This window comes from Megascapheus bottae, unplaced genomic scaffold (assembly GCF_031878675.1).
Source record: "Megascapheus bottae isolate mThoBot1 unplaced genomic scaffold, mThoBot2.hap1 H_3, whole genome shotgun sequence".
In the NCBI taxonomy this organism is placed as follows: Eukaryota; Metazoa; Chordata; class Mammalia; order Rodentia; family Geomyidae; genus Megascapheus; species Megascapheus bottae.
In genome coordinates this window covers 532449-763007 of record NW_028327860.1, presented here as the reverse complement: position 1 = coordinate 763007, position 230559 = coordinate 532449, and the positions used below count along the sequence as shown (strand labels likewise).

Here is a 230559-nt window from a genome sequence, read left to right as displayed (position 1 = left end):
TGGAGGAAGAGTCATGAAGAGCTGGGCATCAATTAGATCTGTTTCTGAGTTTTTGAAGCTAAGAAGAAAATGTGAATTAGAGCTCAAAGGAAAAGAAAAACTGTAACTGTGGGCAGGAGCTGTTGAAATGGTCATGGAGAATGGGTACTGATGGAAGTAGGGAAAAAAGGAACAATTTAGCAACAGTTTAAATAACAAAAACATGAGCACACTTACTGGGCAAGACAGAAAGTGGAAAGGATAGGGTGCTAGGATTGACATGAACAGAAGAGGTGAGATGAGAATGCAGTCCAGTGTTTCACTGAGTGGATGAGCAAGTGTGCCAGAAGGGGACTTTAAAGGCACACTCATTCAGATGCACTTCAGACAACACTCCCGTGAAACCCTAGGTCCTGAGCACTGCCTGTGAAGCAGACGGATGCTTGCGTTAGAAAGGCATCTACTGGGTTGTGTAATGGCCTGTTTGTAATTGGCCATTCAGTTCAACTCAACTATCTCAGTGAGGCTGTTGCCACCTAGTGGTGGGCTGTACAATGCAGAATGTAAGAGCCAGTCTGAGGTTAACAGTGGATGAAAACTACTTCTGTTTCAGTGCTTCCATCTTTGTAATTTGTGAGAAATCTGTGGAAAGCACAAAAAGAGATCATCAAACACTCTAGAAAATTAAATTAAACTATAACCAAGTGTGGGGTGCACATCTGTAATACCGCCACTTGGAAGGCTGAGGATTTGGTAAGTCCTTCAGTGTGTGCTTATATGGACCAGTGAATTGCAAAGAAGAATGGAAACATTTAAAAGTTCGTTTGTTTTTGTAGTGCTGAGGCTCAAACCCAGGCCTTGTACATGCTACAAGCATCTTACCAGTCAGTTACATGCCCAACCCCCAACATTCATGCTTGGTGGATATGTACGTTTCTTTATAGTCACATAAACACCACCCAGATCAGATGCAAACTGCTTTCAGCACCCCCAAATTTTCCTCATGACCCCTGCCTGCCCACAACCTTCCTGGAAACCAGATTAACAGCTGAGTATAGGCTGACCTCTCTATGTTTATAAATGCATGGTTATCGTTGTCCATTAATTATATGTACTTATGCAAATATGCATGAAATTACCTTCTATTACCCTAAAAAAATTTTTTCTTAAAAAAAAATTCTATTGGTTGGAGTCCTAGTGGCTCAACCCTGTAATCCTAGTTACTCAGCAGGCTGAGATCTGAAGATCCAGGTTCAAAGCAGACAAATCTCCGATTAACCAGCAAAAAGGTGGAAGTAGAGCTGTGTGGATCAAGTTGTAGAGTGCCAGTCTTGAGCAGAAAAGGCTAAGCGAAAGCAGAAAGCCCTAAGTTCAAGCCCCAGTACTGACACAAAAAGCTCCTACTGTGAGTTTGGGGATAGGCAGTGGTCAGGGAACACGTGGTAAATAGCAATGCCTAAGGGGAGGAAAAGGAAGTTTCAGCCCAGAGATTCTGCACAATGCCAAATGGTTTTGTTTCCAGTTGTAGGTCCTAAATTCTAGTGCTGCCTGGAGGAGAAATGTCATTCCCCAGCTAGACAGCAAAAACACCAAGCCAAACGTTTCCTTCCTTTCAGTGATGGAGAGAGATGAGAATGAACTTCCTTATGAATCATGTCTTGTTTTCTTGCAGTGCCTTTAAAGAGAAACGCTGGCTTCAGCAGTTAGGAATTGCAAGAGTCCTGGCCAAAAAGAGCATTTCTACTCTGACTACCCAGGAAGGTCTGACTGTGTGTGAAAGACATCCAGAAAAGTCATGGCAACCCCAGTTTGGTCAAAGACCTGGGGAAGTGGAGCCTCCAGTTCCTCCATCAACATCAACTACATCTCATGTTACATGACCCTCGACAGACAGGGAATGTTTCACAGTGTGTTCCCTTGGATGCCATCACTCAGAAGAATGTCTAGGCTTAAAAAAAAAAAAAAAAAAAAATATATATATATATATATATATATATATATATATATATATATACCTAGGGCAGAGAATGGGATTTTATTGTTTGATTTTCTGCTTTTTTGGATTTTTCCCATGCTTTGAGCGCTTTATAAATGTAGAATGTAATAATTAGATGTAAGTTTAAAAGTTTTCTATGAGAGAGTCCTTAGGAGAGTTACAGATGCTGGTCTCAGACATCTTTTTGACTTTTGCCGGAAGTCTCTACTAACTTTAAAATAAAGGGCAAGTGTACAGGTCGTGAATTAGGTGGGTGGTAAATGTAAGATACAAGGGTCTGACACAGATCTGCACAAACCACATCCCAACCCCGACGTCGCCCACTTTAGTTACAGTCAGAAGGCATCTTCAAGCTCCTTCGTAAACCAGTGCCAGGCCAGATTCCCGAGTCCTTGTTCCCGGCACATTTTGCAATACTGATGCTTTAGGATTCAATCACATTGCCGCAAGCGCCGGTGACGGCGGACACGCAGGCTGTGTTTGGCTTTGAGATACCACGAAGCCCTTAAGAACCCTACGGTGAACGCTGGTCCCTGGGTGCCTGCTTTCGCTTCCCTTGGGTAAATCACTAGGAAGGTGACCGCACAAGGACCGCCTCCGAGCTCTCCACCAGCCGTCGGCGAGCCCTCGCGGTGGCCGCGTCCCCCTCGGGGAAGGGCGGCTTTGTCTGCGCTCTCCGCCCACGGCCTGGTCTCGCAGGTCCGCGCCACGCACGCTCTTTCCGGAGATGCCGGGTCCTGCCGTGCTCTCCTCGGGAGCCGCCCTGCAGCCCTGCCTTCTCCTGCGGCCGTCGTACTCGAGCTGTCCGGTGGACGTCCGTCCGGGGCTGGCGTGGCCGGCCGCTCCGGCCCGGCTCGGGGACGCCGGGCCCCCGCGTCGGGACGCCCTACCTACCTCCACGAGGGCGGCGCTCCCGCCTTCCCCGCCGCCTCACGCTCTCGCGCCTCCCTTCCCTCGCCCGCTCCCCCACGCGCCGGCGAGCTCCGGGGAGTCCAGCGCCGGGCGGAACGCGGAGCGCCCGCTCCGGCCGCGCCACGCCGGAAGCCGCTCTCGCCGGGACGCGCGCCGGAAGTGCGGGGCGGGGCCGGAGCCGCCGGAAGTGCGGGGCGGGGGCGGGCCGGAAGCGCGGAGCGGAGCGGCCGGGATGCTGTTGGATCTGTCGGCGGAGCACCGGGAGCACCTGGCCTTCCTGCCGCGGGTGGACCGCGCGGGTGAGGGGCCGGGCGGGCGGGCGGGGGCCGCCGGGGGCCGGCCGCGGCCCTGCGCTCACGCTCTCCCGCTTCATTTCAGTGGTCGCCGAGTTCGGGCGGATCGCCGTGGAGTTCCTGCGGCGAGGGTCGAACCCCAAGATCTACGATGGCGCAGCCAGTAAGAGGGGGCGCGGGACCGGGCCTGCGGGCCGAGCGGGGGTGCGGGAGGCCTGCGGACGGGGTCTGCGGACGGGGCCTGCGGGCTGAGCGGGGGTGCGGGAGGCCTGCGGACCGGGCCTGGGATGGGGCCTGCGGGCGGGGCCTGCGGGCGGGGCTCGCAGAACCGCTGGAGGCCTTCTCCGGGTGCGCGCTGCAGGGCCGGTTCCCAGGGCAGCAGTCACGCTCCGCCGGGATCTTGATCAAGCCACAGTCCCTGTCGACCCCCAGGTAGTTGGGGAGGGAGGGCTTACATGTGGGTTCTTCATATTTGCTTTTTCATTTTTTCCCAGTCCTGGGCTTGAGCTCAGGGCCTGAGCACTGTCCTTGGACTTTCTCAAGGCTAGAGCTCTACCACTTGAGCCTCAGCACCACTTCCGGCTTATTTCTATGTATGTGGTGCTGAGGAATTGAACCCGGGTCTTCGTGCATGCTAGGCAAGCACTTTAACCACTAGGCCAAACTCCTGGCCCGGGTTCCTCATATTTGAAAAGACGTTGGTGTCCTGAGTCTGTAATCCTGGTTACTTGGGAAGCTGAGATTTGAGGATCTAGGTTCGAGGCCTGCCCTGGCAGACAAATCCTAGAAACTCCTAACTTCCAATTCACCAGCAAAAATACTGGAAGTGGAGCTGTGGCTCAAGCTGTCCTAGAGTGCCAGCCTTGAGTAAAAGAAACGAAGGGAGAGTTAGGGACTCCTGAGTAAAAGCTCCAGTACTGGCATGAAAAAAGTAAACCTAGTACTGTCTTCATTGCTGAAGTGCTTGAAGCTTAGTGGAATGCTGTGGAGTAGCTGGGTGGGCTGTGAGCAGCTTTCTTTTGTGGAAGTGGGGAGGGGCCTGGGGATGAAGTCAAGTGTTTCCTTAGCCAGCCCAGGAGAGGAGTGCAGGCTTGGAAGTGGGCTCCACAAGGCTACCTGTGGTCTTGGTTGCTTGGAAGGAAATGCGGAAGGCATACCCCACTTAGTCTGTTTCATTGCAGTGCTTGAAAACGTGGAGTAACTGAAAATGTTTCCTTTTAAATAGAAGGAGAGAGAATACACAAAAAATTTGTTCATTTCCCTTTTCTTTCTTAGGAAAGCTTAATGTGAGCAGTGATACCATCCAACATGGGGTGGAAGGACTAACATATCTCCTCACCGAGAGCTCAAAGCTTATGGTAATGGCTTCTGCTGACTGGTTTGATTAACCTGGAGTGTGTGTGTGTGTGTGTGTGTGTGTGTGTGTGTGTGTGTGCGCGCGCGCGCACGTGTGCATGTACATGTGTATACATGTGTGTGCTGGGATTGGAGTTTGAACTCAGGGCCTAGGTGCTATCCTGTAGCTTTCTTACTCAAGACTGGCATTCTACCGCTTGTACTACAGTTCTGCCTCCTGCTTTTAGTGTTTCATTGGAGATAAGACTTTCGTGTCCATGCTGGCTTCGAACCCAGATCTTCAGGTCTCAGCCTTCTGAGTTGCTAGGACTACAGGGATGAGCGAGTATTTATATATATCACTAAGTCAGATTTTGGAAATGTAGGCAGTGGTTTCCTTTTAACTGTAAGGAATCTTGTAGGCGAATGAATTATGGGATATCATGTATTGTCTCTTGTATTTTTTTTTTCTGAATTTACAAGTTTGTACAAGGAGGTTACAATTTAACACATCTCGCTTAAGTATCCACTTCTTTTTGAATGTATTTCAGCATTTAGTGGACAAAAATATTGATAATCTGTGTTAAACTCATTGCTTTAGATTTCTGAACTGGATTTCCAAGACTCTGTTTTTGTTCTGGGATTCCCTGAAGAACTGAACAAATTACTGCTTCAGCTGTATCTGGAAAACAGAAAGGAGATCAGAAATATTCTGAGTGAACTATCACCGACCCTGCCCAGCTACCATAGCCTTGAGTGGAGACTGGATGTACAGGTATGGCTTCTTCAACATGACATGCAGTATAGACTATTTAAGAGCTAGCTGTGCTTGCTGTATCCTTGATCACCTTAACCAGATTCTGATTGGAAACTTAGGTTTGATGTTCTTTCTCAAAAGTGTATAATAATTTGTTTCCTTTCATTTTCAATGTGTTCAGCTGTTTCACTTGTGTAATTATGAGATTGGCATTTTGGGTAAGGAGAACGTTGAGCAGAAACGTAGCATGCATCAAGGAAATACAGGGTACAGCCTGGTGAGTTGTCACAGATGAGGCAGCCACGGAAGGGACCTGGCCCTCCTGCCAGCCACAGGCCTGCCCTCCTTTAATCCTGAGTTCCAGTGCATACACCTGCCTGCCTTGGTGCTCCCTGTACACGCGCACCCTGTGTGACCCCGCACACACCCTGGTGGGGAGGGTTCATCCTCAGCGCCACAAATGCACAAATCTCACATTACTTTTTGTGAGATTTATCTTTTAGTTTTGTACAAGGTTAAGACAGTGACAAGTGTTCAGCTGTTACTGTGCTTTTTCTATGTGCAATCAAGCTGGCAAGCAGAAGCCTGAGACAGCAGATTAAGCCCTCGGTGACCCTGAAGCTGCACCTGGACCAGAGTGGAGGTCACAGCACCAGAGTTGTGCAGACGGACCCCGCCACCCTGCTTCATCTAGTCCAGCAGCTGGAACAAGCGTTGGCGGAAATGAAGAACAGCCACTGTAGGAGGGTCGTCCGTAACATCAAGTAGGGCCCCACACCCCTGGGGTCCACCTTCCAGGAGTGGCTTCCTGTCCAGTGGAGGCCCCTTGGCCTATGACTGTTGGTATCTGGGGACTGCTTTGCAAGAGCGGTTTCGTGATGCACGATGGCACTGTGCATGTCCCTAGATGTCCCTGCTCTTCCACACCAGAGCTGGCCCTGGGTCCCTCCCTGGTGTAAAGATCGACCACTTCGGGACAGATGGAAGTTCTTTTTGTACTTTAAACCAATATTCTGGCTTTAGTGTGTTGTCATGTCTGCTTACCGTTATTGCTTTCTTCTTGTTGATCAGAATTTGGAAACAAAATTCACAGTTTAATACTGTTTAGGGCAGTTCAGTGTTGTGGGATTTTAAAAGTACCCTACATAGTGATTAGTACAGAATCATTTAAAAGTAAATGTAATTTTCTAACAATATACCTACACTATAGGCCATTTGCACAGTTTTGTACGCGGTGACAAGTAGTATTTACTAGGCTTGGGTTCATATTGTGATGGCTGATTCATTTCAGTAGTACTCAAATTTGAGTGGTCATAAACTGCATTTTATTAAGGATTAATTTTCCCACTACCCAGGGCAACTGAAAGACACTATGGTTTGGGTCTTTAAATACTGAACACACCTTCGTGATTATTCAGGTATGAATTGGAGTCACTTTGCAGGCCCTCTTTATTATGGTACAAACAAATAATCACTTCTGCCCTGCTGGTGTGATTAATTTTTGATGGTACCGAGGCCTGAACTCTTGATCAGCTTGCTCGCCTGGTTGGTACTCTGCCACTTAAGCCATGCTTCCAGCCAGGCTTTTTTGCCAGCTACTTACATATATGCTTAAATATATACTTACATAAGCACACGTCTAGTGTGCGTGTGCACGTGCGTGTGCATGTGTACTTCAGGTCTGCTTCCACCCCATGACCCTTCTACCTCAGCCTCCTGGGTGCTGTGCATGCACTGCTTCTGGCTTTGAATTCTCTACCAGAGAACTCAGACTGCTCTACCTGATAACCGAGGATAGGATTTTTTTTTTGCACTACTAAGGTTTGAACTTGAGTCATTTCAGTTATTTTGCTGTTTTCAGAAGACAATTTCCTTGGTAGCCCAGGTGAGACTTTAGCCTGCAACTGCATCTGCCAACTAAGTGCTGAGATTGCAGACATACTTCATCTTGCCCAGCTAAATTTTGCATATGCCAGTCCTGGGGCTTGAACTTGGGGCCCAAGTGCTGTACCCGTTTTATTTGCTTTAGACTAATTCTCTACCTCTTGAGCCACAGCAGTACTTCTTGCTTTTTGAGTAGCTTATTGAAAATAAGAGTCTCACAGACTTCTCCTGCCTGCGCTTACTTAGAACCATAATCTTCAGATCTCAGCCACCCAAGTAGTTAGGATGGTAGCCACCATCACCAGTATTAATTTTTACTCTGGTAGTAGAGTTAAAGCACAAAGTAATGGAAGGTTTGCAAATACCTACATTAACATTGTACTCTAAAACTTGGCTTTTACTTAGGTTGTTGCCATTATAAACCCAAGTAACATTTGTGTGTGTGCCGATTCTGGGGCTTAAACCCAGGATCTGGGCCATTTCCCTGAGGTAGCTCTTTAACACTGAGCCACAGATCCGCTTGCCGCTTTTGGTGGTTAATTAGAGATACGCATCTCAGACGTTCCTGCCGGGGCTGGCTCTGAGCTGCTGTGCTCAGATCTCCTGAGTCACACCACCGGCCCCCAGCCCCAAGTAACATCTTCTAAGTTGGGTTGTTTCGTTGTGCTGTGTGAGTTGGTGCCACTGCTGGGTCACTGGGCTCCATTGGTGAGCACGCCTGGTTTTCCTTCGCTTCCTAACAGTCTGCCTGGCAACCCAGGCTCAAAGGAGTTTTGCCTCTTCCCACCAACCATGTGAGGTCTTTTGCCTCATTTATTTTTTTCTTTCCTACAGGACCTGTAATCCACTTGTGTGTAACATTGTATGGGGAGAAGAGAAAAACAAAGCAAATTTTGAAACCTTTCCTAGCTCTCCTTTTACCTGGCCCAGATTGAATTTTGTTAAATATTTATGAAGTGCTAGGAGTCTTTGCTGTTGTGTGTCGAACAAAGGATAAAGTCCTAATCTTCTCAGTTTAGTGTGCAGCGCTAAGGTTATTCCCTCCTCTGCAGTAGTTTAATCCGTAAGCTCATTAGGAAAGAATTGGGGGGCACATTCTGAAGAGGGGGTTCCCGTGGTTGCTATCTGCTGGAGCTGTGTTTGTTGGGCTGCTAGAAAGATTCTCCTGGGAGGTGGTGCTAGGCTGAGTAAGGTTCCTCTGGCCTGGTGTCTACTGGAGATGGCTGGAACCCTCACGATTCCATGGTGGCATTGTGGTCCTGTGTGGGGGAAGCTGAGGTCAGAGCCCAGTACCAGGGTCCCTAGAGTGCAGTGAGGGGCGGAGCTGCTCTCAGGTGGGGCGCCTGAGGTCACCTGAGGTGTACGGGGAGAGGAGAGTGGAATTCTTCACCTGCGTGCCAGCGCTCGAGAAGTGGATGCCTGTGGTTTTCAGAGGAATGTGCTGTGTTCCCAGAACGAGGCCTCTCAGTTCACCCAAAGACTAAAACCACAGATTACCAATGGGAAGACGGCAAGGGTACTGTGTTCTCACATGGTTGGAAAACCGTGTCTTTATTACAAATAAAATGCCTATAAGCTCAGGTGACTTCAAGTGAGTTGAAGGGGTTTTTCTTTTTTGAGTTACCTGAAAAGGAAATGTCTTTTTTTTTTTTTTTTTTTTTTTTTCCAGTCCTGGGCTTGAGCTCAGGGCCTGAGCACTGTCCTTGGACTTTCTCAAGGCTAGAGCTCTACCACTTGAACCTCAGCACCACTTGTGGCTTTTTTCTATATGTGGTACCGAGGAATTGAACCCGGGTCTTCGTGCATGCTAGGCAAACACTTTAACCACTAGGCCAAACTCCCGGCCCAGAAATGTCTTATTTTTGCCATTTTGACTGTGTTCTTCGAGAAGGCAGAAATGATTTATCATTTATCATGAGCAGGGTATTTACAGGCTTTTCATGGAAACCTATAGGCCCTCTGATGTGTGACTATTGGGTATTCTTTCCTGGATATTTTTGTTTCCACTTTATCAAGACATAAATTACAAATCTCATGCAGTTCTTAAACCCTTGGAATCATTTAATGCAAAACTTCTCACTGAACCTCCTTCCTTGCTTTAAAAATTTGTTCTTATTATCATCCTAGCTACTCGGGAGGCTGAGATCTGAGGATCAAGGTTCAAAGCCAGCCCGGGCACCAAAGGACCTGAGACTCTTCTCTCCAATGAACCTCTAGAAAATGGGAAGTGGGGTTTGGCTCAATGGTAGGGTGGTAGCCTTGAGCTGAAGACCTCAAGGACAGCACCCAGGTGGAGTTCAAGCCCCATAACCCACAAAACAACAAAAAATGGTTCTTCCTGAGCTGGTGACATGACTTGGTGATAAGAGCACTTGTCCAGCATGTGAGCAGCTCTGTGTTCTAGCCCAGTGCTGGGGACAGGAGAACACACATAGGCAGGCAGTGAAGTCACACGTGTAAGCCTAGCTACTTAGGAGGTTGAAACCTGTAAGATCTGGATTCAGAGCCAACCTGGCAAAAGATTTGCCAGACTTGGTTTCCAATTAACCAACAAAAATCTGGGCTGGGGTCATGATTGAAGAAGTAGGGCCTCCAGCAAGCAAGCCTACTGAAGATGCGAGGCCCTGAGTTCAGGGTGAGGAGTTAGAGGAATGTGGATACACTTGGCTGAAGTCAGTCTTGTTACTTGAAGGTCAGGTTTCTCACTGAAGATGGGTAGAGGAGGCACTACACAGCACAGCGGGATTTCTTCTTACCATCCACAAACACGATGGTCTCAGTGTCTTCACCCAGACGCTCAACTAGAGCCCAAGCTTGGAGCAAATGTCATCTCCAGAGCATCTGAGTTCTCCCACGGATCCCAGGCCCGCCTCCCCTAGGAGTGCCAGCTCCACCCTGCCCCGCTCACTCACAGCCTGACACCAGGGGGCGCACACCGAGTCCCAAAGCCTTCTGGGGCACTTGGAGGATTGCGGACTTGCTCCAGGCCCTGGGAAGAACTTCAGGGGACAGCGGAACAGCAGGCTTTCTAATCCCAGAGGCCCTCAACAGCCAGCCCACCACACAGCCCAGAGGAGGGAACAATGGCCCCACCCCCACCTCCCTCCCTGTACCAGGGTACAGTTGGCAGATCAGGAGACTCCGGGTATATAGGTGAAAGCTGAGGACTTTTGTTTGGCACAGGTAACCCTAATGGTTCCTGTAGGATGGAGGGGGGGGTAAGGTTTATTAAATCTGAAAGGGAACTTTATTGTTTATTGTGCAGTCCTGGAGCTTGGAACAGTAAGAAAAGAAGAGACAAAGTGTGAACCCAAGTTTATACCCTAGCCCTGCTCTTCACTAGGCCGAGAAGCTGAGTTTATCATGTCCTGATTTCTTCCTTTGCCAGAAGGAATGTTCCATAAACATTCCACAGTTGTAAATCCATCTCATTTTGCAGGAATCTCATGCAATCAGAGCTATCATTAAAACTGTTTTTCACAGCTGGCAAGTGGTAAGATTTGGCCCAGCCACATGGCATGTGCTGGCAGAGCTGCCCCCCCCCCCAGCGGGTAGGGCCCCACACTGCTTAGCCAGTGAGCTGCCCCTCAGGTCGTTGGGAGGAAGTCCCTGCCCAGTGTCTGGACAGCCTGGCTCCCCCCAAACCAGCCGGGCCGTCTTCAAGGAGTGCATTAAGGAAACAACTCTCCAAGCTGCCAGCTGGGAAGGTGAACTGGAATGGGAAGACCTGGAGCATCTGGTTTTGTTGGCCACCAGGAGTCAAATGTGAGCTGAATCCATGGAGGGGAGAAGAGAAGCAGAGCCAGTGACTTTGAAGATGACCTCTGAGGCAGAGGCTGGCCTCTCCTGGGGACATGGCTCTCAGGTCTCCAGCCCAGGAAGGGCCTGGTGAGCCAGGCCTCTGAGAACTGCCCCTCCCACCCTCACTGGCACACCGACAGGCCAGCAGGCCTGAGGGTGCTGTGAAGAGGGCAGTTGTAACTGGGCGTCTAAGCTCACGGGACAGCATCCTCTGTTAAGGGGCTCACACTTCGCAGGAGGAGCTTTTCTTCATCTGTGCAGGCCTTGCTAACTAACTACTGACTAGGAGATTGGCAGTCAGTCCACTGGTGTCACTGACACTGACCGGGGAAGCTTCCAGAATCCCATCCTGACCCGGAGTTGAGGACACTAACATCCTGTGGCAGTGGTGGTGAGGACAGCGGGCGGCTGGGGAACGATCAAAGGCAGCTTGCTTTCTTGGCTCTCCACCTAGCCTGTGAGCCAGTGCAGGCCGCCCAGGCCCTCCCCAGACTCCTGCCCGCCCCTCTCCTTTCATCCTGGGCTCTGGCCGCTGGCTTCTTCTCCTGGCTTTTCCATTTGCATAAATAATGCACACAACACGGAGTTCCTGCAATTTTAAAGACAGCTGGTCCGCACATCTTGGAAACTGATGTCAGGAAACATCTGGAAGAGGGCTAAAGTTACTGTAGGCCCAACCTAGAACAATGGAAGCAAGTTAATATGGAAAATTCAGTATAGGAGCTTGTGCAATAAAAAAGGCCTGCCGGGCCAACTTATAAAAGCCTTGTGCAGGGTCCCATTCTACACCGAGCCGCTGAGTGCGAATCCAGCTGCCACTGAAGCGTTGCCACTTTCTTTTGGATCTTTGTTGTTAGCCACCACCCCACCCCCCTCCTCCACACACACATTGGGTTTTAGAGTTTGAATTCTAGCTTTTCTTCTTAACCAACTATGTGTACCCTCAGGTACATTAATGAGTATTTCTTGAACTAACTCAGATTGGGGCCGTTTCTGTACCTGTTTGGTGTGAATTCTGGGTAGGCCAATTGGTGTAGAAATTCTCGGTGAGATGCCAGGCCCATGCCACTGCCATCAGTGCAGTTTGTTGACATCCAAGGATGAGGAAGAAATCTCCACTGTAATCCGATTTACAGTCGACTCAAAAGCATTGAGCCTTCGGTTTCAAGTCTCTGTCCTATAAATGTGTGTTTGGGGATTAGAATTTCTCTCCAAGCCTCCCTCATAGCACCATTCTCTCTTTTTTTTGCCAGTCCTGGGGCTTGAACTCAGGGCCTGAGCACTGTCCGTGGGCTTTCTCAAGGCTAGAGCTCTACCACTTGAGCCACAGAACCACCTCCGACTTTTCTATGTACGTGGCACTGAGGAATCGAACCTGGGTCTTCGTGTTTGCTAGGCAAGCACTCTACCACTAGGCCACACTCCCGGCCTCACGGCACCATTCTATCTGCTGTTTCTTTTTGTTTTCTGGAAACTGCCATGGAATCTTGTCTCCTGAGTGAGTTCACAACACATGTCCCTGGTGGGGACATGTGTTCCTCGACACCTGCTGTGCTCAGGAGGAGCAACTTCAAGGGGAGAGGATTCATCTCAGCTCATGGGTTGAGGGGTTTTTGGTCCAAGGTTGTCATGGTGGAGAGAGTGTGGAGGTGTCCACATGGAGACAGGAAGCACACAGACTGCTTCCTGTCCATCACAGGACCTGTGTACTCTTTACCTAGACCCTCTGGCTCAGAACCCCCCAACTCTGAGATATACTTCCTACAGGCATTGTGGATTCCCACCACCTCCCTCTTGTGAATCCGCCAGGAACCAGTCCACTAGGAAGGTGCAAGGCCTCAGGACCTGTCACTTCCTGTGGGCCCATGGGGAGACCACCCAGCCTGTCACACAGGAGCCTCTGGGGGCTCAAACCTCAGCATCCAGTCTGGCTTTCCAGGGCCTTTGTCCCGCTTCCTGCAGACCCTGCTTTTTGTCTTGGAGGAAGGTGCAGTCCACCAGCCCACCAGAGCTACCAGTTCTGTTTCTTTTCTTGCTATCCTTATTTCCTCCCCCTTTTAATTAATTGATTAATTAATTAATTATCTTGCCAATTCTTGGGCTTGAGCTCAGGGCCTGAGCACTGTCCTTGAGCTTTCTCAAGGCTAGCACTTTACCAGTTGAGCCACAGCAGCACTTCTGACTTTTTCTGTATATGTGGTACTGAGGAATCGAACCCTGGTATTTGTGCATGCTAGGCGAGCACTCAACCACTAGGCCACACTCCCGGCCCCCTTTTAATTAATTAATTAAATAAATTAAAAATTGTATACAGGGATTACAGTTACATTCATCAGGTACCTTTTAATTTTTTTTAATACTTTTGTTTTAATAGACGTCAGGAGATTAAAAACAATATTATTCAATAAAGTCTTTAACAATTTAAAAGAGAGTGGGGGAAGGGACGACACTGTATGAAAGGAAACATACTCATTACCAGACTCACTGACTCATGAAACGGTAATCCCTCAGTACACCACCTTTATAATAACAGTAAAGTAAATAATTCAAAAAAAGAATTTAACAATACTCTTATTATTTGTTCTGAAAAATTAGATTTTCTATGCCAGAACCCAGAGAATGCTGATGACATGAACTCACGAATCTTGGAATCATTGTGTAAACAGATTCATTTGTTTTGAGTTGGCTGACATAACTGCTGTGCGTTGTTGTAAATGTTTGTTGGCAAAACCTTCCTGGGTTGTTTGTCACCTTTTATGTGGCTGTGGACGTCAACAGCATGTGTGGCCCAGATGGGGTCCCTGTGACACTCATCTTCCCAGCCCTGGGGCAGCCAGCGGCTGCCAGCCTGCAAGCTGGTGACAACAGGCAGGCAGACAGACAGACAGAGTGCCAGAGTTCTCCGGGTAACTGAAAGTGGATGGGCCTTTATTCTGCAGTGACACGTGGGTCACTGTGGATATTTTAGGGTGGAGATGGGGTGGGAATAGTAAGACTCAAGAACCCTCAGCAAATGTGAACACTTTCCGTGTGTTTGTCCCTGTAACCAACAGAGCTGACTCTAGGATGGACAGCCCGGACAGTGGCCAGAGGGAGGTCTCGCATGAGCTTGCCGCACCAAGGCCACGTCTCTCACATGTGCGTTGTCTGCAGAACGTTCATCTTTGAATGCAGAGAATGTCCTGCCTGTGTCAAGACGAAAAGCACGGTTTGTTCTTGCTGGCACCCAGCCAGCCTGACGTCCAGGGCAGGATCGTGGCAGTGATGGGCGCCGCCGTCACGGGCAGGGGGGACCGGCGGCCAGCGTGGCGGCAAGGGGCTCCTCTGCTCGGAAGGAAGCTGCCTGGCCGAAGCCCTGGGCCCAGAGTGTGTGGAGGAAAAGCAATTTTGGGGTGAGTGTGGGATGGGGAACTAATTTTGCACGCAGTGAGTTTGAAGTGTCTGTGGAAACACCGTGGGGTGTCATGTGCTGTCTGGACTGGAGTGCCAGCTGTCATAGGCTGTGAGAAAAAGGAAGCCCCTCAGACGTGGTGAGTGAACCAGGATGCCGGGGGGCGGGGCAGCAGCAGAGGCCTGGGGCCACGGCTCCTCCACTGAGGCCCAGGTGAGGAGAGGCACTTCCCACAGGGGAGCGCCTCCTGAGGGGTGCTGGGCGTCCGGCAGTGGGCGCTGCACAGCCTTGGGGGGGGACCCCACCCAGTCAGTGACCCCGGACCTGCATGCTCCAGGGGCAGCGGTAGTGTCACGTGCTCTCCACAGAGGCTGGTGAGACTTCGAGCATGAGGGACGACGTGGTGAAGAATGAACATGCCCTTCCACCTCTCTCTACCTCTAGACGTGGGTGGGGACCATGGGACACTGAGGCCTGCCACATCACTGAGATGGTGCCGACGGGGCGCGGTGTGGGGGGGTCGTGGCTAATACTCTGCAAGCCCGCCCTTGCCGTGGCCATGGTGGTCTCGGGGGAAGATGGGCATTTCCAGGATCCAGAGTCTTGTGAGAGAGATTCCAGGAGGGAGGATACAGCAGGTTAGGAAGAGCCGGGTCTCCTCCCCCTCCCCCCTTCCCTCCGCAGCATCACCAGGCCACGCCGCTCTGGTTCTTCCTCCTTCCCCACTTTACCCTTCACATGCAACCCATATCTCCTGCACAGCTGTCTTGGAATGGTCCTGGCAGATCCTACATACCATGCTTATTCTAGTCCATGGCACCCGCCCTTCTCCCTCCTCCCGTCTCCCACCTCCCTCCTCTGCCCTCTCTGCTGTGGACACAGAGGTGGCCACTGGCCCCTCTCAGTGGCTGGATACTTTAGCCTGGAACCAAGTTCACGTTCAAAGCTGTCCTGGGGCCCTGTGTGTTCTCTTGCCTTTCTCCTTCCAGGGGCTCAGATAATGGGAACCTTGTTTGTCTCCTTTAAACAACAGAACTGTAAGTCAAAAGAATGACATTTTCAGAAGAATGGACGTTTCTGATTGAAGTGAGGTCCTCTTGAGTTCACATGGAAGTGCCTTGGGGAAGACAGAGCACCCTTGTTTCCAGCAGGCTCCCGGCTGCTGCCTGGTGGGGAGCTTGGTGCAGGAATGAGCAGGGCTTCCATGGGGGGTGGAGTTGTGAGAGGGTCCCCTGCCAGGAGAACCCCTCTATGTGGGTTTCCAGTTACCTCTCACTCAAAAACAAAGCCCCTGGTTGTGAGAGCCAGTCTAGAGGTAAACGCGGGGACTCTGCTGGAAGGCAGGGCTGCCCGTGGGTGCCAGCCCCCTGCTGGGTGGCTCTCAGTCCCCCTCAGGGCCTGGGCACACAGACATCAGCAGGAGGCTGCCCAGGCCCCCCGAGAATGGCTTTGGGTGGGGAAGGTGTTCTGCCTTGGCCTTGGCCTGGAGACAGGCCTCTCAGCGCACTTCTGTGGGGCCTCCAGAACCTCGTGCAGCACGTGTGGAAGTGTGGGAGTGGCGTGGATGTGGCTAGGGCCTCCGGTCTCCCGGTCTCCCAGGAAGAGCCTCTTCCAGCAGGAGCCATGATCTGGAGGGAGGCCTCACGCCTCGGCACACCAGGGCCGGGCGAGGCCCGGCAGGCAGCGTTCTCATCTACAGAGTTTCCCCAGGGTGCAGTGGCACGCTTCTGTAGTCCCAGCCACCCGGGAGGCTGAGGCAGGGCCTCGGGACCCAAGAGTTTGAAGCGAGCCTAAAAAACAATGAGACTCACTCTCCCCCAGCAAAAACCCCACACAACCCCAAACAAGCAACAAAAACCATACAGCACAAAAACAGTAAAAAAAAAAAAAAATTCAAATAAAGCAGGAAGGAAAGCTCAGGAATCTTCTCATTCTCTGAATCAAAATGTCTTAATCCTGTGAACAAATTCCTTCAGAATCGTCTTCCTGTGGAACAGGAAATGATGGCTGGGGAGAGGAAATGCACAGAATGGCCAGCAGAATTTCTTCCGTTGCACATCTTTGCCCAAACAATGGGCGGTGATGAGTCAGTAGACCTGTACCATGTCACCAGGTTTGTGCCCTCACAGGCCTGAACTTGTGTAGCTCGTAGAAGGCAGTGGAGACCACTGTTCCACGGAGTCCTGCTGTAGGCTCAGACTCGGGGGTCCTCACAGCAGGTTACCAGCATGCCTCGCTATCACTACAGATACTTACCTCATCTCCATAGCAAAACATATTTTGACTTCTAAAAGAGCAGTTTTCGACTAGCTTAAAAACAAAAGCTCACGGACTGTCCATTTCGTGTTAATTGGTGGTGACTCATCTCATAAAGAAAGCCTCTGAATGCACAGGAGTGTTCCCACACTCTGGGTTTATTGCCTCTCTCACACACTGGAGTTTTCATTTATTGAACCAGAGGGAGGAGACAACCAAACCTCCATTTGAGACGCCTCAGCACTGAATGGCCTCTAGTGTCAGTGTATCTGTGGAATACCGTAAATCCTTGGAAGAAAAAAAAAATGACAACTTCTCCAGGGAAAGACAGTAGTGTGTCTGCTCTGGGGAGGAAGTCATTAAGATTCTGATTCTGTGACAGCAGGAGAGCAGAGACTCAGGAAGTCTTAGGAGCCCTCAAGTCCTGGCTCTCTTTCTGGGCTGACTCCAGGGTCTAGGGACAAACTTCTCTAAACCGCGGTTTTCTCAGGTGTAACAGTACTTCCAGTAGTCTAATCTCTAGCCCACGCATCCCCAATTGCCCTCTGTGAGACCAAGGTGTAAATCTAATATGTGCCCAACTGTAGTCTGTAAAAGCATACACACACGTATTTGCTATTTACCACTGTTGGAATACTAACAACCTTTCATTATCATGTCTTCAGTCGTAAGGTCAGATTAGGGTTTATTATGGTCATACATTGTATGAAAATGAGTCCATCTTCTCTAAAATTGCTCAAAATTTATATTTCAGGGGAAATATTTAAATCATTTTGTGAGCATGAACTCACTGTGTCAGCTCTCACGTCAAATGTGAGCATCACAGTTGCTCTCCATCCCGATTGGGCTTGGTAAGCTTTCTTTTCTTCCCATTGGCTCCAAAGCACCAACTGACCTTTCCTCCTTTGTTCTGTAGGGCCAGGACCCAGCTCAAGGCCTGCTGTGCCAGCAAGCACTCTACCACGGAGCTACAACCCAGCCTGCGCACCCACCTTTCATTGCCAGGCAGGAAAAGTAGCCAAACTTGAGTCTGGACAATACAGAACCAATGCAGAGCCTCTGGTCAGCAGGAAGAGAGGTGGCTTGAATAGCTGGCGAAACCAGGCCTGACATATGACATCACCACCCAGTGAAGGTCTTTGCAGGGGCAGACCCTTCCAAGCTCACCTTGAAGCTGATTTCTGTTCACAGGATGAACGCCTGGCCTAGGAGTTTGAAGTCAAGAGATACTGCCTCTTAAAGTGTTTGGCGAATGGTTAGATAGCACTAAGTACTTTGAAATTCCCCCTACCCAGTGCTAGTTAGTCACACTAAAAATATGACTAACCATACAGTCTGGGCTTCCGAGTAATTATGTTTATTATGTGACATATTTATACAGATCTAGGTAATACAAGGACAAGGACAATTCTTTGTGTTTTATTTTTTTACAAGGACATCTCAAAAAATCTTCAGGTAGTTATAGTCCCTTCATAAACACTGTTTCAGCGACCGGACGTCTTGTAGGAGCTGCACAGCCATGGCTCATGCCCACCATCCTAGCTATTCAGGAGCCTGAGGTCTGAAGACTGGTTTGAAGCCAGGAAAGTCCGTACTTTTACCTCTACAACCACCAAAGAGCTGGAAGTGGAGCCGTGGTTCAGGTGGTAGAGCCATCAGCTTTATAAGAAGCTGGGGACTGCACCCAGGCTCTGAGATCAAACCTCAGGACACACACACACACACACACACACACACACACACACACACACCCCCCTCTCATAGGTCATATTAAATTACTAGATACAAGCAGGCATTTTCTTCCTGCTCCCTACCTCTCCAACGGATGAATAGTAGATGCTGTTTTTGTTGTAGTAATTTAAAAAGAGAGTGAAATTGTGAAAATAATACAGGACAGTAACTCATACAAGAGTCATTGCCCAAGTGCACTGTTGAAGCCGGCAGCCGGCCCTGCTTGTCCTCAGCAGCAGTCAGCTGTCCTGGTCACCTCTTCTCTTTCCTGGTCATCTCTTCCGGGCCATCTCTTCCCTTGTCACCTCTTCCTGGTCATCTCTTCTTCCCTGGTCATCTCTTCTTCCCTGGTCACCTCTTCCCTGGTCATCTCTTCCTGGTCATCTCTTCTTCCCTGGTCATCTCTTCCCTGGCCACCTCTTCCCTGGTCATCTCTTCCCTGGTCACCTCTTCTTCCTGGTCATCTCTTCCTGGTCATCTCTTCTTCCATGGTCATCTCTTCTTCCATGGTCATCTCTTCTTCCTGGTCACCTCTTCTTCCTGGTCACCTCTTCTTCCCTGGTCACCTCTTCTTCCCTGGTCATCTCTTCTTCCTGGTCATCTCTTCTTCCCTGGTCATCTCTTCTTCCCTGGTCATCTCTTCCTGGTCATCTCTTCTTCCTGGTCATCTCTTCTTCCTGGTCATCTCTTCTTCCCTGGTCACCTCTTCTTCCTGGTCATCTCTTCCTGGTCATCTCTTCTTCCATGGTCATCTCTTCTTCCCTGGTCACCTCTTCTTCCTGGTCATCTCTTCTTCCCTGGTCACCTCTTCTTCCTGGTCATCTCTTCTTCCCTGGTCATCTCTTCTTCCCTGGTCATCTCTTCTTCCTGGTCATCTCTTCTTCCCTGGTCATCTCTTCTTCCTGGTCATCTCTTCTTCCCTGGTCACCTCTTCTTCCTGGTCATCTCTTCTTCCTGGTCATCTCTTCTTCCTGGTCATCTCTTCTTCCATGGTCATCTCTTCCTGGTCATCTCTTCTTCCCTGGTCATCTCTTCTTCCTGGTCATCCCTTCTTCCCTGGTCATCTCTTCTTCCCTGGTCATCTCTTCTTCCTGGTCATCTCTTCCTGGTCATCTCTTCTTCCATGGTCACCTCTTCTTCCCTGGTCACCTCTTCTTCCTGGTCATCTCTTCTTCCCTGGTCACCTCTTCTTCCTGGTCATCTCTTCTTCCCTGGTCACCTCTTCTTCCTGGTCATCTCTTCTTCCCTGGTCATCTCTTCTTCCTGGTCATCTCTTCTTCCCTGGTCATCTCTTCTTCCTGGTCATCTCTTCTTCCTGGTCATCTCTTCTTCCCTGGTTACCTCTTCCCTGGTCATCTCTTCCTGGTCATCTCTTCTTCCCTGGTCATCTCTTCCCTGGCCACCTCTTCCCTGGTCACCTCTTCTTCCTGGTCATCTCTTCCTGGTCATCTCTTCTTCCATGGTCATCTCTTCCTGGTCATCTCTTCTTCCATGGTCATCTCTTCTTCCCTGGTCATCTCTTCCTGGTCATCTCTTCTTCCATGGTCATCTCTTCTTCCATGGTCATCTCTTCTTCCTGGTCATCTCTTCTTCCTGGTCACCTCTTCTTCCTGGTCACCTCTTCTTCCCTGGTCATCTCTTCTTCCTGGTCATCTCTTCTTCCTGGTCACCTCTTCTTCCCTGGTCATCTCTTCTTCCTGGTCATCTCTTCTTCCCTGGTCATCTCTTCTTCCCTGGTCATCTCTTCCTGGTCATCTCTTCTTCCCTGGTCATCTCTTCTTCCTGGTCATCTCTTCTTCCCTGGTCATCTCTTCCTGGTCATCTCTTCTTCCATGGTCATCTCTTCTTCCCTGGTCACCTCTTCTTCCTGGTCATCTCTTCTTCCCTGGTCATCTCTTCTTCCCTGGTCATCTCTTCTTCCCTGGTCATCTCTTCTTCCCTGGTCATCTCTTCCTGGTCATCTCTTCTTCCTGGTCATCTCTTCTTCCCTGGTCATCTCTTCTTCCCTGGTCATCTCTTCTTCCTGGTCATCTCTTCCTGGTCATCTCTTCTTCCATGGTCATCTCTTCTTCCCTGGTCACCTCTTCTTCCTGGTCATCTCTTCTTCCCTGGTCACCTCTTCTTCCTGGTCATCTCTTCTTCCCTGGTCATCTCTTCTTCCTGGTCACCTCTTCTTCCATGGTCATCTCTTCTTCCTGGTCATCTCTTCTTCCTGGTCACCTCTTCTTCCCTGGTCATCTCTTCTTCCCTGGTCATCTCTTCTTCCATGGTCATCTCTTCCTGGTCACCTCTTCTTCCTGGTCATCTCTTCTTCCATGGTCATCTCTACCTGGTCACCTCTTCTTCCTGGTCATCTCTTCTTCCTGGTCATCTCTTCTTCCTGGTCACCTCTTCTTCCCTGGTCATCTCTTCTTCCTGGTCACCTCTTCTTCCATGGTCATCTCTTCTTCCTGGTCATCTCTTCTTCCATGGTCATCTCTTCCTGGTCATCTCTTCTTCCCTGGTCATCTCTTCTTCCCTGGTCATCTCTTCCTGGTCATCTCTTCTTCCCTGGTCATCTCTTCTTCCTGGTCACCTCTTCTTCCTGGTCATTTCTTCCTGGTCATCTCTTCTTCCTGGTCACCTCTTCTTCCTGGTCACCTCTTCTTTCTGGTCATTTCTTCCAAGTCATCTCTTCTTCCATGGTCATCTCTTCCTGGTCATCTCTTCTTCCCTGGCCATCTCTTCTTCCCAGCCCATCTCTTCCCTGGTCACCTCTTCTTCCCTGGTCGTCTCTTCCTGGTCATCTCCTCCCGGCCACCCCCAGGACGGCGTCCGGGGTCCGCGGGGGGCTGTGGAAGGACGGGGCGGATGTGGATGGCACCCCCAGAAAAGAAAGGACAAGGCGGGACAGCGAGTGGCGTTCCATGAGGGGCGGGGGAGGGGTCGAGGGGGGAGGGGTCGAGGGGGGAGCCGGGGAGGGAGGGCCGGGGAGGCCGGGGAGAGCGGGGGCCGGGGAGCACCGCCGGGGCGGGGGGAGAGCAGAGGCCCGGGGAACACGGCCAGGGAAGCCCAGGGAGCACGGCCGGGGGGCGGGGGGGGGCGGGGAGTACGGCCGGGGAGCACGACCGGGGAGGGGGGGAAGGGGCGGGGCCTCGTTCTGGTGTGGAGCCAAGAGTCTTTGGAGCAGCCGCCAGGTCCACCCCCATCCACCCTTCCCTCTTCCTCTTCCCCCATCCGCCCTCCCTCCTCCCCCCACCCCCGACCCCTCCGGCCCGGCGGGTCCCATGGCCCCCCTGCGCCCGCCATGGAGCCCACGCCAGCCGGGCCTCGCCCCCGCCCCCGCCCCGGGACCCCCGTCCAGCCGGGCCTCGCCCCCGCCCGGGCCCTCCCGTTTCCCTCGGGCGGGCAGGTCACGGCCGGCTGCGGCGGCGCCCACCTCCACCTCTGAGCCACTTTTGGGGCGCAGTGGGAGCCTCGGCACCCGACGGGGAGCCTGGCCGCCCAGACGCCTCCGCGCCGGGCCAAATATGGTCTCGGCGCCTGGCGGCGGGCAGGGGCCATGCGGGCGGGGCGCGGGGGCGCGGGGGGCGCGGGGGGCGCGGCCGCCGGCGGACAGGCCCCTCCCCCTCCCCCTCCCCCCTCTCCCGAGGACCGGGTTTCGGTGCGCGCGGCCCTCGCGGAACACTTTCCCTTTGATCCTGCCCCAAGTCCGCGGTCAACGCTGAGGAATGCGACTCGGGCTCGGCGGGGGAGGCCGGGCGGGGCGGGGCGGGGCGGGGCGGGGTCCCGCGGAGTGCCGCCCCCCGCCCCGCAAAGCCGGGGGAGAAGAGAAGGGCGGGCTCGCGCGCCTCTCTCTGCATAATCCATCCTCTGGCGGGCCGTCCTGGGCGGCGCCTCCCCACAGGCCCCGCCCCTCGAGGCCCCGCCCCGCCAGGCCCCGCCCTCCCACCGCGGCCCCGCCCCGTCAGGCCCCGCCCTCTGCCGCGGCCCCGCCCCCGCCAGGCCCCGCCCCCGCCCCGGGGGCGTCGCTCCAACTTTGTTTGTGGGACCGTCCGGGAGCCGGAGCCGCCGCCACCACCACCACCACCGCCGCCGCCCGCCGGCCCTCTACCCGGCTCGCCGCGCGCCGGCCCGGGGGATGTGAGCGCCGACGCCCTCGGCTGCCAGGCTCCGCGTCCGCTCGGAATCCGCCTCCTCAGGACGCCCCCCGCCGCCTGCAGGCCCGCCGGCTCCTCAGGTAGCGGCCGCCGCGCCGCCGGACCCCTCCGACTCCCGTTGGCGGGCGCGGGCCTCGTCCCGGCGGCGCCCCTCGCCTCCCCCCCTCGCCTCCCCACCCTCCCCGCGCTTCCTCCGCACCTCCTTCTAGAAAGTTTCGTCATTCCCGAGGTCACCGCCGCCCCGGACCCGGGACTCAGGGGCCGGGGGTCCGCGGCCGGGCCGGCGCTGGGGTCCGGGAAAGGTCGGTCCCGCCCGTCCACCTCGGCTGGGGGGGGTCCCGCCCGTCCACCTCGGCTGGGGGGGGTCCCGCCCGTCCACCTCGGCTGGGGGGGGTCCCGCCCGTCCACCTCGGCTGGGGGGGGGTCCCGCCCGTCCACCTCGGCTGGGGGGGGGTCCCGCCCGTCCACCTCGGCTGGGGGGGTCCCGTCCGTCCACCTCGGCTGGGGGGGTCCCGTCCACCTCGGCTGGGGGGGGGTCCCGCCCGTCCACCTCGGCTGGGGGGGTCCCGTCCGTCCACCTCGGCTGGGGGGGTCCCGTCCACCTCGGCTGGGGGGGGGTCCCGCCCGTCCACCTCGGCTGGGGGGGGGTCCCGCCCGTCCACCTCGGCTGGGGGGGTCCCGTCCGTCCACCTCGGCTGGGGGGGGGTCCCGTCCACCTCGGCTGGGGGGGGGTCCCGCCCGTCCACCTCGGCTGGGGGGGGGTCCCGCCCGTCCACCTCGGCTGGGGGGGGGTCCCGCCCGTCCACCTCGGCTGGGGGGGGTCCCGCCCGTCCACCTCGGCTGGGGGGGGTCCCGCCCGTCCACCTCGGCTGGGGGGGTCCCGTCCACCTCGGCTGGGGGGGTCCCGTCCACCTCGGCTGGGGGGGGTCCCGTCCACCTCGGCTGGGGGGGGTCCCGCCCGTCCACCTCGGCTGGGGGGGGTCCCGCCCGTCCACCTCGGCTGGGGGGGTCCCGCCCGTCCACCTCGGCTGGGGGGGGTCCCGCCCGTCCACCTCGGCTGGGGGGGGTCCCGCCCGTCCACCTCGGCTGGGGGGGGTCCCGCCCGTCCACCTCGGCTGGGGGGGGTCCCGCCCGTCCACCTCGGCTGGGGGGGGTCCCGCCCGTCCACCTCGGCTGGGGGGTTCCCGTCCGCCCGCCCGCCCGTCCGTCCGTCCACCTCGGCTGGAGGGGTCCCGTCCGCCCGCCCGTCCGTCCGCCCGCCCGCCCCGCTGTCCCCTACCCTTCCTTCCCCTCTCTTCCCCCCCTCCGGCCCTCACTCGTCCCCCCCGTCCTCTGCCGGTCCTCGTGCGCCCCTCGGCCGGGTCCTCCCTCCATCCCCCCCCTCTGCGCCCCTCGGCCGGGTCCTCCCTCCAACCCCCCCCTGTGCGCCCCTCGGCCGGGTCCCCCCCTCTTCTCCCCCTCTTCTCCCCCCCGTGCGCCCCTCGACCGGGTCCCCACCCTCTTCTCCCCCCCGTGCGCCCCTCGACCGGGTCCCCACCCTCTTCTCCCCCCCCCGTGCGCCCCTCGACCGGGTCCCCACCCTCTTCTCCCCCCCGTGCGCCCCTCGACCGGGTCCCCATCCTCTTCTCCCCCCCGTGCGCCCCTTGACCGGGTCCTCCCTCCATCCCCCCCTCGTGCGCCCCTCGGCCGGGTCCCCACCCTCTTCTTCCCCCCTCGGCCGGGTCCCCACCCTCTTCTCCCCCCCGTGCGCCCTTCGACCGGGTCCTCATCCTCTTCTCCCCCCCCCCCTGCGCCCCTCGGCCGGGTCCTCATCCTCTTCTCCCCCCCGTGCGCCCCTCGGCCGGGTCCTCATCCTCTTCTCCCCCCCCCGTGCGCCCCTCGGCCGGGTCCTCATCCTCTTCTCCCCCCCCCCCCCGTGCGCCCCTCGGCCGGGTCCTCATCCTCTTCTCCCCCCCCCCCGTGCGCCCCTCGGCCGGGTCCTCATCCTCTTCTCCCCCCCCCCGTGCGCCCCTCGGCCGGGTCCTCATCCTCTTCTCCCCCCCCCCGTGCGCCCCTCGGCCGGGTCCTCATCCTCTTCTCCCCCCCCGTGCGCCCCTCGGCCGGGTCCTCATCCTCTTCTCCCCCCCCGTGCGCCCCTCGACCGGGTCCTCATCCTCTTCTCCCCCCCCCCGTGCGCCCCTCGGCCGGGTCCTCATCCTCTTCTCCCCCCCCGTGCGCCCCTCGGCCGGGTCCTCATCCTCTTCTCCCCCCCCCGTGCACCCCTCGACCGGGTCCTCCCTCCATCCCCCCCTCGTGCGCCCCTCGGCCGGGTACCCCCTCCATCCCCCCCCTCGTGCGCCCCTCGGCCGGGTCCTCCCTCCATACCCCCCGCCGTGCGCCCCTCGGCCGGGTCCTCCCTCCATACCCCCCCCCGTGCGCCCCTCGGCCGGGTCCTCCCTCCATCCCCCCCTCGTGCGCCCCTCGGCCGGGTCCTCCCTCCATCCCCCCCTCGTGAGCCCCTCGGCCGGGTCCTCCCTCCATTCCCCCCTCGTGCGCCCCTCGGCCGGGTCCTCCTTCCATACCCCCCCCCGTGCGCCCCTCGGCCGGGTACCCCCTCCATCCCCCCCCTCGTGCGCCCCTCGGCCGGGTCCCCGCCCCCCCCGCCCCCCTCCGACCCCCTCTGCCCCCCCGCCCCGGCTCACCGACGCCCCCTCCTCACAGACATGAACCCGTCCTCGGCGCCCCCGCCGGGGCAGCAGGTGATCCACGTCACGCAGGACCTGGACACGGACCTGGAGGCCCTGTTCAACGCCGTCATGAACCCGCGGCCCAGCTCGTGGCGGAAGAAGATCCTGCCCGAGTCCTTCTTCAGGGAGCCGGACTCGGGCGCGCACTCGCGCCAGTCCAGCACCGACTCGTCGGGCGGCGGCGGCGCCCCGCACGCGGCCCCGCTCCCCGCGCTCCCCGCGCTCCCCGGCCCGCGGCCCGCCGGCGCGCAGCACGTGCGCTCGCACTCGTCGCCCGCCTCGCTGCCGCCCGGCGCGGTGGCGGGGCCGGCGGGGGCCGTGGCGGGGGCCGCGGCGGGGGCCGCGGCGCCGCACGCCCACCTCCGCCAGCGCTCCTACGACGTGGCGGACCTGCCCGAGGAGCCGCTGCCGCCGGGCTGGGAGATGACCTTCACGGCCGCGGGCCAGCGCTACTTCCTCAAGTGAGTGCGCGGGCGCTGCCTGGGGGGGGGCGCCGGGCAGGACTGCAGCTTGGGGAGAGGCCAGCGGGGTGCGCCCGCGGGCCTGGGAGTTCTGAGAGGTTCAGGACCTGGGGAACCCCACGCGGGAAGAGGCCACGGTTGGGGAGATTCCTGGGGAACAGGTGGCGCCTGCCCTGCGTGGGTCCGGCCTCTCCTCCGCCCTGCAGGGCGTCAGCAGGGCCCGGGTTGTCCTGTGATGTGCGGATCAGAGGAGAGGTGGAGAGGGGAAGGGGAGAGTCTCCTCCCTGCCCAGCGGGGGTCCCCAGCCAGGTGACATGGGGGCTGCTATGACCGGACGACCTGGCTCCCGGCCCTGGCCCACACCGCCACGCCCCGGCCTGTGGGCTGCGGGCCGTACACCCCACCGACCTCCCTGAGGAAACTGGACTGTTAAAGTACGGAGACGTCGGGCGCCGGCCTCTCCCCATCTTCCCCTCGCTGGTGGTCCCTTTGATGAAATGACTTTTACTGAAGGTGAGAATTCAGCGAGGTCCTTTAGGTAAAGGCGGTCTCAGACACAGGGTGTGGTTGTTAGGGCTGTGTATCCTAAGATCCTTGCGTTCCTCCGGGGAGCCAGGCTGGAGCTGGGAAGGGAACCCTGGAGGCCAGGCTGCCCAAGGAGGGGTAGTGTGCTACTCTCTGGCGGCACTCGCTGTCAACCCCCAAGAACTCAGAGCTCCTTTGAGTGCCCCTGTCCTCTGGTGGAGTTATGTTCAGAGAGCCAAGACAGATTGGGATTGGAAAAGTAGGTCACGCTCCTCTTTGGCACCAGGTCTGATGCTTGCATGGTGGGTGGTATGTGTTGTCTGAGGTCTGACCACCAGTGAGGGATGAACCCTGAGATGGAACACCATGAGATGGAACACCCAGTCGGGTGTCGCTGGCTCCAGCCAAGTCTTTGACTCATGCTGGTGACAGAGCCCTTTTTCCTGTCCATCCGGGAGCTGTCTTGTGTGGAGAGCTGGGTCTTTTGTTGTTTCTGGAGTTGGTGAGCTGGTCTTTGTGCTACCGATCTCTGCGTGACCACATACTCACAGGCCTACTGCTTTGATTTCTAAATGGCTGGTGTAAGTCAAGTATGTGATGTTATAAAATGGGGGCATTTTTTTAAGTATGAATGTCTTTGTTCCAAAGGATGGTTCATTTCTATAGTATATTCGGGTTGAAAATTGCTAGTATTGCATATGAAGGTCACTTAACTAGGTAATTGTCATTTTCATATATATATATATATATACACACACACACACATATATGTGCCAGTATGCCAGTCCTGGGCCTTGAACTCAGGGCCTGAGCACTGTCCTTGGGCTTTCTCAAGGCTAGAGCTCTACCACTTGAGCCTCAGCACCACTTCCGGCTTTTTTCTGTGTATGTGGTACTGAGAAATTGCACCCCGGTCTTTGTGCATGCTAGGCAAGCACTCTACCACTAAACTCCTGCCCAAACTCAGGCCAAACTCCTGCCACCCCCCCATTTTTCATATTTTATCATGGTTTTTATCCAAGTGGACTTAGTGATAAGTGCCTAAGGAGGTCTTTTTTGGCGTCAGGTATTTATTCAACTGGGTACAGATGCATACACACACTTATATGGTATATGCTCAAAGTAGATAAAGAAGGACTACAAAATAACTTCCTCCTGCACATGCATTCTGAGTGACTAGAATGGCCTAGGGCGGTGACTGAGAGGAACAGGCAGCCAGCCTTGGGCTAGGATTGTGACTGCTGGCCCTGGCTGCCCATTCCTGGCCATTCCCAGCCCACGCAGAGGTGGCGCTGCATGACATGGTAGCACCAGCTGGCAGCCGGGGCTACCCTGGGTGGTGGGGAGAAGGGGCTGGCAGAAATCAGGCCAGGGTGACTGGTGTCTTTTAGTGCTGTTTAAAGTTCAGGTAAAGCCAGTGTTACACATCACACTTTGGTACAGAGCCCCAAAAGGCAAGTGGTCTTTGACCCTGACTTAATTTTTCTTGAGATCAATTGATTTATTGGCTCCATCATCTCTGATATGGGATTCACAGGCAAATCCTGGTTCTCGGCTCTGTTGTAGGGATCAGAAATCACATGATTTTAGAATGGACAGGCCTTTGGTGGGCTGTGTGTGTGTGTGTGGTTTAAAGCGTTATTTTGTGTAGGAAGGTGAGGCGGGGGAGGGTGAGGACCTGGCTTTGGTTAGGAGTGGTGGAGGCAGCTGCCCTGGGAGCAGGGTTCCCTTCCAACCCTCCTCTTACCCAGGTCTCTTCTCAGACGATGCCTGCCCATACCCCCCTGTACTGTTTCCTCAGGGGAAGTGGTTCCCGGGTAACTCAAGGTCACCTTTCCCGAGCCTTACCTCTGCCGGGAAACAGAAGGCCATGCACTGTGCCTTCTGTCCTAGAGGGGCAGCAGATCCTGGCAGCTTGGGCAATCATGTGAGCATCCATCAGACTGGACTTTCTGGTGCTAAGAGGGTACATTTTTATTTTTTTTTTCTAGTACTGGGGCTTGAACTCTGGGTCCCTACTCATTAACATTTAAATTACTTCTGCCTTCCCCTCTTAGGTTATCTGTTAAAACATGAATAGAGGGAGGAAAGTGAGATATACAAAGTCCTGATCTCTGGATCCCCTGTTGAGGGAACCACAATTACTATCTTATCTAGAAATGGCCTCTGCACAAAGACCCCCTTCTAGTTTATTATTATCCAACTAGCTTGCCTGTGTCTGTCTGCCTGTCCCTGCAGACAAGTGTGTGACACAGCCGGGAAGATGGAGGGACCAGCTTGGCTGGACCTGCAGCCAGCTGGGATGGATGGCCCCAGGGTGAAGAGCAGCTCGCGGCAGAGCAGAGCTCACGACCAGCACGGGCTGGAACCTGGAGCTGGCGTGGTCCAAGCTCTCTTAGCCAAAGGGCCTTGCCGTGACCACCATCTCTCTGCTCTCTACCACCTGCCTGTTTGGTCACACATCTTCTCATTTTTCCATCTGTCCCTGTCGCTCCTTTCCTGGGGCGTGGGCAGAGGTAGGGGCCTTTGTGGGGATTCAGCTGTCCACTTTGGAAATGTGCACGGTGGAGCAGCGTGAATCCATGGGGCATGGACTGGCCCGATGAGTTCAGTGTTTGGTAACACTGAGCTCAGCTCAGTCAGGAGATGGAGAATTCCATTATGAGTGATGAGATTTGGGTACAAATATAAAATATAAACTGTGGCTTGCAGCATGTGGGATGTGTCCTACGAACTTAGAGCCGTGGGAATAGCAGAGTATGCTTGGGGCATATCAGTTAAAATTATGTAACTCTGGATATTATGTAAAGTGTCGGTTCAGAGGAACGTTTATCTTTCCTATCTTTGTGTTTTGGTTTGCCAGAACTCACGGATGATGCAATTAAGGCAGGTGAAGGTAAATTCTCTAGGCCGCATTTGATCCTGTCAAGCTGGCTTGTGCTTGGAGACATTTCGTAGTTCATATCTGTGTTGTGGTGAAAGAGCTGTTCCCTTGATGGAGTTTGGTTAATTTAGGAACCCCTGGGGGCCTTGTTACAGGTTTGGGGTTTGTACAGACATGTGCATTTAACAGGAAAGATTAAGGCTCATAAAAGGAGTAGTAAACTTGAGGGCTCCTCAGGACAGCACTGAGGCTTTCTGGACATGGTTTCTGCATTGCAGTGCCCCCATTTCCCTTGGATGTGTGCTTGTGTACCCTGTGAAATATCAGCATGTGCACACAGAGCTTGGCAAATACAGACCTTCAGTACAGTCTAAGGCTCATTTAGCTGTGTGTGCATTGTAACATAAAGCCCACCCACATTTTTTCAGCAGAGAAACTTAAAGGAAAGGAAGGGAAACCTGAAGAAAGGATCAGCTACTTAAAGGCTAACTTGTTACCAAGTATGGTTTCATGTCTTTCCTCCCGTCCTGTAGGAAGGTTAGTCATCAGTCTTGAGTGTGGAGTCTTGGCTGGGGGCTCTGTTGAGTTGTTGGGAAGGTCCAGGCCTCTGTGGAGCCTGTGTGTGTGTGTGTGTGTGTTGCTTACATTTTATTAACTATTGGGTAGTCAGTGATTTTTACATATTGAACACTTAGGCCTTAAGGAAAGCTGGGAGTGTCACCACTAGAGAAATGATTTTTAAGGGGCCAGGAGTGTGGCTTAGTGATAGAGTGCTTGCCTAGCATGCACGAAACCCTGGGTTCGATTCCTCAGTACCACATACATAGAAAAAGCTGCAAGTGGTGCTGTGGTTCAAGTGGTAGAGTGCTATTCTTGAGAAAGGACAGTGTCTAGGCCCTGAGTTCAAGCCTCAGGACTGACAAGAAAGAAAGGAAGGAAGGAAGGAAGATACAAAGAATTAAATGATCTTAAAACTTAGATCTTAGATTATTGCCTTTTGTCTAAGGCTTCAGCATGTGAGTAGAAAAGCATAGTCTTTTTTAAAAAAAATTATTAGCATAGTGAAATGAGTCAGGTTTTGCCACTGTACATTCCTTTCTCCCAGTAACTGGCCAGTCCTGGCTAATTGGTTGACAACATGAAAAGGACCCATATTTCTCCATTACACACATGTTGGCATAGCCACCGTTCCTCATGTGTGAGTGTGAGGACTGAGGCCTGACCTCTGAGCAAGGTGGCGGCTGTTTGCTAGTATTGGTTTTGTCTTCCCTGGTCCTGGGTTAAACCCAGGGTTCCAGTCTGATCAGGCAAATGCTTTCCAGGTATAGAGAGGTCTGGGAAGGTCTTGTGTTTGGCCGTGTCTTCGTCAGTGACACGTACCTGTTTCTGGGAGCTACAGAAAGAAAGTGTCAGCGCAGTGTGAGCCATTCCTTCTTCACTTGCCACCACTTACAGCAAGTGCACTGTGAAGCAGCACAGGGACACTAACATCTGTTGAAGAGGAGGCAGAAAAGATGTTCTGTGGAATAAGATAAAGAAGACACATTGTAATAAACGATATCTACTGCTACTGAAAAAGGAGGTCTCAGTATTATTTCAGTATAACTATGAGAGTAAAGAGTATATCTTTATAGCAAGTGAAAAACTAGAAATCTGGGAGTGGGGTGGTATGCCTTGAATCCTAGCACTTGGGGGGCTGAGAATGAGGAAGAATGTGAGTTCCATGCCAGCCTGAGCTACAATAGTGAGACCCTGTCACAAAACAAAATGAAACAAAGCAAGACACAAATGGCGTTGTGCTGACAGCTTAGAGAGTGCTCATTTTGAGCCTGGGCCTCAGACTTAGAAGACAGGCGACTTACGGGATGTAAGGTGAAGGTTTTCACCTGTGGGCTTCTCAAGCCTAGAGTGGGATGGCTGAGCAGTTTATTCAGGATGTAATCTTCATCCTTGGACCAGAGTTGGTGTGGAGATGTCCCCTTAGCCCTGTGAGCCCATACTGTTCGATGTGATTAACAACTCTGAAAAGAATGATGAAATTACAGTTTTTTTTTTTTTTTTTTTTTTTTGCCAGTCCTGGGCTTGAGCTCAGGGCCTGAGCACTGTTCTTGGACTTTCTCAAGGCTAAAGCTCTACCACTTGAGCCTCAGCACCACTTCCGGTTTTTTTCTATGTATGTGGTACCGAGGAATTGAATCCGGGTCTTCGTGCATGCTAGGCAAGCACTCTACCACTAGGCCAAACTCCTGGCCCCTACAGTTCATTTTTTAAAGCTTATTGGTCCTGGAAGAGAGACCATCGTACATTGCAGAGGACAGGCCTGTTTGGGAACACAGGCCCAGTTCTTTCGATAAATGGCCATGGTAGAGAGAGCCTGGGAAGCTTGTCACTACCAGGAGCTGAGGGCGGGGGGGGGGGGGTAGGGGGAAGACACCATATGTGGGTGCTGAATTGTGTCTAATGGAATCACGTCTGCAAAGGCCTTTAGATATTTCAGGTGTCCTTGGCTAGGGGACAGGACCAGAAATATTACTTGGGCTGTATGCAGGGCAGTAGAGAGAAGGGGTAACTTGAGAGCATGAGGAAGAATGGCCCATTCTTGTAAACAAATCTTAAAGAGCAGCCTTTGTTGTCCCCATGAGAACGTTTTGAAACAGAGTGAAGCTGGCGTCCCTAAGTGGCGTTTTGTGGTTCTGGCACCATGTCTGTGTGGCTGGCGACATGCTGGAGGTGGGGGGTGCCAAGATGGCCCCATTGCTACTGCCCATCCCTGTGGCTGGCTGGGTGAGCTTTTGGCCTAGAACTGCTTGGCGTGAACTTGGAAACCTGCTTGCTTCCCGGGTCAGCGGGCTGGGCCCTCCCCATAATTCCTGAGCTTTGATTATGGGGGTTGTTCAGGACAAGAGTGGCTTTGTAGAGAGCGTGTTCAGTGCTCCGGGGTCTAGCGTGACTGGCGGATATAAATTGTATGGAAGCAATTAAATGCGAAGGAAATGTCATGTAGTCTGGATTTAAATGTACAGACTTGTGGCACTATTTAAAAAAATAAATGGAGAAGAATGGAGAGTAAAAAATAAAGGAACAGAGAAGATAGATAGGGCAAAAGAGCCTGTGACGCACATACTGAGATAAAATGGTCATTTAAAACATTTGTTTTAAAAAAATAAAGCCAAAGCCTAAAGGGCTAAAATCAAAATCTAAAATCTCTGGAGACAGGCTTGTTGTATGGTGCTAGTCTGTAAGGTCTAGGCCCTGGGTTCACATCCTCTCTGGTACTGAAAAAAAAGAATCATGGAAAGTCAAGAGCTGGCATTTGGCAAGTGTCATGGCCCTCCACGTGAAGACCGGTGTAGGGACTGTGCTGCTGGGCCAGCCGCCTTCACCTGGGTAACAGACAGTCAGGGCCTTTTAAGTGGGTGGCCATGCAGGTCTGGAGGAAGTGGCCTAGTTGTCAGTCCCTGGGCTCTTCTCCGTGGGCTATGCATGGCTACGGCATGTTTCGCAGTGGCTCCTCCTTGGAGATCTGGGGAAAAGGGGTAAATCTACTGAGCCCACCACCTCCATTTTTGGTGATAAAGACTTCACCACTTCATCTCCTCTGCAGTCCTCTGGTTGGCCCAATCAGCCTGGAGGGGACCCCTGCCCCCAGATCCCCAGAGCAGTAGGCTCTGTGGGCCCTCTGGCATTTAATGCCCTGCACCCATTAGAACTGAGCACAGCCTGCTGTTGTGTCACCAGTTTGGGCTGAGCAGCCGGGAGGCAGTGTGGGACCTGCCCCACTTGTGCCCGCTGCCCCAGGGATGACTGCGGAGACCAGGTGGGCACGGACAGCTAGTTAGAAGTAACAGGACAAGGAATTTGCTCTGCAGATGAGTTCAGTACTAATTAGAAGACCTGCATCTGCACTGCTGAAGGGAATTTGCACTTTGGTTGTTGAGCTGGTACTTGGGCTTGAACTCAGGGCCTGGGCGCCGTCCCCTAGCTGTTTTGCTCAATCAAGTATGGTGCTCTGTCCCTTGAGTCATAGCTCCATTTCTGGCTGTTTGCTAAGGGTCTCACCACAGACTTTTCTGCTCTGGCTGACTTTGAATTGAGATCCTTAGATCGCAGCTTCCTGCGTAGCTAGGATTACTGGAGTGAGTCATCTGTGCCCAGTTTGTTTATTTGTTTGTTTTGTACTGATATTTGAACTTGGGGCCTCATGCTTGCTAAGTAAGGCTGGTACACTACCTCTGAGCTCAGACTTTATACTGTAGACTGTATGGACCAGAACCCAATTTTTCCTTCCTGTACTTACTTCTGAAGCACCTCATCCAAACTCTGACACATATACAAGGATTTGATGAATATTTCCTGAAATAAGTGTAACTTTCCCCATTATTTAGATAATGTGGCATTCTCTCCCATGCAGTATATACCAATAGACAATGGACTCTTACTGTGTACTTCTCTGCTTAGCACAATGGGTAACTAGAAACCACATTTTTCTGTGGAACATAGCCCATTCCTTGTATTTAACTTCTTAGTCTTATTGTAAATTCTAAGAAACTACTTCCTCCAGCAGAGCAGTGGTGACCTAATAAAAGAAATAACAATACATATATTCAGGTTCCCGGTGATTTCCACATTCCACTGTGTGGGAACCTGCCATCACCTCCTTTGCCTCGCAGAAGATCTCAGGAGTTAACCTTTCAATCAAAGGACTTCTCAGGATGCACAAGAACTAGCAGAATTCCAGATCTGAACAGACAGGGCTGAGTCAGGGGTGAGGAGACAGATCCCAGAGGGATGACCGACACAGTCCCCAGTGCTCGGCACAGCCCCTAGTCCATCTCCCACACACTGGAAAGCACATTTAGTGGGATGTAAACCCAGGAGCAATTATGTTCCTGGAAGCAGCCCATTCTAGAGCATGTTAAAATTGGGTTTGAGCTGTTTTATTCCTTACATGCCCTTTAAGGTCACATACACTCAAGGTTTCATACACACTCCTGTCTCCTCACTTTCTTTGGGAATCTAGGCACAGAGTCCATGTCCTTGGCTCTCCCTTTTCCTCCCACGTCCATGGTCACGGTGTGGTTTCCCCCTTGCACACACTCTCGGCCCCCGGCTCTTCTCTTTCTTTCCCTCTCCTTTCCCGTCTCCTCCCCAATGTGTCTTGATCATCTGTTTGTAAACAGCCACAGCCACGCCCTGGCTCCGGCCTCAGCCTTTCTCACACAGCACCCAGGCTGATCTGGGTACTGTTCCTGGTCCCTTGGCTGCTACTGCAGAGTTCTTCTAGTGTCTTGTCTTGTCAGGATGGCCTCCGGCCTGGTCCGAGTCTGGGGTGCCTTCCTCGCTCCTTCAGGTTTGGACCCGCCACGGCCTGCAGTGATGACATGGGTCCAGTGGGGCCCCTCCCCTTCCTGGCGTCCCCTCTGTGCAGTCCAGCCTGCCCGGTGGGTTCTGTGGGCCTCACTTCCTGCCCCACGGCCCTTGCCTCGCCCAGGTTGTCGGCTGGCCATGACTTCATTGTTTCAGAAGCCATCTGGGTTGAAGTCCTCTGTAGGTCTGTTGGCCTTGTTGGCCTAGCACTGAGCTGGCTCCTGAGACAGCATCATCAGAGTCATAGGTGCAGCACATTAGAACAGGAATTTAGACGGGAGGATCCGGCAGGGGCTCCTTATCTTTACTTCAGGATCTGGAGGGATCCTTTTCACTTTATTATGGTTCTTTTGAGATAAGATCTTCCCATGAGTCCAGGCGGGTCTCAGACTTGTGACTCTGTCTCTGCCTCCCCAGGGGCTGGGATTACAGTCAGGTGCTCAGGGTTCTTTATTTATTTTTAACAGATTTCACTTATTTCTTAAAAAAAATCTTTATTGAGATGTAATTTATATATCATACAACTCACCTTCTAAAAATGTATAATCCATTGGGTTTTTAAAAGTATATTTATAGGGGCTGGGAGTTTGGCCTAGTGGTAGAGTGCTTGCCTATCATGCACAAAGACCCAGGTTTGGTTCCTTGGTATCACATACATAGAAAAAAGCCGGAAGTGGTGGTGTGGCTCAAGTGGCAGAGCCCTAGCCTTGAGAATGCCCATGGACAGTGCTCAGGACCTGAGCTCAAGGCCCAGGACTGGCAAAAAATGTGTATTTGTAGGTATGTGTGGCCACCTCTCTGGTTGTATGGCCAGTAGCTGTCACCTCCTCTGCCCTCACTCATGCAGGGATCCTCCCGGGCTGTGGGCAGCCGTGAGATGCTGGGGCCTCCTGCACACTTGCTCACTCCAGGTACCCTCCTTCCTTGGGTGTGGCCCTGTCTCCATCACACCCTGTAGCTTCGCATTTGCCAGTTTCCCTCCACCTCTGGTGGCTGGAGAGGCTCAGGGCAGATGGACATGTGGACACAGCACGGATGGACAGACTGACAATCTCTCTTCAGTGGCAGGGATGGTGGGCTTTCTAATCCGACGTTGGGGTTAGATACATGACAGCACTTGGTGGGCGTACGTGACTTCAGCCAGCTCCTGTTTCCCTGTTTGTAAAACGGAAACTTCCTTGTGTCCTTAGTCATGCCGGAGGGAGGGTGGGGCCTGGACTTGCAGAGCAAACATGAGGATAAGCAGAGTCCTTGCTCCCGTCCTCCCTTGCAGTGAGGCTGCACCTGGGTCCTTCCTGGGCCAGCATACAGCCGTGATGTGGAGAACCTGGCTGGATGAGTGGTGCGAGTTTCCTTCTCTGTGGGACAGGCAAGGAGGATGGTTGCTTTCCTGAGTCCTCTGGGCTTCAGCACTCACCCTGAGCCTGCACATGGTTACCCAGCATCCGCTGGCTCTCATGGAAACAACTGGGCGGACAAGAGACATGCTGTGGTCCAGACGTTGACTGGAGGAGGCGGCGGTTAATTGTGCCGCTGACTTCCTAGCCCTTTTCGTTACAAGGACCCAGGGAACTGTAAGGGACCCCTTGCTGTTACAACTTTAGAATTTGAGCAAGGCCTACCTGCCTAAGCCAGGAAGCGATATTTAAACTTGTTTGGAAGACGGAGGTGGGAGAAGCACAGTGGCAGGTCTTTTGATAGAATAGAAATAAAGTATTTTCCTCATCCGGCTGTGCCTCTTCATCTGTGATCATGAAGAAGCTGGAGGAAATTGGTGGGGGAACTTGGTGAGCCCTCTGGACCTCCCTCTACTCTGACCCGGGTGAGTGGGGGGCTCACGCCCGGCACCCTCTTGCTGGCCGTACCTGGGGCCCAGCCTCATGGCAGGACCGAACCTTCCAGGCTGTTGTGCTCAATAGGCTCCATGGGGGAGACCCAGACAAAGGGTGTTTCTGGGGTACTGATGGCGGCACTTTCCACCTCAGGTCTGCCGTTTTGCGTTTACATCATGGCCTCTTTTGGAAATAGGCAGAGCCTGGAAACAAGAAAGGAGTCTGAAAAGGACATAGCCTTTACTGCCTCGACACACAACCTGCTCAAACAAATGGCAGGTGAGCCTGGACACCCTCCAGAGGTTGACCTCAGGGCCCTGGCCACGTGACCTGGACAGGACCGTGTAGTCACGGGAGTGCTTGCTTAGCAAGTTACCCTCGGCACCGTGACTCAGCTTCCCTGGGGCTGGGACTCCCGGCTGACTTGAGGACTCAGGTTAGCCCAGCAGGATCAGAAGTGCTGGGCACATGACCGTGGAGTTCACCTGAAGTGCCACCTGTGCCCTGCCTCTCAGGCCTGTGTCTGGAAAATACCATGAGTGGAGCCGGGCGGCGCTGGTCGTGGAGGGGCTGGAGGAAGGTGTGATCCTCCAGACAGGTGTAGAGAGGAACAGTCAGGAGGCCAGAGAGGAGGGTGGAGGCAGGGCATGACTTCTGAACCCCAGGCTTTTCTGCCTGGGTGCTGGCCGGAGCTAAGCCACTGTTCTCTGCACCTGCTTTGCTTCTTGTCATAGCAGACCTTTGTTCTGCACCAGTTATTTTTAGACTTCTTTAAACATTCTAGTTCGTTTTACACTGTAGAGTAACTGGAATGTTCCCTCATCTACTTATGGAGGCACAGAGGAGCAGGTCCAGGCATGGAGCTCCTCCATTAAGCCCTGTCCCTCCCCACCAGTTCCTGGAATGTAGAGGCACTGGAAAAGTGCTCATGTTTTCCCAGACGGCTGTGAGCCCGCTCTGCAGACTGTTGCGTACTTTCTGGCTCGGCTGCTTTCATTTTGAGCGGCAGCAGGATGTACTCAACAAGGAGGCCGTGTCTTTTCCTCTCTCCAGGCCGGGCAGTGGTGTCGTGGTGGGAGTGCTTGCTTTCCTTCCACATCTTCATTGTTCCTGTAAGAAGATGCCCCTTTTCTTTTCCTGCTTTCTTGATGCCCTTGGCAGTGGTGACTGCGAGAACGGCCTGCAGCCTTGTTCCACCGGGAGTTTTCCTGGTGCTCAAGTCTTGAGTTGCCAGACTCATCCAGGAAACCAGGTCACCATCTTCCAAAGTCTGGTGCCCATGCCAGCACTCTGGTGGGCTGGAGCGAGGCCAGAGCCACGGCTGAGACTTAGAAGAGTTCATTCTTCAGTCTCCATTGCCGCTTCATCATGGGAGACTTTTATGCCTTTGGCACATGGAGAGAGAGCTGTTTTGCCATCAAGGTTTAGTGCCCTCTGGTTGCTGTTCGTTGCCCGGCAAAGGTTCACGGCTGATTACATCCCACGTGGATAAAAATGGGGGCAGAGTTCCTCAAAGGAGGCCCCGGTTGTGGTCAGGAAAGACCACAGACGTTGACCCCAACAATTGCTGTCAGATAAAATGCAGATGTTCATTTGAATTTGAATTTCAAGCCTTGTGCCTATAATCCTAGTTACTCAGGGGTCTGAAATCGTGGTTGGAAGCCAGACCTCTTGTCAAATAGCTGAGCTCAGGGGCAGACACCTGTTAGCCCGGCTATCAGGGAGAGTGTGATTCCAGCCAGCCCATGTGGAAGTGTTCTCAAGACTCTACCTTCAGGGAGGGAAGCTAGCATGGTATGACAGGGTCACAGTCCCGGAATCCCCATGGGCAAACCTTGAGATTGATCTCAAAATCAGTACAAAAAGGTCTGTAGGCGTGGTTCCACACGAACGCCAGCCCAGCAGGTGAGAAGTTCTGAGCTCCTGTCCTGTCATCAAAGGAAAGTTTTTAATTTCATATAGGCATGACATGGGTTGCTCTGAGACCGGGCTAGTTCCTGGCCGGGGTTGTTTCTGTGGGACATCATTTGGTGGCTCTACTTTTTAATCTTTTTTCGTGTGTGTGTGTGTGTGTGTGTGTGTGTGTGTGTGTGTGTCAATCCTGAGACTTGAACTCGAGGTCTAGGTGCCGTTGCTGAGCATCTTTTTGAGCCACAGTGCCACGTCGGCTTTTTCTGAGTAGTAGTAGAGAAACAGAGTCTCACAGACTTTCCTGCCCGGGCTTGGCTTTGAAGCACAACACTCGGATCTCAGCCTCCTGAATACCTGAGAGTACAGGCATGAGCCACCCACTCCCGCCCAGCTTTCATTACTATTATTTTTTATTTATTTTTAACTTATTTTTCAGTAGTTATACTAAGGGGTTTCAGCCAGACAGATCAGTGTGTAAGTACAGTCCATTCTCATCACTGTCAACCCTGCCACCATCCTTCTCCCTCTGTGAATTACCCACCCCAGTGATGAGTACCAGCCGACAGGGGAATGATTTTACTTAGAGGTATTTCCTACTATGAGATTGTCTTCCCTGTGGTTTCCCAATTGAGGCTGTGCTGTGAGTACCTGGGTTTGACTCTGAAGGCCCTGTGTGTGGGGGTTCCCTAGGCCTTGCAAGGAGAGTGTCACAGGTGATGGGACTCTGACGTCATTGCTCTGTGACTGTAGCAGTATGGTTTCTGAGTGCCACCTGATGCAGGAGCTTAGCAGGCAGACACATCTGGCATTGGCGTGGGAAGCTGGGGCACTGAATGTCAGTAAATTGGTGATTAGGAGGTGGCGGTTCTGTGGGCTGGCCCCATAGGTCACAGACCTGTGGGGAGGGCTGCCTGAGAGAGGGACCATGGGGCGATCGGACACTGTGGCCACTTGTCCAGGTCTGTGAGGGTTCAGGAGATGCAGCCTCTTGTCTGTGAGTGGCCCAGTGTCTCTCAGCGCACTCTCTCTAAGCTGGTAGAGCAGGGTTAGTCCTCAAAGCAGTGATACAGTTTCTACCCATGCAAAGCTACAGTGAGCCACAGAAAACAAGTGAACGCGGCAGCGTGTACATTCAGGCTGCAGGGTTGTTCTGAGGATAAAGGCTTTGACTCCAAAAGGAGGACACCAGGCTCCTCACCAGCAGGTGTCGGGGGCACACCTGTGATGCCAACACTGGCTGGGGAAGGAGGGAGGCGAGTTCACAACCACCAGCTGAGCCCAGGCTGCACAGACCCTTTCTCAAAGAAGGGGGAGGGAGGGGCGCATGTTGGAGTTCTGGCAGGCGAGGGCCCGGGTTATTTTTCCTGGGGAGATGTGGGGTATGGAGTCATAGCATCGCCCCAGTTGGTTTGTAGATAAAAGCCAGTGAGTGAGAGATCAACAAGGATAAAGAAATCCTGATGATTCATTAGCTACTGTGACTCTTTGACCCCAGAGTATTCATTTGATCTGGGACCAAAGAGGAGCCACACAGGGTTCTGGAGGCATGCTAGCCCGTTGGGCGCCCGATAGAGAAGTCCACAGCTTGGGATGCTCGTCTGTCTTCTGTGCACACTTTTTGAGAATGCCCGCAATGCCTAAGTGACACCAGACCACAAAATGACTGTAAGACAATGGGCCCAGGCCTCGTGGTGTGACTCTGCCTCCTTTGGAAGTTTGCTAGTTGAGTTTCTTCCTCTAGCCCTGGGCCGTCTAGTGGAATGGCTGCACCTGGTTACTTTGATGAGCACATCAAGAGCGCTGGAAAGCCAACTTGCTGGTCTCCAGACCATCCTCGTTTGCCCTGCCCTGGGCCCTGCTCTGAGCCCTGCCCTGGGCCCATGTATTCCAGCATTTGCTTTCTGCATTAGTCACTTCTGTGGTTTTCTGCTTCCTTCCAATAACATAACTTGAGTTATTTAAGAAAAAAAAAATCACAGAAGTACAATTTCACAAAGACTTCAGTGATTAGAATTGCCGTCTGGAATTTTAAAAACTAGACAGTGAAGCAGTGAATTTAAAAAGCCTTCAAAGTTTAGACACAAGAAATGTTTCTTTATAAGGGAGGGTGTGAGCTGTGAGGTTTTGCCTTTTAGAATGCCATATTTAGTATACCTCAAAACCGCTCAAGCAAAGTACATGCTGAAGTCGAAAAGCATGTCATTCTGTAACATTTTCAGGCCCATAAAGTAAGAATAGCAGCCAATTTGTTCTCAGGGACCTGTGGTTGGTTCAGCAAAATTAATCCCAGTCCTGAATTGTTCTTGCTGAGAGTGGCATGGATTCATGCTTTTCCTAAGGCGGGAGGAGGCTGAATTCCTTCACCATGCTCAAGTTTGGGGTAGTTTTTGCCTTCTCCCCACTCTGTCATTCTAAACAAACAGCCTGGTGGGAGGCCCAGCGTCGCAGAGCCCAAGCGCCTGTGTGAAGCTGGTGTGTGGTCCTTTCCACTGCCCGGAGATAGATGGTTTATTCCTGCAGGTGGACAGACACTGCAGTGACTTTGCAATGAAAGCACTGTTAGTGGAAAGGCAGAGGTGATCTGGTCCAGAACTCGAGGTTCTAGTGGGTACACACCAGGTATAAAGGATCTGCTTGTTCATTTCAGCTCCTGAAGGAATAGGTGTGCTGTGTGTGTCTGTGCTGTGTTGTGTGTGTGCTGTGGTATGTGTGTGCTGTGTGTGTATGTGTGTGTGTGTGTTGTATGTGTGTGTGTGTGTTGTGTGTGCTTCCTTGTAGCAGAACCAAGATAATACAGAAGTATCTTTGGAATACGTAAATAGTGGACTGGAAAACACCGTCAGTCAGCGTGGTTGTTATGGTGCCACACCCCGGCCAGGCATCTGAAGGAAGGAGTAGTGGCAGATTCTAGACAGCCTCAGAAGTATCACTGGTTTGGGAAACCATTTAGGAATCAAGATCTTCAGTTCCTGAGAGACCTGGGCTATTGAGTAAGACAGGGTCTCCACGTGCTGTCTGTGGGAGGGGATGTCAGGCCACCCAGAGGGTGGAGGTCCCTGCCAGCATGTTTGGGCAGAACAGAAAGACCGGGCCTCCCGTCCGTGCAAGCCTGAGGTATGGAGAAGTCTCGTGGTATGCACTGGCAGCTGGGAGTTGAAGAACGCATAACGTAGCCGGAGCTATATCCCAGAACCTTTCTCAGTTGATGCATGAAGAGTGTTTGGGGCACCGAAATTTTTCCATTCTTCCAGCAGTGGCAGGAGTGGAGGGGTGGCAGGGGTGAGCCTGACGAGGCCCGTGACTGTTCCTGTAGTTATCCTCAGGTGGCATGGGGGACAGGCCTGGCGAGGCTCGTGACTCTTCCTGTAGTTATCCTCAGGTGGCATGGGGGGACAGGCCTGGCGAGGCTCGTGACTCTTCCTGTAGTTATCCTCAGGTGGCATGGGGGACAGGCCTGATGAGGCCCGTGACTCTTCCTGTAGTTATCCTCAGGTGGCATGGGGGGACAGGCCTGGCGAGGCTCGTGACTCTTCCTGTAGTTATCGTCAGGTGGCATGGGGGGACAGGCCTGGCGTGGCCTGGGACTCTCCCTGTAGTTTTTTCTCATGTGGGACCTTGCCTCCCTGTCAGAGAATACTTCCAGGCAGAACTGTGTTCAGATCTCAGCTGTGCTCTTTGTGAGGTTTCTTGCTTGTCCACATCTAAGGTCCCGAGGACCTTAGCCTGCACGGATGGCTCTCTCACCTCTGGCATTCCTTCATTTTCTTCCCAGGTACCTGCAAGTTTCAGGTATTAAGGGGCCCTGTCACCTTATGTCGATTAGGACACCTTGTCTGTATCATATCTCCAGTGAACGGGGCTCTGCAGTCCTGGGCAGGTCTTGCAGTCTTCTGCCTACTGTGGGGGCGGGAGGATTAGAGGTAAGCACGCCAGGCCTCTGGCACCAAGATGGGCGTGGATGGATGCTCAGAGAATCAGGTCCCCTCAGCTGTGTCTGCTGCCCCTACAGGCATGCCTCGAGGAATCTGCTGGTCACAGGAGACTGGCCCCAGGCTGCTCCCTGCTCCAGAGCTGACAGGCCTGGACTCTAAAGTCCACCCCAAGAGTGTGAAAAGTGTCTCTGGAAAGTTACTTCAAAAGAAATTGTCGTTCTTTACTGGATAGGGGAGATGATGCTGCATAGGCCTGTTGAATACGCAGTGGCGGTATCTCTTTCAAGGGGTCCTCTGTGCTGAAACAGGAGCTTTGTTTTAAGGCCCCTCTTGGCCAAGGATAGACCATTCATGATGGCCTGTTGCACGCTTTGTTTCTGATTCTGTGGGACGGGGGCTTGGAGTTTGGATTTGTAGAGTTTTCAAAGGCTCCACATCCTGTGTCAGAGCGAGGCCACTAGAAATAGTGACACAGACCAGTCGAGGAAACCGTGGTCAGGAAGTCACACGGCCCAGGCACTGGGCTCGTGCCAGCCTTCCCTTCATCCTGCCATCCTCCACCCTTACCCTCCCAGGTAGCTGGGATCACAGTCGGATCCACCTGTCCTGGAGGTTCTTCCTTCTGCTCATGGCTCCTGGGGGTGTGGGGGTGACCGCATAGCGTGACAAGTGAAAGCTCTCTCCCACAGCTTGTCTAAAGCCTGAGGGAAAATGGGATCGTGGCTTTATCAGGCAAAACTTGGTGTGCAGCCAGGGAGGTTCCTGTGTGAGTGGGGAGGCTGGCGGGGGGGTGGGTAGAGTGGTAGGTGCTTGCCTAGCGTGTGCCCAGCTCAGGTCTGTGATTGCTAGCACAGGGGAGGGAGTGGCTGTTAAGAGCCTCGCCTCATCTCCTGTGGCTGTGTCGAGAGCAGCATTTCCACCTCTTTCCCGTCTTTCTTTCCTGTCAGGATAATCTTCGGGGCTGTAGGACCCGATGATCAACCAAAACATGGCCTAAGTAACTGGCATTCAGTCCGCAGGAGAGCCTGGAACATAGTTTCTCAAAGCACATGGCGGAATGCAGGGAATTTATGGCACTGGGCAAGTTCAAGGAAGAACCAGTTCCAGGCAGGGGATTTGATTCTATCAGTCGTGGAGGAGGGTTAGTCATGAATGGGGTGGGTAAGGATAGGGTAGAATTTTGAAAGGATGACAAGAACGGGAGGCAGTGGGGAAATGAGGGGGGGTAGCCAAGGCTTTGGAGGCTGTGGCTGGAAGCGGTGGACTCGGTGGGCTCGTGCGCCAGGCGGAGAGAAGACAGGAAATTCTCCACGGGCTGAGCTGTGACCAGGGTGTCTGGTGAAGGGACATCTTCCGCAGAGCATCCTGACTCCTGAGGTGCCTGCCGTCAGGATGGCCCCCGTCCACCAATATTGTTCTCTGGCCTTCCTTGTTTTGCTTCGTTATCTTGGATAAACAGAGGGAGGCTGATTCATTTTTAAAGCAAAACAGGATGCACTAAAATACCGCGAGTGACATGGAGGCAGACTTGCACAGGCACGTACAATCTTGTTTATAAAGGGAGCGGACAGTGTGGTCAGGAGACCCCCTCCCCGTCTGCTCCCCTTCCCCCATCCGGCTGGACCTGGCCCAGTTCTTGGCCAACTCACTGATTTCTTTGGAGGTCAGTGACTCAGATAGCAAATCTGCACGGACCACAAGGACCAAGCAGTGGTGCTGTGAGGAGCTGCCACTGGAGCTGGACTGTCTGGGCAGGAGGTGAGAGGCGCGCTCAGGACCAGAGCAAGAAACCTCAGCACCTACAGGATGCGCACACGGGTGTGGAAGCAGAGGCCCTCGAGCCCACTGTTCTCACACTCCAGTTCCTTCCGTCATGGTCTCCCCCCCACTGTCCCTCACCCTCCCTTCGTCCTTGTCTTTCTTTTGGGATTGTTTGGTTTCTTGGGGACAGGGTTATTTTGTGGAACAGGCTAGCTTCAGATTTCGGGTCCTCCTGCCTCCTCTGAGTGTTGGGCTTGCGGGTCTGTCTTGCCACATCCAGCTAAAGAGGGGTATTTTTACTTGTTTACACAGCCGAGTCTGAACTTTTCCAACACCTGGTCAGAGAGCACACTGTATTTTATTTGTATATTTAGTGAGCACTTTGCATATTGTTTTATACTTAAACCAGCCCATAGGTGTGTTGGTAAGGCATTTCTTATTTATTTTATGTAATGATGGTACTAGGGCTTGAACGCAGGGCCTAAGTGCTGCCCCTGAGCTGTTTTGCTCAAGGCTAGCACTCTATTGTGGGTTACAATGCCCACATTAATGTTGGGAACACTGCACAGTCATGTGGGACTGGAGAGCAGAAACATACAGCGTCTGCGACCGCTCCAGGGATCCTGTTTTACAATCCCATGTAGAAAGTGGTCAAGAAAGACCCTGCAGTGGGTGCCTGAGCAGAGGCGCGCTCAAACACAGCCCTGCACGTCTCTGAGGAGTGTCTCCCTTTCTAGTCCCCTTTCTCGTATTTAAATTTTGTCTTCACGTGGTTGTACTAGTGGGTTTCAGTTTACACTACTGCAGTGTGCACAGCTCATCCTGATAAGCCACTCCTTCCATCCCTCCTCCTCCATCCCTTCTCCTCCCCTTCCCCCCACCCCTTCCTCACCAGTGACATCAAGCTCTTTGCTTCCCTCTCCACGTAGGCAGTAGTACTCCTCGACTCTTTGTCCATTTTTATTGGTCTGAATTCCTCCCATTGTTCCCCTGCTCCGCCATGTGTTTCAGTTTTCTGATACTGTGTTTAAAGGGGTTTCACCGTAGAGAGTCACTCCTCAGTCTCTCTGGCATAGACGACACTCGAGTCAGCGTGGTGGCACGTGTCTGCCGATGTCTTATGTGCATTCAAAGTTTACTCTTGCCCTCTCTGTCATTGGGACTGGTGCTAGGGTTTGAACTCGGGACCTTGTGCTCTTGTTTTTAGAGTTCAGACACCATGCATTGGTACAGGGACCAGGGATATTAACAACAGAGGAAACCCTTCTCTTAAGGAACCTTATTTCCAGTGCAGAATAAAGGCGTTCCAACTGCCAGGTGCTATGTTGGCAGGTGGGGGCTGTGGTTTGGGGTACCATGGATTTAGGCCGGCGTGTGGGAACCTTTCCCAGGGTGTGGTGCCAGGTCGGGGGCCCAGGACCCATCTCGTCGAGACACAGAACGTGTGTATCTGAAGTCTCAGCCTTGGCCTTGTTTTTACAGTTTCTCCGGTAGTTCAGCTGACCTTGAACTCGCGGTCCTTCTGTTCCAGTCTCCATAGAGATGGGGTTATAGGTGAGCCCCACTCCAGTCCTGGCTTGAGCTCAGGGCCTGGGCACTGTTCTTGGGCTTTCTCAAGGCTAGAGCTCTGCCACTTGAGCCACAGCACCAGCACCACTTCCAGCTCTTTTTTATGTATGTGGTACCGAGGAATGGAACCGGGGTCTTCCTGCATGCTAGGCGAGCGCTCTACCACTAGGCCACACTCCTGGCCCCTCCTGGGTCTACTCTTGCCTTGGATCTAGATTTTGAGTGGCACCAGGCTTTAGCTAATGGAAGTGCTGCAGTTCAGGTTTATTTGGCTATGTGGTATTGATCTGAATTTCTAGTGTAGTCAGTGCTTGTTAGTCCAGAATGCTGTTCTCTCACAGTGATGTCTGCCTAAGACTTGAGGTGGAATGAAAAATCCAGGGCTCCAGGCCATCCCCTTGGTTCTCTCTGAGATCTGAGGTCATGGAATTTTTTTCATTTGCCAACAAGAAATAATGGCTGCCACGATGGAGGGTTCTATGTAAAGAGAAGTATTTTTCAAATTCATGTGGATGAGAACTGATGGTGGCTGTGGCAGTCTGTCACGAGGGAAGTGCGTGTGACCTCCCACAGTGCACCTGGGCTTTCCACGGCGGTCAGGGAGGCTGGGGGAGAGGGGCATGCATTGTGAGGAGCGTGACGAAGGCTGTGCTGCGGGGTAAGTGTGGGACCCGTGGTCAAGCAACCCTGCGGCTGGAAGCCTCTTCTCACGTCCCCTGTCACCTTCATGTGCCTTTCCTTGCTCGGCCCCCTCCGCTCGTACCACCCACCCCCTCCAGGCTCTCTCCCCGTCTGCCTCTAATGTCTCAGACTCAGACCGAAGTCTCCCTGGCCCCCAGTGCAGGAATTGCCGTCTGGCATTTGCAGGGGTTTGGCAAAGTTCTGAGGAAAACCATCTGGAAATATTTTTGGCCTTACAGCTCACAGTCAGTTCTAATCGTAGCGCCGATAAACAGCACCTATGTGGGCGAATGTGGTCATGTTCCAATAAATCTTGATTTTCACAAACAAGTTGCCTGCAGATGTAGTCAGCTGCCTTCTGCGTGTCACCCCTGGTGGGCTTCCTGGCACATCTGACCTTCCCTTGTATCTGAAGGGCGCGGCCTTGGCCCCGGCCTCCTGCAGACCCTGGGAATGGAAGGTGCCCTCTCTGGAGTTGTGTTCCACACCGCTGCCCCTGCCCATCCACCTGGCCTGCCCTGCTGCGACTCAGGAAGAGCTCCCTGCCTCTTCTCCATCTCCTCCCCAGTGATCTCAGCAGTCATTTCCAGCTCAAAACACTCTTATTACGTATTGGGAGACAGGCCACCACCTCAAACTAACATTTATCACAGTAAAGAGCGGCCATGTGTGACTTCAACAGCTGGCTTTCTTACGTTTCTTACACACAGACCCCTCTTCCTTCAACAGCTGGGGTCCTCACGTGAGAGACACACGGGCCCCTCCTTCACCGTGACGTGAGGGACACACAGGCCCCCCCCCCCACTTCACTCTGGCCCCAGGTGTGATTTCCTATCTTTTGCGTTACAGGAAATGCTCTGTATACTGGCAGAGGAAGGTAATACCCAATGAAAAGCTTCACTGAAGTTCAGATCCCTGGAACAGGCATGGTGCTTGATTCATAGTTTCAAACCCGGCCCAGCTGATTCCTGAACTTCAGATTTTAGACGAGCCTACTTGGATCTTGTCAAGGGAAGAGTAGTGTTAGACTCTCCTTTCCCGCGGGGGTCGTGGGGTTACCGTGAGGGAGCTGTGGGTGTGCTCTGACCCCTCGTGGGGAGAGTGGCACCAGAAGCTCCCGAGAGGGGAGCCTAGCCTCCTCTCCCTGGAGCACAGGCAGAGGTGGACGTTGGAAAAGGAAGCCTCATTTCCTCTGTGGAAACGTGTATGTATCTTCGTGTGCCGGGTGACTGGCAAAACAATAGCTGCTGTGGAGTTTCAGGAATCAAAGAGGAGGAAATAGCATGTGGGTGACCACAGCTGGTTGGCGGGAAGGTGAGACTGGCCAGCCCTTGTCTGTGAGGGGACATGAACGCCACTAGCCTGTCACAGCTGTCAGACCTGCGGCAGTGAAGGGGCTGTCCACGACTTCCCAGCACGGGGTGCAGCCCTGCTCCACGGGATACAACTTTGCTGGTGTGGACAGGAAGGTCAGCTTGTGGGGATAGGCATGGTGGGGGAGCACTCCCGTGATCCCAGCAGCTGGAGAGACGGAAAGAGAGGAAGCACGGTCAAGGCCAAAGGCTCCATCTTCACAAAGAGCCCCTGTGCGGTGGCTCCTGTTTGTGGTCTCAGCTCCTGGGAGGAATCGGTAGGGAGGTTGTGGTCTAAGGCCAGCCCTGGGTAAAAGCACAAGACTCTATTGGAAATCAGTGGCTGAGGTCATGGCTCAGGTGGTAGGGCACCTAACCACAGGAAGGATTCATTTAGTGAAAACCGCTGTGGGATTGCCTGCCGCAGTGGGGGGAGTAGGGAGGGCCTGGCCACTGCCCTCCGAGTGCTCCAGTGAGAAGCCGTGGTGGACTCCCCTCGGGTGGCCCTGCGGCTGCCCGGGCCTGGGTCTTTCCCCTCTGTAGGTCTCTCAGGTCTGTTGCCCGAGTTTGGCGGGGACGGAGGAGCGTCCCCGGAGGCCCAGGAAGCCAGAAGCCATGGGAGCCACACGCCCTTGGACGGGCCGGGTGTGCCCTGGCCAGGACAGGCCCCTGGGGTGGCCAGGGGTTACGGGAGACAGCACCCATGTGGGTCACAGTTGTTCAGATTGCACTGCTCACGCCGGCGGCTGGTGAAGAAGCGGCGTTCATGTCCTCAGAGCCGGTATTACAGGCATGAGCCACCGGCTGCTGTCAGGCCTTTGTGTAGCACTTGGCCTGGAGCCCAAGTGCCTGGCCGAGCGGGAGGCCCTGGGTGCTGAGCTGGGTGCTGTGAGCAGCTCTGGCCTGCGGGCCTGTGGCGCTGTGCTGGCCCTGTCTCTGTGACTGCCCGGTTCCTGTGTGTGAAGTGCCTGTCTCCTCAGTGCCATGGCCCTTCCTTCCTCCAGCCCACAGGCGTGGACTCCGGGCATTCAGGCGGCCCGGAGCCTCAGCAGCTCGAGCCCCCTGCTTGCCCCTGGAAGAGGACCATAAGGGTGCAGGGCCGTGGCTTCTGCGAGGTTGGCCTTTCGGGGCCTGGCTTCCGGCACCTGTCCTTCCACACACCTGCCAGTGTGTGCTGGGGCGGCTGCGAGGGTGTGAGAATGGCGGGGAGGGGGGGTTTACAGAGCCCCCAGCAGCTGCCCTGCCTGTGGCCTGCAGGCCGGGCTGGGCGCTGAGATTAAGGTGGCAGCTGTGACTGGAGCGGGGGCGGGGGGTCATGCAGCACCCTGGGAGCCCTCAAGCTCAGCCTCCCTCTCCTTCACGTCCCACATTCTCAGAATTTCAGCCACAAGTTTGCTGGCACCCTAGGCCCTGTGTGTATAGCAGGCCTTGTGCACATGGTTCCTGAAACCCCTCCTGAATGGGGAGTAGAGGCAGATGCCGGCCTAGGCACCCTTGCAAAGCCCCGTGCCTGAGCCCCCACCCCCACTTGGGTGCAGAGGTGCTGGGAAACCCGGCCCGCCTGGGCTGCGGGCTGGGACCCTGTGCTTTGCCTGTTAGGACAGGTGAAAACAGCTCGCAAATTCTACTTCTTTTGTTTTTGGTAGGCCGTGGCGCTTGAACTTAAGGCCTGACACTGTCTCTGAGCGCTTCAGCTCAAGGCCAGCGCTCCCCCACTTTGAGCCACAGCGCCACTTCAGTTGTCTGGAAGTTCATTGGAGATAAGAGTCTCAGACTTCCCTGCGCAGCCTGGCTTTGAGCCATGGTCCTCAGATCTCAGCCTCCTGAGATCTGAGTGGCTGTGATGACAGGCGCAAGCCACCCGCCCTGCTCCGGATCTGCTACTGATAGCACCCTCATTGCTGTTCATGAGACAGGAGAACTTCTGCCTCACAAGCTCTCTCAGCTCTCTGTCATGGAGGGTGACCTCGTGGGTGTCTGGCCTGGCTCTGGCCACGGCTAGGCCTGGACGGGGTCTGACCCAGCATGGCCCCGTGCACAGAGGCTTCTGTGCTAGACGTTTGTATGTCGCCAGAGAAGCCTTCCTCCCTGGCAGCCTTTTGTTGTTGTTGTTTGGCGTTATCTCATCATCCAATCATGATCCAAGGGAAATGTCTGTTGATGTTCTGCATTACGAAGGTGAACAAAGAGAAGTAAAGCACTAAACTTTCTGTGTGGAGTGGGGAAGTGGATGCAGTCTCTTGATTTCAGGAGGGGCAGCTCACAGCCCCAGGGCTTACCAGTGGACAGAGAGGCAAGGGGAGGGGGTCGGGGAGGGGAAGCAGAGTAATGAGGGAAAAAGTACAATTAAATTATTAGCCTTATCAGGAAGGAACTGTCTGTGCAATTGTTTCTAAGCTAAAGCAATCACAAAGCCGTATTTCCCCTTGGGTTGGAAGCTTCTTCATAAACCTCCATTAAGATGTCAGCGTTCCTTGTGAAGCTGTCTTGATTTGCATTCCTATGTACAATTATTAACAAAAGACCCTTTATGTCTTCGCCCAGCTTGTTTTCAGTCATGAACCCCATTTTACTGTATTATTTCATAGAATCTGGTTACCAGACTGAGCTTAGTAAATCATTTCTGGAGGAGATGGAGAAGCCAGTCTTACTGGTGAGGGTTAGTGTGGGAGCCCAGGTGGGGTGGGGCGAACGGGGGAGGCCCCCACCCCAGGACCCTCATCCAGACCCAAGACCTGCAAATGCCCTCCTCCTCTTGCTGCAGTTTAAAAATTCTTGGCTAAAACTTTGTGTTTTTTGAAGGTTGTAAATAGATTTCCATAGTTGAAGCTGAGAGTATAAAGAATCCTGTTGTTTCTTTATTGTTATTGTTTAAAATGGGGCGTTTTTTTCCCTGAAATACTTGGGCGCCAGCCAAGTTAATTTAAACAGTGACAAGCATACCAGCAATCGGAGGAGGTTCGTGGCCCCTTGAAACTTGCTTTCATGACCAAGCAAGGCAAGTAGTGAGTGCTGTGGCCTGCACGTGGAATCCACACCTCAAAGAAGAATGATACGAATGTAACATGGGGGACCATGTGGGATGGGAGCAACGGAAAGGGTAGAGCAAGAAGGCAGGGTGAAGCACGGGGTTCACGTGTGAAAACAAAATACTAAGTCCCACTATGAGTGTGTTAAAAGAGGGCAAGAATGTAACAGAGGCAGGGAATTTGATGAAAGTTCATTACATGCATGCATAGAAATATTGCAATGAGCCAGGAGCGTGGCCTAGTGGTAGAGTGCTTGCCTAGCATGCACAACGACCTGGGCTCGGCTCCTCGGTACCACATACTTAGAAAAAGCTGGAAGTGGTGCTGAGGCTCTGGCAAAAAGCCGGAGGACAGTACTCAGGCCCTGAGCTCAAGCCCCAGGACTGGCCAAAAAAAAAAAAAAAAAAGTATTAGAATGAAATCCTTTGTGCAATTCACAGATGCCGTTCCCACAAGCCATGCCCCTGAGGACGAATGGCACTTCTCTCTCCTGGGGCTGGGCTCTGGCCCGGTCTTGTGATTTCCACTTCTGAGGTCCCTACGGGAGGGCTTGCTGTGACTGCTGGGATTTGGGGCCCAGTGAAGGCTGAGATGCCTTGTCTCTCCACCCCCGCCCCACACCCCTGCTCACTCACCTGGGCTCACCCCAGAGCAGGCCTCAGCAGCAGGACCTGTGGTCCAGAGCAGGAAGGGTTTGAACCTTCCCTCTGCCCGCCCCTCTGTGGGTGCAAACTACAAATTCAGCTCCCCTTGCGTTTTCCTGGGCTTCCCCAAATCTCCACTCATCCAACTCCCTGCAGAGCGTGCCGGGCACTGCTGGTTCTCCTGGTGGTGAATGACGGTTAGAGGCGGGGTCAGTCTCCAAAGGAACTTCTGACCGGGCAGAAATGAGGCCGGCCGGCCTGCTGCCAGCACTTGCAGGCCACCAGGTCCCTACCACGCAGTGAGTATGTCGCTCCGGACCCTGAGACCCACTGGCCTGTCAGTTTATAGTTTGCGGTATGATGGTACAGACATCACTTATTTCCCTAAGTGAGCGGGAAGGTTGCTGAGCCATTAACACAGGGAGAAGGTTCTGAGTTACAAATTCTGCGACCACTGTGGAAACCTTTGTGAAGGTTCCTCAACAAAACCAAACCAAACCCTCGACCTGCCTTATGCCCTTGCTTCGTGTCACGAGTGCAAGCTGAGGCGCCCAGGGGCCGCCTGCACGTCTCCATGTTTATCTGAGCTCTGCTCCCCGCCGCCAGTGCAGGGTTAGCAGTGGATGGAGAGGGCGCCCACCTGTTAGGAAGAGGTTGAGGAAACACACAGCTGCTGTAGTTGAAAAGAAGAAATCCAGGTGGTTAGAGAGGCCTTCTCCTCGTCTCTGTGGCTGGACAGGGGAGGACACAGATGCCCAGATGGGTCTGGACGCACAGGTGGGGTGTGGACGCTGCCCTGTCCTGCTGAGGGCTGTGCCCTCCGCTCAGCAGGCAGCGGCCGGGAGCAGCCACCCGAGCTGCTTAAGTGCAGAACCCCAAATCATCTTCTCTCACCCCTGGTTAGGTGACCCTCAGACCACCCCTTCCCTTGCAGGGCTGTCACTCTCCTCCGCTGTCCCCCCGGCAGGACAGGGTGGGTGAGGAGTGCAGTGACGGTTTGGGGAGCCAGAAGTGGGCTCCGTGCCAGGCGGGTCTTGTTCTTGTAGGGGTGGTTCTGGTGGACCAGGGCTCCTGCCCCGCACCACGAGCACGTGTAAGTGGCAGGCCCACCTCGTGTGTTTGGAGTGCAGCTGCCCCCACCCGAGGCCAGTTTAGAGTAGGTGGGGGTCCCCTGGCTGGAGGGCCGTGGTGGGGGACAGTGTGGGGAGCCAGCCCGCCCTAAGGCTCAGGTGATCTGTACTGCACCCTACGTTGCTGAAAACGGTTTTTTCTTCTCTGGTGCTAGGGATGGAGCCGAGGCCAGAAGTCCTGGCCCTTTCCTCGGTTTCTCAAGAGATTAGGAGAATGAGGTTAAGCAACTTGGCTGGGTTTTCAGAGGAAGGTCACACTGGCCCCAGTTAGGTGTTGCTGAGGAGCCAGGCGCAGTGGTCCCTGCCGAGGGGTGAGTCACCATTTCCCCAAGGCTCTTCTGGAGGAGGGGCGCGTTCAGGGGGTCCCCTTCTCCCCCGGGAGACACCGCGCTGGTGAGTTCAGCCCTGGCAGGCAGCACGGATGTTAAGCTGTTCCTGCCCTGGTCTCCACTCCCACGGCTGCTGCCTGCTGCCCGCGCTGAGCGGCTTCAGCAAGGCTGGCTAGCCACGTGGAGGGAGGGGATGGCAGCACCCCACAGCTGGCCGGGCGGGGCGGAAGCCAGGTTCTCCCCACTCCACTCCTGAGGCTGCTATTTAAACAAGCAGGACCTCCAGGCCTGGCTCTGGTGGAAGTGAGGATTAGAGCCTGGTAGTTAAAAATACAATCCCTGCCCTTCGCTGGGAATTCCAGGGACGGCTGACATTTTTGGGTTGGCTGGTGAATGGCAGACGCCGGAAGCATGCCCCCAGATGCTGTGCAGTCTTCTTGCTCCTCTGGCCGGGCAGGCCTCCCGACTGTTACTCCCAAATGAGAGACACGGCGGTCTTTGCGGCCCTGCCTCAGTGGCAGGCTCCTGGAAGCTGGTGGGCACACATTCCATGAGAACAAGGAGGGCCTCTTCCCTGCTCACACATGCCATCAGCCTCGGTCATACAGCACAGAGAGCACGGCTTCTGGAATGAACCTCTGGAGGCGGTGCTCGTGGTGTGTCTGCTGCCGTCGCAGGATCTGCCTTTGCCTCGGAGTCTTCTTAATTGTCGTGTGGAAGAGTAGGGTAGCGGGTCAGGCTGCTGAAACGTCAGGGGCTCCCTTCCCGTGCAGTCAGCCAGGCAGCAGGGCAGCGTGGGGAGGGGGCCTGAGCCAGGTACTGTGCTCACGCCTGTAATCCTAGCTACTCAGGGATCTGAGATTGGGAGGACAGAGGTTTGAGGCGAAGGTTTACTAGATTCCCTCTCAGCCAGTAGTTGGCAGGGTGGCATGTATTTGACACCCCGCCACTCAGGAGGGCTGGGGTCTGGTGGATGGCAGTTCTCAGCCAGCCAGGACAAACAAGTCTGGAGACTCCGTCTCTCACACAGAGAAGCTGATGTGGGATCCCATCGTCTGTCATCCTAGCTGTGCTGGGAGCATAAAACAGAAAGATCACAGTCCAAGCAGGCATCTTGGACAAGGAGGAAAACAAAAACAAAAGAGTCATAGCTCAGTGTTGATTCCTGACATGGGCAAGGTCCTGAGTTCAAATCCTAGTGTAGCCCAAAGTGGAAAGGAAATGCAGTAAAATGTAAACCATATCTTTTCTCCTGGGAGGCAGGCATTCATTTCTGCTGGCCAGTGCAGACCAGGACTAGGCTACCACTGGGGCCCGCTCCCCACGCTGGCCTGGTTTGCGGGGGGCATCTATACTTCAAGGGGAAGGGTTGCCGGGCAGGGGGATGGATTCACTTGGGCACCTGCCCTGGGACCCTTCTCTGGTGTGGGTGAGAGAGAAGAGCCAAGCGCCACTGGCAGACACGGAACAGAGCAAAGGCATTGCTTCAGGAAATGGGAAGCAGGTGTGAGATGGGGCACCACTTCCCGAGACCTGAAACTTGAAGTAGAACGTGGCTGCCATGGGCCACTAAACTGAAGCACAGCTATTCTCTACCTTTGAAACCAGACAAGGAAAAGGAACCTGACTTCGCGTGTTTATGTCCTCATTCTAAGTGGGGGGAATTTCAAAACTTCATTGTACGTCTTGCCAGTTTCTGGCCAGCTGGTATGGGATTAAAGATTGGCATAGCATCTGTTGTCAGCTGACGGGGCGAGTTTCCGCCTCCAGCCCTATCTGGATCTGCCTCCACCTCACCAGATCTGCTTCCTTTCCATTTTTAGCCTCGGGGTCTGATGGGGACAGTTCATGAAAAGCAAATTGCAGCTCCGAGTGCTCCAGGAAAGCCCTGCACCGCTCATCCTCCACACCTAAAGTTACTGTAACGCGGAGAAGGCAGCAAGCCAGCACATGTTCAGGGTCCCTCTTCCTCAGGGATGATGGGTCTTCTGGGCCTTGATTAAGCCTGGGAATACCACCGGAGCCCTTGCCTGCTCCGCCTCTCCCTCCCCCCCAGCTCTCCTGTCCTGGGCTCTGGAGGTGGTGCCCTCCCTTCCTGGGGCAGTAGAGCTGGGAGGATGGGGTCTTCGGCCCAGTCCCAGGGAGGTTGGCGCCACCACAGGTCCATGAGGCTATACCTGAACACCGAGTGCAGGACCGGCTGAGGAGAGGGCGCTGGCCTAGCAAGGAGTTGGCCTGAGTTCACGCCCCCATGGTCCCAGCATGCACGTGTGCGTGTGCAGACACACACACACGCACACACACGTGCGCTCACATACACATAAGCACACACGCACACACATGTGCGCGCACATACACATACGCACACACACATGCGCGCACATACACATACGCACGCACGCACACACACATGCACGCATATACACACACACGCGCGTGCACGCGCGCGCCTTCTGGAGAAAAGACACTGTCAAAGCCTCCCTGGGGGCTGGGGCGCTTGCTGTCACCCAGCCGCTCAGGAGGCTGGAGGCTTGAAGCCCGCCTGGGCCACGGGGGTCCCTGTGTGTGGCCAGACACGGGTTGTGATGAACTGCTCTCTCTCCTGCAGTCACATAGAAAAGATCACCACGTGGCAAGACCCTCGGAAAACCGCCAGTCATCCCCTGAGCCGTGCGACGCTCCACGCAGCCCCAGCCACCTCCACGCCGGTGCCACAGAGATCGATGGCCGCATCCCAGCCCAACCTGGGTAAGCCTCCAGCCTGTCCGCAGGAGCAGGGGTCCCATGACTGCATCCCAGCCCCAGGGCCGCTGCCACCCCAGAGCCTCCTCTTGGCCTCTGGTAGGTGCTCCTGGTCCTCGTCTCACAGTGACCGTGGTCTGCATCTTCAGCCCGGCCAGGGCGTGCATGCATGGGTGCGTGCATGTCTAGGTAGTTGTGCTCAGATCCACCTGGCTCCCCATAAGGAGTAGCAGAACCCCATCGTGAGACCCCAGGCCCATGTGGAGACAGGCCCCCGTCGTGACCTGGGGCTCCTGGTGCCCATCGTGAGATGGGGCCCCAGACACCAGCTTGGACCCTGTCAGCTGTAATGCTGGTGAAGCAGGGGTTTGAGTGGCCCCCGGCGTGGCCTGCGGTGAGGGCCCTGGGGGGGGTCAGGGGGCCTGCAGTGGAGGCGGGTCTTAGTCTCCTTGCAGTCCTGGCAATGGCGTGGTCCAGGGCGTGTCCTCTGCTGGCCAGGGGCGGCCCTGCAGCCCTCCCTCCCTGCCAGGTGGAGGGTGGGGTCTGGGGCTGTCACCCCACCTCCCCCTGCGCGTGCCCCTCTGCGACCCCCTTCACATCAGCTGACCCATCCCTCCTTCCCTTCTGGAAGTCTAAATTTACTCCCGGGGGCTGTGCAGTTGGTGGTGGCCAGGACAGCTGCTCTCCCAGCTTTGCTTTGAACCACTGGCGGCCATGGCACCACCCACCATACAGGACACCAGGCAGGCCAGAGCCTCAGCCGAGAGCATTGGCGCGAGAGAGAAGGGCAGGAAAAACAAGTCTGAGCACAGCACAGGTAATGAGCCTGGACGCAAGCCCAGCACCAGGGCTCAGGAAGGACACCCCCCACCCCATGCTGATGACATACTGCTGGGGGAGCCTGGGGTCAGAGGCTAAGGCAGGGGGCTGCGAGTTCAAGGCCAGCCTAGGCCAAGGTCCACAGAGCCAGAACCAAACACAGAAGACACCTTCTACATTTCCTTGGCCTGCTTTAACACATATGTCAAGAAGGTCTTTAAGTTTCAGTAAAGATTTTTTTTTATTAGAAAAAGGCATAAAGGATGGCACAAGTTCAGGCAGTCTCAGATCCTCACCACAGAGGGTCAGGCAGCTTCCCACCTCCCCTCCCCCGTCTTCCTCACTGAAAGCTTCCAGGATGTTCTTCTGCAGATCTGCACACAGGTGGATGGCTGTATGTCAGGACGTGACCGCGACCCGTAGATGTATATGTACATGTACATGTATATAGTTAGCTTAATACTTAGATTTATTCATTCCTTTTTAGCACTCTAATATTCTACTCTGTTGATAAACCATACTTTACTTAACAGCCCCTTGGGCTGAACTGTCTCCTAATTGCTCAGTATATTGCACCTGTGTCGTGCGCTGCTGCTACGTAGTGTGTCAATAATGTGCGTATGGAGATCAGGGGGTTCAGTCTGAACACCCTGCTTTTGATTTTTGATATTGTGGTTTGAATTCAGGACCTTGCGCTGGCTCAGCTTGTTTTCCAGCTGGCGCTCTACCATGAGCCATGCCTCAGGCTTGACTTTTTGATGGTTTATTGGAAGCAGTCTTGTAGACTTTCTGGCCTCTGCGCCTCTCTGCTCTGGCTCTCAGCCTCCTGTGCAGCTGGGATTGCAGGCGTGGGCCGCTGGCCCCTGGCACGTATTTTTTAACCAGGCCCTTGCTTTCCCACCGGCTCTGCTCTGCGTCTGTCCCCACATGTTTTCACTAAGCCTCAAATGGAAGTCTCACTGGAAATTATTTTGCTTCCAGTATGTGTTCTGAATTTTGTTCCTTATTATTTTTGTCCTTTGCCTTTCAGTATATTTCTTAGACACCAGTGAAGAATGAGTTTTGCCTTTGCCAAGGCTTAACTGTTTGCAGAGCTGGAACGAAGTGAAGTTACAGTGGGGGAGGGAAGGGGAGGCTGGTTACGTCCTGGCTCACAGCAAGTCCCTTAGCTGCTTCAGCCCCGTAGTTCAAGCATCAAGCAGAGGCCGTCCCGGCCTACTCTTACCCCGGCCGCTGCAAGGCCTCCGGTCACTACGGTTAACCGGAGAACAGTCCACCCTGCCATCTAACCTCCAGGCCCTGCCTGGCCTGGTGCACTCCATTCAGGAGAGGCGTCTGGGGCCCTTCCAGCCTTGTTCTGGCTTCTTTGAAATCCAGGTTTCCTCCCGGGCTAGCTCTGCCGGTTTCCTGTTTGGGATTTGCTGTTGTTCTGTGCTTGGCCTGGCTGGGACAGTGGCACCTCTGGTTTGTGTTCGGTGACTTCTCAGCGCCAGCCAGTAGTTAGCAACATGTGTGGCTCGTAGACTCACAGGTCCTGTCTCTGGGACTCCGGGGCTCTCTTGTGCAGGCATTTTCAAATAATGTTCACTGAGATGGCCCAGCGCATGACTGACCGGTGCTGGCCTCCTCCTGGCCTGTCCAGCCCAGCTGTGCCCCATCTTCTGAGCCCCTGCTTTCCGCAGAGCTGATCAATCAAAAAACGGTCTCTAGTGAAAATAAAACACATGAATCAGAGTTTCCACTTCCTGTCGGGACAAAAGTGTACCCATTGTCTGGAGATAGGCAGGCCGCGATTGCTGGTGTGGGGTTGAACTCCACACATGGCCCCATGCCAGTTTTTGCTTGCCCCAAGTTGGGACCTCCTGTACTTTTCCCGGCTTATGGTGGGCTGGAGTCCATGAATCTCCTGAGCCCAGTGGAGGCCGTCAGGGCCACACACTGGGCTGGGGTCTCCAAGGCAAGGGAGGGGCTGTGTGTAGCACAGGGGTCCCGAGAGCTCAGGGCCAGCGAGGCGTGAGGTCGCCACCCTCCAGGTCCTCTGGGTGTGTGTGTGTACACCTGGATACTGGGGATTGAACTCAAGACCTAGGTACTGCGCTTGAGCCTTTTCACTCAAGGCTGGGGCTCTGTGTTTTGGCCACAGCTCCACTTTTGTCTTAATTGGAGGTGAGTCTCAAGACTGTCGCCAGGCAGGCTTTGAACTGTGATCCTCAGATCTCAGCTTCCTGAGTAGGTAGGATTGCAGGCCTGGTGTGGCAGGATTTTCCTTTTCACGCAGAGTTACACAGACACTAACATTCCTGACAAGTGCACACGCATTTCCTGGTGTTCAAGGTTTCCTGGGAAACCACTGCAGGCCCCGCTGTGCCCTGCCTGAAGCCAGCGGGCCTGGGCCTGAGCGCCATCGCTGTGGCCACACCTGGAGCTTGTGAGGAGCTCGTGAGGCAGTTGTGAGGGAAACAGGCTTTTAGGCAGGCAAGGTCAAGGGTGTCTTAGCCCGGAGCCCAGGGCTTCCTCTGCCCCCAAGTGGACAAAGGCATCAGTGTGAATCAAATGCTGCCGGGCTGATACTTTACAGATTTTTGGAAGCAAATGTGCCCTCCAGTGTAAAGCTGCTTTTATTTTCCCTCTGACCTGGTTGGAAGGCTAACGCTGTTTCTGGGAAATTAGAGAAACAATCGGATTGCTGTTGGCGGAGAGACCGACAAGACGGAAGGGGAGAGGTGGGGAGAGGCTGGCTTGGGCAGGGAGGGTGCAGACGGCTCTGCGGCAGGCACATCCGCAGAGCAGACGCAGCACACCTGGTCCAGCTGGCTGCTTTTCCTGTGCACAGGTGGTGCACCACCCCTGCATCCCCTCCCCCACCCCTGCAGCCTTGGGTAGACAGTTTCACTGCATTCTTAAACTTTCCCCGCTCCGTCTTTTTCCTCTCTTTTCCCCTCCTCCTGCTTAGGGCGTGATGTTAGATTAAAAAAAAAAATCTAATGTTTTTATCAGAAGCAAATGAGCCCTGGCCACGAGACGCTCCAGAGCTCCTCGCAGAGCCAGCCCGGGGCTCCCAACGGCTCCATCTGCTGTGCAGGGCTTGTTTCTTCATGTGAGCCCGTTCCCCTGTCTCCTATTCTCTCTCCCCCCCTCCCCTCTCCCAAGAAGCCCATGCCTTATGTGTACACTGCCCTGGGCGTGTGATGGGCTCGCGGCTTGGGGGTGCACTGGACACGGTGTGTGGGCACCCTGGCTGTGTGGATTCTGCCAGGCTTCCCGCAGCAGAGGGTGCAGGTGTGGACAGACCCAGCCTCCCGTCCTGGCCTTCCGGTCACTTCTCCCAGCCGTGGGCTGCAGACGCTGCTGGAACACCAGGGCTGCAGCCTTTAAAATGCTTGTAATTCCCCTGTCCAATCACAAATGCGGTTAACCTGTGTTTCCTTCCCCCCCCCCCCCAATTGGTCTTTCCTGTTGCAAAACTGAGCATTTCCAGTCAGTCAGGTGTCTGAGTCTGGCGCAGGCTTCTTGGGATTCCCTGTTTGAACACAGTACTTGAGTCATGTTCCTGCATGCACTTTACACTTTGTTATCCTCTCGCTCGTCTGTCCTAGAACTGTGTGCCCATGGTGTGTTGATGATCCGTGCGGGCATGGGCGGGGGACCCCCCAGCCTGACACCTGGGGGAACCCCAGAGCCTGGACCCCCGGCCTGGGGGTTTCTCCTGCTTGAAGTGTGCGCTGCCACTGACTTTTCATGGAGCGCCAAAGCCAAGCCTTAGAGGAGCCAGGAAGCCCTTTGTGCCCAGATGACAGTGGTCAGAGGTCAGCACGATGAAGGGGCAGGGACAAGGCCGTCTCTGCCGAGCACTGCAGGCTCCAGGAAGCCCTGCACTGCGGAGCTCGGCCACTGAGCTCTTCCCCCTCCCTCCCTCTCTCCAGTGATGACCGCCCAGCACCAGCCGCCGATGGCACCTGGTGCCCTGAGCCAGCAGAGCGCCTCGGCGGGGCTGACAGCCCAGCAGCAGCAGCAGCAGCAGCAGCAGCAGCAGCAGCAGCAGCTACGGCTCCAGAGGATCCAGATGGAGAGGGAGAGGATCCGACTGCGGCAGGAGGAGCTCATGCGGCAGGTATGGCCGGCGGCGGCCACGCCGGGCCTCCCCGGGGCGTGTCCACACACCAGCGTGTGTCAGCATGGCTGCCACAGGCAGGAGAGGGTGGAGAGAAAGAACGCTCCTCTGAGCGGTGACCAGGCCTGCTGTCCCAGGCATCACACTGGCACTCGCTGTACTTCCTGGGTCAGGGATTTAGGAAAGGGCTCGGCGGGACGGCAGTTTGGAGGGGAGGAATGGCCGGTCCTCTGGAGTCCAGGAGAAAAGGGCCCTGTGGACTTGAATCCGGGGACTCAGTATTGATTCACTGGAGTTGACAGCTGGTGGGGCGGCACAGGGGCCGGAGGCCAGGGAGACGCAGCCTCCTGGAACCTGCTGGAGACCCTGAGGAGGCCTGCGCTGCTGAGAAGTCGGTGGTCACCATTCACACTTCCTCCTTCCTTGGGGCTGGGGTGGGGGGTGAAGAATGCAGACTGTGGACAGAAATACTGACTGAACCGTCTCCATCATCACCAGGACGGAGGAGGCCAGGATAGGAGCTCAGGTGGCTCGCTTTCTCCCTCCCTGTCAGGGTCCTTCGTCCCCAGTCCCTCTCGACTAGCCGGAGGGATGGGGAAACACACACCCCGACCAGTCCAAGCCATGAGAGGAGAGACCCACTGTCCTCCCGCACTGAGCCTTCCTTCCCCGGAGCACGAACAGACGCCACGCAGCTTCATCAAGGCAGGAAAACCTCTCTCCCCCTCCCTTATATTGGGTGTCATAGCCTGTCAGCACAACAGGTGGGCAGGATAAAGAGGTCCACTTGTTTACCCCTACTACAGGTCTCAGCAGAAAGTTATTAGAATGGCGTTACTCAGCCCCCAAAAGCTCCCCCGTTTTTATCCTAGAAAAAACCTAGGCTATGTGGGGCTACCATCATATCAGATCGACTGTGCCTGTCTTAGGTGTCTCCAAGCTCGCTAGTCTTCTTACCCATCATGGGATCACCAAGTCCTTTCTACTTGGCTCCTGTCTTAGGTTGATAGGCTGACAGCTGGGACTTGCCCGTCTTTGACTACCAGCCGTCCATTTAAGCAAATCAGACCTGAGGGGATGCACCTATTTCCATGGGAGCAAACAACGCCTGTCCCATTAGCATTCACTTTAGTGCATAAAAATAAATCCAAACCCATCAATCCTACCCATCTTTGATCAAGTCCCCAAATCTGATTAACAATAATTATTTGTGTGGATTATTCAAAACATTCTCTGTAGGAACTGCGGTGGCAAGGGCAATACTCGCGGCAGTAACGGTAGATGTGGCAATGCTCGCCACCACGGCCAGGAAAATAACAAAGTCGTCTTTACTGATGAGCGGGAAAGCATTCTCCTCCGCCTGTACAGGCACTGGTATGGGTTCCGACTACAACAGCCAGAGTAAACAGGGAAACATTCCAACATTAACTAAGAACACATTATTGAAAGCAATGGAAAAAACAAAGACTATCACACAAGCCATAGGGAATAGCAGGGCAATGGAAGAATTAGAGTCTTCCAATCCTCCCCACCCCCATTTTGTTTTAAACTACTGTCTCCATGTCTCTAATTTATCCTATCTCACTTTCCAAAAATGACTCTGGTCCCTTCATTTTAAGGGGGTTATGGGCGAAGATCCATTTTCTGTAACTTCAAGTTGACTCAGGGGCGTTGTCTATTTTGCCAGGGACCCTAAAAAGCTTTAGCCTGTTTTCAACTATTCTGCACCCGAGCACAGGCTTTCTAAATCACTACCATTTAATTCTTTCTTGAGTATTTTTCTGAACTTCTTTTCACCTTTCTCAAACTGTTTACTCCAGTATAATTTGCCACATAGTTTTAGACTTAGATTTGCCCATATAGCATGCTAACAATGTAACCTTGAACATGTTCACTCATATCTGTTCACACACACATTCATACTCGCGCAAAACATCGGTAGTTGCAGTCTGAACCCATTTCGGTTCTATTCTAAAATATTGGTCGTTCCGGTCTGAACTCATCTGGTTCTATTCTAAAATTGCCTCGCCCTTATACCGCTCTGGCCAGGGACTCCCGCGAGGTTCCGTCCCTCCGTGCCGAAGTGACCTGCACTTCGGAGGCGGACTGGGAATGATTATTAAAATCTTTTACTGTTAAAACACCTAGCTGCTTCTGCTGTGTTTGCCTCTCCGCTTTGGTACAGCTGCGGCTTCTTTGCCTTTTTTCTCCTTAGGTTTGGGTGGAGTTTTTGGTTTTCCTTTTCCTCAATTTTCTACCTTTTGCCTTTTTTATGGGTTTTTCTTTTTATCTTTTGCTTTTTTTTAATGGGTTTTTCTTTGTATTTTCCTTTCAGGTTTCTCTGGTTTCTCAGTCTTTGAGGAGGTTTCCTTACTTTTTGACTTTTGTAGGTAGTTGCTTCCTTTTCTCTTGTTTACCACTTTTTCTTTTTGTCTTTCTCCCTGTCTTTTTTTTCCCTATAAGCAATTTCAGCCTGCATTTTCCCCCTTCAGGTTTCCCTGTCCCTTCAGTCCCTTTTTCTTTTTCTTTGCATTATCTTCCTTTCAGGTTTCCCTGGCCCTTCAGTCCCTTCTCCCTGTATCTCTTGCTTGGCTCAACTCGCAGTCGTGCCCCTTTCATGCCCCATTTCGTGCCCCACGTTGGGTGCCAGTATGTCGAGGTCCTTTGTCCCCAGTAGGGGGGACAAAGTAGGAGGGATGGGGAAAAACACACCCCGACCAGCCCAAGCCGCGAGAGGAGAGACCCACTGTCCTCCGCACTCAGCCTTCCTTCCCCGGAGCACGAACAGACGCCACGCAGCTTCATCAAGGCAGGAAAACCTCTCTCCCTCCACTAAAACCCCCTCCTTATATTGGGTGCGGGAGCCTATCAGCACAGCAGGTGGGCAGGATAAAGAGGTCCACGTGTTCACCCCTACTACATCTCAGCAGAAAGTTATTAGATATGGCGTTACTTGGCCCCCAACACCTCCCCAGCCCCTCATTTCTGGGGTGGGCAGGCGGGCGCCTCTGTGGCCATTCTAGAGCCGCTGGCTGGCTAGAGCCTGGCTTCTGTCCAGGCAGGAGTTTTTAGCGAGGCTGGCTGTGCCCGCTGCACAGGGTGAGGTGAAGCTTGCAGCCAGAAGCATTTCCCAGGGCCCAGCCTCAGGCCCCGCCATCCACACCGGTGAAGATCTGAACTCGTCTCTCGCGGTGGGCTCCAGGCTCCGCTCGTGGGTCTCTGGCTCCGAGACTGCTCTAGCACCCTGCTTTCAGCAGCGATTAGTCCTGGCCCACCCAGAGCTTGAGCTCCCAGAAAGAACCATTTTTCCAAGGTCTTCTGTTGTCCAGTCTGGACAGGGTTCTCACACCCGACTTCATCCTAAAACAGTGAGAAGGAAGGAGAGTGTTACAAACAGCAGTGTCCCCTTGTGGCTGGTGAGAGGAGAGGCAGCGCCCCCTTCTGCCCTGGGAAGCTCCAGGACCGCCTTTCCCAGACCCCCACTTTATTGCCTACTAAGTGAAAAGAATTCCTAAATCATCATGTTTTTCTGAGTCCCGAGGAAGGCAAAGAGATTGAACACGAGATCCTGAATTAGAAGAGCAGCAGCAGGCAGGAGGCAATAATTACAGACTCAGACGTTTTCCCAAGCGTCAGATTCCTGCTCTGCTCCTGCACACCACCGAGGCTGCTGTGGGTGATGGGAAGGGGGCTCAGGAGGAGGGCTCCAGGCTTGGCTCCAGCAGCAGCCACCTTGATCCCTGCTGTCTCTTGGCACAGACCACAGAGGAGACTTCCAGCAGACATTTGTCTCCCTCCCTCTCCTAAAGAAGGCAGATATTCAGCATTCAGCCTGCAAAAGCCATCTTGGTTTTGGCAGAGAGAAAATAACTATTTTAATGTTAGGATTTCAAAATATTGTCTCCCTGCCTTTGTCTTTTGTTTCTTTTCACTCCACCCTTCTGGTGAAACAATGCAGGCTTCCACTCTCCGGGGCTGGGGCCACACCCTTGGCCGGCTGGTGGACGGCTCGGCTGACCCGGCAGCCGGAGCCAGGAGGGGGACCTGGGAGGAGAAGGTGCTGCCCAGCCTCAGGCCAGCACTGGCTGTGCCACCCTGTGCCCTGCATCCTCCCCGCTCCTCCACACTCCTCTACCCTCCACTCCTCCCTGCTCCTCCACACTCCTCCCCACCCCTCTACTTGCTGCTGCCGGTAACAGCCTCAGCCAGAAGGGAGGAGGCTGTGTTCATAGCATACACTGCCTGCCTGCCTGCCTGCCTTGGACTTGAACTCAGGGCCTGGCACTGTCCTTGAGCTGTTTGCTCGTGGTTGGTGCTCTACCACTTGAGCCACAGCCTCATTTTTCACTTTTTGGTGGTTAATAGGAGATCAGAATCTTATGGACTTTCTTTTTTTTTTTTTTTTGCCAGTCCTGGGCTTGAGCTCAGGGCCTGAGCACTGTCCTTGGACTTTCTCAAGGCTGGAGCTCTACCACTTGAGCCTCAGCACCATTTCCGGCTTTTTTCTATGTATGTGGTACCGAGGAATCGAACCCGGGTCTTCATGCATGCTAGGCAAGCACTTTAACCACTAGGCCAAACTCCTGGCCTCTTATGGACTTTCTTGCCCTGAGTTGACTTTGAATCAGGTCCTCAGATCTCATCCTACTGAGTAGCTTGGATTACAGAGCCACTGGGTTCCAGCAACCTAGAGCTTTGTGTGGGCAGGCAGTGTGGTAAAGTGCTTGCCTGGCATGCACGAAGGCCTGGGCTCAATTCCCTGGTACCACATGCACAGAAAAAACCAGAAGTGGTGCTGTGGCTCAAGTGGTAGAGCCCTAGCCTTGAGAAGGCCCAAGGACAGTGCTCAGGCCTGAGTCCTAGTCCCAGGACCGGCAAAAACAAAACAAAAAAACACATTCTGTGTTTCAGGGACTGGATGACCACAGATTGGCCACATGACTCTAAAGCCCTTGTCACCCTTCACAGGAGACTTGCCACACACAGAGCCCCCAGTCACCATGCTTGAACTCTAGTAACCCCTGCACTTGAACTCTAGTAACCTCCACACTTAAACTCTAGTAACCCTTGTGCTTGAACTTGCTGCAGAAAGCATTGCAATTGAAGGCCTCAGTGGTCAGCTTGTCTGGACCAGGTACTGAGTCCTGGCTGTGAAGATGGGCCGGGGAAGGGGCTAACAAATGTCCCCTCGCTTTGGTGGTCCCAGGCTCAGTTTGTCTCTGTAGCCAGGGTTGGGGCTCAAGAATATGTGCTTGTGTTTTTATCAAAACAGGAGACTGGGAGGTGGCACCCAGGGAGGGATTTTCAGGAGTGAGTTTGTGAGCTTTGGGTGAGTGGCAGAGGCGTGTGTGGTGTGAGCTGTGAGTAAACCCCTGCTCCTCTGTGGGCTTTGTGCGGAGCTGTCTCTGCCTTAGCTACTTAACCCAGCTCAGCAATGTGATCAAGGAGAAACATGGATGGAGACTTCTTAAACAAACGTTTGCATTGGGTTTTCTGCCTGCTCTGTTAGGGAATAAGCCAGATGCAATTTAATGCAGACCCTAAAGGCTGCAATTCCCCAGTGCCATGGCCACTGAGTGGCACTGGCGGGATGTACTGGCTGGTCCACAGGCATCTGGGTGAGAACCCAGGCCAGGAGGGCCTTGGACCCGGAAGGCTCAGACACTGTGGTGATGGGGCAGCTGGGGCGCCTGCCTGAGGCTGTGCCCGGAGCCCTCCTTGGAGCAGGAACCACAGTAATGGCTTCCCGGAAAGACTATGAAGTTCTCTGTACCCCGGGGCAGTCCAGGTGGGGTCTGTGTTCTGGTCCCGGAGGCCACGGCTAACTCCTCTCCTTTACCTCTGGCCCTGGCAGGAAGCTGCCCTCTGCAGGCAGCTCCCGGTGGAGGCAGAGTCCCTGGCTGCTGTGCAGGCCGCCGCTGTCAACTCACCTGCAATGGCCACGGACCTGAGGTCTATTAGCAGCAGCAGCAGCAGCAACTCAGATCCTTTCCTCAACGGGTAAGTCACAGCTCCCGGCAGGGAGGTTCTCCACTCTCCACTTTCTGCCATCTGCCATTAAGACTGAGTCACACTGGAAAAGGCGAGGTGTGTGAGACTGGAGGTAAAGTCAGGAACTGGGGGAGCTGGCAGGAAAAGGAAAGGCAGAGACACTGATCTACCCTTAAAAAAATCCTTAGCGGGGCGTGGTGGCCCACAGCTCTCATCCTAGCTACTCAGGAGGCTGAGATCCAAGGATTGTGGCCCTGGCACTAAAGCCTGTGTGACTCTTATCTCCAGTCAACCACTAAGAAACCAGAAGTAGCGCTGTGGTTTAAGGGGTAAGGCTGAAGAGCTCAGGGACAGTGCCCAGGCTCAGAGTTCAATTCCTACAACCGACAAAAAAAATCCTAAATCCAGTTGTCAGCAGATTGGGCATCGTGGCCCAGCTTACAACTCCAGTGTGGTAGCCCAGACCTTCCGTCCTCTCCAGTGCTGGGACCACGAACACGAAGTTCCACGCCTGGCTGCACATAGCCTTCCAGTTCCCGCTCGTGTGCTCCAGAGAGATTCAGCATTGTATTTTCTTCTCCTTTTACTTAAAAAAAAAAAAAAGTACGAAACAGGACTGGGAGGGTGGTCTAGTGGTGGAGGGCTGGCCTAGCATGCACGAAGCCCTGGGTTCGATTCCTTGGTTCCACATACACAGAAAAAGCTGGAAGTGGTGCTGTGGCTCAAGTGGTAGAGCCCTAGCCTTGAGCACAGAGAGGCTCAGGACAGCGCCCAGACCCCAAGCTCAAGACCCAGGACTGGAAAAAAATGAAAATAAAAACAAAACCCAGAAATGGCAGCCTCCTCTGCAGTAGCCGGTCATTTGTGAGATGGAAAGGCCATCAGAGTCCACTGCTGGGAATGCCCCTCAGCTTATCGCCTGTTCATTTCCGGAAGATTAGGGTGTGTGTTTCAGATGGAGGGGGAGGAAAAGGTGTCCTGGCCCCCGCGGCCCAGGGGCTGCCTGACCGCCGTCTCCTCTCGCCCTGCAGCGGGGCCTACCACTCCCGGGAGCAGAGCACCGACAGTGGCCTGGGGCTGGGGTGCTACAGCTTGCCTACCACGCCCGAGGACTTCCTGAGTCACGTGGACGAGATGGACACAGGTGGGAGCCTTTGGGAAGCGCCATGCTCGTCCCCATCTCAACCGGGAAGTGCTCAGCTACCTCATGGGGCCCCTGAGAGCCCAGCTGCAGGCCCTGGTCCACTCTGTGCTCTTAGAGCTCTGCAGATACCGCTTTCCTAGGGAAGGGGTTTAAGCTTTTGCTCGCAGGGAGAAGAGGGGACAGGAGGAGGAGGGGGAGGAGGAGGGAGAGAGCAGTAGAAGACACTCTGGGCTGCTTTTCCCTTGCTGTGGGAGGCGGTGTTGGCTCATTGGCTCTCTGTGTTGGCTCGTGGCTGCCCTCCAGTCCTCATGGCTGCCCCATGGCTGGCCCCCTCCCCCTGGCCCCCCGGTCAGCCTGAAGTCTGTGTCTGTGTGAGGTCACCAGGACGCACGCACACTTCTGCCCTTCCTGGGGTGGTACGTGGGCTCACACTTGCTTGGGGGCCTCTACCACACGAGATGCTCCACCGGCTCCTTTTTATTTTTGCCAGTCCTGAGGCTTGAACTCAGGGCCTGGGCACTTCCCTGAGCTTCTGTTGCCCAAGGCTAGCGCTTGACCACTTGAGCCACGCGCCACTTGCGGCGTTTTCTGTGTATGTGCTGCAGAGGGATTGAACCCAGAGCCTCATGCAGGCCAGGCCCTTTCTGTGGTGGTTTTGATGGGGTCTCCGGCCCGCCCGGACCAGCCCGGAGCCCCTGCCTGTCGTCCTGACGTAGCCAGGCGGCAGCGGGAGCCACCGCACCTGCCACCATGTCTGGGCTGGCCTCGCCTGGCAGCGACCTGGGGCAGAGCCACGGTGCCTTTGTGTGCTCCGGACTCAGCCCTGAGGACCTGGAGGGGCTGAGGCTTCCCCTCCCCCCTCCCAGGGGAAGGGGCTGAGGCTTCCCCTCCCCCCCCTCCCAGGGGAAGGGGCTGAGGCTTCCCCTCCCCCCCTCCCAGGGGAAGGGGCTGAGGCTTCCCCTCCCCCCCTCTCCCAGGCGAAGGCTCAGGCCAGGCTTCCATGAACAGCACCCCCCAGCAGAGCCGCTTCCCCGACTTCCTCGACTGCCTGCCCGGCACCAACGTGGACCTGGGGACGCTGGAGTCTGAAGACCTGCTCCCTCTCTTCACGGACGTGGAGTCCGCCCTGAGCAAGAGCGAGCCCTTCCTGACCTGGCTGTGAGCCCCTCCCGGGGCGCCGGCCGCGGCGGGCGGGTCAGCGAGGCCGGGGCGGACGGCACGGCCCGGGGGCGGCCATGGCGCGTCGCAGGCCCCAGCAGGTGGCCCACGCGTGTCCTCCGGGTCGTTACGCTGCGGGGAGCCTGCCTGGCCCTGCCCCTCCGCCGCCCCCAGGCCTCGGCGCCGCCCCTCCCGCCCTGCCCCTCCGGGCCGGGCGCCGGCCTCCAAGTCCAGGAGCGTCCATCGGCCCCGCGTCCTTTAAAAGCGCCGCTCGGGACCTTCCCCTCCAGACCAGCTTCGCGGGTGCCGGGCCCTTGTCCAGCTGCCCTTGTCCAGCCGCGCGGCCCCTGGCCCTGCTCCTGTCTGTGGAAGCCTCTGGGCCGGCGGCCGCGGTGGCCGTGCACTCGGCCTGGCAGCCCTGGGGTTTTGCCTTCGAGCTCCGGGTGTCCGGGCGCTGCAGGCGCGGCCCAGCCGCCGTGACGAGCGCCCGCGGCCCGGTGTCCACGCCGGCCGGCCGCCCCGCTGCGCTCCGAGGGCTCTGCGCAGGGCCTGCTCGTGCCTCGTGGCGCCGGGCTGCCGTGGGGCGGGGCCCACACGGGCACTCAGTCAGGGGACAGGAGAGCCCGGGAGACCGGAGGGGAGGAGGAAGGGCCAGGCAGAGCACCCAGAAGGTGCGGCAGGGGCGGACGCGAGAGCGCAGGGCTGCAGTGAGGGGACGGGAGGGGAGGCAGGAGCGGGGAGGGGAGGCCGGAGCCGGGAGGGGAGGCAGGAGCGGGGAGGGGAGGCAGGAGCCGGGAGGGGAGGCAGGAGCGGGAGGGGCTCCCCTCCTCCCCAGGACCCCCAAGCCCTCCGCCCTCCCATGCCCGAGTGGCTCCGTGGCCCTTGCAAAATGCGCTATGGAAGAGGAGGACAGACAGGGCACCGAACCAAGCTCTGCAGTGTTACTGTGTTTTTAAGTTTTATAGACTCATTTTCAGGTTGCTCAATGTACGGGAAAGACACCCTTCTTTTTTAAGTAGTGAACCTCATCGATGACGTACATCACCGGGGCTTAGGAGTAATTTTCTAGTCAGCGTATGGCGTTAGATGATGCTAGAATAATTTTTAGTGGATTAGTTGGGACATTTATTCATGGACATGATACATATTTTGCAGAGCAAATTGTGGGCCCTGTTTACTAATAGAGAAAAGCCAGATGGAATTTTTGTTTTTAAAGCCATAAAATATGGCCTTTGTTAAAGGAACATGGAAGCTCGGGCGTGACAAAGAGCAAGGTGAGCCGGGCTGGGTCTGCGCTGGGACCCCAGCCCTGAGCCGCCCGCCTCCAGAGCAACGCGCAGAGGCCGTCCTGACACGTTGAACTCTGCAGAATTCTCCACGCGGTGCTATTTATACAGTTTCCTATTACAGGACGACTACAGGATAATTCATTTTTATTCCTAGACCTAATAAATCAACCCATAAATCTCACAATCTCATACCAAAAAAAAAACTGTCATAGAAAAAGCTGGTCGAGAAGGTGGGACTAAAAACTGAAGTTGTTTCTGTGATTTGTTTTTTAAGCTTTTTTCCCCTCTTTCATAGAAGACATTTTCTGGAAGCAAATAAACGGTCAGAACCTGCGTGTATGTGTGTGAGCTGGGGTTCTCTGTCGTGGTCTGTGGGCACTGGCGGCCTCCAGGCCGCTTCACTGGGGACGAGGGGAGCAGAGCCTGGTGAGCCGGGGAGGGCCTGACTGCGTTCTAGAAAGTGCTCTGCAGATGGCAACGTGGAGGGAGAGGCAGGCCGTCCCCTGTGCAGTCAGAAGAGAACTTTCCAGAAAGAAACAAAACCCAAGGGGCCCGGAGGTTGTCCTAGTGGTAGAGTGCTTGCCTCGCATGCACGAAGACCCGGGTTCGATTCCTCATGCTCCAGAGGAAATCCCAGACCTGAGGAGAGGCAGGGCGCAGGTCTTCCTCCTGCCCTGGGCGCCTGCCCAGCACTCAGTGCTCTGGGCTCAGTGCTCTGGGCTCAGCGCTCAGTGCTCTGTGTGGCACTTGATCCCCCTGGACACCCTTCCCTCTACCCAGGCATCAAGCAGCAGCTCTAGACCTCAGCTGGAGGAGGAGAACCCTAGGGGAGACAGCGTGACCACTGTGAAGGGGGTGCTTATGGCTGAGTCCCCAGGGGGTTATGTGATGGGGACCTTGCTACAGGCTGGTGAGGCTCAGCCGCTGGCCAGGCCATCCCCCCCCTCCCGCATGGTGACGCAGATGGCAGACCAGGCTGCCCGAAGCCTGCAACCAGACCCTGCCTCAGCCTGGGGAAACCGAGGCAGAGAAGACGTGCCGGCCCAGCACGTGTGAGCCCGAACACAGCCTCTGGGTGTGGGGTGCCCCCCCCCCCCGCCCTCCTCCCCGTGTTGGTATCAGGCTCACAAAGCCATCGTGGGGTCTGAGGCCCAGAGCCCGGCCCACGCCCGGGGTCTGCAGTGCCCTTCTCCCCTGTCACCCTGCTGTGGTGACACAGCCTCCGGCCTGGCACTCACACATGAGCCCAGGACGGCAGGTTCACAAGGACCCACACGAGCCACCACAGAGGCGTCACAGCAATTATTGAGGATACACACACCCATGGCCTCTCCCCAGAGAGCACGGCCGGAGAGCCTGGCCACCGCGGCCGGAGAGCCGGTCACCACGGCCGCTGGCCGCGCTCCTCAGGTCAGATGCGGGCGTCCCCCCAGCAGCCGTCCAGGCGTCGGGGCCGCTGGCTGGCCACGCGCCCGCTCTGCAGCGAGCCACGACCACGTTTCCACGACGTGGCCAGGCGGCCCCGATGGACACAGCTCGGCTGTCTTCGGCGAGGGCTGGGGGCTGGCGTCCGGCGGGGACGTCCAGTCGGTCTGTCCGTCTGTCATCCTTCCCACGCCGGCCGCGGGGCCGCAGCTCACCGGGGGCCGGGCCTAGACGGGCCCCTCGCCCTGGGGGCCGGAAGGGTGCTCAGTCAGTCTGGTGTCCGCCCCTCTCCCTGCCGCCTCTCGCCTGGACGCAGGCGGTTTTCTTTGTCTATGCTATTACTGAACACGCGTGTGGGCCCAGGGCCCAGCTCCGAGGGAGGCCAGGACGAATGGCAGAAGAGGCGGGACTGGAACCCAGAACCCTGTATGGCGGTCTGTGGAGGCCTCCCCGCCCCCGCCCACAGCCTGGCTGCGGGTCGCTCACACCCCGCGCGGGCCAGCACGGACGCCCCCGGGCGCGAGGCTGACCGTCCCCGGGAGGCCCGGCGCGGCCCGGCCCACTCACCCCGCAGCAGCCGCAGCAGCGGCAGTCTCCGCAGAGGGTCCCCAGCAGGCCGTTGACCGCCTGGACGGCGCACAGCACCATCTGGACCCCGCCGATGACCAGCAGGATGGAGAAGAGCGTCAGGTTCCAGGGCACCACGTCGCGGGGCGCCTGGCACTGCTTCCACAAGGCCTGGTCACTGAGGTAGTCCCTGGAGGCGAGCGGGAGAGGAGAGGACGCGGGAGTCGGGCGCCTCCCCGCCTTCCTGCTTAGGTGTGCGCCAGGCCTGGAGCCTGGCTCGGGGCCTGCACGCTGCCCCTCAGGTTTTCCCCGGGACTCGAGCTCTACCACGCCGGCCTTCCAGTGCCTTTCAGTGACCTGTCCGCCCGGGCTGGCTTTGAACCGTGATCCTCAGATCTCAGCCACCTGGGCAGCTGGGATGAAGGTGCCAGCCCCAGGCTGGGCCTGGCCTTGAGAAGCCAGTGGACTCAGGCCTTGGCCTCACAGGCGAGTGAGCACGCCCTGTGCCACACGCGCTCCCCTTAGCTTACGCTGACCCTGAAAATGGACCCGGGGTAACACAGCTCATGGGCTGCACAAGGTCGGATTTTCAGCAGATTTTGTGTTGCATCTGACCTCTCGCTCCCTATTTTGCCATTCGTCTGTGGCTCTGCCTGTAACATTTAAACTCAATGACATAAAAACTTGGTAAAGACCAGGAATTTTCCAGAAAATGTATCCAAAGACAAAGCCTAGAAGGCTTGGATGAATGAATGGTAAGGTGCATGGCGGCAGCACCCCCTGGTGGTCAAATCGGAGACGTGCAGGCCGAGGGCCCGGGGAAGCTCAGCCCGCGGGCGGCAGCGCCACCCTGTGGCGGGGCTGGAGAAGTGCAGGCCGAGGGCCCGGGGAAGCTCAGCCTGGGGGCGGCAGCGCCACCCTGTGGCCAGGCTGGAGAAGTACAGGCCGAGGGCCCGGGGAAGCTCAGCCTAGGGGCGGCAGCGCCACCCTGTGGCGGAGCTGGAGAAGTGCAGGCCGAGGGCCCGGGGAAGCTCAGCCCGGGGGCGGCAGCGCGACCCTGTGGCCGGGCTGGAGAAGTGCAGGCCGAGGTGGGGGAAGCTCAGCCCGGGGGCGGCAGCGCCACCCTGTGGCCGGGCTGGAGAAGTGCAGGCCGAGGGCCCGGGGAAGCTCAGCCTGTAGGGCGGCAGCGCCACCCTGTGGCCAGGCTGGAGAAGTACAGGCCGAGGGCCCGGGGAAGCTCAGCCTAGGGGCGGCAGCGCCACCCTGTGGCGGAGCTGGAGAAGTGCAGGCCGAGGTGGGGGAAGCTCAGCCTGTAGGGCGGCAGCGCCACCCTGTGGCCGGGCTGGAGAAGTGCAGGCCGAGGGCCCGGGGAAGCTCAGCCCGGCCCCCTCCCCTCCCCTCCCCCGGGCCCTCCCCTCCCTCCCTGGCCCCCTCCCCCTCGCCCCCTCCCCCGGCCCCCGCCCCTCACCCGTTCTGGAAGGGGTAGCCCCAGGTGTTGTTGCTCAGGAGACACTTGGGGCCTTTGTGGATGGAGACCGCGGAGATGACGAAGGAGTAGCCGGCGCCCAGGAATCCCACGACGGCGAAGAGGATGGAGGTGAACATCTGAGGGGGAGGAGGGGGAGGAGGAGGAGGGGGGGAGGAGGAAGAAGAGAGGACGAAGAGGAGGGGGAGGAGGAGGGGAAGGAGGAGGGGGAGAAGGGGAGGAGGAGGAGAGGAGGAGGGGGGGAGGAGGAGGAAGAGGAGGAGGGGGGAGGAGGAGGAAGAGCAGGGAGAGGAAGAGGAGGGGGAGAAGAGGAGGATGGGGAGGAGGAGGGGGAGGGGGAGGGGAAGAGGAGGAGAAGGAGGAAGAGGGGGAAGAGGAAGGGGAAAGGAGGAAGAGGAGGGGGAAGAAGAAGAGAAGAAGAGAGGAGGAAGAGGAGAGGGAGGTGGAGGAGGGGGAAGAAGGAGAAAGGAGGAAGAGGAGGAGGAGGAGGAGGAGGGGGAAGAAGAAGAAGAGAGGAGGAAGGGAAGGAGGAAGAGGGAGGAAGAGGAGGGAGAGAGGAGTTCAAGAAGTTAAGTCTGGTCTAGTGGTGGAGTGCTCGCCCAGCGCTCCCGAAGCCCCGGGTTCGATTCCTGGTACCGCATACATAGACCAAGCGGAAGTGGTGCTGAGCTCCAGTGGCAGAGCTGCAGCCTTGCGGAAGCCCAGGGGCAGGGCTGGCACACGGCAAGCGTGCGTCCTTCCCCGCGGGGCTGGCCAGCGCCCTGAAACCCCCGGCCCGCTGCCTTCCTCCTCGAGTGCTGCCATCCCACCCTCCCCAGAGGCTTCCTTTTTCTCATATCCCTTCATGTCACCGTTGTGGAAGGAAACCCAGGCCAGGAGCGGCCAGGAGCTCGGGTGAGAAGCACCGTCTGGCCTTGGCGGCTCCCAGCCCCAGCCGCTCGGGAAGGGGACGTCGGAGGATCCCGGCTCAGAGTCCGCCCAGGCAGGAAAGTCCAGGAGACTCGTCCTCAGCGAACCAGCGGAAAGCCAAGGGGAGCTGGGGCTCAAGCGCTCGAGGACCAGCTGAGCACGAACGCTCAGGGCAGTTCTCAGGGCCTGGGTTCAAGCCCCAGGATGGGCACCCCATGGACAGAACGGGAGTGCCTGGAGGAGGGTGGGGAGGAGGGGCGGGGGTCCATCTCAGCCTGATGCTGCTGCTCCCTTCCAGCTGGGGAGACCTGGCCTCGTCCTGCGCTGCGGCTACCATGCCCGGGGTGGGGGGGGGTCGGTGGTGCTGGTGTAAGCAGAGCACCCGGGGTGCACCTGCAGGCGGGGGGGGAGGCTCACCGCGAAGCGCTTCCCGCAGCTCTCGTTCCCACAGCAGCCGCAGCAGTCGTTGTTCTTGAGGCCCAGGAACACCAGGGCTGGGAAGACCATCTGTGGGGCACCCGGGGCTCAGGGTGAGCTGGGGTCCACGACCTGGCACCCCGAGCCTCCGTGCAGAGGCTGAGCTGGGTGGGACTCTGCTCGTCGCTTCTCCTGAACAAGCGCCCCCTCCCCAGAGCCCCGGCGCCCAGGAGTGCGGGGGAGACGGGGTCAGCGAGGGGCACCCGTCCGGGGGGCGTCGGGGCCTCCCCTCTGGCTCTGAACACGCTGTCCTCGGAGGGCCGGGTGCTGGCCGCTCGGGGCACCCCGTCCCGCTGCCCTGCTTCTGCCCTCCACTCACCAGCACCCCGCTTCCTATGATGCCGCCGAAGTACCAGACCTCCTGCGACAGATTGCTGTTGTCCTCTATGACCTTCCCGCCGGGGAAGAAGAGCAGCACGTTGGCCAGGAAGCCCAGCACGGCCAGGGGGATGAGGGTGATCCCCAGGCACTTGGCACAGCTCCCGGTGCACATGGCGGCGTGGTCTGCCTTCCTCACCGCCCAGCAGGGTCCTGGCGTCCGACGGGACGGGCGGCGGTGTGGCGGCTCCTCTGCGCTCGGGCTTTTATACCTCCTCCCCGCTGGCTGTTTTGTTTCTTCTTGCACCCCCATAAATGAGATTACGCTCGGTGTAATCGTTCCATCATTTGTCATGGCAACCAGTGACCCCTGTTAATAATCCACCAGCACAGACAAGACACAGGGCTGTGGGAGGGGGGGGGCCTGGCCCGCAGGGGCACGGCCTCTGCCCAGATAAGCACAGAGCAGGCCGCAGCCACCCGACGGGGACTCGGCTCTGCTCTCCCCCACGAGCCCCGGGGACACGGCTCTGCTCTCCCCCACGAGCTGGGACCCAGGCTGCCCAGGCCTCAAGTGCTCCGCACACAAACAACTCGAGGTGCTAATTGGAAACCACTGAGCTCGGGCCTGGTCTGAAAGGACAGAAGCAGAACAACCTGGGTTCTGGGTCTGCCTGCTGCGTCTCGGGCCCTGTGGCCCAGCTTGTACACGCCGGGTCCCTCCCCACGTGTCACGAATGGGCAGAATTTTTCCCTGTCAGCTTGTCCAGCTTCTTCTTCCGTGGGGTAATGGAAAGGCCGAAGCAGGGGCAGGCGGGCAGGGGCGGGGGGGAGGAGATGCCTCTGTGGCGGTGGGAAACACACCCCCCTCCTGGCGTGGCTCAGCCGTGAACTCGTGACCCAGTCTCGGGGTGTGTCAGGGGACCTCTGAGCCGAGGGTGGAGGAGGCCGGCACAGGACGTGTCCCCCCCACGCCCCAAGATACACCCGCTTCCTGATCAGCAGGAATGTGACTCCCTAAAAAAGTACCTGTCATTCCTAATTCTCAGAACTTCGCCCCAAAGGACCAGGCAACAGGCAAAAGGAATTGAATCCACCGTGAGTTCAACCATTTGGTCTGGCTGGAGACTTGAGGGCCCTCTGGGGACTCTCTACCTGGGAATTAAAAAAAACACAGTCTATTATTGTTACGTCCCGGGGCTTGGATCTCAGGGCCGGGCACCGACCCTCGGCTCAAGGCTAGCGCTCTACCACGCCCCAGAGATGGATTTGGACGGAAGCACCCAGCTCCAGCCCTGGCTGCTGTTGGCCATAATAAACCCCCAATAACCCCCACAGAGTGGTTCCTACCAGTTAATCAGCCTCTCTGGGATGCCCACAGATGCTAAGGTCCAAGCCAAGGGCATTTCCCAGCCACAGAGGAGTCAGCTGGGTGACTCCCTTCCTTTCCGATGTGGGGATGAGCTAGGATTTGGACTTGAGGGTCTAATCGACAAAATCCGAGCGCACAGATTTGGGTCCCGTTCTGCCCTGTGACACTAAGGGGTGTCACACGGCCCCCTCTGAGTCTGGTCTCCACCCAGGGTCATAGCCGTGACCTCTGAGCACTGGCTGGCAAGTCTGTCCCCAGAAGCTTGGCCTAAACATCGATCGTCTCAGCAGGCGCCTGTGTCACCACAGTTACGGGGGAAATGTTTCCCCTCGGGGCACCCTGAGCCCCATCCACGCCCGCAGGGCAGAACGCCACGGGCGCTCCTCGTCACCCCTTCAGAACCCAGTGCACACACTTACCTGGCTGACACGGGCACTCCTCTCTGAAGGGGACGGAGCCCCACTCGTTCAGACCATGGCGTGCGCTCGACACGTCCAGGCTCCTTTAGGCTTTCATCTCACCTTGGGGGCTGCGCCACTCCAGACTGGGAACCAAAGCTCTCCCTGGCCTGGCAGAAGAACAGCCTCGGACAAAGCCCCGGCTGCCCCCCACGCACGGCTTCCCGCACCCCTCGGCCGCGCCTCTGCGTCTCCCACCCTGAGTTCCGATGTCCTTTTGGATCACTGTGTGTGTGACGGGGCCGAGGGCTCGTGTCTGAGCTGGGCTGTCTGTGAACGTGGGTGATGAGGGTGGGACTGGAGGAGGAGGGAGCTGGTAGAACAGAGAGGGCATTCCACGTGGCGGATTGCTCGTGGCTCACTCCATACTCACTCCTCGTGGCTGATTCCACGTGGCAGGCAATTCTTCCTCACCACTGGGAGTAACAAACACTCCGCAATGGTGCCCCCCCGCCGGCCTTCTCGAGAACCACATGGATGTGTCTCTGCCCAGTGGCGTGGTCCCTGCGTGGACCCCCCTCAGCCCTGCTGTGCCTCCTGGGGACCTGGACCATGTTTCCGTCCACGCACACACTCTGGGAGCCCCATCTCAGCCTCAGGACACCCGGAGCCCCTCTCTGCTTGGAGCCTGGACACCCCACTCTGCATGTATGGGCAGCCACTGGCCTCGACATGAGCGGGGGCGGCACAGGCTGCCCAGGTAGAGCCACAGTGACACCTGTTGAGACCTGTGTGACACCTCTGCGTGAATCCTGCCTGTGTCAGGCCCAGGGCCCTTGGGCCACGGGACACTGAAGCGGGTACAGCAGCGAGGCAGGCAGTCTTGCCTGCCTGGGACTGCTCTCCCGGTGTGCAGGCTCCGGGTCCCTGGAGTGGCCACGTCGGGCTGAGCTGGCGCTGCGGGTGCCAGGCCTCTGCGGGGACTGGGCAGTGGCGGTGGGCGCCGTGGCGTCCCCGGCGGAGAGCACCGTGCCTGGAACAGAGAGCACCGTGCCTGGAACAGAGCTATCAGCGGACCCCGTGAGTCACCTCAGCCACGGCCTTATCACCCGAGCTTCCTGTGACCCTTGCCCCACACCTTGACATTTATGAGCCCCAGTGAGGCCCCTCCAACTCCGATAAGAACCTATGACGGTGTGTTAGTAAGCAGAGGCCTCTGTTTCCAGTGGCATCCGTGCGGCGTGGTCCCTGGGGGCGTGATGTGGAATGCTGAGAAAAGAGATGCAAAGTACCCCGACTTCACTGGCTGAGGGGGGCGGGGGCGACCGTCTCCTAAACACTGGGCACCGGATGGAGCAGGGCAGGGCCCGAAAGCATGGCCGGTGTCTGTCCTCTGCCAAGCAAAGGTTGGACCCAGAATAAGGGGAGACCCTGGGGGCATACAGACCCCAACATGTGCATCTGTGTCACTGAGGAAGAGGGCCCACGTGGCCCCCACGCCTCAGCCTGCCGGGCTCGGGCGCCAGTCAGCCAGGTAAGCACCCAGGGGAGCCAGAAAGACACGTTCGCTTATGACTGCTAAAAATAAGCAGGCATGCCACACCCCAAGATGACCGGGGAGCAAGGATTCTAATCACCCCAAGATCCTCTAATAAAAGCCGATTGCTTCCTTCTCTGGACTTGCTTATCGTGCATGGCGGAGGAATGGATGTAAGAATGTCAGCATGCCACATGGACCCACCGCGGGTTGAAGGGGAGAATCCGGACGGAGACCCGAGAGAAGAGAAACAGCGGGGCGATGGCGGGGGGGGGGGCAAGTAGACGGCTTAGCCTATGCACAGCTCTGAGTGCAGCTGGGAAAGCCACGTCTCCATCTCCCCCACAGCCGATGGGCGCACGTTGCTTATCAACACAATTCTAGTTGGCGAGGGGCAACATTGTCCAACACGAAACGTGCTCTGTACCCGACTTCGGTGACTGTCACCCCTCCGTCCGTCACCTTTGTCATAACAATACCAAGAAAACAAAGTCTGAAAACCATCCTAGCTATCTCTGATTTTGAGGTCTGCATGTGCTGTTCGTCTTTAGGTGTGAAGAGGAGGAGGGGAAGGGGGACTGGGAGCCAAACTGGGGGCCCCCTCTGAGCCCTGGCTGCCCGGCCTGCCGGTATCCACGGTGTGGACCCCGTCACGGAGGATTAGAGCTGCAGAGGCCTCGGGCATGAGTTGGGGTGTCTTAAATATCTGCACGTGGACTTGTGTGTGAGGACGCAAGACTCCGCTGGTTCTGAGGCCAAGGGAAATAACCACAGACAGAGTGGCACCCACAATGCGGGTAACAGGCGTTGCTCACGCTGGGTCAGGAAGGCCCAGGGTTTCTCTGTCCTGTCCGCCAAGTGCCAGGGAGTGTTCAGTCCTCCTGAAAACCCTTTCTAGTATTTACAAAAAAGGCTTAACTAAAGAAAATCAGATTTTCTATGGACCACATCCCACTCTGGGAAGAAACCAGGAAATGGCTTCTAAATAGCATTTCCTGATGTTTCATGAGCCATCATTTAATTTCTCCCCCCAAGGACCCGCACCCTCGCCTGTCACCGTGAGCCAGGCATCGCCAAGAACCGGAGACAGAACAGAGACCGGAAACACATGTGCCCAGCCCCGGGCCCGCTTTGCGCCCGAGGGAGGGGACTGGGCACTGGGGCCAGGATGGCTCGTGAGGGTGGGGCCAGCCCCTTCCGTCCCTGGGGCGTCACAGCTCTGCACCCAGGGGTGTGCAGCACCCCACAGCCCCCCCATCCCTGCTGGACATGAAATTCCAGGGACCTCTCGGCTATGTCAGGAATTCAGTAAAGATGGGTCAAAGGGACTAACCAGTACAAGTAATCTAAACCCAGCGCAGCCAACTGGACTCCACGGCCTGGCCCGTGCGTGGCGCAGGCTTGTGGGCAGAGGCTGCGTGCTTTCTCGCTGCACCTGGTCAGGGTGAGCAGGGAGGGAGGCTGTGACCCCAGGGAGTTTACTTTCCAGACAAGAGTCTGCTTTCTGCTGGCTCCCGTTCAGGACAAAGGCTAAGGAGAACCTTGAGTCTCTTCTAAACCCCGTGGTAACAGCCATGGTTACAAACCTGCAGGCTTCATCGTCAAGGGCCCAGAAACTCAAGTAAAGATCATGGAAGCATCCAGACATGTGATGGCATTTTGCTCTCCCTTCTCACTTCTTGCTCCAACCCCCATACTTTCGCACAATAGCCCAGCAGCTATGGGAAATGAAGGTTTGGGGACCCATAACATGTGCCTTTATTTTTATTTTATTTTTCGGTGTCAGTGGTGTGGCTTGGACTCAGGTCTCATGCGCTCACTTGGCTTTCTTGCTCAAGGCCTGGCACTCTACCACTTGAGCCATGGCTCTCTTTCTGGCTTTTGGTGGGAAGTGTCTCAGAGTTTTCTGCCCTAGCTCAGGGCTCAGCTCTTAGTCTCCTGAGTAGCGAGGATAACAGGCGTGAGCCACCAGTGCTCGCTGGCTTATTTCATTTGTAAGGAAAGCAGCCCCAGTGGAGAACCTAGCAGGTGAAAAGCACATTTCCTTCTCTTCTGAAAATTCAAATGGCAGCTCTGAATTCTAGTACACCTTGACCAGGCCAGAAGCTAAAAGGTGTTACTTAGTAAGGAATACACGAAGACCTGGACGTACCGCTGGTGTATTTGTGTGTGTGTGTTTATGTGTGTGCATGTGCGTGTGTTGCATGTGTGGGTGTGTTTTCTGTTACACTCCCCACAGACTCTGAGGTGCTTTCAACAACCTCCCCAGACAGAAACTGGAACTCGTCATTTGTTTTGAAGACTTGTCCCAGATTGCACAGGAGAGAAGAAACGTCCATGAGCAGTCATTAGCTTTCTCGTCTACCAGTGCGATGTCATTTGCTGTTCTTTCTCTTATTCGTTTGCCTGTTCATTCAAATGTGTGGTTAGTAGGTCTGACTGCCACAAACAAACCCATCAAGCCCTCGTTCTTCTCCGACTCGAGTGAAGGAGGGGGGGTTAGACCTTCGCTGGGAAAGCTCCACCACTCCCCCTCCCCGCTCTCAACGCTGGGGATCCACGGAAAAGTCTTTAAGAACACAGACATTTGCAAGCCGTCAGCCGCTCCTACAGCATGGTCTCCTCCTTGACAGTCAGAAGCATGATTAGGGCTAGAAGTTGGTTTGTTTGTTTGTTTGTTTTTTCAAATTGAAAACATGATCGAGAAAGCATGATTGTCACAATAGACAAAAAGGTAAAGGATAGGCGCATGCCGAAGCAGGAATAAAGAAGGAATAAGCCAATAGAAGGGTAGCCTCGGAGATAAGAAAATGCAAAGGAGCCTCTGTGATTGCACGCCCCATTTTGCCTGTCAAATGAGTGACGGTGGACGGAGACAGGGTCGCCTGTGTGGGGGTGGGGAGGGGGGAGGTAGACTTGGCGTGCTGATGCCGTGAGGCTGTGGCAAGAGCCCTTCAGAGCAGGAGGGCAGTGTCACCCAGCCACCCGTCTCCAGAGACCAGGCCTCCCCTGACAACGTGACCCTGTCATCCTGTGGCCAGAGGGAGCGGGGTTATTTCATGAGAACCAAGCTGGCTGTGGTTCTATTTAGACCTTCTGGTGACTCAACACCCCATCCCAGTTCTTGACTCTTCCACCTTCTGGGAGCTTTTCCCTCTCTTTTCAGACCCGTGCTGGCTCCTCTTCCTCCCATCCGGATGGCTCTCTGTGGGGACATTTCGATCACCATCTCTGATCTTGAGCCGTAATTTACTACCTGGTGGCTGGGAAGCAGAGCTGGGCAGACCCAGGGCTTCGGAGTGAGGTGGCGTTTCATTTTGTTTTCAGGTTTTAGCAAGGCTAAAGTTAAAAGTGGGAGAAAACATATTTTCCTATGCAGGAAATGGGAGATAAACATTCAAAATGGCAGTTCATACTGGTAGCATTGATACTCTAGGAGGAGTGCGTGCGCGCACGCGTGTGTGTGTGTGTGTGTGTGTGTGTGTGTGAGTGTATGTGGTGTGTGTGTATGTGTGTGTGGTGTGTGATATGTGTGTGTATATGTGTGTGTGGTGTGTATGGTGGTGTGTGTGTGTGTGTGTGTGAGTGTATGTGTGGTGTGGTGTGTGATATATGTGTGTGTGTATGTGTGTGTGGTGTGTATGGTGGGGTGTGTGTGTGTGTGTGTGTGTGTGTGTGTGTGTGTGTGTAGGAGCCTAGGCCCTCCTCATCCTCAGACGACAGCTTGAGCCCTTGCCAGCTTCCTTCAGGTCCTCAGGGGCCACCAGGACCAGGTGTGGACAGAGTCCTTGCCAGCCTCAGCCTGGCTCCCTCCCTCCCCCTCCCCCCCCCCTCCATCTCCTCCTTTCTCAGGACAGTGCTCAGGGTGTCCCCCACCTCCACAGATGGACCACCTACCCTGAGGACATCTCCCCCTCCCCCGCTCCATCCCCTCCTCCCTCGGGACAGTGCTCAGGGTGTCCCCCACCTCCACAGATGGACCACCTACCCTGAGGACATCTCTCCCTCCCCCCCGCTCCATCCACTCCTTTCTCAGGACAGTGCTCAGGGTGTCCCCCACCTCCACAGATGGACCACCTACCCTGAGGACATCTCCCCCTCCCCCGCTCCATCCCCTCCTCCCTCGGGACAGTGCTCAGGGTGTCCCCCACCTCCACAGATGGACCACCTACCCTGAGGACATCTCCCCCTCCCCCCGCTCCATCCCCTTCTTTCTCAGGACAGTGCTCAGGGTGTCCCCCACCTCCACAGATGGACCACCTACCCTGAGGACATCTCCCCCTCCCCCGCTCCATCGCCTCCTCCCTCAGGACAGTGCTCAGGGTGTCCCCCACCTCCGCAGATGGACCACCTACCCTGAGGACATCTCCCCCTCCCCCGCTCCATCCCCTCCTCCCTCAGGACAGTGCTCAGGGTGTCCCCCACCTCCACAGATGGACCACCTACCCTGAGGACATCTCCCCCTTCCCCCCTCCATCCCCTCCTTCCTCGGGACAGTGCTCAGGGTGTCCCCCACCTCCACAGATGGACCGCCTACCCTGAGGACGTCTCCCCGGCTTCCCAGCCTCAGCCCACATTCGTTTTCCTCACAGCTCACTCCCCCTCCTGTGCTACTTTGTTCATCGCTAGTTATTAGTGACGGCTCTTCCTTGCCCTGAGAACGTGGCCCCCAGGAGGTAAGGGCTGTGTCTGTCCTTTCACTCCCAGGCCCAGAAGGACATCTGGCACCAAGCCCTGGAAAAACATTTACTGAATGAATCAATATCACATATTAATATAACCTAAGATACAAGACCCATAAGGAAGGCCTTGCCAGCAGTGAGTCAGATTTAATATATGTGGACGTGCTGACAAAGCTTGTGCTATTTTCATCCTCATGTGTATTAATTACCCATTGAGCCAGTGAGCCCCAAAGGACCTGTGACCCCAAACCCCAAGGTGCAAACCACAAGACCCCGAGGCTGCTCAGCCTTAGACCCCCAGAAACCTCGGCCTGGATTCAAGAAAGCAAGTCAGAACTACACTGAGATTCCACCTCACCCCAGGAAGCATGGCCATTATCAAGACACAAAGCCTAACACATGCTGGTGGGGACGAGGCCGAAAGGGAGCACGACTACACTGTGGATGGGAGTGCCAAGCGGGAGAGCACTCCCGTCCCTGGGCACACTGAAGCTGGCAGCACAACCATGTTCACTGCAGCATTAGTTACCACGGCTAAGACAGCTGCCTCTCAGTGGATGAAGAGCAGGTGGCACATAAATACACAATGGAATTCTGTGCTTCCACCAGAAAGAATACCGTGGCCCCCTTCATAAAGAAATGGAAAGATTTGGGGAAAAAACATATTAAGTGGAGTAAGCTGAACCCAAGGAACCCAGGCTCCCATCGTTGGTAGGGGTTAGTGTAAGTCTAGGATAGGTCTAGCAGAGGATCACAATAGCTCAATGGCTATGTACACACAACCATAGAGATGCTGCCAATTGAAACAATCTCCATGATAAGGAAACGGGCTGCTGCTGTTGTTTTTAAATGTTCTGTGTGAAGTTATTTCTTTTTTTCTTTCATTTTCTTTCCTTTGTTGTATCCTCTGTCGTCCCTGTTTTTGATTGTGGTACCCTGTGTCTTGTATATATGTCTATCTGATTTGAGGAAGGTGAGGCCAAGGACAAAGGGTAAATCGATGCAGCAGTGATACTCACAAGGCACTGTTGGAAATGAACTTTACACCTGGGGGGGGGAGGAGGGGAAAAGGGGAGGGAAAGTGGGAGGAAAACAAGGGAGGGGGAACAGTGTTCCACAAGAAATGCCCTCATTACCTTACACATGCACCTGCAACCCCTCTTACATCACTTTACAATAAAATAAAATATTTCTTTTAAAGAAGAAAGAAGAAACCCAGGCTTGGGTGGCACTGTGGCTCTGAACAGATGGTTGAAATGGCTTTGTGGAGCCTCTTGTTTTCATATGCTATCAAACCACTGATAACTTTATTTACATTATTCGATAATCACTCTGTGTTCCTTCTGCATTTGAGCTCGGCAAATGTCCAGGTTTCTGGAAATGTATTTTTTCCCCCTAATCCTTCTAAGATCTTCCATAAAGTGCAACAAACATCTCATTGCATCTTAGCATCTAGAGTTGGGGTTCAGTACTCGCAAAGCTAGAGGAAAGGATTTCAAAAGGTTTCACAACAAAGAGAAGCAAGTGGCAGAGGAAGCCGGCACGCTGCGCCTGCATCAAGCACTTGTGCACATGTGTGGAGAGCCAGGAGCAAGAGAATCTATTCTGTTGTCCCTGTCAGGGCCATGAAGAAACCATGGCGGGATCTTTCTACTGTACTGCTGTCTTCGGGCACACACCTGAAAGGAGAGTTTCTGGGTAGCACTCTGGCTAGGGGAGGTGTCTGAGAGATGCTGTGCTAATGTCCTGTCATAAGGGATGACACTGTCACCAGCCCAGTGATACACAGCCTGCCTTGCCAAGCTGCCCTCCTGCCACGACATATCCCATGACTAGCCTTACAGCAGGCGTGACGGTAACTGGGGCACGCTACGTTCTGGGGGTACAGTGTAGAACTACCTGTCATGTTGTGAAAGATTTAAATATGTGATGGGGGGGGACAAGAGAAAAAACACATTCACAATACAATGCTGCTGTAAAACCTTGAAGAAGACTCCCTAGCGCAGAAGTCCAAAAACGACTGGAATGTTATACCCACTATTTTTTTTTTTTTTTTGCCAGTCCTGGGCTTGAGCTCAGGGCCTGAGCACTGTCCTTGGACTTTCTCAAGGCTAGAGCTCTACCACTTGAGCCTCAGCACCACTTCTGGCTTTTTTCTATGTATGTGGTACCGAGGAATCGAACCCGGGTCTTTATGCATGCTAGGCAAACACTTTAACCACTAGGCCAAACTCCCGGCCCCTATACCCACTATTTTGATCGTTGACTACGATTAGCCCATAAGGTAATGCAATATACCAAGATATACATTTACATATCTAAAATATCCACAATGATTTTATCTGCACAGTGAGCCCCCTCCCCTCCCCCTCCTCAGCTCAGGGCTTCCTCAGGATCTCCTGCTCTTGCTCAGCCATTGCCAGCTGGGCAAAGGCCCAACTTCTGCGGCTGGTAGGGACTTGAGCCCACACAGAGGGGAAGCTTTGTCTCTGATGGCCCCATATCCATCTAGGGGCTGTGGGGCTGGCCCACTGGTGAGCTTGTGTGCTTACCTGTGTGATGTTGTTTTTGTTTTCTTTTGACTAGGCCTCTCAAGGGAAGTCAGAGTCAGGTGGAGCTGGCTAGTACTAAATAAATCTATGAGACTGATTGATCAGATTGCCTGCTATCTACCTTGAATGGGGAGGGGAAGCACATTCGTAAGGAATCGTGCATATTCATGTTCTTGGGCTAGAGTTTCCACCCTCACTTCAGGGAAGGCCCATTGTAGAAAAGACCAAGCCAGGGCCGGGAGTTTGGCCTAGTGGTTAAAGTGCTTGCCTAGCATGCATGAAGACCTGGGTTCGATTCCTTGGTACCACATACATAGAAAAAAGCTGGGAGTGGTGCTGAGGCTCAAGTGGTAGAGCTCTAGCCTTGAGAAAGTCCAAGGACAGTGCTCAGGCCCTGAGCTCAAGCCCAGGACTGGCAAAAAAAAAAGACCAAGCCAGAATGAAGAGAGCTGGGGCAGAAGCTGGGGGCAAGGTCGTCCCAGAGGAGCCGTGCGTTTTAAGGGGCTGAGACTGCCCTTTCCATGATGTCTGCACACCTCTGTCCTCAGGTCCCTGCGAGACAACACACCTCGTGGGACAGGGAAAGTGCCGAAGTCACCTGCAGCCAGCGCTCGTCAGAGACAGCTGCTTTTCTCTGCCGCTGGTATGGCTTGAGTCTAAAATACCTTTTACAGCCAAGTCCCAGCTCTGAAAGGAGGGGGCGTCTCCCTGGTAGTGTTTCCTGACAGCTTTCACTTGTGTCTTTAAACACCGTTATCTGCTTCCCCTGCCAACGACCTTTGCCTGGGCGTCTGGGGACCATTAGGTTGCTGAGGGGCCCTGGGCACGCTAGTGCACTCTCCATGCGTGAGTCTATTTTGCTGGCACTTAGTGCCCCACACTTCACTCACAAACACACTGGCAACAGAAGGGCAGGCTTCTGTGCGGGGCAGCCCTGGCCGCGTTTCCCAGTAAGATTCACCTTCAGGAGCTCACTAAAAGATATAGATATGGATATAGATACATATTTTGTGCAGGCACCAGGCTTTGAACTCGTGGCCTTGGGCTTGCCAGGCAGGTATTCTGACCCCTTGAGCCATATCCTCAGTCCCGATGTTAGTTCCTTTTTATCTCTTCAGCATCCCTCAAGCGCCTGGTAGACAGTGAGGCAGAGGAGACCGTTCTTCATAGGATCCCCACTCCCCTGCACGCTTTAGGCCCATGGCCACTGACCCATCTGGACTATGTCCTCTGCACAGCAGAGTACACTGGAGAGTGACGGTCTCTCCCTCGGGCAGTCCCTGGGCGTCCTCCTCCTCCCGCGTCACAACCCGGGGAAGCGGCAGCAGGCAGCTGGGGAGCTTCAAAGCAGTCAAGTCTCAGGGAAGCACTGCAAGGTGGTTGGATGGACGGACGAGTTTAAAAAAATAAAATAGGGGTTGAACATTCTTCTGAAAAATCAACTGTTATGAGAGAGAGAGAGAGAGAGAGAGAGAGAGAGAGAGAGAGAGAGAGAGAGAGAGAGGCCTATCTACCCTCCCCCCACTGCAAGCACTTCTGTTGGCCAGGATTATTTCCCAACAAGTTTTCACAGAAGGGCCAGAGTGCATTCGTCAGCCTGTGTTTGTTTTCCCTATCAGTGTTGACTCTCCAGCTATGTTTGGACTTTTGTGCTGGGAACCAGTAGCATCGTGCAGGGAGATCACCCAGCCAGAGGGACGCCCAGGCCTTGCTCCCTCTCTCCGTCCAGGCCCTCCGTGCACTGGGCTCAGGCTTTACTCTCCCTTGCTAAAAACAACACTCCGTGCCTTCAGGGTGACGCTGGTCCTCTGCAACCCCAAACGCTGGCTTTTTGGGTGCTTGTTTTCTCCTGGCTTCCAAGGTGAACTTGAGTCTTCTCTTGTTTAGGGTGCTTGGCCACCCTGAGCCTGGGAACTCTGTGAAGAGTTTCCGGCAGGGCCGTGGCCAAGCTGCCCCCCAGTCAGTCGCGACAGCGGAGGCCGGGGCAGGGCGCCGGCGGCAGGCACCTGGGGAACAAGAGAGGAGACACGCTTCCCAGGGCTAGGCGCATGGTGTCGGATCACGGGCCATTTGGTAACGATTTCAGCCACGCTACGGTCTGTCACGGAGTAGCAGTCGGGAGAAGCAGGCTTGCCTCTACACATCACCTGACCTCGCTCAGCTTTATTTTTCCCAGCTGTACAAAAGTAGTAGTAGTAGTAATAATAATAATAATAATTCTCTATTTTAGCATTAAAGTATCACAGTCCGGTCTTTAAAGCAACGCTCCTGTGACCCTCTCCTCCACAGCTTGTACTTGGCTTTCGCAGGACTTCAGGAACATATGGGGTTGTAGTAGCAGAGTTGAGGCCCCTCACAATCCTCTTGAGACTGAGGCTTCCGTTTTTTGCCCTGAGAAAAACGTGGCCTTGAAATGTGATTGAAAACTTTAACCGTGGCAAACCTGACTCACTTGGGGGCACTGCTTACGTAATGACCTGGATCCTAGCAATAAAAATGAAGCCCTTGTTGGATAAAGACACGATATCTTTCTGACTCATTTCATGTCCTTAAAGGAGCAAAGACCTCCGGACTAACCTGTGACTAACCTGTCCCCAGGAGGCCTGAGCAGAGGAAGCGTGGCTGGACTTCCTGTCCTGTCACTCGCCGGCTCACTGGCGGTGCAGAAAGACCTCCCCGTTCCCAGAGACAATTCAGATTGACATCACCGGGGTCACCCCCACAGCATCAAAAGCTGGTGAGGATCCTGGGGGCCGGTGGCTACTCAGGAGGCCGGGATCTGAGGATCAGGGCTTGAAGCCAGCCCAGGTAGGAAAGTCTGAGCGACTCTTACCTCCAACTAACCACCCAGAAAGCTGGAAGTGCAGCACTAATCTAGAGCACAAAGGGAGCAGTGCCTGGGCTATGAGTTCAAGCCCGGGACCCTCCACCCCCACACACAAAGTGACAGAAGGAATAATAGACAGTAACGTAGAAAAGCATCCGGTCCCTTCAGAGTTTAGCCGTCTTTGCTGAGTATGGTATGTGCATCCTGGATACACTTCCAATGATGCCAAGGAAAGGAAAAATGGCAGAACCACCGGAGGAGCATGCATAGACCGCTTCACACTTCATTGCAGGACATTGTGAATAATTAGTATTGCCTCAATAAATCTCAATTGCTGGTTCCACATACTTGGGAGATACCTGGCCTGTGGCTGGGCTGTAGGATAAAGTGGTGAATTATTTATGTGGGGATACACCCTCTGTAGCCATGACGCGGTTACTCTTTGCCATGGCTTGGTGGCTTTATAGTCCAAATGCCATCTGTATGCTTCACGCATCAGATACCTCTCCAAACCTTTCAATAAATAATGCAGTGCCTCTTACGAACACATTTTAATTTCACAAAATAGGGTTCATTATGTCTTCGTTATGAATTTTAATTCTACTTTAAATACAGACTGCATTTTATACACAGGACTCTTAGATTTATGATGCCGTTGATAACCACATACATTTTCAGGGTAGAATAACAAAGCTATGCTAGGTTTCTATCATAAAAAATAAAGCTCAGTAGAGATATTTGAACAGTTATAACCAGAAGATCCCCAGTGAAGTCATATCAATCCAGCAATAAAGAAGTGGTGACACGGGGGAAAAAAGGGATTCCAGACTACATCTGTTACCTTCTGTTTAAAAAAAGAAGACATTAGGAAAGATAAGAATCCACAGCAGCCATTTCTTTAGCTATACCTCACAGACTCTAAATCTTTGGCTATAGCAATTCGCTTTATTTTTTACTTATTTAATAAAAACGTGGAACACTATTTTTTTCTTTTTCTTCTGGACTTGTCACCTTTCAGATCTTTTTATAGTTGGAGAATCCAACTATATAAAGATAGAAGGAATGGAATGATAAGTCCCATATACCATTATATCTAAAAGATATGGGCATATGTCATGGGATAATAACCATTCCCACAGCTTAGCCCAGGCTTGGGTGTGACCGAGTTGGGCAGGACATAGGCCAAAGAGTAAGGAAAGCCCTCCGGGGTGTCCAGGGATGCTCACAAATATTTACAGGCTTAAATGGTTACTTCCAAACGGAAAGCTGTTGTGTCCTTGGTGCCCTCTACGGGGATTCTCAAGGGTTGGTCTGAGACACGACTTCCAGAATCCTTTCATGGCATTTTGTGGATGGATGGATGATGTGGTGTTGAAGCAGACTTGGTGTCTTCACGCCGCCACAAGTGGCGGAGAAAGGAGCTCTGAGGCTCTCTGGCAGGACAAGCTCCCCAGCTCCCTGTGCTCTGCGGTCTCTGCGGCCTCCTGGTCCCCACACTCCCATGAGGAGAGGGCGCAGAGGAGACAGTCCTCTATAACTACAGCATGGACTTTGGCCGTGCTTGCACAGCAATCCATGCTCACAAATCGTTTTCGTAGAGGCCGGGATGCTGCTGACGATGGGGTTAAGAGGCAATGCGTCTGTGGAGGCAGCGGGAGGCCTGGTTTCCTCCACGCTCTCAGTGGATGTGCTGACCTCAGCCTCTGCCACATAAATGCTCCTTTGTCAGAGTCCAGGGCTTGAGTTTAGGCTCCAGGGGCGTGGATGAAGACAAGACCTTCCTTTTCTGGATTTCCACAACCTCTCCCGTTCTCTTCAACTGGGAGTGGGGATGTCAAGTCATAGTCCTTATGACCTGCTCCAGGGGTCTGCCATCTACAGACATCTAAGATACTTTGAGAACATCTGTTATTATCAGCACGACTTCAAAACAGTTGCTACTAGACTAGTAGTGCTCAAGTGAGTTTATTTTTTTATCAGGAAGTGGTGCATATCACTTGGATAAATGCATTTTTATACAATTATACACACTGGACATTCCCCATCTTGGGAAAAGGGAAATTGAGTCACAGTTCCTCAGTCTCATCTCTGCCATCTCTCTGTCTGGCCTGAAGACGACATGCCAAATAGCACATGTTAACAAACATTCATTTTTTAAAAAAAAATATCCCTTCTTGAGAATGGAGATGTGGCTTAGTTGGCTCAGCCTTGGACCTAAATAAATAAATACCTCTATACCTAAATTTATCTAATATATTACACATATCTCCCTTTTTGTTCTTGGGGGGAAATGAGCAGAGTGCTGAAGTTTTGTTCTTGTGCCATGCTCAGGAAGCAGGGTGGGGGTTAGGGTGGAGAGCAAAGCTGGAGGGGAGGGAATGCTTGCATGGGGTGATTAGGCAAGGAGAGGAAATTGTTCTGCAGAATCTGGAAGCAGCCAACAGCCTTGACCCGAGCCAGGGCTGCCCCTCTGCCCACATGGAAGGGGAGCGGATGGTGTGATGGCCTGCCTCTGACCCCGGAGGCTGCCCCTGGGCTGGGGCTCAAGGACCACGGGGCTCTCATGCCCAGAGCGTGCCTGAAGAATGCGTGGATTTCGGATGTGCCCTCCAGCACCTTACTGCAGAAGCCCAGGCGACTTCCTGCCGGCAGAACAGGTGCATTCTAAGTCCCAGACACTCTTACGTGGCACAGGCCTGCAATTCCCACAGAACGTTTCAACCCCCAGTCTGAGAAGGTCATTTCCAAATCGCCCTGACAGCAGTACTGGGACACTTGGGGGAGGAGGGGCTGCAGACTTTCTCTGCCATTCAACAGAGGCCAGGCTGAGGGTTTAACGTGAGACCCGTGAGACCCGGCTGGGGGTGCCACAAGGGTTCCCGCAGGAAACGGCTGTGCTTGCGCAAGCTAAGGCAGAGGAGGCATCCCTCCGTGACTCAGCTCCCCAGAATTTCAACTCCCTTTCTGGGGAGGAGATCTGAGGCGCGGTGTTTATATTAGACTCTGGGGTGGAGTCTGACTGAATGCAAGTCTCCTGTGCCTGTGCCAGGCAGAAACCCTGAACACAGGCGGAAAGGAAGGGCCCTGCCTGCCTTGGCCGGCAGAGAACGGCACAGCCAGTCTAAGGCTCTCGTGGTTCCTGGGTCTCTGTGTCTGTCTGTCTGTCTCTCTGCCTCCCCACCACTCTACAGCTGGTCCTGATAAAATTCCCCAGGGCAACAGCCGTGGTAATCCGAGTTTTTAGTTTCGGTGGGAAGTTTGCCATGCTGGAGTCTGACATCCATGAGAACCAGTCCCGCTGCCAGCGGCCGAGCCATGAGGTGTGTGTGGAGGTGAACTCACTACCCTGGAATGACGCCTGGCACCAGCCCGCGTGGCTCTCTTCTCATCCCCGAGGGCACTGAAGTCATTCGCAGGATGGGACAATCGTGCAGAGGACTCAGCCACACAGGAACACTCTCCTGGGAAGTGTTCAGGGTATCCAAAAACAGGCTGTGTACCACTGCCTCGTGTCCCAGCAGTGTCGTCCATGCTCCTAGTGATGAGAGGCAGAGAGGAGATGGGGCCTCACCCAGCTGTCCACAAAAGCACATGAGGTGAAAGGGCAGGCGGGGAGGGGCTCTTGCTGAAGACTACCACAAAGGGGATAAATGGAAATATGTTCCTTCCTCCCTCCCTCCCTCCCTTCCTCCCTCCCTCCCTCCCTCCTTCTTTTCTTCTTCCTCCCACACCCTTCTGAGACAGAGTCACACAATGTGTACAAAATTGGCCATAAACTTGTCACCCCCCTGCTCCCACCTTCTGAGTGGAGTGCAGCCATCACAGGCATGCACCATCATACTTGGCTGAGACTTCACAGCTTCTCTCTTCTACTGTATCTCGAAGATCCTTTTTATGACAACTGTCTTTGTGGCACACATCTCGTGTGTTGGCAGTTCTGTTTTGCTAAGCAAACGAAGCGCAAACCATGTTCACTGAACACTAGTTACCTTGATTGTGAGCTGTCTGCCAGAACCGGGAACATGCAGCCTCCTGGTGATGGGCCGTCTTGTTTGAAGGATTAACTTTAAAATCACCTAATTAATTAGAACCTGAAGAAGTAAATGTCTCAGAGTTATGTGCTTGAGAAGTGCCAGGTAAGAACTTCCTCAGTCTGGGCGGATCTGTTCTTTTTCATCAGGCCCATGAGATGGTAAAAGTTAATCAGATCCATGAAGAAAGGTGTGGGGACACTGAGTCAGACAAGGCCTGACACTCGCCAACCTTTTGACCTGGGTCTGTCTAACCCCTGTCACATGGGGAAGCTAGAAAGGTCAGCTGCTGACTTGGGGGTGACTGGTGTATGACCTACATATGAAGATATATTCTGTATGTTATATTTATATACATACATACATACATATACATATATAGTATATATATATATATATATAGAGAGAGAGAGAGAGAGAGAGAGAGAGAGATTCCACGCGTGAGAGAAAGCAGATGACATCTGCCTTTCAGAATTAGTCTTCATTGAATTAGCACCATCATTTCCAGTCCTGTCCATTTTCCTGCGAATGACATGGCTTTGTTCTTCTTTAGGGATGAGCACTGCTCTGTTGCCTCTCTAGATGACATTTTCTTAGTCATCTGTTTTGGGGCACCCAGGCTGATTCCACGCTCTGACTACAGTGAACAGAGCTGCTGTTACGTATGATGTGTGGGTGTCTTTATGACTGACTTTGGTCCTAGGTACGAATACTGAGTGGAATATGAAGATCACGTGGTATTTCTATTTTTAGCTTTTCAAGAGGGCTCCGTGCCGATTTCCATAGCAGCGGGGCTAACTTATCTTCCCATGCACAGTGCATATGTGTCCCCCCGCCCAACCCTTGCCAACAGCAGTTATCACTGGCTTTCTTGTCACTGGCAATTCTGGCTGGATAAAATAGATCATCAATGTAGTTTTGATTTGCAATTACTTAAGGGATAAAGAGGTTGACATTTTTTGTTGTTGTTATTTTGCCAGTCCTGGGCTTGAGCTCAGGGCCTGAGCGCTGGCCTTGGACTTTCTCAAGGCTAGAGCTCTACCACTTGATCCTCAGCACCACTTCTGGCTTTTTCTCAGTATGTGGTACCAAGGAATCGAACCCAGGTCTTCGTGCATGCTAGGCAAGCACTCTACCACTAGGCCACACTCCAGGCCGAGGTTAGCCATTTTTTAATGTAGTTATTAAGCACTTGATCTCTTCTTCTGAGAAATGTCTGTTCAAATTTGTCCATTGGTTTGTCCTCTTGGTGTTTATTTTATTCTTTTTGACCTCTTTATCTACTCTGGATGCTGATCTTTCACCTGATGAATAAGTGGAAGGTTTCCTTCTATTCTGAAGGCTTTTTCCTTGATTCTAGTTGTTTACTTTTCTGTGCAGAAGATTTTACTTAGCATTTTTATGGTTATTATAAAGATGATACACAAAGGGGTTAAGGTCACAGGTTGGGTAGTGTAAACCCCTTCCCTGGCTCTCTTCCAGTTCCCAGCCCCGCTCCCCACTCACAAGCTGCATAGTTCATTTTCATCGTGAAAATCCACTGCTGAAAGTCCACTGCTGCATTTGTTCAGCTTTTGTCTTTCCATTTCTGCGCTCCTCTACCCTCCCAAAGGCATATACATGAACAAACAGGACAAAAAGAAAAGAAAACAAAACGGCAATAAAGAGAAAATGCTCGTTTCCATTTCCTGGATAAGTATTTTGTATGCCCAGAGACACACAGGCATTGTGTCCTCCTTTGGTCTCACTGTGTGTGAGTGCCTAGAGAGCCGAATAGTTCGTGTCTGTCTATTTTAGATCCAGCATCTACAACTGAGAGAAGACCTGTGCCAATTGTGTATAGGTACCATAGCTTTTGGATACATTCATCTACTGGAGAGGATCTGGGCTTTCTGCAAATTGGCTGTTGTGAACAGTGCAGCAATGATTGTGGATGTGCAAGAGTGTTTTTTGTTTTTTTGTTTTTTTTAAATTGTATCCTCCTTTGTGATGCTGTGGGTTGTGAGGGAGATCTAGGCTTATTTTTTTGAGAAACCTCCAGACTGCCATCCAGAGTGGTTCTACCAGTTTACATTCCCACCAACAGTGCATAGGGTTCCTTTTTCCCAACATCCCTGCCAACATTTGTTGTCATTCAAAGTCATAATGTTGGCCAATCTAGCGGTGGTGCGATGTTTTGATTTGTGTAGACGCTTTTGGACGGGATACAATCTTAGAAGTTTATTCCTGCTCTTGTTTTTTGAGCAGCTGGGATTCTAGTCAGAAAATAGCCGCCTATCCCTCTGTCTTCAAGGGTTTCCCTGTGTTCAGAGTTTAAGGAACTTTAGGTCAGTATTGTCTCTGATCCATTTTGATTTGACTTCAGCATAGGGTGAGATGGGAATCGAGATTTTGGTCTTCTGCATGCGGATATCCAGCGTTCCCCGCACCATCTGTTAAGAGGCTGTCTTCCCTCGATGTCTGTTTTTGGCTCCTCTGTTGAGAATCAAGTGGCTGTAGTTGTTTGGGTTTGTTTCTGGGTCCTTCAATCTTTTCTGCTGGTGTGTGAGTCTGTCTGGATACCTGGCTCCCCGAGCCCTGGCGAAGCAGCTCCCACAGGCAGAGGCCCCATCCAGTTGTCCAGGGTACTTGGCTCCCTTCAGAGCGTGGCCCGGCAAGCATCTCTTAGACTTAGAAAAAGGAATACCCTCCTTCTTTAGTATTGACTGGGGGGCAGAAAAATCAGGTCTGCATTAAGAAGAGCAAAGCATACAGGCAGAGGGAACGATGACAAGAATGAGTATGGTACGGTGTACTTCCTGCTGCACGAGGCTCCCCTTGCCTCTGAGTCTCGTCATCCCCCCACACCCTGTCTTTGAACTCGTAATTAGTGCCCCTTCGGTTAAAGTGGCTGAGCTGGTTTCTCTCACTCATAATCAGAAAGCTCTCACGAGCATGGTTGCAACTTATGAATCACAATGTTATGCTCAAGTGAGTAATAAACTAGTGCCTTCTCAGCGAGGAAAGGAAAACACACATGGCGGAGTCTGAGTAGGAAGCAAGAGATGCGAGTTCAAATGCTTCTCAGAGAATCCCCACACCCTAGAGAACCGTATACTACTGATGCCGGCTCCTAAAGGTGACACATTCCCACGCGCTTCCTGGACAGAATAATGCAGGTAAGAGCAACGGTAAGTGGCGTGGGCACATGACCAGCCAAGAGACCCACACCTGGTCACCCTGCTAAGCCTGTCTCAGAGTGGTTTCCTCTGTCTCCCTCCTCCTCCCGGACCCCTGTCATGCACTCTTCACCATGGACAACTCTGTGCCATCCTTTACAGATGGTCTCCCTCCTGAGGGAAGGAACACGTTGTTTTGTTTACTGCTCTATTCCCAGTGAGAAGGCCTTCCCTAGGAGCGAGCGAGTGAGTGGATGAGTGAGGGGATCAATGGACGGCAGAAAGTGGGGTACAGGTGGGTTAAGACATGTACTCTCCAGGCAGTGATGGGAGGGGAAAGGGGTGGGGCTAAGGCCAGAGCTGGGCTAAACTGACCCAGAGGGACACTGCAGAGGTTCCCTGAGCAGAGGGGATAGGGCTCATAGCCCAGAAAAAGGCCAGGATCCTCTGGATAGTATCACAGATAAGTTATTGAGAAAAAGCACAGTCAGAACCCTACACCAGAGCCAGGACCCTACACCAGACCCATGGCCCCACACAAGAGCCATGACCCCACACAAAAGCCATGACCACACACCACAGCCAGGACCCCACACTAGAGCCATGGCCCCACACCAGAGCCATGACCCCTCACCACAGCCAGGACCCCACACCAGAGCCATGACTGCACACCAGAACCAGGAACCACACCAGAGCCAGGACCCCACACCAGAGCCAGGACCCAGACCAGAGCCAGGGCCCCACACCAGAGCCATGATCAACACCAGAGCCATGACTCCACACCAGAACCAGGAACCACACCAGAGCCAGGACCCCACACCAGAGTCAGGACCCCACACCAGAGCCAGGACCAACACCAGAGCCAGGACCCACACCAGAGCCAGGACCCACACCAGAGCCAGGACCCCACACCAGAGCCAGGACCCCACACCAGAGCCAGGACCCACACCAGAGCCAGGACCTACACCAGAGTCAGGACCCACACCAGAGCCAGGACCCACACCAGAGCCAGGACCACACACCAGAGCCATGACCCACACCAGAGCCAGGACTCCACACCAGAGCCATGATCAACACCAGAGCCATGACTCCACACCAGAACCAGGAACCACACCAGAGCCAGGACCCCACACCAGAGACAGGACCCAGACCAGAGCTAGGACGCCACACCAGAGCCATGGCCCCACACCAGAGCCAGGACCCCACACCAGAGCCAGGACCCCACACCAGAGTCAGGACCAACACCAGAGTCAGGACCCCACACCAGAGTCAGGACCCCACACCAGAGTCAGGACCCCACACCAGAGCCAGGACCAACACCAGAGCCAGGACCCACACCAGAGCCAGGACCCACACCAGAGCCAGGACCCCACACCAGAGCCAGGACCCACACCAGAGCCAGGACCTACACCAGAGTCAGGACCCACACCAGAGCCAGGACCCACACCAGAGCCAGGACCACACACCAGAGCCAGAACCCCACACCTGAGCCATGGCCCCACACCAGAGCCAGGACCCCACACCAGAGCCATGGCCCCACACCAGAGCCATGGCCCCACACCAGAGCCAGGACCAACACCAGAGCCAGGACCCCACACCAGAGTCAGGACCAACACCAGAGCCAGGACCTACACCAGAGTCAGGACCAACACCAGAGCCAGGACCAACACCAGAGCCAGGACCCCACACCAGAGTCAGGACCAACACCAGAGTCAGGACCAACACCAGAGCCAGGACCTACACCAGAGTCAGGACCAACACCAGAGCCAGGACCTACACCAGAGTCAGGACCAACACCAGAGTCAGGACCCCACACCAGAGCCAGGACCCCACACCAGAGCCAGGACCCCACACCAGAGCCAGGACCAACACCAGAGCCATGGCCCCACACCAGAGCCAGGACCAACACCAGAGCCATGGCCCCACACCAGAGCCAGGACCTACACCAGAGTCAGGACCAACACCAGAGTCAGGACCCTACACCAGAGTCAGGACCAACACCAGAGCCAGGACCCCACACCAGAGCCAGGACCCCACACCAGAGCCATGACTCCACACCAGAGCCATGATCAACACCAGAGCCATGACCCACAGCAGAGCCATGACCCACAGCAGAGCCATGACCCCACACCAGAGCCATGGCCCCACACCAGAGCCAGGACCCCACACCAGAGCCATGGCTCCACACCAGAGCCAGGACCTACACCAGAGCCAGGTCCCCACACCAGAGCCAGGACCCACACCAGAGTGAGGACCCCACACCAGAGCCATGGCCCCACACCAGAGCCAGGACCCCACACCAGAGCCATGGCTCCACACCAGAGCCAGGACCAACACCAGAGCCAGGACCCACACCAGAGCCAGGACCCCACACCAGAGCCATGGCTCCACACCAGAGCCAGGACCAACACCAGAGCCAGGACCCCACACCAGAGTCAGGACCCACACCAGAGCCATGACCAACACCAGAGCCATGACTCCACACCAGAGCCAGGGCCTACAGCAGAGCCAGGACCCCACACCAGAGCCATGGCCCCACACCAGAGCCAGGACCTACACCAGAGTCAGGACCCCACACCAGAGCCATGACCCACACCAGAGCCAGGACCTACACCAGAGTCAGGACTCCACACCAGAGTCGGGACCCCACACCACAGCCAGGACCTACACCAGAATCAGGACCCCACACCAGAGCCATGGCCCCACACCAGAGCCAGGACCCACACCAGAGCCTCACAATCATCCTGAGTGGAAGTGGACAGTCTTGAAGAGGAAGGCAGGCAATGGCTGAGGGGGAGTGACCAGCCTTTTCCTACAAGAGAATGCCTCTGTTCCAGCCTGGAAATGTCTTATACCCAACCTTAAAACTGCTGTGTGTCCCCCTCATCTTGTACCCCCATCGACTGTCAGCCAGGTCTCAGGGACCTCAGAGGGGGCCACAGACAGGATGCCGGCTGGGGCTGGGTGTCCATGCAGGGAAAAGGAATGACTCATGTTGAGTATGAAAGTGTGGGCCGCTGGCCCCGCCCTGGAAGTCCCTGTTCACTGGGCCAGAGGGAGACCCAGCGCTGCTGGTGGGGTCCAGAGAGTCACTTCGGGGTATCAGTGAACTCCCAGGAGTGGGAAGAAGGAAAGAGACTGTGTCTGCTGGTATACATGGACAATGATTTTTCACCTGCCTGGCTTTGCTGGGTGGAGAGGCACCTACTCGCCTCCATGCCAGGCAGGGCCCTCTCCCCGTCTCCTCTTCCAAACCTCATTTCCCCACTAGGCTTGGTAGGTGTGCTTTGTTAGGTATTTTGTCCGTCTGTCCACCCCTCCCTCCCGGAAGTCCTTTCCCCACATCTTGGGTCTTCCTTCTCCCTCTAGCTTGGCACCAAGGCTCAGAGGGCACTAGGGTCATTGTGCTTTTACAACCAGATGTCCTGGGAGCTGCAGACAGAGGGAAGAGGAAGGCTGCTCTGTCATTTGTCACTGGCCCCCCTGAGACCTCTGGGTGACAATCGGAGCTCTTTGTCTCCAACAGACAAAAAAAATGAGTTTCTGAAAGCTCAGGAAACTTGCCCCCCCCCCCCCAGGTCACAATCAAGTCACTGCAGTGCAGAGGTCTGGGGGCACAGAAGCCAGGCTGGAAGAGAGCATGTAGAGCAGAGCACCCAATCTTTCCTTGTCTGCAGTACTTGAAAAGTCCTGCTCCACTTTCCTGGTGAGTCCACCCTGTGGAGCAAGCATGGCACAGAGAGTTTCTGTGGAGGATCTGTCACTTTTCCCTGAGGCCTGGCTGTCCCTGGGGCTCCTCTCAAAAGGCGGGGCCCCTCCTCTCCACCCAGCCAGCCTGAAATGAGGACCAATGAGAGCCAAGAGCCCCATCCCAGATGACTAAGGACCCGCTGTATTTAAGCGCGGCTGGGATGGGCCGGGAGCTGCCTCTGTTTTCTCGACTGCCAGCTCTTCTGTCCTGGGACATCTCTGAGCAGGAGGCACAGAGAAGCAGTAGCCATGTGTTACAGCAGGTGTGCCCGGTGCATCGGGCACTCTCTGGTATGGCTGGCCGTGCTCTGCATCGTGGCTAACGTCCTGCTTTATTTTCCCAACGGGGAAACAAAGTATGCCTCCGAGCACCACCTCAGCCGCTTTGTCTGGTTTTTCTCTGGCCTGCTTGGAGGGGGCTTGCTGGTAAGTGGCGGGGAATTTTTACCACCTTAAAAAGTCTCTCCTCTTAACGATCAGGTCATGCTTTTTACCAAAAGTTTCCTATGGTGTTTGTTTTAAAAAATCTGGGCTCTTTGGTTCATTGTTTTGAAAGCAGATTGCACAAAGGTTGCATTAAATGCTTCATTAATTTAATAAGTTGCTTCACAAAATCTTTCAACTAAAAGTGATCTTTTTTCTTTTTCTTGTCAGCTAAGGTCTCTTACTTAATAAGCAGCAGATACTTTTAAAGCCAGGTTGAAGGGCGATGCAGTTTCTGGAGAGGGTCAAGGGGGGTGTGTCACTTCTCTGCTGTTAGCTCCCAGGTGGGGAGACAGAAAACACTGAATGGGTTGCGTTGCTATTTACCGAGTACCCAGAGCTCTCTCCTAGGGCGTGGAGTCAGAAAAATTCCTGCCGTTAGCAGGGTCAGGAGCCGAGAGTGGAATGTGTTATTTTTTCCAAGGTTTGTTTTGAACCGAGTGAGGGATTTGTCTGCCAAACCCCAGAGCTCCGGAAGGTTTAGCTCAGGCCGGCCTTCCCGTGGAAAGAACTTGGCGGGACCTGGGTTTGCTGGGGTTAAGCATCTTAAAAGAGAAATCATATGCAATCATTAATGCCACACAGGCATTATTTCCCCCCTGCGGAACTAAAAGCCACTAAAGCATTTAAATCCAGCACCACACGAGGCGTGGCAAATCTGCTTTGAAATTAAGCATTACTGTCATTAGTGCAGACATCATGATGGTGACGTCCCATTTAAGTTTGCACTGTGGTTTCTTGTGATGCTGAACTTCAGGTTTCACACCAACTTTACTTGAAGCATTACTGTGAGTCTGGCTAAAACAAGTGCTTTGTAGCCTCGGAGACAAGTGGTACTGGGTCTGGGCTCAAACTCAGGACTTGGGTGTTGTCCCTGAGCTCTTTCTGTGCATGGCTAGTGCTCTACCTCTGGTACCCCAGCTCCACTTCTGACTTCGTGTTGGTTCACTGGAGACAAGAGTCTCCCACGTTTTCTTGCCCAGGCTGGCTTTGAACGGCGGGCCTCGGATCTCAGCCTCCGGAGTAGCTAGGGTGAGAGACAGGCCTGGCGGTCTCCTCTGGGAGATGATCGAGGCTCTTGGGTGCGCGCCACGGGGAGAGCTCTGGCGTGGCGGCCGGGCTCAGTAGCCGGCAGTGGTGCGGCCGGAGGGGTGCGCAGGGCTGACATCTCACTCTGCGCGTTGCGGAGGCCGTGGAGGTTTCCCTGAGGGCCTCCCGGCTGACTCTGTGTCCCGGCAGATGCTGCTCCCGGCGGCCGTGTTCGTCGGGCTGGAGGAGGAGGACTGCTGCGGCTGCTGCGGCCAGGACCACTGCGGCAAGCGCTGCTCGGTGGGTGCGGGCGTCGGGGGGCCGGCCGGGGCCCGAGGGCCTGGGGCGGCGGGCTCACCTCCTCCCCGTTTCCGCAGATGCTGTCCCTGGTACTGGCCGCCCTCATCGGCATCGCGGGGTCCGGCTACTGCGTCATCGTGGCCGCGCTGGGCCTGGCCGAAGGCCCCCTGTGCGCTGACGCCCAGGGCCGGTGGAACTACACCTTTGCGGACACGGAGGGAGCGTAGGTCACGGCCGCAGCCCCGGGGCTGCTCACCGTCTCCGGGATGCGCGAGCTCCCCACGCGCGAGGGTGGCAGGGAAGGGGGCTGCGCTTTCCCAGGTCGGCCTGCGGGGTGGCGGCTGGGGCGCACGCGGGTCTCCACTGTCTCCAGACGGCTCCCCTGCTGTCCGCTATGGAGAAAGAAACAGACCCAGGCGGGGAGCAGGGGCGCGTGGCCACCGTGACCCGCGCGCGTCCGAGCGCAGGAATGGATGGGGTGTCCTTCCCGGACCCCTCGAAACTGAGGGTCCCCAGTGAGCTGGGGGGTCCTTCCATGCGGGGAGGAGAGCGTACGCGAGCGCACCTGCGTCCCTGCTCCTCGCCAGGTGACCAGCCTGGGACCGGGTGGCCTTGCCAGCTCTGGGAGCGGGAACCCGGGCCTGGGCCCTCGCGTGGCGCACGGCCACCGGCCTCCCGCGGGCGCAGGACCCGACCCCGGCGGCTTTTCCTGGAGAGAGTCCGTGTTGGGGACTCTGATTCCTCTTTGCTCAGAACCTGGTGTGTGTGCCAGGGCACAGCCATGATCCGGTGCACAGACACATACAGAACGGCCTCTAAAATAAGCTGTGACAGAGGCAGCCGGCAGGCAGGCAGGGGAGGAAGCACGGCTCCTTTATTGTTATTATTATTATTATTATTTTTAATAGCGGTCTGACGCCCCTCCCACCGACCCCTCCAGCTTCCTGTTCTACATCATTCCTCATTTAAAACTGTCCAGGGAGTTCAAGACGGAGAATGGCTAGCAGTCCCCAAACACCAGCTAGTCGCCAAATCATCAGACAAAGCCCCTCTTTTTTTTCTTTGTGATTTGAAAAACACAGACTTTTATTCCACCAATAAGCAGAGAGACTGAGCCAACAGGGTGGAATTTTTGTGTGCGTGCTTGTTTTAAATCAACGGATTGGATCTCTGGTGGGCTGGTTCGGAGTCCAGCTCCAAGTCCCTTTGTCCTGCCAGGGCGGGCAGACAGAGTGATAAGCAGGGGGTGACACCAGACCTCTTTGTGGAGCTCAGTCAATCCCTGATTTTCCCACAAGATTGAATCCTGTTTCATTAAGAATGCAAAGAGTGAAGGCTGAAATTCTAGGAAAGTAACCCAAGGTGGAGGGTTTTCAGATAGAAAGAACTCAGGTATGTGCGGATCTCCTGAGGTTAAAGCTGTAGCGAAGGGTCCACGAGTTGGTTACGTGACGGTGTGTGGGCACAATCACAGGAGTGGAGGAGGGAATTCAAGTTAGCTGAGCTTGATCCTCCTGCTTTCTGATGTAAATCACCTCTGCCTCAAAAATCAACAGTACTGTATCCCAAACATCTCATTCAAAAACTTGGGCATCTTAAATCCCTAAGCCAGGCAGAATTTGGATGATTTTTCCCAGAGGAAACAATGAATAAGAATTTTAATGAAATGGTCTAAATTATTGTCCTGAAAATCCAAAACAAAATCCAAAGGTATTTTATTTTCTAAATAAAATTTTAACAATATCTTATTGCTGAGAGAGACAGCAAATAAGAGAGCAAAACTATTTTCAAAAACTCCATTACCTTAACAGGGATTTATTTTTCCTACATCTAAGTGGAAAACACACAGACACACACAGACACACAGACACAGACAGACATACACACACACACAGAGGAACTTTTCTCTAAACATGACAGCAATACAGTCCTCATTTTTGCTTTAGTTTATGGGCAGTCCTATGTCTTTCAGCAAATACAAGCACCATTCGGGGTCAAGCATTGTTCAGTTTTCATCTCATGTTTGTCATCAGAGCTGGATCTGAGCTAGATATCTCTGGTTGAGGGCTGGCCTGTTGTGGAAGGCTCTGAGAGACTATCCTGTAGCCATTTCTTTCTCTCTCTCTCCCTCCCCCTCCCTTTTCTGAATAAGAACCCGGCACACCCCTGGGTGTGCCCATGTGTCAGGGGTGTCTGTCTCTGCCCTCAGGTACCTTCTAGACAGCTCCATGTGGTCCCGGTGCCAGGAGCCTCAGCATATCGTAGAGTGGAATGTCATCTTGTTCTCCCTCCTCCTGGCCTTCGGGGGGATTCAATTCATCCTGTGCCTCATTCAAGTCAGCAAGGGAGTGTTTGGAGGCCTCTGTGGGTGCTGTTGCTCGCGCCAGCAGGTGAGGACCGGCGGGAAAGGCCACAGCCTGGTTTGGGAGTATTTCATTCTTTCCATCAAAGAGGAACAGGCCAGCCGAACACACCCAGCCGCGGGGTGGTGGCGGCAGGTGCCGTAACTGCAGTTACTGGGGAGGGAGAGACAAGGGGATCCCAGCTCAAGGCCAGCCCGGGCTGATTCTCACAAACAAAACACCCGTGGCTCCCAAATACCCAGGAGCAGAGGCAGGAAGACTGTGGTCTGAGAACAGCCAGGCAGCGTGCATGGGACTCTATCTGAAAAATAACTAAAGCAAAGAGGGGGGAAAATGGCCGAGGGAGTAGCTCGAGGGATAGAGTGCTGGCCTTGAAAGCATGAAGCCTTGAGTTCAGTCTCCATGGAAGATCAACCAGGGTCCGCCTATTGGCACTTATTCTTGTGTTGTCTTGGTGGTAAGGTTGTCAGTAGCCCTGGGTATTGGTCAAGACTGAGCTTCTGGGGCCTCTTGGTTCAGTTCTCCATACTGGTCTCTAAAGACCTAGGAGCACGATGCCAGAGACACAGAAGAGCACCCAGATTTCTCCCATGACGTGTCATATTCCTGGCCAGCACACTCCAGGACAGGCTGACATTCACTGCTGGGGTCCTTGTGCTGAACCTGTTTTCCAGAAAAGCCTCTGACTCAGAGTTTAGACATCGGGCCCCGGGTCATTGCACCCTGAGCAGGCTTTCTGCAATTCTTCCTAATAAGGCGTCCCCAACATGCCAAGGCTGCAGAATGGCACCCATGGAAAGCCCTTCTCTGCCAGAGAAGGCCAGGAAGCAGGTGCTTCCTGAGGACGCGAGTCAGGAGAGAACTATGCATGCCCTCGCTCCCCTAGGAGATGTGTGCCACACGGGGGTCCCGTGGGGTTCGGCTATAGGGAGGTGGCCTGTTCTCTTTTTTTTTTTTTTTTTTTTGCCAGTCCTGGGCTTGAGCTCAGGGCCTGAGCACTGTCCTTTCTCAAGGCTAGAGCTCTACCACTTGAGCCTCAGCACCACTTCCAGCTTTTTTTTTTTTCTATGTATGTGGTACCGAGGAATCGAACCCGGGTCTTTGTGTATGCTAGGCAAGCACTCTACCACTAGGCCAAACTCCCGGCCCTTTGTTCTGTCTTATATAAAACAAGGTTAGGCAAACAGAAACTTATTTAGCTGATAATCTTTAAACCTCCGGACTCCAGGTCTCTCTCAACTTTTTCTTTAAAATGGGATTACAAAAAAGATAGAAAAAGGGAAAAAGAAAAAGAAAATCCTAATGGGAACTAAAAGTGCATTGTTATAGCTGTAACTATATGGAAATTTCCTACAATTTTTGATGGGAAGTTAAAATAAAAGCCTACTTTTTCTTATCAGGCAAACACAGGAAGATTAATAATTCCTTTTGGAGCCTGCCAAGTTTCCACGACAAATGAAAGGGGACCTTCAGCACAGGGACGTTTGGGGAGGGTGGAGAGCAGCCTCCTGGGATTGGGTGGGGGCCCCTGGGTTTGGGTAGAGGGGACTGGAAGTGGGTGCAGGAACGCAAATCTGTGCTCAGCCCTGCACCTCATACAAAGCGGCCTGGCATTTGGTGCCAGAGCACGATGGGGACAGGCAGAAGCAATCAGCAGATGAAGCCACCATGTGGTTCACCTGGGGTGCTGCCTCTCCCGGCCGGGGCAGAGGCGCTGGGGCCTCATCGGAGTCACTGCCCAGATGCTATGGGAAGATTTCTTAGCTGTGCTGGAAGACCAAAGCAGCTTTCCAAACTGCAGGACCTCCGTGTAGGGAGGAGGTTCTGCCATGGTGGCACTTGACGGGGCGGAAGATCACCACTACTGAGCCACCCCAGCTGCAGTCCCCTGGCATTGTCACCTGAATCCCTAAGTGGAAAGCCCTGCACACAGACGCATGTACACACACACACGCACACACACGCACACATCCACAGACACATGCACATGTGAGTGAACACAGGCACATGTGCACATGCATGCACACATGCAAAAGTCCATGCATGCATACAAGCATATACATGCACACATGTGCACAACACACACACACACTCACAGCCCAGCACCACTACTCCAGTTCCCTAAGCAGATTTTACTAAGGGTGATGGAGCTGGTTTGTCTTTGAGGAGACTGGGTCAGGGTCGAGGTCATTTGTTTTATGTGGGGACATCACTGATGGCAGGTCCTCACCTGGACTCATGCACATTTTGTTTTCTTACAGAGATACGACTGCTAAGACAGAGATACTGCCCCACGCCGAACACAGCTCCCTGTATTTATATACTACTTATATTACTGGAAAACTCTGTATTCCATTTTCCATTCTGCCTTTATACAGGATAAAGACTGGTGTCTTTGAGATGCCAGTGTTTCAACTTAGCAAACAAACATTATTTTTTTAAGGAACAAGAAGACATAAAATGGTGCTCTGGAGGTAGTGACCAACTGAATGGCCTCAGTGTGCCAGGAAGAAACTGTCGTTTAAGACAAAAGTCACATTGCCTTACTACGGCATGTGTTTTCTAAATGAGAGCTGTCAGGTTGCTTTTTCTAACCCCAAATGGCAAAAAGGCCCGGAAGGAAGGCAATGGGTCTTCCCCTGTTGGTGGGATGTTGCCTGCACAGGTCTGCGGGCCTCCGGCTAGGGGCCTTGTGGCCTTTCTGCTCTGAGAGGGGCACTGCTGGAGCTGTGCCTCCTGCACGTGAAAGCTGTTTGCCCTGCTAAGACAAGGGGCATGTGCATCAGGCAGAGGACCAGGGTAGTCAGACATGGAAGACACAGGACACAGCCACTGGGCACAGGGGAGGGGTAGAAGAGTGGGAGAGCCACCCCCCCAAAAGCTGGTTTGTTGGTGATACAATAAAAAGTTCATTGCTACTCTGCTGGTGTTTGTGGTCTTGGTATAAAGGCTGCTGTCTTCTCTCTAGTGAGGGAGCTCTAAGGCCCAGTGCCTGCTGTGGCTAAGGGCTCCCTGCCGTCTTCTGTCTACCAGGCTTTTCCTATCTCCCCAGTGTAGGACAGCTGGTGGACCCCATTCAGACCATCCCCAGGGAGGCGAGCTGGGGCCCTACAGCCAGACACACAGCCTCAGGCCTGAGGAGGGGCTGTGACTGGAGTTCAAGTTCACAGGCTCCACCTGAAGACACGTGAACTTCTGTAACTTTCAGAGCGAATCACTGCCATGTGAGACACCGTGGTCAGATTTCGCCCAGGAAGAGAGCTGGGGCCCTCTCCCTAGACACCCTGACTTGTGAGGCCATGGGGATTCCTGTGCCGCAATCCTGAAACCCAGCTTAGTGCAGGAGCAATAGTGCAGTTTCCCAGCTGGAAACCAGTCCAGCTGATGTCTGTCTCTGCCTGCTGTGTTGCCATGCCTGCTGCTACCTGCACCTGTATCCTTTACTCAGGCTCAGGCCAAGGGTTACGGCTGGGCCTACTGGAGCCAGCCAATGATGCCCACGAAGATTTGAAGGCAAAACCAGAGCAGTCGTGGAGCTCACCAGAGGCACTGCCCCTTCCCACCTCCGCAGGTTTCTTTGAACCTTGTGTTAACTGATTCCAGCAGCTGGTTCACTTTGGAAATATCCACAGGCCAAGGCCGATCAAGAGACACTCTAGGTTCTGCCCCCCACCTGGTGAAAGCCAGGTGGGGAGGAGGTGGCTCCCTCCAGGACCAGCCAGGACTGGGACGGGACAGGCTGTGGCTGGTGGAAACATTAGGGCTGTGGTTTTGAGGTAAGGTGCTTAAAGCTCCTGAGAGGGGCCGTGCTGGTGTTTCCTGCTGAGGAAATGATGGGGCCAGCAACGAACAACAGAATTCTTAACCTGGGCAAGGGTCTTCTGGAAGGGTGGTTATGCCAACCAAGATGGCGGAGTAAGAGAATCGCATCCACGTGGGCAGGAAGAGATGGCCGTCCCAGATCACTTGGCCACATCTAAATCCCCATGAGTGGCTGGGTGACCCGGCTGGCAGTCTGACTGGATTGTGGCCGTGTCTCTGGGCGCCCTGCTCCGAAGCTCTTCTGACGATTCTCATTTTCCGCATAGCTGTTCTCAGAATGGCACTTTCTAGAACCTCCTCCAGGGCACGCTTTGTGCCCATGGCGACTCTCATTGGTCATTCTCGCCCTCTCCTGGGCTGTAGACCTCTCTCCAGCTTGCCTGGCGGGAGCCACTGACAGACCGGTCACCAGTGGACTCCTTGGGCCTCACTGCTTCTCAGATCCTGTCCACCCTGGAGGCAGAGGTGGCTTTGCTGGTCCTGGCTGCTGGTCTTTCTTTGTAAATCATCCAGCTGTGGCCGCAGCAGAGCCGCGGAGGCAAGGTGTCATGACAGATGCTTCTCCATGTCCTTCCTCCATCAAGCTGTCCACAGATCAGGTGACCAGGAAGCTACTCTCCTCTCTGAGTCCTGCCAGCCCCACCCCAGGCCTAGATACGGGGGTGGGATGGGTTTGCTGCCTGTCATCAGTCGAGAACCCGCCCTGCTGTTCTCTGCTTTCCTCTGCCAGCAGGGGACAGCACAGGGCCTCCACAGGGAGCCAGTGTTGGGTTCTGCAGACTTTCTAGCTGTTTGGGAAGAACATGGACCTGCTACTGTGAATCCTAGCGGGGAGAGCACCCCTTTGAATTTGGGGGTAGAACAAGGGGATGGCTACCCAGGCATTTTTTTCTCCCCACCCATCTTTTATATAAGTTTTTAGAAAAAAATCAGGAAAGTTGAAAAGGCACTGTAAAGAGCATTGGAGATCAAACCCAGAGGGACTTCCTATTGTGTCACTTGTGGCTGGTTTCCTGTCCCTCTGAAGTGACTCCTCCTCCTGCTCCTCCCCCTCTTTACCAACACCTGCATTCTAAAACTCCTGCACCACTCTGTTGATGCCCCCTAACGTCCCCCATGTCTGCCTCCACGTGTCCTGCCGCTGCTGTCTGTCCGGCAAGGCCTAGCTGAGCTTCCTGGACTGCAGAGCCCGTGGTGGCCCCGCTGCCGGGTCCTCATGTGGAGACCCCTCCAAGTGCTGTCCCCGGGGCTGCCCACCCCCACCCCCACAGGGCAGAGCTGAGGGCACAGGAGACTGGCCATCCTGCACTACGGGGTGGGTGGGCAGAGCTCTGAATAGGGCTGCGTTGGCATTTTGGCCTATCAGCCAACAAGGCAGACATTTCAGATAACCCTACGCTCCCCTGGCACTCGGGGGCAGGTGATGTTAGAGAAAGAAGGGCAGATAACCTCAGGAGGACAGCAGCGTCCATGTTTACACAGCTGTGGGCCGCAAACACTGCCTCCCACAGGGTCCCTACATGCACCCCTGACCCAGACTTCCTGTCCTTGGCCAGGCCAGCAGGAAGTAGGAAGTTCATCTGCTTTGAGCTTTCGGGGAGAAATTCTCTCTGAACACTCCCTCTGTGGCTGTTCTTATCTTTTGCAGTGGCAGTTTTTATTATTTTTTTTGGGTTGAACTTATTTCAGAATCTTCCTCCTTCCTTGTGGCCCTGGGGCTGGTGCCAGGTGGCAGACGAGCCCAGAGGCTGCACACCCAAGCTATTTTAGATGGCGTTTCCTCTGATTGCAGTTGACAGAACCCCTGGCAGCAGGTATCCTGCAGATTTCCTGAGCCGGGGCCCTCTGGAAAACAGGAAGGCAACGCAGCCCAGTGGCGCTTCCCTCTTCCCCAAGGGACAGCTGGGCCCTGCTGCAGGGAAGTGGCTCTCAGGATGTTCTCTTTTATCCGGTTAAGACAGTTTTCTCAGGAACGGAATGAAGCCCGTGTCTGGGTCCTCGGGACCTGAAGAACTTTGTCAGATAGTTTCATTAAGACGACCAAAGTCGAAGAAACCCTCCACTTCCCTTTTCTCTTCTCTTCCTTCACTCTTTGCTTTGCTCAAAGGCTTCCAAATGAAAGCTGGCTGTGCATGACGACCCCCAGGCTTCCTAACTGCACAGCTGTAACGTTGGGAGCAGCCACACAAGGCCCTTGCCTGACCCCTTTCCCAAGGCAGACACTTCTTGCCTATCTAGGCAGGGGCTCTGGCACCCAGGCCCCCACAGCCACCCCGAGACCGCCGCCAGCTGACTCCCAGAGGGCCCCCCCCCACACACACACAGGCCCTCAGCCTCCCTGCCGAAGCCCGCTTGCCGTGGTTACACTGAAACCAGTCTGTGCTCAAATTTAAAGAACCTCAAGGCATGGGTGCATACACACGAGGGAGCACTATCCAGTCCCAAAGACGGATGTCATTTGCGAGAAAACGGAAGGAACCAGAGATGGCCGTGTTGGCCATATAAGCCTGCCTCACAAAGACGAATGTCCTGTGGTTTCGTTCATGTGCAGGAACTAGACCCCCAAACAAAACCAAAGCGAAGACCAAGAATGTCCCCAGCGGTGTCCCTGTGGGTGCCTAGGCCCCCTGCCTCCCACCCCGGCCCCCTGGCCCCCCGGCTCCCCTCCCCTTGCCCCATCCCTCCCTCCCCCAGCAGCACCTGCTCCCTCCACTTTCTTTCTTCACTTCTATCTACTTTCCTAAGTAACTAGGATTGCAGGTGGGACCCACTGTGCCCAGCCTTAGGTTATTCTTATAAAAATAAGATGCTGTTCTCCTGAATGGTTCTCATGGGCTGGGGGGGGGGGGGAAGTAACACACGAAATGCGGATATTTGTGGGATCAAGACTTCCAGATTTTGTGATTCTCCTGCACTTGGGGTATGGGCCAGAACAAGTAAACAGACTTCCTTCTGACCTCTGTATCAACTGACAGCTATGCTCCTCGGCTGTGTTCTGATTGAAGGAGCCTTCCGGGCCGGGTAGAACACGGTGGCTGAGGGTCTGCCCTGGGCTCAGTCTCTCCCTGACACTGGCTGCCTGTGCACCCCATATGGCTTTTACACACAGCCCTTCCTTGTTTCTTTGGGAAAGGCGTCATTTCACCATGGAGGAAGCCGAGACTTACGGAGAGGAAGTCAAGGAGGGACCCAACAGCAGGCGTGCAAACCAGGTTACCCTAGCCCTCAATGCCTTCCCACAGTGCCCGTGGGGTCTATAACACACTAGGGCCCGGCTTCCTTCCCACCACCCTTGTCTGGTCACCGGACCCTTTACACTTCTGGCAGATATCTGGAAGGGGGAATTCCCAATCCATGCTCCAGACCCAAAGCTCACACAGTCCCCGCCCAATGGGCCACCCTCTCTCCCTCTCCCCTTAGCAGTAAGCGAGGCATGCCTTCCTGCCTGGCACTATGTTCCAAGAGGAAGAGGTGGCAGATGTGAGCTCTTAGGAGGGGAGGTGTGCTGAACTGCTATCACCTGTGTCCTCCCCTCCCAGCCCTGTGCCCCTTCTCATTTGTAAATAGTTCGTGTGTGTACTGTGCACACGCATATGCATGCAGGTGTGCGTGCATGTCTGCATGTGTCCTAAAAGGCCAGGGTGCTTTGACGAGCCTCCCGCTCACGTATGAGCTTCCTTGCTGCGTCTCTTTAGCCCCGTCTCCACTCTGTGCGGAATGAGCCAGCTCGGATTCCTGCCCCCAGCCCCAACTTCCGTCTTCACATCCTCAGGGCTCCATCCTCAGTGTCACGGAGAGGAGAATGCGGCCAGAGGCCTGCCTTCCTCTGGCACAGGATGAGGACCAGCTCGGCTCTTCAGCTGTCCCTCAGCCCCTATTGTTCTCTTAAGGGCCAGTCCCCATTCCACACCGCGATCCTATACGGACACCGCAGCCACCCTCCAAGGCCAGGCTCCCCACAGCACGAAGTGAAGAGCTGGGCCCCCAGAAAGCAGTAGGTAAGGGAGGAGAGAAGACAGACAAGCGGACGAGCAGGCAGACTGGACACACAGACAGGCCGGCAGACAGGAAGAGAGTGAGCTGTGTGTGACGTGTACATGCTCGGGACCTGCAGGCTCTCGGCAGGGCGGGATGGGGTCTCGGAGGTGTGAGGCCTGCCTCAGTGCCCTGCTGGTTCCCCTGGCCCTCTGGAGTGTGACTGTGAACATCTTGCTGTATTTCCCAAATGGGCAGGCTGCCTCTGCGGCCACCGACAACACCCTCCACAACCACGTGTGGTACTTTGAAGGCATCTGCTTCTCCGGTGTCTTGGTAAGTAGGCTTGGGAGGCGGGATTGCAGGATGGGCGTTGCTTCTTAGCACTGGGTGACGGAGAAATTATAGAAATGATTCCATTAAATGTCAGGAGCTTGAGGACTGGAAGGTGGGTGAGGCAGGGCCGGGTGGGGGGAGGTAGGCTTTAGGGTTGGGGGTCTACTTTGTTTTCAAGAAGCTACTGAGACATAGGAAATGAGTCCTGATGAGTGTCTGAGGACCTCCGGCCCGGATGAGCACGATGCTGTAAGGATCTAGAACACTTGGCACGTGCCAGCTTAACTAGCTCATCTTGTGGAGCTGTTTTCCTCCTGGGCACACCTTCTTCAGGGTGGGTGGTGGCAGCAGCAGGGAGGATGGGAAAGAAGGGAAAACCAGCGATGGACAACTCACATAAAGCTGCCTTGAGTCTATGCTCCCTCCTGAGAAAGTTACTGAAAAAACAAACACAACTTTTAAGTCTTCTCCTTTTTAAAATGTGACGGGCAAAATTTACTTTTCAGGGTGATTAAACAGAATCACCCGAAGTACCCGGGACAGAGAGTGGATGTCACTCAGAAACTAGTGACTTGTGATGACAAATGTATTGAACCACCTGCACTTTCTCACTATGCATGGAGGTTATCAATGGCGAGATCTCTCAGGGCTTTTTCCCTGTCTGTGCTCATTAAGAACAAACTAACTGACAGTAAGTCACACTGGTGGCTCAGAGGCATGCACACGTCGGTGTGTCTTATTTGTGAAAGCCACGCACCGCCCTGTTAGCTAACCACCCGGGGGAAGGGGGTTGTATAGAGGGGACCCCGGTGTAACCCATCACAAAGCTATGTGGGCATTCAGTTTTACTATGTGAATGATCATGTTGGAAATCATCTCTGATTTCATTTTGTTTGATATATTAAATGAGTAAACCATAAAACATCTGTACCCAGTGCTGTAGGCCTTCTGTGTAACTGCTACATCATGAGGACTGTTGGCAGGGTCTAACTGGTTTTCTGTGGAGGAGTCTGGTATGACAGATAAGAAGATTTTCCCCATCCCACCCCCAAAATTGCTCATGTTCCTTGACTTGGTTGCCCAGGAAAATAAGTGATGCCTCAATGTTTGTGGTAGCAAGCATTATTTACAATAGGAACCAACTAGACACAGCAGCCTGCCCGGAGCCTGTCACTGTATACAGCAGTGTACATGTAACTACGCAGGTACAGCACTGTAAGAATGCGTGTCCTTCCACACAGAGTGAGAAAAGACACAACAAAACTGCCTAGACTACTATGACCATGGTGTGAAACCTAGGGTATGAAGTAACTCTGGGACTGCCTTAGCCAGAACTGGTGTCACGAGGATGGGAAGAGAGGGAGGCAGGCAGGATGGGAAGAGTTCTCTGGGTTTGGGCGGGGGGAGACACACTTGGGAGTCAGAGGCTTTGCCTCTGAGGGGAGGCTGGCGAGCTGCACAGGGGCCAGGTCTCTCACCTCCATCCCTGAGCCCCGAGGGCGGAGGGCAGAAGGCTGCAGACTCCCTGGGGAGGGATTCTGCTCCTAACAGGAGTGCCAGTGGGCCAGAGCTCTACCTCTGACCTCTGTGCTGACCTTGGCTCTCTGCTCCCTCTAGATGCTCGTGGTAGCCGCAGTGCTCCTTGTGTTGGACAAGGGTTACAACTACCGCTGCTGCCCCAGTGAGAACTGCAGTGAAGGCTACACGGTGAGACCCGACCCTGGCTGGGCGACGGGCCACATTCTCCTCCCCTCAGTCAGACACGGGGAGGCGGCCAGGTTCCATCACCCACTCCGTCACCCCAACCTAGAGCCGTGGCCCCTGTCCCAGAGGTCCCTCCTATCCTACATACAAGGTACTGTGGCCCAAAGAGAGCCTCCCTTACCCAAGTCTGGGGCAGAAACTGTTGCCCCACCCTGGGGTCCTTGCCTCAGTGGTTCTGGGGTAGAGCCTGGGTGTGGAGTTTTAATAATTTTCCCTCCCCTCAGGAAATTTAATGTTTACTCAAGATGGAATGGCCAGCCCAGGGGCTGGGGTTGTACCTCACCAAGATGGCAAGCCAGCATCTTCAATGGCTGGCTGCTATGGGAAAACTCTGTTAGCTATTTAATTTAGCATTGTGGCCTTAAGGGAGGAGAAGAGGAAAATCTGAACAAATTCTGTGTGCGTGTATGTGTGTGTGTGTGTGTGTGTGTGTGTGTGTGTCCCCTACTCAGGCACCCTCCCATAGCTGTTTGTAGTATATTTATGGAAGAGTTTCCAAAGTACAAATCTATGCCACCATACTCAGGAAAATTCTAGAAGACAAGTGCCTGTGTCATTGACTGCATAACAGATGAAATTTCAGCGTCTCTAGTACCCTGGCTGTTAGAAAAGTCTGAGCAGGTCTCACTGTCAGCATTGGAGAAGAAGGCTGTCACATTTTGGGGGAGAGCAGAGGAAGGGAGTGAGGATACCAGGGCTCCCTGCTGTGCTTTTGTACAACAGGAGTGCAAGAGCAGATGCCCTTCTTCACCAACCCCCTCAGGCAGGACAGCCGTGGGCTTCGTCAGAGTGGACTGCCCAGGGGCCACAGAGGGGTCCAGCCAAGGGTGACCCCCACCAGGGTTACCAGGCTGGACTGTTGTCAGTTTTTAATGGAGAGCAGAACGTGGATACTTAATGTACCAATTCTCAGTTATAAAAGCCTGGCAATTACTTCCACTGAAATCACACAGAGGACACCTCTGGTAGGCCAAATTCGAGTGTGTAAGTTGGGAAACTTGAGGCCCCAGCTCTCTACCTGGCCGATGTGGACTCTTGCCTGATGATGTTGCAACTCTCGCCTCCCACCCACCCTTCCCAAGTTCACATTATCTTAAACCCCACCATGGAGGTGTTGAAGACTTCTGGGAAGTGACTGAGAGATGGAGGTTTTCCCTTTTGTCAGCATCTCCTTGTCTAGACACTATTTCCACTCAGTGATGAGCAAGGTAACAAAATCGTATTTGATCAAGCAAAATACCATTTTACGCTTTGTGAGAAAACCGCCAGGTCTAGGACAGGGTGAGTTCAAAGCCACGTCAAAGAACTCACTTTAAGACATAGTCCTACTGGCCAAGACAAGACCACTTGAGAACTCGCCAGCAGCTGAATTATTTTATCAAGAAGTCCACAATGAGACAAAAAGACAGCTGCTAAGGAGACAGAGCTATGGAATGGACGTTCTCCAGCTACAAATACAAAACACAGAGGAACAGTAGCATCATAATGCAGACGTGGGATTCCTGGCGCTGGGGGCCACACAGAGAGGTCAGGAAAGGCACTGTGACACTGTCTCCGAGTACTGCTCTGGCAGTGTTTGCTAATTACAAAATGGAAAGGGCAGCTGTGTGGACACATGTCTGAAGGACACCCTGATCCTGGAGGACAAAGGTCACCACCTGGCCCGGGAGGCTCCCCCGTGCCCATCTGTCTGTGCATAGTGCTCACAACCCCTCCTCAATGCCATGAGGACAAACACCTAGGCTAAGACCTGATAGCTCCTCACCTTCCCCCCAACCCCAGATTCCTCTGTGTGAAGATGCCATCCTCACTAATGCACAGGAGCGGCCGGAAGCTTGTCACTGCTTTACAGGATTGCCCTTCTCGGGGAAGAGCTATAGGCGGGTCCATCACGACACCAAAGTTCCAAAATAAAAAAAACCCATAGGGAGCTGGCTAGTTTCTAGCTTCCTCTAGGAGATGGCAAACAACCTGTTACTTTAGAATGCATTGGAAGAGCCAACTGGGTCTGCTGGTGCACACGGTGATCCCAGCTACTCAAAAGGCAGAGGTTGGGAAGGTGATGGTGGGAGGCTGTTCAGGATGATGGTTAGTGCGATTCCCCTCTCAACAAAGAAGCCAGGTGTGGAGGTCACACTCGTATCCCCAGCTACATGGAGGCACAGGACCAAGGCCAGAGTTGGCCCAGTACACGACTCTAAAGCAAGCAGGGCTTGTGGTGGGGCTCAAGTCCTTATCCAGCAAACACAAGGCCCCAGATTCAAGCTCCTGGGAGGAGGAGATGGGCTTGGGCTTTGTTTCCTGGCTGTATTTGGCACAACCTGCCTGGGGTGGATGTGGATGGCTGGGAGGAGGGGCCAAACGGCCACTTGTCACCAGGCCCGAACCCTTTCTGCTTCTGTCTAGACCTTGCTGTCCGTCGTCTTCTCGGTCCTCGGCGTGGCTTCCTCTGGGTACTGCCTGGCCATCTCGGCTGTGGGTCTCCTCCAAGGCCCGTACTGCCGCACGCATGGAGGCTGGGGCTACGCGTTGGAAGATACCGCAGGGCGGTAAGGGGCCCTGCCAGCTCACAGACCCCAGTATGCCAGGCCTGAGCTCAGCCCATCCATGGTGTGGGCCGGTGGCGTCCAGATGGTTTATTTCTTCCAGGCCCCTCTTCTGGGGGCCGTGGAGAGGGCCTGATTTGGCTTTGGTGGGCTCTGTGGTGTGGAAGATGCTGGAGCCTGGGACCAGCACATCCATACTCCGGGGTTGTCTGTGGCCTGCACTATGTGTGGAGGTCTTGGCCGAGAGGAGTCTGGTGCCTGTGGCAGTGCCATTCCAGGCTCTGGCAGCAGGGGGACATCCGGGCAGACCAGGGAGGGTGGACAGAGCAGGGCAGGCCGGGAGCCAGGACCTGGCTTGCTGTGGGGGAGCCAGGAGTGGCAGAGGGGCTCCAGAGGAGGCCTGGATCAGAAGGCTGACATCACAGGAGCAACCTAGAGAGCCGGAATCTGTGCACAGGTCCTATACCACCCCAGAGTGCTGGCCACTCGGTACTCCCCACACCACTCTGGAGTGCTAGCCATGCACACTCAGTATTCCCCACCCCACCCCGGAGCACTGACCACTCACACTCAGTACTCTCTACCCCAAGAGCAGACCACCAATTATATGGAGAACTTCTGGTGCTCGAGTCTCCAGGAGCCTTAGAGAGTAGGAAAGGAAGAAAAGGGAGAAGAAAGAAGAGAAGAGGGAGAGGGGAGACACAGATCAGGAGTGAGGAGGACAGGAGAGCTCGGGGCGGAGGGTGTGGTCTGGCTATCTGTTATTCAGCACAGTCACATGACTGTGTCTGGGGTCCTCTGAGAGCCTGCAGCGAGAGGTTCTGTCCTGTAAGAAGCATCTGGAGTGCCCTGTCTGCGATCAGAGTGGCTTGTCAGACGCAGTGATTCATCATGCTGCTTAGCGCCTCGGTGTCCCCACCCGAAAGGCGTATTCCTATTGCCCACCCTCCTGGTAACACGGCTGAATTTCCCAGTGACTCCCTCCTGCCTCAGTTTCCTTACAGACCCTAGTGTGTGGAGCCGGTGTCTGGAACCTGCCCATGTGGTGGAGTGGAACATCGTCTTGTTCTGTGCCCTCATGGCTCTCAGCGGGCTTCAAGTCCTCGTCTGTCTTCTCCGGGTGGCCGTCCAGTTATCCAAGGTGCTGTGTGGAGCCTACATGGTCATGGCCCAGGTAACAGAGCCCCGCATAGGGCCAAAGCTCTGCCTTTCTGATCATCTCAGGGGTCTGCCAACACGTCTGTGGGCACGCAGGCAGCTCAGTCACTGTGAAACCATACCTCACGTCCTGTAAGGGACAAACTGCCTCAAGGGTTCTGACCTGGATGGGGCCAGGAGTTTGGCAGCTGGAGAAATGTCCCTTTTCCTTAGGGATTTCTGTGTTTCCAAGATAATCAAAGGCTCAGAACAAATTTGCCTTCTGATGTTGCTACATTTTACAAAGCGCCCCCCTTCACACATACAAGCAAGGAGCTTGACAAGGGGGGAAGTATGCCTTTACTTCAACTCCTATGAAAACACCAGCATTACAGTTGTGATAATATAGTGACAGCTAGAACTGCCAAACTTCTTCAACAATTCACGTGTGCAGAGAAATGGCCCCTGAGATATCTTGTCTTTTGTTTAAGGATATTCCAAGTACAATCTGTAGTATCAGAGAACTTTCAAATGGAGATTCTGTTTTTCATGTTCTGAATATAAAATTCAAGTCTAAGCTGGTATCTATATTTGGATCATTAAACAGGCTGCATTTACTACTTGTTCACATGGTTTTCTTTCTTTTCTTTCTTCTATAGCCTGGAATAATTTAAGGACAAGGAATGTTGCAACATAGCTGTTGAAGTCAGAGCCACCGTTGAGACTTGAGGATAATATTCAAACAATGGCTTATTGGCTTATTTGTGCCAGTTGAAATTAAAAGTCGTTACTGGAGATGTCAACTCTACTATCACTTCCTTTAGAATTGTCTCAAAGTAATGTGTCAGGAAAGAGTTCAGATGTGTATAGTCCCTTTGACTGGACAAAGCTGCTCCCAAGAATCTCTACTGTGTGAAAGAGTAGAGGCTTGGTGCAGTGGTGTGGTACTGGCCTATCAAGGGCAAGTCCAAGTTTAAACCCAGAACTGCCATAAAAGAAAAAAGGAATGTAAGAGATCAACTGTATGCCAATATGTGTAGTGCAGCACGGGGTGGCATTCTGGAAAATTACAACTATTCCTCAAGTCCGACTCTAGGTGGAGGATTAGAGTGTGAACCCACGTTTCAGACATTAGGACTGGAGCAAAAGCAGATGACAAATTAGAATCTGGAGCTTGGTGCCAGTGGCTCACGCTTGTGGTCCTAACTACTCAGGAGGCTGAGACCTGAGGACTGCTGTTCAAAGTTAGCCCTGGGCAAGAAACTACTCAGAAAAAGGCAGAAGTGGCACTGTGGTTCAAGTGGCAGAGCACCAGCCTTGAGTCAAAGAAGCCTGGCGACAGTGGCCAGGTCTAGAGCTCAAGCCCCAGGACTGGTAAAAAAGAAAAAGAAAGTGGGATTTCTGGTTTCCTATGTCCCTGACCCAGGTTCATTCCAGGAACTGCTGAGCTGGGGCCGAGTGACCAGGGAAATCACCCCTCATTGGTCACGGACTGGCTGACAGAGGGAAGGGTCCAACAGGGCTCGTGCTGGCTAGAACTGCAGCTCTGTGCCTGGTCACACTCTCAGAAAAAATTCCAGTGTTGCACAATTCCCTGTGGGAAAGGGCTCCTGGCAGCCTGACTGTCCCAGGCAAGCTTAGTCCCAGCTAGAGCAGGGTGGGGAGCCTGTTTCTGGAGACTGGTGGGGACTGAAGGCAAGATGGTAGCAGTGTTCAGGCAGAACAAATCAGAACAAGCTGACTTGGTGTCTTTTGACTGCTAAATGCAGATAGCATTTACCTTATCCAGAAAGCAAGAAGAAGAGGAGGAAGATGAGATGGGGGGAAAGAAGAGAAGGTGAAGGAAGAATGGGAGGAGGGAGATATGGAGACAGAGATAGAGAAAAAGAATAGCAGAACCCGATAAACACTTGTACTGTGTTAGTCTCTGTTGACCACTAAGCGGGCAACTTGAACACAACTAATTATTTATAACATGTTAGAAAGGTACACTCTGGGATTTTATTTTTGACAGTACTGGGGTTTGAGCTTGGGGCTTCACATTTGCTAGGCAGGTGCTCTGCCCCTGGGCCAGGCCGCCAGCCCTTTCTGTTCTGGTTCTTTTGGGGATAGGGCCAATGGAGTCTAGCCACTCCTGTTCTGCCTTAGCTGGCCCAGTAGACTATGGCTGTTTTTTTGTTTTTTTGTTTTTTGATTCAAATAAAACAATCAACTCCTAGTATGCTCCATTAGCGATTTTTCTCAAGCAATACAGAATGACCTGGTACAGACTCTTGGCAGATGGGTTCAGAGCACACATAGTAGGTGAAGTTTGAAATTTTTATTACCATTGGTTACTTGAATACAACACGATAGGTGCCATGTTTTCTTTTGAAGTTATAGTTACGTTTTAGAGGCATCACAATTCCAGGCTTTAAATTTCATACAAAACAAACAGTAACAAAAAGATTGTTATTGGCACAAACACAGAACCAGAGATAACGAAACAAGCTCAAAGACCTTGAAATAAACTCATCTAGGTATAGCTACTTGAGATTTGACAAGGGAGCCAAAAGCTTATGTTGGGAGTGGGGGTGGGGGAGGGAAGACAGTCTCTTCAATAAATGGTGATGGGAAAACCGGACACCCATACACAGAAGACTGATACTGGACCCTTGTCTGTCTCTGTATAACTATCAATTCCAAATGGATTAAAGACCTCAGGGTGAGGCCAGAAAGAATGAAACAACAATAGGAAGGTGTAGGAGAAACTTTAGAACTTATTGACATAGGCAGGTTTTTCTGAGTGGAATTTCAGAAGCCCAACAAGTAGGAGGGAGAATTAACAAGAGGGATTGCAACAAAGGACATAGCTCCAAGCTAGAAAGAGCCTAGAGAATGGGAGAAGGCTTTTGACAACTATATATCTACAAGAGCTTCATATCCAGAATATGTAAGTATCTCAAAAAATTAAATCCCCAAAGAATTAATGACCCAAATGGGCAAAGGAGATAGACATCTGTCAGGAGACGCAGTAAAAATGGCCAATAAACACACATTTCCTTTATAGGAAATGCAAACGCAATTAACCCTGAGAGTGCATCACCATGCAGGCTGCTCATCAGAAGTAGGAGCTGGCAGGGATGCTGGCAGGGATGTGGGGACAGGGACTCTAGGACACCGCTGGTGAGAATGCCAATTTGCGCGGACACTATGGAAGGCAAGCACTGAGCACAGAACTACCCCGTGACCAGCCACACCGCCCCTGGGTATTTGTCCAAACGGTTACGAGTCAGCATATGGTTAAAAACCACTCCAACAACCATGTGTATTGCTACTAACATGTTATTATTATGATTCACCATAGCCAAGGTATGCACACAGCTCACATGCCCCTTGACAGAAGGGGCAGGTCAAGAAAATATGGTATACATGCACGATGGCCTTCTACCCACCACTCGTTAGGAAGAATGGCGTTTGCAAAGAAATGGATGAACCTGAGAAAAATTACACTAAGCAAAGTCAAGCCCAAAGAGATAAATGGTGTGATTTTTCTCTCATGTGCTGAAGTTAAATCTTAGTTATACACATACATGAAGATATATGCAGGGTCATATGCGCATGTACATAGGAAACTGACAAAAGTATGCTATATATAGGGTGGATTCCAGAGGTCTAACCCCTCTGAACAGTTAATTTACAGATTAACAAAACAGATACCAGGATGCTGGGACTTGATCTGTCAGGGGAGTGGAGAGGGGAGGGAGGCAGGTGGAAAGGGGAAGGGCAGGAGAGTACAGGCATAATATTCAGTGTACAGATGTGGAAATGGAACCAGGAGACTTGAAGGGGCTGGCTTGGGTTGGGATAAGTGGGGGAGAAGGACAGAAGGGGTCACACTGATCAAGATGCACTGGATCCATAAACTGATACATGGAATTAAAAGCCCCTTTCTGCCACTGCTTGAAGATAATTTTTTTAAAGGGAGGGGAAAATTACAGCTACATTTGGAGTTACGGCTCAATTAGGCTTTCACAAGTAGAAAAGAGCTGTATGCTCTGGTCCCTTTTACATAATGGTGTTAGTAACAGACTGCACACAGGGCACAGAGCCACCTCCTCTTGTTGGGACACAAAGGAGGAATTTAGAGGTGTGCTCTGCCTGCCTGGACTTTCCATGGAGAATGAGAGGACACAGAAATATGCACACACTGTCCAACAACAACTGGACTTTTTATTTACAGGAAGAGAAGCTTGGCAACCAAGTCCTGTCTTTTCCCTCCCTGGGTTTACGAGAACCAAACCAAATTGGAAAATGTTATTTGCTTTAATGAAATGATTTGCTCTTGTGCAATATCAAACTGTGTCAGTGCAGCAAATAAAGGAAGAAGGCCTTGTTTATAAATACGCCTGGCTTCTGATTTCACTTTATTGCCTCTCAGGCTCCAAACAAGGGAGGAAAATGAAGCTTTGGGTGCTTGGGGCTTTTCTGTTTTTATCTACTTCCCCAGCCTGGACAAAAGATAAGCACTACTACATTGGAATTGAGGAGACGACTTGGAACTATGCCTCTGACAGTGGGGAAAGGACGCTTATTTCAGTTGACAAGTAAGTTGCTGTTTCTGTGGTTCATGGGCCAGAGTTATGAGTTATCAAGTTTAAAAAACATATAAAGGCAAATGGATACACTGTTTCCTCAAGTTGATACAGGACTTGAAAACAAGCTGCATACACAGGTCTCCTGTTTCTAGTTCCTCTGCATTGGAGAGCAGTCGGCTCCGGGACCTGCAACACAGCCTGGTGTCCTGCTGGATCATTTCTGTAGCTACTACAAGCGTCTGTCATGTTCGTGTGTGTGTGTGTGTGTGTGTGTGTGTGTGTGTGTGTGTGTATTACACTTATAACAATACTTACTGCTTATTAATGACAGGGGTGCGATATTTGTATTTTTAAGTTTTTAGAGCCTCATTTTGAACCACTCTGCTTCTACCTGTCATGGGTGTCTGGAGTGTGGGCTAAAGGGAGTACACAAAACTGTTCTTAGTGTCCAGCTTGGCCCTGTGTGCTGTGTGAAATTTCCAAGGAAATTTCCTGTCTCTACTTCAAGCAAGACTGTTCAGAAGGAAGACAAAAAGCATAGCTGCCTAAGGCCTTTTATTACAGAAGTTTGTCTAGACGGAGGTCATCACTTGTGACAGTGGGTATTAAACCTTTAACCCAATAGAAACTGGCATTCAGAAGCAACTTGTACTACATATTTTAGTGGTCATAAACACAAGTGAATCTAACTTCCAGGGGCTGCCAAGATTGTATCTTAAACACATACACAAAAGAGGTGTGCCATGACTAACTAGCAACTCTCACAAATTCATGCATATTATTCTGCTTTGCTACAGAATGATTAGATATTTTCTTTTTTGATTTTCTATTTAGTAGTATTGGAGGATAAAATTTTTCACAGTAAAAAATGTATAGTTGATAGTAATAGTCAACTGTTACATATCGGTTTAGTAATGTGCCCTAAATTTCTGACCTACAGATAACTGGTTATAAATACTTATGAAGTGTCTTGCAATTATTTTTTAAATTTGGATTTGAGATAATATTATTTTCTTAGAAGAATATAACATTTTAATAGGTTTTCTAGACGCATTATTTTGTATGGACTATATGTTTTCCTGACTAAATACAATGTAAAGAACAGACACGCTTTTATTTCCAAGGAAAAAGGCTGGACTTGGGGTGGGGCTCATCGAGGACAGCAGTTGCCCAGTAGTACAAGGAGCTCATTCAGCAGCATGATAAAAAAACAGATTCATTAGCTAGTAATTAAAATGAACACGGGTCCACCATCTCCTGCCACCTTTTATTAGAGAGGAAGTCAGTTTACTGGGCACAAGCTAAGTGGAAGACAAAGTCTCTACTGCGGTATAAAGAATTTCCTTATTCTAGAAACTAAGAGAAGGGTGACAGTAACGAGGGGTTGGTTCTTTTGATCTTAAAATGTGGCTCACCTACGGACAGCTGAAATCCAGAGGGTCAGGGGAACTCTACACTCTGCTGCAGGCCGGAAGGGAGACAGGGCACCAGACAGACAGACCACAAGACAGACAGGCCTCTGGGTAGCATTGAGGAACTAGGAGAGGCCCAAAAGGTGACAGCCACAAGCAAAAAGGGAATTTAGTTCCACAACCTCAACAAAGCGAATCCTGCCAGCAACCCAAGGGAGACAGGAAGTGGATTTTCCCACAAGGCCTCAGCCTGGCAGCGTGGTGATTTCATCCTGTGATGCTCTGGACAGAGACACAGCCATGGGGCCTTGACTTCCCACCTGTGATACTGCAAGGTGGTGAATGACTGCTGTGCCACATTAGGAATCCGAGAAGGACTCCCCCCTCTCCAAATCCAGAATGTTGTGCCACCATACCCATGTTTTAGTAACCCAGAAATAAAGTGAGAACACTGAGTTTTGAATTATAAATTGGGGAATTATTATCTTAAAAAAACAAATTTAGAGTTGTGAGTTTGGCCTAGTGGTCGAGTGCCTGCCTAGCATGCATGAAAACCGGGCTTTGATTCCTTGGTACCACATACATAGAAAAACAAAACAAAAACATTAAAAAAAAAAACAAAACAACCCTCTCTTGGTATTAAAAAAAAATCACTTTGTGGTCTAAGGGGAGTTGGCGTTTTTTGTTTAAACAGGGGACTAAAAATAGGAAAATATGATTCCTGGAGGGAAGTGTATCTACTGTAATAGTCAGAGGGGAGCCGACCGGAAGAACCACAATTAAATGTGAATTATTTGTTTGCTTCAAAGAGCAACTACAATAGATACTTGTGGCTAGGCAGCAAACTGGCAAAGTTCCTGGGAGCTTCCAGTAACTGACCCTTTGTCCCCAACCACACTTTTAATATTAAGTAAGACACTCTGGGACATAAGACACTCTGGGACATAAAATACCAAGGATTTTTTGGAGACAGCTTGGAAGCAAACAGACTTCCCAGTCTGGGTAGAGGAAGAAACTCATAATTAAGAAGCAAGACAAAATAAAGATCTGTGCTCAAATGGCATTGGATAGGCAAAGAATTCTAACTGTGAAAAACCTCAACTATGTGAATGGATTCAGACCATTATCCGCCCCCCCCCCCCCAGAATGCTTATACAGAAAAAACAGCAACAAAAAACCAACGAATAAAACCAAGCGGGTCGCGGGTCACGGGTCACGGGTCACGGGTCAGGCAATGTTCTTTTTACTTCAGGACCTGGCTTGGACTCATTCCTGGGTAGGGCACCAGCCAAGAGACACCAGGTCCTGGGGCTGGCGCTCTGGTCAGCCTGATGCTGCCCCCCTACAGCGCCCCCCCCCTGCTGCCCCCTCTGCCACAACCCTGGTCTGAAACACCTCACAACTAACACAACCCTGCCTGCTACCTGCTCTCCCCTTCAACCTTGGAGCTGCCTGTACACTGATGGGCTGTAGTCATTAACTTCTCTTTAATTGTGTGATTTCCGACTTCTCTTGATCATAATGTAGTTTCCCCAGAAATGACAGCTTCTGATAGAATTACCTTCTTTTCCCTTGCAGGGAACAGTCTGATGTCTACCTTCAAAGTGGTCCAGACCGGATTGGAAGCACATACAAGAAGGCCCTTTATGTCCAGTACACAGATGGACACTTCAGGACCACTGTAGACAAGCCCAGCTGGCTGGGGTTCTCAGGTCCAATTATCAAGGCGGAAGTTGGAGATACAGTTTATGTACACCTAAAAAACTTTGCCACCAGGCCTTACACATTCCATTCACACGGAATAACTTACTACAAGGAGCACGAGGGTGAGTTCAGGGCACGGGAGGCTGGGTTTTCAGCAGGGAAGGTTCTAAGTTCCCGGTCTGTGAGCTCTCCTTACTAGCTGTAAGCAGGTCACAGGCTTTAAACCACGTTACCCACAGGCACTGTGGTCTACCCCAGCAATACTTGCTTCTCCAGCAGTGTGGCTTGTGTGAAGGATGAGTGGCAGAGATCTCTGGCACTCTGGAACTGGATTCTGAGTCTAGTATCCAGTTCCTGTCTAGCTGGATAGACTGAGAGAAATGGACAGCAGGCCTCAAAGCCCAGAGGACTGTAATCTCTGGATATTCCACACGCGTGCACTTCGTCTGCTGTCGTCGCCTGTGTTCACTGCAGATGAAGTGGCATTCAGCTAGGATGGTAAAAGTCAGTCTTGGGCATCAGCAAAACCAGGCATGCCGTCTTACAATGTGACAGTTAAGATGGAAGGGCTCTTGAATATAGATGTAGGAGAATAAGAGTGGTCCATGGTGCCAGGTGTGCCAGCACACGTCTGTAAGCTCCGTGCTAAGGAGGCTAGGGCAGGAGGACCACGAGTTTGAGGTTCACTCTGGGCTATGCAGGAAGAGACTTTGTCTTATAAAAGAATGCTGCATGAAAAACAATGTAAGGTTTCTTTTTGTTGTTGTAGTTTCCTCTGAGATAAGGTTGTGTCATAGCCTGCCTTGCAACCTCCAGCTTCAGCTTCCTGGGGGTAGGTCACAGATGTGCCCCACTGAGCCTGGCTTCTCTGACCTTACTCTTTTTTTTTTTTTTTGCCAGTCCTGGGCTTGAGCTCAGGGCCTGAGCACTGTCCTTGGACTTTCTCAAGGCTACAGCTCTACCACTTGAGCCTCAGCACCACTTCCGGCTTTTTTCTATGTGTGTGGTACTGAGGAATTGAACCCGGGTCTTTGTGCATGCTAGGCAAGCACTCTACCACTAGGCCAAACTCCCAGCCCTCTGACCTTACTACTCTTAATACAGGTCAAGCATTCTCCTTATTCCAAGATGTTGGGGACCAGAAATGTTCCAAGTGCAGGTTTTTTTTTTTTCTTTTTTCAGATTTTAGAAAATCTGTATACATGTAATAAGATAGAACAAGCCTTGGGGATTAGCCTCAGGAGTAAGCAAGCATGAAATTCATTTACATTTCACATACATGTAGCCTGAAGCTCAGTTCATAAATTTTTAATAAACCTGTGCATGAAAAGTTTTATCCTGTGGAATTTTCACTTGGGGCATTATTTTAGTTCTAAAACATTTCAGATTTTGCCATCAGGATTGCAGATATTAGGATGAAGAATGTTCTATCTCTATGCAATGTGGGTATAGAAGTAGCTAAGAGTTAAGTTTCAGCCTTGCCTCTGAGTTTTGAGTGACTTTATCAAGTGACTTAACCTTGCTTCTATTTCCTTGACTATAAAATACAGACATTTTAGCACATGATATAATGGTATCTGAGATTTTGTTGAAAAAGAAAATTCTTATAGAGATTCATACTCAGGCATTTATGAATGGGATAGCATGGCGGGGATTCGTGCTACAATAACTCAGCTTTGGGGGGACTGGGTGAAATGCTGCAGTGAGAGGGCTGGAGGAATGTGGAGGTTCGTCTCAACCTCTGCGTGGTTTGAGAAAGGCCAGAATGAAAACAATTCACATTCCATGCTCACCACATGGGCCAGACTCTGGCCTCACATGAGGAGTTCCAAACTACGGAAGGGATTCATAGTTTATCTCAGATCTCCCTATCTGGTCTGCAAGGGGAAAGCTGTCCTTGAAATTCAAACCCAGTCATGATCCTCCCGCTGTAAGTATGTGCATGGCTCTCAGAAGACTCAGTTGAGTGAAAATTAACAGTCCTTTCTGGGAAGTTTCTAGAGTCCCTCACCATTATCTTTCCACTCCTCTGGGCCGCCCTGAGGACTGTCTATTGCCACCATTGGGTTCAGACACAATAACTCTGCTTTGTGTTGCTTTCCAGGTGCCATTTACCCTGACAACACCACTGGGACCCTAAGGGCAGATGACAAAGTGCTCCCAGGAGACCAGTACACCTATGTGCTGCATGCTAACAAGGATCAGAGCCCCGGGGAGGGGGACGGGAGCTGTGTGACCAGGATCTACCATTCTCACATTGACGCCCCGAGAGACATCGCATCGGGACTCATTGGCCCCCTGATACTCTGTAAAACAGGTGCACCCTCCTGGCACGGTTCCCAGCACACAACCCAGCCCTGGGGACAGGGCAGTCTGACACTAAATACATTCGGTGTGGAGAAGAGACAGAGGAGTAGGAGTCTAGGAGAAAGGAAGGGAGGAGCAGGCACTGCAGCCCATGGAGTACCTGGACCACCCTTGGAAGGGACCCCACCATGAGCTAAGACTGCTCAAGAATCAATTCTCTGGGGATAGGTTTTCAGGACGTAACTTCTCGCAGTGGTACCCCATGCAGACAAATGATTTCACCCCACGTGCCCTCTTTCTTGGTTCTCCGGGGTGGTAGGTCTGTAAGTTAGCTATATTGTGTTGGTAAAAATGCCATCTTATTTACTTGTAACAGCACTCAACTATATTACGTTGGTACATATGCCGTCTTATTTTCTTATAACAACATCAAAGAGGCAATATATAGTTCAAGAACATACCTGAACGATGATTACTGTCCTTGGAGGCCCTGGTGTCTCAGCTTGTCAGAGCCGTGTGCTCAGCTTTGACTTCCCACTTGTTCTCAAGCATTCACGGCAGTGGAGTCGACGGCAACACGGCCACCGGCCTGTCTCCCACACTTGAGATCCCGAACATGAAATCCCTCTGGAGACTGGTCCCAATATGTGGCTGATGAGGAAAACAAATGTCATTTATGAAATGAAAAAGAAAAATCCTTGAAAATGTAGCAACAACACACGCTAATAAGTTGAATGTGCTAAGCTAGAAATGTTCACTTCAGGTTCTCTCGATAAGGAAAAGGAAAAAGACATTGACCAAGAATTTGTGGTAATGTTTTCGGTGGTGGATGAGAATCTCAGCTGGTACTTAGAGGACAACATTAAGACCTACTGCTCGGAACCAGACAGAGTGGACGCAGACAGCGAGGACTTCCAGGAGAGCAACAGGATGTACTGTAAGATTGCAAAGATCCGTTAATGCCCAGGTTTTTCTGAGTCTATGAATGATGCTACATTTCTTTCCTTGAATGAACTAGTGCTGTGTTTCTCATCTGTGACTGAAAGCAGGGTGTCCGGGGCCTCACTGCCCTTCTCTGTCTGTCTGTCTGTCTATCTTTTATCTCTTCCTCTCCCAGACCTTGGAGCCATCTGTTAGTCACCAGCTCTGCTCTTGAATTACAGCTGTGAATGGACATGCTTTTGGTAGCCTGCCTGGCCTCTCCATGTGTGCTGAAGACAGGGTGAAATGGTATCTTTTTGGTATGGGCAATGAAGTGGACGTGCATGCGGCTTTCTTTCATGGGCAAGCACTGACTAACAAGAACTACCGTACAGATACGATCAATCTCTTTCCTGCCACTTTATTTGAGGCCTCAATGGTGGCCCAGAACCCAGGGACATGGATGCTGAGCTGCCAGAATCTGAACCACCTGAAAGGTAAGGTACCTTTCCATTCTGAAGGGAGGGTTCTATCTCAGAAGCCACTGAAAAAAAGGAGTTGGGTCTCAGCTGCTCAACAAATGAGGAGAACAGTGGAAGTCAGAATGTACAAGCTAAGTATCTTTATATTCACGCGGATCATAAAGTAAGGAGATCTGAAAAAAAGTATAAATCTCTGGATAAAAATCCTTAATTCTGCTCTGAAAGTGTAGTTTTACATGCGACTTCATGGCTTTGTGAAACAGATATTTTGCAATGTACAGTTGATCTATGCTGAAAAGTTAGTAGGCTATAGTTTTACTTTCTGGCTTTTCCTTTGTGTCTTGCCTATTTTTTTCCTTGATAAACCTTTCCTCTATATTCTCTATTTTCAATAAATTTTTTGTGTGGTGCTGACATCCTGTGGTGGTGATGAAGTTTGGGTGTAACCTGTATCACTTGTAGGCCTAGTTCAGTATTTTGTCAGCCATGGTCCCTTTTCTCCCCCTGCCCCTGTAAGCCCTCTTATCTATACACCAGTCATTTTTCATCAAATCCCCAATGAATTCCCCAAGGAACCCGTATTCCATTTTGAAAACACGTGCCTAAGGTCTCTTCTTCATGCCCCACATCTTGCAAAGACAGAGGTGTGCTTATAAACGTGGCTTGTCCATGAGTTCACCCAGTTTATTGCATGGCTGCAGTTTCTACCTTCTTGCCAGCTGAGTTGACAGGGAGACCCTTGGCTCCTTTAACCTCGTGTGGTTTCAGATCTTTTAGTCCTGGTCTCCCTGTAATCTCAGCCTTCTGTTCTTTCAGCTGGCTTGCAGGCATTCTTCCAGGTCCGGGACTGCCACAAGCCCTCCACAGGGGACAAGATGCAGGGGAAAGTTAGACACTATTACATCGCGGCCGAGCAGCTCATCTGGAGCTACGCACCCTCTGGAGTGGACGTTTTCACCAAGGAACACTTGACGGCCCCTGGAAGGTAACTTCCTCCTTTCGACTCTTATGACTGATACTGCTATGAAGGCCGATGTGCAAACGCTGGTTCAGTCCCACACTTCCATTTACTTTGGCTCTCAGTCTAGAAGCACAATGGCTGGATAGGCCATTCTGGCTGGGTAAGGCTGTGCTGAATTTTCTTTTGGGCCTTGTGCTTACATAGGATCTTGTATTTATGCCTGGATTTTGATCTTCCCATTTGTACTTCCTGCCAGCGACAGCATGTACTATCATGTCCAGCTTTGTTATTGGATGAAGCAGTCTTTTCCCCCTAGCTGATTTTGAACCAGCACTCTCCTGACCTCTGCTTCCTGTAGAGCTAGTATCATGTGTGTGATGTCAGCACTTTCTGGTGTTTTGATTTTTTCTTTTCCTTTATTCTGAAAATGAGCATCTTTCTGTGGCCTTGTTTTCTTTGGAGAAATATTTATCCATGCCCTTTGTATACTTCTAAACAGGAATGTTTGTTCTTATTGTTGTTGATTGTAGGAGTTCTTTATATATTCTCAATCACAATTCCTTACCAGATAGTCACAAGTATTTTCTCACATTCTGTATGTTGTCTTTCACATGCTTGATAATGCACATGATATATACTGGGTGTGTGTGTATGTGTGGGTGTGTGTGTGTGTGCCCTCCTTAACTTCAGGCCACGCTCCCTGCCTTGGCTACCTTTCCTGCTGCTCATTCCACAAAATAATCTTTCTAGAATATAAATGAGATAGTGTTACTCCCCCCAACACCTCCAGTTTCCTGGGGAGGCCCTGTCTGTCACCTGTCCTCTGTGTGCCAAGTTAGGAGCAGGAAGGCTTTGTTTAATGTACATACCGCGGTGAGGTTTCATGTTTAATTTGTGAATTGAGGCAAAGGAGGCTAGCTTTTCTGGGGTGCACTGAGTTTCAGCTGATGAAGGCTGGCTCCTGAGCTTGGTGTACCTAGGCAACAAAAAACCACTCCCATCTTTTCCAACATTCCCCAGCTGGATAGAGAAGTTCTGCTCTAGAGCCACTTACTGCCGGGGGCTGACATGGGATCTTGGAATTGGTTACTTGAAAAGTGAAGCTTCTCTCTCCAACTTCCCTCCAAGAGTGGCCTTGGATGGCGGGAGGCTGGCAGACAACCGTGGTGGGTGGCTGCTGTAGATTCTGGGGCATGACACTCACCAAATGCTAGCCTGTGGCCTCAAGGCACACATCTGCTTCCTGTCACCCTCTTCTTTTGGCAGTGATGCAGGTGTGTTCTTTGAACAAGGTCCCACAAGAATTGGTGGCTCTTATAAAAAGCTGGTTTACCGTGAGTACATGGACGCCTCCTTTACAACGCAGAAGCTGAGAGGACCTGAAGAGGAACACCTTGGCATCCTGGGTGAGTCCAGCGGAGTGCCGAGCTGGAACTCTGTACCAGCCTCAGAGACAGCAGTGACAACAGGCCTTTAGCCTGGTTTCTACACAGAGACTGGGTGAAACCAGAGGTTTTCGGCCCTAATCCAAACTCCAGGCAGATGGAAGAACTAACATAAATCAAGTGCAACATCTGACCACTCTCCAAATCGAGTTGTCAGCAGTAAATCCTCTACATTAAAAGCCACACTGACTTCAAAGAGATAAAGGGAATAGTGCATTTGTGTTACTTAAGTCCAGTCAGCTATGAGTGAAGGAAAAGGTGGGCTTGTAATGGCAAGGCTGAGCCCACTAGCTGTGACTTTTGAAAGGCACCCCACCTCCTGTGCCCGCTCCCCTCTGTACAGTGGAGCCACTGCAGTGAGGACGAAGTACATTCTTCCACATCCACACTTCAGCACAGGTTAGGGCTCTGATCAAGGTCACGGTGTATATTACACAAAATACGATGTTCTGTACAACTTTTTTCACTCTATAATTGGTAACATGATTAATTTTAGCAATGGAAAGTTCCACACAGTGCTATCCCTTGCCACCAAGAAGACAGAAACTACCCGCTTTGAGTGGATATAGTTTCCATATCTGGCTCCAGGGGCAAAGGCCACACATTCTGCCTGGGGTGTGTGGGAGGTATTCCAGATAGTGTGCAAGTGTGTAAAGCTTATTAACTGAGTTTGGCAAAAAAAAAAAAAGATAACAACAACAAAGAGAGAGGTAACCGACGGACTTGAAGTTGGGTCAGAGGTCCTCTGCAATTCCCAGGCTCGCTCCGGCCCTAGCTTGTGGACTTTTTAGAAAACCAAGCTTTCTGACTTGGCGCTCCCCAGACGACCCAGCCCAAGAAGACCACAGCTCCCACACAGGTGTCACAGAGCCAGGAAAGGTGGTGACTCTCCCTCTGTCCTTAGGTCCCCCCATCTGGGCTGAAGTCGGCGACACCATCAAAGTGACCTTTAATAACCAAAGTCCGCATCCCCTCAGCATTGAGCCAACTGGGGTGAGATTCAACAAGGACAATGAAGGCACATTCTATGCCCCCCACGGCACCCTCTCGAAGGGAGGTGAGTGCAGATTTCCAGACCCGCCAGCGTTGACCATCACGGGGCCACCAAGTATCCTCCGTGCTGTTGGCCCTTTCTAATTGGTTCAAGGAATTGTCTTGCTTTAACTGGTAGTTATTGACAACACAGATAGCAACTTAGTTGGACCATGTTGATTATATTTCTGAAGCACCACTTGGGTGAGCATATTTTCAAAGAGTTCTTGTAACACTAGATGCGCGTGTTAGTATATTTATGTATACGTGTGTTGATTTACATAGACGCACACATATATGAAAATATATGGCAAAATACTAGTTATCCATCAGTCTATAGACAACCATGATTATATCTTATATAATTCTTCCACTTGCATCAGTATATGTACATTTTAAATATATTTGAGATGCTAAGTACTCAGTCTGTTCTCTTAGAAACATTTGTAATTTTAATGATACAAAGGATTTCTCCATGTGTGGGTATAGCTGAGCATTTTTATTTGTTAAGGGTGACCAATGAAGATTAGTGGTTCAGCCACTAATCACAGGTAGCTCAGCCATTCAGGTCACGCTTTCTTCAAATGTAAACTTGGGAGATTCGAAGAGGATCATAAGCAAGCTCCTTTCAGTTCTACAATTATTTTCTGTTCAGTTTGGGTCAAGAGAAAATGCCTTGATTACCTCTGCTGCTTGGCTTTGGTTTAGTTGGTGGAAAGACAAGGGCAATGCTCACCTCAAGAAGGTCGTTGTTGGGAGAAAGGTACAGATTACACAACCAAGATGGTGTGTGGGGGGGGTATGGGGGGTTCCTGGAGGATGTGTGGGTGCAAGCCAAGTCCAGGAAGAGGTTGCAGGAGGCTGGAGGCTACCCAACGCCCTGCCTTCCTCTGACACAGGACTGCGGCTCAAGTCCAACCCCTGGCTAAACAAGGAATTTACAAGTGGGTTGTCCTATGCTACACTTTGTTACTCACATGCTCACATGACCACACTCACGCTTTCCCATGTGACCTTCCTCTCAGGTGTGCCTCCTCACCCTGCCTCCCATGTGGCACCTCAGGAGACCTTTACCTATGAATGGACGGTCCCCGAGGAAGTGGGGCCCACTTATGCAGATCCTGTGTGCCTGGCGAAGATGTATTACTCTGCTGTGGATCCCACCCGAGACATATTCACAGGGCTCATTGGGCCAATGAAAATATGCAAAAAAGGCAGCTTACAGGAAAACGGGAGGCAGGCAAGTCCAACATTCCTTCCATGTGATATCTCTCATCCTCCTCTGGCTTCTGGCACCTTCAGATCACAGTCGTGGTAGATTCCATTTTCTGCAGGATCTGATCTCAGGTGGCTGCCTCAGTGGGACCATTCACATTCCCAGTTGTCTCTTGTCTGAAAGAATGAGCTCTAGGGAAAGACCAGACACATATGTGTATAGATGCGTGCGTGCGTGCGCGTGTGCGCGCGCACACGCACATACACACACAATGCTGGGATTGAGGCTTGAACTCAAAACCTAGAAGCTGTCTCTTAGCTTAATCTCTCAAGGCTGGTGCTCTATCCCTTAAGCCATATCTCCCCTTTTTGCTAGTTAATTGGGGATGAGTCTTGTCGACCTTCCAGAAGCCAGGGGTGGCTTCAAACTTGGATCTTCAGAACTCAGCCTCTTGACTCAGCTGGGATTCTAAGGTTAAGCCACCAGCAGCAGCCTGACTAGCAATGCTTGCAAATGTTGTCTCCCCTTTGCATTCATTTGCGTTGATTCCTTGGACCAACTGCTCTTTCTGACTGGTTCATTCCATAGAACAGAGGGGGGAATTTCTGTTCGCTTCCTTCATAGCTGGGACAATAGGAGGGGAGTAGGGAGGCTTGTCAAGATGCCTGGAATTCAAGTGAATCCCTGATATAACTCGTTGCTCCAATTCATTGCCAGTGATTTCTTCACCCCAGACAATCTGTCCCTTCTTTATCTGGCGCGGACTCTCAAAAGTTTTCTTGAATGTGGGTGGCATCTTTCCTGACCACTTGGCTACTAAAGTGGAATGTTTCATAAGCCTGTTGACAAAGCAAGGAGGATACTTCTTTCCTCCTTCCTCTAGCTTATTTGAACATGCGGGAAATTCTATACAAGGAAGCTGCATCTGCATGCTTCTATCTTCATCTCTTTGCTGTTCTCCCGATTTACAGAAAGATGTGGACAAGGAGTTCTACCTGTTTCCTACTGTATTTGATGAGAATGAGAGTTTACTCTTGGATGACAACATTAAGATGTTCACAACTGCACCCGATCAGGTGAATAAGGAAGATGAAGACTTTCAGGAATCCAACAAGATGCACTGTGAGTACCCAGCCTCTTCTGGCACCCACAGTGCTGTTGTTGGTTAATTCTCAGTAGCTGAGTACAAACGGCTGCCCTCCAACGTTGTCCATCACTTCTAACTCAGATTAGATTATGTGCAAGCCCTGGTCTCTGGACTAGTAGGGTTGGCACTGACTAGCAGGCCATGAGAAATATTAATTCTGGAACCCACTGAATCAGAACCTGGGAGGCCGAGTCCCACACACCTGCTAACAAGGCTGCTGCGAAGGGGAATTGCAGGGCTGGAGGCTTTGCTCCCTGGGGCTCAGAGATGGCAGGCTCTTTTCACCATTCGCAGCACAGGATGCTGTGGTCCTCATGGTTGGCCACACTTCTCAGTCTCCTGCGAAGTTTCAAAAGCTACAAAGCCCTGCATAGCCCTGGGTCTTTAATTCAAGCCACGCATCAGATTCCTGTTTTTTTTTTCCCTGCAGAGTCTTTCTAGAATGCAATCAGGGACTAGAGACAAAAGGTTCACACCACAGATAGACAGTAGTACAATTTACTGTAGCTAGTGGAAGAAAATGTAAGCTGGGCACTGATGGCTGTGTCTGGAATCCCAGCTACTTGAAAGGCTGAGAGCAGGAGATCACGGTTCAAGACCAGCCTTGGCAGTTATAACCAGTAAAAATAATCAACAAGAACAGGGCTGGAGGCATGAGCCTTAGCTTACAAGTGTGAGGCCCTGAGTTCAAACCTCAGTATTGCCACAGGGGGAAAACTAACCAATGATGCTTTGTGTGTTTAAGTTAAGCTTGGTTTCGATCATATCATCCATCATTTCTAAAATATTTCTTTTGGTTCTGCATTTTTGCATTTTGAATGTGTCCAAAACATGACCTGCTAGAAACAGTACTGAGAGAAAGAAACTTTCCCTGCTACTCCAGACAAGCCAGAATCCCTGGTCTCCAGCAACCCCAGCCTCCCCGGTCACAGCACAGGCCTCAGGACCAGAGTGCTGCCCCATAGCAAAGGGGTGCAGGGCAGCCACTGATGAGGGGGGGGGGAAGAAAGGTGACCGCTGGCATCTGTCCTCTGGGGGAGGGCAGGGACATCCCCCCTCCTAGGGGAGCAGGGACCCAGTACAGATATCCAGGAGGCACGTGGTCAGCTGCAGTCCCTGCTGGTCAGCACTGCTTTAGAAGGCGAGTGCGGCCACAGGGCATGCGGGTGGCTTAACTGTGTCGTAAGCTTACTGTGGGAAGTCAGGGGCTGTCATACAAAAGGTCAGGGAGTAAGCCAGTCTGAAAACGTCTGTTCCAGCCGTGAATGGATTCATGTACGGGAACCAGCCTGGTCTCAACATGTGCCGGGGAGATTCAGTGGTGTGGTATCTGTTCAGTGCCGGGAACGAGGCCGATGTCCACGGCATTTACTTCTCAGGAAATACCTTCCTGTCAAAGGGAGAAAGGCATGATACGGCCAACCTCTTCCCGCATACTACCCTCACGCTGCTCATGCAGCCCGACACCGCAGGTTCGTTTCCTCCCGTCCACGTGAGCACCGTGGGTCCCTGAGCAGGGCAAGCTGGTCCATGAACTATTCCTTGCTGTGGGTGGGGCAGGGGCCTCTGCTGAGGAAGAACATAAAGCTGGGCCCACTCCTCTGCCCAACTGCAAGTGCAAAGGTCCTGAATCAGGGACAGGTTCCTCCTCCACCTGCCCCACAGGGACGTTTGATGTCCTGTGCCTCACGACGGATCACTACACTGGTGGCATGAAGCAGAAGTACACGGTGAACCAGTGCAAGCCGCCGTCGGAGGGCTCCCCCGTGTATCTGGGCAAGACGACGTACTACATCGCAGCCGTGGAGGTCGAGTGGGATTACGCCCCACTCAGGGAGTGGGAGAAGGAGCTGCACCGCTTACAGGAACAAAAGTAACTCCCGGCCCTCGGATCGCACTGCCTGGGCCTCCTGTGTCCCCAGCTTTAAACCCCCGCCCCGGCCACAGTTGAGGCCCAGTACCTCTGCCCCCTCCTGGCCACCTCACCCAAGTGCTTCCTCCTCTGGCCTGGGTTGTGATTTCTTCCCTGTGGAGGAATTCCTTCATGCAACCCTTTTGCCATTAGTCATCAACCTGGCCAGAATTCTCCCCAAAGTTAAAGCTGAAACACTGCTTTCCTCACCAGCTACTGGCTGGAGATTTTCCCTCTGAAAACGTCATTCTTTTTGTCTAATCGCGGTTTACCATTCCTAAAGCTAGGGGCACATTTGTGACATTGTTTTAAATCCTTGATGGCACTATAGCAGTTCTGTCCTCTAACAGACTATGGTACAAAAAAAAATTTACTAGTTGTACATGATTATAGAAAGGTTTTTAGAAAGTAACTTCTACAATTCAGTAGGAGGAAAGGGTGGCCACTGGCCTCTGAAAACATCCAGGGGGCAGAGTGCCGGCTGGTAGCTGGGCACCAGCTGATGGCCCCTCCATACCAAGGGGCCCCGCATGAGTGACCTGTGGCTAGCCAGTGCCCAGCTGGTAGTCTGGTTGTGGCGCTGAGCATTCGTTGTACTGTAAAGGAAGAGGTTATTATAATGACCGGGGCTAGTGAAAATCAGCGGAAACTTCTAAAAAAGCAAGTGGGTGGAAAAGTGTCATTCCAGTTTCCATTGGCCAGAAACACTGTTGTAACCAGAGCTCTGAAGTCTAACATTTTAAGCCCTAAGAGAATGGTAGAAAGGACCCGTCCAACACCTCACCTGACGAGCAAAGGAACTGAGGCTCCAGCCAGGTGCTGGGAGCTCACACCTGTCGATTTTTAGCTACCAGGCATGGTAGGCTGCAGCTTGAGGCTAGCCTGGGCAGAAAAGCTCATGAGACATTTCTCAACCCACAGCCGGGCACAGTGCCAGGCTCATGGCCTCCCAGGTATAGCACGACTCAGGTGTGTGTGAGGAGAGCAAGTAAGCCATCTCAAAAATAACCAGGGCCAAAAAGGGCTGCAGGCATGGCTCAGTGGCACAGCACCTGCCTCGCTCAAGCCCCAATACTACTAAAATAAACCCCAGAAGTCCTGAAGCTCCAACAGGTGGTGATGAGCTGGGGTCATTACAAAGCAGCAGGCCCCGAGACTCCCCTGGGGCTGCTAGGTGTGCTCTGTTCATTTTTAAAGCTCATTTGAAAGACCAGAATGGGAACTGATTATAAACTACCATAATCACTTCAAGTTAAACCATCACTACTTTCAAAATTTACAACTTGAAACTGCACTCTCTTATGCCAAACTAAGCCAAATTCTCTTTCTTTTTCCAGTGTCTCAAATGCATTCTTAGATAAGGGGGAGTTTCACATAGGCTCCAAGTACAAGAAAGTTGTCTATCGGCAGTATACAGACAGCTCGTTCAACATTCCCGTGCTGAGGAAGGCGGAGGAGGAGCACCTGGGGATTCTGGGTAGGTGGCATGCTACTCTAAGACACGATGTGACCTGGGCCACAGCGGGCCTAGGGTATTTCCCTGAAACCAAGAAGCAAAGGGACACCATTCCTAAGCCTCTCCAGCTCCAGCTGCCAGAGTTCCCCTGAGGCTCAGTTATCCTCAGAACCTACAGTAAGGCCCTTCAGGGAAGGTAACAGAAATTCGCCAGACAGCAGGCCAGCTAAGACTGGCTAGCCTGTGGACCTGGTAGGACTGGCCTGGATACAGTACTGCCTTTATACCCAGGGAAGCCTGTAAGTCCCAACCCAGAAATGAGAGCACCTGCTGTAAGCAGACCAGGGCCCTTCAGGAGACCCCGGCCCAAACTCCCTAGACCTGGGGACAAGGAACGCTCCATGGGTCCACCTTCACTGGACAGCCACCTCTGGAGTTTGTATCTCATACCCTTTCTTTCTGGACCCAAGTGTAAATCCAAGACTCTACCAGTCAGCACAGTGCCACAGGGAGGAACAATGACAGCAACAGGAAGACTCAGCCTTCTAGCTAACAAAGCCCTCTGATCTTTGTTTCCATTAGGAAAGTTACAAGTTTCACTCTGACAGGTAAACAAGCCACTCTCCTTTCTTATCAGGTCCACAACTTCATGCAAATATTGGAGACACAGTGAAAATTATCTTTAAAAACATGGCAACAAGGCCCTACTCCATACACGCCCATGGGGTGAAGACACAGAGTTCTACCGTGGTTCCAACACAACCAGGTACTTACACTGGGTGGTGGCTCTCAGCCTCTCCATGGACAGTCACTTACCATGAGGGTGCGGGTGGGGAGGAGAGGGAGGAAGGAGGGTCCAGAGTCCTACAAGGAGGGGATGAAGTAACTCTCCAAGGATAAGGCAGGCAGGAGCAGCATGGGGGGGGGGGGGTAGCAAGATAGGACATACTAGGGGAGCTCACAGAGGGGGGAGGAGGAAAGGGAAGGCTGTGGAGAGGCTGACACAACCATAGAGAAGCCACAGGAATTTGAAGGACAAATATGTATTAAGAAAAACATAGTTAAAATTAAGAAAAGTCTGGTTTGCCACATTTTCTTCAAATTGTGATGGTGTGCTGGCCACCTTCTGGCTTTGTGCTGTGTGAGTGTACTGCAGCCAATTGTCTCAGCATGTACACAACACATACCACACACAACTAAAAAATAGACCTTATAGTTTCACTTAAAACTAAATTCCTGTGAGGAATTCTGGGTACTCAGATTTCCCAGATGCTTCTAGTTTCTGGGTTTCGTTATCAAGGCCCCAGTTTGCTCACACGATGGAGCTCAAAGATCACCGTCTCCAAATATAAGCAGCTAACTAACATTTGATGAATTTAGGGGAAGTTCAAACATACGTGTGGGAAATCCCAGAGAGATCTGGCGGTGGACCAAAGGACGCGGCCTGCATCCCATGGGCTTACTATTCCACTGTGGACCGGGTTAAGGTAACTTCAAACTGCTGTTCTGTGACAACGCTCAAGGCAGAGGAGGCTAGTTTTCCTGTCAAATTTCTAAGACAACCGTATTAGCTTATCAGTTGCTTTACAGTCTACCTCGGTTTCAGTTTTTTGGTTTGTTGCTATACCTACATTGCTATAGACACACCAGTTATCACGCAGTAGTGATTGAGTAAACTCAAAGAATTGAGGTAGGTGACTTCAGATTTCTTTATCCATGATAATAAAAGATTTGATCTCAGCAGTTACAGAACTGAAGGCATCGTGAGGTGAACGATTTCCAAGCCAAATTCCCTCAGCAACTCCCACACAATCAGAAGACACACCAGATTGTTCCATAGGAATGTCTGATCCTAAGCTCTCTCCTGAGCACCTCTCCAAACTTCCAGCTACCAGGCGCCTGCAGGCATAGTTCCTACAGGACTGCAGCAGCTCCACCCCAGGCCAGGCGGGCTCTGCTTCCACCTCCACTGAATTTTCTGTTGTAACAAATGGCCAAAGTACCAAGTTTACACACTTATTTAAGCAGGAACTCTGAACTTCCAAGCTGCTACCCCACCCAAGAAATTCACCCCATTCCGCCTCTCCATTCCCATAATTCAAGGCCTTGTAATTTACCTCAGCTATGGCCACGGCCTCTCTTCTCATTTCTTCCCTTCCGGGTCTTCACAATGGCTATGATACACAACACAAAATCTGAAATCCCCTAGCATGGTATAAAACCTAATGTTCCATTACTGACCAACATCTACTCCAGCTTCTTTGAGTGTTAAAGGTCAGTCTCTCTCCTCTGGGCTCATTGGCATTGTGTGTCTCCCGTGTAGTTGACCACTTCTTCCATCTTGTCATGTTTTCATTCTTGATTGTCCCATTGGATGGAGCTCTTCGTTGCTTAGGAACTGACAAAATGATCCATTCACGTTCAAGTCCATGAGCTTTTGGAATAAACAAATCAATACTGTGTATTTGGGTTATCCTTAGCAGAGCCAGTTCCAGGCCTCTGAATGTCTTTCTCTGTTCTGCATCACCCATACAGCCTACCTCCTATTCACTATTGTACCAATTTAACAGCTTCAAGTACAAAGTTAGTGCCCTGGCAGCATCAAATTGGGCCAAGTCTAGTCGTTCAGTCAGCTCTTTGGGATCCAGTCTCCACTGAGGTAGCAGATGGTTTTGCCTCTTTTTCAGGATCTCTACAGTGGGCTCATTGGCCCACTGATTGTGTGTCGGAAACATGGCGTCAAAGTGTTGGATCCCACAAGGAAACTGGAATTTTCACTCTTGTTTCTGGTGTTTGATGAGAACGAATCATGGTACTTAGATGACAACATCCAAACATACTCTGATCACCCAGAAAAAGTAAACAAAGATGATGATGAATTCATAGAAAGCAATAAAATGCATGGTAAGAGAAATGGTTCTAAACCAGTCTTCTCCTTTGTCAACCCCTTTTTTTGAAAAGGAAATTATGCTGAGGCTATTCTTCTGTTTTCATTTTAAAACTAATTATTCCTCACACAGAGAAGCAGATTCGGTTCAGAACAAAAGAAAGGAGGACTTTGTTCAAAATCTATTACTGATTCTTGCCCAATTCCAAAATCTCATTCCTTTTTAAGTAAATCCAGTTAGGATTAGTGCTTTTGAAAAGCAGCATGTGGCATTTCTCCCACTTGTATAAAGTTCTTTGAGAGCAGAACGGTTCTTTACCTTTAATATAGAAGTCCTAGTTGCTGTGCAATCATCCTTGATTCCAGCTGTCCTGAAAAGGTGTTGTGTGCCTTCCCTCAGCCATCAACGGGAGGATGTTTGGGAACCTGCCCGGCCTCACCATGCACGTAGGAGACGCGGTCAGCTGGTACCTGATGGGGATGGGCAACGAGGTAGACTTGCATACTGTGCACTTCCACGGGCACAGCTTTCGATACAAGGTAAGGGCTGCCACAGGACCGTCTGTCTTGCTCTGCTTGAACGTGGTTTAATGCATAGGAAATGTGTCCAAACGTTTCACAATGATTCCAGCAGTCATGCTGGTTCCTCATCAACCTTGAGCGCTGCCCTGGATTTACAGGTGACCTTGGGTTCATGTGCCACTTGGCTCCCTCACCTCTGAGTAAGGACTAACTGATCACTGTAGACAGGGATCAGCACAAGGCTGCCATACCCCTGGGTCAAGGGTCGCCACTGCTGTCCCCAGAACACAGTCCTTCAGGGCCGCCTCTAATGTTCCAAACCTTTGACCCTTTTAGAGATGCTTTTTTTTCTCTTGCTTTGAGAGAGTGTAAAAATGCACAAGATACTAAGAAAGCACCATCTGCCATGTCCACTGTACAAGTCCACTGCATTTTGTTTCTCAAAGACAGACGCTCCCCTGGGCAGACTTTCAGCTCCACCATTTCTGTGTGTCTGTCATGGAGAGACACTGGCCTTCAGCGTTTCTGGGGCCTCCTTGCCCTTTATTACTCCCTTTATTGTTCTCCTTGCCCTCCAGTTGCAAAGACAGGAGACTAGACAAAGGTGAGGTTGAGGTGGGCATGGGCCCCCAGTGTGGTTTCCCCAGGTAGCTCCAGTCTCTTAGGGTTAGTCCAGTCTGACCAGTTCCCATTCAGCACATCTCTTTCCCTCCACAGCCTGTGCACACTCACGGTACCCAGGGAAGACCAGGTCTCTGTAATCACACAGAATGGGCAGGGTTCCATTAAAAAACAAATCAGATATTTTTTTTTTTGGTGGGTCATGGGGCTTGAACTGGGCCTGGGTGCTGGCTCTGAGCTCTTCCACTCTAGGCTACCGCCCTACCCCTGGGCCTGGGTGTTGTCCCTGAGCTCTTCAGCTCAAGGCTACTGCCCTACCCTTGAGTTGAGCCTCACTTCCCATTTTCTAGAGGTTAACTGTACATAAACTCTCAGGTCCTTTTGTGCCTGGGATGGCTTTGAACCTTGATCCTCAGATCTCTGCCTCCCGAGTAGTTAGGATTACAGGCGTGAACCACTGCGCCTGGCTTGCACTCACTTTTCTAGTCTATGTATCATAACCTGTCTTTCTGTACTTCAGCACAGGGGCATTTACAGTTCTGATGTCTTTGACGTCTTCCCTGGGACATATCAAACTCTAGAAATGGTTCCCCACACACCTGGGGTCTGGCTTCTCCACTGTCACGTGACAGACCACATCCATGCTGGGATGGAAACCACCTATGCCGTCCTGCCAAGTGAAGGTGAGTATCAGTAGCAACCCTGCAAGTGATGTGCCATGAATGTAAGATGTTTCACCTAAAAACTCCAGTTGGAAGCAGCTGTGAGTTCTGTTGCCCTAACTTCTTCCCTCCCCCACCCTCATCACAGCTCATTTCCAGGGTTCAAACCCATCAGTGCAAGAGCATGTGTAAAGGTATTGTTACAGCAGTGTAACTAGATCCAACACTGGCATAAGGGATAGGTCACCTGACACAGCGGTGTAACTATACCTACAGCTCTTGTCAGGGAGACGTCACATGAGACAAACCCTGACTTGCAGAATTCCCTTCTCAATGAAACACAGTGACTTTTTCTAGATAAGAGTTCATACAAAGGACAAGTCCAGACAACCCTAAATAACAAATTTAACTCAATCAGGAAAACCAAAGTCTTCCTGTGCTTCCAGAAGGGTATGGGCAACTGATTATAATCTGTGAATGACTTAGAAAAACCTGAGATACCAACACCTAGTTCCTGCTCCTGTCACGATGCCGCCACAGGTCTAAGTACAGACATATAGGTGCACACATACCTGTGTATTAGCATTTAAAAATTTTAAAAATTAACATTTTCAAAGTGAAAAACACCATCTACTAATTTTTTAACTATATAAACCACACTATTTTAAGTAATCATCTTAAAATTTCTTTCCCTATAGAGACTAAGTCTGACTGAAAGACACAAAGTGATCACTGTAAATATGAGATAGAATACTGGTTCCTAACAGTGGACGCAACACTGCTGTCTAGGAATGGCTATGAACACTTCTAAAAAGACTGACAACACACAACCTTGCCTTTGTGGGAGGTGGGGTGTCCTTGTTGCAGATTGAAAGATGACAGGCTGTCCTGTTACACGCAGCTGACTCCTGCAGGGCACCTGTGGGTCACTGCCACCACCGCCAATGTCCCAAGAGCTTTCTAAAAAGCCACCTTCAAAACAATTCTGCCAGGTGTGGCTCTGGGCTGTCCAGTAAAGCTCACTGAAATGTCTGCAACATCATCCCCAATTCATCCCTCTAATGCGCTACTGACCTCGTTTCTAGTGAACCCAAGTGCAGAGGAAAGAAAGAAGAGTCAAACCAGAGAGATGCCAATCTGAGTTTTGCTGAGCCCTGAAGATGTTGAGTCAAAAGATGTTACCTGGATCTGGGGAAGGGTAGCTGACAATGCTTATAGCAAGTCCTGGCAAAATCAAAATAAGTAATAAGCTAAGAAATGGCCAACAGGGGAAAAACTTCAGAATACCCTTTACCAGACACAGAGAAAATAAAAGTTTTACCCAGACATAGCTGAATTCAATGAGCAGTATCAATGAACTGAACTTAGGACACAAAACTCTTTAAGCAGAGCTTCTATAAAAAGACTGACATCAGGATACAGCTCTATTTTCACATATACTTTGCCTGAAAGAAATAAAAGCATTTAGTAATATTAATACAAAATACAAACAGAAGTTTCTGCTGAAATCACACACGCATTCAACACACATTAAGAGTCAGACAAAAAGTCAGTTTTGTAAACTTGTACTTCATTTGGTTCAGAGCTAAACACAGCCAACGTTTTAAAGGTAACAAGAACATGAAAGTTCTAATCTTTCACTGCGGCAAAACATTTACATCTTTCTCAAAGAAAATTAGAAACAACAACAAAAAGGGACAGAAATCTGGGAACTGGAGAAAATAAACTGGGCCACTTAAGAGTGATCCACATTTCCTTCAAGTGTCTGTGGGACTGGGAAGGTTGTCATGTCTTCACAGCCCTGAATTGAGCAAAAGTCACCATCCTCCTCAAAAATGTATGGCTTCTTTGAAGGATTCTTATCTTCAGGCTTTTCCGTTGTGAACCATGGGACACAGCCAGGACCGTGGTAAAATGCATGTCAGGGGGACTTCTATACGTAGATTTGGTACAAAACCCCCTGTGCTTGTAGTTTTACCCGGCATTGAGTGATTTCTTTCGACTACAGTAGAGAAGGTATGGCAAGAAAAATGCTGCTGCGCCATCTTCTGGGAGAACATTCAAGAACTCCCTCAGCTCCAACTCCACAGCAATGACAGACAAGGCCTCTGATGGGGAAGATACCTGGGTCAGAATGTAGTTGCTCCCATCCAGCTTTCTATCAGTCATTCAATTGGTCAGAAGCTACTTCAGATGACAAGAAAACTCATTCAAAAACAAAGACCAGCCTCTTAAATCCACAGACAGTGATTTAAACTTTGTGATTTCGTCTTTCTAGGATCATTTGAACTTTATTTTACATGCAGTTTGGAGTTATTATGGATGACTCCACTTGTTTTTTTTTTAATGAATGATAGTTTTCTTTAAAAAATACAATTATCTGAATGTTATTTTGATGTTAGAACTATATACAGCTAAAACATAGACTTTTTGCTAAAACAGAAAACGTTAACTTTTCAAAAAGACATCAATTTCCTAAATTAGTTCCTCTATTTTTATTACCATTTATCTCCTCTTCTAAACAGCCAAGATTGGTGTTCTAGTGACATCTATCAGGCAGAGAACTTGCCTGCCAAAGAAGCACCTTGGGTTTAGTTGGCAGTACCAAAACACAAACAAAAATGGGTGAGAGGAGGAATATCTCATATTTTAAATTCAATGTAACGATTGTTACTTCTTAACAGATGCATGAGCCTTTCCTAGGCACTATGGTTCAGTGACTCCATCCACATTCCACCGCCCTGCCCTGTGACTCTCGTCTGCCTTTCACCACCTAGAAGAACCTAACTTCCTACTTGAAATAAATTAAGTACCCAGACCATCAATAATAGGTGTCATTGTCATAATGTCTACACACGTATTTTGAAATATTAATGAATTTCTATGATGTGTTAATTTAAAGTGTGAAAGCATTAATTTATAACAACAACAGTGCTATGAGCAGAAGAGATAAATAAATACCATGTGTTGGTAAGAGGCCATGTAAACCTGAAAATAAGCTTACCAGATGAATCTACAAGTCCTCTTTCTTCTCACTTCATGTCATGAAAAAACTACAGAGGTCAAAACCTCAACAAATTCACAATTAGAATTGATCGTCTATCTCAAAAGGTTACCTTTTAATGATGCCAGATAAAGCTGTAACTTCTCTCCACCATACTTTATTCTCTGGCAAAGTTCAGGAAGCAGTTTTTTCCACCACAGAGTCTATCTTAGGAAAGAGTGAGAAAATTTTAGTTTGGTGCACTTTACCCGCAGTGACAATACTCTATGACCTTATTGTCAGTGTCAATAATACTGTGCTGGAGTGCACGAGGCAAAAATGTATCATTTGGATGAAGGACTTGACTTTGGGCAGGACACTGGTGGCTCATGGCTATTATCCTAGCCACTCAGGAGGCTGAAACCTACAAAAGCAGAGTTTGAAGTTAGCTGACCATGGGACTCGTATCTCCAGATAACCAGCAAAATGCCAGACTAAACTAAAGACCACACAAGGGGGAAAAATTGCATCATGGTTTCCTAACATTAACCTCCAAATGGCAGTTGGAGATTAAAATGTCAACAGGACATTAGCACCTCAAGCATTCAACACATAGGACACCAGCATGTATGGGCCCTGAGGTGGTGGCCTAAATGGCTCTGCTTTGCAGACAGGGAAATCCTTTATGAAGCATGAAACAATCTGAAAAGCATACCCGGTACTCATCTTTGAGTTCGTGGTTAGCGTAGGGGATGACAGCCTGGGGACACCTGTCTAACAGGGTGTCCAGGCACTGTTCATACTCCTTCAGGCGCGTGTGACACAGCATGTGGATGCTGAGGCCAGCGGCAGTGTCTACTGAGAGTGGCTCCAAGAATGGAATGATGGAAGCTATGTCAAATGAAGGACCACATAGAAGAGACTACAAACAAAAAAGCAAAAGGTTATGGGATGAGGCATCAGAAAGTAAAAGCACAACACAGCATGGTTTTTGTAAGAGACTAAACCTCACTTGCAAGAAAAAAAAGAGGACGTAATTTTAGAGACCGTGCATATGGTCCTTGTTTAATAAGTCTAGGAGAATAGAAGAATTAAATAATCTTGTTCATCTCTTTGTTTAAAGAAATAGAAGACGCTTAATATAAAAAAGTGATTTACAAATACTATCATTTAATTTACTCTGGACAGACTACAATGCAAAGGGATGGGGTTTCATTAAGAGTCTAAGCTGCAATCAACAGAAGGGCCAAGATGAATGCATTGGTATTCAGTACAAAAGTCCTAAGTGATCCAAACAGTTCAACAGGAAGGAGCCAGTGAGTTAAATAACAGATGTAACATTGTGTTATCAAAGGAGAAGACACTTATACAATGTTGAGTAAAAACCTTCATAAGAGGTTCTCCTCAGAGCTGCTCCTGTTTTGTAAAACCTGATCAGATCCAAGCCCAGACCCAGGCCCAGACCCAGGCCCAGGCTCGCAGAGAAGCCTCTGGAAGAGTGTAGCATGACTTCCCTGGATGGGAGAATGGGCCTGCCTTGGTCTTCCTCTCACACTGTCCTGGGTTTTCCACCTACTTTGTATACAACTCCAAATAAAATTCAACATTCCGAAAGCCAAAGTAAGTAATAGCTCGTTCAGAACTTGGCCATTTCATCAATATAGTTGGCCAGAACTGAATGACAAGAAGCAAATATTATTTCAGAGCTTTATTAGTAGTGCACTTTTTTAAAAAGCAAGTTCACCAGTACTTAATTTTTAAAGTATATATAATATCACCAATTGCACCATTACAAAAATCTCCATGCTTCCTCTCTCCTGTAAGAGAGTCAAGTGACTTCTTTATTTCTTTTGCTCAGCCTCATCTCAGACTTACTGCAGAACAAGGAACATTTACTACTCATTCTTGGCCAGTATGATCATTTTATTCCAGATATCCAGTAAGGAATGGCCAGGAAAATAAGGTTGGTACCTTTGCTTCCTATACATTTTATACATTGACAACAAAGATAAAAATAAGGTGATAATCTCCCTAAATGGGAAGCCACCTGTAAAGAATACATAGTAATGGAAAGGATTCAGGAAAGTTTGGCTGGACCACTTTTCATCCTGGAAGGCAAGGAACCACAGAAGAATGCGACTTGAAAGGAGTTTTAAAATAGCACTAAATTACTTTTTTTTTTTTTTTTGCCAGTTCTGGGCTTGAGCTCAGGGCCTAGCACTGTCCTTGGACTTTCTCAAAGCTAGAGGTCTACCACTTCTGGCTTTTTTCTATGCATGTGGTACTGAGGAATTGAACCCGGGTCTTCGCGCATGCTAGGCAAGCACTCTACCACTAGGTCACATTCCTGGTCCCTAAATTAGACTTTTCAAGCAGTAATTGAAATAGGCCTTGAAGTTACAAGGGAATTCTAGTGACAACTACTGCAGTGACAATAAAGTACGTCAGTGTGTGTGTGGCTGATGCCGTGCCCATCAGCAGGGCATAGGCTTCCTCCAAAGCCCCTGATGCGCCTCATTTGAGATTTTGTCCTCTAAGTGCAATGTTCTAAATTTGGTGTCTCACCAAAGTAAATATAATATATTGCACTATGCATATTCAAAAGAAAAAGAGACATTTCTGTTTACCTGTAACTTTGAAAGGTCTTCTCTGTAATTTTTATCAGCTAAGGAACTGGGTGATAAGACACGAACCCATGGATAGATTAAACCATAATGACTACAGGCATTGATCTGAAATACAAGATAAGGTGCTATAAATAAAATACACCACCAACAACCCTCTCTCCCAGCCAAAAACAAAAACAAAAAACCCTTCTTTATCCATTCACAGAAAGTAAGCAAATCAATGCCATCTTTCACATCACAGTGGTGTGTGCTATATGGGGTGGGAAGTCTTCCAGAATCTTCTTCAGACTTGGCTTCTTTACTACATAATCTACATTGCATGTTTCCTTGTATCTTAATCTTGAAAAAATATTCTACAAAACAAAAATAAGCACTATCACTTTTGCAATTATACTCCAGAAGTGTTAACAGTAATACTGGAAGTGATTTCTATTTATACTGCTTTATTTGGGAGGCAGTTTCTTCCGTAAGTGTACTGGGAGTGACACGGGAATCCTGGGAGCTCAGGAAACAGAAAATCTTTGCAAACACTACAGACCTCCAGCTGGGCTCAGCTTGCTTATCTGGCTGGTGCTCTGTCACGAGTCATGTCTGCAGCCATAGCTTTTGCTAGTTCCTCTGGGATGGAGTCCCATGGACTCTTCTGTCCAGGCTGACCTGGGATTATCATCATTAGATCTGGGCCTACTGAGTGCCTAGGATTATAGGTGCAGATGCTAATGCTAACCTCTCTCACAGACGTTAGCTGTCAGTGCATTTTTAACTCTAAGTTAAATGTCTAGTGACAGAAAACAAGACTTAACTAAGAGGAAGGCTAAAAAAAAAAAAAGGAAGGTGGATTACTGTAATGCGCCACGTGTGGGCTTTCTAGAAGGCACAGTTCCCTTATCTCACCAGATCCTCTGATGTGCGCAGTGGTGTGGTGTCAGGAAGCTGCCGATTAGATAATCTCCAGATGTACTGTGACGTGAGCTTGAAGCAGAGTTCCTGAAGAACCACATCTGGGAGACAGGACACGAGCTGAGCTTCCCAGAAGTCTACCAGGAGTTGAGGAATCGAATCTTCACCCTTACCACAGAGCACCTTCAACACAGAGCAACAAGGCACTGTCTCAGATTAATTGCACTAGAACTTAGGTCAGGCTGGGCAGAACACCACACCATCATGCAAGCCGGGCAGTGAGTCAGTCCCACCCCTGGCTTTGTTGCTGAGGCTAGAGAACAGGCAGACATGTTAATAAGAAGCAGATTCTAGGTTGCAAGGATGCAGCTTCTCCATAAATACTCTTTTGATATGTGCTTCTATATGACAGATCAATTATGTGGGGGTCTGGTTTTCAATAAACAGATGAGAAACTCTTCTTCTCCTTTCTCTCAATTCACTAAATTGCGTTTCTTACTGTGACAAACCTTAAAGAAAGAATCTGCTTCCTCAATTCCAATTTTGTCGTTCTTCTGCAAGCCCAGGACTGCAGCAACCAGCAGTCCAGGCTGGCTTTCCTTCAGATGAGCTGCAAGTTCAGTGGGGACTGTCAATCCCTTCCTCTGTTGAATCAACAGCCGAGGTTCCAGAATGAAGCCACACACCAACTGCATCTTCAGAAGACAAAGAAAATCAGGATCCCTCTCTCTGATTCCCTCAGGTACAAATTTTTCTTTAGCTACAAAGATCAGTTCTTATTCCGAGAAGGATATCATTAACTGCATCACGCAAATTATTAGAGCTTATCTCAGTATCAGGATGTTCTATTTATACAGAAAGGTTTATATTTAGGGCTTAAGACTATATCTTAGGCTTTTCAAAATCACGGGAAGAAAACTTTTTTTTTAGAATTCCATTTGCAAGGCAGCAGGTATCCTGATGTGGGCTTGCTTTACCCTACCTGACCAGGGCACTGGTGAGGGGCAAAGCACGTCTTCTTACTTGAGAAGGCAAAGTCACAGTGCGGTGCCAGTGGCGCACACCTGTGATCCTAGCTACTCAGGAATCTGAGATCTGAGGATCCCCACTCCAAGCCAGGACAGGTAAGAAATTAACTGCTAGAAAACCAGAAGTGGAGTTGTGGCTCAAAGTGGTAGAGCATTAGCTTTGAGCAAAAAAAGCTCAGGAACAGTGTAGAGGCTCTGAGTTTAAGCCCTATGAAACACACAGACACACACGCGTGCACGCACACAAAGCAGGGCCATGCTGTGGGCCTGGAATCATTGCAGGTGCACAGGAGCTGTCTAGTACAATTCTACCTCTTTCATGAGTCTCCTGTTTGGTCATGAACATGTGATTGGCCTCTCTGTCTCACTATCTCCTCTGCAGCTGAATGCATATAATCCTAGCTCTTTAGGAAGCTGAAGTCTGAGGAACAAGGTTCAAAGCCAGCCTGGACAGGAAAGACTTATTATCCCCCATCAACCACCCAAAAGCCAGAAGTGTAACTGTGGCTCAAGTGTGAAAGGCTAGCTCAGAGACAGCACCGAGCCACCCCATCTCCCCACCACAACCCCTCTGCCCCCCTCCCACACCTCTCCCTCCACACAGATAGGGCAGTGTACCTCTGAATGGCTTTGTATCTCCTTTCTGTGCAAGTCAAGGTCTCCCAGTTTCAGAGCCACTGCTGCCCTAGTTAACGTCACTAAGACAGAGGAGAAGCCACAGGCATCCAGGCTACTCAGGCAACTCCAGGCTCGTGAGGGATCGATGTTCTTCATGGAAGGGCTACAGAGAACATGAGGCAGTCGCTTTGGCTCAGCCACGCAAAACATCTCAGCCACTCTTGCAGCTAATTCCTTTGGGAGTGCCAACCAAGGATGAAAGGTTAGGCAGCTGACAGCAAAATTCACCTAATGAACTAATGAACTAGTTCACCTAATGAACTAATCTGGATGAAATTCTCTCATTTCTCTCAGAACATCAAAACATTTGGTTCTGCAATTTCCAAAGAAGTTTACAGTACAAGAGGGGCTAAGCGTGATCCTTAATAATGCCTTGAGGCCACCAGGCCAGGGTTCTGTGAGTGCTGGCCGTGACAATGGACAGTTAGGGCAGAAGGCTCCACAACAACAGGCAGGATATCGCCCCGGGAGCCAGCCAATGGCCAACCAGTTCTCTGGGCCTGCGTACCTAAAATAGCCTGTAAGTTCTGTCAGCTATCATTCTATGATCATTAAAGGCCTGTGATTTTATTTTCTCTTTTAAGGAAAAGAAAGAAGATAAGGAAGAGAATCCTAGTAACTTGCCATCTAAATGCTATTACATAAGTTACTAAAAATGAAAAGTTAAAATTATTACCTATAACTACATAGAAATCGATACTCACTCCACTTAATTCTTCATCCAAGTTTTCATAAAGTGAGTGATTAACATAAAAGAGTAATCCCCTCTCGTATTTCTGTGACTCATCTTCTGCCCAGTCCACACGGGCTAGGACTTCAGCCAGAGACAAACTGGACATCTTGTAGTACGGCAGGGCCAGGTGTGCATGCTGGGTAGCAAGCCTTAAGGGAGAGAAATAAAAAGCCGATTAGTAAGCTTTGATCCTGTTCTCAACATATCCAGTAAAAACATCATGCTTTCCAAAGACAGAAAATCCCAATCCTTTCTCCTGCCATTAGTAATTAGAACTACCAAGTTTTAGTTTACTGTCATTCTAATTAATGCAATTTCCTTTTTCCTAGTCCTAAATAAATATGGAGCACAATCATTAAATGAATTTTAATACTCATGAGGTACCTCTAAAATAATGGCGTTTTTCGTAAGGAAAATGTGTTTCATTAATTTATAACCAATCCTGTGAGTGGTATAAACCTCTGAAAAAGCTAAATTCAAAAATGTACAAACGGTGCTCATGTGAAATAAAATAGCACTTCTCCTCAAGTGCCCGCTGCCATCCAAGCACCTGTGCTGGGGGTAAAGTGACACTCTGTGGCTGTCCCCTCTCCTAAGCTGCCTGTCTCAGGGAGCGTCACTGCTCACTGCCCCAGGAGTTCTTAAGGAGTGACGGAGTCATGAGCTGCAGACTCCACTGCTTGCCTGACAAACTGCTCCTCTTCTAAGTATGTAATAGCTGGTCACCTCGGTGTCTCTAGGCCTAGCCCAGTACCCGGCATGCAGTCTGGATTTAACAAGTGCTTGTAAAATGAGTGTCCTGTGACCCACCTCCCCTGGCATCCCCTCGTGTCCCCTCTCCTACCAGAAAGCTACCAGGGAAGGAGGAGGAAGGGAGTGCATGCAGTACGTGGGAAGGCCTGGCTGGGAGGGTCTGGGGTACTGTGGACCTGCTGTAGCAGTCCCCAAGATGCCCACAGCTCTCCTTGAACGCCTCCATGAGCTCTGCCCTCTCGCCGGGCTCCAGCTGCTGGGTGTCCAGGAGGGCGGCTCTGACAAGCAGGTGAGCCTCGCTGAGGAGGTGGATGCAGCTCTGCGTCTGCACTGTCTTGTAGGTATTGCTGTAGTCCACCTGGAGTGGAGATGTCCAATAGATCATGAGGCTGCCCAGTCTGCCCTTAACCACGGTGGGTAAACTAGATCAAGTTAAATACCAAAAGTAAAACAAAGTGGTTATCAACCACTTACTAGAGCTTTGGCTACGTAGAGTGTTTTCTTTCTCCAAGATCTATGGGCCAGTTTACATACATGATGATAAGTAGTACCTGGTTAAACAGCTTGAAGTATTCGGGAAGGAAGACCCAGATTATACTATGTCAGTAATCGTCATGATTTGATCCCAGTTGGTTGAGGCTATTGAACATGCTGTATGAGGTGTAAGGAAGTTCTGGGGTGTACCCATGTCTGGGGCTGAGACTGAGTACACCCTATTTTCAACTGCTGGTTCAGGTTGTTCTACTACATCTACTTCTGTAGCCACAGGGGGCTGACCTGAGACCACCGGTGTATCAGCCGGGTGATACCTCAGTTAAGCATGGGGAAAGGGACAGGTTGAGCCAGCGTTAAGCTCCAGGGGCCAGGAGTTTAGCCTAGTGGTAGGCTGTATGCCTAGCATGCACGAAGATCCACGTTTGATTCCTCGGTACCACATACATAGCAAAAAGCCAGAAATGACACTGTGGCTCAAGTGGTAAAACTTTGAGAAGGCCCAAGGACAGTGCTCAGATCCTGAGTTCAAACCCAGGACTGGCAAAAAAAAAAAAAAAAAAAAAAAAGAATTCACACTCCACTGGGAGACAGCTCTGGGGTGGGTGTGGCAACCAAAGCTCCTCATCAGTTCCACTCTCCGGAAAGCAGGGAAAGTACCATTTCCTTGTAGAGCTGCACTGGTGGGACAGTGTTCACGATGTAGACATTCCACCCAGGCCCGGCTCCAGGAGGCATCCTCAGCTGAACACTGGCAGTTCTCCTAGAACTAAAGGCAAAACAAAGGCAAGACATATTACTAATACACTGCAGTGCTGAGTAGTAAATATTGGGTACTATAAAATAATACAACTCTGAAAGTACAGAAAGTATTTATCTCTGCTGAGTGGCTGGAGCGTTGATGACCTCCCAGTACGATATGGGCACACAGCACTTTCTGTTCTATCACGTATTGGTAGTTCAGTGCTTCTGATTCACTTTATAAGTACTCTCAGAGGGGCAGCCAGCTCAAAACATGCACCACTATCTGCTCTGAAAGTCCCTGAGCACAGGCCCTCTCCTGCAAGGGGATTTCTCAGCTCAGCATGCTCTGCATCACTCGTGTAAACAGAAACAGCTTGCTCAGATACGGCAGGGAAAATGGATAGCACCACATGAGCCTTGAAGTCTGCTTAAGGCAGTGTCTCATCTCTTGCTCTGTTCTGTATTTTTCTAAAGTATAAAATCTCTAAAACATTTTGATCAAGTGAATTCTGTGCAAACATTCTGGTGCCTTCCTGTCCAGGAACAAGGCACAGCACACACAACTCAAAAGCAAACACTGAGGCTATAATTCCAGCACCCAGGATGCTGAGACGGGAGAACTGAAAACTCAAGGCCAAGCTGGCATAAACAGTGAGACAAAAAAATGAAAACATCCTATACTTGAGATACACTGTATTATGCTATAGGTGTCTCCCCTGCACAGACTGCTTTAGTGATCCTAGTTTCTATTTCCCTGTAATTACATTATACTCCCTATTACTATGTTCCCAGTGCAGAAGTGTTCACAGCAAACAGAAACATTGCTGGGCTAGAATTAAGTGCTCTCTTCCCAATAGGCAAACCAAAACGCTCAGTTAGCCAGGGACTCACGTGGCAGACATTTGATTATCTTTCATGAAGGTGCCATTACAAGCAATTAGTCATTCTGCTTTCATTTCCAGAAAGTAATCTTTGGATAAAAAATGGAACTATAAGGTTAAGGAAAAGGATTCAGGAGGAGTCTCATGATGAACACAGAGAAGTATCTCCTAAATTGGCTTACAACCTTTACTGAAATTATTACTACTATTTTTATTGCTGTTGGCCATAAAAGGGTTTGATCTCTGGGCTTTGAGCTTGCTAGCTTGCTGAAGCCACCCACCCTAGTGCTTTATTTATGCCTTCATCATTCTTTCAAATAGTGTGTCACATTTATACCTTGGCTGACCTTGGCACAGATGAGCTGACAGGAACTGTAGAGATGGGCGCGTGCGGGGGGGGGGGGCTCACAAATTTGTATGTCTTGGTTAACTTGGAACCATAATTCATCCCATCTCCGCCTCAAGAAGAGCTGTGAGCCACTGTGCTTGACTTCTATTTTGTAATTTTTTTTTTGTTTGACCTACTACTATTTCTGAATTTGTTTTTTCCTAAAGGTCCTATGGTCGACTGTTCAATATTATTATAGAGATCTTTAGAAATTTCTGTACCTTCTCTGGAAAATGAACCCCAAAAAATCATTGAAAAAAATCACTAAAAAAAAAAAAAGTTAAAAAAATCATCTGATTGTTCCTTCATTCTGGAAGCTGGCAGGAGTGGTGGGGACAGGGTGCTTACAGAGTCCTCTTGGGAGATTCTCTTCTCTCCTCAGTGGCCTCGGGATCTGCCTTGGTCATAAGTATGATGTGGTTTTTAAAGTGACAGATGGCTTTCAAGCCGATGAAAAGTTGTATTCTTAAAGCACAGACATCCATACTCACAGGTGGGCAAGCCTAAGGAGGGGAGATCACAAATGTAATCAGGGAATAAAGGTGTGTGAGCTTTCACCGGCCCATACCAGCCTGCCTCCTTACTTCCACACCCCCTCCTCCCACAAATCCACTTTCTTATTCTTAAGACAGTGGGGGTATCTAAGCTTATATAGTCAATCATTTGTCAGTCAGTCAAACAAGTAACCAACATGGTATCTGCAGACTGAAAAAAAATGCAGGTGTGGGAACTGGGAAGCATGGCCTCTGCAGGCCCCTTGAGAAGGGCAGCCCTGTAGAGTTCTCCTGTGCTGGCTTGGCGCAGTCAGGAGGTTCTAGGTAAAATGAACCGCAATGAAAGGACATTCTGTGGCATGCACAGTGGCTAACTCTTTCTTTGTGCATGGATGTGTGTTTCAACAGCCCCACTACCCTTGGTTGTGAATGAAGTCTGGGCTGTTGACTGTCAAGGTGTGCCAGGGGCACTGGGGAATCAGGCTGCTGTCCTGTGTAGCTTTCACTAGAAAGACTGTGTGCCTATTTTATCAGGAGAAAGGTGCAGGAAATGTGTGACTGGTTTTCCACACAGCTGGGGGAAGGCACTAAGCTGGGCTAGCAACACAAAACTAGGACAAACTGTAGTAACACAAGGCTCTGAGAATGGAGACCATACAGTAGCCACACAAATGGTGACAGTGCTGTGATAAGACTGCTCACCAGCTGGCTTATTAACATAACCATCATCACTAACACATACAGTAACGTTCGACATCGTAATTTGAGGGGTTCTTACTGCACGTACATTCATAACAAATACCCACTCAAATAGCTTATACTTTGGGGTAGAGGTAAAATAGCACAGATGGTCTATTTTTGAGGGAGTGGGTTGCACCCCCTCCCACTAGGTCTATTTTGGAGAACAGACATATAAGGTCAGATGATAAAACTGCCTTCATTGATTTTGTGGTTGGTGCTTTCCTGAGAATAAGCACGGTATGTCTCACTAAAAAGACAGTTATTGATCTAGCATATCTATTAACTCTTAGAATAAGTACAGAAGACTGTTGATGAAAGTTTGAAATGTAACAAAAGAATTAAAGGCATATCTGAGGATAGTATGAATAAATTATTTTAATACCTCTCATTTTGTGCTCTGGAGTATGCTAGTATTTTGTTTATATATGTGCTGTTTTGTTAATCCATACAACTGCCACCAGTATTTCTGTGAGATGATGTTGTACTATGGCACAATCATAAACTGCCCTGTTAAATTACATTATCCTCACAAAGCCTTAAAAAACGAAATTAACTCAGAGTAAGATGTTTACAAAGCAATCTTGCAAATCATCAACTCCATCACAATGACAAATGTTTATTAGTATTTACACCCAGAAGTTCTACTTCATTAGGAAAGAGGACCCATGGCCTAGCTTCCCAGCCTGGCCCCAGGGAAGTCTGCGAGCCATGCTCCCCAGCCCTGGGTCTCACCCTCACCAAAGCCAGTCCTGACCTTCAGGGTGGTGTCCATGTAGGGGTCATCCTCTCGGGCCACTGCTGCACTGCATCGCACCGTGAAGCACTGCAGGTTGTTGCTGAGGGAGAGGAGAGAGGCACTGAGGGGGTGAGGAGGCTCTTCCAGCACACCACCAAGCAAGGGGCAGAGGACACCAGTATTAATTAGGGATTGAGGGGCTGAGACTTCTTCCCAGGGGAGGGGTCTGCACATCCCACTGGAGGGCCTTAAGCCCCCTAGGGGGCTCTCACGAGATCCACCCTTGCCGTGCCATGTAACCCACTGATCCTCACACTTGCCTCCCTCCTCTGCCTTGCCTAGACACAGTCCTGCAATCTGCCATCCAGAACCAGTCCATGAGTGGACTTGTCAGGGTCCATCGGCCTCTGTGGTGGCGACTTTACCACTCACCTCCTCTCAGCACCTCTCACAAATCTGAGGCCACTTGCAAGCGCATCCCGAGCATGTTTCTACATTTATACATCATTAGTGACACTCAGGAAACAGACCCCTGCCCCCATACCTTTCTTCCTGGCACTCAAGTCAGGAAAAATCCCATCCCTGGATGGGGATTCCAACACTCCCTTTGGGTTTAAAAAAAGTGTTTCTGAAATACTGAATACAATCTTTGACGGCAGTCTTTCCCCTGCCTACAATACCCATTTCTAATCTCCATCCATCAACACTTTAGGTAGCCTTTACACCCAGCTTCAAACACAGTCACCTGGCTCCAACACGGCCACTGTCCTCCCAAGGACACACTACACATTGTCAAGTCTTCACACCCTTTCCAAAATCTATCATTTGTGCCTGTTTCCTGTGTCTTGCACCATTGCTGTAAAAAAGTAGCCAACTTCTTACACACTGATACCCCCACTACCTGACGAATATAACTGTAACCCCTCTATACATTACCCAACACTGTAAAAAAAAAAAAGCAGCTGACACTGCGTATGCACAGTTGTTTGGTCACAGGGCCCAGGGATGCTTTGAATATTGCTTAGATTCAAAATAGTGGAAAGAGAAGCAAAAGTGCAGAGATAAAAGGAAATGAAATCCAACTCCTACTCAGAGCCCAGTTTTCTTCTGGCATGCTAAGGCAAAACCACAAGACAGCCATAGGACATGCAACCTGCCTGCCTGTCGCTGCTCATCAGGGCTAGAGTCACATCCTCTTTCTGGTCTCGTCACAGTTCTAACCCACTAAGAAGTAACTCGATTCTGAAAGAACAGGGCAGCAGTGAGAAGAGGGAGCCTAAAAAGGAGTTCAGAGAGATTCCCTCACGGCCTGCAGAAATCTCCCATGCACAGGACCTCACATCTCCACAAGAGGGTCCTCACCAGCCATGTAGCCCACAGCCCCAGAGAGGTCTGGGCTATCCAAAGACAGATGCGGCCGGATGGGCCAGCTCCTTAGTCGACAGCACTTTACATTACCTCACAGATGTAGGCCACAGCTACAGAACTCACAGACCAATGATTGGGAGGCTGGTGACACTGAAATGATACCTTGTGATGACGTGCAGAAACTGTGGTGTAAGCACGGCCTGCAGGGCCTTCTCGGGATACTGGTAGACCGACATTAACTCAACGGATTTCACAACCATGTAGAGATAGCCAGCATGAGGCAATGAGAAAAAACAGAAGAGACTCAGCAGCTCTTTTTCCTGTGACAGTTTTTCTCCATCGGAAGGAGAACCTGTGTTCAGAAGTGAGAGTGTGCGGTTGTGAGTTACATGTTAAGAATCTGCCTCTCTACCCATCTGCGATGAGCGGTGCAAGTCCTTGCCAGCGCTCCAGTGCCTCCTTACACTACATGTCCTCCCCGCTGGTGTTCAGCACAGCACACTCCAGACCAGACCCTCAGTGGCCTAACAGAAACAGAGTTAGGAAGATGCTAGATCTTAAATACTTGTACCTTTCCCTAGATGCTGTCTAAAGATACGAAGTGGACTGGGACCAAGTGATTTTCAGTCTTACTGCCTATTAGACATCCAGGACCCAAAACTACCAACTAAGTCAAACTCCCTAGCATTGGTAATAAGTGTTCAGGTAAACCCAGTGTGTGTCAGGGTCTCTGACCACTGCTTTAAGTCACCTGGTTCACCAAGTGATTCAAGGCAGCTTAGTTCAGTATCTAGCTGGAACTGGTGCATCTCTTCTGCTCTACTCTTATAGGGCTCCAATTTCATATTCTAAACAGAGGGATCATTCTAAGGGGAAATGGCTTCACTTCTTAGCTATTAAGACTTTCCTATGTAGTGGTAACAGGTACTTGCTAAGGGAGACTTGGTTCCCACACATGGATCTTCCTGGCAGCCAGAGGTCTGCCTGCTCGGCACATGTACCTGCTCGGTAAATGGGCAGTAGTTGGAGTGAATGCAACTTGATGTCATCAGATGAGACACAGAATGAAATGTCAGGAGTGAAACGTCTGTGGGTGTAAAGAGAGAGGGAAAAAATCTTGTTTCCATGTACTTTGAGCAGTAACATAAACATCAGACATCAGTGACTGAAGAGGCTATAATACCGATAGAGCAAGTGCTGGATGTGCAGATACTTCACTTTCTCCTCAGCCAGCCCAGTTGACTCCAGGGTAACAGACATGCCAGACTGTCTGCTTTTCTCACCAATCAATTCCATGGGCTTTTGGCAAAAAACAAAATCATCTGACTCAAGCTGTGATGTTTCAGTAGTCAATCCTTAGAAAATAAAATTCAAGCAGTTAGTAACTTCAAGTACAACTATCTACTTGAATGAAAACTAGACAAGGCACTATCCAAGGTCATCTACCTGTATTATGATAATGATCACCTCACTCAGGCTGCACCATTACTTCTACTGACAGGTGTGAACAGACTGTCTGATCCAGAATAAAATATGCGGAGCCAGATTACAAACCCGATCTAGTAGGCATAATGAAGCCTAGCTAAGTGCAAGGCTCGCATCTGTAATCCTAGTTAGTGGAGAGGCAGGAGTCAGGAGGATCACAGCTGGAGGCCAGCCGGGGCAGAAAAGTTTGCAAGACCTATTCCCAAATCATAGCTAGGCAAGGTGACCTGTTCTTGTCATCTTAGCTAGGTGGGAGGCTGGATCTGTGAGGACTTGGCTCCAGGACAGTCTAGGAAGGAAAGATGCCACCTCAACAAAAGAATGTGGTATGATCGTATGTGTATGCCTTTCTAGCTGTGATAGAAAGCCGAGAACAGGAGGATTGTGGTCCAGACCTGGCCCCATCTCAAAAATTAACACTGGGCTGGGAGCATGGCCCAGTGGTCGAGTGCTTCCCTAGCATGCATGAAGCCCTGGATTCAATTCCCCAGTACCAAATACACAGAAACAAAACCAGAAGTGGTGCTGTGGCTCAAGTGGTAGAGAGCTAGTCTTAAGCAAAAGAAGCTCAGGGACAGTGCCCAGCCCGAGTTCAAGCCCCAGAACTGGGGGAATAAAAAAGTGAGGGGGGGTTGTTTGAGGTATACCTAAGTAGTACAATGGCTGCCTAACAAGTACAAGGCCTGAGTCCAAACCTCAGTACTGCCAAAACAAACAAACGAACAAAAAACCAAGTCTATAAATAATGTGGCATGGTACCATATACAACAGAGATTTTTTCAAAGGTGAAGGATTCTTCTCTGCCTGAAACAAAGTAAGTCAATTCCATCATTACCCTCTGTCTGGCTCACTGGATTGCTGCTGGTCCTTTGTGGATGGTGACTAACTCTCTCTCCACCTTTAGGGCCTGATTCCAGTTTTAGGATTAGGACTTCCAAGTCCGACATGACAGCCACATGTCCGAGACAGAGAGAGAGCTCCACGGGGATGATGCTATTGATGTGTATCACTAGAGAGCGTTCGAAGTCCAGCACTGAGAGCTCCTCGCTCATGACCTGACACTTCAGAGTAAACAGAAAGAGCTGATTGGTGCAGCCCACAAGGAGGTCCCCTTTCACAGGGCAGCAGCAGATGCACAAGGGTGCCTCAGCCAGCGGGATCTCCACGATGGACATCTGGTCCCTGAAGGCCTCGCTGACAGGAGCCTCCATGCTGTGCCCCACCATCCGGACGCACACACGAGAGCTCTCGCTCCTTTTCCTCCTCCAGTTTACGTATGCACGCACACATGTGGCTCCGTGCTTCTCTTCAATCATTACCAAATAGTCTCCTGAAAAGGAAGTGAGACTGAGCTAGGCTTTGTAATCAAACAGAACAGCTTTCTTCGCTGGCCTGAGATGAAACACATGCATCACCGGCCCAAAGACTATGAGAAGTCCAACCGCAGGCGACGGCACCAGTACTCGTAATTCATGAGGCCGGAGGTTCTGAGATGCAACCTCTCATCATCTGTTAGCTCACGAGAGCCTGCTCATTATTTCTGTAGCAGAAGGGAATTTACACGCCATTCCCCAGGTAAACTCTAACTGCATCCTGTGGCCTCACCGGTACTGCTCCTGGACAGTGCTACTGACAAAAATGCTCACCATGGCTTGTGTCTTAGTTACACAAACTTAGTATAGATAAAGTCACTCACTGTTAAATAGAAAATGACACTTGACTTCCCACCAAGTCACAACTTTGAAACAGCCAAGTTGTACACTTACTTTATTTACAAATCTAAACAAAACAGCAACCAAATTCTCTGGGATTTGTTGCTGTTGTTTGGTTTTAGCTAAGAAAACAACGAAGATTTGTCATGGGAAGTCAAAACAATAGAAGCAGAAATGAAAAGCATAATATTACCTCTTTGAAGCCTCATCTTAACAATAATGTCCACGGGCTGCCCAGGATAATTTCCTCTATCTAAATATGGACTGTGAAACATGAGCCATGATTTATTCAACATTCCTCTAGTGAAGTATGTGTTCATACTTACAGGTCTTATTCCCTAGCAAATATTTCTGTGCATGTGTGAATACCAAAAGGCTGTGTCAATGGCACAGGTTCTCAATGGTGGAAGACAGTAGGGACAAATTAATGGGGACTACTAGGTTGCTGTCATAACTAGCTAACAGGAAACCCTGGTTCTGGCAGTGCTGTGAACCCATCTGCTCCCCCACCTCATCAGCAGGGAGCTCTCAGCCAGTCCTCCTGTCCACATACACATGTGCGTGCACACACACACACACACACACACACACACACACACACAGCCTCAAATAAGTTTCCCTTATCGACAAGGTTCACATCTCAAACCCATCCTTCAAAATTTCTACTCATCCAATGCCCCCAACGGAAGAAAAGCTTTCAGCTGATGAAAGGAGAAAAATCTGACGATGACTTTCTGCTTGGGTAGGAGAGCACAGCATTTCCAGTAAATGTAAATATGTGAATTCTGTTTTTTGGTGTCTGTGAAACAATGGGCACTAACTTCCCATGAGCAGGAAGAGAGCAGAAATGAAATGCTAAGAAATGGAAGATGAGTTTTCTGGCTATCAGGACAGCCAGGAGTCTGCACAAAATGTTTGGGTATGCACAGGTTAAAAGAAGCTGTACCTACAGTTAAAGTTCAACTGGGCACAGAGGTTACCCTTGAGGGACAGGACCCATGATGTGTAGGCCTTCCTTCTCACATGACTTCTGAACTACTTTAGGGTAACCAGCAGGCTTATAAAACCATCTTTGTTCTTCTGGCCTCGCACCAGGGTGGTTATCTGCTCCTTGTGGTTCCTGTGCCAGAAAGGCTCTGGTCAGCAGTGCAATCCTGGCAAAACAGTGAACCCACCTCAATGGTGGTCCCACTCCAGAGAAGCTAAGGCTGCACCTGTGCAGACGAGGCCTGCCCCCCTCCCCAAGTCAGGTAAGGGGTTCATGCATCGCCTGCCACTTCAGAAACGACACAGATTCTCCCTCTCAGCATAGTTCCACTTCTCCCACGAACACAATCTGAAATGGCTGAATTAACGATCTGGTAAAAGACCTTGAAGGGGAAAATTCCTATGCCTAAAAGAGGGCAGGGTGGAGGAAAGTATCATTTTCTAAAAAGTGGAAAACTAGCCAAGAACCAATGACTCCGGCCTAATCCCCAAGCCTCTTACCCCAATTAAACAGCAAAAGGCCGGAGGGGAGCCCTGGCTCAAGGGGCACGGGAGGAGCAGAGCCAGCTGAGCGAGATCTCAGCGGAGGCCCTAGGTCCAAGCCCAGCACGGGCGCCAGAAAAGGGGGCCGAGGGCACGGGAACGGCCCTTCCCCGCGTGAGACCGGTCTCCACTCCACACACGAGCCCTCAGGCACCGCACGCGGCTCGGCACGGCCTCCTCCACTGGAAGGGTCGAGCGGCCCGCGAGGCTCCGCCCGGCCCGGCCCCGGCCCGCCACTCACCGGGCTCGCTGTAGACCAGGCGCCGCACCGAGCCGAGCGTGGAGAAGGCGCAGCGGGGCCGGCACAGCTCCTGGCCCGCCACCGCGAACGCCTCCACCCGGCAGCCCGCCGCCACGAAGAGCGCGTCCGGGGCCCCGCAGCAGAGGCGCTCGGGCTCCAGGGTGCAGGGCACCACCTGCTGCGACCCGAACGGGTGCAGGTTGTAGAGGTGCACCATGGCGGGCGGCGGCGCGAGGAGACCCGCCCAGGCCCGCCGAGACCCCGCGCCGCCCGCCGCCCGCCGCCGCCGCCCGGCGTCCCGACCGCGGCTTCCGCGCCGTCACGTGAGCCGCGCCCAGCCCGCCGCCCCGCCTCTTAAAGGGGCCGCGCCCGCCGCCCCGCCTGCCGGCCGCCCCGCCTCCCCGCCGCCCCGCCTCCTGCACGCCCCGTCTCCCCGCCTCCCGGCCGCCCCGCCTCCCGGCCGCCCCGCCTGCCCACCGCCCCGCCTCCCGCACGCCCCACGCTCCGAGTCCCGTGAGGCTGACCGGCGCACACAGTGGCTACGCCCGCCGACCGGGAGCGGGGGACCCGCTGCCGCTCCACGCCGGAGCCCCGGGCCCTCCGCAGCGTCCTCGGGAGTCGACCCAGGCCCGGCCCGGGAGACCGGAGGCTCAGCCGGGGCGGCGGGGCCATCGCCCCGGCACGCAGGCCGCCCCGGGGGCGGCGCCGGTCTCCCCGCAGGGCTCCCTAAGGCCGCCGGCTGGTCCCAGGCGGGAGCGGTCAGAGCCGGGGCGGTGGGTGGGGGGTGGGGGTGCGGAGCAGGGCCTGGACGTGATCCGGGATTTCCAGGGCACCTGTGACCGGGTGAACCCGCCCGTGTAGAGCGGAGAGCGAGCTGTGAATGGCAGCGCGGAGGTGGAGGTTAAGACACGCGCGCACGCGCACACACACACACACGCTCAGAGCCCCAGTACCGCCTCCCCACCGGAGGAGGAAAGCCCTCATAACCCGGGGCCCGGGGCCGCGGCCGGCGGGAGCCGGGGCTTCGCGCACACCGGGCCAGCACGCTTACCACCCGGCCGCCCCCTGGCCTGGGCTTCACATTCTGGGGGCCCTCCCGCATCTCCGTGGAAACGGACATCCTCTTTCCCTCCACTTCTCCCTGGGTCAGGAAAACACAAATGGGGGCTAATCGCTGTGCCCACACGACGTTCGGAACGGAATTGTTTCTCTTACCAAAAAACTAGGACGTCAGAAGGAATTAATTCAGAGAATGTCTTGGAACCAAGGAACAAATTGCCACGGGAAGCTGTTGGGGAGACACATGGCTGGGAAAAGGAATGGAAGGGCCCTCGGCGGGGCGCTCGGCAGGGTCCCTGGAACAGAATTCTGCTAACCTCTCTGCACCCAGGAGGCCAGCAGGGAGGAAAAGGCAAAGTGACCTGGCTTGGGAATGACCTCATGTATGCACAGACTGAAATGGAGCTTTGCAATAGAGACATTTCCCAAGAGGACTTGGACAGAGTAGTAAATGAGTTACATTTTCTGTTCTCAAGACATTATCTTCACCCTATTTATATAATTTTTAATCTCTCAAATATTTTCTTAAAGGCCTTTATTAAAAATTAAAATTTTGATTTTTATTCGTGTGGTGCCACTTACTGTATTTTTTCTTTGTTGCTTTGTATTTTTTTTTTCTGTGGATTTCAGTGAGACTTCTATTTTCACTCACTAGCTGAAATTGCCTGATCAGGGGGAACACTATTAGTCTGGAATTAGGAAAGGAGGATTTTGTTTGTAGGCATTTGGGGATAGTTACTCTTCTGCAGTGGCAAGGGAAAAATATGTATGTAATTTTATTATTAGGACTTTTGAGCTCTCTTATGCAAAGCATCTAGAATTTGTAATGACTCCCCAGTTGTCTGAGTTTTTTTTTTTTATATCACTCCTGGGGTTTAGGTGCTGTTCCTGGGCCTTTGTTCTCAAGGCTAGTGCTCTACTACTTGAGCCACAGCACCACTTCTGGCCTTTTCCGAATAGTTTATTGGAGATAAAAGTGTCATGGACTTGCCTGCCTGGGCTGGCTTCAAACTGTGATCTTTAGAGCTCAGCCTCTTGAGTAGCTAGGATTACAGGCGTGCGTCACCTGTGCCTGCTTTGGTTATCTTTTTCATAGATTTCTACTTTAATTTTTGGTTTGTTTTGATTTTTGAACTCAAGACCTTATGTTTGCTAGACAGACTACCACAAGTTTTTTTTTTTTAATTGTTATTTTTTGAATAGGGTCTTTAGCTTTAGCCTGCCTTGAACCTTGTTCCTCATACTTATCCCTCAAGTGCTGTGGCGATTACAGGCATGAACTATGACATGACTTATGTTAATCAACTAACTAGTGACTATTTCCTATTAATCTGAATTTTTTATTCTAACCTACATCATCAATGCTTTAATGTTTATCTTAGGGACATTTTTTTTTTTTTTGCCAGTCCTGGGCTTGAGCTCAGGGCCTGAGCACTGTCCTTGGACTTTCTCAAGGCTAGAGCTCTACCATTTGAGCCTTAGCACCACTTCCGGCTTTTTTCTATGTATATGGTACCAAGGAATCGAACCCTGGTCTTCGTGCATGCTAGGCAAACACTTTAACCAGTAGGCCAAACTCCTGGCCCCTATCTTAGGGACATTTTCATCTTCTCTTTAACCCAGCACCTTATCAAACATCTGAAAAATGAAAAATTTATTTACTAAAGTGTTACAAAATTTGCATTTTGATTGGCTTGTTTAATACATATTTGCTAATTACAGTGCAAATTATCAGTGATTAATATGTGATAAAGCAATAGGATGTTAATATACTAAAACTAAAAACTCATCTGTCCATGAGCTTGAGTCTTTTGGAACTTCTAGTTCCTTTAGAATGTTTTCTTTGTTCTTAAATTTGAAAAACATGGTTTTCTTTGGTTTTCTTTTCCAAGTTTTAAACTCTTTCTGAAGGTACTACTCAGGAGGCTGAGATCTAAGGACTGTGATTCAAAGCCAGCTGGGCAGGAAAGTCTGAAATGCTTATCTCCAACGCATCGTCAAAAAGCCAGAAGTAGAGCTATGGTTCCAGTAGCTGAGTACTACCCTTGAGCAAAAAGCTAAGGGACAGACCCAGGCCCAGAGTTCCAGCCCCAGTACTGGTGTGAATGCATGCATATACAAACAAACAAACAAACAAACATCTCAGAATACCTGAGAAGTTCAACTTCAACTATAGCAATTATAGGGTACAATTGTTACAATTGTTTTTTGGTGAGTTGTGCTGTAGTTCCCTGCATTTAAAAATATGTATTATGTCAAAAGAACATGTACAGCTGAAAACTTGGTCTTTTAATTTTCTTGCCACAAAGGAATTAGAGGAATCATCACTAATCCTTTGCAATAGTCACACACATACATACACACACACACACACACACACACACACACATACACACACAAAGCAACTACTTGTAAATATTTAGAATTAAACGTAAAGCTATATTTGGAGTGGTACTGAAGATCTGAGCAAGGACCCTAGGCAGAAGGCAAAGAAGGCAGACCTCAGGGAGCAACTTCTGGACTTGGTGTGTGAGTCAAAGCCTACAGGAAATGCTTATCTCCTGGGAAAGTGCTGTGTGAACCCCAGTATCACACACTTCTCTGGGTGGGAGTTGAGACTGGACTGTCTTGCTCCTGGATTTGAAACAAGTTAGTCTGCTTCAAGGACATGCCCCTGGGAAAAGACTGACTTCTGGAAACTGTTATTCTGGTATTGGAAATTACTATTCTGCTGATTGAACTGCTGATTGAAATTAGGCCTTAATCAATCAGATTTCTTTTGAAGTGCTAAAGAACTTACTAGACAGTAACTCTATAAGGGTAAAAGTAATAATAATGAGAATATTTACTGTTATTTCTGGATACCATGCTCTAGATACTCTATGTTATTAAGAAGAATTTTACTGAGCAATGATTTTACATCACTTCTGCCCTGTTAGCTGTCTTTTACCTAGGATTCTGCCCCTGGATCTGTAGAGCCTAATTAAATGTAAGGAAACTTCAACTTCATGGTGGTCTCCAGAAACTCTGAGTCACCCAGCCCTTTGTGACCCACTGCATGATGGCACCGGGCTTTTACCGAAGACATTTTCTTTTTCTTTCTTTCTTTTTTTTTTTTTTTTTGCCAGTCCTGGGCTTAAGCTGAGCCTGAGCACTGTCCTTGGACTTTCTCAAGGCTAGAACTCTACCACTTGAGCCTCAGCACCATTTCCAGCTTTTTTTTTTTCTATTTATGTGGTACCGAGGAATCGAACCCTGGTCTTCGTGCATGCTAGGCAAGCACGCTACCACTAGGCCAAACTCCTGGCCCCTACCTAAGACATTTTCTGCACCAACATCCTCAGCTGTCACTACTGAAAATTCTCTCCCTCTGATCTTTAACCTCCATTTGGATGAAAGAAGAAAACCAAGTCAAAACGCATCATACTTTCTGATTTTCTTAGTGTTTGACAAAAACTTGAGGTTTTGTATTGAAGCTAGGCTTCCAAGCACTTGGATCCTTTTTATTTTTTCCTCCAAAGTTTTCAAAATTTGACTTTGCAAAGTATAAGAAACGTTTAATAATTGTGAGAATTTGAGTATGCATTATTAGCTAGCAAAAGATATTAAGGATTGTTTTATGATTAACTTTGCTAAGTGATATAAGGGCCTTTTAGTTATACAAGAAAATATTCCCTTCATGTAACCCTTCTATTAATTACAATAAAAAATATATGAAAAAAAAGAGAAAATATCCCTTGTTTTTAGAGACAGTAGTGAAGGTGGATTGGGAATGAGGCTGGAGTGGGAAAAAGGGGACATACCACAAGGAGTTGAACATACACCATTCTTGGAGTTCATGCTCACTGACTCACACAGGCATGTGACAACATCTCAAGTTTGCCTTAAGGTTGCAGGTATGTAACCTGAAACATATTGGGAGGTGAGTAGATGCCGGAGTTTTGGATTCTCCTTCCTTATCACTCTTACCCAAATATTCCAGTGAACTCTATTGGTTTCCTTAGCTTTGTCACCTCATCATAATCTCCTATCAGGGCACAATATTTTATTCCAATTATCAACTGTTTCTGTTTTTATCCACCGCAATCCATTCTCCACACAGCTGACAGAATGAAACCTTCTAAGACTGGAGCAGACCATCATGTTCTGGTTTCCAAAGTCCAATGGCTGTCCATTACATTAAGACCCAAATTCTACTATAAGGTGGACATTCCAGTGGAATCTGGCCTCCTTTACCCTTTGTGTGGCAATGATTGTCTTTACTCATCCATCAGCCCTGCTATTCTGCAGCTCCTTTTCCATTTACAATTGCTCCTTTTTCAGAAAATATTATCTAGTATGATAACTTCGGCAACAGTTTAACCACGCAAGTACATATTGCACTTGGTTTTTTAAAAAGCAAAAACAACCAAGAATGATAATATGAAAGGGGATTGAAGTTCAGCTGGTGGTGGCTCCGGAATGCAAAATGCTTGACCACAGGGAGAAAAGTTTTAACCTAAACAACTCATTTTACTTTACATGCCAAGTTCTTTGGCCTTGGGACAGTCATTACTCAAAAATCTTAAGTGTTGAAAGAATTGTAATCTCCCATTTGGATTTTATCTTTCAGTTGAAAGAACATGGCTTCATTCATGGTACACATAAAACGTTATCAATGTGCGCATTTTTCTGGCATATGTTTCAAGCATGTACTTAGAATCTGCACTCAAAGGTTGATCTGCATTGCCATGTTTCCCAGTGGGAAAGTAAAATACTTGAAATACGGTTATGATATTGTTAAACATTCTTTTGTTTGGTGGCACAAAGTAATACATTCAATTCTATCATTGAGGGGGAGCAGCTAGGACTGCAACTCAGTGGCAGATGGATCAAGGGATCCATCTCAAGCTTCACACCTTCACATGTGTGGCAGGCGTGCATACGCACACACCCCCTACACCTGTCATCCCAGCAGATGGAGTGAACAAAGCCCCCTTTGAAGTATGTTGGCCTCCTGTCATGTTCTGCTGCAGTACTATCTCCACACCTCAACTTGTGTGTGAGTGTGCTGGTGTTCAGGCTCCAGCCCAGGGTCTGGGCGCTGTCCCTCAGTGTCTTCCACTCACGGCTAGCCCTCTACCACTGGAGCCACACCTCCACTTTGGGTTTTTTGCTGGTTATGGGAGATAAAGGGTCTCATGGCTGTCTTACTTGAGCTGGCTTCCAACTGCTGTCCTCAGTCTCGGCTGACTCTAGGCTCTGCCATACCCCCGGCTCGGGCGGCTCCCCGGGTACAGCGCGGTGCCCGCGGGCCCTGCATGGAACAGGAGGGGGGGGGTGTCTGCGCCCTGGCCTTGGGGTGGGATGGGGGTGAGGACGGGGTGGGGAGGTGGGGTGGGGGGTCTGCACCCTGGCCTTGGGGTGGGGTGGGGGTGAGGACGGGGTGGGGAGGTGGGGGTGGGGGGGTCTGCGCCCTGGCCTTGGGGTGGGGTGGGGGTGAGGACGGGGTGGGGAGGTGGGGTGGGGGGGGTCTGCGCCCTGGCCTTGGGGTGGGGGTGAGGACGGGGTGGGGAGGTGGGGGTGGGGGGGTGGGGGGGGTCTGCGCCCTGGCCTTGGGGTGGGGTGGGGGTGAGGACGGGGTGGGGAGGTGGGGTGGGGGGTCTGCACCCTGGCCTTGGGGTGGGGTGGGGGTGAGGACGGGGTGGGGAGGTGGGGTGGGGGGTCTGTGCCCTGGCCTTGGGGTGGGGTGGGGGTGAGGACGGGGTGGGGAGGTGGGGTGGGGGGTCTGCGCCCTGGCCTTGGGGTGGGGTGGGGGTGAGGACGGGGTGGGGAGGTGGGGTGGGGGGGGGTCTGCGCCCTGGCCTTGGGGTGGGGGTGAGGACGGGGTGGGGAGGTGGGGGTGGGGGGGTGGGGGGGGTCTGCGCCCTGGCCTTGGGGTGGGGTGGGGGTGAGGACGGGGTGGGGAGGTGGGGTGGGGGGTCTGCACCCTGGCCTTGGGGTGGGGTGGGGGTGAGGACGGGGTGGGGAGGTGGGGTGGGGGGTCTGTGCCCTGGCCTTGGGGTGGGGTGGGGGTGAGGACGGGGTGGGGAGGTGGGGTGGGGGGTCTGCGCCCTGGCCTTGGGGTGGGGTGGGGGTGAGGACGGGGTGGGGAGGTGGGGTGGGGGGGGGTCTGCGCCCTGGCCTTGGGGTGGGGGTGAGGACGGGGTGGGGAGGTGGGGGTGGGGGGGGTGGGGGGGGGTCTGCGCCCTGGCCTTGGGGTGGGGGTGAGGACGGGGTGGGGAGGTGGGGGTGGGGGGGGTGGGGGGGTCTGCGCCCTGGCCTTGGGGTGGGGGTGAGGACGGGGTGGGGAGGTGGGGGTGGGGGGGGTGGGGGGGTCTGCGCCCTGGCCTTGGGGTGGGGTGGGGGTGAGGACGGGGTGGGGAGGTGGGAGAGGGGGGGGTCTGCGCCCTGGCCTTGGGGTGGGGTGGGGGTGAGGACGCGGTGGGGAGGTGGGGTGGGGGGCCTGCGCCCTGGCCTTGGGGTGGGGTGGGGGTGAGGACCGGGTGGGGCGGGAGCCGCCTCGTTCAAGGTCAGGGTCAGCCACGCCGGCCTGAGGCGTGAACAAACCAGCCAGCTGCGGGAGGAGAACCGCGAAGGCCTCGGGAGGACGTTCGAGGTCGGAGGGCCTCGTTCGGCCCGGCTTCGCCCGAAAGCCAGGCGGGCGGCGGGAGGCCAGGCCGGGCGGCGGCCCACCGCGCCGAGGGCCCCTGAAGGCGGAGCTCATTCCGCGGGAGACCCCACCAGGCACCGCGGCGGGTGAGGGCCGGGCAGGCCTCGGGGAGGGCGGAGAGGGCGTCGCACGCGCGCGCCGGGCCCGCGGACACCGCCGGGCGCGCTCACCCGCCGCGTGGTTTTCCCGCGCGCCGCCCGGGGGGCGGGGAAGAACCCGGATGGAACCGCCCCGGAGTCCCCGGCCCCTCCCACCGCCTTTGAATCGCAGAGCGGGGCGGGGTTGCACTGCCTTCAGCACGCTGATTGGCTCCTCGCTTCAGGATCCTCCTTGCGATTGGACGCCCCGAGTGCCAATCACAGAGCGTCGCTGGTCTCTCAGACTGTGGCTAGAAGGAGACGGCGTCGACGTCTGAGGAGCCGCGCCGCGTCCCCGTCCTCGGCCCGGCGTTCCCGTCCTGTCGGAGGCTTCAGGGCGGCGAGGCCCGGACAGAGGCTCCCCGAGGCGGCTGGGGAGGACCCGGGGCTGCCGGCGAGCCTGTCGTCACCCGGCTCTGCGCCATGTCGTGGATGTTTAAGAGGTGAAGGGGCTGGGCCTGGCGGCGTCCCCGCGTGAACCTGACCTTCGCTGCGGTTCATCCGCGCTCCCCGGGCGGGCTCGGCCCCGTGCCTTGCGCGGCGCGCGGGCGGCCTCGGGGAAACGAAAGGAAAACACGGCTCCGGCCGCGGTCCGTGGGGGGGTCGGGGCCGGGGGGGGCGGGGGCCGGGCTGCGGGCCCCTGCACGCCCGCGGAGAGGACGCCCACCGTGCGGCCGGGCGCCCCGGGCCGGCCCCGGGCGGCGCACGGGAAGCCGTCCGCAGGCACCGACTCGCCAGGAGAGCCGGGGAGAGGCCGGCGCCCGCGGCTCGCCCGGCTGCGGCGCAGGCCCAGCTCGCCGCCAGCACCGCGGATCGAAGCCGGCCCGGGCGGCGGCACCATCCTGGAGACGCTGATGTCCAGGGGACCACCGGGGTGTCGGAAGCGGAGCCGCGGCTCGGCTGGTACCGTGCCAGCCTGCAGAAAGAAAAAAAACGCAGAGGGAGCGTGCAGGGCCCCAGGGTGCGCACTCGCGCACCACACGGAGCGGGAGACTTCCCGAGGGCGCCCACCGCCCAGAGTGGGGCTTAGGCCCATTCTGCGGTCCTGATCACGAAGGGGTCGGCTGCAGGGCCGTGGTACCGGGCCTGACGCCCTCGTTCAGTGTTCCATGATGTCATACTTTGGAAGCCTGAGTAAGACATCTTCTGTTGGTCATGAATGCCAGGTAAAAAAACAAAAACAAAACCACCACCTATGAACGTGGTTTCTGTGAGTCTCTGGAGATCACGTGTCATTGAAATGTTGGCACATTGTTTCCCACTGAAATAGATGGTCTTCCCTGCGGAAGAGATCTGTGAACAGGACAACGTCTTTTCCTTTAGAATAGGAGCAGAAGTGTGGTAGAAGTGGCAGTGCCGACTGGATGCCTGTCTCATTCATTCAGTTCCAGTCTTAGCTAGAAGAGTTACTCCATTTGCTGGGATTTCAACCGAAGATTTCATTTGCTGGAATAATGTGAGGAAACTGCTGGTCTTAGAGAAATGAGAAGTAGTTGTTCAATACCATACATTTTCTGTGCTTTTTTTTTTTTTTTTTTTAAGCAGGGATCCTGTTTGGAAGTACTTGCAGACTGTCCAATATGGAGTCCATGGAAATTTTCCACGCCTCTCATATCCAACTTTCTTTCCACGTTTTGAATTTCAAGATATTATTCCTCCAGATGACTTCCTAACCAGTGATGAAGAGCTAGATTCAGTTTTATTTGGAACACTGAGAGGTCATGTGGTTGGGCTACGCTATTACACAGGAGTAGTGAGTATAAAAGTAGATACTAAATAAAGCGGTAATGCATTTATAGTATTAACCTGTCAGTCAAGAATATGTGCCATCATTTATTCTACTACAAGTGAAGCCAGAGAAGAATTACCTTCTTTGGCTCATCTTTTACATTTCTATCATGCTTATGGTATACAGACCACTTTTGCCTGTTTTATCATTTGATTTTTACAGTAATGCTGAGGTAGCACACAACTGAGAAAATGAAAGTTCAAAGATTTGTCCCCAGATTTGTGCACAGATTCTATGTGTTAAATGTAGAAATGACTTTCCCTTCTGTACCTGAGCACACATTTTGATTTTTGTTTTATTTCATTATTATTAGTATAATAATAAGTGTATGTTTGTGCACTTGTATGTGCATATGCCAGTCCTGGGGCTTGAATTCAGGGCCTGGATGCTGTCCCTGAGCTTCTTTTTCTAAAGGCTGGTGCTCTACTACTTGAGCCACAGCTCCACTTCTGACTGCTTTGGTAGTGTAGTGGAGGTAAGAATCCTTGAAAGACTTTTCTGCCTAGGCAGACTTTGAATCACAGTCCTCAGATCTCAGCCTCCTAGGATTATAAGCTTGAGTCATTAGTGCCTGGCTTTTCTGATTCTGTTGTTTTTAATGTCTCTTCCCCAGTTTTTTTTTTGTTTTTTTTTTTTTTGTTTTTTTTTTTTTGCCAGTCGTGGGCTTGAGCTCGGGGCCTGAGCACTGTCCTTGGACTCTTCCCCAGTTTTTAATTAGGAAATGGCATGAAATAAGTTGGAGGCTAGATATATTTTTTCCTCATGACTTATAAATGCTTCTTCCCCCTTTTTAGATTCTGGAGAACCAACCTGCTTTGGGTTTAAATCACAACTATGCTACTTATTAGATCTGTGACTTTGGGCAAGTTACTCAACTTTTCTGTACTTTAGTGTCTTTGTATATGAAATGGGAATAATGATGATTGCTAGGTCTTCAAAACTCCATCTGTGCAGTCAGTGTACTTTGAACAGTAAATGCTTGATAAAGGTTAACTTAGGCTGTTGGAAATTTCAGGTAGTAAGAATCTGATAATTAGATTTAACTGTAACTTTCAAATATTAAGGATTTGTTAACTTCCTCAGTGAATATAATTAGGAAAGTCATAGAGGAAAAATCATTAAATATATTAAGTAGTTTTAGTTTAAGTCCAGGTTTTTGTTATATAACTTTTTAGTACAGAAATCTCAGACTGAAAGCTATTATTTTATCATCTTTATATTGATAATATAACAATGTTTGTTCATATTTTAATTAGGTTAATAATAATGAAATGGTCGCATTACAACGAGAGCCCAATAACCCGTACGATAAGAATGCGATCAAAGTGAACAATGTGAATGGAAATCAGGTTGGCCATTTAAAGAAAGATCTTGCAGCTGCTTTGGCCTCTATCATGGACAACAAATTAGCACAAGTGGAAGGGTAAGGGACTCATAGTTTAGTTTTGATAATTGTGATTGGTAGTTACCCTTGAGCAAAAGGTTTTTTACACCCACAATGGTCTTGTAACAGTTTTTATCACTGTGCCTCTAAACATATGCTCAGCTTGCTTATCAGCCTCTGTTTTCCAGTCATCAAACATCTGTCCCTCCTTTTCCTATTAAATTATTGCCATGGAGAAAGAAAAATAGACTTTGGTTTCCATACTAGGAAGTATACTCCATCTCTTCAGGTCTTTTCCTTGCATACATTTGGGATTTGGGGGGTGTTTGTTTAAATCAGAGGTTGAACAACTGGTAGCCTGGGATCTGGGTAGGTGAGGTTTATTTTACCTGTACCATGTTTGAAGAGCTTTTTACTTTGATGGTCTGAATGTAGACATTTTGTGTTTCCTACATAATGTTGTCTAAATATAAGTTACTCATGAAGACATTTCTTTCAATAAGAGGAAGATCTCAATTCCACATAGTGTTAGTTTGTTGGAACGTAGAAGTAGCGATTCCTGTAGATATATTTCTAGCTGTTCCACCATGCAGGGTGGGGGACGCAGGGCTAGGGAGACCTGGTACTGTGGGCCTTGCGCTCTACCTTGGCTATTTTGCTCAAGATTGATGTTCTACCACTTATGCTATAACTCTAACTCTTGCTTTCTGCTGGTTAATTGAGTGTCTCAAAATTATCTACCTGGCTGGTTTCAAACCATGATGCTCAGCTTCTAGCCTCTTGAGTAGCTTGCCCTTTCATTTCTTAAAACTTTCTGGTTACTTAAAAAAAAATTAGGTATTTGTGTTTAATGTTCTCTATTTTAATCTGTGGGATGTTTGTGTGTTCTAATGTCTGGGATAGCCATACCCTGCTCCCAGATGGATTTGAAGAATAAATACATGCCCAGCAGTGTTTGACTTGGTTTTTGTCTTACTCCGTTTATGATTTTTAGACATGGAGATGGGAATTTTTAGTGAATTTGTAGCAAGTCCTTACAAATCAGTCCTTACTCTCCTGGCAGAATGACTTACTCCTGTATTCTGAGCTTCACTTTCTCTAGTAAATGTACTCCTTTTTATTTGACAGCCTTGTTTGTAAAGAAGTTCTCTTTGTATTTTAAAACTACCCCATTTTCTCAGTTTAATCTGGTATTATACATTGTAGGAAACATGTTTCCTTCTGATAGTTGCTGTTGTGTTTCTTTCCTTTTTTGATCTTTTGAGTTTCCCCAGCTATTCCCTTCTTATTTAATTTCCATGTAGCCTTTGACTAGTATACTTGGAATATTTAACAGATTGTTCATTAGGATAAAAAATAACTTCTAATTTTTCATATTTTTCTCTCCCAACTACACAACAGGGTAGTTCCTTTTGGTGCAAACAATGCTTTTACAATGCCCTTGCATATGACTTTTTGGGGAAAGGAAGAAAATAGAAAAGCAGTTTTAGATCAGTTGAAGAAACATGGATTTAAATTGGGTCCAGCACCAAAAAGTAAGTTTAGGGTTTAACTTAATATTATTTTGACATTGTAAGAGGAAAGAATTATGAAACATTTATTTTCTTTAGAGTTTGGCTAAATTTAACTTGTTCTGTAAGCTCCAAGTTATAACCTCTTGTTTTTTTTTTTTTTTTGCCAGTCCTGGGGTTTGAACTCAGGGCCTGGGCACTATCCTTGGACACTTTTTGCTCAAGGCTACTGCTCTGCCACTTGAGCCACAGCACCATTTCTGGCTTTTTCTGTGTATGTGTAATGTGGTACCAAGGAATCGAACCCAGGACTTTGTGCATGCTAGGCAAGCACTCTATTACTAGGCCATGCTCCTGGCCTATATACTCTTTTGAGTCTTCTAAGGAAATCTCTTGACTTTTATTTTGTTTTTCTTTTGAAATACAGGTAGAGTCATTTAATGGTCAGATTTTGAGAAATGCATCATTTTATGGTTTTGTCATTGTGCTAACATCACAGAGTACTCACACAAAATCCAGGGGCAGTGTTGTCACTAGACCTGCAGTCTTAGTAAGTCCTCATCATACATCAGCTCTCATTGATTGAAATGAGAATGCTGCAAGTATACTCACATGTACTCATACGTGCACCAACAACTCAAGGAGATCCCACGTGCCTCCTTTAATTTCCTTCAATGCTAACGTCATGATTGGAATGTTCTTTTTAATTTTAAAAAGTAAAGAAATTTCCCAATAGGAAATGAAAAAGAATTGTTTGTTGACAAGATTTTATTCAAATAATGTGAAATGATTTTTAACAATTTTTTGAATGATCTATTATTTAAATTTTTTGCAGTTATTTTATAGTTCTGAGGCTCTGACTAGGATTCTCTTATGTATACTTCCCCCATATGTGGACTGACAAGCACGTTACACCCCCTCCTCCCATCCCTGCCCCATCTAGCTTCTTTATTGGTTGAGTTGGTATCTTTTGAACTTTTTGCCTGAGCTAGGTTTAGAACTCCAACCTCCTGATCGCCACCTCCTTAATAGTTAGAAATATAGGCAAGAGTCACTATACCTGGCCGTAGCTTTAAAAGTATTTTTTTTTAGGCCTAGAATTGTAGCTTAGTGATAAGGAACAAGCCTAAACTTATTTTTTTCTTTTTCTTCTTTTCATGGTTCTAGGGATTTGAACTTAGGGCCTCACCTGTATTTGGCAGGTACTCTACCACTGGAAGTCCTCTTTGGGAATTTTTAATATATTAGCATGAAGCTTATGTTTTCTTATTTCCTTCTCTTTCATTTGGTGACTTTATCATTTCCATTTATAAATTATAGCTTTAGGATTCAGTTTGGAAAGTGGTTGGAACTCTGGAAGAGCTGGACCAAGCTATAGTATGCCAGTTCATGCTGCAGTACAGATGACAACTGAACAGGTTTGGCTATTTATTTTTTTTACTTTTTTTTTGTCGGTCCTGGGGCTTAAACTCAGGGTCTGGGCGCTGTCCTTGGGTTCTTTTTTGCTCATTGCTAGCACTCAATCACTTGAGCGACAGCTCTACTTTTTGTTTTTTAGTGGTTAATTATAGAAGAATTGCATGGGTTTTTCTGGCCAGGTTGCTTTGAACTGAGACCTTCACATCTCCTGAGTAGCTAGGATTATAGGCACGAGTCACTGGTTCCTGGCTCCTCTTTTATTTTGTATGGTAATCTAAAGTGATTTTTAAATGTCGAAAGTGGTGTTTATAAGATAAATATGTACGCATTAATATCCATGATCTTCAGATGTGTTGTTGAGATAATAATGAAACTAGGCATATTAGCTAGAGTATACATGTGGTCATTTGCAAACATTATCTAGAAAGCATTGGTAAAGAGAACAGTCATCCCTTGATATTCACAGAGAGTGGTTCCAGGATTCCTAAGTCTGTTAATCTAAAATGGCATGGTATTTGTATATAACCCACAGGCATTCTCCCAAATACTGGACTCTTCTCTTTCCAAATTTCTTGTATTACTAATGTACTGCCATGCTGTTCAGGGGATGGTGACAAGAGAGTATGTTATGTGCTTAGTACAGGCAAGATCATTGTAGTCCTATCGTTTTGATCCATAGCTGGTTGATCTTACTAGGTAGTCAGTTTGAGAAGAAAAAACCAAATTAATATGGACCAATAATAGCAAAACTTGTTTGATGTCTCTTTCAACTATAGTTACCCTTTTTGCTCTAATTGTCATCATCATATTTTCCCCATGTGCTGTTCCAAGGGCACTTGAGGTTGTGTCTGGTTGGCAGACCAAAGCCACCATGTTTGATAGACTTCTGATGTGTATTCATGTTCAAAAGTAATTGTAGTAAGTGTGTTTGTTGCTGTAAAATTGGGCTACAGAAGATGAAATGAGGCCAAGCTACTCAGGAGACTGAGATCTGAGGAGCTCAGTTTGAAGCCAACGCAGGCAGCTACATCACTAGCTCCTGTGAACTTTTTTCACTATGTTTTTTTTATATCATTTCATATTTACAAAATCACCTGTTTAACCTTCAGTAAACAATGTTGGACTTTAAAGAACTTACATGCCTTTTTGCATTTGACTTGTTAAATTTAAAATCTGAAATAAGTGAAATTATCACTTTAGTTGGTTTGCTTACTGAGATTTCTTATTGCTGTTTATTGTATAGCTTAAGACAGAATTTGACAAATTGTTTGAAGATTTAAAAGAAGATGATAAAACTCATGAGATGGAACCAGCTGAGGTATAGAAACAATACTTTCTATTTAAAACTTGAGGATTTTAAAATGCCAATTTATTTATTTTGTTTTATTTTTATGCCAGTCCTGGGGCTTGAACTCAAGGCCTGGGCACTGCCCTTGGGCTTTCTCAAGATTGAGCTCTACCACTTGAGCCACAGCACCACTTCCAGTTTTTTTCTATGTTTGTGGTAACAAGGAATTGAACCTGGGTCTTTATGCATGCTAGGCAAGTACTCTACCACTAGGCCAAACTCCGGGCCCCTTTTATTTTCTTTATTTTCTTTTTTGTGTGTAAGACCAACTCAGGCTTTGCATGTTAAAGGAGAAAAGGCTGACTGTACCTCTCTGGGCATTTTATTTGTAGGCTGTTGAAACACCATTGCTTCCACATCAGAAACAAGCTCTCTCTTGGATGATCTCACGGGAAAATAGTCAAGATCTCCCACCATTCTGGGAACAGCGAAATGACTTATACTATAACACAATAACAAATTTTTCTGAGAAGGACCGACCAGAGAATGTCCATGGAGGGATTTTAGCTGATGATATGGGTTTGGTAATTACTTTTTTTTCCAAGTTAATGAAGTCTTATTTTATGACAGTGTTTTTGTAGGAAGTAATTCTGAAGTTGAAAGATGGGTGCCACTTTTGAATCAAGATTTTACATTCAGGGTAGAAGTTTTTTTTTGTAGTTTTTACTTAAAATAACATTAAATTTCTTGTTTGATTAAAGAACAATTATGAAATATTAATGGCATAAACATTCTTGGTTTTCTTTTGAAAGTCAGGATAGCCTATTTATAAGCTTTTTAAAAAATTGCTTTATTATGTATTTTTGGTGTGCAAAGCACTGTGCCAAATGATTTATTGTAAAAAATTCCATTTGAGCAGCAGTATATAAAGGGTGGTATTAATATACTTAATTTATAGGTAAGAAAGCTGAGGCCCAAAGAATTTGGCTGCCTGTATGAGTGGCAAAGCACTGTAGGCACATGGTTGTTGATAGCACAGGGCCTTGATAACTCTCCTACTTTATGAGCTTTCTTTAAACCAGTGAAAAGAGTAGAGGGTGGCTCAGTGGGGGAGCATCATTGCAGGGCCCTGAGTTAAATTTCCAACACTGTTGAAAACAAAAACAGATGAAAACAATGTATATAAAATTGTGTCTTGTCACAGGTATAATGATACATCATATAATACATACTTAGTAGCTATCTATGAATCATTGGACCAGTGGTTTTTGTACTTTTGGTCCCAGGGATTTCATTTTTGTGAGTGATACTTATTAGCATTTATAGTATTAGGCCTTAAAAGAACTATTTAAAAATATCAATAAACACTTGATAGAAACTCACAAGTGGTTAATATAAATAACATTTTAAAATGAAAGGCAAATTGTTCAAAAACTATAGCAATTTTGTTGAGAGCACTGATACTCTTTTACATTAAAATTTTTTTTAAAATTTTCAGCCAAAAGGTGACAACTGCAATGCCATAACTGCTTCTTTATTCAATCTGTTGTGACTATGTTGTTTTTGGTTGAGGTACATAAAGAAAATTTGTCCATTTTTATAGGAAAGACTATTTTAATAATGTTCGATAATTTGTAGGTTTAATGCTATACTAACATCCAAAAAGTATTAATTGATTTGGAACTTCAAATTGTATGAGTGAGCTTTTTATACTCTTTCATTAAAATCCAGTTGTTTATCGTCTACCTTGAATGCATGCTTTACCTAAGCATGATTTTATAACCAGGCTCACCTACGTAGACAACATTGGCTCACTATGTTATGCTGGTCTGCAGTTGCTGTATCATATCATCATATAGTATCACAAACTGGCCTTTACTAGAAAATCAGTTATACTTTTGGAAGCTCCCATGTTCATCATGCTGATAAAAGTTTTGCAAAGTTCTATTTTTTTTTTGTATTGGCAATTCAGATTTTTTCATTCACTAAATACTCAGTGGTTTCCTAAAGTGACAGCCTCACTTTACTCACTGTCAGGAAAATATTTTCTAGATACTCACTTGTGAGCAGTTACAGTTGCCAGCTTTTCAAGTGGGAAAAAAATAGCTGTATGAAGAAAAGACTAGCTGAGGTTACAACTCACAGTCTCTAGTGATTTACTCCAGCCAACTCTTGTATTTCTCTATACAAGCATTTTTGTGTACTTAAATAGATATGTACTTAAGAGGTATAAAATTTGCTTCCTTGAGAACATTCTTAAGAGGAACTGGATTTTCATTTTCCTCTGAGTATATATAGGCATTGAGAACCCGAAGACTAACATGAGGATGGGTGCCAGCGCCTGTGCTCTATGCTGAGACGCCAGCACTCCTCCACAGTTCTTTTTTACCAGGGCCCTTAGCCATCAAGGAGTCTGGGGACCATATTTGAAAAGTGCTTTTTACTCTGCTTTAGATTGCCAGAGATTTATGTATTTTTACTGAATTTCACTGTGGAACATTTTGAAAAAATTAGTTGATTTCTATTTAAGAAAAAAGCATAGAACTTAGCCTTTAGGCTTCTGATAAGTTTTGGTGCTTAATTTTTGATACTGTTTTCAAATCCCATTTAATGAAATGATTGCCTTCATTGCAATTACTTAATATTAGTTTTGGGGCCAGCAGTGTGGCCTAGTGGTAGAGTACTTGCGCTGGGTTTGATTCCTCAGTACCACAAACACAGAAAAAGCCGGAAATGGTGCTGTGGCTGAAGTGGAAGAGCACTAGCCTTGAAAAAGCCTTAAGGACAGTGCTTAGGCCCTGAGTTCAAGCCCCAGGTCTGGCAAAACAACAAAAAAATTAGCTCTGAACTTCATTGCAATAGTTGTGAATATTTTTCATAATAAAATTGATAGGTCAGTGATAAATATAGAATCTTAGAACTATAATCATTTAAGAAATGACATTTTTTCAGAGATATGTGTAGTATTTTACAGTAAATCATTTAGTTATTCCTAATAATCAGATGAGGAAAACATTTCTTAATGAAGAGAAATACATGTCTATTATGGTATAATAAACATACACTTTTATGGCTTTGGATGCTACTCAATATTTGGTTACTTTGTTTTCAAATTAGATATAGGCTGCTGCTTTTGGTCACTGTGTTTCAGAACTTAACCATATGTTTTTTAAACACTATTTTAAAGGGTAAAACTCTAACAGCTATTGCAGTAATTCTTACCAACTTCCATGATGGCAGCCCTCTGCCTGTTGAAAGAGTTAAAAAGAATCAACAGAAGAAGGTAAAGTATTACTAAATGTATTTTGTGTGAAATTTCTCTTACTGTGAAGCCTTTAAAAGTCATTAAAATTAATTGCCAAGTCAAGTGTGGTGGCTCACGCCTGTAACCCTAGCTACTCTAGCTACTCAGTGAGGCTGGGATCTGAGGATTGCCTTCAAAGCCAGCCCGGGCACTAAAGTCTATGAGACTCTTATCTCCAGTTAACCACTGGAAAACCAGAAGTGGTGCTGTGGCTCTAGGGATAGGGCAGTAACCTTGAGTTGAAGAGCTCAGGGACAATGCCCAGGCCCAGAGTTGAAGCCCCACGACTGACAAAAAGAAAAAAAAAAGCCTATAAATTGATGTCTAATGTACACAGAAATGTGCTTACTTGTGGTCTTTTTTTCATATTTTTTGTAATTAATAGAAGGGTTACATTACATTCATCAGATAGAAGGTACAATGCTTCACAAACATTGATATACCCTTTCTCATGTCTTGGTTCCCATTTCCCTCCCCCTACCCCTTATTAGTGGTCTTTACAAGATGTTTATAAAAGTATCACATTCTCTTTTTGTATGAGCTGCTTATTGGGGCTTGAACTTGGGGTCTAAGTGCTGTCTGTCAGCATTTTTGGCTCAAGGTTGGCTTTCTACCACTTGAGCCTCCACTCTACTTTGCCACTGTTTGGTGGCAAATTGGAAATGAGTTTCATGGATTTCCTGCTTGGGCTGGCTTTGAACCGTGTTCCTTCAGATCTTAGCCTCTGAAGTAGCTAGGATTACAGGTCCTGAGCTCAGCTCACCAGTGCTCAGCTAATTTGTACATTCATGTTCATCTCCCTTTAACCACCAGTTTTAGAATCAGGAAATGATTTAAAAGTAGCCTTTATTACCTAAACTAAGGCACTCTAAATGTAGGCTCTGTCTATGTTTATTTAAAACTGATGATGGAACTATTGAGGAAGTAATGCCTTTTCACCCAGGAACATAAAGATTGCCCTGTGAACAGTGCACCTGTGAAACTTGGAAGGAGCTGTACCAGTGGAGAGGCAGATGGGCTAAGGAAAGGTGAGCTTCAGTTCTGACTACCACCTGATACCAGCTTTCTGAGGTTTGGCTATAGACTAGATGAGAATTTAGGATCTCCTTTTCTAAAGACCCTCCTGGCACTGGAGGAAAGTCAGGAAAGGTTTCATAAAGCAGGGGATTAGATTGGGTAGTTGCTCACCAGTCAGAAAGCTGCAGAAGGACATTTGTGACTTGAGAAAAAGACTCCATCCAGGTGAAAATGTTCTGACATCTCTGTGTGGTATGGCATTTGTAATACAGTATGTGTGAGCAAGAGCAGGTGAAATTGGAGAGATCGATAGGAGTCAAATTCTGAAGTCAGAGGAGAAATGAGATAACCGGACTTAACAGTTCTTGATCTTCACAAAATTAACTTCTGAGACTAAAGAAGAGCAAGACTCGATACACTTCAGTAGGTAAAAAATTGGAAATTGCTACTGTTTTGGGTAGGAATGAGAAATAGAGCATTTTAAGAAAGATGAGAATGTGTGATTTTATTTTGAGTTTTGTTTTGCTGGATGTAGGAAAGAAATCCCATGGGTTGGGAGATGATTTCTTAGAATGAAGAGACTAGTGGGTGTGTATGAGGAATGGAGAACTGGAGAACGGCACGGTGAGGAAGCTGTAGAAGGCAGACGGAAAGTAGAGGGAATACATAGACCGGGCAGGGCTTAAAAACCCGTAGGAAACTTGGGGGCTTTTAGGTGATACATCTGATTTTCCTTGTAAAGTGAAATCTTGGCAGAAGAGCCAGCACATGCATTATTCTGGAGAATGACTAGAGGAGTTAAATGGAGGGCTTAAAGAGAGTGAAGTAAGCCAGGCACCAGAGGCTCACACCTGTAACCCTAGCTACTCACTCAACAAGCTAAGATCCGAGGATCATGGTTCTAAGCCAGCCCTGGCAGAAAAGTCTGTAAAATGGTTATTTCTAGTTAACTACCAAAAAGCTGGAAGTGGGGCTGTGGCTCAACTGTTAGAGCGCTAGCCTTGAGTACATCCAGGCTCTGAGTTCAAGCCCCAGTACCAGGACGAAAAATAAGAGGAGTGAAGTAGTTACAAAAACTGAAGATCAGAAATAGAAATTTGTGATAATTTGACAACTTTTTTTAAAAAAAATTGCAACAGAAGGACCCAGAGGTAGTGAAGAGCCAAGTATTTCAAATGTCAAGAAGAAAAAGCATCCTGTGGCAGAATCCTCTAGCTCCCGTCCCAAAAGGTAAATTTACCATTGTGATTTGATCATTTGAAACATGTTTAAACTATATTTCCATGTGTAGGAGAGATGATCACTATTCTCAATTACATAGTTATTTCATATACATTTCTTATTTCAAGCATTTTGGTTCAAAGTAATAGTGATTTATAAATGACGTGAATTGGTAGTTTTTAATAATTACTTAAATCTTTCTATCACTCTCTCCTCCCCCCATTTCATCTAGTAACTAAGATCTAGCTACTGTGTTTTTTTTTTTTTTTTTTAATTGAGTTTCAGAAGTCTTTGTAGAACCTTGGGGATGAAAATTGCAGAGTATTTACAGCATGGTCTTACAAGGGTATCCTTTGCTCTTTCCAGTTCTGTGTCACTTCACTAGTAACAGGAGCCCGACATGGTAACATTATATACCAATATATAACTAGTGAGCATCTAGGTAAAATTGAATTCATACTTCACTCCCTGTATTCTTACCTTTCATCTGTTAGCTTCACAAGCTCATTTACTATCTCAAATATCTAAGTACTAGGCTTTTGCTATATAATGTTCATATCTACAGATGAGTCTCATGCTGGAGTTCTAGTAGTAGTTATTCTACTAATAGGGATCTCAGTCAGTGCAGCCTGGTTGATTGTTCTGTCATTTCCACCCACTTGAACTGAGGTCAAAAGTAACAGCCGTCATCTTCTTCTTAGCTAAATCTCAAATCTTCCCACGCTCAACTGATAATAAACCCAGTAGCAGAAGCGTATTAGTATTAGGTAGACTGGATTAGATGCAGGGACATATACAGGCAGTAAGGAGGATGTGGAGTAAGAACAGCTGACGTACAGATTGTAGCAGCATTAGTGTATACACTTAGTGAGCGACTGACACTTGTTTTAGGGATTTTTTTTTTTTTAATACAACGTTCTATCCTATAAAGTAGATTCTGTTTTGACTCCCTGTTTTCCAAGTGAGGAAATTAAGGTACTAAGAGAATATTAGATTACTTGTCCAAAGTCCCATAGCAAATTAGTGTCAGAATGAGGAATTTGAATGTGGGTTAGCCAAACTCCAGAGTACACAGACACATTGTCTCTGCATGAAATTTATGAAAACTTCCATTCAGAAAGAATCATTTTGCGGTTGTCTGCTTATTAAAAGTATTTTCTCTGCTAACCAGTTTTTATTCTAGTTTTATATAAACGTAATTGAGCTGTTACATACTGAACTCAGCATTGAAACGAGTGCAGTTATGCTGCACTTTGTGTATGTACCTGTCTGGTTGTAAAAACAGATTTGACTTTCATTTGTCAAATAAAATCTTTCTCCTAGCAATATTTTTCAGAAAGTAAATGGACAAGACATAATGCATTTGTATTGTATTTATTTAAAGATGTTGCAGATACTTATTTTGTTTGGGATTGGTAAAAAAAAAAGTTTTTTTGTGTGTTTTAGAAGAAAAACTGCAGTTCAGTACATTGAAAGCAGTGATTCAGAGGAGGTTGAGACAAGTGAATTGCCACAGAAAATGAAAGGTAATATGTAATGGATTCGATTTGATAATATATTGAATTGGCTAATGCTTTGTTTTGCCCATTTTTATGTTTATTTTGGTTCTGATTTCAGGCAAACTGAAAAATGTACAGTCAGAGACTAGAGGTAGGGCAAAAGGTATGTGAATACTACATTTTCTCAGTACTCATAAGGTAGACTTAAAAGATTAAAGGGAAGGCCATTGATTTGCATCTTTCTGGCTTAGAAGTTTTTTGTAATAGGTCTTAAATTTAGATGCTGTTTACATTTGAACTCTTCATGGAATTTACCATATGTATTAAATTATCGAAGGAAGCCTCATTCATTGAGTGGTTAAATTAAAATCTAAGGATAACTTAAGTCAACTTAAAATAAGGTTTCTACCATTTAACTTAGGTTCAGTAGCACTCAACATGTATTTACTTACTGATTTATTGTGGTACTGGGGATTAGCTCAGGGACTCACCCTTGCTGGGCTAGCAGACCATGGTTCTGTTTCTACCTCTCACAAACTTGGGATGATAGGTGCTAGCCACCTTGTTGAGCTGTTGGCTCAGAAAGGGTCTCACAGACGTTTTTGTGATTCTCTCGTAGTCTCTGCCTCCTGAGTAGCTGCAATTATGGGCATCATATTTTGTGTATGTGTGTCTATGTGTGTGCATAAATATATGTGTATGTATATATACTCACATACACACGTTATAATTAACAATATTAATTGGATGTGGCTTCTTGGTAACATTCATATTCTTTATATATGTAAAAATCACTGAGTTTCTTTAAGTCCTATAAAATACAGTTCATCTGTTTCTTTTAATTCAGATTGTATTGTATTCCAGGTTAGTTGAGAATTAAATTGCATATTGAAAATAACTGATCACCGCTGGTGAACTGGTCTGAAAATTTGGCAGCCCACTATTAGGAGTCAAACATCTGTTTTCTTGAAAAAGTCTTCTAAAGCTAAGTTACTTTGCATGTGCCCAGTCTCACTCTTCCTTAGATGAAGATAGGCTAACAGTGGATACTCTCTGAGCTGGAAAGATAGGCTTTGTTTCAGAGGTGACAATTTTGGTTACCAAATATTTTTATTTAATACAGTATCTGAAGTTTTCTTGAATATAGTGGTAGAACATCCTATTTCCTGTCCTTAGAGTTAATTAAAAAATGTATTGGGCCAGGAGTTTGGCCTAATGGTAGAGTGCTTGCCTAGCGTGCACCAAGACTGGGATTTGATTCCTCGGTACCACATACATAGAAAAAAGTGGAAGTGGTGCTGTGGCCCACGTGGTAGAGCTCTAACTTTGAGGAAAGCCTAAGGCTGAGTTCAAGCCCAAAGGCTGGCCCCAAAAAAATGTTAAAATGTTATCATTTGTTTTCTTCAGCAGGATCATCTAAGGTTAAAGAAGATGTAGCATTTGCCTGTGCACTTACATCATCTACCACAGCAACAAAAAAGAAAATGTTAAAAAAGGGTCAGTAATTGGCTAGTTTTCTAGCTTTTGCTTTTCTTTTCTATTTTTCTATGAGATTTGAATTGTGAAAAGTATCATTATTCTATAATATTAATGTATATTAATGATACTATGTATTCTATTAAAGTATATAATAAATATTAACCATAATAGTCACTGTAATTGTGATTAATATGTTAAACATTTATATAATATATTAAATATAATCAATAAAATTAATAAATATAACTATTAGATTACATATAGATTATATTATATATTGTTATAAGAAGCTTAGAAAACAGAAGGGAAAAACTCACCTTTTTTGTTCCAGTTCATTTAGGTTTTTATATTTTCATTTTACTTATTTATTATTGTTTTAGAGGTAATATACAGTGGGATTACCTTTACATATATTGGGTCATAACTACATTTTTTTCCTTTTGCTTAGTATTAGCTGTTCCTTTTCTCTCTTGATGTAGGTTTTTTTCTGTGTCTTATCCTACTATATTTGCATTACAAAGGCCAAACCAGCAAAAGACTGAAAGTGGAGATGTATGTGGCTCAAATGGTAGAGCCTGACCATGAGTGGAAAAACTAAGGCAGAGCATGAATCCCTGATTCCCAGTACTGAGGGAATTTAAAAAATTTTTTTTTCTGTTGGTCATGGGGCTTGAACTCTGAGCCTGGGCATTGTCCCTGAGCTCTTCAGCTCAAGGCTACCACCCTACCACTTGAGCCACAGGCCCCACTTCCTGTTTCATAGTGACTAATTGGAGTTAAGAGTCTGAAGTACTGTAGTGCCCGGGCTGGCTTTGAACCACAATCCTCAGATCTCAGCCTCCTGCGTAGCTAGGATTATAGGCGTGAGCCACTGTGCCCTGCTGAAAAAAAAATATTTTTTCATGACAAAATTTTCATACATCAAAAGGCACCATAGCTATGGTAGGCTAAATGTGGAGTAAATGTAATTAACAAAGGATTGGAATTTAGACTGGAAGAATTTTTTGATATCTATTAGAATATAATAGCAGACAGTAGTAGAAAGGATGTAGATGTGGAGTTCACACACAGTCCAAATGACCAGTAAAATATCTGTAGATGCAGTTACCAGGAAAAGCTGAGGAAAGGGATGTGTAAGACACCATCTCTCTTATTTCCATTTCTCTTATTTGTTTACTTAGGCTTTCAGTTGCTTACCTGAGAAAGCAGTAGTTACCCTAACCCTTCTTCCCACATACCTGTATGCATATCATACTTCATTATTTCTCTTTAGTATGTAGTATCACCTGACATTATCATACATGTCTCTGGTCCCCCTGCTCCATTTGAAGTGGTCTAGCTAAACTATTTGAGCCGTATTCCATTGATCTAGGGTCCAGTCCTGGCAGCCTGGGGGCAGTGACTACACAAGTCATAAATAGCAGGAAGTAAAGGTCATTGAGGGCCATCTTGAAGTTTGTGGCATTAAGTGTGGTACAAATTGAGATAACGGGCTAGGAGCATGGCCTAGTGGTAGAATGCTTGCCTACAGCATGCACAAAGCCCTGAGTTCGATTCCTTAGTACCATATACATAGAAAAAGCCAGAAGTGGTGCTGTGGCTCAACTGGTAGAGTGATAGCCTTGAGAAACAGAAGCTCAGGGACAGTGCCCGGGCCCTGAGTTCAAGCCTCAGGACTGGGGTGGGGAAAAAGAAAGAAAAACAAATTGAGAAAATTGCATAAAACATATCAGGAGATAATAAAATTTCCTCCTTGTGCTGTCTCCCAGTTATAATCTGCTGGTTTTTACAGTAGGCAGTTATTATCCAGATTTTCAGATTTTAATGCTTCTCTATTGTTATTTTCACGGAAGCACACATTACCATCCCCGTACTGATTTTTATTGTCTCTCTCAATGGAGCGACACCCAGAGGTGAAGTCTGTACCAATGCTTTACTCTTTCAGGAGGATCTGCAGTAGTGGGTTCAAAGAAGTCTGAGGTTGAAGAACGACCTCGAACAACCCTGATCATCTGCCCACTCTCTGTGTTAAGCAACTGGATTGTGAGTTCTTGAGCCAGCTATTCTAAAGTGACGGAGTTGATCCTTATCTTGCATTTCCTTGGTTAATATTCTGTACTGTTAGAGTGAATTTGGATTATATTTGCTGAATGAAAGTAACTTTCCTGACAATTTAAAGAGTCGAGAGCCACAGAGGCTAAGTAAGTTGACTGAGGTCATAGTGCACTTCTAATACCTCCGGAAGAGTCGCCAGCATTTTGACTCTGTGGCCTCTTGTCTTAGGGCCATGTATCATAAAAACCTGCATAACACTTTCCATCTGCATATGAAACTCAACACTTACCTGCTTCTTAATAAAAATACTTCTGATTTTCTTTTTAGGATCAATTTGGACAACATATAAAATCAGAGGTGCACTTGAATTTTTATGTTTATTATGGTCCTGATCGTATTAGAGACCCAGCCTTGCTTTCAAAACAGGATATTGTTTTGACTACATACAACATTTTAACTCATGACTATGGAGTAAGTATACTGAAATTGTTTTGTTGGAGGCAGCCCTAAGGATTGAACCAAGGTTTGCTAGACTTACTAGGCAAGAGCTCTCCTCTTAAGCCATATCATTACTTCAGGTTTCTGAAGTATTCTAAAATTCATGTTTTATATTATTCATTTTTTTCTTTTCTCAATATTTGAGATTATAGAGAAAATAACATAATAAGGTTTTTTTTCGATACTTGACCAAGAAGTGTTTCTTCTGTGGATGTTAATTTGGATATGTTTTCCATTTAAAATATTTTAAGCAAAAGCTTTAAATTTAAACGTATCTGGTATAAGTAATATATGAATATATGTTCTATTTTGATAATCTGGAAGGTTTTTTGTTCTGTCATAATGAGTTAATAAATCAGTTTGAAAGTGAACTTCTCGTATCTGTAATCAAGAGTTTTCTAAGTCTCAGGAGGCAGGTGGTTTTTTTCTGTATAATTTTAGTTGTGTGGGTAAACCTTAAAATGTATCTCCCCATCACAATTCCAGTTTTCTAGTAAGAACATCATCACCTTTTTTGCCCTTTTGATAGCATCACTGTGCTGCTGTAGAGTGAGGCCGAGTGGCCGTGCTGGGCAGTACGTCAGTAGAACTAAATATCCCATTGGAATTCCTGGTATTACAGGTAGCACCTTGCAGCCTATGAGTACTTCATCACTCACTCTGTGTAGTGCTTAAGGCAGAGCCTGGCATATGATAATACATGCTGATACTGAGCAAATTCACTACTGGGTTATTTGGCTGTGTTTTCAATTCCTATGGAACATTTCTTTCAGACCAAAGGTGACAGTCCACTGCACAGCATAAGGTGGCTTAGGGTGATCCTGGATGAAGGACATGCCATACGAAATCCGAATGCTCAACAGACAAAAGCTGTTCTTGATCTGGAAGCAGAAAGAAGATGGGTATTGACAGGCAAGTATTCCAGTGCATTGTTTTTATTATGTTTGTAAGTTGATGCATAAATATGATGTATGTGGGTTGGTGTGCAAGCGTGTCTGGCCTCAGTTATATGTCTTTGTGGTGAAAATACTCCAAATCCTTTCTTGTGGCTTAAAAAAATCTCTAATACCTTACTCGTGTGTATTGCCTTTCTGCTGCGCAGGAGAGCCTGAGGCCGTGCCTGGTGCTGGGTCTTCCCTGCCCTCTTCACCACGTCCCTAAGCTCTTCATCTTCCACATGCTGTGCTGGCTTTACTAATTTACATTCCCAGCTGCAGTATGCAGAGTGCCCAGTTCACCAGCAACTGTCTTCTACATTTTTGATAACAGTCATTCCAACTGGAATGAGGTGATGTCACTCTTGTTTTGATTTGAAGTCCGTAATATGGATGTTGAGCAATTTTTTTCCCATGGACCTTCGCCGGCTTATCTTCCTTTCTTCTTTCCGTTTTCTCCCTGTCTCTCTTCCTTTCTCTCCTTTCCCTTTCTTCACTAGCACTAGGGCTTGAACTCAGGCCCAGATGCTTGAGTGTTTTGCTCAAGGCTAGTGTTTGAGCCACAGTTCCACTTCTGGCTTTTTTGGTGGTTAATTGGAGATAAGACTGTCACAGATTTTTCCTACCTGGTCTGGCTTTGAGCCTTCATCCTTAGCTCTCAGCCTTCTGAGCAGCTTAGATTGCAAGTGTGAGTCACAGTGCTTGGATAAGGTGGCGAGCTTAATTATTTCATTGTCTGGTTAAAGTGATGTTACAAGGGCTGGTGGTAGGGCTTAATGACAGAGTGCTTGGCTAGAATGTGCAAGGCTCTGGAGTTGAAGCTGCCATCACTTTCTCTCATTTTCAGGTACTCCTATCCAGAATTCCCTAAAGGACTTGTGGTCTCTTCTGTCCTTCTTAAAACTTAAACCATTTCTTGATAGAGAATGGTGGCATAGAACAATTCAGCGTCCTGTAACAATGGGAGATGAAGGAGGTCTTAGGTACGTAATTTATTGACGACTGGTATTTTAGCTATCGTTAGTGGAAGTCCTTACTATTTTGACCCTTCAGTCTCCAAAACATTTCAGTATGGAGTCTCAATCGACTTTTAGAGAGACAAAATAATTCTATTTCCCGTTTTAGCAAACTGAAAGGGATGAGAGAGCTTTATAGTCTTTGTTAACACTAACAGATTCTGCTGAGATAGCAAGAACTTTTCTTTAATGAGCCAGTTGGAGTATAGAGTATTGGGTGATATTGATAAGACAGTTGAAGAGTAAAAGGGTTAGTGATTAGAACAGAAATGGAGGGAAAAGCTCAAGAAAAGTAAGGACCAAGTTGATGAAAAATGTCAGTGCATTTGTTGGTATAATTCATCATTTGTAGAATACTTCTGTGATTACTAATTTGGACTAAAGCCAAATAATGAACTTTTTAAAAACTGTACAAAAGTTTTAAAAACAATAATAGCATTCTTTTTGTTCCTATTGACTTGTATAGAAATATAAAGCTGTGTAATTATGTTTATTTTGAATAGACGTTTACAGTCCCTGATTAAAAATATCACACTTAGAAGAACAAAGACAAGCAAAATTAAAGGAAAGCCTGTCTTGGAGTTACCAGAACGTAAAGTATTTATTCAGCATATCACACTTTCAGATGAAGAGAGACAGATTTATCAGTCTGTGAAAAATGAAGGCAAAGCTACAATTGGAAGGTATGGAGAAAGAATATTGAAAATTCAACTTCTTTGTTTCTCATTAGCTAAATTGCATTTTTAGATACATTAGCAGTGAATTTTCAAGTGTATTAGAACATTTTCTTCTGTAATTTATACTAACTTTTTTTCAACAAATTAGAATTGAACAAGTTAACAGTGTGTATAATTTACCAGGTCAGTAATTCTGCAAGTCTGAAAGAAATGTGAAGTTTATGTAAAATCAGAAGGCCTTGCTCACTTCCACTTCAGACTTTGTTTCATGGGGGTAGTTAAAAGCCACCGAGAAACCTGGATATGGAGAGTACTTGCGCTTGTGGGGAAGGAGAGCTATTAAGTGCTACAGCTGAGGGAAGTGTGCACATTTAAGAAAGGTGATATAAAGAAGCTGCTGTGGGAGCTTTTTATCAAAGGACAGAAGTAGGGCAAAAATGGAATTCAGAAGCCCAAGGAAGAAATGGCCAGTAGTATCACATAGGTAGACTCAAAAAGGGCTGTTGAATAACGTGATGCACAGTGGGTGCATTTAGAGAAATCAGTCAACAGGGATTACAGAAAATGTGGAAATGAGAGAATGGGAGTGGGTGAGAGAGAGAGAAGAGGGATTAGGAGTGGGTGGGGATGAGTAATTCCAGTGTAATCCAGAGCCAGGGAAGGTAGGCCAAGACGAGGTAGAGCAAGACTGCAAAAATAGGGAGTCTTCAAAACACAGGCTAAGGGAAAATGAGAGATGAGGTAAAAAAATCACTCCAAGCAGATTTTGAACTTCTGTATCTTAGAGTGCTAATTAAGTGCCCATTGAAAGCATACGTTTAATTCTGATTCTGTGTCTCTTTGTGTCTATTGGTTATCTTTTGTCTACTTTTCAGAGGTATAGTTCTTTTTCCGTTCCTCTATGTTTGGATTTAGTTTTTGTTTTCTTAGTGCTGTTTTCTCTGGTTTCAGCAGTCTTTTTGTGCTGCTTCCATGGCTTGTGATTTCTTTTCTCCAGTGGTTCACTTTTCTCCTTAGCACTCAAGGCTGGGTGAGCTCATTTCTCATCTTTTCAAAGCTTTGTCTTTCCCTTAAGCAATATTTCTCGTAGGCTTTGTTTGTGTTGATAGAGGAGTGAGAGAAGAATTACAGGGGCCTAGCATGAAGCACAGTGCTCATAGCCTTGTTCCCAAAGCCACGCTGCGTCCAGGCTTCCTCATTCAGCCTCTCTCCCCTGTCAGGGCGCTCAAGTCATCAGGCATGTGCTCGGTTTGTTTTTGCACATGGCACACATTGCTTCTCTTTAGTGAAGAAGTGAAGTTTGGAAGTAGTTTGAGATCTGCAGTTGTACCTCTGCTTTTCTCATCTCACTTTGACTCTCACTTACTGTGCTGAGTTTCCTTAAAGAGTCAGTTTTTCTTTGCCCTTACAAGATGTTGTGGTGTGGGAGTGTTTCCGACGGAGGGCTCCACACTTGACTGCCTCATTGCTAGGTATTTCACGGAAGGGACCGTCCTCGCACACTATGCAGATGTCCTGGGTCTTTTGCTCAGACTGCGGCAGATTTGCTGTCATACTCATCTTCTGACAAATGCAGGGTCGGCCAGTGGCCCCTCAGGTAAGGAGCTGAGACCTTTATGCCATCTGAATTTGGGTTATTATTTTGCTCTGTCAGATGAGCATTATTTTTAAGAAATATGTTGTCAATATGCCCAAGACATTTTTCTTGGTGTTACTGGAGTCCCAGCTCATGGGCTCGTGCTTGCTTAGGCAGCCACTCCACCTATCACAGAGTCAACCGTAGTCTGCGCTCTGCCTATTTTTTTTTTTTTTTTTGCCAGTCATGGGCTTGAGCTCAGGGCCTGAGCACTGTCCTTGGACTTTCTCAAGGTTAGAACTGTACCACTTGAGCCTTAGCACCATTTCTGGCTTTTTTCTATGTATGTGGTACCGAGGAATCGAACCTGGGTCTTCGTGCATGCTAGGCAAGCACTCTACCACTAGGTCAAACTCCTGGCTCCATTTTAGGCTTCCTGCTGTTGGTGGGCCTGGCGCTCACCACCACCACACTCTCCGCAGAGATCAGTTTTTTGAACTTTACCACTTGGACTGGTCTCGAGTCCTCCCACAGAGCCAGGATGACAGGAGTCTGCCACTGTGTGGGAAGGCTTAGAGAGGAGGGGTTCTCCTGACCTTTTTTGCTTGATTGGCCTCTGACTTCCATCCTCATGTTCTCAGCCTCATTACAGGCATGAGGCACCTGCACACGGCACCCCAGGTGTTTTTTTTTTTTTTTTTTACCCACGAAGGTAGCCTTGAAGTCTTTTCAGAGTTTCTAGTGATCGATTCCTTGGATGAAAAGTCAGATTGCATCTGCCTTTCATTCTGTTATAATATAGGCAGACACTGTAATGATGACTTTGTATGAAGGATGTTATGTGAGTTAGCTTTTACCCTGTTACCCTGTCATCTGAAAAAATATTTTTTTTTTTTTTTTGCCAGTCCTGGGCTTGAGCTCAGGGCCTGAGCACTGTCCTTGGACTTTCTCAAGGCTAGAGCTCTACCACTTAAGCCTCAGCACCACTTCCGGCTTTTTTCTATGTATGTGGTACCAAGGAATCGAACCCGGGTCTTTATGCATGCTAGGCAAGCACTTTAACCACTAGGCCAAACTCCTGGCCCCTGAAAAAATAATTTTTTTATTTGAGTAGTTTTACAAAAGGGTTTCAGTGCAACCTATCAGTTTGTGAGTACAATGAATCTTGATCCTTAGCACCCCTTTAACTCACCCTGTATGCCAGAAAAAAGTGAGGCTACTATGCTGGCAGGCAAAACATTTCCTTATATATAGGGCGAGTGAATTTGTATAACCATGTTATAAATCTTGCTCTGAAATTAATTTTTCAGCCTTTTCTCTAGGAAACGATACGCCTGAAGAACTGAGAAAGAAGTTAATAAGGAAGATGAAATTAATTCTGAGCTCAGGTTCAGATGAAGAATGTGCAATTTGCTTGGATTCCTTAACAGTTCCTGTGATAACACATTGTGCACATGTGTTTTGTAAGCCTTGTATTTGCCAAGTCATTCAGAATGAACAGGTTGGTGCCTTGCTCAGTACAGATCCAATCTCATGGAGTGATGCACCTCTAGTGGAAAGGAAAACCTGAGTCCATCGTAGAGCAAGGAACTTTGCACTTGAATTTAATAGTGCACCTTTTATGGTTTATTATTTCATTGTTGCAGTAGGTAATATACTTTTCCTAACTTGAGCTCTTCACACAAAAGGGCATCTTTTGGGTGCAGTGTTTGCTACAGTCAGTTAATTCTAGTTCTACTAACCTTAGGTCAGTGCTGCCCACTAAATACATCAGTACACAAGTACTTCCAATGTCCTAGTCACTGTATTTTTAATAAAATCAGTGCATCTTAGCAGGGTGTGGTGGCTCACGCCTGTAATCCTAGCTACTCAGGAGGCTGAGATCTGAGGATGCTATTCAAAGCCAGCCTGGGCACTAAAATCCTAAAATCCCGTGGGATAACCACTAGAAAACCATAAATGACACTGTGGTCAAGGGGTAGGGTGGTAGCCTTGAGCTGAAGAGCTCAGGGATCACACTCAGGCCCAGAGTTCAAGCCCCATGACCAACTAAAAAAAAAAAAAAGAAATTAATCTTAATAATAAATACTATTTCAGTCCGAAAAGAAATTAATCTTAATAATACTAATTCATTCTAACATAGCTAAACTAAGTCAGTATTGACATGACTTGATACATGCTTTTTTAAAAAAACTAAATCTTCAAAATCTCTAACCTTGATAAAAATGAAGTGTGGCTTAGCTACACATGGCTATTTCCTGTTGTATTGGATAAAAGTGAATGAAACTGTAACTTAGCCACATCTGTACCTGGTTATTTCCATTGCATTGGATAAAGTAGGTCTAGCTCTTTTGTATGGTAAAGTTTTTTTCAAATAGAATAATACTTTACACAGTCTTTCAGCTAGTATAATTTTTTAACCTTTTAAACATAACATAAAAATACACCAGTTATACTTGATTGTAAAACTAAACCTCTATCACTGTGATCTTTTTGCATTTCTTCTCAAAATCACACTGTAAGAGTCTGATGTTTTAGTCTCAGAATCTTTAATTCTGATGATTTTGGATAGTTCTTTAAATCAGATATAGTTTTATTCTGTTGGTAGGTCTTAGGACAAGTGACTAGATCCTGTAACTCTCCTTAGTAAACTAGATCATGGTTTTCATGGACTTGTAGGATTTAGCAGATATGGACAGTTAGGTAAGCTGTCAGAGCTTTGTAAATGATTAGCTTCACAAACCATGAAAAACAGTTTCACAAAGCTTGCTCTGTTTCCTCTTTGTTCAAGAAGTTATTACTTTTGACTTCTTCGTTGCAAGTGATAGGCTACTTAGTATTTCAGGCTGTCAAGCGAGTCAAGGTCACACTCTGCCCCTTCTGTAAACATGCAATACACATATATTGGAACACTGAAAGTACAACATGCAGTTCCATCTGAATGTCATAACGTACCTTAGTAAAACGACAGCCATGTGGCAGGGATAATCTGCTGTACTTTGAGAGACTTGTATTTCTGATCCTGAACAGCGTGGCTCACATTTTGGTCCTTCTTGCACAGCCGCATGCAAAGTGTCCATTATGCAGACATGACATCCATGGGGACAATTTATTAGAATGCCCTCCAGAAGAATTGGCATGCGACAGTGAGAGAAAGTCTAATACGGAATGGACATCTAGTTCCAAGGTAAAGTTCACACGTGCGGATGTTGTTTTGTTTTTTTTCCTCAAGATTTTATTAACATTGATTTTTACATTGTATTTCAAATGTCATGTTTAACAAACAAGCATTCAAGAAGGGAATCTGTATATACTCACTGGCACATAGATTTTAGAACATAATTAAAATTAAGCTGAGTCTTCATATGTCATAGACACATATTAATCTATGTAATAAAGCATTATATCTATAGAGTGAATATATATATATATATATATATATATATATATGGAAGTACATACCATGTGACAAAATAGTCAATAGCTACTGAGTTTTCAATAACTTTAGGAAAGAAGAGAGAAAAGAGAAATAGGTTTATTACTATAGTATTCTTTCAGCCTTAGGTTTTTAAAAGATCAGTCTTTTGTTTTTTTTTGTAGTTATGGGACATATCTGAAATTTCTTTTTTTTTTTTTTTTGCCAATCCTGGGCTTGAACTCAGGGCCTGAGCATTGTCCTTGGACTTTCTCAAGGCTAGAGTTCTACCACTTGAGCCTTAGCACCACTTCTGGCTTTTTTTTTTTTTTTCTACGTATGTGGTACCGAGGAATCGAACCCGGGTCCTCGTGCATGCTAGGCAAACACTTTAACCACTAGGCCAAACTCCTGGCCCTTCTTAAAAAAATTAGGTCCATATCAGTGCACAATATATGCATCTGGCAACATTATACTAAATTCCATTAAGATGCACAATTAGTATATGTTAGTGAAATTTTAAAAATATTTAGACATTTTAGAGGTAATTACCAGTTGAAACAGAATCTAATGGGCATCTTATTTTATTTTATTTTATTTTTTTTACAGATTAATGCTCTAATGCATGCTTTGATTGAGTTAAGAACAAAGAATCCCAACATTAAAAGCTTGGTTGTTTCTCAGTTTACAACATTCCTGTCTTTAATAGAAACACCACTAAAGTAAGTTCCAGTGATTTTAAACTGGGTTTTATATGTGTATGTTATTTGATAGCCAAAAGAAAAAGAAAAAAGAAAGACCTAATCTTTTAGTAGTTCTAGTCATATCATTCATCTAAAAAATGATATTTACAGTTACCACAGCACATTTCCTGGTAACAAGATTTTAAATTTAAATTACATTAGAAAAAAAAAACAAAACTGACTGCAAGTATTTGGCAAATTAGTGGATGCTCCAGTAAGCATTTGTTAAATTAGTGAGGAAATTCCAAGTGAATGAATGAATGCAGAAAGAGATCAAGTTAAGATTTGTCACAATTTAGCTTTCTCTTTTTTTAATGTTGCGGTGAGTGTCACTTGTCTCTTTCACCATTAGAGCCTCAGGGTTTGTGTTTACCCGTTTGGATGGCTCCATGGCCCAAAAGAGAAGAGTTGAATCAATTCAGTGCTTTCAGAACACAGAAGAAGGCTCTCCAACTGTAATGCTGCTGTCCTTAAAAGCCGGTGGAGTTGGTTTGAATCTTTGTGCAGCTTCTCGAGTGTTTTTAATGGATCCAGTATGTAGTTTTTTTTTATTATTATTTTAAAATAATAAATAGGCATGTTTGTCATAATCTTTACAATACCCTTATGAGAAGGAAAACACATTATTATACTATTTTAGAGGGGGAAACTGAAACACAGAACAGCCAATAATTTGCCTTATATCACAGAGCAAAAAGCTAGTCAAATTCTGTGTGTGTATGTGTGTCTGTGTCTGTGTGTCTGTGTGTCTATGTCTGTGTCTGTCTATGTCTGTTGATGCAGGGGCTTGAACTCATGGCTTTGTCCTCTTAGGCTTTCTTGGTCTGGCTGGGGCTACCTCTTGAGCCACACCTCTAATCTGGCATTTTGCTTGTTAATTGGTAATGGAATCTTGCAGATTTTTCTGCCTAGGATGGCTCTGTACCCCATCTCCAGGTCTCAGACTCCCGAGTACCCAGGATTACAGGTGTGGGCTATTAGTGCCTGGCGTGTGCTGTGTTTTGGTGAGCTGGTGTGCTGTGCTGTGTGTGTGGGGTGGAGTAAATGAGTGTCAGGCAGAACACTGTGCTGCAGGCACTGGGAATCTGGAACTAAAGCAGCTCTTGTCATGGTGCTGGCTGTCTGAGCGCTGGTGTGCCTCAGAGGTAGGTTGAATGCATCTTTAAGCCTCCATCCTCATGAGAGAGGAGAGGGATATTTGGATGGAGCCCAGCGCTGCATATTGTACACATATTTCATAGGAGACTTTGGAGCTGGTGGTCCAGATTCACAACCAGAGACATAGATAACGTGAATGGAATGTTCTTGGCAACCTTTATGCTCTCATTATGGTTGTGCAAGGCTGGCCCTAGAGGTGAGGCCCGCAGTTCACTGAGCCTTACTCTAACTTTGCGACCTGAAGCTGTATCCACCCAGATCTAAGTTTTTCTGAGCCTGCAATGGGGTTGTTTAGGTAGTCAGCACCTGAATTAACGTTTAATTTCTGCTTGAGCCGGGTCACCCTGTAGTTGGAGCAGTTTGGGTTGCATTAGGGATGCTGAACACTGAAGCCTCTTTGTGGTAAGAGACTGGCTGAGCTCCCCACAGCCAGTGTGGGGAGCTGGGGGAAAGGACACAGAGGTGGCCTGCCCGTCACCGGGCCTGGGAGAGCTTTTTCACCCCAGTGTCTGAGTTTGGTCAGGAGGAGGCATGCGTGGTGCTGAAGTGACAGGGAGGGTGAAGCCCAGCCTTACAGAGCGTTGACATGTACCTGGTGTCTCCTTAGGCCTGGAACCCTGCTGCGGAAGACCAGTGCTTTGACAGATGCCACAGGCTGGGCCAGAAGCAGGAGGTCATCATTACAAAAGTGAGTGTGGGTGCGAGGGGGGCCTTGTGCACTGCCGTAGGTCTTCCCTCTCCTTCCCGACCAGTTCAGACTGCGTTGCTCAGGGCCTCTTCTCGACAGATGCACACCTTCCTCTGCATGCATCTCCACACACACAGATGCACTTAAATGATCAGTGGGGATACTCATTTTACAACATTCTATTAGATGAATGTTACTCATTATAAATGGGTGGATTCACACATTTTTGTGGTAATGTAAGAAAAGTATGTGGTTTTAGCTATTCTTCTGAATGTACTCTTCATTCCCATATACTGCTGCACAGCTGTCCTACTACAGCCTATGGAAATCTGTTCTGCTTACATAAAAATTCCATTCACATCACTCATACTGCCATTCTGCTTCGTCTTGGACCCCCTACACACCCATTCTTCTTGGTGCCTGTGTATATGTTACGTTATAATTTATTTAACCAATCCAGCATTTGCACAGTGGCATTACTATGGGTGTGTGTCTGTGGATATACACCGGTATTTCTTCAGGATAGATGGAAAAAACTAGACATTTGGATGTATAATTTTTGTTAGATCATCGTCATGTTGCTTGCAAAAGGTACTTTTTGGGGAGTTAGCTCAGGGGCAGGCAGAGTGCTTCCTTAGTATTCCAGGGCCCTAGGTTTGAGCCCTAGCACTACTATAAACACACACAAAGAAAAACTGCAAGCAAATGTATTAACCCAAACCCAGCTCAGACCGGCCTTAGGATATGTGAGGCTGATGTTAGACTTGGCCTATGTGAACAGCTTGTACGAGTCAGTTTTCAATAACCTAATACCCTGAACTTCTAGAAGTTATTTACCTATACCTTCAGTTTTCTGTTAGACTACATACTTTGATGCTGTAATGTACTTTATATATTGCTTGCTTTTAAGTAGATATGTATGTTCAAAATAGTTTATCCTAGACTCCTTTGGTCATAGAAAAAAATTTTTAGAATTTTAAAATTTCTAATCTTATTTTTATCTTTATATATAATGTATATAAAAACTATAGAGTATATGTACATTACATATATACATGATATATATGTACAATATATACTATATATGTATATACATACAAATATGTACAAATACATTATACATGTATGTGTGTGTGTGTGTGTGTGTGTGTGTGTATGTATGTAGATGTGCATATGCAAGTAGTGGGGCTTTAACTCAGGGCCTTGTGTTTTTCTGCTCCAGGGTGGTGTTCTTTCTACTTGAACCACACCTTCACTTCTGGCTTTTTCCTAGTTAGTGGGATTCATCTTCCTGGGCTGGCTTTGAAACTCAGTCCTTAATGTCTCAGCCACTTCCTAGTGTTAGAATTTTTTAAAAAACTATTCTTAAAAATGAGAATTTTATAAAATGTTTCATAAACATCTTGAGGTCATATTATGAGTTTCTTCCCCAGGGTCCTGGATAAACTCATTATTTGATTTCTGGAAATACCTCATTTGGCTTTTAAGATACAATATTAATTTTATTTTTTAAACAGTATTTCTCTTAAGAGTTGCCTTTAAAGCTTGTATATGCTGTTCTTTCCTGGTGATTGGCTCTCAGAAGTAACTTAGGAGTAGGAGTAACTTCCTGTTTTATAGGCCGAAATCCTAGTGGGTTTGAAGGCAGAGTCTAGTGCAGACAACCACCATCTTCTCATATTCCCACTGAACACGGAAATATGGTTGACAGGTTTTCTTACTAATCACTTCAGTGTGTCCCAGCATTGTCAGAAGGCCTTGAAGTTTCATTGTTTCTGTTTTTAACAGGCATTGTTGCTAGCGTATTTGTCTTTGATGCTTCTCAATAATAGTTGATGTAGTATAGATTTCAAATACTGTTACCTTAAGTAATTAAGTGCCTTCCCTTTTCTTTTCCCTGATTTTCTTTTGAAAGTTCATTGTGAAGGATTCTGTGGAAGAAAATATGCTGAAAATACAAAACACAAAACGAGAACTTGCAGCTGGAGCTTTTGGGACAAAGAAAACAAATGCGAACGAAACGAAACAAGCTAAAATTAACGAAATCAGAACTTTAATTGATTTATAATTTGTGGGATTTTTGTAAGGTCAGTTTGATCAGATACATACATTTTGGAAGTAAAAAGATTTAGGAGATCTAGAGAGTAAGTCTTCTAAAAGGGGCATATTGCTTCATATTAGTAAATAGGTATTTCTAACATGTAACTTCCTATATATAAGCCTATTTTTAATGACACTTCAAATAGCAATAAGTTCCATTCTATACTGTGGCCTAAAACAGTTTTTGAGAAAAAAAAGATGACTTTTGTTATTCAAGTTTTCATAGTAACTGCTGAGTATTTCATGTATCTTCCAAGTACTCAGCTTTTTCATATTTCAAATAAGGTTGAAGCTTTTATATTTTTAATCAGTAAAGACTGACTTTCTGCGTTGGGCACATTTGGTTCTTCACCAGAGCCTGGTCTGTGATGCAGTCACAGTCCATGTAAATTATAGCGCATGTAGACTGCCAGAGGGACTGAGTATATTGGGCTTTCAAAAACCTAATTTGCATTCCAAAACTTTAAGTGACAGAGCAAAGTCCAGGCTAGCAAATGCTCTGCACCTTTTTTTTTTTTTTTTTTAAATAGCGTCTTTGTAGTTTACGTGTGGTGTGTAATACTGTGTTTATGAGAAATGAGGGGCTGCACTACAGCTCAGTGGGCTGTGTTTAGCCAGATGTTTTCTAGTCCTTGCTTAACTGTGATTGACATTGACAGAGTATAAATACAGTCTGGGGGTGAGAGGGAGCCAGTTTCCCCCATCTTTATTTGAATATTTAAATTATGGAGAGTGCTATAGGTACTTTTATTTATGCAGCTTTTTTTGGAAATAACTATGCATTTTTATAATTCAGAAGACCACTGTTTGTGCGAGGCGGGATATCTGCACGGAAGCTGAGCTGGACGACCTCCAAAGTCCTTTCACCTCTTAAAGACATCTGAATGGAAAGATTGCTTTGTGTGTAGGATCTATATAATTGGGAACTTCAGTAATTCTTCCTTACAGTTTTCTTACGTTTATGTTGTTGTTGTTGTTGTTAATAAGCAAACAGTATTTGCCACAGAATTCAAGATGACTCTGAGTCATTATTAAAACAACTAGAAATTTAGCAATCAGGTTAGGTAATCAGTGGTTTCTTGAGGGGAACTTTTTTTCTAATGCAGAGACTAATTACTGTAATAAGAGATGCTTTATGGCTTGATGACACTGACTCCAGAACACCTTCCATGTTACTTCCAGCATTAGAGATTTGACTGAAAGGTAAGAGATTTGAGGCAACCTTGTGGTAGGAGGTACACATCTCAGGTGGTGCCAGATGCCACCTTCTCTTCACTTGAGAGCCCTGCTGCCCTGGTAGAGTAGTGAGTTTTTCCCAGAGGCTGGAGGGTGGGGAGGTGGGGTAAGTCAAGACCAAGACCTTTCTGCAGGGTGAGAATGGAGAATAGCTTGGGACGGTCTAGCATTAAAAGCCCCTGGGGAAGTTCTTTCTCTGTTAGGGCCAACATTCCATAAAAACTCAGATTAATCAGAGTTCCATTGAATTGGCACGTGTGTTCTGTGGGTGCTGCTGCTCCAGCGACAGTAAGAAAAATCCCCCCACAATCTATTCTGCTTGATGACCAAGGTTACCCACTTACATCATTGTGTTTTTAAACACATTCATAAGGATAAGTTTGGCAAGTCATCCAAATACCTTTTTTTTTGTACAGTTAAGTGCTGTTAAATAGAAATTTCAGTTTATCTTAAACTATATAAACCACTGGAATGAAAACTTCACATTACGCTATGCTGTTAATTCTGTTTTATTGCATAGAATAATAGTTTTAGAAATACATTGGAAACATTGTAATCTCAATTGTGGTTCAAACTGAATTTTGTGGTTTAAACTGGATTTTGTTTTAAAGTCAATAAAAACTTCAAAAAAGCATAAGCCTCTTTGGTGTTATAATTTAATGACTTTTCTTTAAACACAATAAAAGGGAATAATTAAATCTCATTTCTTTGAGGTTGCATATTACGTAGTTTCTGACATACACAAAAAATACTGTGAGAATAATGTGCTCAGTCAGCTTTTTTTTGTGGGAGGAAAGGGGACAGTCCTGGGCTTGAACTTGGGCCTGGGTGCTGTCCTTGGGCTTTCTCAAGGATAGAGCTCTACCACTTGAGCCACAGCACCTTTTCTATGTATTTGGGACTGAGGAATGGAACCCATGTCTTTGTGCAAGCTAGGCAAGCGCTCTACCACTAGGCCAAACTCCTGGCCTCATTCAGCTTTTGTTTTGATCAATTTAGCAGGTTGAAATTCTTGTTCAAAATTATAGTATGTATTCGGTTTAAAATTCCTTGTGTAAAACATTGGTTCCAATTCATTTACCCATGTGTAAGAAAATAAGAGTTCGGATGATCCCCCGTCTGAATAACACGCTTAAGTGGTTGTTGAGGTTAGCGATGAGAGCCCAGGGGACTCCCGCCTGGCAGTCCTCTATTCACAGCACTTACCAGCATTCTCTTCGGAGCATTTAGGCGAGAATCGCTGAAAATGTGAGGATACATTCAATGTCCCACTCCTAGTAACTCAAATACTTTATTTTTAGTACATTGACTCTACCACATTTGCAAAATAAAGTATAAGGATTTTAAAACAGGCATGCACTTTATGTATTAATTACACATCTTGATCCAGCATGCTACCAATGCCCAGATGGATGGTCTGACCTTCCTGTGGTGAGTTTGTCTTAGGGGCCAGCGGCTGTTAAGCCCACCGTTGTTGGCAGTGGGACAGAGAAGAGGAGTAATTAACGCAGTGGAGTCTTACTATTGAGATACAGCCTGTTTATCTACCGTACTAAGACTGGTGGTCTTGGCTACGTGGAAAGGATTTGGCAGTGTAACTCCCGCTCTGCAGGATGAAGTTGAGAGCTCACATGAAGACAGCCTTGACGGATCAAAGGAAAAAAATCTCAGCCTGGCTCAGTGACTTCCCAGCCACAGAGCTTGGGCCTTTTTTGCTAGTTACCGTGATAAACGTCACTTTCGTCTTCTGAAAGCTAATGGCCTTCACCAAATACTTACGTAAAATATAAAAATTATGTAAGCTTTTACAGCTGAGAGCTTGTTTCTTCTGTGTTAAAAGACAGGCAACAAAAGGGAGTAAATACAACCCAAAACCCAAGAGTGTTTGACCCAACTCGGACGATTCTACGTCTGGTTTATATCTAAACTTTCCCTAACACTCTTAGGAGTGTATACCCTACCTTTCCTAACACACTTACTGCACGTGGCATGGCCACAGAACTAGGGGATGGTATTTCTCAGAAGCTCTGGCTGCTAAACATCCCGAGGGAGGGAGGGCTCTGCAGAGGCACCAGACACACGGAGGCACTTAAAATCTTTGGTAAATGTCTCCAGTAGTTGAAGATGGTTGTAACTTGTTCTCCACCAGTCCAAAGGGGCTGCTTTACCCTCAAGGGTCATTTCCTGTTTTACGACTGGGGGTAAATACTTAGGATCTTCTTGAGCTCCTGGTAGTTTTGCCTCCAAGGTGGCTTCCCAGCCAACTCTGTCCTCTAGGAAGTCGTTCAGCCACTGCCTACAAACAAGCCGGATGAAGACAAAGGAGGTGACAAGACTAGGTCACGAAAGCCACTGCAGCCTCCGCTCTACTACACCTCAACTGATTCTCCACTCACAAGTACTGTCCACTCCTGTTCTCTTCAGATCTCAATGTTGAAGGCCATTTTGGGTTCATGCATTCTAAATTCACATATAAACTTGCTAAACGTTAACTTGAGTTAGAAACACTAGACAGAAGGCACTGGGTGCAGTGCAGATTCTGATGTTCTGAAAGACGACTGTGTTCAGAGACTGACAGCCTGGCAATTTTAGGGTTGCGGTATTCTAACTGAATACCTCCCGGGTGGATGACAGACTAGTTTCATCTCACTTTGCTCTCTCAGCTCACCGTGTAGGGAACATTAGATTTAAATCTACTAGGTAGCTTTCCACTCAGACTGCAAATAATTTAAAATAACCTAATCTGTTCAAGCGTAAAATGGGGAATAATTAAACCACCAGCATACCACAGTAAGTCTTTATTTTTCATACAGGATAGGCTGCTGTGGGGAACCCCCAGAATGCACTGCTACCTTCAAATACACAACTGCACGGAAGCTTTTCCACACGCCGCCTTGCAGTGCACTGGTGCACTGACAAGCCGTGGTCAGCGCCCCTGATGGGTTGTCTCGTGGGTCAGCGCCATTGATGGGTAGTTTTGTGGATGGCTCACTTGGCAGGTCTACTACAGGCAATTCCCAAATGCAGGTCCCCAGAAGGGAAGGTGTAAGGAGCAAGTGAGAGATGGGCCACATAAAGGGAGGCTTAGAGCTGGGATCTGAACCACTAGAGTTCATCTAGTCATTGTAACAGTGTGATTGCTGGGTTTCCTTCACCCAGGACTGCGGTCAGCGTGACAGAGTTTCTGAACCATGAGCTACATAAGAGAAAGCCTGCAAACACTCAGCGGGAAGTGTGAACCGAAATACCTCACAACTTCTGCCCAGTTCTCACCTGCATCCTGCAAAAGCCTTCATCTAGTGAGTAAGTGCAAGCCTCCACAACTGTAACAGACTTCTTGCAGCCCAGCTCTAGATAGATACTACGTGCTGTGTCAGAAACCAGTGCCTGCAATGGGCTGTCCACAGAAAGTGGCGGTGGTGCTTCTACTGGAGGTAAGCGTCGAGTTTCCGCTTGATGTTATCGAAGGAATCCACTCCCATGTAATCGGCCTGGCCCTGTTCCCACCGCTCCTTCCGCTCCTCCGAGGACACGGTAGGCTGGGGTGCCGCTGGGGTCTCCCCGAGGGACATATTAGAGACAGCTCCTGAGACCTGCTCCTAGAAGACATCACCAGAGACCCTGAGAGCCGGGAATGAGACCACTAGAAAGGCGGTCAGCTGACGTAGGTGAGAAGAGTCAGGATGGATTACCATGCAAAGTGGAAAAATGAAAATAACTACACGGAACAGATGGGGGGAGACACGACAGTACAGGGGTCGCATGGCTGTATCTCCTAACAAAATGAGGACTTCCCGACTCAGTGGAGACATAGGGAGGACAGTAACCAGGGGAAGGTTTAAGTTCTGCATACCTTTCTACAGAAGCCACAAGAGAAAGCCAGTGAATAGGCCAAGTCTGAGAGCTGCAAACAGTTCATTAGAGAGCGTGAGTGGGCGGGCGAGGGACGGGACACACGTCTGGTGATAAACTCTCAATCTAGGTGGGCTTGGAGAGGTTGAGAACTTAAACAAGGCGATGCCGAAGGTGCTAGAAACCTGCCCAGAGAGCTTCAACACCTACTTAAGCTGCTGCATTGAAAGAAGGAAAGTGGAATGATTCCATGGTTTTCCTTTCCATGCTTCCATTCCCACTTCTAGTCTTAGGTGCTAGAAGTCTTTGCAGGGGGAAAAAAAAAACGTGAATGGGTAGAAACTGGCAGAGTGGGGCGTACTTTTGGAATTCCTGTCTATGGGCATGTATGTATGTTAACCAACACTGCATCTCCAGGGAGGGTGTGGCTGAGGTGGCATGAGGAAGTGCCACCCCTGGCTGGCCCTGCCTCTGCCCTGTTGGCAGCAAGCTCCCAGGCCCACATCGGCACTTTGCCTGTCATCTTCCTCACCTGCCACAAACAGCACTGCAGTCCACGGAGACGTTACGCAGGCCCCACCTTGAATTTTTGTAAGGATTCCAGTCTCTCTGACCTGGATTTGAGCCCGGGTTCTACTGTACAAGTCATGTGACCTCTTTTGGGGGGGGCAACCCATACTAGACAGAGTGCTTGCGGGGTTGGACAAGCCTAGCTAAGCTACTGAGAGCCTTGCTCCAGGCGTGGCGCAAGGGCGACCTGCCCGCAACTGTTAAGCAAGGAGGACGAGCGGGTTCTTCCCCCACTCTCCAGTTTCCATTTTATACAAATGGTAGCAAGTCACATGACAACAATGTAGGCTGCAGACAAGGGAAGGCTCCCTGGTAACCGATTCCAGTGGCCCTGTGTCATCCTGTTCTCTGTGTCTTAGTGTCAGATAGCACTCCTGGTCCTCTTCCAAGCCATCCAGAACTCACCTCAGAAAGGCCCCTCTGAAAGGACACTCACGACAGCGCCCCTGCAGAAGTGAGTGTAAGCCCGCCCCGAGGGGACATCGGGACCCTACAGTATCACAGGACTAAAGTATCCCTCACCCGCTCATACTGTTGTGCTTTGCACCCAACACCCGCTTTCTAAGAGGGGAACCTCCCCTCTCTGCCCCCACTGGAATGAAACCCGGGGTTGCGTGCGTGCCAGGCAGGCACTTTACCAGTGTGAGCTGCAGGCCTCGCCTGGACACTTACTACTTTAGGAATCATCTCAGGATCTTTTGTGGACAGGGAACTGGTAAAGGAACAGTTGTGGCCTGTGGGAGAGCAGAAAACGGCGGAAGCCCCACCCGTGCGCTCAGAGCTGGGGTTTTCCACACGTGCTGGCACTGTTTCTTCATTCTCACTGACACACTAAATGTTCCTGATCTGCATCGCTCTCCCATGCTTTCAAAAGTGCAGCACTAGCTATGAAGAACGTGAGAGGAGAAAGTAGGACCTACCACACTCAGGTACGAGCCCGGGTCAGGAATGAGGCCCAAGTTTTGCAGCAGAGGAGCGACGGAGGTGGTGAAGAGTCCCCACCACAGGCCGAGAAACTCCGGGTGAGTCACGGGGGTGTCGTGGGATGTGCTTTTGACACTTTGGGTTTGGGGGTCGTACGAGTAATTCCATGGCTTCACTTGTCCCAGGAAATGCACAACCTTGGCACTGGCGCCAAACCTGCAGAGAGATGCGGAGGGAATGGTTGGTAGTGTGGGCGCTGGCACCGGTGGCCTGTCCATCTTGCAGTGAAGAGGTGCCCTCACTGTAACGATGGCAGTGGTATCCGAAATGGTTCAGCCTGCCAAAGACACTCGTGCAGAAGCAGCAGCCGAGGGTGGGCAGGGTGCAGCCATGTGTGATGTGGAAGAAGCTTAAGCTGGCCCAGAGCTCCCACACTCAACAGCCCCCGAACACCTGCCCAGGTAGACAGCGCGTATCTAATAGATAACGTAAATATAAATGTGCTGTGGTCACGATACAGAAGCCCATCAACGTAAACCAAACCCAGAACCTAGTGTGAACTTTAGTCCTTCTCTCCTGCCACCCCACAAATGGAAACTGTGGGGGTGAGGCTTAAGTGAACTAAGAGTCGGCTGTTGGTATATGCTGGGCACTGGTGTTGAAGGCTCTTCCTCAGTTTAGCTCCACGACTGAGGCAGGTGAGGCATGACGCTGAGCAGCAGAGGGCTCCCCACCCACAGCGGGGGCACCCCCAGAATCTGAGCCAAGTGGCCATGCCCAACCACAGAGGATGAATCTGAGAGGAGAGGAGCCAAAGCCCCAAGCTCGGCCAAGCACCCTGCCACAGGAAGTAAGACGCAGGAAAGAAGGCTGGAGGCAGGCTGCCTGCCCCAGGCGTCTGCACCTACCCAGAGTTCCAGAGTTCCCATCCCAGCGCTGCTCTCCTCTAAAAACCATTTCCTACCATCCTAATCAACTCACCGGCCATTCCGGAAAATCCCTAACAACCGTATAGAAGTGAAATAGGCGGGAACAAGGTCTTAAGGAAAAGGAGAAGCTACTTCATGCTTAAAAGTGGTAAAGCACCAGCCTAGCATGTGAAAAGAGAGGGGAGGGGAGAGGGAAGAGAGGGGAGGGGAGAGAGAAGAGAGGGGAGGGGAGAGGGAAGAGAGGCGGAGGGAGAGGTAGAGGGAGGAGAGGGAGAAATAAGGAAGGAAGGGAGGAAGGGGAAAAGGAAAAATCAAGGAAAAGAGAAAAGGAAAAAAGAACATTTTAGCCTAAATGCAACTGGGCACACCTCACCAAAGGGTGACGGGACATTTTCCAGTGCTGTGTGCCCCCAGAAGGTGCAGCAGGGTGGTCGTGTAAACTGCTGGCCCAAGGCAGGCGCCAGCGGGTAGAAGGGCAAGGTCGGGCTTCAGCCCAGAGAGAGGGGAAGAGGGTTTCCTGACTCACGCCCAATCGCCAGCCAGGAATGAAAACAAGACAGGGGGACCTCTCCCAACTGCCTCTAAAGACCAGCAGCCATTCATTCTGCCCCAGTATGGGATTTGCCTCGGCTTGCACACATCTCTTAAAATAACTGTTCTAATTTTAACTTGCTAGAATCTCCAGAGAGCCATCCAGATCACAAGACACAGTTTGAACCTGACCCAGCACCGAGCCCGCTTATGTGAGCCTCGAAAATAAATCTCGGTGACCCGACGTTACCAAAGGATGAGACAGGATTTTCCTGCGTGGCTTAGAGGTTGGGAAATATGCGAGGGCCTCAGGGAAGGGAGCAGGCAGGGTCCTGGTTCTCCCCAGGGCAGCGTGCACGCAGACTCCAATGAGGACCTGCAGCGCTGTCTAGGGGAAGCATCTACCTGAGGAGGCTATGGGGGTACCCTGGGCAGGAGAGGGGTGCCGCCCAGGGAAGCTCCACCCCCAGGCTTCCTTGCTCTGCCCTCCCTCTCAGGAGGGCCTGGGAAATGAGAACCACTCAACCCCGGCCCCCCCCCCCCCCCATACATGCTGGGAATTGACTGGCCACGTGGCCTGGTGCGCTGGCCTCTCCCTAGACTCACTGTGGCCGCCTCACCCGTCGCCGTCTCTCTTGCTGGCTGGCTGCCCACACTGAGGGCCTGTGAACCCACCTGCCCACACTCTCCTTCCTTCACGTGGAATTCTGACGGTGTGCTCCCCTCTTCTTGGAGCCTGGTTTCCACCTGTGCCCAGAGGCCCCTCCTCGCCTGCCCCACCCCTCTGCACCTCAATCGTGTCCACGTAAAACCCCACAGCTGCTTAGAGAACAATCGTCCTTCGCCTACCCTGGCCACCTGTATTCTTGGCCTCAGCGCGCAGACGCGCTTGGCAGGCTTCCCTCGGGCTTTCTCCTGCAGACCTCTCATTCCAAGGCCACTCGTAATGGGGAGAAGAACAGGGGAAGGGGGCAGAGAGGCAGGAGGACAGGGGATTGGGCTCTGAGGTCTGGTCCCCAGGCTGCAGGGAGTGGAGGGGCTCTGCGCAGTCCAGGAGAGCTGCCATGGTAATGCCACACACCAAAGAGACTTCCAAAACGCGCACTCGGGCTTTGCGCTAGGAAGAAGCCATTTTCATCCTTTTTGGGGAAGTTCATTCAGAGGATTCACTGAGTTGAAGACAGGACTAAGGTTCTAAGTTTCTCTCCTCCTCCCTCCCTGCCACCTGGAGCTGAATCTGCCCCACTGGCTTCTTGTGCTGCCTTACAAAAAGAGGAACACAAAACCATGCTGGCAGTAAGGTAGGCAGCACATGAAGGTAAACTGAGTCAGAGGGAAACAGGCCTGTGTGTGTGGGCAGCGGCACCCTCTGTCAGCTGCGTGCCTCTCTGGGAGGCTATCCGAAATCCCCTTTCCCTACAGGGCAGGGCACACAGTGACACGGCCCCCGCCCACGGCTGCCTGTGAGCCACTCATTCAGCCAGGGGCCTCGCTCCCTTGCTTTACTGGTGCACGGCCGAGATGAGCGAGGCGGCTCTGGGTCAAGACGCATGAGAACAAACCAGGTCTGCATCTGAGAGCACTGGATGAGGAAACAGGAGTGAGAGGCTCTTTGTGTGCTGTTCACCCGGAATGCCCGGCGCCCAGCGTGGAAACAGGAGCCAAGCCGGCAGCGGGCCGCCCTGCCCAACCTGACAGCCAAAGAAGTCTGAATCATCTCCTTAGATCCACATGCATGAGTCAGAGGCTCAAGAACAAGCCCTGGGCCCTGGGCCCTGGGCCACAGAAACACCGCGTTAGCCTGGCCCTGGGCTGACAACGACAATAACAACACAGGGCACCTGTCCCTCGGGGATTCCTGCCAATCCACTGCATCCTCTGACAGCCCTGAGGGAGGACCTGATGGCTTCCTCTATCTGCAAGGGGAAACGCAGGCCCAAGCAAGCCATGGAGCAGAGAAGGGTCCCTGGGGCACACCCTGCCTTGGGGATACAGCACTACCCTCAGCCGAGAGCTAAGTGCCCCCCCTCCAAGCCCACCTGGTCCCCCCTCCAGGTGTGGACCTTCAAGAGGGCCAGCGCCTGGGCAATGGATGAGCTCTGTCCTCTAAGGCGGGCCAGGGCCCCGGTGTCACCCCACACCCAGCCGGCAGGACCACACTCCCTCAGACTGTGCCAGGCGTCTTCTCAGGGAAGAACTTTACTCCCCTTGGAAAGATGAGGAGCACCTCGGGGGGGGGGGTCATAAACATCACCCTCTGCCTGCCTCCACTGCGCACGCGTGTGCGCGCACGCACACGCACACACACACACACACCCACACACACACACTCACGCTTTAAATGCCGGGAGGTAGGAGTAGATGGCGATACTGCTCATGTTATAGATGAAGGGCAGGTGCTTTCTGATGTCCGTCGTGGCCCAGCTGCTAAAAAAGGTGTTGAGTAAGCCCTGGTCCCCACCTGAAAGAGAGAAGAGCGTGCTGTTAGCGGCCACATCGCTTCACAGGAAGACGGAACGGGGCCGATTCTGTTTCAAAGGAAGTCCTAGGTCACCCCCGTAAAGGATGCTTTGGGGGCGTGGCCACTAGTTCACGAATTCAACTCGTGTTTCCCGAGCGGCTTCGATGTGACCGCGCACTGGACATGGTGCTCGGGGGTGACGGGAGTAAGACGCGTTGTCCCCTGCGCCAGGGCCTGTGGTGGTGGAGGCTGTGCTCGTGGAGGAGCACATGTCCAAGGACCCTGTGTTGAAGCCAGGTGCCAGGGCTGCAGAGAAGCAACGGGCAAATGAGGTAGGGCAGGGGACGGCAGGTGGTACTGCAGGCCGAGCAAAGCTGCCCGGGACAAGCCTGACCTGAGCACAAATAGGAGACGTGGAGACACACCGAGGGCCCCCAGAGAGGGGGCCCAAAGAATGAGCAGGGATGACTTCATCCTGGGACCTGCGCCAGGGACTGCTGGTATTCAGAAAGGAGGGTATGAGAAGGAGGGCCGCCCTGAGGCATTCCAGTCTCAGCATGCCTTGACGGTTCACGCCTGGGATCCCAGGAGACCTGGGAGGTGAGACTGAAGCCAGCAGAGACACACAAGCCCCCTTCTCAACTCCTAGGCTGCTCGGGAGCTGCGACTGAAGTCAGCTTCATGAGCACACGAGCCTCTCTTCTCACCCATCAGCCTGTGTGTTGGTGCAGGCCCGACACCTCCGCTGGTGGGTGTCGTGATGGACAGACATCAATCAGGATTAAGATTCAGGTCAGCCTAGGCTAAAACTTAAGGTGCTCTTATCTCAATAAAAGCTGGGTGTGGTAGCACATATCTGCTTGCAAAGCTACTTCTGGAAGCCCTTAAAGTGTGTGGATTGCAGTCCAGGCTGGCAGCCAGACCTTGGCCCCAAAACAACCAGTTGGGAAAAACACTACTACCACAAAAAAAGTCATTTCTATAGAAAATGTCTACAGTTTTCCACAGGCATAATACATAGTCTCAACTGTTATCCAGTCAGGGCAGAGAAGGGAAGATCAGAGCATCTCTTCTTCGCTTGCATTTTAACTATTATCACATTACAGACAAGCGCTGAAATGATATGAGATTCACAATGCACCCTGGTGACAATCCTGCAGCCATCAGGAAACCTGCCAGGGATGACCAGGTTACAGCTTAGGGAGGCCGGGGTCTGGGACGGGGCTCATCCCGGAGTTCACTGGGGCTCAGTGGATTAACCCGCTGAGCTTAGCGAGATCCAGGCACTGCCCTTCCCCCAGGCCCGCCTCTCACTGGCCGAGACCCACTGAACAACTGATCTGTTGTGGGAAAACCAATGACATTTCACCACTTTGTGCCGTACCTTTTCACACTGAAAGAGACATTCTGGACAGGTAAACTAGTGCACACCTGCCAGGACACACTTATTTCAAACTAGAACGTTACTTTCCTAGTGTCCGGCAGATCTTCCAGACAATCTCAGCACTTCTGAACCTGTACCAACGGAGAGGATGCTAACTGTACAATTAGCTATTAAATTTCTTGCAGGTCTCAAAGAGCCTAAGTTCCCAGAGGCAAGGGAGGAAATGTTGCGTTATTTACATCTACACTGGGCCCTTAACCTAGCATCTTTGCTCAGCCTGGAAGCTAAAATAACTTGAAACAATAAGTTGGCCTGCTACCAAAAGGCAGGCCAGAGAAATCTCTCAAGAAAACTTCTAGACCCCATAAAATGCCGACTGTGCTGATTTTCAGTGGTGAGGTGCTTTGGGGTATCATGGATGACAGGAAGTGGGAATAAAGGATCCCACATCTGTTCTCTGTGAGATGAGCTGTTCTGTCTGTTCAAAGACCTGAATTTTAAGTACTTAATCTGTAATAAAGTCAAATCGGCAGGGATCTTCCACCGAGATGTCTCGTAGGGAATGCTGCAAGGCAGAGAATGCAAGCACGCATGCACCTGCGTGCATATACACATGCACACACACAGCCCTCAGCCATAGTGTTTAAAGGGACTCCAGTTCCCACGTGGCTTTGCCACCAGCTCAGTGACATGGGGGACGCCACCATCCTGACCCCGGGGCACGATGGGTTCTCAGTCAATGCTGGACATGGAATGCATGGCTTCCTCGCACGGCTGCTGAGGAATGAGGGAGCCTGAACACACACGTTGCTCGGCGGTCCCTTCCTCCCGTGGCCGTGATCCCTGCAAACTGCAGCAGTAAAGAAAATGGACTGCTACGTTCAAAAAGACTCCCGGGTGCAATGAGATAAAAATAGCTCTTACGAAAAAAAAAAAAAGATCTCACTGTCGTGGGTTCATTTATTTTGCCACTGCATGCAACACACAGCTTCTGCTTTCCCGTATGCATTGCGTCAACCACCAGTGAAGTGACAGAAATCACTCTGAGAGCAGCCAGGACCTCCTGCGTGGTGGCTGGCAAAGCCCCTGCACGAGGTGGTGGCCCGACAGAACCACACCGTGGGGTGGGAAGGCCTCTGAACCCAGGTGGCCGGGCCAGGGCTGGTGTAGAAAGCTGTCGTTCTTCATTCGTTTTGGGGGAAGGAGGCTAGGGGTGTGGCTGGAGAGGTAGAGCATTTGCCTAACAGGTAAAGGCTCAGGCTTTGAACTCAAATTCAGCCCAAATAACAACACAACATGATCACACTCCATTTAAAAGGTATCAGTGACAACTCAGAATTTGGAACAGGAAGGTTACACATGATGCTTAAGATGAAACCAAATGGATCTACTTTTCCCCCAAAATACTACTATAGACTAAAATTCCAGTACACAAATAAAAAGTTTACGGGATTTAGGTTACAGTAAATAAAATAAATGCTAAGATTCAAAAGGGGTCAGAAAAGATGGGCTTTGCACACACAGAAGAGATGGAATAACAGCCTTTTTGATCACTAAGCTCTAGTCCTCTCTACCTCAGAATCTTTGACTCACACAGGAAGAAAAATAAAGCTCATCTCACATTCAGATAATTTCTTCAAAGTCAAATGAAGAGTCAAGTGCACCAGGAACACTGAGGAGGCAACCCTGTGACAGTTTCCCATCACCTACGACATGGCTCAGCTTTTGGGAAGTGCAATAACATAAGTGATGAAGAAACCTGTGAGATAACAGAAACCCGCAGAGCAGCACAGGGACGGACACAAGACCCGTCCGCAGGGAAAAGGAGAGGCCAGCTGTGAGTGAGTTGTGCTGTCACTGATCTCAGTTCTCACTCGGGACACTGGGGAAGGGAAGGAATGCAGTATGCATGGCCTTATCGGGGGTCCTGTCGGGGCCAGGGACAGTGGCAGGGGAAAAGTTACAGGGGCTGAGTGAAGGAATGCAGCATGCGTGGCCTTATCGGGGGTCCTGTCGGGGCCAGGGACAGCGTTGGGGTTGTGGTTACAGGGCCTGATGACTAGAAGAGTGACAGCCACATTCCTTTGCAGAAGGAGGGCTGTGAAAACTGTCACAGAGCTCAGCCAGCAGCAGTCAGAGGGGCTGGTCAGAGTCGCCAGCTCCAGCCCCGCTGTGTCGCAGGAGCTCACCAGGCCCTGCCGCTTCCATTTAAACACCAGCAAGAGACTAAGCAGGAGTTTCGGTGCTAGCGGGCGACGCATGCTCCTGAGGCCTGGCTCGAGAGCCAAGTGTGACCCCGCTGCACACGTCACCATCCTCATGAGAAGCCATTGCTTTATTCCCCTCTGAATTCAGAGCCTTGACAACTCCTGGCTCTCTCCATTAAGCTGTTCTGTTCACTGAGCCAGCCCAGTCCTCTGTGGGGAGCAGAGGGAAGCGAAGGGTGGTGTGAGGGTGGGAGAAGGTGAGCTCGGGCTCCTGCAGCCAAGTGAGGTGTGCCAGTAAGCACAGACCCTCCCTCCCGGCACTTCCTCTTTCCTGGGGGAAGCAGGAAGTGTTTCCTCATCCAGCCCTGACGATCAGTGAATCCACTAGCTTGGCGAATGCCTGCGGATGGATACCAGAACGCAGCAGGAAGCCAGGCCTGGCTCCCAGACTCCACAGCTCCAGCCTGAGTTGCTCAGCCGTGCATGGCAGCCTTCACATCTGGGCTGGCTGCTGGGTTCTCCTTCCATGATGACAGCCACATTTTGGGTGGGCGGCAGACCTCAGGTCTATTTCAGAAGGTGAGCAGTGGAGCTGGTCACAGTTACAAATGGGTGCTTCCTTCATTCAGGAGAAGAGGAAAGCCACTCGGGTGGGACAAATGGCATACTTTGCCTAAGAATTCTCTTCCTTTCTGCAGAGGTAACTGTGGTAACGCAGGCAGCAGGCATGGTGGCCCCGCTGAACTTGAACTTAAGCACACGGCTGTCAGCTGAGCTTGAATGCCCATGAAATTTTCATTCCTTTCCATGAAAGGAAATCAGCAAAACATAAAAATGGCAAAAGTGCATTTGCTGGCCAACACTAACGCTCAATTTATTATTTTCTCACTCAAGCTGCTTACTGTACTTCTTGTTAGATATAGCAAGGCCTATTCTGGCCTGGAGATTCCTGCTGTGTTTACAGCATCAATTAGTTGTATAAGGGCTTTCATTCTGACATGCCCATCATGTACATACAATGTATTTCCTCTACTCTGGCCCTTCCTGTCCTGCTACCAAAACAGAGAGCACCTTAGCATGCTGACAGCCCGAGGGCTGTCTCTGGGGAGGGAAGCTGATCTTTCTGCTGGACAGATGTTAACAGCACTGGCCTCCCTCAGTGGAGAAAAAAAGTGTCTTCAAGCCAGGTTTGGTGGCACACACCTGTAGCCTCAGCACTTGGGGACTGAAGAAGAAGGCCACCCTTGAGCTACAAAGCCAGACCCTGTCACAAACAGACAAATAGACAGACAAGGCACACTGTTGGCAAGCCAGCCAACACCCACTGGCATTGCCAACTGTCCTTTTGGGTGAGTAGAATTACTGCTGGTTGAGAGCTACTGGCTTAGACTGTCAACTAGCCAAACAGTGAAACAAGACTGAAATAAAGTTCCTTATTTTTGTAAGGAAGTTTGTGAAAGTAGCAAATCCCAAACCCTTGGCCAATTGACCAAACCAAATTCAGATATCCACCAACAGCAAGCACTCTTATCATAGACCTATGTACACACCATCAACAGAGGTACGATTATCTTTTCGTGTGTGTGTGTGTGTGTGTTTGCTAGTTAATTTGGAGATTCAGTTTCATGGATTTCCCTGCGCAAGCTGGTTTTAACCTGGGATCCGTATGCTTAGATCTCAGCCTCCTGAGTAGCCAGAATGACAGGTGTGAGTCACCAGCGCCCAGACCTTTCTTTACTTTTGAATAGTCATTGTATACTTAAATCATACTCTAATTGAAACATAGAAAAACCTCGTAAATCAATGGGCCGGGAGTTTGGCCTACTGGTTAAAGTGCTTGCCTACCATGTACAAAGACCCGGGTTCGATTCCTCGGTACCACATTCATAGAAAAAAGCCAGAAGTGGTGCTGAGGCTCAAGTGGTAGAGCTCTAGCCTTGAGAAAGTCCAAGGACAGTGCTCAGGCCCTGAGCTCAAGCCCAGGACTGGCAAAAAAAAAGAAAAAAGAAAAACCTCAACATTAATTTTATGATCTATAAGGGAAAAAAAGGTGTGTATACAAGTACACAGACACGCGTGCGCATGCACACACACGCACGCGCACACACACACATTTTAAAACGCTTGCTCCAGTTCTTGTGCATCCCAGACAATGACACGTCTGAAGTAACAAGAGGAGATAAGACAGGCTGAGCACGACACATACCATCGAAACTGCCCTGCTCGGCAGCCAGATGCAGCAGCTGGCTGTACGTCTCAGCCGAGGGCTGATAGACGAAGACCCCGGAGTTGAAGCAGTCGGGCCACCCCGGGTCTGGCGCTGCTGACAATTCTTCTCTCTCGAAGAGATCGTCGATATTTGCTAGGACCTGGCGCACAGGGGAGAGAGGCATTGTTGGGACCCCTCTGTGACAGACCCTCCTTTGTCCCTCCCTCGGTACCCAGCAGTGAGGACACCTCGAGCCTTGCTGACCGAAGTCCTCAGGTGCCTGGGGGTCTGTTACCGGGCGCGGACGGCCACGTTTCTGCTCGCCGAGCCACACTCACCAGCGTGTCTGCATCCATGAACACACATTTGGAATACTGTGTGAGGGACCAGCAGTGCAGCTTGGTCAGCGTGACCCCCAACTCGGGTCTCCTCATCAAAGTCAGATGAGCAGAATCCCCACTGTCTAGAACATCTACTGTGATGACTTCCGCAAAGACCGTCTCCAAGGCTTTCCTGTCAAAACAAAACCAGTGCTTAGACTCTTTTTAGAATGAGTGGCCTGTCTAACTTGGAACTGTTGCTTTACTGTCTATCCATCCATCTACCTGTCACCAAAGTGACCCGGTGCAGGGCTGTAATACTCCCACCCCCTTCACTCTGCCCTAAAGATCTCAGAACAGCCTGAGTCCATGGATGTGTAGACACGGGTGGTGGGATCACATCCAGCCTGGGCAAACAAGTCAGCTGGGCCCCATCTCAATGGATAAGCCAGACATGGCGCTGTGAGTCTATGATCATAGCCAGATGGCAGACGTCAACAGCAGGATCACAGACTGGGGCGGGGCTCAAATAGCATAGCAAGAGCCAGGCCCAGAGTTCAAATCCCAGTTAAAAAAATAATAATCATAAAAGTAAACTAACTTGACCACAGGTACCCAGTGCCCTCCAGTGCTTCCCTTAGCAAAACCACTGGCTCAGAAAGGCCTTTGATAAAGATTCTATACTGTCCCAGGTGAGTACTTGAAATAGAAAGGTGGGTTGAGCAGGGGGCATCAGACCCAAGACCCGCTAGCAGAGGTCAGCTGCGAGGCCGGACACCGCCTCCTGGAAGGAAGGGCCCGTGTCCCCAGACACAGAGGATAGTTCACACACTGGAGCCCTCACCCGGCAACTCTCGTCTTTCACTAACCCGCGGTCAACGCTTCTAATAGGGTGTAGCCTCAGACAGAGAAGGGGGCCGGAACCCGAGGGGCAGATGGATGGGCAGACAGGCAGACAAGCAGGCAGGCAGCGAGGGGAGGCGCTCACCTCATGGCATCAGAGACCTGGGGGGTGATGAGGACAACCAGCTCCCGGGTGGTCCTCTGCTGCTGGAGGGAAGAGCCCAGAACCAGGGCACCCTTGGCGTAGGCGTCGTTGGTGGCCAGTGTCACAAAGGCCTGATCTTAACACAGAGAAAAAACACCCTCAGCATAGTGGTGGCACTGGGCAAGGGCGGAATCGGCCCCTGGGAGGGCGACTTGCTCTGTCAGGAAAGGCGGCCTCAGAGAGAAGAGCCCAGGTAGTCATTCCAGGGGTGGTCCCGGAAGCTTGTCCCAGGGGCTCTCGCCTACAATCCTCAGGATTATGCTCAGGGGGCTGATTTCCCAAAGATTGCATTTTATAGCCAGCCAGGGCAGAAAAGGCTGCTAGATTCCATGTTCATCTCCACAAGAACCAGCAAAAGAACAACAGGACTGGAGGTATGGCTCAAATGGCAGAGCATCAGCCAAACAAGCAAGCGAGCTGCATCAATGGTTCAAGATTATGGTTCCGCAGGGTTGCTTAATATCTTGCTACAGGATGATCAGGCTTTTACAAGAACTAGATTCAACCTAGACACAATGAATTACCACACTAAACCACAGCTTAGTACGGGGAGGGATAGGGGGCAATTTTGGGCAATTAGCAGGTGGCCACAAGGAGATTAAGAACTCCATTCCCTCTCCCTCTACTTTGTAGGGGTAAGGATGTCTGTAGAAGGCCTGTGAAATCATTTGGTACAGACACATATGCTTCTTGTCAGCTGTCCCCAGCATTGGTGACATTATCAACACCCAAAGGGCCCTGGGTGGGTAAAAGCCTCCCACTTCGTGTGGTATTTTCACTCAACAAATCCAGCTGTCTGTCAGGACTGCCAGAGAACAGAGGCCCTGGTCTTCATGTTTCTGGCATGAGTCAGACCCTTCACCTGACCCTTTCCTCTATCTGGAACAAAGTTCCCAGGCCCCACCAGAGCTGAAGCGCTCCAATAGCTCCTCCCGGAAGGCCTTCCCTGCTTGTGTCAGCCACTCCTTCTGAAATGGGTTCAGAGACAAGCCCCACAAGCTCTAGCAAACTGCCAGTCCTTTGTGGAGGCAAGCAACACCCCCTGGCAGGCCCCTGCCACCGCGGACACACACACTCCAGAAACGCCTGCAAAGAACTGGAAGCCAACACGGATATCACGGATCTTCCTTCCTGCTCCATAACCTCAGCCCTGCGGCCTTTGCAAGTTTCTCGGTGTCTTCTGGGACATCCAGGTGCACAAGTCACTGTGGCAGGGGTCACCGGGGGCACGGCGGACCAATCAGGGGCCTGGTGTCAGGAAGCCACTCTGCCTTGGGTTTCCTCACTGTGCCTCGCGTGCGTTCCAGCCGGAGGCTGCAGGGTCGGGGCCTCGAGGAGGAGAGGAAGCCGAGGACCGGCCGGGCCGCCCAGACGCAGACCCGACGCAGACTCCGCTGGCCGCGCGGGGCCCTGACCAGCACAGACCACGACTGCGCTGTCAACAGCACTGACGCCTGTCACGCGTGCCCGGCAGCCCGGTCCGCACCCGCCCTCCACCGCCACTGCACCCGAGGGGCCCGGGGGGCGCGGGAGGACGGGGTCTCCGGGAGCCGCGCCGTGCTGGCGGGCGGGCCGCGGAGGGAGGCCCGGAGCCGGGACGTCGCCCTCAGCGCCCGGCCCGCGGCCCCGGGCACCACCGGCGCTTCCGGCAGCGCGACACCGCGACACCGCGGTGGCCGGGCGCCGGCCCGGGTTCCGGGGACGCCGAGGGCGCCGCCTGCGCAGAGGGCCGAGGCCGCCGGTGCGCGGCAGCCCGGACCGGGGCCTAAAAATAGGCCGGGCGGCGGCCAGGGCGGGCGGCGGGTGGGGCCGCGGGGCACCCGGAGGGCGCGGGGAAGCGCGCGGGGCGCCGGGGGGACTCGCCCGGCGCCGCGGTCTGCAGAGCGCAGGGCTCGCGCTCGGCCCCGACCCGGATGGGCGCGGGTCCCGGCCGGGAGGCGGGGAGGGCGCCTACCTGCCATGGCGGGCGCGGAGCCGCGGCGGCCGCCGCGGGCTGGAAAGGCCTGTGGGTCCCTCCGTCCGTCCCTCGGTCCGGGAGTCCCCGAGTCCGGCGGGGAACTGAGTCTGTGGAGATCCGACAACTGCCCGCCCGGCCCCGGCCCCCCGCACTCTTATAGCAGCTGTCACGTGGGCACAGGCCAGGCCCCGCCTCCTCTCTCTGGGCCCCGCCTCCTCCCGATGGACCCCGTCCCCTCCCGCCGAGCCCCGCCCCCTCCCGCAGGGCCCCGCCCACTTTCGCCCGGCCCTGCCCTCCCCCGCCGGGCCCCGCCCCCTTTCGCCGGGCCCCGCCCCCTTTCGCCGGGCCCCGCCCCTCCCGCCGGGCCCCGCCCTCCCCGCCGGGCCCCGCCCCCTCCCGCCAGTCGGGCGCCTCAGCTTCGCGCCTGGTCAGTGCAGGCTCCTCAGGGCCACCTGCGGGGGGAGCAGGCCGCTGACAGCATCCCAGGACGGTGAGTGGATTCCGGGGACCCCTGACTGGAGCCCGGGACCCCTGACTGGAGCCCGGGACCCCTGACTGGAACCCGGGACCCCTGACTGGAGCCCGGGACCCCTGACTGGACCTTCTAGGCCTGTGACTGGAACTCGAGATCCCTGACTGGGCCCCTAGTGCCACCTGCCCTAGGCCCTGTCCTCACACCTGAAGGGGACGGTGTGGCGCAGCCAAGGTAGGGGCCTGCAGTGCCTCCCCCCTCCTTAGCTTGAACTACACACATGCTGAATATTTACTGAATATGTAGCTTCTTCGTCCTGTCATTCTTATTGAGATATTAAAATGCTCCATTGGCTCCTCATACCACCTCCTCGCAGTGGGATAGGTCCCTCATTTACAGATGAGGAAACTGAGGCACGGAGAAGTTAAATTGTGTGTGTGCATGCATATGCAAGTCCTGGGGCTTGAGCTCCAGGCCTGGGCACCGTCCCTTAGCTTATCTTTCACTCAAGGCTATGTGCTCTACCACTCGAGCCTCACCTCCACTTCTGGCTTTTTGGTAGTGAACTTTCTTGCCTGGGCCGGCTTGGATCTCAGCTCACTGAGTAGCTAGGCTTGCAGGCCTAAGCCAGGAGGCCCAGCTTAAATTACTTTTGAATGTTAGGAAGGGTAGGATTTGAACCTCTCACCTGGAAGCTCAGGCACAGAACTGCTCTCTAGCAGGAAGGGAGGGCTGGTGATGCCAGTTAGGTAACACAGCTGTTTTGGTTAACCTATTTCACAAAGCTTGAAATGGTCCATTGAGCATTTCTCTAGGAAGTTGAGAAATAGCCCTCTAATGTGGTCACACCCTTCCACCCCATCCCCTAGGCCCAGCCCAGCTGGAAAGCCTCAGGTAGCCAGCTGTGGAAACAATGGCTGCTCAGCGAGGCAGAGTGAAGGCCTGGAAGCCAGTGGAAGCTGCAACGGTAACGCTGGTGGCACATGCAAGTGACTTATTGGCTGAGGTGCCAGTTCTGTCCTCAACTTGCAATGGCTGCTGAGTTTTAGATTTCTCAACTTTATGTTGAGAAAGAGCAAGGTATGACATGGAGTTGGGACCTTTTGCTGGATTGGTGAGGTGTGCTGGGCAGAGCAGCAAAGCCCCCAGCTTCCCACCTGGAGGTCAATAATGGAGCAGTGCCTGGCGTTTGGTAGGGGGTAGGCATGGGTACATTAGCGCAGCCTTGCATTCTTCCAGCTATGCAGTGGGCTGTAGGGCCAGAGTTCCAGAGCGTGGCCTAGTGGTAGAGTGCTCACCTAACATTCATGAAGCCCTGGGTTCAATTCCTTGGTACCATGTACACAGAAAAAACTGGAAGTGGTGCTGTGGCTCAAGTGGTAGAGCTCTAACCTTGAGCAAAAGAAGCTCAGGGACAGGGCTCAGGCCCAGAGTTCAAGCCCCACAACAGAGAAAAAGAAAAAGAAAAGGATGTGTTGGATATGAATACAACTGTGCTCCCTGCAAATATCCGGTCAGATTTCCGTTTTTCGTCGGCTTTGGGATGCATTATGTAAGTGTTTGGCAGGGTGCTCATCTTCCTAATTATGATTTGTTTTAAGAAATGTTGAGTCAGCTTGCTAGAGGCTACGGTACACACACTAATTGAGGGTGAGGGCGCTGGCCTGGAAGTCGATTTCAGATTTGAGGGCAACCTCCTGGCCTGACCTGGAAGTGTGTGTGTGAACATATTTTCTTCAAAGTGCGCTGGCAGTTCTTGAGGCTTCACTCTGCATTTACCTGCATGTCAGCCCCTCCTGCCAAGTTACTGCTGTTGATAAACTGACTCATAGGGTTGCTTGGGATCCTTTAGAACCAGGAGAGGAATAGGGAATTAATTAGTAAATAATTAAATGATGGGGACTTGGGGGGCCATGAACAGGCCATCAGAATGGGGGGGGGGTGAACTTTCAGCTCAATTTGAGTGACTCTGGAGCTTTGGTGGAGATTTGTCAGTGGGGCAAGGAGCTCATAAATTAAGAGGAGCACCTGTTGGGAGAAGGTGCAGCTGTGAGGTGAGGAGAGAAAAGCCCGGAAGGGCCAGAGGCCTTGCTTCTAGCCAGGCCCGAGGACTGAGGTCTGCGGACAGCGGACCCTGACACAGGGTCCTCTGGAGGGGAGGCTCTGGGGTGAGGGCTCAAATGGCTGATGTGTATCTTGAGAAAGGAAAACACTGAAGCAAAGGTTCAAATAGAGGTGCATATCCTGTGTGCAGTCCTGGGTAGGCTGTGGGATTTCTTCTTTGTATGTATATTGATGTATATATATATATATATATCAAATATTTTTACAAGATTCGCCTGGGTGTGATGGCCGTGACATGGCTCTGTAGTCCTAACTGGGGGAGGGGACAACGTGGGATCTCCCAGAAGCAGAAAAGCTCACCGGACTTCATTCCAACCAATGGCTGAGTGCAGAAGCAGATGTGTGTTATCCCCAGCCATGAGGGAAACATGATGGCTGGATACAGTGGACTACACTGGCATTTCAGTGACAGAAGCACAGTCGAGGCAGGCTTAAAGCAAGGACTTATCTTGAATATCACCAATGCAATTGTGGACTGGCAGAGGGGCTCGAGTGGAATAATGCCTGCTTTGCAAGAATGAGGTCCCAAGTTCAAACAGCCCACTGTTACCACAGAGGAAAACATAAGAAGGAAGTTAGGATGCAGAAAGAAACTTTCTGGGTTAGATAAACAGGCCTTTCCACCGACAGTTAGATGGGTATGTTAGTCTTGTGTTGCTGTGAGAAAAAAATACCTTAGTAACTCACTTGGGAAAGGCCAGGTAGTCTGTAAGAAGATTTATTTGGCTCACAATTCTGGTGGCTAGAAGACAGAGTACTTGGATGAGAACCTGGTGGCTGTGCCACAAAGAAGCAGGAAGAGAGCATGGACATGGTTTTATTTGTATCAGAAAGTCTAGCCTTGGTCTGTCACACTGGCTGTCCACACAAAGTGGCTGTGTTCACATAGCCTGTAGTAGCATCTCCTCGGAGCCAAGCTGTTGGTTGAGCATCAGTGACCTGCCTCTTTTTTTCCCAAGAAAGCAGGGACAGCTGTGGACTGTCATCTTTGAGGATTTTGGCCAACAGCCTGGCCTGTTGGGAATTTATCCAGCCTGGGTTTCAGAGGTATTCAGAATCTTCTAGAAGAAGGCAGTCACCGAAAGGGACCACAAATCTGAAAGAGTTGGGCAACGTGTCTGGTTCTGCCCAGCGAGATGAACTGGAAACTGCAAAGAGACACATGTACGGACAGCCAGTTTGTGTAAACTTGGGGGCAGATGGCATCCCCAGTTTCACAGGCAGCTTGGAAATGTTGCTTACACCAGAAAGATGAAGCCGTTTGAAGAAAGGTCAGGAGAGCCCTGAATTTTGCAAGCACTCAGGGAAGGTACTGCCCACACCACATCCTTACGAAGGTCCGCCAAATGTCAGCCTGCAGCCCCACAGGGCAAGAGGATACATGGATAATGTGTATTTATTTATTTCTACTTTTCAGCGTACAGAGTACAGCTTTACTAAGAGTGCTCAAAGGCAGGCATTTTCTCTAAGCAAGGAAGCTAGTTTAGTTTGTATCAATTTTTGTCACTCTTTGATCCCCCCTTCTCTCTTTCCTAATTGACTTTCTGGATCCCTATTACTGTATCCCTCTTGTTTTTTTTTTTTTTTTTGGTCAGTCATGGATCTTGAATTCTGGGTCTGGGCGCTGTCCCTGAGCTCTTCAGCTCAAGGCTGCCACCCTACCCCTTGAACCACAGCACCACTTCCAGTTTTCTAGTGGTTAACTGAAGATAAGAGTCTCACAGTCTTTAGTGCTGGCTTTGGCTTTGAACCATGATCCTCAGATCTCAGCCTCCTGAGTAGCTAGGATTGCAGGCGTGAGTCACCGGGCCCAGCAATCCCTCTTTTTTTTTTTAATGTCTTAGAATTCTGTTCTTACCATCAATAAATCCAAGGGAAATCTTCCCTCACCCTTTCTCCTCCCCTCTATTCCCTTCCTCTCCTATCCCTCCCCTCCCCTCCCCTTCCCTTCCCTTCCCCTCCCCTTCTGGTCCTGGCTCTCTCCCTCCCTTCTCTGGATATCCTAATTTCCTGGAGGGCACACCTCTCATGTTTGCAGACCACCAGCTGTGGCTCAAGTAGTAAAGTTCAGGGTTTTAGTCCCAGCCCCAGGACAGGCAGTGTCTGAAGGACACGAGGAAAGAATTGAGTTACTCTGGGGATTGGCACGTGGTTGATTTGGATCGCGCTGAGTTATAGATAGAATCTGATGCTGTGGGATTGTAAGACCCAGCCAGGCCCTGGCTGTCTTCATGCAGCGCAGACAGCTCCTGGGCCAGTGTACCTGGTCAGCCTTGGAGGAACAATCTCACCTCTCCCCAGGCACCCCACCTGTTATGCATGTGGTAGAAACAGTCAACTTTCTCTGACAGTAAAAGTCCAGACAAGTGTGTGTGTGTGTGTGTGTGTGTGTGTGTGTGTGTGACAGAGAGAGAGAGAGAGAGAGAGAGAGAGAGAGAGAGAGAACATGTTCTTACAGAATAGTATTGCTTCTTTTACCAAAGTTACAAGCCCTCCAGGTTGGATTCAGGTTGGATTCAGTAACCCTGAGCAGAGAAAGCCCAAATGTCCCATGCTCTGCGAAGCACTGGTGGTAGACCAAAGAGAACAATGCTGGGCAAAGAGCAGGCTCAGGAGAAGTAAACATGTGCCAGGAAGCCATCTGGGGAAACTCTTAGGCTCATTTGAATTGAACCAAGCTGAGACCTTAAGCGTTTCTTTCCTGCAAGATCCAAGCTGCACAATGGCATCATCTGAAGGCTGATGTTGGGTTGTGCAGACACCGGAGCATCCTCGCCTAACAGCTGTCACCGAGGTCCATGCTGCTCCGAAAGCCAGATAATTAACCGCTGTGCACTTTGAAGTCCACGCAAAGCTGCTTCCCACCGTGGCGCTTTCACAGCTTCTACAACTGCCTGGTGCTCGCTCCCAGAGTCCCCTACCGCCTTCTGATGTTGGGGCTGCTCAGAAGTATTCAAATCCTGACATCTTCCAAGACAGGTGCTGAAAAGTAATCATAAATAGCACTTCTTTTAAAAATCATTAGATTATTAAGTAAGTTCACAAAAAACCCAATATGGCAAAGAGTCTTGGACATTTGTAGGTTTATTTTTATTTATTTATTTCCTCATAAGGAGGTGGTTTTCAAAGAGGTACAATTTGGGGATTAGGAGACTTAGAATTGTTAACTCTGGAGCTTTCCAGATGTTGATATTCTACACAGAAACATGAGTGAGAACAGGCCTATATTTGTATATATGTATATGTATGTATCTTCATAAAGAAGCCAATTTCCCCTCCTCTGACTTACAAGTTTCAAAACAGGCCATAGGAATAAAACGTATTTATAAAAAAATGTGTCTGCCTTCTTACAAGGGATGGGTTTGGACCTGATTAATTACAATGCAGTTTGTTTGTGCTTTGGGCATAGGGGTCTGGCATCCATCTGGGGTTGACATGGGGATGTCACCATCTCTGTCCTAGCCAGCCAGGTGGCTGTGTCACATGGAATCTTTCACAGTGTAGTTTTCAAGTGGAATGCGAGAACTTTGTGAGAGTGTGTTGGTTCACTTTGCGTCGTTGTGCTAAGAAGGCCAAGGTTTTTGTGCTCAGATGATTTTGTAGCATTATGGTGAAGGATAATTGCCAGCTTGGGTTCATGTTTGTGGTAAAACTCCAATGTGGACTTCACTGGGACACAAATGCAGCACTTAACCTGTGCGATGGAAATCATTCGCATTTAATGAGTCTTCATAGTTCTTTTTCTTCTCTCTCATTCTCTCTCTTACATTTATGTTGTTTTGCCTTCAGGGAGTTGATGGAAAGGCATTTGTGGCTTTTTTTTGGTGTGGATAAAGTTAAAATTGTTTCATTAAATGTTATTAGACTTAATAGTCCAGTTATAAAGAGCTAATACATTACCAGTCCTAAGCACTCAGTGCGGACATGGTGAATGTTCAGGAAATGCATTTGGGTCAATAAAGCATCATATGTGCGCATAGGTTAAGAGAGTTTTGTTCTTTTGCTGTAAGGAAATAACCATACTGTTTTATAAATTACTCCATACAGTATGACTCACTTGCTGAATTCCACAATAGATCAGAGCTCCAAGTTTTGTGGAATGAATTCTAGGGTCTGGCTCCTTATCACTTTCCATATAAAATGGGCTGAGGAAGTCATGGGGAAGAATTAGTGATTTGGGACATATTCTGCATATTTTGCTGACTGGGTCTTTTGGATAGGGGTCTGGTATGCTGTGTCTTCAAAATTATGTTTATTTTTGGTTGATGTAGATGATTTACAAGTTGGGCCAAGCTGTTTCCTCTCTAGCAGATGAGAGAAGTATTTAGACGTGTGCTAGGAAGACATTGAGAAATAGAGGCTCAGCTCACATAGAATGTGGTGTAGCCTCCCTTGTTCTTGTCTTCAGGAATCACCAAATCATGCAGCTTTGGAAACAGTGTCATCACGTCTTTAGGAATCAGATAGCACTTGGTTTAGTATACTATTTTGACCATTTGGAAATAGAACCGTTTCCTGCCTCCCTGTGAACTATAACGGTTGTCTGTGTGCTAAGAATTTAGTATATGTGGATCTTCATTTCCTCCTTTCAGGATGTGGGGAGGGGAATCTCCACTTCTTCATTCTAGTGTGCTGGAGTACCAAGTATTTGCTTTTTTCCTCACCCTTATTATCTGTTTTTCTCATCAAAATCAGTAACTATCAAAAGTCTATAACTATCTTTGGCTCCAACAATTCTAGCATTAGAGCCCTGGATGGCATCCAATGGCTAAAAATAAACAACGTAAGTGGAATGACAGAAGAAGTGGCTGTTGGAGGGCCATTGAATTCTCTCAGTCTTTGTCTCCTCGGCAGAGGGGAGTGGCCAAGAGGCTTCTTTTTGCCCCCTAATCTGTAGGTCATATCACAGGCCACTGCCAATTATTATTTCAATACACAGGATATGAGTGACCTGAAATTTCCTACAATTTTTATTTGGTCAGTCATGGGACTTGAACTCTAGGCCTGGATGCTATCCCTGAGCCACAGTGCCACTTTTAGGCAATTTTTATTTTTAGCTGCGGTGAATGTATACTGTCTCACTGTATAATGTTCCAGTGCTTTGAAAGCTGGCATGCTGGTGGATGACTGCAAGGCATGTTTACTCAAAGAAAGACCCCTTTTAGATAACAGTCTGGGCTTCTGGCTTCTCAAGGGCTGGGAGGAACGGGGCCCAAATCACAGCACCTCATTTGTTGGGACTTGAGTCAGCTGGTCTGCTCCAGTGTCCCGCGGCTCCTCCTGGTGCCATGAGCTCTGCAATGCCTCCACTGAATCAGGTCCCAGGACCACTGCTGTCCCGCTGGTTGGTGATAGGGAGGCGGCATGCAATTCTATGCTTAGCCACCACCGGGAGACCTAGAGGAGGTCAGGGCTTCTGGGCATTGTCCTGCAAGGCCTGCATGGGTGTTCCTTTCTCCATGCCTGCCGCCTGTCCTGAGCCTTCATGGGCATAGGGACCAAGCCTTTTGGGATGAAGGTAGGGGAGCCGCACAGGGGAGCCAACTGGAAACTGGTGATTTGTTAACCCATCCATCCCACCCCCTTCCTCTCAAGTATCTCGTCCCTTCCAAGCTGGTGAAACAGAAAGGGAATACTGAGGTCCTGCATGCGTTATTTTGAACTTAATAATTATGATTATGACTTTGACAGATAGGACTTCAAAGTGGCTGGCAGGTTTTGACTTCAAAGCACCCCTGCAAAGCACGGTCCACACAGCTCAGTTCCACTGCCCGCATCCACGCAAGGCCACCAGGCACCAAAGGCTTAGAGGAATTTTCCCTTTAGGCTCCTGTTGAAAGTGCCTTCTCTGTACAGGTCCGATCTCACACTTTCTCCCTAACAATGCAGGTTTCCCAGGCTGGCTTGCGTTTTTTGTTTGTTTGTTTGTTTTATTAGCACCCTTGCGAGCTTTCTGTGTGGGCAAAGTTTCACCATCACCAGCTCTGATGGTGATTTGGAAGCTGGAAAGTGTACCATCATCTTCTCAGTTTTATAAGGCTTGTAAAATATGTTTTTTAAGCATTACCTAGTAGAGACCGACGTGCACACACGTGTTCTCGTGTTTGGTCTTACCGTATTTGGTAGAGTTTTCCTAGAGAATTCCAGTGCTGAGTATAACGGTGTTGAGAGATCCGATGACATGTCTAATCAGTGGCTGAAGATAGCAGGGAGTGGTGGGGGGAGTAAAGGGAGGGATTCAGTTCCAGTGACCATCTCTGATCACCATATATGCTCTTTACCTGCAGAAAGGAAGGGCTGCAAAGACGCCACGTTGTCTTTTATTTTCCTTTTCATGTCATTTTGACACCCCAGAGGTCTTTCTCTGCTAATACTTACCATCCACATATTATAGAACTTACGATGTTCAAATGATATATAGGGTCCATAAGGCATGATTCCTACCTGGGGAATCTAGTTTAGTTGATGAGACAGGAGAATAGAAAAAGGGGCCTTATGGCCAGTGCATTTAAGCACTTCTTTGGATATATGAATGAATATGTTTTATAATTTATTCTATCTGTCCATCTGTGTATCCACATATCTAGGTATCTATGTACTCACATATGTATGTAGGGTAGGTATGTGTCCATCTATTTTCTAACTACTTACCTACAAGATTGTACTACAGCCATTCAAGAAAGAAGGCTTTGATATTTAGAGCTGTGCCTCTCAGAGTGGACTCTTGGACAACTCAAAGGCCGGGATTTCTGGGTTGGAAGTGATTAGACTGAGCATTGCAGGATGGATGGAG

The 230559-nt window shown here is 50.2% G+C and overlaps 9 protein-coding genes and 1 long non-coding RNA gene across 28 annotated transcripts; 6 read left to right on the top strand and 4 right to left on the bottom strand.

The window, feature by feature from the left end:
* The first annotated feature begins 3075 nt into the window (after window positions 1-3075).
* Window positions 3076-6294, top strand: LOC150038939 (COMM domain-containing protein 2). Its single transcript, XM_090328194.1, has 5 exons — window positions 3076-3186; window positions 3266-3343; window positions 4456-4538; window positions 5117-5290; window positions 5843-6294. Exons 1-5 carry the CDS (start codon window positions 3120-3122, stop codon window positions 6038-6040), a joined length of 600 nt encoding a protein of 199 aa, XP_090184320.1. The 5' UTR covers window positions 3076-3119; the 3' UTR covers window positions 6041-6294.
* Window positions 6295-18358: 12064 nt separating this feature from the next.
* On the bottom strand, window positions 18359-21803 carry LOC150038938 (uncharacterized). Of its 9 annotated transcripts, none has more exons than XR_016534592.1 (5): window positions 21754-21803; window positions 20724-21166; window positions 20504-20623; window positions 19937-20366; window positions 18359-19723 (listed from the first exon to the last, which is right to left on the bottom strand). It is a non-coding gene; the product is annotated as an uncharacterized LOC150038938 (long non-coding RNA). The 9 variants fall into 9 exon arrangements; XR_016534596.1 differs by lacking the exon at window positions 21754-21803 and having other exon boundaries at window positions 18359-18936; window positions 19039-19723; window positions 20724-21264; XR_016534598.1 differs by lacking the exon at window positions 21754-21803 and having other exon boundaries at window positions 18359-18936; window positions 19106-19723; window positions 20724-21264.
* Window positions 21804-22365: 562 nt separating this feature from the next.
* On the top strand, window positions 22366-68618 carry LOC150038937 (WW domain-containing transcription regulator protein 1-like). Of its 2 annotated transcripts, none has more exons than XM_090328227.1 (7): window positions 22366-22554; window positions 25175-25661; window positions 55216-55355; window positions 60092-60279; window positions 66134-66279; window positions 67302-67414; window positions 68423-68618. In XM_090328227.1, the coding sequence occupies exons 2-7, from the start codon at window positions 25177-25179 to the stop codon at window positions 68542-68544; spliced, it is 1194 nt and encodes a 397-aa protein (XP_090184353.1). In that variant the 5' UTR covers window positions 22366-22554; window positions 25175-25176; the 3' UTR covers window positions 68545-68618. The 2 variants fall into 2 exon arrangements, with proteins under 2 accessions (XP_090184353.1, XP_090184352.1); XM_090328226.1 differs by having other exon boundaries at window positions 68392-68618.
* A 2698-nt stretch (window positions 68619-71316) lies between these two features.
* LOC150038936 (transmembrane 4 L6 family member 4) lies at window positions 71317-75398 on the bottom strand. The gene is made up of 5 exons (XM_090328228.1): window positions 75045-75398; window positions 74666-74755; window positions 73322-73458; window positions 71854-72043; window positions 71317-71531 (listed from the first exon to the last, which is right to left on the bottom strand). Exons 1-5 carry the CDS (start codon window positions 75396-75398, stop codon window positions 71514-71516), a joined length of 789 nt encoding a protein of 262 aa, XP_090184354.1. The 3' UTR covers window positions 71317-71513.
* A 24118-nt stretch (window positions 75399-99516) lies between these two features.
* On the top strand, window positions 99517-106443 carry LOC150038935 (transmembrane 4 L6 family member 1-like). Its single transcript, XM_090328197.1, has 5 exons — window positions 99517-99776; window positions 101073-101162; window positions 101240-101385; window positions 103372-103552; window positions 105787-106443. Exons 1-5 carry the CDS (start codon window positions 99600-99602, stop codon window positions 105799-105801), a joined length of 609 nt encoding a protein of 202 aa, XP_090184323.1. The 5' UTR covers window positions 99517-99599; the 3' UTR covers window positions 105802-106443.
* Window positions 106444-111145: 4702 nt separating this feature from the next.
* LOC150038934 (transmembrane 4 L6 family member 18-like) lies at window positions 111146-117888 on the top strand. Its single transcript, XM_090328205.1, has 5 exons — window positions 111146-111658; window positions 113276-113365; window positions 115829-115971; window positions 116962-117142; window positions 117765-117888. Exons 1-5 carry the CDS (start codon window positions 111479-111481, stop codon window positions 117777-117779), a joined length of 609 nt encoding a protein of 202 aa, XP_090184331.1. The 5' UTR covers window positions 111146-111478; the 3' UTR covers window positions 117780-117888.
* Window positions 117889-121508: 3620 nt separating this feature from the next.
* On the top strand, window positions 121509-149337 carry LOC150038933 (ceruloplasmin-like). Its single transcript, XM_090328217.1, has 20 exons — window positions 121509-121691; window positions 124673-124920; window positions 126903-127115; window positions 127869-128042; window positions 128269-128523; window positions 129325-129493; window positions 130736-130875; window positions 131819-131971; window positions 132972-133186; window positions 134134-134284; window positions 135569-135781; window positions 135975-136182; window positions 137559-137698; window positions 138315-138443; window positions 139058-139164; window positions 140365-140581; window positions 140965-141104; window positions 142228-142390; window positions 147211-147315; window positions 148877-149337. Exons 1-19 carry the CDS (start codon window positions 121546-121548, stop codon window positions 147312-147314), a joined length of 3285 nt encoding a protein of 1094 aa, XP_090184343.1. The 5' UTR covers window positions 121509-121545; the 3' UTR covers window position 147315; window positions 148877-149337.
* LOC150038932 (BLOC-2 complex member HPS3-like) lies at window positions 133180-169243 on the bottom strand. 5 transcript variants are annotated; one of them, XR_016534589.1, is made up of 17 exons: window positions 162884-163148; window positions 160236-160730; window positions 159099-159270; window positions 158917-159002; window positions 158078-158267; window positions 156566-156647; window positions 154925-155079; window positions 153224-153332; window positions 152248-152429; window positions 151290-151467; window positions 150526-150759; window positions 149389-149574; window positions 148874-149062; window positions 147980-148084; window positions 146068-146274; window positions 145486-145580; window positions 133180-133353 (listed from the first exon to the last, which is right to left on the bottom strand). XR_016534589.1 is itself a non-coding variant. In XM_090328215.1 (17 exons), the coding sequence occupies exons 1-17, from the start codon at window positions 163098-163100 to the stop codon at window positions 133316-133318; spliced, it is 2916 nt and encodes a 971-aa protein (XP_090184341.1). In that variant the 5' UTR covers window positions 163101-163148; the 3' UTR covers window positions 133180-133315. The 5 variants fall into 5 exon arrangements, 3 of the variants coding, with proteins under 3 accessions (XP_090184341.1, XP_090184342.1, XP_090184340.1); XM_090328215.1 differs by having other exon boundaries at window positions 145486-145576; XM_090328216.1 differs by lacking the exons at window positions 133180-133353; window positions 162884-163148 and adding exons at window positions 143926-144477; window positions 169136-169243 and having other exon boundaries at window positions 145486-145576.
* Window positions 169244-171024: 1781 nt separating this feature from the next.
* Window positions 171025-203406, top strand: LOC150038931 (DNA-dependent ATPase/E3 ubiquitin-protein ligase HLTF). 5 transcript variants are annotated; one of them, XM_090328210.1, is made up of 26 exons: window positions 171025-171213; window positions 172316-172523; window positions 173816-173982; window positions 175345-175478; window positions 176775-176872; window positions 178117-178191; window positions 178554-178745; window positions 181349-181444; window positions 182409-182493; window positions 183622-183712; window positions 185150-185229; window positions 185321-185365; window positions 186610-186699; window positions 188627-188724; window positions 189064-189207; window positions 190008-190146; window positions 191017-191152; window positions 191689-191868; window positions 193335-193459; window positions 194761-194939; window positions 196500-196625; window positions 197463-197575; window positions 197949-198129; window positions 199362-199442; window positions 201358-201529; window positions 202339-203406. In XM_090328210.1, the coding sequence occupies exons 1-25, from the start codon at window positions 171194-171196 to the stop codon at window positions 201508-201510; spliced, it is 3036 nt and encodes a 1011-aa protein (XP_090184336.1). In that variant the 5' UTR covers window positions 171025-171193; the 3' UTR covers window positions 201511-201529; window positions 202339-203406. The 5 variants fall into 5 exon arrangements, with proteins under 5 accessions (XP_090184336.1, XP_090184334.1, XP_090184335.1 ...); XM_090328208.1 differs by having other exon boundaries at window positions 194749-194939; XM_090328209.1 differs by having other exon boundaries at window positions 172313-172523.
* Window positions 203407-206027: 2621 nt separating this feature from the next.
* LOC150038930 (glycogenin-1) lies at window positions 206028-221322 on the bottom strand. Of its 2 annotated transcripts, XM_090328199.1 has the most exons (8): window positions 221168-221322; window positions 219154-219289; window positions 218184-218358; window positions 217843-218005; window positions 211919-212045; window positions 208121-208340; window positions 206632-206682; window positions 206028-206377 (listed from the first exon to the last, which is right to left on the bottom strand). In XM_090328199.1, the coding sequence occupies exons 1-8, from the start codon at window positions 221172-221174 to the stop codon at window positions 206204-206206; spliced, it is 1053 nt and encodes a 350-aa protein (XP_090184325.1). In that variant the 5' UTR covers window positions 221175-221322; the 3' UTR covers window positions 206028-206203. The 2 variants fall into 2 exon arrangements, with proteins under 2 accessions (XP_090184325.1, XP_090184326.1); XM_090328200.1 differs by lacking the exon at window positions 206632-206682 and having other exon boundaries at window positions 221168-221319.
* Window positions 221323-230559: the final 9237 nt, after the last annotated feature.

What these genes read in the sequence shown, in the direction of transcription:
- LOC150038939 (XM_090328194.1), top strand. Translation starts at nt 3,120, where the DNA reads ATGCTGTTGGATCTGTCGGCGGAGCACCGGGAGCACCTGGCCTTCCTG. An exon ending in GCCGCGGGTGGACCGCGCGG is followed by an intron (nt 3,187 to 3,265) that starts GTGAGGGGCCGG and finishes GCTTCATTTCAG; the next exon opens with TGGTCGCCGAGTTCGGGCGG. An exon ending in AGTGGAGACTGGATGTACAG is followed by an intron (nt 5,291 to 5,842) that starts GTATGGCTTCTT and finishes TGTGCAATCAAG; the next exon opens with CTGGCAAGCAGAAGCCTGAG.
- LOC150038937 (XM_090328226.1), top strand. Translation starts at nt 25,177, where the DNA reads ATGAACCCGTCCTCGGCGCCCCCGCCGGGGCAGCAGGTGATCCACGTC. An exon ending in GGCCAGCGCTACTTCCTCAA is followed by an intron (nt 25,662 to 55,215) that starts GTGAGTGCGCGG and finishes TCTCTCCTGCAG; the next exon opens with TCACATAGAAAAGATCACCA. An exon ending in TCAGATCCTTTCCTCAACGG is followed by an intron (nt 66,280 to 67,301) that starts GTAAGTCACAGC and finishes CTCGCCCTGCAG; the next exon opens with CGGGGCCTACCACTCCCGGG.
- LOC150038936 (XM_090328228.1), bottom strand. Translation starts at nt 75,398, where the DNA reads ATGACAAATGATGGAACGATTACACCGAGCGTAATCTCATTTATGGGG. An exon ending in TCATAGGAAGCGGGGTGCTG is followed by an intron (nt 74,756 to 75,044) that starts GTGAGTGGAGGG and finishes GGTGCCCCACAG; the next exon opens with ATGGTCTTCCCAGCCCTGGT. An exon ending in GGCTACCCCTTCCAGAACGG is followed by an intron (nt 72,044 to 73,321) that starts GTGAGGGGCGGG and finishes GCTCGCCTCCAG; the next exon opens with GGACTACCTCAGTGACCAGG.
- LOC150038935 (XM_090328197.1), top strand. Translation starts at nt 99,600, where the DNA reads ATGTGTTACAGCAGGTGTGCCCGGTGCATCGGGCACTCTCTGGTATGG. An exon ending in TGCTTGGAGGGGGCTTGCTG is followed by an intron (nt 99,777 to 101,072) that starts GTAAGTGGCGGG and finishes GTGTCCCGGCAG; the next exon opens with ATGCTGCTCCCGGCGGCCGT. An exon ending in TTTGCGGACACGGAGGGAGC is followed by an intron (nt 101,386 to 103,371) that starts GTAGGTCACGGC and finishes CTCTGCCCTCAG; the next exon opens with GTACCTTCTAGACAGCTCCA.
- LOC150038934 (XM_090328205.1), top strand. Translation starts at nt 111,479, where the DNA reads ATGGGGTCTCGGAGGTGTGAGGCCTGCCTCAGTGCCCTGCTGGTTCCC. An exon ending in TCTGCTTCTCCGGTGTCTTG is followed by an intron (nt 111,659 to 113,275) that starts GTAAGTAGGCTT and finishes TGCTCCCTCTAG; the next exon opens with ATGCTCGTGGTAGCCGCAGT. An exon ending in TTGGAAGATACCGCAGGGCG is followed by an intron (nt 115,972 to 116,961) that starts GTAAGGGGCCCT and finishes CTCCTGCCTCAG; the next exon opens with TTTCCTTACAGACCCTAGTG.
- LOC150038933 (XM_090328217.1), top strand. Translation starts at nt 121,546, where the DNA reads ATGAAGCTTTGGGTGCTTGGGGCTTTTCTGTTTTTATCTACTTCCCCA. An exon ending in TACAGGAAAACGGGAGGCAG is followed by an intron (nt 133,187 to 134,133) that starts GCAAGTCCAACA and finishes CCCGATTTACAG; the next exon opens with AAAGATGTGGACAAGGAGTT. An exon ending in GGCACAGCTTTCGATACAAG is followed by an intron (nt 141,105 to 142,227) that starts GTAAGGGCTGCC and finishes TCTGTACTTCAG; the next exon opens with CACAGGGGCATTTACAGTTC.
- LOC150038932 (XM_090328214.1), bottom strand. Translation starts at nt 163,100, where the DNA reads ATGGTGCACCTCTACAACCTGCACCCGTTCGGGTCGCAGCAGGTGGTG. An exon ending in TCCAGTGAGCCAGACAGAGG is followed by an intron (nt 159,271 to 160,235) that starts GTAATGATGGAA and finishes TTATTTTCTAAG; the next exon opens with GATTGACTACTGAAACATCA. An exon ending in TGCGCACATCAGAGGATCTG is followed by an intron (nt 148,085 to 148,873) that starts GTGAGATAAGGG and finishes CTTGTATTTCAG; the next exon opens with ATCAATGCCTGTAGTCATTA.
- LOC150038931 (XM_090328206.1), top strand. Translation starts at nt 171,194, where the DNA reads ATGTCGTGGATGTTTAAGAG. An exon ending in AAATTAGCACAAGTGGAAGG is followed by an intron (nt 173,983 to 175,344) that starts GTAAGGGACTCA and finishes ACTACACAACAG; the next exon opens with GGTAGTTCCTTTTGGTGCAA. An exon ending in TCTAGCTCCCGTCCCAAAAG is followed by an intron (nt 183,713 to 185,149) that starts GTAAATTTACCA and finishes TGTGTGTTTTAG; the next exon opens with AAGAAAAACTGCAGTTCAGT.
- LOC150038930 (XM_090328199.1), bottom strand. An exon ending in CGAGCAGGGCAGTTTCGATG is followed by an intron (nt 212,046 to 217,842) that starts GTATGTGTCGTG and finishes TCTCTCTTTCAG; the next exon opens with GTGGGGACCAGGGCTTACTC. An exon ending in CTTGTGGCTTCTGTAGAAAG is followed by an intron (nt 206,378 to 206,631) that starts GTATGCAGAACT and finishes GATGTCTTCTAG; the next exon opens with GAGCAGGTCTCAGGAGCTGT.